Raw genomic sequence first — 288,358 nt, forward strand, 5'->3', positions numbered from 1 at the left:
CTGCAATCTCGTGTCATATGCATAATGTGAATCAACATCATCGTCAGCCTCCTCACTGTCAGTTTGTAGCAAAAGGAGTAACTCCTCTGCAATTTGTGATGTGCTGACGAGACCCATCAGCATATTCCTCACAAGTTCAGTATCCATTCCCACAGGCCGAAAGGGAAGACAGAGCGTGCAGTACAAAAAACATTGAAAGATGGCACCGAATGTGGACGAAAGCACAGGGATTGTTGGGATGCGAAGCAATGCATCCCGGGGCATTGGGACAAGACCCAGAATGCCCTGCACTCCCCCCTCCCCCAGGCCCTTTCCAAGCTACAGTGTCAGAATGGGAAGAGGTGTTTTGTGGGATAACTTCCCATAATGCACCACTCCCAATGCCACTGCAAGTACCGCAAATATGGCCATGCCACTGCACTTGCAGCTGACAGTGTGAACACATGGCAGTGCTTTCCCTACTGAGATCTCCGAGGGCTGGTTTAACTTACAGTGCTCTACAACTGCAAGTGTAGCCATGCCCTAAGAAAAGCATTTCTGTCTTTGATATGTTTAGCAGAAGGGATATGAGGACAAATTTTAGTCAAAGGCGTCAGAGAAGATTGAGAGGCAGTGATCATTGAACATGTTGGAAGATATGTACAGTGTAAAATAATCCGTGTGAAGCAGTGGATAAATAAGGAATTCCACAGCAGTCTCTACCTTTAACTTCAAGTGCCAACATTGTGTGAGAAGACAGCAGAGGGTTGAAAACTGAACTGTCTCCTGAGATGGAAGTACAGTAGTACCTCAGAGTTACAAATACCTTGGGAATGGAGGTTGTTTGTAACTCTGAATTAAGTGTTATGGTTGTTCTTTCAAAAGTTTACAACTGAACACTGAACTTCATACAGTTTTGAATCTTTACTATGCAAAAGAAAAATGCTGCTTTCACCCTTTTTTGGTAGTTTGTTTAATACAGTACTGCACTGTTTGCCCTCCCCCCCCCCCTTTTTTTTTTGGTCTGCTGCTGGTGCTGCCTGATTGCATACTTCCGGTTCCAAATGAAGTGTGTGATTGACTGGTCAGTTCATAACTCTGGTGTTCATAACTCTGAGGTTCTACTGTACTGTCAGACAATGAGAGCCATTTAATAGGAAGGAGTTGAAACATGACAAGAGGGCATTGGAAATATGTGCAGGTGAGCCAAGAGAATGGAATGGTCCAAAGCGTCCACAGTTATGGACTGGTTGAAGGTACAAGATGTAATGGAACATCTGACAATGGCAGCTGTGAATGCAGCAAGATTTGAGAGACTGGATGAAAAAGGACCAAGGAAGGTGGATCTCGTAAAAGATTGGATGATGTGAGGAAAATCCTGGGGGACTAAAAACAAGAGGGAAATCAAGCGGAATTAGAATAGGAAGGGGGAAATTAATGGGAAGAGACATTTGAGGTGGCAATATTAATGAGTAAATGTAATTTAGATTGAGAAAAGTGAATTCCTTTTATTTGGCAGCAGAAAGGAGAAGACAGCTAAAAACAGTGGTGAGGAGGGTTTTAAAAGTTTAAAAATCTTTTAAATTGAGCAAGCATTACCAGCACTATGGAAAAGCAGAAGTGGAAACTGGACTTTGCAACTCCATCAAATAAAATGTCATTGGTATACTTGAGAATTGTTAGAATTTGACACCCACATCTTCCCATAATATGTAGATAATTTCAGCTCTTAACATTTCATCCACTTTGATCCTCTAACTTTTCTCCTTTAAATCTGAGGTTTAATAAGGCAGTTGGGCAATAGGATTTATATTAGCAGTGTCAGTGTGGCATTTGATTAAGCAAATCTTTCTAGGCTTATTATTTAAAATGCTGGATTCTCATTGCTAGGGCTTAATTCCCGTCTTTCTAATTTTATTACAATTGTAGATTCAACTTGCATTTTAATTGTCAGTAGTTTTTCAGAATCCTCATTCTGTTCTGGATTGTTAAAACCAGAGAAGATTATGTCTGTCTTAGACTTTTTATTTTCACAGATATGCACCTTATGGTTGGAGGCCTGTCTTTTTGTGTCTGTCTGTCTCTGTCTGTCTGTCTGTGTGTGTGTGTGCGTGTGTGTGAGTGTGAAAGAGAGACTGTGTTTTTCCACTCACGAGTTCACCCTGTGGAATGCAATATCTCATTTACAAGGCCTCAAGGAGAATGGTTATTGAATAACAGAGTTTGGTTTTCTGACCCTTACCTCATAACAAAACCCTTTAAAAAAACTAAGTTTTACTTTCAGACAGTCCTCTCATGGAACTGGGTGGCGCTATAATGAAACTACGTGACTGTATTGGTAGTTCTGTACTCTTGTTCTTGTGGACTGGCTTGGATTCCCCAATAAAACTATCTATTGATTTTTAGCTTTAAGATAAACCAAGAGATCCTTTTTTCCTTTAAAAAACTATCAGACATATTTACATGAGTAAATTACATATTAATGCCAGTTTGATGGCTAGGTTTGCCAACTTTCTAATCGCACAAAACCGAAAACGCCTTCCCCGCCCCTTCCATGAGGCCTCACTCCTTCTGAGGCCCCACCCTTGCTCTCTCCATTCCTCCCTTCCTCAGTGGCTCACTCTCCCCGCCCCCACTTTCACTGGGCTGGGACAAGAGGTTGGGATGCAGGAGAGGTCTTGGCTTCAAAATTATAGCTCACATGAACACGTGCTACTGGCTAAATTAATTCTGTACCTGATAAAGAGTAAGGCCATTGGCAGAGAGATTAAAATTTAAAAATACATTATATAAATCAAGATTCAAACATAAAAATATTTCCCCACTAAATATGACTATTTTAATGCTGTGTATATTTTACAATATTCAAACCCCTTGAAATACAGTTGTATGCTGAAATGAAAATATTCTGCCTTTTTATTTCAATAGGAGCCAATAAATGTTCTCTTTAAAAGTCTAGTCTTGATAAAAAGACAATGCTGAAAGAAATCTGCTATTATATTTGATTTCTTCTTGACCTCAAGAGAAATCACAATATTCTATACCATAGAATGTAATACATAAAACTATTAAATACAACAAAAACAAGAACAACATAAACCCAACATTATCAGCATATTAAAGTTGTGGTTTAAACAGACAAAACTCAGGAATCTCTTGGTGAAGGGGATTACTACAAGCAACTTAACTCTGACCCTGCATGCATTATGCTTGGTGCACTCAGATTTTAAGGCCAGGAGGAACAACAATAATGTTTCTTATTTAATGCTTATGTTGTACTATTGGTATCTGATTATTTTCATGACGTATTTTTTAAATATATAATGGTCACTATGCATTCTTGTAAAATAGCAATAATTGTCTGCTGTTATATGAGATCACTGCATTTCATTCGTTCATTTACAGTGTAAGTCTTGACACAGCGGCAACTGCTTTAAATACCAAGTCACCTTAACATGCTCCAAACTGGCTTATGCCACACAGTGGTACAAACACCAACAGCTGCTGGTGCCCCCGTCTACACTAATGCTTCCAGCATGGCAACTAGTGGACTACCTGCAGCAGTGTTAGCAATGGTGGAAGTTTTCTTTAGAATGAAAAAAGGCTAATGTAGATAGGGGAAGGAGAATAGAGTGGCCATCTTTTGAAAATCTGATTGGGTGTGGTAACAGGAGACAACTTGCTTGTGACAATATTTTGTTCCATTGACTGCTGTCATTGTTTCTTATACTTACAACATCTTGTCAGTGAAACTGCATGTCAACAAATAATGTTCTGTTACTACAGAATGCTCTGGTCTAGAAATGCACTTAAGCATGTGAGCAGTCTTGTTGAAGTTAGTAGAATTACTCACACGCTTAAATTAAGCATATAATTAAGTAGCTTGTAGAACCTACTTGCAGAAAGAAATGTGAGGCATCTGTGGAATATAAATTGAGATGAAGCTGAGATGCACATAAACTCTTAACTCAGATCAGGAGATGTTAATCTTGGGACATGGTCTACAATGGATTTATTTCTAATGAGTGGTGCATTTAATCTGATACATGATGTTGTATGATGCATTATTACTAATATATTATATTCTGTTTCATATAGAAAACAGCTACTGAGTTAAATTCTGCCCTAGTTAACTTCCGCTGACTTTAATCTGAGTTACACATATATAAGTGAGAAAAGAATTTGGCCTATAGTGTTTTACAAATACTGCATACTGAGCTTTCAAGAATAGATTTTCTTAATTTTATTTAGGGGCTAGAAGTTCAGCCATCTGTCTCTTAATCCATTCCACATAAGTAAGTGATAATAATGTTAATATGTGAGTTGATGCTCCACAATGGCCTACACTGCTAACACACAAATGCAAAGGCTAAACTGAGACCTTTATTTTTTAAGCTATTACAGACCATTATTGAAGCAGAAACTCATGTTCTGTTAATGTTATTGCTCTATCAAATTGAAAATGAACTGTGACTTTCTCAGGGCTTTTAAAGTAGCCTGTGTTTGAATTCTTTTTTGTTGTGGAGAAAACTCAAAATGGCACCTATATCTGGGCGCATATTGGAAACACTACAGAATGCACAGAATTAATAGGTTTTTAAGGTCAGTTGGGGCCATTAGGATCAATTAATCTGACCACTCAGGGCATATACTTTCATGTAGTGGAATTTTATCTGTGTGTTTAAGCTCTAGCTCAACATTAGGTTATTGGGCTAATCTTTCAGAAGGACATCCTGATGTCAGAACTCCAAGTGATGGAGATTTTATCATGTTCTTTGGTGACCTGTGCCAGTGGGCAATCACTGTTAACTATTTTCATTTTATTTCCAGTTTAATATTTGCTTTCTTCAGCTATAGCCATCAGATCTTGTTATGCACTTGTCTTGCTATTTTAGTTTTCTAATACCAGGTATAACATTATCTAAAATATTTGCTTTAGGCAATGATCAACATGTAACTATTAGTTTACAAAAAACGGAGTGAATAAGAATGAGCATAAATCAGTCTTGCAGTAACACAGCATGTTAAAATGCAATTGCAAGTTCCATGCCAACTGATATAAAAGATCAGGTAATAAGTAAGGTCAGCAATGACATTTTCAATTTTTTACCGTCATTGTTATAAAGGACACCAGATTGGCTGGTTTAATACCATCCTTATTAGACTCAGAGAAATTAATAAATGGTTATCAGACAGTAAAAGGTTGGTTATTTTTGTCATGTTTCAGAATTTTACACTTCTTTCTAACAAGATTATATATTTTGTTGGGGGGAAAACTGACTCTGGGTGCAAATGGATTTGCCAAGCCTGCAGTAGTAGAATGGTGAAGAGTGGTAGGTAGGAACCAAACAAAATAATCTATATTTTAATGGCAGATTCTAAACTTATTTTAGAGCGATGGATAGATACAATGGCCTATTACTTTTTGCATTTGCATTAACATCTCCCTAACTTTTTTTTGGCTGGGGAGGGGGATAGGCGAGTCAGTCATGCCAATATGTAATTACCCCTTATCAAAACAGAATACAAAATTACCCATTGCCAAAAGACTTTGTGAAAGAGACAATGTGAAGAATTAAGTAAGGAGTATGAAGATGATTGGTAGAAATGGATGCTTTGGAAGTAGTAACTTCCATGTAGTCTTCCATATTGCTCCCACCTCCCCCATGGCTATTTCTGTGCCCCTCCCCAGGCTCCAAATGCATGGCAAATGGAGAAAGAAGGGAAAGGAGAATGGGGGTTCAGGAGACATGCAGGGGAGTTCTATCTTGTACATGATTTCACTGTTTGCACTTGTTCATGCACTTTGGGGTTGGTTGGTTTATTTTTCTTTAAGATTCTGTTGTTACAGCTGTTCTGGTGTGGTAATGGTAGCTGTCCTGCATGGCAATGGGTTAATGCTGTACTTTTTAAATGCATGCTTATTAATAAATATTTTTATTTTATCAAGAAAGTTTATTGCTGTTCTCCAGTTCCATTACTCTTCAAAACCCTGACAAGGCAAAAATCAGACAAGGCAAAACCAGTGCCCTTTTAATAGCACCAGCCTGACCAAAACAAGTCTGGTTCCCATATCTAGCTTGCCTTTCATCCCACACATCATTTAATCTAACACTGATAGCCAACCTACTGACCCAAGACTCAGGGAAGGTTCTTCATCCCAAACTCACTGCACTGCCATTGGCTCTCAGGGATAAAAATGGACTGCTCAAACCAAGTGCAGGAAGTAGTACCGAACAGCAGAAAGTCGTCATCTAGAAAAAAAGCCAAGCCTATAGAAGTGGAAGAGATTGCACCACAGGTGCACTCAACAGGGCTTCTCCCCTCTCAACTCTCCTCTATCATATATCTTGGACTACCTTTTTGCCTTAAATAACTTGGATCTGTCTCTGAGTTCCATTAAAGTGAACTTAGCTGCTATTTCTACCCATCCCCACTCCCCCAGAAGGATTTTCGGTATTTGCTCACCCTACTACCTATTCATTTATTAAGGGCTTTCCCAGATGTCAGAGAACACACCGCTGCATGAGATCTGAACTTTGTCTTCAAGTCCCTTGTGAAACCTCTTTGAGCCATTAGCCAAATGTTTCCTGCTACATTTGTCTGTGAAACATTCCTTTTTAGTGGCAGTCATTTCAACTAGGAGGACAGCAAGGTTGGGGTCTTAATGACTGGTCTCTCCTACTTGCCCCTCATACTGTCTTCTACTGGGAAAAGGTATCACTTAGACCACTAAAGTTCCTACTTTTAATAAAGTAGGGGTAGTCAATTATTTTTTTGTCAAGGTCCAAATTTCTTGGTCAAGGTGTAATCAAGGTCCAGACTCAAGAGAAATATTTTCACACTGTAATAACAATAATTATAATAAGTAACAAGATTTCATGGTCCATTCAAAAGCATCTGGCAATCTGGATTTGGTCCTCAGTCTGCCTATTGAATACTCCTGAACTAAAGTAACTGCAGATTTGCATGTTAATCAGGGCATTTACGTTTTTTGGTTTTATTTTGTTTGTTATATTTTTTAACCCTAAACCTCACCACTTCAGGGAGGAATCCTCTATTCACACTTTAGACACTAGAGCTTTGGCTTCCTATCTAGAAAGAACCCAAATCCCCTTAGAGCAGTGGTGGACAACCTGTGGCCCGCACGTGGCCCATCAGGATAATCCGCTCGTGGGCCACGAGACAGTTTGTTTACATTGACCATCCTCAGGCACGGCCACCCACTGCTCCCAGTCAATGGGAGCTGTGGGAAGCGGCAGCCACCATGTCACTGAAGGTTACCCACCACTGCCTTAGAGCTTCCTCCAGGTGGTTTGCTTCTTTCTTTGCAGAGAGAGTTGAAGGGAAGCAGAAATCTATACAGCTGCCACATGGGCTTCAGTTTATACCTTTTAAAAGCACTATATTCTGGTTCATACCTCCAATGCAGATGTTGCTTTTGAACCTGTCGTTTTTCATCAGTCTTATACTGCGCTCATAAGCACCCACCTCCTGTAGGAAGTACTGCTTGTGAATTGCCTAAAGTGGAGTTCCCATAGGGACATTACTTGAAGAAGGAGTGATTACTTACCTTGTACAATAATTAGAGTTCTTCAAAATATACTGGTCTACAATTTTTGAGAAGTCGTCTGCTTCAGAGATAAAATGTGCCATTTATTATGTATTTTGATGTGCTGAATTCAAATATGACAATTAAAACAAGTGATTGGCTACTGTTTCTAAGATATTTAAGTTTTTACATTTTATGTCTATGTATATTGTGTGGATAGTAGAGTTTAAATCATAAATTGTAAACCTAGGTCTTTTCGTGTGTTTATGGTTGCTTTACATGATAATATTTCACCTGTCCTGTTTATGTAACACTTTAAAAATCAGCAAAAGGGTTATATAAATAAAATTTATTATGAACCAAAAGGCAAAAAACTATTCTGTACATAGCTTAGTCCTATTCAGTGTCTACTTGGCGCTTCTTGGCTTGTCTCTTGTATTCATTAAATGGAGCATCTCTTGTCACTGTCCAGCAATACTCTGCAAGCATTAATGGGCTCCATTTGCCCTGATAGCGTTTCTCCATTGTTGTAATGTCCTAGTGAAATTGCTCGCCGTGCTCGTTGCTCACTGCTCCGCAGTTCGGTGGAAAAAAATCTAGATGAGAGTGCAAAAAATGTATCTTTAGTGACATGTTGCAACCAAGGCTTTTGTATGCCTTGAGGAGGTTTTCCACCAACAACCTGTAGTTGTCTGCCTTGTTGTTTCTGAGAAAATGTATTGCCACTAACTGGAAGGCTTTCCATGCCGTCTTTTCCTTGCCACGCAGTGCATGGTCAAATGCATCATCTCAAAGAAGTTCACGAATCTGAGGACCAACAAAGACATTTTCCTTTATCTTAGCTTCACTTAACCTTGGAAATTTTCCACGGAAGTACTTGAAAGCTGCTTGTGTTTTGTCAATGGCCTTGACAAAGTTCTTCATCAGACCCAGCTTGATGTGTAAGGGTGGTAACAAAATCTTCCTTGATTCAACGAGTGGTGGATGCTGAACACTTTTCCTCCCAGGCTCCAATGACTGTCGGAGTGGCCAATCTTGATGTAGTGGGAATCTCTTGCATGACTATCCCATTCGCAGAGAAAACAGCAGTACTTTGTGTATCCAGTCTGCAGACCAAGCAAGAGAGCAACAACCTTCAAATCACCACAAAGCTGCCAGTGATGTTGGTCATAGTTTATGCACCTCAAAAGTTGTTTCATGTTGTCATAGGTTTCCTTCATATGAACTGCATGACCAACTGGAATTGATGGCAAAACATTGCCATTATGCAGTAAAACAGCTTCAAGACTTGTCTTCGATAAATCAATGAACAGTCTCCACTCATCTGGATCGTAAACGATGTTGAGGGCTGCCATCACACCATCGATGTTGTTGCAGGCTACAAGATCACCTTCCATGAAGAAGAATGGGACAAGATCCTTTTGACGGTCACGGAACATGGAAACCCTAACATCAGGAGATTCCACTGCTGTAGTCCTGAGCCCAACAGCTCTGCCTTACTCTTGGGTAGTTCCAAATCCCTGACAACGTCATTCAGTTCACCTTGTGTTATGAGGTGTGGTTCAGAGGAGGAGGATGGGAGAAAATGTGGGTCCTGTGACATTGATGATTCAGGACCAGAAGTTTCATCCTCATCCTCTTCCTCTTCCTCTTCCTCGTTTGACTCAAGTGAGAATGATCTGGTGCATCAGGAACTGGCAATCCTTCTCTGTGGGGTACTGAGCGTATAGCTGATGGAATGTTTGGATAATGCACAGACCACTTTTTCTTCTTTGAAACACCTTTCCCAACTGGAGGCACCATGCAGAAGTAACAATTGCTGGTATGATCTGTTGGCTCTCGCCAAATCATTGGCACTGCAAAAGGCATAGATTTCCTTTTCCTGTTCAACCACTGGTGGAAGATTTGTTGCACAAGTGTTGCAGCATATGTGTGGGGCCCACCTCTTGTCCTGATCTCCAATTTTGCAGCCAAAATAAAGGTGATAGGCTTTCTTAACCATAGTGGTTATACTGCGCTTTTGTGATGCAAAAGTCACTTCACCACAAACATAGCAGAAGTTATCTGCACTGTTCACACAAGTACGAGGCATCTCTGCTTACTTTGGGTAAACAGAAATGTGTCCCTTTGCAAAATCAAACACTGACAAATAAGAGAGAGCACAACACTGTATGATTTCTAGAGCTGATATAGGGCAATTTGTTCAGCAGAGTGATGTAAGCTTCATTATGATTGCATCATCCATGACTTCTAGGAATAACATGATGCAATTCATATCATGTATGATGCAATACCATCTTCAGATTGCATCATTCATTGTTTTATCTAAAAAGCAAGTACTGTCCAAACCCAGTCATAGATTTATTCATAGATCTAGTCAAAGATTATTTTAGTCATTTCTGGTTTAAATTGAGATCCCTTCCCTTTATAACTCACTTATCCTCCGCCATTCCTAAGTCAAGGGTCGTATATACTGACCCAATAGCATATCTTGAAAACTAGAGCCAATCAACAATTTTAAGCATCATTTTCGTTCTCAGTGACCCAGGATTAGTACAGTTTGACTACATTTATTTCAGAAGCATTTTGGCTGTAGAGCAGTGATATCTGTCACAATACTCACCCTTCTCCTCTGCTTCAGAATCTTGTCTTGCCAGGACTTTGTGGTAAAGAAGGAGCTGAGGATGGTTCATTCATAACTGTCTTGTATGCTTTCGGTGTGGGGCATGAGGATAGCGAAGTTGTATGTGCAGAGTGAATGGGCACTACTACCAAAAGTGTCCAGTCAAAGGTACATACAGAGTATGTGTGCTTGAAGTGAAGAACTCATAGGGAAAAATATCTCAAAGAACTCCAGTTACTGTACTAACCTTCCCTTCCATTAACTTAATCTTTTTCTGATACTCTAAGACAAGTCTAAAAAACTGATTTTCTGTGATTTGATAAAAGAGCATTTTACAAAAAAATATAAAAACTGTCTCACAGCATAGATCCTACTGGCTAACTTTGTTGTTGTTCATTAATTTCATTCCCTTTTCAACTCTACTTTTTATTGGTCAGTTTTTCTCTCTTGTATGTTCATACAATTTTTCTTTGTACTTCTTCTATGCCTATGATGTCCACTAAGATCATCATTACTATTATGTCAGCATTATATTTTAGGATATTTTTTAAAAGAGCTTTTTACATTTATCCTTGTAAATCTGCAGGTACAAATTGGCCACTTCCTAGAAAACTGAATATGTGACTGGCAGGCCTCACATGTGTTGAGCAACTTGCTGGATTAAACCTATACTTTTTTGCTGGCCATTTTTATTCTGCACATCTTCCAAATATTCACAAATTTAATCCAGGACAAAATTTCACCATTTCCACTTCGTTGAAATGCCAGTGTTGTGCCTTATTTTACATTGTACCAATTTACATTATTACCCAGAATTTTTCACAATAGGATGTTAACCATTTGGCAAATATTTCTCTGTTTTATTTTTCAGTATAACAGCCTCTTGTGGTTACATGACAGTTTTCTGACAGTGAAAACCTGCCTTCCGATTTCACCAGGGGTGAGAAAAATAACCATACTTCTAACTAAGGCAGCAAAAGCAGGACAATACCCCACCTCTTCTGTCTTTGCCTTGGTTTTGTAGGTACTGAAATTACAACTTTTCCATCACATCAAAGTCAAGTTATATTGGCAATTAGAGCTCTGCAAGTAAAGATATCCAAAAAGTATATTTTACAGTATTTAGAACTGAAAAATTTGTGGTAACCAGCTTCGGCAAAAAATGTCTGTTCTCTGTCAGAGTTGTCCAACATTCAGCATACATTGAGAATAAATCTGATTAGTGGCTTTTTTACAGACTGTAACAGACAAATCCAATGTCATTGAAAGGTTTATGTTTGGAAGTAAACACATTTTTCAGATTCGACTGTAGATATAATACATGAAATTCAACAAATCTCTAAGAAGTTCTCAGAGGGTTGCCCTTTTTCACAAACTCAGCAAAATTCTATCAAACTAGCTGGTAGATTTCGACAGATACATTATAGGAAAAAGTAATTTTCTGGTATAGAAAATTTTCTTTCCTCAACATTTGTAGATGACTCAACACTTCACTGAAAATAAAACTGGTGAAGTGACCCTGCATTTTTTAACATCTTACTGTGCAATGTTAAGCAATCTTTCAATACAACTATGTGTTGGGAGGGGAGGGGGGGACCCTCCAATTCCTTGAAAATGTGCATTTGCTCTGGGAGATGAAATTGCTTTGTTAGAATATTGAACAGCACTTTCAGCTGAGCTGGGCAGATCAGAGATATAAAAATGCAAGGTACATTATTCTTGAAAATTATTTAGTAGCCTTTGTGTAAGAAGGCACGAGCATTGTTGATCTTTTAAATTGTTCTTTTAGTAAATTTCTCCAAATATATGCACTTTCAATATGTTACAGTGGTTATCTAATATGATTAGATAATGAATAACTCTTTGCAGTTATAGGTGGCACCTGGGGAATCACAAATCATTTGGAAAACATTAATTATCACAACACCGCTGAGATATGTTCAGTATTCACATTTTACAGTCAGGTAAATTGAGTCTTGAGCAGGTTAACTGATTTGTCTGAAAGTACATAAGAGACAAGAATACTGCTCAGTAGTCCTGGCATGTTCAACTGTACTAATCACTTGAGAATACTACTTGATTGTATACTTGTTTAATATGAATATCCAGAATCCAGTGTTAGTTGGCCTATAGATAGGCTTGGCAGAATGTGACCTTTTAAAAAATAATGTTAACTGGAATATCAATGTTTATTTTTAAGTGTTTTTTTTTTCCAATTAAATTTTTCAATGTTTTGGGAAACTATGATGATCAAACAATTATTTAATGACAGAAGATACTGAGATTCAAAAAGGTAAAACTTTGTAGCTGTTAAAACATAAATTGTCAACATCATATATCAAAATATACAAAGTAAATATCTTTAAATCAAATGCTATTTAAGTTCTGAAGCAGCATTTTTCTTATTTGCCTATTTGTAAATTTCTATCATTATTGATGGAAATATATTTTTCATCAGTTTGTGTGTTGTGAAATCAATGTTTACCAACATTTATAGATAAAAACATAATCCTTACAAGCCTACCTTTAAATTAAGGCCTACAGTTTCGAGCATGCACTTGTGCATATACTCAGTCTGCATGCATTCATTAGTCAATGTGTGTGCAAGTCAGGATTGTGTACACCTTAATTTATGTGCATATGTCAAGTGCAGGATGCATGTACCTTTTAATGTAGTCACTTTTGAAAATCTGGGTTTAAAACACCATAATTCCAGATACTCAAAGACTAAAATTAATAAGTGACCATGTTTCTGAATCTTCCTTTTTTTCAGTATTTTGTCCCAGTTTTTGCAAACCACCAGTCACCTGACCTAGTTAAAGCAACAGCAGACTGAACACATTACACATGAAGGCCACCAATTTAGGCATGTTACCAGTTGTGTTTTATTGTTTGTTATATTATTTATTTTATTTGTATTACCATAGTGCGTAGGAGCGCTAGACATTTACCAGGATCCCATTGTGCTAGGTGCTGCACAAACAGGACAAAAGACTGTCCCTGTCCCAAAGAGTTTACAGGAAAGAACAAATGGATACAGGTGGATGAGAAAGTACACGCAAACAATGAGAAAATGTTAGGTAGCATGGTAGACAGAGGTCTCAGCACCAAGCTAAGGGGAGGGAAAAGGTCACTTTATATTTTGTCTTCTCAGTGAGATCCTGTGCAGAGAGAGAAGTGGAGTCAGGAGGAGGAAAGGTTTTGAGGAGTGAGTCAAAGGCAGTGAAAGGCAACTGGGATTGAGTATGTGGAATTCAGTTAAATTGGAAAAATAGAATTGTGCTGTGAGCAACCCAACAACTCTTGTACAAGAGTCCATTCCCCGTTGGACTCTATTCAAAGAGTTGCTTTGTCTCCAGCAAGTAACAAGACTTACAGGCCCTGAGCAATGCCATTGTCCTCTGAAGGGGGCTACCAATCTAACCTGGGTTGACCTATGTGCCATTTTATCTCTCCTGTGCCAAACTGGAGCAAGAAATAGAGAAGGGGTACAGGAGCCTGTTTCTGGGAAGAGAATGTGTGACAGAAAATTTGGCGGGGAGAGGGGTAGGAAGCAGGGACAGAGGAGAAATACAACTCTTTCTCCCTCCTGCCTCTGTTTTTTCACTTTGCAAATCTCATCATCCAAAATGTAGTTGGTATCAGACTCCCATTATGTTGTATGATTGGTTTAAAAAAGAATATAAAGTGAATAGTAGATACGTTATTGGAGACAGGGATACTGCCAATTGTGTGGAAAAAAATCAGTGGCAATATAGCTGCTTTTTTCTTTCATATTATAGGAAGAAAATAGTGCTCTGTTAATAAACATATGAACAAGTTTCACTGGTAGCGCTACAGTTTCAAAATATGTTGACATATTGTACACTTCTCCACAGTTTGGAACGACATGCTTCCCAAATGAATTTGAATTACCCAGAGTCTACTGATGGTGGAAAAAAAGCTGAACATTGTCAACAACCTTTCTAGACACCTTCAAAGGTAAGAACCAATGACCTGTCCAAATGATTACGAACAGATTTGCAGGCCATGTGAAGAAACAATCTGCAGATTTTTTTTAACAAACGTCTAAGGGTCATTCAAACTCCCTGCCACTAGTAAATATTCAAAATCAAGATTATCAAATTAACTGTGTCTGTTATTTTATTTATATATACATATTGGCATCTAGGTAGCAAAAAATATTAGTGTTTTGTTTTTGAAACAACCTCTTGCCTACTGAAGTGTCATAGATAGTGAGCAGGCAGCATTTTTGCGAGAAGAGGAAATTAGGGTGAAATTACGTGCTCTCTCTTCTAGAGGAAATGTTAAAAACCTTTACCAGCAGCAGCAAAAATCCTTGGGGCTAAGTCCTAATTCTGCTCAAATGAAAGGGAACTTGTTATTGATTTCAGTCCATCTGTTTTTTGTTTTAATAATCTTTTTCTAGAGCAAAATGTCTCTTGTTTGTGGTGTAATGAAACACTTTGTGTCAAGATGTCAAACTGTTTCATGACAAGAAAACAATACTGCTATTAGTGTCAAGGAATAATGTAAACATGATATAAAAATCTTCCAAAATTCTTTGAGGGGGTTAACAGGCATGTGGACCAAGGGGATCCAGTGGCTATAGTGAACTTAGATTTTCAGAAAGCCTTTGACAAGGTCCCTCACCAAAGGCTCTTAAGCAAAGTAGGCTGCCACGGGATAAGAGAGAAGGTGCTCTTGTGGATTGGGAAGTGATTAAAAGATAGGAAACAAAGGGTAGGTATAAATGGTCAGTTTTCAGAATGGAGAGCAGTGAATAGTGGTGTCCCCCAGGGGTCCGTTCTGGGACCAGTCCTATTCAACATATTCATAAATTATCTGGGAAAAGGGGTAAACAGTGAGGTGGCAAAATTTGCAGATGATACAAAATTACTAAAAATAGTTAAGACCCAGGTAGACTGTGAAGAGGAATAAAAGAATCTTTCAAAATTGGGTGACTGGGCAACAAAGTGGCAGCTGAAATTTAATGTTGATAAATGCAAATTAATGCACATTGGAAAGCATCATCCCAACTATACATTAAAAAATGATGGGGTCTAAATAATCTGTTACAACTCAAGAAAGAGATCTGGGAGTCATTGTGGATAGTTCTCTGAAAACATCCACTCAAATTGCAGTAGCAGTTAAAGCGAACAGAATGCTGGGAATAATTAAGAAAGGGATAGATAATAGGACAGAAAATATCATGTTGCCTCTATATAAATCCATGGTATCCCCACATCTTGAATACTGTGTGCAGATGTGGTCGCCCCATCTCAAAAAAGATATATTGGAATTGGAAAAGGTTCAGAAAAGGGCAACAAAAATGATTAGGGGTATGGAACGGCTTCCGCATGAGGAGAGATTAAAAAGACTGGGACTTTTCTGCTTGGAAAATAGACAGCTAAGGGGAGATTTGATTGAGGTCTATAAAATTATGACTGGTGTAGAGAGAGTAGATAAGGAAGTGTTGTTTACAACTTCTCATAACACAAGAACTAGGTGTCACCAAATGAAATTAATAGGCATCAGGTTTAAAACAAATAAAAGGAAGTATTTCTTCACGCAACACACAGTCAACCTGTGGAACTCCTTGTTAGAGGATATTGTGAAGGCCAAAATCATAACAAGGTTCAAAAAAGAACTAGATAAATTCATGGAGGATAGGTCCATCAGTGGCTATTAGCCAGGATGGGCAGGAATGGTGTCCCTAGCCTCTGTTTGCCAAAAGGTGGGAATGAGCGACAGGGAATGGATAACTTGATGATTACCTGTTCTGTTCATTCCCACTGGGGCACCTGGCACTGGCCACTGTCAGAAGACTGGATGCTGGGCTAGATGGATTTTTGGTCTGACCCAGTAGGGCCATTCTTATGTTCTTCTGTAAAAATGAAAAAAATCACACAATTAAAAACAAAAATGTGAACTTCTAAAACAAAATTCAAAATTGCAAAATTAAATTTGGAAATCTGAACCTAATTATTGAAATTTTGAAATGAAAATTTTCAAAAATCAATATTTTTGTAATTTACAGTTTGTGGGAAATTTAGGAAATATTTGTTTTGTTCCAAATCAGAAATTAAAAGAAATTTCAAAATGTCAAAATTTCCCTTGAACTTGAAATTATGAGTTTTGGCCAGCACTAGTAAGGGGTCCTATATTCTTAATTTTAATTAAATAAATTCTCCAAGAGAGTCAAAGGTGTTAATGTGACCCATTAACTGTACAGCATTAACTGTTTTAAACAAGATTCAGTGTTCTGGAACATAGAAACCTCAGCCTGCTTAGTCCCATGGCACAAACACAAATGAAAATCCTTTTAACATGTTATTACAGGTACAGAAAAAGAAAAGAAACAGTTAAAGCCTTTGAAATGTAAAGTATTAAGTAAGACTTTCATTTCAACACTGTTACTTATTTCCTTTTCCTTTAGTTGTAGAAAGTCTTTAGAAGGTCCCAAGGACCATCACCTCCCACCCACGCATGTACAGCCTCTTTTATTTATATATATATATATGTGTGTGTGTGGTGTATGCATGTATGTATATTAAAGATGGTGGTAACTGTCCTTTTGGGGGCAAAAAGAGAAAAAGTTAGTTGAGATGGGCTGGAGCTGTTGTTAAAGTCTGATCCCATTTCCTAGAAGACAAGACATATGCTCACAAAAGGGGAGGGAAAAGAATGAAAATAGAAAATGCAGCTTCTGTGTCTAGTGCTGACTTTTATTTGAACGCTTAATGTTGAAGAAACATAGGCATAGCCAGTGGTCTTAACCACCATTCCGAGACCTGAAAAACTTGTACTAGCATCGGACTATTTATGGCATTGCTTATTGTTATAGGCTTACAGCAATATTGCAAAATAAATAGTCTTAGCTAGCTAAGCCAGACTTTCTTTAAACAGAAGGCAAAAGGGGAAAGAGCAGGAAAAAAGAAGAAATAAGATGGGAAAGGAAAAGGACACATTGGGGGTGGGGCATGACAAGAAGAATAAAAGTCTCCCATCCAATTTGGTTTATCCAAAATCAGTGAAGGTGGTGCCATCTGGATCCCTTTCTCTGGTCTGGTCTGGTCAGGACATCTTTCAGGATCAAGGTGACAAAGATGTCATGGTGGATCCTGTGTTCCCAGGATCCAGTGAGGGTGGCAGCCATGACGGTGAAGTTGACTCCTTCTGGTCTACCCATCTCCCTGCCAACAGTTGTCAGCCAGCTTGAATCTTCCTGCCACAGTATTTTCCTTTGAGGACCCAAAAGGGAGTGATGAGTGGAACAACCTATCACCCCATTCTGTTGTTCTCCAAATAAGGCTTAATTTTAACCTATGAATATTGAGTTATTAATTTCCAGTCCCACACTTCTCTTCTCTAATAGTATGATATTACCACCAACCTTGAATTATATCAATAGGTCTTTTTATATGGATTAATTCAATCTTTCTGCATCCTTGTGCACTTTTTCCCACCAACATTTCTTGTTATACATTATTGCGAAATTCTGTGAGCTTTTTCTCACTTTTCACAGTTCAGCTCACAATTAGGGTAAATTTGTTGGCTCAATTATTACAACATTCCATATGGCACAACTCCATTCTCTTCACCCCTTTTGAGGAAGTTTAAAAGGCTGTTACCTCCACCCCTTCTTACCTCTAACATCTCCTGGGGTTGGGGGTCTTCTCCCAAACTCTGCTTTAGAGTATTCAGAAGCCATTCTGTGTTCCACTTGATGTTGCTTGCTTCTAGATATGCCATATTTGTTGTTAGAACATGCCAAGGGCTAATCTTTGTTGTTCTTCTAAAAGTGGGTTCCCTGCTGGATCATGGTGGGGGAATACAGGTGCAATTGCTCTGAACTGTCCACTTTAAGAGCATACTACATATATAATACTATGGGCTGAGGGAAGATAGTTAGCCATGTCTGGTGGCTGGAGGTGTAAAAGCAAGACTGTATATTCTATCTGAATCTATATGACTACTCAGTATGTCTAGTCTATCTCTGAGAGTTGCTGTTTAATTCTGCACCATATACAATCAGTTTATCTCTACATTTTGTATATTTTGTTCAAAAAATTGAACTTAAAATAGAAACCAGTGTACATGTATTGGCTATTTGTGCTTCAAGCTAAGAGGATATTTTAATAGAATCTACTGTGGAAGTTAGTATAGAAAATGTAATCTCTCAGTAGACTCTGAATCTCTTTTTGGAATGAGTGTTCCCTGGAAGTATTTAACTAAATTAAGAAGCAATTAGAGGTGCCACCTCCATACCTCATCTCAGTTGTACTAGTGCCACTAAAGGCTCTCTTTGCTAAGATAGAGTAGACTCAGAAATGTTCAAGATCACTTGACTTGCAAACGGTTCATTATCAGAGCTTTGCACCTGTCAAGAAACTGTTATAACATAGGAGAGTAGCCCATTTTCCCAAGATTGTCATTCTAATTGCTGCATTTTAACCCCAGTGCTCAGACAGAATTAGGTATCTAGGTAGGGAATAAAGAAAAAAAGGCAACTTCACTCTCGATGACCTGCTGATACTGAGAGCTCACCACATCCTAGAGGCTCTACAACTAATAAAGGACTTTTGGTCAGTGCAGAGTATGTGCCATCAATATAGACATATCACAAACACTGGCTCTTAATAACACTTGATTGTATAACTAATGAAAAAAATGAATTTCAGGTGACTGAAGTCCTGTCAAAAATATGTAATAATGATACTGATCTAGATTCAAGCTGGCATTCCTAGAGCAAGGGGGAGGTAGCCTTTCTGAAGCTACTGTTAATGATTTAACTATGGGATACTGCTATTTTCAATTTTGGAAGAAAATAGATGCAATACATATGCTGCATGGTATTTGCTTACAATGTGCTGATGCATATAATACAAAACCTTAACTGTGATTCCATATTTTTTTACCAAACAAACTAATAAGAGAGTTTTTGCTGAGGTTAGAGATAAGGTTTTGCTTTACACCATGAATTAGCTGCATGCTGGGTATGCAGTGGATTGGGGGGTTTGTTCTGGAGGAACAAATGAAGTTTCTGTTGTGTGTCCTTATTAGCATTCTGTGTGATATTTGCACTGAATATTGAAGACTTCCCCCTAATTTGGTATTTCCTTGATTTGGACTTAACAGGGTTCTAATGAATAGTGTTAAGTAATATTAACAGGGGGTTGCTGCCACCTTTTGCACTGATACGGTTTCTCTCTTCTAATATAATATATAATAAGATACATGCTCTAAACCAGTTTGTGCAGTAATTTGTTATATGTTCAATAAGCCTAATTGCTTCAGTAACTTATTTCACATAAGCTTATTATGGAAATGAAAATGATCAGCTGTTACTAATTCATCTCTGTGCTTCCACGCTTTCTGAAAATAAGATCTTTAAACAAGATGGTCTCTTTCATAACATGAGGGTTTGAGGGCTTGCAGGATGAGTCTTCTAAACAGCCAATGGATAAGTGCTGGAGGCCAAATTTCTGGCCTATATACCCTCTCTGGTTGGCACGGTGCTTGCGGGCCTTACCAATTGGCTCACACTGCCTAGATTGAGACTGATTGGCAGAGGGGAGCTTGGGCAGGCCTCAGAAGGGGTCATGGAGGCTGAGTCACCCCCGGAAGTAAAAACAAACATACGTGGTGCATGCTCCAAGGGGTGGAGTCTCCGAAGATATTGAGAGGTGTGATTTCTGGACCCATATCAGTGCTGATTGGTCAAGGGGAGAGGAGGCACTACTGCCAGAGGGCCCAGCTGCATGCCCCAGTGCATGCCTGAGGGCAGGACCTGTGTCACACCCTTAGCACTGGCCAAGGGTTGGCATTAAGAGGGATAAGAACAGAATTTGACAGGTGGTGTGAAAAATTTTGACAACTCATGTACTCCTAAACTACTGATCAGCTCAAGAATGATGACCCCTGTTTAAAGGTGAATCTCTGGTGGCATAGAGCTGTGCTAGGCGTCTCTTATGCTACACTCCCTACTGTCAAGGTAGTAGTGGGAAGGGGGCATAGCTGAGATATCTCTACAGTGTGTCAGTTATTAACTGTATTTGGTCCCATGTGGTCATTACAGCCTAGCAAAAGTTGGAACAGTCCTTAAGATGCTTTAACACCATGTGATGGGGGATGGACAGGCACAGAGAGAAACTTGGATAAGGGTACTGCAAAGGTGAGCATTAAATCCTCTTTGTATGGCAACGCCTGATTTGCACTTTATGGAGATTAAACCAGATATTCAGTTATGGCAAGAATATCTGTGGGCCTGTTCCTGTGCAATACTTGGCTCTCCTGCCTGCAACAGCACCATTCTTCAGATAGTTGATTTACTGATATGAGGATCCCCGATCATTCATTTCACTACATAGGCTCTAAGGTTAGACTAGCTCCATTTTTTTCTTGGTTAGCTAGATGGACGATTCCTTTCCCTAAGGAAATGTTCCTCTCAGATACTAACTTCTTGGACCATGCCCGGGAGATAGGACTTGGATCTATATGCAAAATTCTACATGAATTTCCTGTGTTTTTTTTTTTTTTTTTTAAGAAATCTTGACCACATGTAGCCACATTCATCTTTTATATAACTCCACTGAAAGCAAGCAGGGAAGTATTTGTCCCATTGCATATAGTATTTTCCATTCCTAATTTTGACATTTAATATATTAATGTGCATTTAGTATTATATTTTTAAATATAGGACCAAACACATAGGATTTATAACATGCCAAAGTAACGTTTTTGGAATCCCTGCATTACCAGACAATTTCTCTGTAAACTTCCAAAGTAGTATTTGGTATATCCGTTGCTTAATTATTCAATGAATGTTAAATATCAAAATAGAAAACGTCATTGTTTGCTTTTAATATACCGCATATATGATCTTTCCAGAAAGGCTCCTGAAATACACTTTTCTGCCTCATTGAAGTATCTCCTCTGAATGCTTTCAAATTATTAAAAATAGAAGATATCCTTAAAATGCTAAAGATAAATAGTAGTTACTTGTGTACCTTAACTCCCCATGCTATCCTGGATCCTTCCTTACAAGCCTAATGTGTGACTTGTTCACTAAGGACAAGACTGGCAGGCAGTCACACACAAATACTGTGAGTTGTCATGTCTCTAGGAGGAAAGTACAAACAGTACACTGTGTGTTCTTATCCTCAGCATTCCACCAATATCAGTCTACATTGGCTTTGTTTTAGAGCCAGAAACTAATTGTAGCATATAGTAAGTTACCCTGACCAAAAGTCTTTGACTTGTTTTTTCTTCTCATTCAATAAAATGGCAATGGTAGCCCAAAGAACAATAACTGCAATGGAAACAAAAATGATTTGCAACTCTATCTATTGAATGTTTGTGCACATACTTTCTTGCATACACATGCTCCTGACAGTGAGTGTACCTGCACACACATTCCTTTCTCAAATAGAATTATGTTCTTCACCATGAAAGCAGTCAGTGCTATGTAGAAATAGTGTTGAGGCTGATGTATGTATCAAATTCATTTTAATTGCTACATGTTGATCATAACATTAAATGGGAACATAGATGCAGTCTCAGGTTTTTGTAGCTTTTACTGGCATAGAAAATACTTACAGTAAGGTAATAAATGTCAGTTAATATGACTGAAAGAGAAGAGAATGCTTTGGGCCATACCTAACCATCTGTGACCTATTGTAGGTGTCTTCAGATATCCTGGCTGGCTGACCAGTAACTTGGGAGTTTGAGACTAGTAATTACAGGATTGTTTTTCTAGCAAATGTCATAGTTATGTTTGTTTACTTTAGATAATTTTCCAAGTGTGTCTGTCATATGGGATTTAGAGCCCTACTGCTTAAACTGTGATTCTCATGAAGTAGTGGCAATAATTAAGGTTAGAAACGGCAAGCCATTGGGTTGAAAAGTTGGGTCACTCACCCACAATAAATATGCTTAAGTATGTTTTGTGTTTAGTTATTGATTTACTTATCCATTGCCTGTGAGTGCTAGAGTGATTTGTGCAGAATTGCTCAGATTAGAAAAGTTCCATTTTAAATTCAGTGTATGATTTAGATGAAGACATTCACTAAATTTGGTTAACCTGTCACTGTCATACCCCTCATATTTTAAAAAAGCTGTCTACTGTAATGCAATCTCCATCTGATTATTCTCTTCCCCCCACCCCTCAGATGAATAACAATCCAGCAAAAGTTTTGAAGCAGAAGCTTGATGATGGGTCTATAGAGGTGAATTCAAACATTGAAGAGATTTGTTTATACTAAAGGTAAGTGGATAATGAAATAACCTCTTAGAATTAGTTTGCAGCTAATTTTGTGAAGTCCTCATCAAAGACAGGAATTTTCAAGGCCTCCTTCTGTCTTTAAAGCAAAGCTAAATGAAAACTTCAGAGAGATTTATGACTAAAGCTTAGATCAATACATTTTAAATCATTAAAACATACTAGGTAGTTTATTGATGTAATTAGGCACAGTTTAATTTTGTATCCTATCACGATTCACTCATCCTTCCCTTTCATCACCTTACATCATATTTCAAGATGAGAGGGCTATTTTGTTTAAAAAGATGTAGAAGAATATTACCATAGCAATGAGCACACAACAAACCAAGCAAGGAAATATACTATGCATTATATGGATATTTACTCATTTATATGAATTCTCAGCATATTGTGGTGCATATCCGTACAATGGATATGACATACGTGCCAGGGTTTAATATTCCTGTCACATGACAAAGGTAAATGTGCGATTACTCTGTTGGAACACCTGTTCTTTGTTAATAAAGCACAATGTTATGTCTTTGTCCTATTGACTCAGACATGATCTTTCTTAGAGTCTGAAATGGTCATTTTAAAATTCAGAACAGAAGATTTAGGATATTACTTTTCAAAAGACAGAGTAAAATGCAGCCACATTTTGAAAAATTAACAGCTAATCTAAAAATGAGGCAAATTCTCATTGTTTCGGAAACATTGTTTTTTTTTAATCAGCATGACCCAGAAAGGGTGACCTTTTGTGAAAAGCAGCATACCAATAGGGTAGATGATACAGGTCACCACAGTACTTCTTTCCAGATTTCATCTTCTGTAGCAGGCTGGTCTCATTCTTTCTCTGCAGGGACCACAACTCAGTCTCAATATATGCAGCCCTTGCAAAGGTTGCAACACTGTTTGGCCAATCCATGCAACACCCACAGTTCTTGAAACAATGCAAGGCTCATTTCTGCTCTCCACTGGCACTGTCTCCTCCCACTTTTTTATAGAGTCTGAATGCTGATAAAAGGATTGGTCCAGGACCATTCCTGAGTACAAGGAAAGCTAATGTGAACTTTTGAAATAACGTCTCAACCTTCAGAAATGCATGATTCTTCACATTCACCCCAGACGACAGCAAAGTAAACTCAAAGTGTTCGCAGAAGAATTCTGCACTTCCTCAATAGACCTTGTAGAAGTATGTAAATGTAGAAGAAAGTAAATTGTAAACCCAGTGCACTCTGTAAAAAGGCACTGTATAAACATTAACTAATCAATCTTTACAATACCCTTGCAAGGAAGTTAAATACTGTTATCAGTAGAGCTGGGTGAATACCTAAATAAAATACTGAAACAAACAAAAAACAGCTGAGTATTTCAGTAAGTACTGAATTTGCTTTAGGTATCTTCACACCCCATGTTGTATTTGCTTACCATGAAAATGTTAGCAAACAAGTTTCCTGGAAAAAGCATTTGCTGAAATAACATTGTAATTTGCTTTTCATAAATATTCTCTTAATATTGAAAAGCTCATGAATGTGCATATTTTGTAACAGAAATTTAATTGCAAAAGTTATGTCCTTCCAGTTAAGGGACAGAAACAGTATCATTTAGTCAATGTATCCAATTAGAATTAACTAGCATTGCTTAAATTTCAAATATCCAGTTCTTGCAACTAACTACTTCTGAAAAATCTTCTATAGATTAAAAATTATTCAGTGAATAATTTTGCATAAGAAATACAAAGAAACTGTAAGCTTTGCATGGACAATTTGCAAACAGAGAGAAATGTGTGTTTTTGTAATTATTTCCCCAACTTTACTGATGGGCAAGTCACTTTGTCTCTGTCTCATTTTCTCCAAGTTCACAGAGGGAGACTGGTAGAGATGCAACTAGAATGTGGGTGTGTCTATTTCTTGTACTGTGCTCTGACCACTAGACAAAAAAGTCATTATAACTTAGGACCTAGTACCAGATATTGTGTTTATATGGAATCTGTAATAGAGATTTTCTTTGCTATTCAGATAGGGTCACCATATTTAGTGCCTCCGAAAGGAGGACACTCCACGGGGCCCCGGCCCCGCCCCCAGCCCCGCCCATGCCCCCCCGCCCCAACTCCGCCCCCTCCCCAAAGTCTCCGCCCCCTCCCCTGCTTCCCGCAAACATTCGAGTCACGGGAAGCCTGAAGCAGGTAAGGGGGGTGTGTGCGGGGAGGAGGCGCGGCCCAGGCTGGCCCCCCCGGCGTTTCCAGCCTGGGTCGGCTCGGGCCCTGGGGTGCTGGTCCCGGGCCTGGCCGAGCACTCCCGGCCCGCCCAGCACTGCCAGTCCCCAGCCCGGGCCCCCGGCCGAGCACCCCCGGCCCCCGGCACCGCACCGCCGGTCCCCAGCCCGGCCCCTGGCACCGCCGGCCCGGCCCCCGAGCCCCCGGCCCGACCCGGCCTGGCACCGCCGGTCAGGCCCCCGAGCCCCCGGCCCGGCCCGGCCCCGCCGGCCCGGCCCCCGAGCCCCCGGCACTGCATCGCCGGCCCGGCCCCGGAGCCCCCGGCCCAGCCCCACTCCGCCGGCCCGGCCCCGGAGCCCCCGGCCCCGCTCCGATTTTCCCGGACATGTCCGGCTTTTTGGGATTTCCCCCCGGACGGGGATTTGGAGCCCAAAAAGCCGGACATGTCCGGGAAAATCCGGACGTATGGTAACCCTATATTCAGAGCCAAGGGAACCATGAGTGTGAAGAAACTGAAGAAAATGACTTTGATAATATGGCTGAGGTCACTACCGGTTTTTTATTTTTATTTTTCAGTCCCTATGATAGTATAAATCAAGACTAGGGAAGTGTAAAATTTATGCCAGAATGAGACAAATTTTAAAATCTGGCTTTTTCACATGATGAAAGATAGTGGAAACTATAAATTCTGCAAATTGTCTTGGAAGAGAGCCCTCCTCAAAGCATATATTTCTACTCAAGGCAACTGTTTCTAGATTTACATTTGAGAAACAATGAAAAAATATTTATTTTACATGGAAACTACTGTGCTTTTTTTAAGGGGAAGGGAAACTGAGCACTGAACTACATTTTCTATTCATCTATTACACAATGATACTCTGTCTTACAGGATACTGCTTGTTCACTTACATTTCTTTTAATTGCTACGTTGGCATGTGGGGTTTGTGACTAAAATAAATATTTAAAAAAGGATTTTGCTAGATTCTAAAAATTGTGCTAATAGTCTCCCGTAGGCCTTCATTATACCTCATAACTTCATGTTATGCTATACTGTAGCATAATTAGAAAATGTCAGTACTTGGAGCTCTTGAATACTTGGTTTCTTGGGGATGAGAAAGCAGCACAGTAAATGACCTAACTAGGGACTGAACCTAAGCCCCTTGGCTGCTGTCCAGTTTGCAGATGAGATATAAAAGGCTTTTGGCTGTTTTGGGTCTTGTTTAATTTTTTTTTCTAATGCTATCAACCTACGGCTAAAATCTTATGGTCTTTTCAAGCTCCGTATGCAAAATTCATTTCATGCTACTCTGTGACGTTTTTGAAAGACTAGAGGAAACAATAAATGACATAACTTAAGTGACTGAAGTGTGAATCTCTATTGCAAGGTTTCTAATACTGTTCTGGCAGTATTTCCATAAAGGCTATATTGTGATGACACCAGCAAGTGACAAACCTGGAAGGCAAAACATACTTAATGTGACTCCAAATCCCATCCAGACTCCAATATAAAAAACCTCATTGAAAGGTGAAAAATACTGGTTGAAATGTGCATTATATTCATTCACAGACTGTTTTCTATCCAACAGAGTGAGTGTTTCAAAAGGGTGGCTAATGGATGGAAATGGTGCAGCAGAAGAATTAAATTCTTTAAACCATAGCCACATAATTCTGGAGTTTGGTATCAGATTATATGGCATAATATCAAACCAGCAATTCCTTAGCTTCAAGTAGCAAGAAAAAGTCATGAATAGACAGAGCTGTTATCAAAATATTTAGGAGAAAGCCAAAATGACACTTACATTTTTGGGCACAAAGATGAAAGTGACAAATTCTGCACAGAAGAAATCAGAAATATTGTACGTATGCATTTCTTCACCTATGGAGATCTTAAAGCTATCCTGATACGTTTTCTCTTGCAAGATTATTGCCATACCTTGTCTGAGCAAGCTTCTCAAACCATACAGAGGGGGGAAAAAAACCTGCAGTCAGTACATTTTTTAGAATCTATTCTAGTTAAGGATAAACTAATTTAGCATATAATTTTCTAACATATTTAACTCTTGAAGTGTCAATAGTGATTTTCTGTGCCAAGATTTATTCATTCATTTTTATTTTGCCATCTGATATTATGCTAAACCTAACTAAAAACGGCCTTTCCATTTTTGTTCAGGCTGCCAACAAAGTTGCCACTCTAATTTAATACCTATTATGATTTTGTGTGTGTTTATGATGTGAGCACTTGTCCTTAAGGAACTGGTCCAAAGCAATACACTAATTTAATGTAAACCACTAAACAGCCATCAGATGAGAATAACTTTTGGTCTTAACTACACCCGCTAATATTTTTTTAATGTAAGCTGCATGTTGGATCCCCTCTCCCTTCATGTACCTTGTGGTTTTTTTGGACTATGCCTGGCTTCTACTCCTACAATTAGCCAGGACTACATCATATATGTATAAGGTACTGAAAATCTCCATTGCTTATCTGTGGTATTGGTATGAAAGTTGTCTTTTGATGGTTACACATTACTCACTTAATGACATCAAGGAGCTTTGTTACCCTTACTCTGCTGTGGGGGTTATTGTCATGTAAGCCTCTGAATATTGAGACGTTGATCTGTTGGCAGGACTCAAAGGACAGACATGCATGGAAATGAGACTTTTGGTTCCATTCCTGCTTCATGTTAAATTCAAGTCTGAAGTATAGAAAGTTCACACTCAAATGAGAAGTTTATCACAATTTAGGAGTGTCAATATGAAGTGTTTTGAGTTCTTATTCTAGAAATAGGGACCAGGGTCATGCAGATCTGGATCTGAACATTCCCTCTGGAGTTTTGAACTCAACCCAGCTCTGCATCATACATGGTTTCATACTGATTGAATGCCAATCTTTTTGATCACAGGAGTTTTGATTTACACTTTCTTCATCCAGGCACCTACAGAGATCTTAAGGGCCATGAATCTGTTTTGTGGGGTCATCTCATAGTAAAAGCTTTCTGCACATTTATTGGTTGCCTCAGCTACATGAATTTATGGTTGCAGAGCTCTAGAAAACCTGAAGATATGCAAGAAATTATTAGAAAGATCATATCACATTAGCTGTGATATTTAAAATCTCTATTGGAGAGCTACAAAAAACCAAACAAAAACTACTCCCCATACACTAACCCCAAAGCACTATTCCAAAGCAAGACTTTGACAGCTTTCCTTTTCCCCCACTCAGCACAGTTTTTAACATAGTGCCCCAACAGGTGGAGTAGATGTACCAGGCTGTAGTCATTGGGTGTACCAACCTCTAATTTTCCTTTTCACTGTAAGTTTTATTGCAGGAACAGTTCACAGAAACACAAACCATTGGTGGTAATGTGCACCACTTAACTGCTACACCCAATCTAGTGGATTCAAGCCACATTCACCTTTATACAGGGCTGCAACTCACATAGCACTAATATCTCTGGCTTGTTCTAGTAAAAGTTAGTTCAATTGTCAAAATGAGTGGGACTGTCCATGATTTTATTTCAGGTTTGACCCTTGATGCAGCAGCTTTCATCAAAATCTGCATAGCTCTTCTCACCCCTTCCAGACTACTTGCTGCATGAGTGTCTCAAACCACTTTACTTCATGCATCAAATGCAGGAAATGAAGCGAAGTCTGACATGGGGATCTTGTTAATTTCTAAGCCACGAGACACCAAGGCTTTCCTAGAGATTTTGATAAATCTACTGTCAGGGTATTGAAATTAGCAAGTTTCATTGTCCTTAATGACCTCAGTTCTGATTCAAATGATGCCTCTGACATTTACTTTATTTACCTAGGCTTCTCTGAGGTAATCTTTGGTCCTGCACACCCAGCTGGTAACTCTCTGGACCTGATCTTTTGACTGAACAGGGGAAAAGATGATATTTCACTGTTCTGGCCAAAGCACCATCTCACTTCTGATGGAAATTGGAACTCTCCACATCTCCAGCCGAGATGGCCAATCCACCAATGTTCTGCATCAAAATGCCTCATTGGCCCAACCCTTTCCAGTGACTAATATGCCAACCTGCCTCAGAAGAACAGAGAAGGAAGAAAATGTAAGAGTTGGTGGCAGAGAGCAAACATGATGGATAGAGATGAAATTTGGAATAAAAAAAATGTGCATCTGCTATGGAGGAAGACAATAGTTTGTACTTGTCTTTCACTAGAGGGTCTGTGAAGTAATGTCCCACAGAATTATTTCAGATGATAAATCCTTTTTTGGAGCCCCAAATCCCTCCACTCTATACTTCCTAGCCCTGCCTCCCCATACACACACTTTCAGGAATTGCCACTCTGCTTCACAGAGAAGATCAGCTTCCATCCTAGTGTTCTAGCACACTACTTCCAATAACTTGGCTCATTCACACAACAGGAAGGCCTGGAAGCTCCAGTAGAATCCAAACAACTACTTGTGCTCCTAATGGCTAGTAGAAAACTAGAAAAAACAGTGTCCCCTACTGACAGAGACTGAAAGACAGAAATCAAGCATGTAGTAGTCCAATCAGTACTTGAGAAAACTTTCTCTTGGTCTTACTGATCTTGCAAGCTGCCATCTGGTGTCTGACCAATCATATCTGAGCAGGCTAATAGAGAAACTAATAAAGAGCTGAGTCCATCTGTCTACTGCCAATATCCTGTATTCATTCACAACTGGCCATGAAATGGGACTGAGAAAATGGTCTTGCTGAAGGATGGGCTTGTTTTATCCAAGCAACAGGGGAAACACATCCATGCCTGTGCTGCTGGATGGCTCAGACAGGTTGAAGGGTAATACCTTGAGTTGTTTTCAGTAATTTTTCTCAGTAAACCAGACAATGAAGATGGGCAGCTACTCCTTGATGTCTAAGGCTCTTGTCTGTTGAGTTCCACAGGTTTATCTACCTAAACCTGAGCTCCCATTGTGATGCTGTGGTCAAAGGAGCTAATGGCATTTTGGGATGCCTAAACAATCTTGAGTAGGACTAGAGATATTTTACCTCCTATATTTTGGACTGAAGTGACTGCTGCTGGAACACGATGGCCAGTTCTGGTGCCCACAATTCAAAAAGAATGTTAATAAATGTGAGAGGTTTCAGAGAAGAGCCACAAGAATGATTACATGATTATAAAATAGGCCTTATAGTGAGAGGTAAATCTGTTTAGTTTAAGGGAAAAAAAAGGTTGGGGGTGATTTGATTAGGATATAAGTATCTACATGGGGAGAAAATATTTAATCAGAGAAATGTAGGGCTGGAAGGTACCTTGAAAAGTCATCAGGTCCAGCTCCCTACACTGTGGCTCTTCATACTGGGCTCTTCCATCTAACAGAGAAAGGGATAACATGATCCAATGGGTGGAAGTTGAAGCTAGACAAATTCAGACTGGAAATAAGGGGCAAAATTTTAACTGAGAGAGTAATTACCTATTGGAACAATTTACCAAATTCATGGTGGATTCTCCACCACTTACATTGTTAAATCAAGATTGGGATGTTTCCCCCACACCCTCACCATAAAATATGATCTAGCGATTATTTGGGGGAAATTCTATAACCTGTGTTATACAGTAGGTCAGACTAGATAATCACAATCGTCTACGTGGAGTCTATGAATCGGTCTTGCTCACCTGTTCTGTTGTGTCATTCAGACTTTAAGCTTTTGAGGCATATATGTTTGTTCAATTCCTAGTTAAGTGCGTCCCAATCTTACTTTAGCCTTGAAGTACTAATGCAACATAGATGTTAAATAACGTGGTGGTTGTGGAACCCTCATCCCTAGTTTGTTCTTCTCAGCATCTACATGGAGCCACTATTGGAGATAGCTTGAATTGAATCATAGAATCATAGAATCATAGAATATCAGGGGTGGAAGGGACCTCAGGAGGTCATCTAGTCCAACCCCTTGCTCACAGCAGGACCAATTCCCAACTAAATCATCCCAGCCAGGGCTTTGTCAAGCTGGGCCTTAAAAACCTCCAAGGAAGAGGATTCCACCACCTACCTAGGTAACGCATTCCAGTGCTTCACCACCCTCTTACTGAAATAGTGTTTCCTAATATCCAACCTAGACCTCCCCCACTGCAACTTGAGACCATTGATCCTTGTTCTGTCATCTGGTACCACTGAGAACAGCCGACCTCCATCCTCTTTGGAACCCCCCTTCAGGTAGTTGAAAGCAGATATCAAATCCCCCCTCATTCTTCTCTTCTGCAGACTAAACAATCCCAGTTCCCTCAGCCTCTCCTCATAAGTCATGTGCTCCAGACACCTAATCATTTTTGTTGCCCCCCGCTGGACTCTTTCCAATTTTTCCACATCCTTCTTGTAGTGTGGGGCCCAAAACTGGACACAGTACTCCAGATGAGGCCTCACCAATGTCGAATAAAGGGGAACGATCACGTTCCTCGATCTGCTGGCAATGCCCCTACATATACAGCCCAAAATGCCGTTAGCCTTCTTGGCAACAAGAGCACACTGTTGATTCATATCCAGCTTCTCATCCACTGTGACCCCTAGGTTCTTTTCTGCAGAACTTCTACCTAGCCATTCGGTCCTTAGTCTGTAGCAGTGCATAGGATTCTTCCGTCCTAAGTGCAGGACTCTGCACTTGTCCTTGTTAAACCTCATCAGGTTTTTTTTGGCCCAATCCTCTAAATTGTCTAGGTCCCTCTGTATCCGATCCCTACCCTCCAGTGTATCTACCACGCCTCCCAGTTTAGTGTCATCTGCAAACTTGCTGAGAGTGCAGTCCACACCATCCTCCAGATCATTAATAAAGATATTAAACAAAACCGGCCACAAGACCGACCCTTGGGGCACTCCACTTGAAACCGGCTGCCAACTAGACATGAAGCCGTTGATCACTACCTGTTGAGCCCAACGATCTAGCCAGCTTTCTATCCACCTTTCAGTCCATTCATCCAGCCCATACTTCTTTAACTCGGTGGCAAGAATACTGTGGGAGACTGTATCAAAAGCTTTGCTAAAGTCAAGGAATAACACATCCACTGCTTTCCCCTCATCCACAGACCCAGTTATCTCATCATAGAAGGCAATTAGGTTAGTCAGGCACAACTTTCCCTTGGTGAATCCATGCTGACTGTTCCTGATCACTTGCCTCTTCTCTAAGTCTTTCATAATTGATTCCTTGAGGACCTGCTCCATGATTTTTCCAGGGACTGAAGTGAGGTTGACTGGCCTATAGTTCCCCAGATCCTCCTTCTTCATTTTTTTAAAGATGGGCACTACATTAGCCTTTTTCCAGTCATCTGGGACCTCCCCCGATCGCCATGAGTTTTCAAAGATGCTGGCCAATGGCTCCGCAATCACATCTGCCAACTCCTTTAGAACCCTCGGATGCAGCACCTCCGGCCCCATGGACTTGTGCTCTTCCAGTTTTTCTAAATAGTCCCGAACCACTTCTTTCTCCACAGAGGGCTGGTCACCTCCTCCCCATACTGTGCTGCCCAGTGCAGAAGTCTGGGAGCTGACCTTGTTTGTGAAGACAGAGGCAAAAAAAGCATTGAGTACATTAGCTTTTTCCACATCCTCTGTCACTAGGTTGCCTCCCTCATTCAGTAAGGGGCCCACACTTTCCTTGACTTTCTTCTTGTTGCTAACATACCTGAAGAAACCCTTCTTGTTACTCTGAACATCTCTTGCTAGCTGCAATTCCAAGTGCGATTTGGCCTTCCTGATTTCACTCTTGCATGCCTGAGCAATATTTTTATACTCCTCCCTGGTCATTTGTCCAATCTTCCACTTCTTGTAAGCTTCTTTTTTTGCATTTAAGGTCAGCAAGGATTTCACTGTTAAGCCAAGCTGGTTGCCTGCCATATTTACTATTCTTTCTACACATTGGGATGATTTGTTCCTGCAACCGCACTAAGGATTCTTTAAAATACAGCCAGCTCTCCTGGACCCCTTTGCCCTTCATGTTATTCTCCCAGGGGATCCTGCCCATCTGTTCCTTGAGGGAGACAAAGTCTGCTTTTCTGAAGTCCAGGGTCCATATTCTGCTGCTCTCCTTTCTTCCTTGTGTCAGGATCCTGAACTTGACCATCTCATGGTCACTGCCTCCCAGGTTCCCATCCACTTTTGCTTCCCCTACTAATTCTTCCCTGTTTGTGAGCAGCAGGTCAAGAAAAGCTCTGCCCCAGTTGGTTCCTCCAGCACTTGCACCAGGAAATTGTCCCCTACACTTTCCAAGAACTTCCTGGATTGTCTGTGCACTGCTGTATTGCTCTCCCAGCAGATATCAGGGTGATTAAAGTCTCCCATGAGAACCAGGGCCTGCGATCTAGCAACTTCTGTTAGTTGCCGGAAGAAAGTCTCGTCCACCTCATCCCCCTGGTCTGGTAGTCTATAGCAGACTCCGACCACGACATCACCCTTGTTGCTCACACTTCTCAACTTTATCCAGAGACTCTCAGGTTTTTCTGCAGTTTCATAGCAGAGCTCTGAGCAGTCATACTGCTCTCTTTCATACAACGCAACTCCCCCACCTTTTCTGCCCTGCCTGTCCTTCCTGAACAGTTTATATACATCCATGACAGTACTCCAGTCATGTGAGTTATACCACCAAGTCTTTGTTATTCCAATCGCATCATAGTTCCCTGACTGTGCAAGGACTTCCAGTTCTCCCTGCTTGTTTCCCAGGCTTCTTGCATTTGTGTATAGGCACTTAAGATAACTCATCGATTGTCCTGCTGTCTCAGTATGAGACAGGAGTCCTCCCCTCTTGCGCTCTCCTGCTCGTGCTTCCTCCCAGGATCCCCTTTCCCCACTTACCTCAGGGCTTTGGTCTCCTTCCCCCGGTGAACTTAGTTTAAAGCCCTCCTCACTAGGTTAGCCAGCCTGCTTGCGAAGATGCTCTTCCCTCTCTTCGTTAGGTGGAGCCCGTCTTTGCCTAGCACTCCACCTTCTTGGAACACCATCCCATGGTCAAAGAATCCAAAGCCTTCTCTCTGACACCACTTGTGTAGCCATTCGTTGACTTCCACGATTTGACGGTCTCTACCCAGGCCTTTTCCCTGCTCAGGGAGGATGGACGAGAACACCACTTGTGCCTCAAACTCCTTTATCCTTCTTCCCAGAGCCACATAGTCTGCAGTGATCCGCTCAAGATCATTCTTGGCAGTATCATTGGTGCCCATGTGGAGAAGCAGGAAGGGGTAGCGATCCGAGGGCTTGATGAGTCTCAGCAGTCTCTCCGTCTCATCGTGTATCCTAGCTCCTGGCAAGCAGCAGATCTCTCGGTTTTCCCGGTCGGGGCGGCAGATAGATGACTCAGTTCCCCTGAGGAGGGAGTCCCCGACTACCACCACCCTCCTCCTCCTCTTGGGAGTGGTGGTTGTGGAACCCTCATCCCTAGGACAGTGCATCTTTTGCCTTCCAATCGGTGGAGTCTCCTTCTGCTCCCTTCCCTCAGATGTGTCATCTAGTCCACTCTCCCCATTAGTACCTGTAGAGAGAACATGGAAACGATTGCTCACCTGTATCTCCATTTCTGGTACATGGACACTCCTCTTTCTCCTTTGGAGGTCACATGCTGCCAAACTTCACCATCCTTCTGTTCCTGCTGCGCCTGCTCTGAATCTTCAGAACGTTGTGGCCGTAGAAGTATCTGCTGACGTCTGTCCAGGAAATCTTCATTTTCCCTTATGCAACGCAGAGTCGATACTTGTTTCTCCAGACCTCGAACCTTCTCTTCCAATATGGAGACCAGCTTGCACTTTGTACAGACAAAGTCGCTTCTGTCCTGTGGAAGAAAGACAAACATGGCACAACCTGTGCAGGTTACAACAGCTGATCGCTCACCATTCATATCACCTTCCTCTTAAGAGCTTCCTCAGCTGTTGCAGTAACTACTCAGAGAAACCCACAGATGAAAGCCTCAGTAAGTTCTCCCCAGGCTAACTCCCAGGCAAACACCCTCTGTTAGTCTCTGCTGTTCGCCGCTCAGCTGGTTCGCTGCTGACTGCCCTTATATACCAGTCAGGCCCACTCAAGGCCCACCTGGAACAAAGCACTCCCAATTCACACTTTTCAAACAAACAAGCAAGCAATCAAGCACACAGTCAAACTGACAAACTGTCCCAGCAACAGACACTCAGATACTCACCAACACAGCCCCCCTAATGCAGCACTTAGCGTACCTCCTCTCGGACAGATCCCAGGCAAACTCCCTCTGTTAGCCTCTGCTGTTTGCCGCTCAGCTGGTTCGCTGACTCAGGTTAGCTGTGTAAATTTCCCCATGTGTGACCCTGACTGCCCATAACAGCTTTGTTCCACTGGAACAATGGAACTGTTAACCACAATGGTGAGGCTTGTGATCCTGTGAGGGTGGAGATTTCTCGGCAGCTGGCCTGTAATTGTGGGACTCCTTCCAGGAAAAAAAAAAAACATCAATTGATCACACATCTTACTACCCTCAGAACACAATGTAAAATTCACATATTTGATGTAGTTTCCCTAACTAAATATTTTAAAATAAGCCATGTGGTGATGGGGAGTGAGAGGAAACCTATTTTTAGGGCAGGTGGTGATGATGACATTTATACGGTGCTTATACTATTGGGAAGAGTGGGGGGTGGGTGGGTGGGGGGGGTGGATTTGTGTGTTAACATATTTTGTTACTTATTCCTGGAAGGTGTGGTGGATGGACTTCTGTTTACTGAGCAGGTTGTGTGCATAGCTGTGTAACTGAAGTGGTGTTGTGTGCAGCAGCAACCATTGTATTGTTTCAGCTCTGACAGAGAATGTTACTGAGTCACTGAGCCCTTTGTAGATGTATTCTCCCTCTTTCATGGAGGCTTTATGTTTAATTTTTTCTTTGTTGTTTTCCTTACTTTACAATAAATCATCTAGACGGAGAGAAATATTTTACTCTGTGTAAGAGAACGGGGGGAGGAGAAGAGCATCATTTACTTTGGTGAACTTTAGTATAAACATGAAACTGCTCAATTTTCTACTCCAATTCCTTCTCTCTCATGCCCCAGAGGTACTAAGTTTTTATTTGAAAATGTGATCTAAATTTTGCTTCTTATACAAGTCTTTTAATACCCATCTGCACAATACATCAGGTGTTAAATGTGACCTGTAAATAGGATTTCAACCTTCTCCCTCCCTCCCTCCCTCCCCCACCCTTCGGGTGCTTTAAGATATATTAAAACAGGTAGAGGGTTTTAAATACTTTTCTGTTTTTAATCTAGAAATATCTGGAAATTTGTTTCTTTTTTTTCCTTGGGTTTTTTTTTTTCTGAAAAACTTGTTGGCAATCTGATATTCATGAATTTATTATGGTTTTATTTCTTACTATTTATATTGAGATAGTGTTGAGAAGCCCCAGTCATGTTCAGAGCCCTCTTGTGCTAGGGTTATATACATACACAGACATGGTTCCCTTGCTTAAAGAATTCATAATCTACATTTGAGACATGATTCAAAAATTAATATGTAATGAAGATACAGAGTTATAAGGTGGGCGCATAACTGGTTGGAAAACTGTTCCCAGAGTGTCATTATCAGTGGTTCACAGTCAAGCTGGAAGTGCATATCTAGTGGGGTCCTGCACGGATCAGTTCTGGGTCCAGTTCTGTTCAATATCTTCATCAATTATATAAATAATGGCACAGAGCAGGGGTCGGCAACCTTTCAGGAGTGGTGTGCCAAGTTCACTGTAATTTAAGGTTTTGCATGCCAATAATACATTTTAACGTTTGTAGACGGTCTTTCTCTGTCTATATGATATAAATAAACTATTGTTGTATTTAAAGTAAATAAGGTTTTTAAAATATTTTAAGAAGCTTCATTTAAAATAAAATTAAAATGCAGATCTTATCAATTTAGTGTGATCCTTGCCTGGGATCCTTGTCTGGGGTTCCAGCCACCAGCCCCGCTCAGCCCACTGCCGGTCTGGGGTCCAGCTGCTGGCCCTGCTCAGCGCGCTGCCGGTCTGAGGTTCCATTAACTCAGTTGGCAGCGGGCTGAGCGGGGCCGGCGGGGAGCTGAGTGGCTCAGTCCGCTGCTAGTCTGGGTGCTGCCAGTCTGGGTGCCGGCAGCACTCAGCCTGCTGCCAGTCGGGGTCCCAGCTGTCGGCCCCGCTCAGCCTCCTGCAGGCCTGGGTGAGCAGAACCCCAGGCAGGTAGCGGGCTGAGGGGGGCCGGCGGCTTCAATCCTGGCTGGCAGGAGCTGGCGGACGGAACCCCAGACCGGCAGCGGGCTGAGCGACTCAGGGCGCTGCCAGTCTCGGTCCCGGCCACCGGTCCCACTCAGCCCGCTGCCGGTCTGGGTGAATGGAAACCCAGGCTGGCAGTGCGCTGGGTGGTGCCAGCAGCTGGGACCTCAGATCGGCAGCAGGCTAAGCGGGGCTGGTGGCTGGAACCTCAGACAAGGATCCCAGGCCCTGCTCAGCCTGCTGCCGTTTGGGCTGAGCAGGGCCAGTTCCTGGGACCAAGACTGGCAGCAGGCTGAGTCACTCAGCCTGCTGCCGGTCTGGGGTTCTGTCCGCCAGCTCCTGCCAGCCGGGATCCCGACCGCCGGTGCCCCTCAGCCCACTATCAGCCTGGGGTTCTGCTCACCCAGGCTGGCAGGAGGCTGAGTGGGGCCGGCAGCCGGAACCCCAGATCGGCAGCAGGCTGAGTGCTGCCGGCACCCCATGAGTGCTGCCAGCTCTTCAGACTGGCAGTGGACTGAGACGCTCAGCCCGCCTCTGGCCCTGCTCAGCCTGCAGCCAGCTGAGTGAATGGAACCCCAGGCCGGCAGTGGGCTGAGCGTCTCAGCCCGCCGCCACTCTGGGGTTCCAGCCGCCGGCTCCTGTCAGCCGGGGTCTCAGCCGCCGGCCGCACTCAGCGGGTGCTGAGTGGGGCCGGCAGCTGGGACCTCGGCTGGCTGAGTGGCAAAAAGCCGCTCAGCCCACTGCCGCGTGCCATCAAAAATCAGCTCGCGTGCCACAGGTTGCCAACCCCTGGCATAGAGCGTGCACTGATTCAGTTTGAGGACAATACCAAGCTGGGAGGGGTTGCAAGTGCTTTGAAGGATAGGATTAAAATTCAAAATGGTCTGTACAAACTAGAGAAATAGTCTCATGTAAATAAGATGAAAATCAATAAGGACAAATGCTAAGTACTTCACTTAGGAAAGAACAAACAGTTGTATACATACAAAATGGGAAATGACTACCTAGGAAGAAGTACTGCGGAAAGGGATCTGGGGGTCATAGTGGACCACAAGCTAAATATGAGTCAACAGTTTTGCAAAAAAAGCAAACATCATTCTGGGATGTATCGGCAGGAGTGTTGTCAGCAAGACATGAGAAGTAATTCTGCCACTCTACTCCAGTTGAGGCCTAATCACTGTGCAGTATTGTGTCCAGTTCTGGGCTCCACATTTCAGAAAAGATGTGGACAAATTGGAGAAAGTTCAGAGAAGAGCAACAAAAATGATTAAAGGCCTAGAAAACATAACTTATGAGGGAAGGTTGTAAAATTTTGGTTTGTTTAGTCTGGAAAACAGAAGACTGGGGAAGGGGGGACATAACAGTTTTCAAGTATATAAAAGGTTGTTACAAGGAAGAGGGAGAAAAATTATTCTCTTTAACTTTTTGAAGATAGGACAAGAAGCAATGGACTTAAATTGCCACAATGATGGTTTAGGTTGAACATTAGGAAATCTTCCTAACTGTCAGGGTAGTTAAGCACTTGAATAAGTTGCTTATGGAGATTGTGGAATCTTCAAAGAATATCAGGGTTGGAAAGGACATCAAGAGGTGATGTAGTCTACCCCCCTGTTCAAAGCAGGACTGAGCCCCAGACAGATTTTTGGCCCAGATCCCTAAATGGCCCTCTCAAGGGTTGAACTCACAATGCTGGGTTTAGCGGACCAATGCTCAAACCACTGAGCTATCTCTCCCCCCTTGGAGACTTTTAACAGCAGGTTAGAGAAACACCTGTTAGGGATGGTCTAGATAATACTTAGTCCTGCCATGAGTGCAGGGGACTTGTCTAGAAGACCTCAGGAGGTCCCTTCCAATCCTACACTTCAGTGATTCTATGAGTGAAGTGTGGAGGGAGAACAAACATAATTAAGACAAGATGGTGCTGTTACATTGGTTTGCTTTTGCACATATTCTGATGGCTTCAAATCTTGATTAAAAAAACCCAAACATGTAAAATTGGCTATCCCCAACTGCAAGCATAATCTAGTTGTCATTACTTAGCTGATTACTTGTAGGTAACAGAAATTAAAACTAAGGAGGGATTTGAAAGAGAGAGTGGTCCTCTGGTTAAGATACTGGACTGTGACTCATGAGACAGTTTCTATTTGTGACTCTTCTTGTGGACTACTTGTATGACCTTGGGCAGATAATGTAATCTATTTGTGTCTCCATTTCTTGACTGTAAAAAGAGGATAACCTTGTCCCTGTGAGGATAAATGTAGCATTATTCATGAGGTGGTCAGATCCTCCCGCAATGGGCAATACAATTAGAAAGAGAAAGATGGCAATGGTCTTATCGACTGAAGTAAAATAAAGGGAATGTGAATAGAGCATTGGACGGGGACTCAGGAGACCTAGGTTCTACTCCCACTGACCTGCTGTGGGATGATGGGCAAGTCACTTCAATTCTTTGTCTGCCTTGTCTACTTTTTTGCCAAAATTGCCAGCTCTTCACAGCAGGGATTGTCTCTCTGTGTGTACAGTGACTAGTACAATGAGGTCTGGATGTCATTTGAGGGCCCTACCATAATAATAATAATAATAATGTGGAAATGTTTTAATGATGAAACAGAACAGTGTCTGTCATTAGTAGATTGGAGGGAAGTGTGATAAGACAAGAATGGATAGGAAATGTCTGATAGGGACAACATTTATATGGTGAAGGACAGGAAACAATTGCAAGAATTCCCATAAGGGCATAGCATGGTTACAAAATAAGGATAAAAAATTTGATTGGCTTAGATATGTGGATTTCTTGGTCCTTAAATGAATGGATAAGTTGGTGATACTTTAACCGTTTTCCTCTTAAGTATTTCTTAACTTAAATGCTTAAAAAAAGGTTTATTTTTTGAAGTGTAAATAAAAATAATTACACTTAAGTTAACCAGGTTTTGCATGTCTGGTGTATCTGATGTCATCATTCTATCAATTCTCTAAGTATCAATAGTTTTCCATGAAAAACAGAATCAACAAAACTTGCTTTTATAATGTTTAAAAAAATCTGCAGCAAAAAAACCCCCAAGCAAAATAACCTTTAAACTTCCCCCTATAAGCATCTTACAAGCCTTTTCCATACATTAGAATGAGACTTTCTCCCCCTCCCCCCCCCCAAAAAGCTCAACTTTGAGAGCTCACTTAAAAAGTATTTAACTTGTTTTAAAGTTTTTTATACATCAAAAACTACAGTACAATTTGACACTCATAGACTCTATTAGCTTTATTAAGATTGTTGTGAATTATAAAGGTGCTAAGAAGTGGGATGGGCAGAATGGTCAACCTTGCTATGTACTAACTTCCTCCTCCCGCCATTGTCTCTTTTGAAATCTTTAGGTGTAAATATTGGAAGTGTTTTACGTTGAGTTAATCTACATAAACAAAGAACTTGACATCAACACTGATACATTGATTAGAGAATACTAGTTTAAATTACAACTTTTTCTAGTTGGTAAATGAATCATTTGAATAATTCAGACATTTTAAAACTGGCAGGAATAATTTAGCTGATTGGTAAATGAAGCATTATATAAGCTTGAACCATTTCACATTAAGTCAATGAGAAGACTTCAGTGGCCACTGGATCAAGTATTTATCTATAACCTTTTGCATTGTACTTAACAGTATGCATAGGTTTCCCCCCCCCCCCACACACACACACACCGTTGTTGTTTTTTTTTCCTTTTTTTCTTTTTCCCCCTGTGTATCAAGATGAAAACTTGACTTTTACTCTGCAGTATATTTATGTAGACATATATTTAGTTTTGTCATACATTTAATTAAACACAAGAAATTGCTGCTGCTGCTGCTGCTTTCTTTCTCCCACATGAATGCTTTTAAAGAACAGAGAATAAAAATCTCTGAGAATAATTTTATATTTAATTTAAAACAACTTTTACTTAAGAGTCCCAATTGCTTCTGTATGGTAAATGCCACTGTCTCTCAGCTATGATCCCCTTTTGTGCTGCAGAAAAATTGTTTATCTCACATTTTCCTACTCTGTCTCCACTGTAACTGTTTGGACTACAGACAGAGGGTCAGATCTGGCTCCCATTTAAATCACTGGGAATTCTGACACTGATTTTGTTGTGCACAAGTCTGAGCCTCCCTACAATCAGATTATGTGCTCAAGTATTTGCATGCAGTTCCCATTTAACTTGGTGGGAATTGCACATATGTGTTTGAGTAGAATTGGAACCAAATAGCCAAACTTTCAAATGCATATCATACTTGCTAATGTGTGCACACACTTGTTGAAATCTGGAATACATATGTGAAAAACAAGTATTTGCATGATCAAATCCTGTGTTTGTGTGAAATTACCCATTTATATAGGTGTGACATACCAGGGTACAATCCTGACTAATAAGCAGCTGTGTCACCCCTGCCCTGCAACCTTGGGTGCCACACAATGCCTTGCTGAAGCAAATTTCTCTCTTAAATTTGGAAAGGGAGAGATCTGTGTTTGTAATGGTTCTTCTTCACATGGACACCTGGAACTAATCTAGGCCTCAATAAAGAACTCAAGATGTGCCCAATCCATACCCAGATTTTCTCCTTAAGGTGTAAATACAACTGTGTAAACATATTTAAAGTGAAGCAGTTCTCTATATTTAATTTTCACCAATTTTTAATTTTGTTGGTGGGAAAAATACTGTGGTTTCCCATCTGCTTTGTGCTTCCCTGAACTCTGCAAAAGTCATCCATGGTATTATTTAGATTGAAAAGTATGCTTAATTTTATTTCGTTTGCTGCAAAAATCCAGCTTCTTTCAAATGTGAGCAATAAAACTGAAACTAGTTTGCTGTTTCTTGTATCATGTAAGCCATCATAGTTGCCAAATGCAAACATAGAAAATGTATCTGGAAGAACACAGTTTACATTTATCAAAGTAGGCGGGCTCCCTCATTTATTTAGTTATTGCTGTGCAATTGCATATGCATGTACATGCTTATTTAAGTTCAATGAAATGGCAATACACAACTTGTCATCCATTCAGGAAAAGACACATTCACTGGGCTGTTTGTACATTACACTAGAATTTACAACTCTTCCAGCTAAAACACACTTCTGATTAAATCCAACCTGTGAAAAATGCCACACTGACACCTAAAATTGGCATAATTTATTTATGTTAGAAGGGGATCAGACAACAGTTTGTAGGAATTGGTTGTCCTATTTCAAATGCAGATTGAAGCTGGAAATCTACTATTCGTTCTGCTTCCTATAATCATTTACACCTGTAAGTAAACTGTAAAAATGTAAAAGCCGACATTAGCAAGAAGACAATAAACATGTTGTCTGGGGGGATAGGGGCGGGGAGATAGTGACAAACACCAAAAAGAGTCTGAGCAGCAGAGAGAGAAGAACAATTTCAGTGCAGCTTAAGTGCATAAGTGCCATTAAAATAAAGGTCCTCTTTTTTTACATCTAAACATCAAAAGGAAGGTATACCATCAACAGGCTCATGTCCTGTTGCAGCTATATTAATCAAGCATTTGTTTTTAATTTATTGCATTTCTCTTGTCCATTATATTGCCATTAAAACGGGTTTGAAAGGCTGTTGCTTATTCTCTGTAATGATTTGTCCATAATGTTTTGTGGATAACATTTTTTTTAATCATTGCAGAAATTCTTGATAAATCTAGGTTTACAATAGAATTGGTTTATTGCTATCCTGCCTGGTTCCATTTTATTTATGTGTGGTCTTTTGGAAAGACATAAATGTATTGCATCTCAATCCCACATTTCATTTATACCATAGCAGAGGGTGTCTGCAAGGCAACTATAGATAATTTCAACTCTTTATGATGCCCATATTTGTTTATAGCATCAGAACAGGTAAAGACCTAAGAAAAAAGGACATGAAGAGAAGAGATTTGTGCATGGCATATCTTGTACTATACATTCAGGAGTGAAATAGGGTGTACAGCATTTGTTGAAAACACGTTTCTGCTTTTTCATAAAAGAGGCTTATGAGTTTTTAACTCTAGGAGAAAATGACACACAGGGATGGATTAAGGTAGGGTGTTAAATTCATGGATCTGATCACAAATCTTAGATTTAGAATCATAATATCAGGGTTGGAAGGGACCTCAGGAGGTCATCTAGTCCAACCCCCTGCTCAAAGCAGGACTGATCCCCCAACAGATTTTTGCCCCCAATCCTTAAATGGTTCCTCAAGAGCTCACAACCCTGGGTTTAGCGGGTCAATGCTCAAACCACTGAGCTATCCCTCCCCCCCTAACTTTCTGTGTTGGATTAAAGGAGTTATGATGGTGGGTAGGAGGGCACGGGAAGACAATGTTAGGAGCTGCCCTGGGGGAACAGAGAGTAGTACTGACACAGAAGGATACCCAGAGTACCAGGAACACTATTGCAGGGGAAGCTGTTGGAGCATTGAGTTTGTAGTGGGTCTGTTGGAATTTGGTCTGGGCCCCATTTAATCTTAAACTCCCACTGCATGAATTCTGAATCATGGTGAACGCTATTCACACCCTGCTCTGAAGAGACAGTTATTGATTTCCTCATGGGCTCATCACTATATTATCCTAGTTCCTGACAAACATTAATGCATTTATTTTCACAACTCCCCTGTGAGGTGAGGGGCTGGTATCATCCCATTTTAGAGATGGGAAAGTGAGGCAGAGCGAGGTTAAGATCAGAAGTATCCATTTATTTTGAGAACCCAAGTTGAGAGAATGAGGACCTGATTTTCAGAATACTTAGAATTCTTTAGCACTGTATAAATTCAAAGCATAGCTCACATTGACTTGAGTTGCACCTGTGAGTTCTCAACACTTCATGTCAGACCCTAGAAAATGAGGAACAAACAATTAGTGACCATGTGTAAAGAGTATGGTTCGAATACAATTGTATTCTATCCTTGCCTCTACCACAGTGTAATATTAGGCAAGTCACTCAAACCATATCCAATTACCTTAACTGTGAGACTATCCTTTCTTTTTCTGTAATGAATGAGGCAGATGTTCTATAGACAGCCAGTTTCCTTCATTACACAACCCTGATTCATCCTTAGAGAAGGTCCACACTGCACTATCTGAGACAGGGTTCCTTTGGGAAAAAAATAGCATGTAACCAGGTAATTAATGACTATATCATAATTCATACACACAAGGGAGCTGAGTTAAAGTAGCTCAGGTCACCTTAATTTTGCCATTTCCTAATTTTTCAGAGCTTGCCTTTGCAACCTGAATGTTTATTTAAATCAATGTTTGGTGTGTCATTTTCTAGGTTTTTAAGAAGCAAACTGATAAAACAGAAATTTTCCATCTTGTGACATCTCATTAACACCCACATGTTTCATCAGCTGGGTTAGAATCATAGAATTTCAGGGTGGGAAGGGACCTCAGGAGGTCATCTAGTCCAACCCCCTGCTCAAAGCAGGACCAATCCCCAACTAAATCATCCCAGCCAGGGCTTTGTCAAGCCTGACCTTAAAAACCTCTAAGGAAGGAGATTCCACCACCTCCCTAGGTAACCCATTCCAGTGCTTCACCACCCTCCTGGTGAAAAAGTTTTTTCCTAATATCCAACCTAAACCTCCCCCACTGCAACTAAAGACCATTACTCCTTGTTCTGTCATCTGCTACCACTGAGAACAGTCTAGATCCATCCTCTTTGGAACCCCCTTTCAGGTAGTTGAAAGCAGCTATCAAATCCCCCCTCATTCTTCTCTTCTGCAGACTAAACAATCCCAGTTCCTTTAGCCTCTCCTCATAAGTCGTGCTCCAACCCCCTAATCATTTTTGTTGCCCTCCGCTGGACTCTTTCCAATTTTTCCACATCCTTCTTGTAGAGTGGGGCCCAAAACTGGACACAGTACTCCAGATGAGGCCTCACCAATGTCGAATAGAGTGGAATCCCTGCAAGCTGCATGGGCACTTTTTAAAGACACCATAATAGAGGCCCAACTTAAATGTATACCCCAAATTAAGAAACATGGTAAAAAAACTAAAAAATCGCCACCGTGGCTTAACAACCATGTAAAAGAATGTGTAAGAGATAAAAAGACTTCCTTTAAAAAGTGGAAGTCAAATCCTAGTGAGGTAAATAGAAAGGAGCATAAACACTGCCAAATTAAGTATAAAAATGTAATAAGAAAAGCCAAAGAGGAGTTTGAAGAACAGCTATCCATAAATTCAAAAGGTAATAACAAAATGTTTTTTAAGTACATCAGAAGCAGGAAGCCTGCTAAACATCCAGTGGGGCCCATCAATGATAGAGATAGAAAAGGAGCGCTTAAAGACGATAAAGTTATTGCGGAGAAATTAAACAAATTCTTTGCTTCAGTCTTCACAGCTGAGGATAGTTCTCTGAAGATGTCCATGCAGTGTGCAGAGGTGGTCAAAAAAGCAAACAGGACGTTAGGAATCATTAAAAAGGGGATAGAGAATAAGACGGAGAATATATTATTGTCCTTATATAAATTGCTGGTACACCCACATCTTGAATACTGCATACAGATGTGGTCTCCTCATCTCAAAAAAGATATACTGGCACTAGAAAAGGTTCAGAGAAGGGCAACAAAAATGATTCGGGGTTTGGAGAGGGTCCCATATGAGGAGAGATTAAAGAGGCTAGGACTTTTCAGCTTGGAAAAGAGGAGACTAAGGGGGGATATGATAGAGGTATATAAAATTATGAGTGATGTAGAGAAAGTAGATAAGGAAAAGTTATTTACTTATTCCCATAATACAAGAACTAGGGGGTCACCAAATGAAATTAATAGGCAGCAGGTTTAAAACAAATAAAAGCAAGTTCTTCTTCACACAGCGCACAGTCAACTTGTGGAACTCCTTACCTGAGGAGGTTATGAAGGCTAGGACTATAACAGCGTTTAAAAGAGAACTGGATAAAATTCATGGAGGTTAAGTCCATTAATGGCTATTAGCCAGGATGGGTAAGGAATGGTGTTCCTAGACTCTGTTTGGCAGAGGGTGGAGATGGATGGCAGGAGAGAGATCACTTGATCATTACCTGTTAGGTTCACTCCCTCTGGGGCACCTGGCATTGGCCACTGTCGGTAGACAGGATACCGGGCTAGATGGACCTTTGGTCTGACCCAGTACGGCCGTTCTTATGTTCTTATGGAATGATCACGTCCCTCTATCTGCTGGCAATGCACCTACTTATACAGCCCAAAATGTTGTTAGCCTTCTTGGCAACAAGGTCACACTGTCAACTCATATCCAGCTTCTTGTCCACTGTAACCCTTAGGTCCTTTTCTGCAGCACTGCTGCCTAGCCATTCGGTCCCTAGACTGTAGGCGTGCATGGGATTCTTCCGTCCTAAGTGCAGGACTCTGCACTTGTCCTTGCTGAACCTCATCAGGTTTCTTTTGGCCCAATCCTCTATATTGTCTAGGTCCCTCTGTATCCTATCTCTACCCTCCAGCGTATCTACCACTCCTCCCAGTTTAGAGTCATCGGCAAACTTGCTGAGAGTGCAGTCCATGCCATCCTTCAGATCATTAATGAAGATATTGAACAAAACCAGCCCCAGGACTGACCCTTGGGGCACCCCGCTTGATACCAGCTGCCAACTAGACATGGAGCCATTGATGACTACCAATTGAGCTCGACGATATAGCTAGCTTTCTATCCACCTTATAGTCCATTTATCCAGCCCATACTTCTTTAACTTGCCGGCAAGAATACTGCAGGAGACCATATCAAAAGCTTTGCTAAAGTCAAGGAATAACACATCCACTGCTTTCCCCTCATCCACAGACCTAGTTATCTCTGCATAGAAGGCAACTAGGTTAGTCAGGCATGACTTGCCCTTGTTTAATCCATGCTGACTGTTCCTGATCACTTGCATCTCCTCTAAGTGCTTCAGAATTGATTCCTTGAGGACCTGCTCCATGATTTTTCCAGGTACCGAGGTGAGGCTGACTGGCCTGTAGTTCCCTTTTTTAAAGATGGGCACTACATTAGCCTTTTTCCAGACTTCCCACAGTTGCCATGAGTTTTCAAATATAATGGCCAATGGCTCTGCAATCACATCCGCCAACTCCTTTAGCACCCTCAGATGCAGCGCATCCAGCCCCATGGATTTGTGTTCATCCAGCTTTTCTAAATAGTCCTGAACCACTTCTTTCTCCACTTCACCTCCTCCTCATACTGTGCTGCCCAGTGCAGCAGTCTGGGAGCTGACCTTGTTTGTGAAGACAGAGGCAAAAAAAGCATTGAGTACATTAGCTTTTTCCACATCCTCTGTCACTAGGTTGCCTCCCTCATTCAGTAAGGGGCTCACACTTTCCTTGACTTTCTTCTTGTTGCTAACATACCTGAAGAAACCATTCTTGTTACTCTGAACATCTCTTGCTAGCTGCAATTCCAAGTGTGATTTAGCCTTCCTGAACTTTTAGATCCACTGCAAAGACTTCTGCCATATGATGGACTAATGGACTAACTGATGGAGTTAGGAGGCTGTTGTCCTCTAACTGGACCAGCACTAGAGGAGGATCATGACTTTGTAAGTGATGATCATAAATATTTGCTGACAGGAGAGGAAGGGTGTGACTCAGGAATCTAATCTTTGTTCCATTCCACACTCTGAAAGGGGAGGATGATCTAGTGGGCACAGACTTTTCTGCTAATTCTCCACAAGCATGACCCTTTCTGCCCAGCCTGCTCCCACTTCACATAATTCCAGTCTTGTCTCTTCCATACCTCTGGTTCCTCATCCCAGTCTTGTTTTCCTCATCTATCCATTCTCCACACTTCTAGCCTCTCATCCCAGTCCCAGGCTTTTTGCCCAGCAAGTGCTAGACGCTTCCGTCCCCATGTCTCTCTCTCCCCCAACCTGGCTTCCGGTTTCACTACCCCACCCACGTTCCCTATACCCAATGATGCCCAGCTCCTCATCTGATCTGTTTCCCCCCAACTCCTTTTCCAGTCCTTTTTCCCAACCAGAGCCTGTTCTCCCTTCACATTCTGCTTCTTGTTATATCGCCTTCCCTCCTCACCTCCTTCCCTCTGCCCAAATGAATCCCAGCCCCAGTGTCACCCCAACTTTTCATTTGACCTCAGTCTCCCACCAATCTCCTGGCTCCCAATCGCCAATCAGTTGCAATCCCACTCCCCGCCTTTAGATTCCAGATCAAGCCCCAGACAGTCCGTTTCCCCTCACCCCAATTCCCAGTTCTAGTTTCCCTCTGACTCCATGATCCAATCTACTGACCTCCACATCTGCCCATTTCCCTGCCCAGCAATATACTTTCTCAAATTAATACCATTGGGTATGTCTATACGGCTGTTAGGCAACTCCCACATCACTCCTGTCCCCATATCAGTTTTGCCATCCTTTCCCCGCAGTCTGACCTCTGCTTCTCCTACAGCTCTTTGCAGTTCATCAACCCCCACTACCAGGCATGGAGGGAGGGCTTGCAGCAGAGTTCCCTCCCCCTCCTTCCAGGCAGGTTGTTGCATGGAGGGAGTAGGAGCAAAGAAGCTATTCTGTTGCTCACAGGAGGGGGAGAGGAGGGGAGAAGTGAGCTGTCCTGAGCTGTTGGGCTCTTTTTGCTCCCTTGCCTTCTGTGGGAATGGTGTTGGGTTGCTGAGGGGTAGTGGGAAGAGGTCCACCTGCCTGTAGCAGCCCTGGTTAGCTGCTCTACCCCAGGAGATAGGCAAGTGGGGGGGAAAAAGCCAATCAGAGGGAGTCTTTCCTTCAGGTGGGACTAAAAATGTGTGCCCCTCAGTGACCGAGCTTGCTCATTTAAAGCTTCCCCATCCTCTGCAGATCTGTTTTTGTCCCCTCTGCATTTGAGTCATGCTACTTTCTCTTTCAAGCTTCCTGGGCCCTGCGGGGGGATGATTCAGAGCACAGGGAGAGGTAGATTCCCCACACTCAGTTCAGGTGCCCAGAACTGGACCCAGCATGGCCTGTAGCATCCCAGAGCAGCAATTGCATAGTAAGTCTTGCTCAGCGTGGATGGAATCTTTGGGAAATGTAGCTGCTAAACACTAAGAAGTCTCTGTTGCATGTATACAAACTGCAGTTTTTTCAAAGTCTTATATAACTTGGCCAAATTTGGATGGATTTTCATGGGGCTAGCAAAAAGCACACTCCTGCCACAAAAGTTCCAAAGCATTGCGGTATTTAAAGCTTTTTCAAAGAAAAGGTCTCCTGAAGATTTTAACATAGGCAAAAAATTGTATTTTCTCTAGCCTCGTTCTCAGAAACAACTAACCGGTTTTGACTGAAACTTACTAACATAATTCAGCCTGAGGCAGACACCCAGCAAGGAAAACTTAAACCCAAATGCTTAAAGTTTGGCAAAATTATAAGCTACTGAAAATGGGCTTATAATGGGAAGTCAGGCAACCTTAAAATAGGTAGTGATACCAGTCCTGCCTATAATAGTTGTGTTGTGACTGTCGTTAAATGTTGACTTTTTAATGGTGACTACTCCTATTAGAGTTTATCTACGCTTGACTGTTAATTCAGATTAAGATAAAATGTGAATTTGGAGTGTGATAGCTATTTGTGAATAACTCCATGTGTGGACATTCTTATTCCAGAATAAGAGAGCTTTGTTCCAGTTTAGCTTAGTCCACTTTAATCCAAATTTAATCTTAATTAATGTAAACCGGACATTCTTATTATGTAAATTATATAAAATCATATATTATATTATATCATCTTATATAAAATCATATATATATTAAATCATCTTGTCCTCCCTCTGTGTGTGTGTGTGTGTGTGTGTATGTGTGTAAAAGAGACTGTGCATATATATATATATGTTTTTATGAATATATATAAAATAGCTCTGTTAATACACATTGTCATATTATTTCATTTCATAATGTCTGCAATCTTAATAATAAAGACAAAATGTAAAAAAAGTGGAAAAATTACTATCAACAATTCATAACATAAGAATCTGTTGGACCATGATCAGAACAGCTATTCAGGTTTGCAAAGCTATTTCACAACAATATCTATTTAAAAATTTGTTGTAACTCCCTGCAGCTATTTCGATGTAGCTGTCACTTTAAGAAACTATTCAGCTTGGTATCGCAGGTGCCACCCCTGGACATGTTGCTTTTAGGGAGAAGAAGCACGGTTGGTCCAGCTGGAAAAGGCAATTGTAAACATCACATTCAACTAGGGTGACCAGATGTCCCGATTTTATAGGGACAGTCCCGATTTTTGGGTCTTTTTCTTATATGGGCTCCTATTACCCCCCAACCCCTGTCCCGATTTTTCACACTTTCTGTCTGGTCACCCTACATTCAACTCAGTCTGGGGCAGAGTCCATCAAACACAAGGGAATTTTATATTTCCTGCCTCATATGAATAAAGGGAAAGACTGGAGGTCAGTAAAGATGTCACAGCATTGTTGCAAGACAGATTGGTGGGAAGTGTGGACAGCTCTCCCCATGTTGGAGAGAATAAGGAAATCAGATGTATTAATTCAATACTCTAGTCCCTCCTTGAGAAGGAGTGAACGACTGAGAATGAAATTCTATGTAAAGCAGGAACAGAAGCAAGATCATTATTTGTCATATTGAGCTAGCTATGGGAAAAGAAAGAAAGTAAATATAAAGAAAATGGTTTTAAAATGTTATGCATTGTGCTATATCCTGGAGAGAGAGAAAGAGAGAGATTTTCTGTGTCACATTTTTTTATTCCTTCATGTCAATAAATTTTACTATTTTATTTGTGATTGACCTTAGGACAGGAATTCTCAAACTCTATGCATTGCATGGGCCACATCAATGGACTGTTTTCCCTCCCATTGGTGACTTCACAGATCATCTCCTCTCCCTTAAGTGATCCCATTACATTCCTGTGGCAACTGTAGCAATTGTTTACATGGAAAAAAGAAAGTACTTACTTTAGTTCTTGATGCCTTTTTTAATGCAATTCAGCAGTTGGAAATGGGAAAAAGAGAGAACACAATGTGGCCTTTCAACACTCATGGACCACCATCAACTGCTCTGCAGACCTGCCCTGGTCAATGGATCACATTTTAAGTCCTGCTGACTTAGGCAATGAGGCTTCTATCCCTTCCTTTGAAGAGACTACTCTGTGGTGTAATACATTTCACTGCTACTAAATCTTTGTTGATATTATCTATCTCTCTCTCACTTGTGCTGCATCCTAAATCTGATACATCTTAACTTTTGGGGAAGGCTTTAGGCCTTTTTTACAACCAGAAAAATTCCCTCTTGGCATTGTTTGGATGGAGCAATACTGACATCCACTGACGTAATCTTAGGAGGATATTTGCTGTATCTCTCCTAACCAATGTTACACAATATTCTACTATAACACGGAGAAAGGATTGGGCTTAATATGCTCCAAAGAGGGATTGTGCTGAGTCCAATTTGTTGTATTAGGAAACATCAACTGTTACAGATTAAACCTGTGAAAAGGATTATATCAGCAAAATGGGAAGCTACACTGTAGTGATCCAAATAACCTTATTCTAAACACAAGTGATTCAAATATTGACTTGAAGAAAATATAAGGTTGGGGAGAATGAATAGTAGCTCTGTACCATCTTCTCAGATGAGGTTTAAAAATATTTTGGTATTTCATATAATGTGAACCTGCCCTGTTTTGTACACATTATAACACTGATGGAGCAGAAGAGACAAATTTGTTTTTGTTTTTTTTAAACTAATGGGGTATGCAGTTCAGTGAAAACAATAGCAATAATAATTAATAACTCTCTGGTTGCATCTCAGAGCTAGTTGTAATTTAACTTGGTATCTTGTTTATGTTTTTAGTTACTATTCAGTGGCTTGTCATGGTGAATACTGCAGGATTACTGACGATAAAGGAAAAGTAAATATATCTAATTAAGAAATAATGTTTACAAGAAGTGGTCATGTGTTTACTGTTTATCACTGCAAAAAGAGTAGATTAGGCTGATTACCTTGGACTTCAGACACAGAGAGCCTTCTATCAAGAGGGGGAGGGGAAAGCTTCAGCAAAAAAGCTTTCCTTTCTCTGTACCTCCCACTGCATTCACTTGCAAATCACTGTGTGCTTGGGAAAGCCTGTGCTTTCCCAGTCTCTAACCTTCCCATGGCAAGTGCTGTGGTTCAATCAGCAGAACCTCTCTCTCTCTCTCTGTGAGGGAGTGATTTTTTTTATTATTATTTTCTTAATCAGGAGCTTTGAATGAAAGCCAGTCAGTGAGAGAGCTCCCCCCTAAGCATTGGTTCCCTGCTGTCCAGAGTTAAGTGATGCTGTGAGAAGAAGCTGAGTTAGATTCAAGTAGGATCAGTCTTAGAAAATAACAGCAGAAAACAACCAAAAAAAGAAAGATAGTAGCAAATTCTCCAGCGTTGCTTGGGTTGGACAGTACCACACTTACTCAGAAGCAGAATAAAAGGTAGGAGCCTTTCATAATTATATTTCCTTCGGTGGTTTTATTTTCTTGAACTATCAGCAGCACTGTATTTAATGTAATCCATAGAATTATTCTATTATATATAACTTTTATACATTACAAAGGCACTTTGATAAATATCACACATAAATGAAAAGGAGATAATTGTGTGAATACTGTACTCAAAGTGAACTGCCTTTATACATATTCAGGATTGAACTGCATTTTGCAAAGCGTTTTTTCTTCTTCTCCCAATAACCAGGCTAGGTTCTAAGCAGCACAGTTTTAATTTGTATTCAATTACTGCAAAGTCAGTGGAGCGGAGGGGGTGGAGGGGAAGAAATACTATTTGGACTTCAAAAGCATAGTGTTTCACATTATAATTATCATGAGCATAGCATGCAACATACACATACATGTCCACACTGACTGCATCCTGATTGTAAGTCTGTTACAGCTTTCTCTGATATTACACTATTGTACTTGACTTTTCATTTAATTAAATCCTAACGCTTAAAGCAAATACCAAGTCTCTGTGTTGAGCCTGATTGCAAGGTAGATACAGGCAATACTTTGTGTATGTGTGTGTGTGTGTGTGTGTGTGTGTGTGTGTCTGTACACATACGCTCATACAAAGGGAAAAGTGCACACACTTTTCCTATACAAGCATTTCACATTGTGGTAAGAAGGTAAAAATCAAAGAAAAAAGAGAAAGAGAAGAAAGAAAAAATGTGTAGTCAGCAGGTGTTGTGACCCTTTATTGTCACTGCTGCAATGAAATCCATATTTTATGTGTTAAATTCATGCAGCACATTGCAAGTCCAAATCCATATTCCCAAGAAGTAACTGTTGATGGCATTGTAAGCTGCACGAGATATTTGCAGTAGACTAATACTGTACATACTAGTTGCAATCAGAAAAACCTAGCAGCCCTTTAGCATAAGAGAATGAATCTGCACGTGCAATCAGTGACAAACAGCAACCAGCATTTTAAAACAGATCTATTATCTTTGTTGTTTCCACACAAATGGAGCTATTTCCTATAATCTTCATCTTTCATTCTAGTAAAAGCCTTTCTGTTATCCAAAACTGCACATCCATTACTTGTAAGGTGTTTTGAGATATGCTATTTTGTCGTGTCTCTGTGTGTGTGTGTGTGTGAGAGAGAGAGAGAGAGAGACAGACAGACAGACAGAGGAGAAGCAGCTCTATAAAGAATGTTCTGCCTGTTTTTTATGGTGACCATAGGCTTTATATTTATGTGTTACTATTGCCAGATTTTTTACTTGGAAAATATTTCTGAGTCTCAAAGTCCCTTGTTAAATATACCATTTGCCAGGAATATTTTCACTTTCATGCAATGTTCTTGAGAATTTCAGGTGACAGCAACTTTTATGCTAATCACATATTATTGAATATAATGTTAGTTGCTTTAAAGAAAGTGATGAGAGAATTAAGTGTAGGATATGGGTGGGAAGAGGGAAGTTGGAAAGATAAGTTATTTTTTCCAGAGCAGAAAAAGTAGCTCTATATAGAGTCAATGTAGCTTGCACAGGGAGATAAATACTTCTTGGATCATAAGATGGTAATCGTGTATGTGCCTTGGGAAATCCTCAAATTCAGACCTATTCTGGTAAAATCCAATGTAGCTGACAAGCTCATTTGTGCAGCAGGTTTATATAATAGTTTATTCCCTCCTTAAATCAATGTTTTCTGTGGTTTTGAGTGTCAGGGCAAGTTTGTATGTTTGAACTTAATTTTGTGTGATAGAATGTTAATGGTAAAATAGATCATAGCACACACTTTATCCCAGTTTTATTTTTGTAATGCTATATTTGATTTTGTAGTTTTGGATGGAATAGGTAAACAGATCTTACTGCTTCCTTCGCCCCTCTTTTATATTTGCAATACTATGTCTGATTTTGTAACTTTAAGTGGCAAAGGAAAACATCAAGGGCATATATCTGTAGGTATAGATATTTATATGTCAGTATATAGATACAGTTGTTTACAGCATTGGTGAGCAGTATTGTGGATTTTGCTTTGGAGTTGATGTGTACATCTATAGTAAAATTTTATATATATATGAATGTTCTCCATGGACTAAGGCTCCCTTATGAAAATGCAAAGTTATGAAAATAATACCATACAGTTTTAGTAGAATCTAATATTGTGGTTATAGTTGTGATCCAAATATGAGCTTAGTTTAAAAAAAATGTAACTGGTTACATACTGTCAGTCAAAGCTATATATTCCTATTAAAACACTTAGAAAATGACAGTACAAAACAGCTTATGTTGAAACAGTTACATATTTTCCCATCATTCTTATTAAATAACCTTTCTGTCTTTTACATTGAGTTAATTTGAAAATGATGCCCAACTTGGGTTCTCAAAGTCATTTCCTCATCTCAACATGATTTCCCAAGGAAACAAATGATTGAAACAGTGTGTGAGCTGGGTGATCTCCATGCAAATGACTTATTTTCTGTGTCTGTTAATCAGATTTACAACCGGGTGATATGTTATCCTCTAAGAATTTTCCTATTTCATACCTTATCATGCCACTAGGTTGCAGCATTAGTGCATAGGGTAAGGGTAAGAGTGAAGTATTGCTGGATTGGCAGCAAAAAAGAGGTGGGGTTTCTAACTTAATATTAAATATTAATTTTTAATTGATTCATTATTAGCTGAAGTGTTGCAAGGTCTCAGGCTTCCTAATTAAACTTCATAATACGTCGGTGTTCAGACATATAATGATGTGTTGGCATTGTCAGTTAGCTCCATAATTTAGGATGATAGACAGAAATGGAAGGAAAGATAGAAAGTCAGGCAAGTAGGTATAGTAGTAAAGAAGGACTTGAGGACATTTTGGGAACATCTTATCACTGTGGCTGCACTGAGCAATATATGCATTGCTCTCTTTTATGAATTACTGTATGTAACAGAATAGATGCAGAGATGTAATTAACATATCATTCTTAATACAGGCTGAATATCTAAAATAAGAGAGAGTGAAGGAGCCTTGGTTTATTTTTATTTACTCTCAGATTGTTTGGGTACCCCAAAGTCAAAAAACATGAAAGATGACTTCATTGTTAATATCATGGATATTTAAGCAATGGTAAAATTGATTAAGCATTTTTAATCTTCACTGATTGTGTATGATTGTCTATAGTTATTAAAATAGAAAAGAGAGACTCCAAATGTAGTACAGCAAACTTTTTAAATTGTGTATAAAAGGTCCCTTAAGAAAAATGTGAGTCACCCTGCACACTCCAGTATGGACTATTCATCAATATGGATTATATTAGTGGTTCACCCTCTGACTTACTGTTCTGCCTTTAATAAGATTAATTAACTCCCCTTTAATACTTCCACCTATAAAGATAATTTGATATATGAGATTTCAAACCCCCCCCCCCAACATTTTCCAGATTTTTGATAAAACGTTTTGCTTTCTGTTTAATTTCCCCTCTTGGAATAGATATGCTCTTGATCTCTCTGTGTTGCCCCAGAAAAATCCCTCTGGGGAGTGTGTGTGTGTATTTTTGTTTCTGTCCATGTAGATTTACACCCTCCTCACTTTCAAGTCCTTTGAATGATGACTTCCTTGCAGTTAGTGGGTGGGCTGGAGATTGAAACCCATTCTGCTACTATGTTGGTTACAGCAGTCAGGGTAGAGCAACAAAAAGTAATCCTTGTCTCTTGGGAGTTGAGCATGCTTCATCCACTGGGCCACACTAACACAGCAGAAAGTAAAGGAGACACAAGCACTGCCTTTGCTTTTGTGTGGAGTTGGGGGGAACTAGAATAGGATCCAAACCAGAGGGCCACTGATCTCATGAATCCTCTTTATTAGTTTACCAGTCTATCTTTTACTATGTGGCTGGTCTGCCAGAAATATGCTAGCCAATATTTTTGTGTATTTCTTTAGCCTTCTTGACTATTTAACATCAAAGCTGGTTACTCCATGTGGAAGGAGGGAAGAAACTTTATATGTTCTAAAGGGATTACATTACAATAAATAGGATACTATATTTTCTTTATCTCTTAATTCACATTAGATATCCACTTCTTCCCTGTGTTTTGCCTCCAGAAACTAGCATGAAATAGATGACTGTGTCATTCTGTTGATAAGAAGGAAGTATGTGCTGCAGGAGGCATAAACAGCACTAGAAGTATCTCTGAAACATTCTCTAGGTTGCGCTATCAATAGGCCATATAATTTGGGATCTGCTTCTGAACTCAAACCTGTGTCTTCTCGCTGCCAGTATGTAATGCTATCTTGGTACCAACGGCCTGCACTCAGGGAATACAGAATTTTAGGAAGTTTAACTAGATATACTCTAAGGTAACATGGCAGGTGTCTGTTTTAATTATGTGAGAGTGTAGAGACAATATTATTTAATTCATTTAATCACACAATACTTTTCTCTTTGTTACTCTTTTATTATGGCAACTCTTACACATAAGTCAAAACCAACTTTAAATCATATTTAATTTACAAATAAAGGATACAAACTCATATTTTGTTTTTGCTTTTTTAAAAGGTAAGTGTTCAGAAAGAAAATCTAGTAGGAAATGAAATGCCCAGATATTTGCAGAGTTCTGCTGGTGTTCAAAAGCCAAAGAAGTTTGCTTCTGCGTTTTTTGACAACAGCAGAAATCTTTGTCTGAAATATTTTTCCATATGCAATTTTATATTACCCTATATGTAATTATGTTTTTTGTAAATCTTATGATTTTATCACTGGTATTCCATCATCTGCCACATTACAGATAGGCTAATGCAATAAATCCAGTCTCAGTGCTTTGCATTACTGCATAAAAACATGACATACCTTCATTTAGCATGATAAAATCATGCAATTAAAATGAATGCAATCCTTGTGAGCTCTGCAGATGTTATAGCACCCCGGGTTTTAAGGAGTAAGAAGGGGTAGATATCAATGCAATTCACTGCACTTATGAACAAAGAGCTTGAAATACAACGTAATATCATGGAATTTTTTTTTCAAATTAGCAATGTAAAATATGTAGAAATTAATTATCATACCCTCATGTGTCAGGGTGAGCATTAGTAATGTATATGTAATAGGTTTATTTAACAGAATGAACTGAACATTTGAAGAATGTTGACATAATCCTAATGCTGAACATAAATAAAACAAATAATGTGCTTGTGTCTAAGAAAATGCATCATATGAGTAATGTGCATTCCTTCATTGGTTGCTGCAAGAAACACATGTCCACCTTTAAAGCTATGATACATCTAGGACTAGCCTTCACTTCCAGCAAAAGCAAAGGAGCCATGTGTATAAAGTGATGGCATAGCTTTGGAGATACAAACAAATAAAAGGGGTAACAATCCCTTTATTGAAAATGTGTATGGCAAAGTGGACAGGGAAAAATGAATTGTTAGTCAACAGACAGTGTTGTGAAAAAAGAGAGGCTGAAAATATTCAAGGTGGGGAGAGGGTTATAAGGTTTCTAATGAGGCAATTATTGGTCATAACCATTGAGCAGTATAGGAAATCATTTCCAGATATATTTATTTTGCTAATTAATAATCAATATTAAAAGACTCAAGGGCCCATCAGCTTCATCAAAAAACAGCATCTTTATCAATTTGCTGTCCATGTCTCTCAAAGTATTAAATTAATGGAAAAGGCAGACTCAGGCAAGTAAATTATATACTTTCTGAAATTAGTACCATTGGGTATGTGTATACTGCTGTTAGACATCCAGGGCTGACCTGCTCTTGGGCTCATGCTAAAGGGCTGTTTAATTGCAGTGTAGACATTCAGGCTCAGGCTGTAGCCTGGGCTCTAGGACCCTGCAAGGTGGGTCCATAGGGTACATCTCTACTGCAGCTTGGAGCGAGCCTCCCAACCCAGGTAGACAGATGTGCGCTAACAGAGCTTGAGTTGGTTCACGAGCAATAGCAGTGTGAACATTGCAGCTTGGGCTGCAGTTCAGGTTCTCAAACCCACCTGACCCCCTCATCTCACAGCCCAAGTCACAAAATCCATATTCCTAATTTTAGTGCATTGGCTTGAGCCCATTAGCACAGATCTATCTAGCCTCGCAACCAGCTGCAGTATACCACCAAGGGTGCAAATTTTCTGTTAACTTTAATGGCATCACAACCTTCAGACAAAATATTAGAATAGCTTTTGTTGGCAACTTAAAATAATATCTATTATTGAAAATATTCCTACTGCAACCAAAGCACCACTTTGTAAGCTTTACCTTTGACAAGAACATCTGAAGTTTTTATACAAGATGCAGTGAAATAGAGGACATAGCAATAGTAATGTCTTGCAAGTTAAATATAGCAAATGGTTTTTAAATTGTTTTAAAGCATCACAATTAAGACTGTTCACACTGATATGAGTGGTCTTGTGTCATTGCACTGAGAACTTACAGATAATGATTTTGAGAAATGCTGAGCACCTACAGGCCCTATTGACTTTGGGTATGTCTACACTATCAAATTAGATCGATTTAATATGAGTCAATTTTTTAGAAATCGATTTGATACAGTCGACTGTGTGTGTCCCCACTTAAGACCATTAAGTCGGCGGAGTCCACAGTACCGAGGCTAGCGTCAACTTTCAGAGTGTTGCACTGTGGGTAGCTATCCCACTGTTACCGCAGTCTCCACTGCCCATTGGAATTCTGGGTTGAGCTCGCAATGCCTGATGGGGCAAAAACATTGTCGCGGGTGGTTCTGGGTACATGTCGTCAGGCACCCCGCCTCCCCTCCCCCCCGTGAAAGCAATGGCAAAAAATCGTTTCTTGCCTTTTTTCCTGGGTTACCCGTGCAGATGACATACCATGGCAAGCACGGAGCCTGCTCAGCTCACTGTCACCGTACGTCTCCTGGGTGCTGCTAGCAGACGCGGTACTGCAGTGCTACACAGCAGCAGCTCCTTGCCTTTGCAAGTTAGCAAAGACGGTTATTGTACCATCTGCTGCTGTCTCCTGGTTCCTCCTGGCTGGCCTCAGTGAGGTCAGCCGTGGGCGCCTGGGCAGACATGGGTGCTCCTGGCTGGCCTTGGTGAGGTCGGTCGCGGGGGCCTGGACATAAATGGGAGTGACTCCAGGTCATTCCCTTCTTTAAGTTTCATCTAATGGAGATTCAGTCCTGCCTGGAATATCAGGCAACCCTACCAAAGAACCAGAGAGGCAAATGGCCGCTCCGGATCAGAGCCCCACACATCCCGCTTCTCTGATGAGCTGCATGCCATTCTAGGGGGTGCCCCTACAACTACCCCACCCTTGTGCTACCCTCCTTCCCCACCCCTCCCGGGCTACCTTGGCAGTTATCCCCCCATTTGTGTGATGAATTATTAAAGAATGCATGAATTTGAAACAATGACTTTATTGCCTCTGCAAGCGGAGATCAAAGTGGGGAGGGGAGGGCGGTTGGCTTACAGGGAAGTAGAGTGAACCAAGGGGCCAGGTTTTCATCAAGGAGATACAAACAGAACTCTCACACCATAGCCTGGCCAGTCATGAAACTGTTTTTTAAAGCGTCTCTGATGCGTAGCACGCCCTGCTGTGCTCTTCTAACTGCCCTGGTGTCTGGTTGCGCTTAATCATTTAGTCTTTTAGAACAGAGTTCTGATAGCATGGATTCATCTCCCCATACAGTGATCAGATCTAGTACTTCCCGTTTGGTCCATGCTGGAGCTCTTTTGCGATTCTGGGACTCCTTAGTCACCTGTGCTGATGAGCTCTTTAATAATGGAGATATCCTATCTCCTAGAACGGGAAGGGACCTTGAAAGGTTATCAAGTCCAGCCCCCTGCCTTCACTAGCAGGACCAAGTACTGATTTTGGCCCAGTTCCCTAAGTGGCCCCCTCAAGGATTGATCTCACAACCCTGGGTTTAGCAGGCCAAAGCTCAAACCACTGAGCTATCCCTCCCCCCAGAGCTATCCCTCTGCCTGGTCACCTGTGCTGATCAGCTCGCCACGGTGGCCAAACAGGAAATGAAATCCAAAAGTTCGCGGGGCTTTTCCTGTCTACCTGGCCAGTGCATCTGAGCTGAGAGTGCTGTCCAGAGTGGTCACAACGGAGCACTCTGGGATAGCTCCGAGAGGCCAATACCATCAAATTGCGTCCATACGACCCCAAATTCGACCCAGCAGAGTTGATTTCAGTGCTAATCCCCTCGTCGGGGAGGAGTACAGAAATCGATTTTAAGAGCCCTTTAAGTTGACAAAAATGGCTTCGTCGTGTGGACGGGTGCAGGGTTAAATCGATCTAATGCTGCTAAATTTGACCTAAACTCATAGTGTAGACCAGGGATTTGATTGAAAATCAGCTCCACAGTGTGTTATGTCTGAACACAGACCTACGCTGGGTAGGTAAACAGCCCCAATTAGTAGCAAATGATTTAGGATTATTTTCATGGCCCATAGAAATTTCAAGTGGAAAAGGTTTGTTAGATCATCCAATACTTTTCAATCTCACTGTCAGGGCAAGATTGTTCTGAAGTATGGTGGGCTAAGAGTCTAATTCAATTCCCATTGAAGTCTCCCACTGACTTCAGTGGGCTTTGGATCAGGCTTCTAGAGAGGGAACTCTAACTTCCCTGCTTTGTGACAGGATGCATTTGCATGAGGAGCAAAATGCCATTGGCCATTTTTACTGCCACATTACAGCTTCCCAAGTTTCTCCCTCCCATTAAATATCAATATTTCTGATTATTTCCCTGAAATGTGTTTGTTTTCATTGTTTTCGAAGTTGAATTTCATTTCTCTTTCAAAGTTTGGTCTCCCGTAAGAATCTCCCAGTGTAAATTTATTTGTAAGCTGATTTCTTTGTTCGTCATACTGAGATTTGTACTGTTCAAAGATAGAGGCCTACAAACAATTCATGCACTTTCTAGAATTCTGCACAGTTTGTGAGAAGTTGGCTTAGACCTATGAGACTTTCCCCAGAATTGCTGACACATACTCCAGAATTCTCTTTGTGATCAGACTCTGGTCACAGGTCAGATTCAGTAATGATTTGGCACCATTTTAACATAGGTATCCTGAAAATTCTCAGGTCTACAAAAATGCAATAAATCATGGTGGTGGGAATTAGTGGTTCTGCAAAAAAAGAATTTTAGATGTGCACTAACTGCTGTATGCATGTACAACTTGCAATTTTTGCATGAATTGGATCATTGGGAAAGTTTGTGGAATGGTGTCCAAACCAGAGTTAGGAAGATTGGAGTAAGTCTAATAGTAATGTTTGTTCCACTAAGAGAATAAACATAAAATAAAGGTGAAATTTGTCATATCAGAAGTATACATATTTTTGAAAAACTGCACATCGTCACCCAAAAAATAATAACAAGACAACTCATGTTAATCATGCAAACTACAGATGAAATGTGCAACTTTTACTAGGCGCATCCACTGGTGAAATGTGAGCCATGGTCCAGTTCAGGGCCAATACCCCACCATCTCAAAAGCCATTTTAGGCCCGAAGGGGCAGGAGAGGGATTTTTGGGGCCTGACCAGAACAACTTCCCAAATCTTCTAAGGTTTTACATTGAGCTCATAAAAGCTATGTGCAACAAATAATTTTCTAATAAAAAAAGGGCTTTTCCAGCCAATTTGTTGTCTCACTCCTACATGTCCCAGGGGGAGGTGCTGCTTCGTAATACAGTCACTGCAACTTCCCAGAGCACCTGCCCCTTTTAGAGACTATTCCTGGTTTCCTCACACAGTCAAAACTCCTACTATCTTCAAAAGGTATTTTGAATGAGTAACATACAGCAGCTGGCCCCTATTATGCTGAGAAATTACTTTATGACAGCTGGCCCAGTCCTGCAACAGTGCATTTAGGGCATGCTCTTGCTGTACATGCTCTTGCTCTCTATCCTCTCCCTCCCCTTTCCATTTTTAATCCGCACATTTAGATTAAGATTGAGGTTGCTATTGATTCATTTAAACATTAAATCAAGGATGGCTGTCTGCAGTCATCAAGGTTTTTTTTGAAGGTTTTTAAGTATCAAAGGTATGAGATTCTGCAACAGCCTTTCAATGAGGGTAATAAGGGCAAAAAACCTAACTAGTCTTCAAATGGAATTTGGTAAATTCAGGAATAGGATTATATGATTGGATCGCCAGCAATGGCTGGAAACTGTACTTGATAACCTAAAAGTCCCTTCCAATCCTATGTTCCTAAAATCTATTATATATATATTTACAAGTAACCACAATTTCGGCAATGAACCTAAAGCAAGGTCCTGTATCTGGAAGAGTTTGGATCTGAATTTTACAACTTGGATCCATCTTTATACTTTTGTGAATCCTATTCACTTTACTCATGTAAGAAGGCCCCATTGTACCTCAAAAGAATTACAGCCCTGATTTGGCAGTCTATTTTTATTTATTTATTTATTAAGTAAATTACTTAAACCCCATTACTTTCAGTGCCACTTAAGCACATGCTTAAGTACTTTTGCTGAACTGAAACCTACAGGAGTGAGTTAAATGAGAAGGATTTAACCCTTAAAACGAATCCTTTTAAAATAGCATTTAATAAATAAATATCCCCAAATTACTGGAAATAATTATTAATCACTTTAGTATATGAAAATGTCCTAAATCTGCACTAGAACAGTCCATCAACTTTAAAGGTAGTAACTGAAAAGCACAAACCAGGACATGCACAAGACATAGAAAACAAGGAGAGATTACAAAAGTCAAAAGAATGTCAATAACAATCACATTAATTATTAAAACTGTCAGAAAATGCAAATATTTAATCTATCCTTTCACATGTAATATTGTAATGAAATATGTAAATACCCTTTATTTTGGTACTGTACTATTTATTTCCAATTGTTTAATTATACAATCTTTTGCACAAGTTAGCACTACTTTAAGGTTTGTTTGTTTTTGTTTTTTTGGGGGTGGGAGCGGATTTTGATTTTTGCATCATTAAAGCCTCATTCCTGCAAAGAGAATCACATGCACCCACTAGCCTATCCTCAGAATTTTCATTACAGGACGGGGCCTAATTACCATTTGTGACTACAGTGGTGAATTATAATCACGTCTAGTAAACAATGTTTATCATTCTCAGCATTGTAGAATCTAGAGTCAGTACCACAGAATGTGAGAGACCATGGCATCATATTCCTATATCACCAGCAGGCATTCATTTTATTGAAAATCCTGTTGTACTTCGGTCTAAAATAAATGTGGCGGCATGGGGAGTATGTGAAGGCAGAATTTGGCCCTGTGACTCATAAGACATATCAACACTCAGTAAATTGTATGTAACACTTCTCATTACATCAATTTAATTCTTAATTCATGAAACAGAAGACACTTTCCTTTCAGACATCAATTTAGTTTATTTAAAATATTCTATTCTATTTTAAATAAATGTTCTGAAAAGTATCTCAAATACATAAATATCAGTAATAATATTCAAGATACGTAATGATTTCATGAACCATTTAATTTTTGGTATTTGCCTATGTCGTCCTTGTAACTACAATATATGCAACAGTATCATAGTAGATTTCACGTGGATTAACTACTTGAATTTTGCAGCCATATCCATAAGCAGTCGGCCCTGTGCATCAGGGAGGGAAGTAATGAATTGCACTGATTGTATGTGAAAAATTAAAGAGCTATGTAAAGAGTGAACCTTCCTAATTCCCACTCCCCACCAAAAGAAAAAAAAATCGACTTTATATTCCTGACCCATATCTCTTTTTCCTTCTAGGGGAGTTACTACAGCCTTTGGGCTGAAACAATCCTCATATATGTCTCCAGCAAAAGCAGGATACTGACATGGGTTACATCACTATGTTTACATTATTAGAAAATGATTATTTTGTGTGGGGGATGGGTGTTCCTGCCATTGAAATCCTGAGGTGGGTTCCTGTCACTGACCAAGAGATTGGCACCCATCTTCACCTTGCTGTTGAGGCTGAAGTCTTGATTACAATTGGGAAAACCTTTCTCCTTTCTTGTCCTGTCTCTGACCTGTTAAGCAATCTGATGGTTTTTTGACTTCATGCTCTAAAGCATTTTATTGAATTGAACTATTCTCATGATTAAGAACAAAAGAACAGCCACCCTTTGTCAGACCAATGGTCTATCTAGCCCAGTATCCTGTCTTCTGACAGTGGCCAGGGTTGATGCTTCAGAGGGAACAATTTATAGCGATCCATCCCCTGTCATCCAGTCCCAGCTTCTGTCAGTTGAAGGTTTATGGGCACTCAGAGCATGGAGTTCCATCCCTGATCATCTTGACTAATAGCCATTGATGGACTTATCTTCCATAAAATTATCTACTTCTTTTCTGAACCCAGTAATACTTTTGGCCTTCACCACATCCCATGGCAATGAGTTTCACAAGTTGATTGTGCGTTGTGTGAAAAAGTACTTTTCTTTTGGTTGTGTTAAACCTGCTGCCTATTAATTTCATTGTTTGACCCCTAGTTTTTGTGTTATGTGAAGGGGTAAATAACACTTCACTATGCACTTTCTCCATACTGTTCATGACTTTATAGACCTCTATCATAGTCTCCCTCATTTGTCTCTTTTCTGAGATGAATGGTCCCTGTCTTTTTAATCTCTGTTCACATTTAAGCTGTTTCATAGCTCTAATCATTTTTGTTCCCCTTCTCTGCACCTTTTCCAATTCTAATATATCTTTTCTGAGATGCAGTGACCAGAACTGCATGCAGCATTCAATGTGTGGGCGTACCATGGATTTATATAGTGGCATTGTGATTATTTTTATTATTATTATCATCTATCCATTTCATCATAGCTGCTAACACTCTTTTTGTTTTTTGACTGCCACTGCACATTTAGCAGATGTTTTCAGGGGAGTATTCATGATGCCAATATCTCTTTCTTGAGGGGTATCAACTAATTGAGACCTCATCATTTTGTATATATAATTGGGATTCTTTTTCCCAATGCAAATTACTTTGCACTTACCAACATTGGATTTCATCTGCCATTTTGTCACTGAAATGGGCTGAAACGTATCATGGACCAGACCTACTTTTCAGGGGGTTAGCTCCATCTCTGGATGTAGGTGTGTTTCCATTGGAATGTTAATACATTTATGGACACAGTACTATATTATATACACACATTTGCTCCCCCACTTCAACTGGTTTGAGATGAGGAAGTGTCTTGTTTTAATTGACTTATTAATTTGATGAAATCACATAATATATGGGGAATTATTTCATTCTTTTATTTGGAGTTTTGAGGTATTGCCCACGAATGATATTGTAATTGTTTTTGATTATTGAAATACTTTATTTTTAGTCATGAAATAACTATGTGGTGAATTTATATAAATTGAATGAGATAGCAAACTAGAGAGAAACAATGTGTCAGCCAGCTGAACCCACTCTGTGAAGTACGTGAGATGTATATATGAATATGTCCCAGTAGTGGCTCATTTCATCCAGCTTCTTGTTGAGGTCAGAATAATGAGAATTAGAAAAAGAGTGATGAACTGAGGCATAGTCCATTATAGAAATAATCCCATTTAAGTTTTGGTACATATAAATCTTCAGAATATTTCAGCAGTCTATACTATGACTCAGAGAGGTCACTAGGCTAGCGCTGTCTTAAATTGGATACCTGTGAGTGAATGGCTAAGAAAGACAGAGATCTTATTTTACTTCTGAAATGCAAAACTTAAAAAAAAAAACCAAAAAACAAAACAAAACAAAACAATTTGTTACATTTGGGGACTTAAATTACATAAATTAGATTCATGATTTAGAACAATATTAGAAACAGCAGTTTTCAAATCTCTTCTTTCTTATAGGTTTTCTTTTCATCTTTACAGTTACCATGCCATTTAAAGTTCCTCACAAATGGAACAGCTCATCTCAATCACTAGTGAGCAACCAAAACTACCTTTATTCTAAGGCCTTGGCTACACTTGCGAGTTACAGCACTGTAAAGCCTCCCCCAGTGCTGGAACTCACTCCCTGTCCACACTGGCAGGGCACTTGCAGCACTATATCTCCCTGGGTACACCGCTGCAGGTACTCCACCTCCCCGAGAAGCATAAGAGATACAGCGGAATGGCTATGACTCACGGGTGTGAGTGTAAACGCTTGCAGCACTGTACTAATCACCTTGTCAAGTGGCCAATCTTCTCTGTTGTTGTGACCGGCTGCAGGAATGCGGAAGTGCCGGTTTCAAAGCTCCTACCACAAAGAAAAAGCAAACAGTTTGCTGTTTGCTTTGAGTGAGTGAATGAATGAGCAGGGGGCCAGGAGTTTGGAACTTGCAAAATAGAGTGCTGACACGCTCCAAAAAGCACTCTCTCTTTCCCCACACTCCATGTCACACTCCAGCCCCCTCCCCCCATTTTGAAAAGCATGTTGTAGCCACATGAATGCTGGGATAGCTGCCCATAATGCACCGCTCACAACACAGCTGCAAATGTTGCAAGTGTGGCCACGCCATTGCGCTGGCAGCGGTCAATGTGGACAGACTGCAGCGCTTTTCCCTACTCAGCTGTACGAAGACAGGTTTCCCTCACAACGCTGTACAGCTGCAAGTGTAGCCAAGGCCTTAGTGCATATATGACCATTGATTGGGTCATGTTTCAGTGTTGCAGACTTGCCGTAATACTTACTGCACAATACATGGACTCAAAAAAAAAAATCTAAAATTCCTTGGTATTGTACTTTGCTTATTACTTTTACCAATATCAATTAAATATGTATTTGTAAAGCGTAGGTTAGCAGGATTTTAATAAGAAAAGCAAGAAAAAAAAGCACAGTACTGTAGATTTGAATATATGACTAGTCTATGAACATTTTACCTCTGGAGAAGAGTTCCTGTGTTGTCACTAGATAATAACAGACTACAACTGGACCAGTTAGTGTTAGGGTAAGATAGATGATATGAAAAAAAAGAAATGACCTAATGGCAGTGACATTTGCAAGTTTAAGGAAAACAGATGAATAAAGGCCTGAACCAAAGCTCATTTGAAGTCAGTAGGAGTCATATAATTGATTTCAGTGGACTTACTTTGAGGCATTAAGCCCTCTGAGGTAAAGTGTGAGTGCCTTCAAATATAGTAGGTAAAATAAATTGATCCATGGATGAAATTTCATCTTTCAATGCAGTTAAATACTGTACTATCATAAACAGTGCCAATAAAACATAAAACATTTCTGACATAAAATCTCTTGTTTCATAATGCAAACATCCTTCAGGTTATTGTTTTTTACAAGAAAAAAAATGCAGTTAGTTAAAGAATATTAAGGAGAATGCTTATCTTTGCTTTTTTATGTGTAGACACTATACTTTATCACTATTTTGAAGAGAGATATGTGTCAATAAGTGCAGAGTAGTAGGATTATAAGTACCAGTATTGCAATTATGGCATATACTTTTTACTTTGTTTTCAGCTCTTGAAATAGGTAGACACAATTCAATCTGACTTTATCATGGAATTGTGTTCTTGCATTTAACAAAATTCTCGGTGAATTGTGATGTTTTGTGGAAACTAGGAAATAGAAAAAAAATTAACATAACAATGAAATTAAAAATATGCTAGGAATATTTTTCATCATTGAGTCTTTTTTGTAGCATGCACCTTCCATAAAGCTTTCAATGAATTGGAAATGGCAATTGAATTTCTGTTTAAAATGTTAATGTGGAAAAATATTTTATAACTATTCAGTTACCAATGAAAAAGAAACAGTTCAGCAGTTTTTAGATTAAACTTTTCCTGTTGTTGCTTTTTTTTTTAACTTGGATGAAATTCATTTACTTCAGGGCCATCAACTTTTGGTTGGTGACCAGCATACCCTTCTGTATGTTTTTGCTTGTGCCTTGAAAATCAAGTATTTAATTCTAAATGCTATCCCCTTCCTTTCTGCATTTTTTAGGAAACCTAAACTTAAGGAAAATAAACTTCCTGAATATTAAATGAACCAAAATTAGGTCTCAGCATTCAGCAGCTTGTCAAAGCAAGGGAGGGTTATGTGAACAACCTATTGACTCACTGGAAGGTGAGCTGTTGATGATTTCGCTGGTAAAATCACCATCAAAGTTTGTTCCATTTCTCTAGCAAGGAAACCTTAAGAATATTAAGATTTTTAGTCCTTTGGTGCCATCTTGTGGCAAGATGTCAGTTGTGAGGCAAGAGAAAAGTCATTCAGTCCTTGGCTTGAGTTTCTATACTTACGCATAGCCTGGATTTAGTAACAGGAATATATCCGACTTTACTGCTAGCTATAAAATGACAACCTAAGTCATGATTAGAATAGCTACAGAAATCTCACAAAACAGACTGTACTAATTACCAAATAGAAATACATTTTTACTGTACAGCTGCATGAAATTGGTATAGACTCCTTAAATATTGAGTTAGGTCAAGGCAAAACTCATTTTAGCATCCTGCAGTGTGCTGCAAAAACAACAACAACAAAGGATCTGTGCTAGTGTTCTTTTTGCACTTTGGAAAATGTAAACATAAATGTAGAATCTATGTGTTTAAATAAAGGATGGTGACACAGCTGTTCTTATCTAATTTATTACTCTGTTGTCTCAGTGGACATTCAGCTAGACAAATGTTTGCTTTCATATTAAATTAACGCTTGGTTAACTCCCAATAAGCTGAAGGTAATGAACTGTGTGGGTGTGTTGAGGTTGTTGAAGTTAAGGCCTGGTCATCAGTGGTGCACCACCAATTGAGTTCAGTGGGAGTTGCAGGTGCTAAGAATCAATCAGGATCAGGTGTCTATTCAGTGCTTTGAAACGCACCATATACTGTAAGCAATGAGAAGAACAGGAGTACTTGTGGCACCTTAGAGACTAACAAATTTATTAGAGCATAAGCTTTCGTGGACTACAGCCCACTTCATCAGATGCATATAGAATGGAACATATATTGAGGGGATATATATACACACATACAGAGAGCATAAACAATAAGCAATGGATTTTTTCCTTCCTCCAGTTATAGACAGTTCCTGGATGCAAAGATAATACTCTATGAAAAGGTGGGAAAGAAATAAAATGTTGATCCTCCTACCAAAGCCATTGGCCCCGATCATTTTAGGAGAAATTAAAAGTTTGTTTTACTAAGATTAGTAGGGGTAAGGGAGGGAGAGGGATCATTTCTATTCCCTTTTTATTTAGGTATTTATATGCCCCATCAACATAGCATCTGAGCACCTCTCATTTATTAATTATTTATATCCATAATGCCCTTGTGAATTAGGTGAGTGCTATTATCTCCATTTACAGACAGGAAACTGGAAACACAGAGATATTAAGTGCCTCAGGTCACACAAAGAAACTCTTGCAGAGCCAGAAAGTGAATGCAGGTATCCTTGGTCACAATCAAATGCCTTAACCACAGGACTATATTGCTCTCTTTTTCTAACAGGATATAATCACTTCATATTTTCCCCTTTGTGGGAGTAAGAATACACATGTAAGTACTTCCAAGGTCAGAAACTCAATTAAAATATTTTTTTTTTCTAATTCTAACCTTTGAAAAAGGAAATTGTGTGCCTTTCAGGAGTTATATCCATATGAGCCAAAATCCTGACATCAGTTTTGCAAGTGTATGGGCATTGCACATGTGATCAATATTGTTTTCATTATGCATGCTCTATGTCACTTATACACTTATCTGGAAAGTAGAGTTAATCTTAACATTATGCCACTGTAATATGCCAATATGGACAGATAACTATCATTCCCTACTATGATATGTCTGTAAATGCCAGACAAGAGGAAATTGTATTTTAATAAACAGTCAATAGCTGGTGCCAGAACAGGACACTGCACAGCCCAGTGAGTGTGAAGAACAAATACCCCCTCAATCCAACAGATTAGGGATGCCCCATGTGGTAGAGATATATTAATTCTATGAGTGTTGCTGTGATTTTTCTGGTTACAATTGGATCTTATTGCCAAAGAGTATATTTAGAGATATATTTCAGCAAGGTAGGGATAAACAAATATTAATATGCAGATACTTGCTAGTGAATGAAGTAGATACAACATCTGGCATTTCACTTTAAGTACATGATGATTTCTCAGTTTACAATTTTCACTGTCTCAGCCCAGTAAAGTTCTCTTGACAAATACCATATTTAGCTATTTATCTCTGTTTATGTATCTTCTGAGCTTTCATATATGATGCTTTATGTATCATAGGATTGTAAATGATATGTGAAGACTAAAGTTTATAGGCCAGATTTGCTGAAGCTGACATAAATTGAAAATTACTCCTCCCTGTCTCTGTGTTGCCTAATACCAGACCATAAAAATTATGGTATAAAAAGTGCCTAATGTAGGACCACACTGTGCCCAACCTTTGGAGTAAAAAGTCCAAAATATTAGAAATTCTCTATGCACTATGTTGAGTACCAAACTTCAGACAAGTAGTATGTGCTCTCTTGTCACTATGTATTATAGAGACCAGGTGGGTCAGGTAATCTCTTTTTATTGGACAAACTTCTGTTGATGAGAGTGACAAGTTTAAAAGCCACACAGAGCTCTTCTTCAGGTCTGGGAAAGGAACTCCCAATGTGACAGCAAAATGGAAGGTGGAACAGATTGTTTAACGTAAGTAGTTAGCACATATTGCAAGGGACCATTCAAGGCAGAGTGACCCGTTAACACCTCTGCAGTCATAGGACAAAAAGAGGGGGTTAGTGGGTTTCAGAGACTGGATTTATGGCTTATTACAACAATCTGAGCAAGACCTTTGTGTGGCTTGAAAGCTTGTCTTCTCACCAACAAAGTTGGTCCAATAAAAGATATTACCTCACCCACCTTGTTTCTCTAATATCGAACCAACATGGTTAAAATTACACTGCCTACAACCATGCATTATGTTCTCCGGATCTTCTTGTGGGAGGGACTTTACATTTCATACTTTAAAAACATATGGTCAGCATTCAGCCAGTAATCAACCCGTATATCTGGATCTAGATTTTCTGTCATTTCAAGGCATCGTATTCTGATCTTAGAGAATGACACCTAACAGGCTCCCTAGTAACTAACTTTCCTCCTAAAGTACACTAATCATCTTCCTAACTGGAAATATCATTACCCAAAGCACATTTGTGTTTTGTGCTAAAAGATCAGTGTCTTAACATTTAATCTGAAAGACTGCTGCACAATGGATTACTCTGACAGCATTTTAAAAAGTCACATCATGAACAGTATATAATGAGATGGCTGCCTAAGGCAACATAATTAGGAGGATTACAGTGTTGTTTACCTAATGCTACAAAAGGCTTGTAAGACATTGCCACAGTTATGATCTCGTATCCTATCGATATTTCCAATATTAGGCATGTAGCGTGCTTCCCAACATTAAACATACCCCCTTGCAGTGTGCAGCAAAGTTTGCAGAAATTATTGGCATATGGCATTAAATTTGGCTATGGTTAATTTTACAGGTTCTGTTATGACACTGCTAGCTTGATAAAACAGGGATGTTGCACTGTAGCAATAAATGGAAGTGCATGGAATTCCATTGGCATGCATGACAAATTATGGAAAATTCTGCAACCTATATCACAGGTTGGATAAGTAATTTTTATGCTTATTTGATCACATGGTGTAGCACAACAACAAAAAAACAGTAAACCAAAATACATTTGTGATAATCTTCTTTAAAACAAAGTGTACCCAAAAAGCTTTAGAGAGTTGTAGGGGAGAGGAGCCATAACTATTATCTGTGCAAGATTTTCTCTTCTCTTCTTTCTCCTTTCTTTTTTTCTCCTTTATTTTAGACAAAGTAGAAAAGAGATCTTCAGCTTAAATTTGAAATGAGATGGAGAGTAAATCAGGAAGGGATACAGCAGTACCTCAAGTCAAGATCTGCCAAGGAGAAAGCCCTCACACACCAAAAGTGATAGGATTATCTGGAGGGTACAAGAAGAGGCCAGCACTAGATGAGCAAAGGGAAGTAGTATGGGAGAAGAGAGAGACACAGTGTTTGAGATAGGCTGGAGCAAGTTTTAGAACATGGAGAACAATTTTGAACTGGATCCTGAAAAAAAATGGAGAGCTGATGGAATTTGTTGAGGAGGAGGAAGGTTGACTGCCTGTTTTTATGCACATGAAAGGGCAGACAGTACCAATCTGACCATGATGAGGTTTGAAGAGGAGGGTCTTGAGGGAGACCAGAGCCAAGAGCCGCAAGAGTCAAGGCAAAAAAGGCATGGCTAAGGATTTGAGCAGAAATGAAGATGAGGCATTAGCATACATGGGAAAAGTTGCAGACAGTGAAAAGTGGATTTACAGGCCTTGGGGATGTATGAAAAGAAGCGTTAAAAGATAAGATTATGTCAGTGTTCCAGTATGTGGAAGCAAAGGCATCTGAGTTCAAAAGATAAAAAAGTGTGTTGAAGATGCTCCACTTGTTCAAGAGAAACACATTTTGAGGAAAATTCTCTAAATGAAAATGAGATGGCAGCACATCTTTACTTGCTTAAGACAAGAAGAGAAGGTGGGCAAGGAGAAGTTAGAGGTAGCCAAATGTACATATTTTATATCTTTAGTACAGAATTGTTAATATTAAAGATAGCTATGTAATCAAGGGGACAAAGGTTAAACAGAAAGAGCAGAGGGCTTAGAAATAAACCCATTGTGACACTATAGAGGTGGAGCTTTGTTACAGAGGTGGAACTCCTTTGTTACCAGAGAGAAAAGAGTCTGATACAAGTGTATCCATAACAGGAAGGGTGAGAAACACCTAGATAGCCAGATGGGTATTCTAGAAGGATGGAATGGTCCCCAGTATCAAAGCCTCCACTAGGGCTGAGAGGGTAATAGGAGGCATTGCCAATTAAACTAAGTTGGCTGCAAACTACACAAAACTGAAATCAGGTGAAACCCAGACTGAGTTAAGGGTGGTGTTGTGATATGACACCACATTTGTTAATATTCCAGAATACCTGTTGTATCTGTGGTCAGCACTGATACATGGTTTGAATGTATCCTCCTGGTCTTCTTTTTTGTAATGGTGAATTTTATGTCTTGCACCAGTAATGGGCACACCCTAAGAAATATCACTATGTAACGCAAGTTCATTCACACATCAGGGCTGCATTAACAATCACTCCTCCCCTCACCACCACCACCCTATTTTTGTGGAGGAAAGTTATGTGGTGTGCATAATTTCCTAAAAACAAAAACATGAAAAGAATACTGCTGTTCTTGAAATACATTATTCTTAATCTGTTTTGAAATGTCTCTAGTACCATTTTAGAAGACCATGTTTCCCAAAGAACTGAAATTTTTCAGCAAGTAAGGGTTTCCCCCCTTCTTGATGTATCAAATCTAAGCCTCAGATAAATCACCTGCCTATCCTGTATCAGGATTACACCATTTGTCTATAGATTTCCACTTTCAGTCCCAGTGTATGCCATTTAGCTAGAATATTGGGAGGCTAAAGAAATATCTTATTTATTATTCTGGCTCTGTTACAGCTTCAATATAAAGAGGAAACCAAAAAGTGTCTGTCAAAAACCTTCAGAAGATGATCAAAAGAAAAAAAATGTTTAAAAAAATGTTTCTGGGGTTAGTCAGTCAGATAAGATTGATTGCTGCTGTATGGGACTTGTATATTTAGTGCGTGCTTCTCCTGACTGTCAAAATTATTTATGTCTAGTGTGAATACTGACTAGTCTAGGCACTACACCTAGGCAGTGGCAATGAAGAAAGAAGGGGAACATTCTTCCTGCTGCACAACTGCAGTAATATATAACTGACATGTTTCAGGGGCTGAGTGCCTAGAGAAATTCTAAACAAGATGTAAAGGTCACTAAAGCATAGGTTCCCCAATAACTGTGTACTGCTTTAACATATGAGACCTAGATGTAACATCCTTTCAGACACCTGTAATAATAGTCTGAATGAGTTGCTGCCAAGACTTTGCCTTTTGGCGATTTACAATATTTAGGGCAAACCAGGCAGTGGCTATTTAAATGGAAAAGAGAAGTGTTAGAACAGGAAGACAAGAGTGACACTGTTCTTTCTGAATACACTTTTGGCATCAAGCTTAAAAGATCTTCCCCCCGCAGTATAACTCCAGTCTTCCTCATACAGAGCTGAGCACAGTGTTAGATGTGCGTAGTACACTCCAAAGCAGGGCATGTTTCTTTCATTGTTTTTATTTCTCTTTCCAGTGGAGGAGTGATTCAGGCCATCTCAGAGGTATAAATACTCATCACTGACACAGAGATAGAAATTGTATTTCAACAGACTGATGCTTGAACTATATGCTTGTTAGAAAAGAAAGCACCATTTCTCTGCAATGCATTTTTACCTGTGCCCCTTCAAATAGAATAAATTGTGAAATGCCTACATGGGAATATCTGCAGCTTTCTAGTTTGTAAACAGAAAATTCTGGAATATATTTTAAACCAAGGACAAAAAGAAATCCTCATGCCTTAAAAATTAGAACAAAGAAAAGCTGTATATACAAGTATTTGCTCTGATGTCATATTTAAAACATTATTTTGCTTGGCCCTGATTTAATTTTACTATGGCACTGACACAAATTATCTGAGGGACAAAAGAAAGTCTTTTAAAGAGAGTAAAACTTTCCAAACTTAGGACTTCACTAGTTGTCCCTCCAAAGGTTGAAAACAAGTGCTTTTGCCTGTAACATTTCATTAATTTCATTTCAACCAAGAAAGTATCAGATGACAAGTGATCCAGTAGTCTATGTGACTACCAGTATCTAGCCTGTTTAAACCTCCCAAGCTCTCCTCTAGTTCCTTGAATGGAAGTGTGTCTACAACAGCAGGTCTAAGTTAGGAAGGCATGGAAATCAGCAATTATCAACTCTGCCATGTTGTCCTCCCTTACCTCATAACTCTTCTGTGAGGGTCCTGCAGGGCTCCTACTCTGAGAGACTTTATCTGATCAGGGAAACTCAGTAAAATAAGATGAATCAAATGAAGTAGTTAAGTTAATGTGCATAAATTAAAGTGTATTAAACCCCCATGGGGATGCCTTCATTCAGCAGTAAGGTGGCTTTAGTGGAGAAGCACTGAGTGAGGAAGGTTTGAGGCTGGCTACGGTGCTCTCCAAGATGTGATAAATTCTCCCTTCCTCCTCAGAAGAAATCCCAAAAGAGAATCTGGTTTGTTAACAGCCATATATGCTTCTTCCCTCTTTATTACATGTTTTGGCACCCTCAAATAAATCTATTTCCATGGGCAACTGCAGTCATGTTAGCCCCTGGTAATTAAGACATATATAAAACATGTACTTGGTCACCTGTAGGAGCCAGGCTGTTCAAGAAGCAGTGGGAACTGCTGGGCTGGGAAGCATTGCAAAATCTCCTTGCCTTCAATGGATTTCCTGAGATCTAAAAATTAAGGGGATGTAACAACCGTCCTCTGGAGAGCTTCTATTCATCAAACCACTGATGTCTCTGGAGGGTGAGTGAAGACCCAGATGGAGGGAAGGGCCAAAATGGAATTCCATGTGTGCAGACCCCAATTCAGTAAATGACTTAAAGCATGTGCTTAAGCATGTTTGCAGTCAGTGGGTCTTGAGCATGTGCTTAAAGTTAAGCACATAGTGCTTTGCTGAATAGTGTTGGACTTATGTATGTACCTAAGTGCTTTGCTTAAGTGGGGCCTTAAACGGAGTAGCACCAGTGTATCTGCAAGCACATCTTGCTCCAGTATCTTTTAATTTTCTAACAGGCTCCAGAAAAATACAACTGAAACAGGGCTATTCTGTTTACAACCGGCCCTGTACTGATGAACTTATGCTGGATAATCAATATGTCTGGGTTTTTTTGCATAAGGTTTGTCTTATTTTGTGCTCAGATATATTGTATTACTGGTAGCATTGGTCAACCAGTGTACACCAAACATTTCTAATACATTCAGACATTGTATTGTTTACTGCCTAGATTTTAATAAGAGGGAAAAAATCTCCCATCTCATCATTCTCAGAAGATAGTGGTTTGTTTCATAAACTTTTAATGATCCCTGAGAAGTATTTGACAGCTAGTTATGATAATTGATTTATACTATTTAAAGACCCCAAGGTGAACATTCTGCCTTCCTAAATGATATGTACAGAACAGTTGGAATGGATGAATTACCTGTAGAATTGCTTAATATGACCATATGTTGTCCTGGAAAAAGCTTAAATTGAGACTCCGTTTTGAGATTTGTTCAAAATCACATCTATTTCTTCGTAAAGGCTTAGTTCTGCTTCTGGTGTACAATATATAACATGGCAATTTCTTCATTCAAATGAATGTATGAAATCACTGCATATTCAACAAAGTATTGATCTGCTAGCTGAGCAAAAAGGTTACAGCACTGTAGGTCATATAACCCCAGTCAATTATTTTAGTATAAAAAGGTTTATATATAATATAAAATTTAAATTAAAACAAATGTGAAGAGAAACTTAAGCCTTTGCTTCTGAATATCTTAGAATGTAGGATTGGAAGGGAGCTTGATAAATAGGGCCCTCCCCAATTCACAGTCCATTTTGGTCAATTTCACAATTTAAGTCTGAAATGTCATATTATTGTAACTGTAAGAGTCCTGACCCAAAAGGAAGTTGTGAGGTGTGTATGCCAGGTTGTGTGTGTGTGGGGGGGCAGCTTCTCGGTATTGCTACCCTTACTTCTGTGGGCGGTCCTGCCTTCAGAGCTGGGCAGCTGGAGAGTGGTGGCTGCTGGGTGGAAGCCCAGCTCTGAGCACCAGCACGGAAGTAAGTATGGCATGGTAACCAGCAGCTGCCCACCCAGCTCTGAAGGCAGCAGCACAGAAGTAAGGGTGGCATGGTATGGTATTGCCACCCTTACTTCTGAGCTGCTGCTGGTGGGGCGCAGCCCTTCAGATCTGGGTGCCTGGCCAGCAGTCGCTGCTCTCCAGCCACCCAGCTCTGAAGGCAGTGCATAAGTAAGGGTGGCAATACCATGACCATCCCGACAATAACTTTGCAACCCCCATGACCTCCTTTTGGGTCAGGACCTCCAGTTTGAGAAATGCTGGTCTTCCCCATGAAATCTATATAGTATAAGGTAAAAGCACACAAAAGACCAGATTTCATGGGGAAGACCCGATTTCATGGTCCATGATGCATCTCTCACAGCCGTGAATTTGGTAGCAGGGCCGGCTCCAGGCACCAGCCTGGCAAGCAGGTGCTTGGGGCGGCCGCTCCGGAGAGGGGCGGCACGACCAGGTATTCGGCGGCAATTCGGCGGACGATCCCTCACTCCCGCTGGGAGCAAAGGACCTCCCGCCGAATTGCCGCCACAGATCGTGATTGCGGCTTTTTTTCTTTTTTTTTTTGGCTGCTTGGGGCGGTCAAAACCCTGGAGCCGGCCCTGTTTGGTAGGGCCCTATTGATAGGTTATCTACACTGAGACAGGACTAAGTATTATCTAGACCACCTCTGTTAGGTGTTTATGGAACCTGTTCTTAAAAATCTCCAGTGATGGAAAATCCACAACCTCCCTAAATAATTTGTTCTAGTGCTTAAATACCCTTATAGTTGGTAAATTTTTCCTAATGTCTAAGCTAAATCTCCCTTACTACAATTTAAACCCATTACTTCTTGTCCTGTCCTCAGTGATTAAGGAGAACAATTTACCACCCTCCTCTTTATAAAAACCTTTACACACACTTGAAGACTGTTATTGTGTCCCCTTTCAGTCTTCTCTTCTCCAGACTAAACAAAACCAATTTTTTTTCAATATTTCCTCATAGGTCATGTTGTCTAGAGTTTAATCATTTTTGTTGCTCTCCTCTGAACTTCCTCCAGTTTGTCCACATCTTTCCCAAAGTGTGATGCTCAGAACTGGGCATAGTACTCCAGGTGAGGCCTTATCAACTCCAAGCAGAGCAGAAGAATTACTTCTCCTGTCATGTTTACAAAACTTTCTAATACATCCCAGAATGATGTTTGCTTTTTTTTTTTTTTTTTTTTTTTTGCAACGGTATTACATTGTTGATTCATATTTAGTTTTTGATGCACTAAAACCCCCAGATTGCTTTCCGCAGTACTTCTTCCTAGGCAGTTGGTTCCCATTTTGTAGTTGTGCAATTTGATTATTCTCTCCTTAGTGTAGTACTTTTGCATTTGTCCTTATTGATTTTTTTTCTATTTATTTCAGATCATTTGTCCAATTTGTCAAGATCATTTTGAATTCTAATCATATTCTTCAAAGTCGTTGCAACCCCTTATTTTTAAACACACACACATTTTTAGTTCTACTGGTATAACCTTAGTAATGTGATGCCTATTTTTAAATGCTTGTGTGGTGGTGGTGGTGGTGGTGGTGGTGGTGGTGGTGGGGTGTGTATGTGTGTTTAAGCCAAAAATTTACTGTTAGCTTTTTTTAGGTGTAATGCTGCCCTGTCGCTATTCAGAGGCTGAAGAATTTGCTTTCTTTCATCTTCCTGTGCTTTGCACTTATCGATAGCTCATATGTTCCTTTCATATGTAATATATTTTTATGTTCATTGAAATCTTCCTTAGGATGGCTTACTGTACCTTATAATGATAGGCCTCTCACTTCATGTCTCCTGCTGTTTGTAGATATTTGAGTTAGAGTTGTACTATGTAAAATAGTCAAATCAAGATTTAATGGTATGTAATCTCACTTCTTATAAGCAAGGCTAGGTTTTCATTGTCATGCGTTAAAGGGCAGGTTGAAATATCCAGTAAAACACCTTATTCTGTAGCTCTGGTGTATATGCAAAATTCCTATTGACTTTAGTTATATGCATGTAGCAATGGCGGAATCAGTGATAACTTTATCTATAACTCCTCTATGTATCTGATCTACCTGGCAGCTGGCATGTTGGGGTTTTCGGGGCTTTTTTACATCTCTTCCTTGCTGATGTACCATGCTGTCTCCTTAATAAAAGTCCACTATATCAGTCATTACAAAATAATACAGATTCCGTGGGCACTGTTCTAAGCTGTAAGTACTGGATTCTAGCCACCTCCAGGATATTCTTTGTTATTTTGGAGGTGGCTGCAAGTAGTTTCATCTTCAGTCTCTCATTTGCTATTTGATAGTGGATTTACAGTAGGTTATGGAGCTTTTATATAATTTAAAGATACTAAATGCCACTCACAGACCAATACAGTATATTGTTTCACACTGTAAAGGTATGTTTTGCAGGTAAATTTTACTACATATACTGGGTGCCATGTGTGAACTCTTAGCTAATGATAAAGAAAAGCAAATCAATATAATCTATCACTACATAAAAATACTTATTTATGTCTGTCTTTTTTTTGTCTTTCTATTGCATCTGATAGTCAGCAGTCTTCTTAATCAGTGAGGTGGTCAGGGCTGGGACTCTCTCTCACCATGTACAGTGTCTAGCACAATAGTGGCCTTGATGTCAGATATGGCCTTTAGGCATTACTGTAATTCAAATAATAAATTATAATAATTAACAAGTACAAAAAAATGTATCGACTCTAGTTATGGACTCACCCCATCTTGCTCTGAATCCCATTACATCTCATTAAACTAATCAGGATTGAGTTGGGTCTACAGTTGGATGGGAAATAAACAAGAAAAAATTAAGGGCTGCAAAAATTATTATTATTATTATTATTATTATTATAAAAAATGGTGTTGATTCAGTAAGTGGCCCTTTTCCTTCTGAATCAGAACTGAACCAGTCGTCCGACATTCTATCAGGAGGAGTTGTGCTGTTGTAGGTGTTATATTTCAAATGAAATGTAAAAGCAAGGTACAATGACCTTTTGGGATTGTTAAAGACAATATCACAAAAACAGAGATTTTACTTGGTTTTCTTGCCAAATACTACCTTGGTTATTTATATTTTGTTAGTCAGGACCTGTATAAATAAAGTTGGGGTCCCTAGCAAATGCATACAAATGGGGCATACATTTCAAACCCAAAATTCAGTCTGTCACCTTCTCCCTCCATCTAACCTAAACTGCTATGTTATGAAAATTGTGAGTGGCAGAGGGAAACAGAATGTGTGTGTGTGGGCTGGGGAAGGATGGAGGGGCAGGGAGGGAGTCTGGAGGCAAGTCCTGTAAGTGCTAAAAGGGGTAGAAAATAGGTAATCAAACATGCACGTAATTGGTGCAATCCCAATAGAGCTGTCAGCCAGGATGAAGTTGTATGTAGTCAATATCATGCAGCACTGGAACATGAGCAAAATCATCTACGTATAATTTCTTGGGGCCACTGGAGCTGAGTACATCCTATTGCTGCTGGTTTGGCAGAACTGTTTGAGTTGTTCCTGCTCTCTGCCTAAAATTCTCCTGCTGTTTCCTCTGAATAGGGTTTTTATTCCTGTCTGTCCTAAACTGTTGTATGGTGTTGCAGCACGTAATATTAAACAATTGGTATTTCTCTCCACAAAAGCAGCTGCACTTTTGGACCTTTGCAATAAACCTAGACATAAAAAATGGATTATTACTGTTTGTATGAGGTACTAACAGCCCCATTGTCCTAGACATTGTACAAACACAGAGCGAGAGACCCTCTCTGATCTGAAGAGCTTACCAACTAAATAGACAACATGAATAAAGGCAGAAGGTGGATCCAGATGCACAGAGAGGTGAAGTGATTTGCCTAAAGTCAACACAGCAGGTCAATGGCTGAGCCAGGAATAGAAACCAACTCTCCTGAGTCTGGTTCACTGCCTCTATCCATTATGCCCTTCTGCAGCTCAATATATTTTAAATAAGAATGACAATAATAATTTTGATACATTTTTTAAAATAAATAATGGTGGAGAGAGAAGAATTTGATGGTGGACAGAGAACGGACGAGTAGATTAGTTTAGCAAAAATCAGTAGCTAATGGTCACTGTGTTTTAAAAAAAGTAAAATTCAACTACTATTATCACCCCTTTTTTCCCCCCTTTGGAAACATAAAATTGAACATTTGATGATAAGTTACATAGCAAGTTTGAGCTGAATGGGATTTGAAATGGCTGAGGTGCAATATCAAACTCAGAATATCAGACATTACATGGGAGACGAGCCATCCTTAATAGTGATGCTACTACTGCTTTTATGTTATCATTTTTTACCGTTTCAGACAGCAACTGTTCTACGTACTTAGAATCATTCCATTTGCCTTCCCTTTCAATACACAGTGTATGTAAACATTAACCATTGTATGTTCAGCCCTTGGGGCTATATTTCCTTTTGCCAGTAATATTTAAAGGTATTTCTCAAAACCCAGAAGTCTAAAGTGACAACTTAAAATAAAACCTAGCAAACTGAACTCTGACTAAACATTATACAAATAGGTATTTAGTTTTTCAAATTCTGCTTAACCCCTGGGGCAGATTTGGAAACAAGTATATGATATTATATTCATTTTATGTTGAAACTGGGTTAAAAGACTTCTATTAGCAGTTCCCAGTCTGTGGTCTATTGAAAGATTGCTGGTCCCAGCATGTTGGCTCTTTTACTATGTTCTGTCTTCTAAATTGAATTAAGATAGCTAGAAGTATTTGTTACCCCCTTTTGACCTAGGGTTAGCCAAAGTTTGGTGCCCTGCAGGTTGTTTTCATTAGGAGGCAACATTGTTGATGGAGTCAGGTATCTTTGATGCAGAGCTGTTTATTTACAAAGGATGTAAAAAGCCCGGTTTCCCTGAACACAGAAAAACTCAAACTGTTCTCAGCTCCATGCCACTTTCAGTCATCGCTCAACCCAAAAGCTCTCTGTATAGGTTTTTCTTAGGGCCATGCTCTCAGTGCTTGTTCTGGCTGTGTCTGGCTTTCTGCTTCTTCTGGGCCTGTTTCTATGGTGTTTCTTCTGCTTCTCTCACCCCCCTCCCATCTCTGCTAACAACAATACCCAGACAAGCGCCTGTCCCACATAGTTCAAATTCCTAAGCAGACTTCCATGTGCCTTTGATGTGGGTGGTGATGCATCTGTGGGTATAGCACAGGAGGTGTAATTTCCAGCTTGAGTAGAAATGCCCATGCTAGGTCTGAAGTAGCACATTAACAACAGAAGTGCAGCCACATTGGTGGGATGGGCTAGCTGCCCCAGATACAATCCTGTCTGAAACCTCAGGTATGTACCTGGGTGGCTAGCACCTCCTGCTGCTTGTGACAGTGTGGCTATACTTCTAGTTTTAGTGTGTTAGCTCGAGTAAAGTTTATGCAGGTATGTCTATCCAAACTGGAAATTAAACCACCAGTTCCAGTGTACAAAGACCCTGGGTTTGGGGTAGGAGACACTCATGCTTCAAAAGGGAGCTTAATTGTTTCTTACAGCCATCTTATATGATGGGCGGTAATTACACCCATGAGCTTCAATGATGTTTTGCCCAACCCACAACATTATATATTTTCTAATTATTTTTTTTATTTTCTACTTAATTTCCAATATAAATAATTGATGTAGTTGGCACAGGGTTGTTATTTTGTTATGATTGGGCACGGTGATCACAAGCTCACAAATGGGCATCGGGGTTGGTTCACAAGACACTCTATTGAGAGTTGACTCACATTGTGGAAAAAGTGTAAGGACCCTTGCCCTAGTCATCTCTAGAGCTGCACGCAACTTATTTGCTGGGTTGGGCCCTTTTTTTCATATTTTAAATAATTTGCAAACAGATGAAGGGCCAGATTCTCTGCTGGTGGAAATGAGTAAATTTTTGAAGTCCAGGGACCTGAATGTGTTCACATCAGCAGAAAATTTGCCCCAGTAACTTAATTACTGGTAATTATTTAGCAGATAGGTTTTGTGAATATAGTAGGGCCAATGGGATTGTTCAGAAACCTGTAGTGAGTTCTCCTTTGGATATTTGACATTTTTAATTCTCTGTTCATGCTGTGTGATCATATCAGGCTGTTGCTGTCTGCTTATGCAATGCCCCATTCCCATTTATATGGAAATTGCCCTTTTCTGTTCTCAAACTGTATAAGAGAGTTCTTTGAGAGAGAGAGAGAGCCCTACTAAAAAGACACACAAAGGGGATGGGCAGAAGCTGTTCAGGGCCACTCCTACTATAAGCAACACCAGTGTAACTTGTGTCACAGTTGAATGTTTAGGTTAGTGTCAGAGCACAGCAATGTGCTGCAAAGAAACAGCAGTCTTTTGGGTAAAACAGTAATTGGAAAAGCAGAAGTTCAGGGAATATGGTGGGGAGAGTATCCGAGTACAGAGCAGGGCTGGACTTAGAGAAAATGGTGCCCTGGACAAGCTTTCTTTGGCACCCTTTAAGTACTGCTCCCCGAGCAGCCACTCAGCAGGCAAAGCAGCAGCCGGTGGAGCGGCGGCAGTGTTGCAGATGTCATGCTGCCGGGAGGGCGTAGAGGGGATATCTGTGAGCACCTAGCTCCTGTCCCGCAGCCTCCTTTATCCTCTCCCCGCTCCTCCTGGGTGGGCTTGGCTTTTCTGCAGTCTCTTGATCATGACAACCCTCCTCCCTCGGCCATGACGCCCAGGGTGGTCGCACACGTTGCCCATCCATAAGTTCAGCCCTGGTAGAGAGACTATTTTCCAATCACAGGAGTAGAAGGATACAAGTATAGTTGATATATTTGGACAAGAGGGTTCTTTTATGAATGACTTATTGCGATTAGTGGTTTTCTAATGCCGTTTCTTCTCATCAGTGCTGGCCTCTGTTTCTTTCTAATGACAACAGCCAAGTTGGTGACCTTCTTACCTGTCAGCAGTGTCTTGTGAATTCCCTTGTAGATGCAGTAACTTGTGTCATGTATAGAGAGATTCCTAAAGAACAGTAGTCTCCTGGCATTAATTCCATTCTTCTCAATCTGCTCACATTTCAGGCAACCCTCCTCTGTGTTCTGAACATGCTGTTTGGTTCATTATTGTTTAGTCATACTGTCATTCTTCTCAAATAGTTATTTCTAGGGATGTACCAAGAGTTTGCAAGTGGAAAAGTTCAGAGGCAAGGAAACAACTTGCAGTTGCTGGGTGCTTTGATATATAATTTCTATGGCTATCAATTAATCGTCGTTCACTCACGCAATTAACTCAAAAATTAATTGTGATTAAAAAAATTAATAGCGATTAATCACAATTTTAATCGCACGGTTAAACAATAGAATACCAATTGAAATTTGTTAAATATTTTTGGATGTTTTTTCTACATTTTCAAATATATTGATTTCAATTACAATGCAGACTACAAAGTATACAGTGCTCACTTTATAGTATTATTTTTATTACAAATATTTGCACTGTAAATATGATAAAAGAAATAGTATTTTTCAATTCACCTCATACAGGTACTATAGTGCAATCTCTTTATCGTGAAACTGCAACTTACAAATGTAGATTTTTTTATGTTATGTATCTGCACTCAAAAACAAAACAATGTAAAACTTTAGAGCCTACAAGTCCACTCAGTCCTACTTCTTGTTCAATCAGTCACAAGACAAACAAGTTTGTTTACATTTACAGGAGATAATGCTGCTGGCTTCTTATTTACAATGTCACCTGAAAGTGAGAACAGGCTTTTGCATGGCACTTTTGTAGCCAGCATTGCAAGGTATTTACGTGCCAGATATGCTAAACATTCATATGCTCCTTCATGCTTCGGTCAACATTCCAGAGGACATGCTTCCATGCTAATGACGCTCGTTAAAAAAAATGTTGTAATTACATTTATGACTGAATTCCTTGGGGGAGATTAGTATGTATCCTGCTCTGTTTTACCCGCATTCTGCCATATATTTCATGTTATAGCAGTTTTGGATGATGACCCATCACATGTTGTTTGTTTTAAGAACACGTTCACTGCACATTTGACAAAACACAAAGAAGGTACCAATGTGAGATTTCGAAAGATAGCTACAGCACTCGACCCAAGGTTTAACAATCTGAAGTGCCTTCCAAAAACTGAGAGAGATGAGGTGTGGAGCATCCTTGCAGAAGTCTTAAAAGAGCAGCAATACGATGTGGAAACTACAGAACCCGAACCACCAAAAAACAAAATCAACCTTCTGCTGGTGGCAACTTACTCAGATTATGAAAGTGAACATGCATCCATCCATCTGCACTACTTTGATAGTTATCGAGCTGAACCCCTCATTAGCATGGACACATGTCCTTTGGAATGGCAGTTGAAGCATGAAGGGTCATATGAATTTTTAATACATCTGGCACACAAATAGCTTGTGAAGCTGGCTATAACATTGCCATGTGAACACCTGTTCTCACTTTCAGGTGACATTGTAACCAAGAAATGGGCAGCATTATCTCCTGCAAATGTAAACAAACTTGTTTATCCGAGTGACTGAGTGAACAAGAAGTAGGACTGAGTGGACTTGTAGGCTCTAAAGTTTTACATTGTTTTATTTTTGAATGCAGTTATTTTTTGTACATAATTCTACATTTGTAAGTTCAAATTTCATCAAAGAGATTGTATTACAGTACTTGCATGAGGTGAATTGAAAAATATTATTTTATAGCACAAATATTTATAATAAAAATAAATATAAAGTGAGCACTGTACACTTTGTGTTCTGTGTTGTAATTGTAATCAATATATTTGAAAATGCAGAAAACATCCAAAAATATTTAAATAAATGGTGTTCTATTGTTTAACAGTGCGATTAATCACACGGTTAATCACAATTAAATTTTTAATCGCACCATTAATCGTGATCAATTGTTTTAATTGCTTGACAGCCCTAATAATTTCATAAATATGATAGTACTCATCTGCCTTAGGGCTGTTGTGTGGATTGTCTAATGTTTTGTACAGCGCTTTGATAATGACACATGCTATGTGTGTGTGTGTGTGTGTGTGTATACACACACACACACTCCCTTTTTCTCTAGGTTGATGCTATATATCAGCTTGTGCTCTGAACTACACCGCTGAAAATCTGCAATAGCTCCATTTCAGCCAGTGGAGTCACTCCAGACTTCCATTGTTGTAATGGAGATCAGATTCTAGACCCATACGCTGTAACAAAACTTTAATGATTTCAGAGTCATTCAATTCCTAAACCCCTTTTCAAAAGTATACTACCAAGAGGGCAAAGAAATAACAGAGAGAAGGAAAAGAACAATAGGCAATGGAGGGATGGCTATTATCATTATATCCTCTAGAAGCCAATATATTTTAAAAATATGGAACCATGCATATCCATGTATGGTTAATTCATCAATCCACTGTTAATTTACTAACAAGTCAGTGTGAGGGGCTATGGGTATAAATTGGCATACAAGGAGGCAGAGGGATGTAGCAGGAAAAGCACCTAACAGGAGACTGCCTAGTTTAACTTATGGTTTCTTAAGTTCTCCTGTTAGTAGTGTTTACTCCTACATCACCCTTCTGCCCTTGGGGCTGGATTCTGATTGTCTTTTTGGGACTGCATATGTAAAGGGAGGTGCCTCCAGTAACCTTCCTCCTGTGCATTTACACAAAGTCCTCCCACAACAGCCATCCTCATGCTTATGGGGATGCTTAGTAGTGTTCCTCCTGTAAAGCAAGTTACAAAGAAAGGACTTGAATGCTAAGCTCTGTTCTCCCCTGCAACCCCCACTTAGGTCCACCACATGCACTGACCTAATGGATGCAACAAATTATTCATGGAACAGCGTGGAAGAGATTGTGCTTGCTTTAAGTTGCTCAGGAATGAGAGGTTAGATACTGCCCTGTAGTCGATATATAAACATGAAGTGGGTTGTGTCAAACAATAATTCCTTAGTTACTGGCCCGGTTATGGCATGTTTCGGGGAGACAGTGGATTTCCTTATTTGAGAGAGGTGTTGACCACAGCTTGTCAAAATTTTCTGAATGTTGATGTTTCCAAGAAACACAGGATTAAAATGTCACAAAAAATGTATCCAGTTTTTCAGCCAGTTCTAAATCTTGATGACTCTGTTGGGGTTTCAAATGATATTGACTCTTTCAGAGAGACAACGTGGGTGACATGGGCAGCAGGTAAAGCTTCCCCTTGGGAGACTAGCTCCCTGCACTGCCTCTTTTGGCCATGGCCCCGCCCACCCTGCACACCCACCCTGCTCAGCCTCTTCCCCACTCACCGGTCCCTCTTTCCCCCACCACCACTCATTGTTCCTTCCTCCCCGCTCGCCCCCCCCGCCGCTGCTTGCTGGTCCCTCCTCTCCCACCCTTTCCCTCTTGACCCCCTCTCTGCTTGTCATGTGCATTCCTCCTCTCCTTCCCCACTCCCCACTCAGCCACCCCTCGCCATGTAGGGTCCCTCCTCTCTTCTCCTCGCTCAGCCCCGTGCCGCCACTTGATGCATTCCTCCTCCTACCAGAGCAGGGACCGGTGAGTGGCAGCAGGGGGCCAAGTGGGGTGGGAAGGAGGGAGGAGGGACCAGCAAGCAGCGGCAGGGGGGCCGAGTGGGAAGGAGGCTGAGTGGGGAGGAGGGGAGGAACCGGTGAGCGCTGGTGGGGACCTCCAGAGACGGGGATGGAGAGTGCTGGAGAGGAGCAGCCAGGCAGAGAATCCTGAGCTTTTATATGCACCATGCAGGTTCCCGGGTGGCTGAGGAGGCGGTATCTGCTACTCAGCTTCCTGGGTTCATCAGTAATCACCCTGGGGAGTCCAAGGGACCTGGGAAGCTGAGTAGCACATACCGCCTCCTCCGCTGCCCAGGTATCTGCATGGTGCAAAATAAATAAGCAAAAACTTCCTGCAAAAGCCCACTCCCAATAGGGAGGGGAAGAGGCAGGACCACCACAGCCCAGAAGTCTGGTGGCAGGGTCGTTTGTTGACCTGAATTTGATGGGTTAGTTTTGATGGCTCACCACTGATCACATTCGACCAGAAGATTTACAGGTTTTTATTCAATTTAGACTACAAAGTTTAAGAACTCAGAGAGTTCTATATTGCGAGAGGATTTTAGGGGTGCTTGGCAAGAACACGTACACTGAGGACAATACCAAATTGATAATTTTTTTATTGACATTAACATAAAAATAAGGAATGCTATGAAACTTATAACTGCAAAACAGTAAAAGAATTTCAAAATTTCTGGTGGTAACATTTTTATTATAAGGACCTTAACCTAACATACTTACACAGCACTCCCTGAAGGTGGAATTTTATCTGGAATAAAATTCCCACCAACCGAAGTGTGGCAGGGGCCCAGAGACAGACCCTCTATTAACGGGTTCATCAAGTCTGTTCCGATGTTGGACTCTTGGCTCAAGAAGCCTTTACATCGGTACCTGAATGGACTAAATGGCGAATGATCACCATAGCCGACCGTTCGGCTAAGCAATGAAGAAGAAGATACATTGTGAAATTAAATTAGTCTGATCCCTTTTTATGAGTTATTTGTGGGACTGCCAAAGTAAAACATTTAGCCTAAAAGTATGTGATCATCTTAGAGTTGGTGAAAGGTACTTGGAATCAGGAAAGCAGTGCCACTGCTCTTAAGACAGTAATAAACAGTTATTGAATAAGCCCTCCTTGATAGAAGGCTAAAAGACTGATAAAATTAAAAGCTGACTGGATACATTTCTTTCACAGCTTTGCAGCCACAAGGATGGTTATTCAGCAAAATGGATAATGTGTAATGTAGTATCCTCTAGGGCAGTGCTTCTCAAAGCTGGTCCACCACTTGTTCAGGGAAGCCCCTGGCAGTCCGGGCCAGTTTGTTTATCTGCCGCGTCCGCAGGTTCGGCCGATTGCAGTTCCCACTGGCTGCGATTCGCCGCTCCAGGCCAATCGGGGCTGTGGGAAGGGCGGCCAGCACATCCCTCGGCCTGCACCATTTCCCGCAGCCCCCATTGGCCTGGAGCGGTGAACCCAACCAGTGGGAGCCGCGATCAGCCGAACCTGCAGATGTGGCCGGTAAACAAACCGGCCCGGACCGCCAGGGGCTTTCCCTGAACAAGCGGTGGCCCGATTTTGAGAAGCACTGCTCTAGGGTCATGATAGTGTGAATAATGTATATTACAAAGGTAGGAAAATATCAGCATTGAATGAAAAATAATGGAGAACAAATAAAATACAAGAGAAAGTGCCTCCTCTTTTTGTTGTTGTCAGAAAGAGAAAAAGGCTGAACAAACCTCGGCAGAAGCTAGCTTTAAGTAACATTCAGTTCAGCACCAGCTATGGAATATTGCCAGCAAATTCACTGTGTTCCTTAATTGAAAACACGGTTGCCAGTTACAGCTGTGGTCAAAGAAAAGCAGCAACAAGAAAATAAATGGTAACTTCTGTCTCCAAGGAAATCCTAACCTATAACTCACAGTGCTGTCATCCATTTTCTAATGCACCAGATGTTTCCAGTAAGAGTAGGAAAAATACTTTTATTGTCTGACATATCTCCAATACAGAAATTGTATGTGAAACTTCTTGGATTATCCGCAAATGACAGTGAGGCCTCAAAATCTGTTGCCTACAGAATGGCAAGAAAGAAAAGGCGCTGCATTTCATTCCAGAGAAATGTGTTTGCATACTGTGCAGACAATACCCCACATAGTTCTGGCAAAGCAAGCGAAGGACACTTAAATAGTGGCATCAAAAGAAAAGAAATATTCTGCCAGTGGGGTGTGTTCATAATACACTATGTTGGGAAAACAGTTTGCTTTGGTGCTACACTTCAAGTCACTGAAATGAAATAAAAGAGAGAATTCTGCATATGGCCAAAATGTGCATGTCAAAAAATTTAAGATGCCTCAATTTTTGGGTGCCAAAACTCAGACACACAGATATACACAAGCTCTGAATTTCAGAGATATTGAGCACCCAAGATTCCCGTTGAAGTAAATAGAAATCACTTATGCTCAACACTTAAGAAAATCAGGTCCTAGATGTTTCAAGACGGCCATACTCTTCCCTAGGCTTCACAGCCTGACCTGCAGCCTGAGTCACAACTTCAAAGCACTGCCTACACTACTATTTGTAGCATGGTAGCATGTGCCCGAATCTATTGACCCTGGCTGGGTGGTTTGCTGCCATGGGCTGTGTAGACCTACCCCAAAGCTCCTGTGTGTTTGTTACCTCCCCCCCCACACACAGTATAGTGCTAGATGGCAAACAGCTTAGAGCCACAAATAAAGGTGAAGCTCTGTCCACCACTCACTGTTGTGCTGCCCATTAAACAGTGACTCCAGTTAGGCAGACACAACAGACTTATCTTAAAGATAATTTTCTACCCTCTGAAGGGCTCTGTCTTGCGCAGAATCATTCTGCTCCAGCACACCACACAAGAATCCAAAAGTCTGCAAACTGCCCCAGGGGTCATTCTACCAGATAGGTTATGAAACTCACAATGGTTAAGTAATTTAATTAGTGAATTATTTCTACTAGGTTTCTCACTGTTCTTTTGCTCTGTGTTCCTTATGTAAAGTACAGACTGGAGAATTATTATGATTTTTAGTTTTATTAACCAAAACATGGCAATATGGAGCTGTAAATATAGATCTTTATTTACTTCCAGTCAGATTTCTATGTCAGTGGAATTACGGGACTGCTTGTGTCAGTTCAACTAAAGGAGAATTTATACATTTAGACAAGTTATTTAATTATTGAAAAATGTCAATTCAGCAAAATGACCTTGCTGATGTTATATTCATAGCCAAGCTTTGCTACTTATACATGTAAGATTATCACACATCAAATGAAAAACAAAATATGCAGGTAATAATTTTGACACTATTCTAATTTCTCCAGAGTTTTTCCACTTCTGTAAGCTCTTTATCCAAAGGTTCCTTGGTAAAATCTTTAGCTTACAAGCCAATTCAAAGCTTTTTCCTCTTTTTCTCTCAGATTCCAGAAATTCTCTTGATCACAAAATCCATGTGATTTTTAAGATGAAATCTTTGAAGTGCTCAGGGTTTAGGGTTTCTTGCAGTGAACTTTTGCTGTAGGGGAGCATAGTTTTCTATTACAAAGAGTAGTAGGCCTAATTAGTGTAGTGAGTTTCTCTAGCCTCAAAGATGTCTACTTATAACTTCTAGGTAACTATGATTAAACGTGTTAGTGGAATACACATGATCATACATTTTAATCACTCAGAGGTTTTTTATTCAGGTATGTACTTTCTAAGAAGCATTCCTAGTTCATAACCAAGTCAAAACTAGGGTAAACAATGAAAGTATTTTTTATCAGTTGGAACTGACATGAAGGTGGGTTTTCCAAGTGAGTTTCACAGTTGCAATCGCTGATTTCTTCAGATAAAGAATTGATTCACTCAAGGTAGTGGTTTTTGTCTGTATTTCATAGAAGTTTCCCTAGATGGAATTTAAAAAAAAAATAGTTAATAGATTGCATGTCATAGCAAGACTTCGGTTGTTGACAAACAGAGGATGCTCTCGCTAGCCAGCTGATGACAGTCCCACTCTCAGTCTCTCGTCCAGTTGTTTAGGCTTCAGGAACCAATGTGTTGAAAATTACAGGTCACTATATGTTTTCAGTTGGGTGGCACAGCCCAGTTCCTCTTCTTGCCAGAGTTTATGTGGTTGAATCAAAAAGGGACTCATGCGCTTCTGGTGAAAATTTGAAATGTCCAACCAGGATAAAAGTTGCGTATCCCTTATCATTTGGTGAAAAAACAAATAACTTTATATGTCTTCTACTATCTTTGTGCAAAAAATCTTGCGGCATCTCAGTTTGTATATGATACATTGTGCCAGACATTGAATATCTGCTAGCTTAGCTCCAGTGTGTAACCTACTTCCCAAGTTACTTTCCACATGACCTTTTGCAATATGGTCCTGTGGCCAATTTTGCGTGACTCCAAGCTCTTTTCCCCACTACTCTTAGCTGTCTACAGAAATGTCCATTTTGAAGTTAGAACAGAGACTTTACATGAAGTTTCTTCACATTTCATAATGTTTCTGTCCTCATTTTGTAGTTCATCATACAGCAGTATGCAGTCACTTGATTCTTTATTTGTTCCATCTATATTCCAATAGAGTATAATTACTGAAATAAGACAAAGTAGTTCTATATACCTCCTTACTAGATTATCACCTATACCTCAATGATAAGGTTAATAGTATCATTTCATATGCAAAATAATCCATGCAACTGCCAATCGCAGTTAATCAGGCTTTATGATCTTTTAGGCCTTAAAATATTTGGCTGGTTCACTTTAAAGAACAGGAGTACTTGTGGCACCTTAGAGACTAACAAATTTGTTAGTCTCTAAGGTGCCACAAGTACTCCTGTTCTTTTTGAGGATACAGACTAACACGGCTGCTACCCTGAAACCTGTCACTTTAAAGAGTTACACTTCACATTGCAACGCACTATTTGACTGTTTCAGCTTCTTTAATACAAAGTAAATAACTTCTATATATCTTTGTTATCATCATCATCATCATCACTCCCATAACCACATTGGTCGTTGGGGCACCATAACTGATGAGCAGTCAACCAATTGTCTTCACCCCATGGTGATTGTGTGTCAGTGCTTGAATCTCTGTGAAGACCATTCCTGTCCACTCTTTTATGTTGTCAACCCATCTCTTCTGTCTACCTCTTCTTCTCTTCCCCTGTACTGTCCCTTGGAGGATGATCTTGGATAGGCCAGATGATCTTGCTACATGGACGAACCACTTTAGCTTGCGCTTCTTCACGGTCATCAGGAGGTCTTCATATGACCCAGCACATTGTGTGATGATATTGCGGACCTCTTCATTAGTGATGTGGACGAAGTAGAAGATGCCCAGGATGTGTCAGCAGTTACCTTTGTTTTTTATTTTTATATATATATATACACAGACACTTCCCGGGTTACGCAAACCTGACTTTGGCAAATCTGCACTTATGGAAAAAGTTCCGTAAGCTAGAAATAGGAGGGTTTTTTTGTTTTTGTTTTTTTGCGTAATTGTTGGGTATACGTTTCTGACTTATGCAAAATTCGAGTTACGTAAGGCATTCTGGAACGGAACGCCTGCGTAAGTCAGGGAGCGTCTGTACATAAACTCTTATTGATCACATTTCTATTTAAAATAAACAGCATGGTATGAACTATTAGCAATACTTTGTTCAGGTTGTTTGTGGTCAGCTTGCCTAGGCAACCAAACTAACTCAGACATTGAAGAAATCCGTTATAGAATGCCCTTAAATAGCTTAAATTTCCTTATATATTTTATATATCTCAATGGACATCTTTTGCATTTCTTTATTCAGTAACACTATACCTTATGATACAGTATCAAACAGTATAGTTTGATCAATTATATCTCTACTATAAATTTATAAGCATAAAACATGAAACAAGTGAAAGGAAAATTACTTCACAAGTTAGTAAGAATTTGTGGATAAGCATAGCTAGTTAGCTGTTGTAGTTACTCAAACTGTATGAAATGCAAACAGTATCTTCTATTTTACATGTTGTAAAGGCTTAGGCCTAAGTCATGCCAAGAATACTGGCCTATGTGTGAATGTAAATAGTAATTATTAATAACTACCCAGGTGCACCACTGTTTTGACATGGTTTACCTCCCCATGGTGCTTTTTTAAACTGGCAGCCTTAATTGCAACTACTGTGTGACTTAGAATCTGACTTTGATGTATCCAGCCACTGTATCAGATCACAGACTGAGGAAGGTAGACAGAATGTAGTGAAATTCTTTCTATGTCACTGATTTGTTGGTTACTCTGCAGTGTTTGTTGCATGCTGCATGTGATGTGCTACCTTACTACTTGCATGTTTATAGAGAAAGATAATAGAATTCTTGGCACCTGAACCACAAAGTCAGGCTTTTCCTAGGCAGTTGAGTGGTATCACTTGGCTCTCACAAATTTAATCACAGCTCACCAACTTTGTGGCATTTTCAAACTGTGGCTAGATTCTAGCAGAGACTAGATGAAAGAAGATACTGTGGGTAGGCCAGTAACCAGGCACTTGGGAAATTAGAGTTGAATTCACTGCTCTACCACAGACTTCCTGTGTGACTTTGGGGAAATTACAGCCTCTTTTGTCTCAGTTCCCCCATCAGTTTTAAGGATGACAGTACTTCCATACTCACAGGGATGAGGTGTGGAAGAGAAGATAAATACATTAAAGATTAATAGGTTCTCAGACACTATATTATTACTGTGGTATTGGGGGCCATATAGCTAAGATATATAGAGATGGTAGAAGCCGCTTAGCAGAGACTAGGTGAAGTTTAGCTTCTGGGATCAGGATGAAACAAAACTTTTAGAGCAGTTATAGTGGGGAATTCTACAATGTCTGAAGAGAATTCTCACTGAGTACAGCAGTCACAGTTTTTAGTAAATGATAAACATCATGCACACACAGTCATCATTCTTGAGGAACTCCCTCTCAGTTAAACTGGGGTATTGTACAAATCAGGGTATATGCAGAAAACATGCACTGCCACCTTGACATTTTGACTGCTGTATGACTGCAGACTTGGGATAGAGAGAGGAGCTGGTCAAATGCTCTAACTAGTATTTCTAATGTCTCAGAAACATTACAGTTAGTGTGTAATTTTTCACAACCACAACTGCCCCACATGACATTCTGATGGAAGCTGGTGCTGAAACTGACTACAAATAGATGCAGATTGCACCTGTTGTACACTGACTGAGGCAGGCGTCCTGGGGGGAAATAACACGAGATCATGTAATTATAATATGTACACATGAGAGTGATGAATTAAGGTTTCATGAACAAGCTTAATTTTTATGTTTTATAACTTGAGTGATTGACATTGCTATTTTAATGGTCTTTTAATAGGTTTTTCTGAATGTAATATACCATAGCGAATATGATATTTAAGGCACAAATGACTGAGTATATGATCCATGCTGAACTGTGATTTCTTTTTGGGTTAACTCTTAAAAATGTTACAGAACAGATTCCACAAGGCTGACTCATTTAGCAGAATTTTACTAGTGTGTAGCAGTAGCTTCTGCAGTAAAAGGCATGAGGCAAAGAAAGCCAAGAATATAATGTGATTGTCAGCACTTCACTGCAGAATTGTAAGAATTCCAAATACATTTCAACAGCACCATAAAGATGAGCTCTTAATTTGCCAGGTAAAAGGGTACGTTGACAAGTATACAACAAATACAAGAACAAATTGTACAGCCATAGGAAAGTGATATTATTTAAAGAATAAACCAAAAGGAACTGGAATACAAGCTAAAGCTTCAGATTAGTTAAAAAAGCTTCTTGGCAAACCACTTATTTTGAGAATCACTGATTAGATTGTAAATATACCAAGGGTCTAATGTTGGTTTAGCTGAATAATCAAATGAAGGACCTGTGGTAACATGAATAACAATGCATACTATACGAAGTGTGCGTGTACTCTGATATTCAGTAACTGTTATGCTAATAAATAATTGTAAGGACACAAATATATCCTTTTAAGAAATGTTCTAGAAGTGATGTCATCCCCATTTTACCCTCTTAAAGTAAGGTTTCAAACTGTGAGCTTTTCATTTGCCTGTCTGTCTTCACAGGAGAATTTATTCCCTCTACCCTCATCTGATTAGCAGGAATGGGAGTCTCCATGCTGCAGGCACTAACACAAGTTTGAGGAGCCAGTATGTAGACACCAATGAACACTTTATTAAATTACACAGTCTTCTAAGCAGGCACAGTCTCTCAGTGCTCCAATTCTTCATGCTTTAGTGAACTGACTCTGCTCTCTGAAACTGTAAGGTTTCAGCCTGAGCTGCAGATATAAACTCCTGATTGGATTATGGTTCGTTTTTAGATGTTTGGCATGCTTCTGTGCTTATTCTATTTCTCTGATGTGGTTGATAGATGACTAGCAGGGAGAAAGCACTAGAAAGTACAGACCTGGAGCCTGAAAATTCCATCTGCCCTGAAGGAAAAGAATGTCTTGTTCATAAATGCTCAGTGTCATTCACTAGAATTCATGCTTCTGGCCAGGAAATCACCTGCAGGACAGGGTGAATGTTAAGCCTCCAGCACTGCAAGTCTTGCTGTACCTCTCAATCTAAGTTCCTGACAACATCCCCAATAGAATTTTATTATCTTTCCGTTCCCAGAAAAGTCAAAGAATATCAAAGATGGACTGGAACAGAATAAGGAAAAAGTAAATGTATTGTTACCAAGATAATGTGCACTTATTTCTCTGGTACATGTTTCTAAATTATAGCATTACGGTGATCCCAATAGATCCACTTGCCCGGATATTTCACTGTAATTATTTGCATACTTCCTTTATTGAAATCTCATGTACTATACATGTATCCCATAGAGGTTGAAAATTTGGCAAACCAATTGTGCTGTCTTGGGGATGCACAAATTATACCTACTTCGCTAATATTTTTTCTTCTAATCTAAATCCAAAGTTCTCTCAAGTGAAATTCAACTGGTAAAACACAAATGAATTCATAATCATTCAACAGCTGTTGCACATAGACTCATAGAATCGTAGGAATGGGAGGGACCTGGAGTCCCCTTCTAGTCCAGACACACTATATTGGTGACCTACATGTAGTGTGTGTGTCTGTGCATTTTTATGTGTGTTTGAAGTATCACTGAGTGCTCTGTAGTCAACTTAAAGGTATAACCTCCTAATATAAACTCAAAGTTTTTATCTTCCCCCTAGTTTATCCACAGAAAAACTCAATATTCCTGACTTTTTGCATGCCACCTCTTTTCAGAGTAGAGTTTTTGTTTGTTTGTTTTCTGAGATGTTTGCTAAAAATCAGAAATGCCATTTTAATGTTATGGTATTTTTGAATATTTGCCTATTCTTTTTAAAACATGTATTATTTTTGGAGTCTTCCTTTTTCCATGGTGAATTGGCCTACAGACTCCACGTTTTTTTTTTTTTTTGGTTGACATTGAAGAGAAAGTACTTTATTTGTGGATGGGGTGAAGCAAAATATAAACAAAGCAATTTCCTGCCTTCAGGTTTCAGGCTGAAGCAGCTGCTAGACTGAATCCGAGGAGAAAAGGAATAGATTAAAGTAGGTTAGGTGGGTGGATGTGGGAGATAAATACGGTAGAAAAATAGTTTAGGAGGAGGTACATGGGGACATACCATGGAGAAGCAGGATGGCGCTAAAATCCCCTGTGTCAAAATGAGAGGAGACAGGAGGACACTGGTGGGAAATCATGTTTTCAAGATCGTATAGTCGGGCGAACTTTAAATGAGTCGGGAGATAGAGAACAGAAGGTGGGTGTGGAAGGAGGAATAACTTGTTAGCAAAGAACTTCAGAAGGTACAGTTAGTGCGCATAGAAGGGGTGGAATGTATTGAGATGCTATAGAGGAATCATGTAAGGTTGAGAGGGAATGGCACAAAAGGTACAGAGTACAGAGGTGCACATAAAGGGACAGGCTTTATGGAAATGGTGGTAGGAGATGGGGAACAAGGTATGGTCTGGAGTGTTTTAGGGATTCAGGGTGGGTCATACAGAGGGGGTGAAAGGGACTGGATGATTATAAAATCTCAATTCCTTTAATCACCTACCAATTTGTGTGTGTGGTTTGGTTATGAGTGTAACATATTTTTTGCAAATTTGAGAAGAAAGAGTTACAGCTGTGTGTGTATGTGGGGGGTGATAGTGAGTATTGATGGGTTATGCTAGTCAAGGACACACTAGATACCTTATTGTCATTTTTAAGACATAATGTGTTTGGGTTTTTCTAAAGGTGTGAAATTTTAGAATGTTTTGTTGTATAAAACACAAACATACTTATTCTTAACTATGAATCACTGCTAAAAAAATAGTAGGATTTCAGTACAGTTCCACCTAACACTCAACAACAATATTACACTTTCTTGACAAAGGTAATAATACTGCTCGGCATTTTTTTCTCCTTAGAATTTTTTTTCTCTGTTCTATTTTTCAGCTTCTTTCCCCTAACTGGGACATGGATAAAATAATGTTTGGCCTTGAAAGGAACATTCATATTGTATCATGAAGCTTTGAAATAGGGGGAAATGAGTTCACCATCCCTAATTGGAAGCAGTTTTTCTGAACCGTTCAGTTTGACTGTGTCCAGTTTAGCAGCTAAACATGCAGACTTTAGTCACCTTTATCCACTTAGGAACGTGAACTGAAGATGATTCAGAGATATAGATGTCTCTTTTACAAATACATATTATAAACTAACAATTATGAATGTGTCCAGTGCCGTGTACAATGTAGAGCCGGTAAGCTTCAGGTAGCAAAATGACCATCTTATTGTCACTTTATCAATTAATCCATTGATTCAAATCTAGGCAGTCAATTTGTGAACATGTTTGGGGGCATCTTCACAATTACATGCATCAAAGTAAAATGACCTTTAATGCATAATAAGGTGAATGATAAAATTAAAATCCTCTAAGAATTGGTCATTTGAGACAACTTTATTTTTATTTTTCAATTATGGAAACTGAAGCTGTGTTGAAAGGACATCTTTCTTTCTTTTTTTTTTTAATGAGGACAAAGTTATACTCTGAGTATTTATTTAGTTGTGTTTTGGAAAAGCCACTTGTATGTGCTCAGAATCTGTTACACAAGCTGCCACTCACCATGCTGTGGTCTAGCATATCAGAAGATTTTTTCTTTTTCCAGTCTTCATTGTTTTGTTCTTTATATTAAAGATGTAGCAAAAGAGGTTGAAATCCCCCAAGTTCCTATGAATGTAGGATTTTCTGAGGCTGATGGAGAGATGAAGCAATTATATATCCAGTTACACTGCCCTGCCCACTCTGCTAAAGGCTAGCTGAGTAGACTCAAGAGTTTAGAATTCACTTACACCAATTAAATTAGTGGTGACTCCACTGAAGTCAGTGGAATTACACCAGAGGAAAACCGGTATGAGAGCAGAATCTGTTCCATCATAAGCCCTAACAGAATGGAAACTTTCTCATCATAGAAACTCCCACACAGTTTATCTTAATTCGTTATAAACATTCTCTGACCAGAAAAATACCTTCCTTTGGAATATTCACAATGTTGTGGTACAGGACTGTGGGACATTATTGAAGCTGTATGTGGATTATTGTTGCTCAATATCTTGTCAGTGTCATATGTCACTTCACTTTCAGGAAGCTAGAACACACCTCCAACTTAATTTTACTCTGATCTATTTGAATGCAAAAAGCCAACTTTCAAAAAATTCTGCATTAATCTCTGTACCTTCTTGTTTGGGTTGAAATGTTAAGCATGAGCAGTGACTTACTGTGCAAGAGGCTTCTCTTGTGGCATTTCAGACATATTGAAACCAGGGAGCAATGTTACTTCGTGATGGGCATCTCTTGAAAGATTCAAAGGTTCTTTATGATTTGGAAAAGCATTCAGAATCTGGACACTAACATAATCCAAACCTACTTGTGAATGCCTTGAAATCTGCAAATTGGACTGGAAATTTTGTGAGAAAAGTCCTGATCATGGGATTTCATGCTTCTGATCAGGCCTGAAATGATGCAAATAGCCTTTCACATTGTATTTTGGCACATCTGCTTCTAGTTCTGATTCAAACAGGAATGCAGAGGCACACTAGAGTGGTAAAATAATTTTAAAGTAGATTTCTGAAATGTTTCAAACTTAAAATTCAGTTCAAGTTTGCTCAAGATCAAATTTGGGGCAGAGAATCCAAATCAGTTCCCATTTTATATGAACTTTTTTGCCTCTCTTGCCGACATAGCGCCGTGCACACGAGCGCTTATGTTGGTATAATTTATGTCACTCAGGAAGGTGGTTTATTCACACTGCTGAACGACATAAGTTATATCAACATAGACTGTAATGTAGACATATTAGCGAGAATATATCAAGCTTGATTCTGCATTCTCACCAGAAAACAGAGGGGAGTAATTCTTTTGAAGTACTGTAAGTGAAGCTAAATTGGTGTCAATCAGAGCAGAATCAGGCACAGTCCATTTTCTCAGTGTATTTGGTTTAATTTGAAATAATGTTTTACAGGAATAAGGTTTCAGGTTTTAAAATTGTAAATAGCAGAATGTATGTTTTAATATTCAATAGTGTTTTAAGGGCATGGTCCTGGCCATAGAATGCTGGAAGAAGGGAGAGACCTTAGGGGAAAAGTTGGGTGAAATCATCAGTATTTCCATATGCATTCTGAATTAATGTTTTTGTGTGTGTGTGTGTGTGTGTGTGTGTGTGTGTGTTTTAACTTTTGAAATTCTGCTGAATTGCACATAACTTTTTGGAGACACTATTCCATCAGCATTTGGGTATGTTTCCCAGAAATTTCCAGTGGCACTAATAAAGTGAAAACAGTTAGAAGCTGGTAACGGTTTCAGGATTAGATCAGCTCTAATAAGGTAATGAAGAATCTCAGCTGACTTGCAGTATTTAGTACCGAGCTGGGGATGCCTCATTGTCATTTGTATCTTCTCATCTAACTCTAAACCAAAAATACCATTTCCCCCCAGTGCCCTTTATCTAGTGACATTGCCACTACTAGTTGCAATATATTAGGCAGAAGGGTTTTGTCGTTGTTTTTTAAGGTACATTTTATTTCATTCAAGTAGGTGACCATCAAACTTAATATTACACTTAAAACAGCAGGATGAACTCAAAGAGAAGTCTAAGGGGGAGAACCCTACTGTATACATCCATTAAGCAGCCTAGCCTGCCAAGTTCATGTACATTAGCTAGTTTTGTAACTTTAACAAATTCCATCAGAGCTTTCATTCCACTGACCTAATTTAACAAGAAGGAAATTCAATAACAATCCCTAACACTGAAGCATTATTTCCCAGGAGGAATTTAACAACACTTCTACATGAAATAGTGATGTGTGAACAGTGGAATATACATACCTATGGGGGGAAAAAGCAAGAGAAAGAAGATACTGTATCTGCTTTACACAAGTAATCCAATAACTTTCCATGTTTGGGGAAAATAGTAATAGGTTTAAGGGCCAAGTTCATTGCTTAGATGTACATATGCAACTCCCTCTGACTTCAAGAAACATCAGCTAAGAACAAGATTTAGTCTCTCTCTCTCTCTCAATAAAAAAATATAGGTATGGGTATATGGACAACACAGAATTGTGGTAGTGCTATTCAGCAACAAGTAAACACAAGGTACCTACCCCATGTAATACACTTATGATTGAGCCTGATCCTTCCCACCTTTGCTCACATAAATACTCCTTTCTCATACAAAGTAAGGATGTGTTGGTCTGGCAATATATCATTACAATGGAATAATCCTGCGTCCTGATCTTGCTTTCATTAAAGTCAAAAGCAAACTTTAATTTGTGCATCCTGGTAGAAGCAGACACATAACAGTAAAGCAATGTCTCACAGTAATACATTGTGCTGGGAGATGCTTATATTTTATGAATGACTTTAAAAATAAATATTATGTAAAACAATAAAATATTTGAAACTCACTAAGGTAAGAGACTCATCATCAGACTTTTGCAAAATGAAGAAAACGATTAGTACAGTGACTTTTTTTTAGAACCCAGAGCAGAGCACGAGGACAAGCAATGAGGTGCATTGTTTGACATTTATGATGACAAACACTTTTACATTCCTGCAAATTACCGTGAACATGTTTGTGGATGACACCCTTCAAGTCCTTCCTCACAGCACAAATACTTTGTGATGTTTGCCAGTCCCTCAGCTCCGAGTAAACCCAAACTCTCAAAGCAAAAGTTAGCTTCTGAATTCCATCTGGTCTTATGTTTCGAAACCATGTAAAATTACCAAATTTCACATGCTTTCCACCCCAAACCATGAACCAGCCTAGCCTCACTAGAAACTTCTTGGATTGGTGAATTTGAAGTAACCTGGTCAGTAACAAAACCCCAAGCCAAGGAAAAGATTATGAAAATTTTACACAGCTTTACTTGGAAGAATTTGAAATGCTTAGGGCTGTATTCATCCATGGTGTAAAGCCACTGAAGTCAATAGATTTCTGTCAGTGATCAATGTAGCCGAATGAATTGTTCTAAGGTATGCTAAACAATGTTATGTCCAAATCAGGGAAGTAAAGGAAAACCCATCAAGTTTCTGTATCATTTCAGGGATTTTTGTTGCATATGGAAGAATACTGTATATGTATATACTGAGGAGCTGCAAGCATTGGCTCTATATACTCCCTTTGCAGATTTAAGAGAAAAAAATCAATAAGAAAATGTAGAGAAAATATATCCAATTGAGAAGAAAAAGCCATAGGAACATTCATAAACTCTTGCTGCCTAGCAACAGACACCATTTCCCCCTTAACAGGGGTCAGTGGGGTCTGCAAAAAAAAAAAAAAAAAAAGATGCTGAAATATGATGCCAACATTTCTCTCTCACAAATTAACCAGAAAGGAATTAACAAGTTCTACACTTCTGGGTGCAGACTGCATTATGTAGCCTATGCAAAGCTGTTCTTATTTCATTTAAGAGAAAATACTGTGAAAAGATTATTATTATTATTCCCCAGAAGTGCACTATTAGTGTTCAGAAATGTGCTAGCCCCTTTACCGAATAAGTAAAAGAAAAGATTGTTGAGGAATGTCAATCAAACAGCCCAATCTTGTTCCCACTGAATTAATGGTAAAGTCACGTCCTTTGTGTTCATACACAATCTAAGTGACTTCTGTTCAGACTTCTGCCAAATTTGGGTGCTAAAAATTAGACATGACACAATAAGTGAGGGTGGGAAACATAAATGTGGAGAATGAGAAGGGAAGGCAAGTGTTACAGTAATAATTGTATGTAGTTACTCATTTTAGTCATGTGTATATCTGAGTTCTGTTGGGCATGGTACTTAAGGTACTTATGGGAGTTACAGCTAAAATGAATATTTTTAGATTGGAGTTGAAGAAGGTGGTAATGGAGGCTTGGCAAAGAGGAACTGAAAGAATAGGGTGCACAAAGTGGGTTTACAAGTAATCCAATGTTTTAATCTTGTTAGCCAGTGGTCTGAAAGACTAATGCAAAGCAGTTTTAGAAACCACAGAAATGATGAAACATTAGTTCCCCACTGTTTTATATATTTATTTGCATATAGAGAGAGTTATCTTATTTATAGCTACTAATTTTTGTCTGCTATATTTATGCATATTAGAATAATCTGTAATAATAATTGTATATACTTAAAGTCCATAATGTACCATTATGATACATAATTATATATCTTTCATTTATACCTAATATATTTCAAAATAGCTTTGGTCAAGTTACAGTGGTGCTTTGGAATGAAATTAAAGATGAAATGTGATTCTAACAAAAACATTAAAGTGTTAATATTCTCTTTTTTTTTAATTGTATTTTACATGATTTGCCTGCTGAAACAAATCTAAATGAGCCATGCAGACATTTGCTCTTAAGCGTTTGGTATTTTCCAAATTGGAATCTTTTAAAGTGGAAATCAGCTAATGGTGTCAACAGTTGTGAAAAGTGATATGCTAAGAAGGAGCATAGGCACAAGATTGGAAACAAGTTTATTTCTGTTTGATGTCAACCTAAGATATTGATGGAATCTGCCTATTGTTTCACCGTGGTGCTAAATGCTTCCTTATTGTGTCAGGAAAAAAACATAAAATGCTACACAAACCTAAAAAAGCAAGTTTGGAAATGCATTTACTTTTTTTTCTCTCTGTAGTAATAGTTGAGTGTCAAATTTAAGTATATTGTAAGCCAAAAAATCCTGAGTTCACTATAACTTAACATCAAATCAGATCAGGTCTTAGTTATTTCAACATTTCCCCCCCTGCATTAAAGTTGTTTGCATGCTACCTCAGTTCATACTGTAAATACTACATACTAAGAACTTTTTATATTAAAAAGTTTGCTTCTTGTCATGTTGCATTTCTTCTGATGCATATGATGTTCCCTTTTGCCATTTAAAGTGCCTTGGGGAACTAGTGTTTCACCATTTCTGTGGTTTCTAAAATTGCTTTGCATTAGTCTTTTCAGGCCTCTGGATAACAAGATTAATAAAACACTGGATTACTTGTAAATCAAATCAGGTGGAAAACATTTGAAGTAAAGGCTGCAGCATTTAATATGTAAGTGCTATTAGTATTAAATCCCCTAGTCTACATGAAAAAAAAAAATCCTCAAAGTTCTTAAACTGAAAAGTTAAGAAAAAAAGTTAATCAGCTCAATGCACTTTTGTTGTGTTTCTCATGTAATGTTTTGAAAGCAGCTACCTACTACATTTGCAACCCTCCCACTTGGTGAAAGTTGACAGAAAACGTTTATAGTCACCGCATCAGCCATCAGTTAGGTGCACGTGGGAAATAACCAGTTGCTTTAGGCTTTACAGCTGTACTGTGAAGTACGATATGAAGTCAGTCACAGGCAAATGGAATGTTTTCAATTTACATTGTGTCTTTTATGTTTACTTTGAGGATTTGGTGGAATATGTGTGGAAGGGAGATGAACTACTGGAAATCACCTGGCCGCACTGCCAACTAAAAAGACATCAAAAGGTAATCCAGGAAAACAACACTATTGACTCCAAAGCCATCTGGCTTGGAGGACAGACAGCAGTGGAGAACTATGATAATACAAAAAGTCTTACTGCTACTGCTGCTCTGGATGTGTCTGCCACATTCCTGCTATGCAGAAATGCTATTCAGAAGGACAACTGACCACCAACCGAAAGGCTTTGTGGCACGTGTATCAGGGAGTGATGGAAAAGCACTTCACCGCCAGAAACGGGGCTGGATGTGGAACCAATTCTTCTTGCTGGAGGAGTATACAGGCTCTGATTATCAATATGTAGGCAAGGTAGGTCTGTATTAAGGTTTGATATTTCTCCATTACATCCTTATATATTTGTCCTACTACTGGTCTCAAGTTATTACAGTGACTTATTCTCCTAGCTGAATGGTTGGTTTTCCAAGCAACACTATACAAGTTGTTTATCTGCTCTATTGGAGATCTCTAAAAGTAATAATGCAAATAATTGCTTAAAACTATTTAGAAACATACAAATGTTTGAAACAAGCTAAAGTGTATTTCACAAGTAATTGTGTGATCTTCACAGCATTCCTACCACCACCAGCTACCTACTCTTCTCTCCTATTTCTGAATCTAGTATTTTAAAATTATTTCTAAAATTCTGTTTCATATTTTTTTCTCTGACTCTTTTCAGTTTCATGCAAATGCATGTGGACTCCTATCCTCTGTCTTTAGTCTTGGCACACAATCCTTTCAAACACAAAATGGCCTCCCTTCTCCAGTGTTCCTTATGTGTTAATAAACTGCAGAGGATGAATATCATTAACAAATGTGATGGAAAATAAATATGAGGAATGAAATTGTGAATTTAATGCTATTGACACCAAGAAAAGAATTCTGTACTCCCAGATTGAAGGATAAATTAATAGGCCACTTTCAGTATTGATTTCACTTTATGTAGTCCAATTTTTATTTATTTTTTAATTCAGGATAGTCGTACTGAGTCTGTCAGTGCAGAACTTGGCCCAGTATTGCAGAGCCCCATGGTGAGGGAATAGATGGAATAACTATAAGTGAAGAATGGTAGCAGTTCTAGAAATGAAAAATGTTCAAATAAGTAATTTTATTATAGGCAGCTACTAAAAGTAAAACAGAACTTGCTCAACCAAAATCTTACTGCCTTTACGCCTTTCATCCAAAGCAGATGCTAATGAATCCTTATATAAAAGCAAATTACTTGCCCAAAGTCAGAGTAATCAGAATAGTGCAGAGGCCATGCATGGGGCAGGTGCAAAAATGCATTGACTAAATTCTTTATTTCTTAACCCTCGTCTGAATGAACTCCCATGGTTAATCAAAGACACAACCAAGATAGTCCTATATTCTGTTGACTCTTTGGATTTTTGGGAGTCAGGCACTATAGCTCCCTTCTGAGCTACTGGTTTCTCACATTTCTCTTCCTAGCTATTGCTTTCTTAGCTTACATGAAGTCGGAATTTGGTCCATTAAAACGGAGGGTCTCTCCTTCCTTTGACTGTACCACTAATCAGTAACTATTGTTTGAGAAAGCACCAGCTGAGGCCTTACATTTTTGCTTTTGTTAAACAACAGATTCATTGAAAAGCAACCAAAATTTAGATTTGTGTGACAGTGGATGCCTGTTCTGAAAAGATTTAATTATACCACATTACCCTGGGTAATATCCACATCATGTTTTGTTGCCTTGATCAGATTAAGGTTCATGACTCAAATAACCTCATGTAATACAATATAACATGCTGGATTATATAGGTTTTTTAAATTCAAATAAGCCAATTCTCTCTCTCTTTCTGTCTCTCAATATAAAATGGGCTTTTGTGCTGCAGAATCATGACAAATTGAGCATTGTACAGCCATACACAAGCTTTGACAACACAGACTCAGTTAGAACCATAGAATCAGAGAATATTAGGGTTGGAAGAGACCTCAGGAGGTCATCTAGTCCAATCCCTGCTCAAAGCAAGACTAACACCAACTAAATCATCTCAGCCAGGGCTGTCAAGCCGGGCCTTAAAAACCTCTAAGGATGGAGATTCCACCACCGTCCTAAGTAACCCATTCCAGTGCTTCATCACTCTTCCTAGTGAAGTAATGTTTCCTAATATCCAACCTAGACCTCCCCCACTGTAATTTGAGACTATTGCTTCTTGTTCTGTCATCTGCCACTACTGAGAACAGCCTAGCTCCATCCTCTTTGGAAACCCCCTTCAGGTAGTTGAAGGCTGCTATCTAATCCCCCCTCACTCTTCTTTTCTGCAGACTAAATAACCACAGTTCCCTCAGCCTCTCCTCGTAAGTCATGTGCCCCAGCCCCCTAATCATTTTTGTTGCCTTCTGCTGGACTCTCTCCAATTTGTCCACATTCCTTCTGTAATGGGGGGACCAAAACTGGGTGCAATACTTCAGGTGTGGCATCACCTGTGCCAAATAGAGAGGAATAATCATTTCCCTTGATCTGCTGGCAATGCTCCTACCAATACAGCCCAATATGCCGTTAACCTTCTTGGCAACAAGAGCCTACTGCTGACTCATATCCAGCTTCTCGTCCACTGTAATACTCAGGTCCTTTTCTGCAGAACTGCCGCCTAGCCAGCTGGTCCCCAGTCTGTAGCGGTGCATGGGATTCTTCCTTCGTAAGTGCAGGACTCTGCACTTGTCCTTGTTGAACCTCATCGGATTTCTTTTGGCCCAATCTTCCAATTTGTCTACGTCACTCTGGGCCCTATCCCTACCTTCCAGCATATCTACCTCTCCCCCAGCTTACTGTCATCTGCAAACTTGCTGAGGGTGTAATTCATCCCATCATTCAGATAATTAATAAAGATGTTGATCAAAACCAGCCCCAGGACCGACCCCTGGGGCATTCCGCTTGATACCGGCTGCCAACTAGACATCGAGCCATTGATCACTACCTGTGGAGCCCGACAATCTAGCCAGCTTTTTATCTACCTTATAGTCCATTCATCCAATCCATACTTTTTTAACTTGCTGGCAAGAATACTGTGGGAGACCGTATCAAAAGCTTTGCTAAAGTCAAGATATATACATCCACCGCTTTCCCCATATCCACAGAGCCAGTTATCTCATCACAGAAGGGAATCAGGTTGGTCAGTTATTTTCGTTGACATGATAATACATGTGCAAAACTCAAGAGATTTAAAGCACAGTCCTGCACTGGGGTCAGCTGTGCCTGTATGGAGTCCTATTGATGTCACTGGCGATCTGCCCAGGTGCAGGTACCAATGAAAAACTGGGGCCTTACTTTGGGCTCAGAGCCCCCAGAGTTTCATTTTGAGCCTCAGTCTCATGGAACCCAACACACACAACAAATTTCAGCTGATTTTAGTCAAAAACCAGCATCTTATGGAACAATCCTATGAAATTCATAGATTCATAGATTCTAGGACTGGAAGGGACCTCGAGAGGTCATCGAGTCCAGTCCCCTGCCTGCATGGCAGGACCAAATACTGTCTAGACCATCCCTGATAGACATTTATCTAACCTACTCTTAAATATCTCCAGAGATAGAGATTCCACAACCTCCCTAGGCAATTTATTCCAGTGTTTAACCACACTGACAGTTAGGAACTTTTTCCTAATGTCCAACCTAGACCTCCCTTGCTGCAGTTTAAGCCCATTGCTTCTTGTTCTATCCTTAGAGGCTAAGGTGAACAAGTTTTCTCCCTCCTCCTTATGACACCCTTTTAGATACCTGAAAACTGCTATCATGTCCCCTCTCAGTCTTCTCTTTTCCAAACTAAACAAACCCAATTCCTTCAGCCTTCCTTCATAGGTCATGTTCTCAAGACCTTTAATCATTCTTCTTGCTCTTCTCTGGACCCTTTCCAATTTCTCCACATCTATCTTGAAATGCGGTGCCCAGAACTGGACACAATACTCCAGTTGAGGCCTAACCAGAGCAGAGTAGAGCGGAAGAATGACTTCTCGTGTCTTGCTCACCACACACCTGTTAATACATCCCAGAATCATGTTTGCTTTTTTTGCAACAGCATCACACTGTTGACTCATATTTAGCTTGTGGTCCACCCCTAGATCCCTTTCTGCCGTACTCCTTCCTAGACAGTCTCTTCCCATTCTGTATGTGTGAAATTGATTTTTTCTTCCTAAGTGGAGCACTTTGCATTTGTCTTTGTTAAACTTCATCCTGTTTAACTCAGAACATTTCTCCAATTTGTCCAGAACATTTTGAATTATGACCCTGTCCTCCAAAGCAGTTGCAATCCCTCCCAGTTTGGTATCATCCGCAAACTTAATAAGCGTACTTTCTATGCCAATATCTAAGTCATTAATGAAGATATTGAACAGAGCCGGTCCCAAAACAGACCCCTGCGGAACCCCACTCGTTATGCCTTTCCAGCAGGATTGGGAACCATTAATAACAACTCTTTGAGTACGGTTATCCAGCCAGTTATGCACCCAACTTATAGTAGCCCCATCTAAATTGTATTTGCCTAGTTTATCGATAAGAATATCATGCGAGTCCGTATCAAATGCCTTACTAAAGTCTAGGTATACCACATCCACAGCTTCTCCCTTATCCACAAGACTGGTTATCCTATCGAAGAAAGCTATCAGATTGGTTTGACATGATTTGTTCTTTACAAATCCATGCTGGCTGTTCCCTATCACCTTACCACCTTCCAAGTGTTTGCAGATGATTTCCTTAATTACTTGCTCCATTATCTTCCCTGGCACAGAAGTTAAACTAACTGGTCTGTAGTTTCCTGGGTTGTTTTTATTTCCCTTTTTATAGATGAGCACTATATTTGCCCTTTTCCAGTCTTAGAATCTCTCCCGTCTCCCATGATTTTCCAAAGATAATAGCTAGAGGCTCAGATACCTCCTCTATTAGCTCCTTGAGTATTCTAGGATGCATTTCATCAGGCCCTTGTGACTTGCAGGCATCTAACTTTTCTAAGTGCTTTTTAACTTGTTCTTTTTTTATTTTACCTTCCCATTAGCATTCACTATGTTAGGCATTCCTTCAGACTTCTCGGTGAAGACCGAAACAAAGAAGTCATTAAGCATCTCTGCCATTTCCAAGTTTCCTGTTACTGTTTCTCCCTCTTCACTAAGCAGTGGGCCTGCCCTGTCTTTGGTCTTCCTCTTGCTTCTAATGTATTGATAAAAAGTCTTCTTGTTTCCCCTTATTCCTGTAGCTAGGTGGAGCTCATTTTGTGCCTTTGCCTTTCCAATCTTGCCCCTGCATTCCTGTGTTGTTTGCCTATATTCATCCTTTGTAATCTGTCCTAGTTTCCATTTTTTATATGACTCCTTTTTATTTTTTAGATCATGCAAGATCTCGTGGTTAAGCCAAGGTGGTCTTTTGCCACATTTTCTATCTTTCCTAACCAGCGAAATAGCTTGCTTTTGGGCCCTTACTAGTGTCCCTTTGAAAAATTGAAGAACAGGAGTACTTGTGGCACCTTAGAGACTAACAAATTTATTAGAGCATAAGCTTTCGTGGACTACAGCCCACTTCTTCGGATGCATATAGAATGGAACATATAATGAGGAGATATATATACACACACACAGAGAGCATAAACAGGTGGGAGTTGTCTTACCAACTCTGAGAGGCCAATTAATTAAGAGAAAAAAAACTTTTGAAGTGATAATCAAGCTAGCCGACACTTCTTATCACACTGTCTGTACTCGGCTAGCTTGATTATCACTTCAAAAGTTTTTTTTCTCTTAATTAATTGGCCTCTCAGAGTTGGTAAGACAACTCCCACCTGTTTATGCTCTCTGTGTGTGTGTATATATATCTCTTCATTATATGTTCCATTCTATATGCATCCGAAGAAGTGGGCTGTAGTCCACGAAAGCTTATGCTCTAATAAATTTGTTAGTCTCTAAGGTGCCACAAGTACTCCTGTTCTTCTTTTTGCGGATACAGACTAACACGGCTGTTACTCTGAAATTTGAAAAATTGCCAACTCTCCTCAGTTGTTTTACCCTTCAGTCTTGATTCCCATGGGACCTTACCTATCAGCTCTCTGAGCTTACCAAAATCCACCTTCTTGAAATCCATTGTCTCTATTTTGCTGTTCTCCCTTCTGCCCTTCCTTAGAATTTCAAACTCTATGATTTCATGATCACTTTCACCCAAGCTGCCTTCTACTTTCAAATTCTCAACGAGTTCCTCCCTATTTGTTAAAATCAAGTCTAGAACAGCTTCCCCCCAGTAGCTTTTTCAACCTTCTGAAATAAAAAATTGTCTGCAATGCAGTCCAAGAATTTGTTTGATAGTCTGTGCCCCGCTGTGTTATTTTCCCAACATATATCCAGATAGTTGAAGTCCCCCATCACCACCAAATCTTGGGCTTTGGATGATTTTGTTAGTTGTTTAAAAAAAGCCTCATCCACCTCTTCCACCTGGTTAGGTGGCCTGTAGTAGACTCCTAGCATGACATCTCCCTTGTTTTTTACCCCTTTTAGCCTAACCCAGAGACTCTCAACACTTCCGTCTCCTATGTCCATCTCTACCGCCTATGTTCGTCTCTACCTCAGTCCAAGTGTGTACATTTTTAATATATAAGGCAACACCTCCTCCCTTTTTCCCCTGTCTATCTTTCCTGAGAAAGCTGTACCCATCCACACCAACATTCCAATCATGTGTATTATCCCATGTAAAGGGGAGAAACCAATAGGGTTCTATGAGAGTTATTCTTGCAGACTAATATAATTTAATAGAGAGTGAGAATCCTTTCCATAGATTCTCCCAGCCATTGTATGAAATTATATAGCAGGTATATATTTTCCTATTAAATTCTGTAGGACTGTTTTATAAGAGCTTGTACATTGCGTGCTTACATTAGAAACCGTAAATAGGCTCAGGTTCCTTAAATTCATTATTTTTTTTATTTTTATCTTTTGCAATCCTGGCCTTAGTTTTGTGTTGCTATTAGGGCTGTTGATTAATCGCAGTTAACACACACAATTAACAAAAAAAAATAATTGTGATTAATCGCACTATTAAACAATAGAATACCAGTTGAAATTTATTAAACATTTTGGATGTTTTTCTACATTTTCAAATATATTGATTTCTATTACAACACAGAATACAAAGTGTACAGTGCTCACTTTATATTATTATTTTTATTACAAATATTTGCACCATAAACATGATAAAAAAATAGTATTTTTCAATTCACCTCATACAAGTACTGTAGTGCAATCTCTTTATCGTGAAAATGTAACTTACAAATGTAGTTTTTTTTGTGATTTAAGTGCACTCAGAAACAAAACAATGTAAAAATGTAGAGCCTACAAGTCCACTCAGTCCTACTTCTTTTTCAGCCAATCACTGAGACGATCAAGTTTGTTTACATTTACGGGAGATACTGCTGCCTGCTTCTTATTTACAATATCGCCTGAAAGTGAGAACACACACTCGTATGGCACTTTTGTAGCCAGTGTTGCAAGTCTTTACAGGCCAGATATGCTAAATATTCATATGCCCATTCATGCTTTGGCCATCATTCCAGAGAACGTGCTTCCAGGCTGATGATGCTCATTAAAAAAATAATGCATTAATTAAATTTGTGACTGAACTCCTTGGGGGAAAATTGTATGTCTCCTGTTCTTTTTTACCCACATTCTGCCATATATTTCATGTTATAGCAGTCTTGGATCATGACCCAGCACATGTTTGTTTTAAGAACACTTTTACAACAGGTTTGACAAAACGCAAAGAAAGGTACCAATGTGAGATTTCTAAAAAAAGATATAGCACTCAACCTAAGGTTTAAGAATCTGAAGTGCCTTCCAAAATCTGAGAGGGACAAGGTGTAGAGCATGTTTTCAGAATTCTTGAAAGAACAACACTCAGATGCAGAAACAACAGAACCCAAACCACCAAAAAAGAAAATCAACCTTTTGCTGGTGGCATCTGACTCAGATGATGAAAATGAACATGCATCCGTCTGCTCTGCTTTGGATCATTATTGAGCAGAACATGTCATCAGCATGGACGCATGTCCTATGGAATGGTGGTTGAAGCATGAAGGGACATTTAAATCTTTAAAGCATCTGGCACATAAATATCTTGTGACACTGGCTACAACAGTGCCATGCGAACACCTGTTCTCACTTTCAGGTGGCATTATAAACAAGAAGCAGGCAGCATTATCTCCTGCAAATTGTAATCAAACTTATTTGTCATAGCGATTGGCTGAAATAGGACTGAGTGGACTTGTAGGCGCTAAAGTTTTACATTGTTTTATTTTTGAATGCAGTTATTTTTTTGTACATAATTCTACATGTGTAAGTTCAACTTTCATGATAAAGAGATTGCACTACAGTACTTGTATTAAATGAATTGAAAAATACAATTTATTTTATTTTTACTGTGCAAATATTTGTAATAAAAGTAAATATAAAGTGAGCACTGTACACTTTGTATTTTGTGTTGTAATTGAAATAAATATGTTTGAAAATGTAGAAAACATCCAAAAATAGTTAAATAAATGGCATTCTGTTATTATCAGTGTGATTAATCATCATTAATTTTTAATTGCTTAACAGCCCTAGTGTCAAGGTTCCTTCTCCACTCTGAACTTTAGGTTACAGATGTGGGGAACCTGCATGAGAAACTCTAAGCTCAATTAACAGCTTAGATCTGGTCTGGCTGCCACCACTCCCAAGCACTCATTCCCTTCCCTACGTAGCCTTGAGAGACTTCACCAATTTCCTGGTGAACACAGATCCAAACCCCTTGGATCTTAAAACAAGGAGAAATTAACCATCCCCCCTCCTTTCTCCCACCAACTCCTGGTGGATCCAGATCCAACCCCTTGGATCTAAAAACAAGGAAAAATCAATCAGGTTATTAAAAAGGCTTTTAATTAAACAAAAAAAAAGGTAAAAGAAAACCCTCTGGGAGAGATTAGCATACAGCTACTCTCACAGACAACAGATTCCAAACACAGAGGATGTTCCCCTGGGCAAAAACTTACACAAAAAAATACCCAATTTGACTATTCCTCTAATTGCACAAGACAGTTTACAAAGAAATAAACATAAACCTATTTATTTCCTTCACTAATACTCACTACTTAATAAGAGGCTGAATTCTGGAGCTTTCCCACTCCGGTCCAAAGTGAAAACTGACCCAGACAAAGGGAACTTCCCTCCTTCCTTTTGAACCATCTTGTCCTCCCATTGGTTCCTCTGGTCAGGTGTCGGCTAGGCTAGGTGAACTTCTTAACCCTTTACAGGTAAAAGAGGCATTAACCCTTAACTATCTGTTTATGACACCTTGTTGCTATATACAAGTTTTACACAACTCTAGTCCTTTGTATGCAGTTGCAGACTAGTCCAGCTATATTTGCATTTAAAATGCCTAATTTAGGAGTCAACTGTGCAGGGAACATGGGGTGGAAAAATGGGCCTTCCAGACAGAATTTGTGCTTTTAAATTATACAGTGTGTACGTTAAAACCCTTACGTACTATAGTGATGGACACTGATCAGATTGATATGGGGTGTAACATTTTCAAAAGTGATGTAGCAGCCTAAATAACGATATTTTGGAAAAATTTACACAGGTTCTAGTCTTGCAGCCCATACTTATGTGGTTCATTCAACTGAAGACAGTAGAACTATTCGTATAATTATAAATATTGCAAAACGGGGCTCATAATATCGAGAAATGTCAGTTCAAAATATTTACAACCGACATCTAATTTTTGCCAGGAAATAGACAGAAAAAATGAGTTGTAAATGGACCAAAGGATAATGAGGTAGTGCCACTCAAGGAAGGAAGCAGTGTGTTTCTTCCTCATTAACACCCAAAGAGTATGGTGCTGAGAGATGGTAAAATTCTCAGGACAGACAGTAGCTTATTCATAAGTGGAACTTGGTGTTAATAATTAAGATTTTCTGATTAACACCTTGTAGCTGGTAGCTAAGTAGGTTTATTCTAATTTTTTTTAGTTCTACTTTCTATTAAAATTCACTTACAAAGTACTTTATTTTGGAAAATAATGTGGGGAAGGAAATTCCTAGTAGTTTCTTTAAATATTTCTCTTTTAGTTCTCCCATGAAGCATCATAGTTGCATCTATGACTGAAGGATTGAAGTTCATCAAAAAAGAAGAGAAAATAATTATAATAGTCCTTTTTTCTTTAAAGGGTGGAGAATATACTGAATGCAAACTTACATTTTTTTTTTGAGGGAGGCAACACTTATTAAAATTTCCAGGAAATGTTAGTGGCAAGTAGGAGTTCAAGAATGACAGAAGCTTAAATGTGATCAAATTGCCTTTGTCAGCCACTATTTCCATTTATTATTTATTTCTCTGTCTTGATGTAGTTTCAATGCTGACCTTTAAAGACCATTATTTATTGCTTGTACTTACAGGAGCACCCAAAATGTGCTGGGTGCTATGCAGACATTTTTTTATATTTATTTCTGTTTATAATACATCTGTCAAAAGTGCCTACGCAACCTGAAGGCACTCTTGCCATGAATTAAAAACACAATTGCATAGCCAAGCCAGCAGCACGTCCTCATTCCAAACAGAACATAAATGATTGGTGATGAAAACAGTTCTGCACAATACCCCAGCTCACTCACAAATAGCACCCATCATCATATTCTTACCTCCCAAAAGGCTTGGGGAAATAAACAGGCCTGCAACATGCTCAAAGACCAAATGTTATGGACTATTGTAAATGAAACTGTGGAGTAAATTTAGAAGTTAAGAGCACCTCAAAGAGCATGCCTTGCTAGCAACTCTCTCTTTTCTACATGGAGGCATTTTCAGTTCTGGCACCCCCATTGACTACAACTGTGGCAGTATAGCATTGAGGGGGAGAAAGGGACAGGATCCTTGCTCTGAGGTGTTCACAATTGAAGACAACAAGTCACATATTGAGTTGTCAGAGAGGGATAAAATACAAACATTTTTTTAAACATCTACTCTCCCCCACCGCCCCCTACTTGGGCATTGTTAGTTGTCAGTTTTCTTCTGGGCAGAATGGTAGAAATGGATCTTGTGGAGGGATTTAAAGTGGAAGACAATAATGACCTTATGGGCTGGTTCAGGAAGAGTTTTCCATATATATGGAAAGTGACAAAGGTGGTTGTGAGGGGAGATTCAAACAGCTTATTGAGGCTGGCATTGCTGAAGGATCAGAACAGGGAGAGGTAAAATGATAAGAGACATGAGAAAATAAGTAGAGAGGGGCAGAATTGAGAAGAGGTTTGAAGGGCAGTTAAAGATAAGGTTGCAGTTTCATGTTTGGTATATTTACTTTGTGAGAAGGATAAATCCAATCTGCACATTCAGAACATCCCACCTGAAAAGCAGTGGAAATATATCAAAGTATATTTCTGAAAAGCCACCTTCTACAGCAGATGCATTCTATGGTGCTTTACTGAGCCGATCAGCCGATAAGAACAGAACAACAAGAAAAGCATCATTATTTAACCCCTGTTTCTAAAACAAAGACATAGAATAAACAGTTCAGATTTCTTTTTGAAGTCTTCACCTTTTTTAAAGTTAATATATTCATATCCGCCTTTCAAGGTTCACGGCTGAGGCTGGGAAGAAGAGGAATGAAGCCTTATTTCTTAAATAAATTTTACTCCTATTTATTATGGTAGTGCCTAAGGATCAGCTTAAAATGGGTCCCTATGGTGCTAGCCACTATACAGAGTAGCCGCCAGTTCCTGCCCTGAAAAATTTGCAATCTAAATAGACCAGACAGACACAGGATGGGAGAAGGGGTAGAACAAACAAGCAGACTGAACAATGTGATGTTCCACAATATTGTGTGTGTGTTGGGGTAGTTAGGAGGTGCTAAACAAAATGGAAAGAAAAGGGAAGAGAGATGGGAAGTTGAAGAAAAGAAAGATGATGGAGACAGACAGGCAAGATGAGGGTATGAGGGGCAGGTGTGGAGTGAAGCTGAGATGATGAGATTGTGAGGGAGTAGGTTGACGCAAACAGTCAGTCATCACAGGGCAGAGAAAATCCAATCAATGCTGTAGAAAGTTCTCTGAGTGTCTGAAGCTGCTTCTGCTGCTGGAGTCTCTGGCTGGTCCCTCTTTGCAGTTTTCCCTAAAGGCCACATAGGGAGGGGAAACACCCCTTGTGTCCTAGTTTCCCCAGAGTTTGTGTGGAGTGGGGGCAGGAGGTCTGTATGTGAAGAGGAATGGAAGATTGAAACAAATCATTCAATTAAAATGGGCCAAGAATATAGGGAAAATGTTTGCCAAGGGGAGAATATCGAAGTCAAAGTGCTTACCATAAGCTAATTTTATAAATGCAAAATACTGTTAATATAAGGACTGCAGTAGTGAGATGATCAGAAGAGATGCAGACTCTGAAGTACCAGATTCTTCATGATTGTGATATCAAAGCTGTTAGCTTCCTAAACTCATGGGTGAAATTCTCTGTGGTAAATCACATCTCTTAGTATGCATCCATATCTCTAGCATATCTATCTGAAGACCCAGGCCGGCTCCAGGCACCAGCTGAGCAAGCTCATGCTTGGGGCGGCAGATTCTAAGGGGTGGCTTCTCTCCAATCCTTTGTCAATAGAGCTTCTTCAAAGACATGGGTATTTTGTTTCATGAAAATCTTCAAAGAAAACCAAACTTTCGTTTTTTTGTTGAAATTATATACAGAATTTTGGTTTGTCATTCAAAACTGAAATATTTTGGCTAACAATGGGAGTCATAATTGTAAATGCTCCTCATATCCCTATGGGCTTGGATCCCCAGCTGGGCTACATTCCCCATAATGCATCATGATCTCTCCTCATGATGAACAGCTTGCCCTCACCAAGAAAGAATACTGTGGTGCATTATAGGAGATGGAGCCCAGCTGGTGCATAAATATTTTGTTGAAAAATTGAAATTTTCTGCAAAAGCAAAGCTTTTTGTGGATTTTTTTTCTCATAAGAACCCATTTTTTTCCCATTGAAAAACAATTTAAACAAACAAAAATATATATAGATAGATAGATAGATTTTTTTGCTTTGCCATTCCGTCTGCCCTGCAGGTTTTTCCTCTTATTGGTTCGCTGTTCCGGCCTCAGGGTAGGGGGCAGCGGCGGAGAGGAGGGGAATGCCCTGCTGGGAGCAGGCTGCGCACTCTGTCTGCCCCAGCCGGTGCCAGGTCTGCAGCAAGCCCGATAGGGCAGCCCGTGTCCTTCCCTGCCCGCTGACCAGAGCGGTGCGGAGCCCTCCCGGCAGGCGGAGCGATGGGAGAGGCCGCGTGGCGAGCGCTCCGGCTGAAGGAAGCCCAGGCCATCCCTCTTCTTTCTCTCCCCCCGCTCCCTCCCCCTTCTCCCCTGCTAGCCGGGGCGCGCACTGTGCTGACCAGGGCATGTCTGCAGTGCAGGGAGTTCCCCTGCACCCTGGCTTCGGCCGCCCCGCATGTTTCTGTTTTGTTTTTTTGCTTCGCCGCTCCGGCCGCCCCGCAGGTTTTTTTTTTTTTTTTTTTGCTTGGGGCGGCAAAAAAGCCAGAGCCGGCCCTGCTGAAGACTGCTGCATATCATAATATCCAATGAAAGCATTCCAACCTGTGGATGAAGTTCAGAATGCAGCTTGCACATTGCTTGTTTTGTGGCCTTTATTATTATTTAAGCTAGTTCCAGAAAATACAACTGGAAGAATATTATAGGAATGTAGCCTAGATTTTCATGAGCAAGTTACAGGATATGCCTAACTCAGTAGGAACTAAAATGTCACCAATTAATGTTAAGAAAGCAGCTATTCAAGCACATTTGTGACCTGCTGAGATAGACACAACAGCTCTGAATATATTGCAGTAAATCTGGGTTTTTACTAAATAATATATGAAGTGACTTATTTTTTAATGAAGGATAAATTAAAAAAAAAACACTCAATAATTGTGTTTTCCCCCCCAATAACATTGTACTACATATTGTAAACTCTCTGGGGAAGGGGCCAGGCCTTCCTTTGTTTGTATGGGGGTGTCTAGCACTTTGTGGTTGCTAGTTGAAATGGATGGTGATGATAATACTAAAGCATGGCTTATTTATGTCAAAGCTATATTTTTGTTTCCATTATCAAACACTATCCTTTCTGGCAAACTAGAGAAAATTAGACCCAGAAAAGGAAGGAATTATAGGAGGATACGATTTACATATGGATTATAGAATCTACTGGAAAATCTTCGTAATGCTATCATAGAAGATAATAGCCTACAACAAAGCAATTTTTCATAATTCCAGAGAGGTGACTCAGAGATTGAGCCAATTGAAGTTTAAAATTCTAACAGACACACAGACATTTTATCTAGATTTGTTATTTTATAATAATGATTAAGAATTCTATTCTGTTTTAGCTGTGGTGAAAGGGTAACATGACTTTAATATAGCCTCTTGATGTACCAAGGACTGATTCCTACTTTATTTCCTCCTTTGTTTTAGTGCCAGGTGAAATTTATTTATTTATTATTAAGAAAGAAGTGCTGTTACAAGACATGTCATTTTCAAGCTTGTGCTGCAAAATTGGATTAATCCTAAATATACCTGAAGAAAAAAATTAATGACTTTTTCCTACAGAACCAAAAGTACTGTTCTAACAATTATCATCTTAAGGAAATACCATTGTTGTCAAGAATATTTTAATTCACACTTGTATTCCAAGATAGGTCTCTCTCTCTCTGCTCCCCCCCATCTTGGTGTGTGTGTGTGTGTGTGTGTACAGAACAGATCTATGCCAGCTGTAATAACTTTTTCCCAACACACTACAACCTGTTCATAGTAATTAAGTGTCCGGGAACACCTATAGTGAATGTTCTGAAATGATTTGAAAAACTCTTCATTTTTTCTGCTATTATATGTACATGTATGACAAAAGATAAATTAACATTACACAGGAGAATGCACATGAGAAAACACTACAGCTACAGGTTCAGGACAGGAGCTTTTCCTTTTTCAACTTAATTATGCAATTAGTTTGATTTCATAAAGTTGTTGTGGCTAAATGTTTTGCAGTGGATAAGTGGACTATAATTTCATCTCTACAGGTGTGGGTTCATATCTTGTTCAAGTCTTAAGCGAAGATGAGTTTGATAGTCTAATCCTAGTTCTCCTTTGCCTGTAGAACAAAAAGCTACCAGATAGATTGACACTTGGCAGTTTCTTCCTGAGAGCAATGAAAGAGTGAAATGGTGAAGCTGTTGTATTGGTTACTGTAAGGCATTTGTGGGAGCTTTTCTGGCAAACTTACAGTATGATGATTGGTTTAATCATTGCTATCAATCTGTCCTTTTCTTACATCAGCACTAATGCCACTCACAAATGAAGAATGAAAACAAATCACTTACAATTTTAATTAGTTTACATTAAAGGAGTGCACAGTATAGGATGTAGTTTGTTGAAATGAAGCTTACGGTACTTTTTATCCTAATTCTGCTGAATAGAATTAACCATTAGTTAAAGACTAAGCTTTAAAGTTTTCAGTTTTACCTGATTTAACCTGAGTAGGTATTGAAAATATTTTTGTTTCATATGTTAATAAATTGATGTCCTCAGATTTTGAAGCAAAGTGTTGAAAGGCAGCAATATTCCACATCCTGTCATCTCTCACTGACTCTTACTTCCCCTGAATTTATGAGATAGACTTTGCAGCACAAAATGGAATACTTAGCTCTTCTATAGCTAAAAGACTCTTTAACCTATTCTCTTCATGTGTAGATCATAGTTGGTGTTATAGGATCTCGTAGGACTCTCATAATACAGGAAACTCTACCCTGTTGTGTATGTCTCACAATAGGACTATCCAAAACTATCTGGTTTTGCTTCATGAATTCCCACATGCAAAATTTGAAAATCTGGTGAATTTAGTTAAGGGTGAAATTTCACCTTTTTAGACATGGTGTTTCTTAACAAAAATAAATACATATATACATAAAAGAAAAAGACAGAAATAAACCTTGGATCAAATTGACTTTTTTCAAAAAAATATGTTAGGCAAAACTTGCATATTTTTCCATGGCAAAAATAACTGTGGTTTTCTCCCTCCCTTCATTTTGGAGGAAAAACATGAACATTTTGATGCAATACCTCAATTTTTGGATTTTCTCCCCCATCACAATACTGCACATTTTTTCCACCCAGTTCTACACATTACTCTCAGCCAGTGGCAACTGTGTTCACACAACCAATCACCACTCAGGTCACTGGAGATTACCCACATGAGTAAAAGGAGCAGGATTTGGACCAACACCTCCAGTGGATTAGTTATGTCACAAATTGGAATGTTTATTCAATACATTCCATAAGAAAAATCTGACTGGGCCATTAGGTAGGGTTGCCAACATTGTATTTCAAAAATAAGAGACTGTTCTTCTTCGAGTGATTGTTCACGTCCATTACACATTAGGTGTACGCGCGCCGCGTGCACGGACGTCGGAAACTTTTTCCCTTAGCAGCTCCCGTCGGGCCGGCAGGGCCCCCTCCCTCCCGCCAGAGCGGCGCCCCGCTCTAGGGTATATATATCCCTGCCGACCCGACCCCTCCAGTTCCTTCTTAGCATCCGTGGCGGCATTGGAACAACTCTGTCTCTCGTCTGAGAGTGTCCCTTAGCATAGTCATTAGTGGTATCTACAACAGTTATCAGTTATTTAGTAGTTAGTGTTAAGCTTAGTAGTTAACAGCTCATTAGGTACTTAAAGTTCCTGCCATGGTTGCTTGGTCAACCCCGGCACCGGCCCTGGGCGGCGGGGCATGCCGCACGCCCAAGGCTTCAAGGCTTGTGCCGCGTGCCGTAAGCCTATGCCATTGAGCGACCCCCACGACTCGTGTCTCCGATGCCTGGGGGAAGCTCACCAGAAAGAGCGCTGCAAGATCTGCAAGGCCTTTAAGCCCAGAACTAAGAAAGAAAGAGACTTTCGCCTCATGCAGCTGCTCATGGAGACGGCGTTACAGCCCTCCACTTCGGCGGCACCGTCTGCCTCCGTGCGGAGCGCCCCGGCATCGGTGCGGGAACCGGCGCCGGCGGGTCACTCGAAGCCCACGGCACCGACCCAACGGGGGCATGTACGGCACCGGTCGTCTTCGCCGGCGAAATCGAAGGGCCAACCCAAGGCCCGAGGGCGCTCCCCACGTAAGAGGGTAGCGCCGGCGAAGACCTCGAGCGTGCCCAAGGCCGGCACGACCCCGGCACAGGCCCCGGTAGTGGCTCCGGCGCCGAAAGGCCCGTCGAGCCCCGGGATTGGCGCGTCGAGTGAGGAAGAAGGGCTGGAGGAGCTCTTGGAACAGCCCTCCACTCCGGACACATTTGAGGCAGCAAAGGACCTCATTGCATTGTCCGTTGAGGGCCCTCCACAAACTGAGGATGCTCCGCCGAGACTGCCACACAGAGGCAAGCCAGCGATGGTGCGCCCATCACGGTTGCCATCTCGGCACCATTCAAGGCACCGGTCCCCGTCGAGCTCCGCCTTGGTGGACTCCCGGTTGCCCTCCGCGCAGAAAGCGCCACAACAGTCGGGCCTCAGTAAGCGGTCAGCACCGACTCAGCAGCCATACTCGAGTCGGCACCGGGATGCGTCGACGGTACGTTCCCCGAGACCGACCACCCGTAGTCGTTCCCGGTCCCGTGGTCACCGGTACCGATCCAGGTCCAGGTCGGCGAGACGCTGCTCCAGGTCCTGGTCGCGGAGGTGCTACTCCCCATACCCGGACCGGCACCATTGTATGGCTCCGCCGTGGCCTTCCAGATCACCGTCCGTGGTGTCGGAGACTGACTCGGGCTGGTACGGCGGGTATGGCCATAGGGCACAGGCCAGTAAGGACTACGAAGCCTCTGGCCATCCCCAATGGGGCCAACCAAGCCAATGGCCGTTCTGGACACCCTGGGCCTACCACCAGCAAGGGCCCCCATCCAGGACCTCGAGATCCGGGCCATCAGGGTACCAATCCCGCTCTCCATGGTACCGCCCACCCTCCCACAAGGAGGCAACGGTCTCTAGACTGCAGGAGCGGGAGGGAGTGGACTCGGCACCGAGCACGGTACCGTCCCAGTCCCACACCGTGGGACAGGCCCCAGAGGAACAACCAGGCGATGAAGGGTTGCAGGAAGGTGAGGATGGACAAAAGGCCCCGACCTCTTCCTCCTCGCCGGACGAGGCAGTAGTGGGCACGACAGTGTCCGGCCCTCCCCCGATTGATCATTGGGCGCACCAAGACCTGCTTCGCCGGGTAGCCCTCAATCTGGGCTTGCAAGCAGAGGAGACTGTAGAACAGGAGGACCCCATGGTCGACATCCTGAGCCTGGAAGGGCCCTCCAGAGTCACTCTCCCGATTATATGGACAGTCCAGTCCAACTATAAGACGGTGTGGCAAACGCCGGCCTCCAGTGCACCAACTGCAAAAGGCATGGAGAGAAAATACTTCGCCCCGTCAAGAGGGTTTGACTTCCTCTTTTTACACCCGTCTCCGTGTTCGCTGGTGGTCTTGGCGGTCAACGAGCGAGAGCGTCATGGCCAGCAAGCCCCTGCGCCAAAGGGCAAGGAGGCAAAACGATTGGACTTATTCGGAAGGAAAGTCTATTCGTCTGGGTGCCTCCAGCTGAGGATCGCTAATCAGCAGGCGATTCTAAATAGGCACAATTTTAATTCTTGGGCATCAGTCTCCAAGTTCAAAGACTCCCTACCTCAGGACGCACATCCTGAGTTCACGGCCCTGGTGGACGAGGGGATGGCGGTGGCCAAGACCTCATTGCAGGCCTCCCTCGATTCAGCCGACGCAGCGGCTAGAACAATCGCGTCAGGGGTAGTGATGAGGCGTTCGGCATGGTTACAGGCTTCAGGCCTTCCACCAGAGGTGCAGACCACCCTGCAGGACCTCCCGTTTGAAGGTACGGGCTTGTTCTCCGACCAAACGGACGCCAGGCTACATAGCCTTAAGGACTCGCGAGCAACCCTAAAGTCATTAGGAATGCATACCCCGGTGACACAGCGCAAGCCCTTTAAGCCTCAACCACCACAGAGGCAGTACCACCCTCGCCCTCGGCACGAACTGTACCGCCGTCGTGGCAGGGATAACAGGCGGAGACGTAACAATACGCCTAACCAGAGCCAAGGTCACGGCCAGGGCAAGCCGCAGCCAGGGAACAAACCAGGCTTTTGAAGTTACGCTCGAGGACAGCGTACCACATTCCATACCGGATCAAGGACCGCCTATCCCATTTCTAACGGGCATGGTCGCGCATAACATCGGACCGCTGGGTCCTGCGCACAGTGAAGGCGGGCTATACCCTCCAGTTTTCCTCGCCCCCTCCCTGCCATCCCCCTTCCCCTCCCTCTTCAGGGACCCCTCTCACGAGCAACTTCTCATGCAGGAGGTACAGACCCTTCTCACAGTAGGAGCAGTGGAAGAGGTCCCACCAGACCTAAGGGGAAAAGGATTCCACTCCAGGTACTTCCTGATTCCCAAGGCAAAAGGGGGCCTCCGTCCTATCTTGGACCTGCGCGACCTAACCAAGTTTCTGGTCAGAACGCGCTTCCGTATGGTCTCCCTTGGAACTATTATCCCATCCATGGATCCGGGGGATTGGTACGCTGCCCTCGATATGAAAGATGCCTATTTTCACATCGCCATCAATCCGGCCCACAGGCGGTTCCTGCGCTTCACCGTCAACCAGCGCCATTTCCAATTTACAGTCCTGCCTTTTGGCCTGGCATCAGCACCACGAGTATTCACAAAATGCATGTCCGTGGTAGCAGCCTTCCTTCGGAAAAGAAGGATGCGCGTGTTCCCGTACTTGGACGACTGGCTCCTCACGGGCAGGTTGGAGGCCGAGGTCCGCTCTCACGTGACGCTGGCTCTACAGATGTTCGGCAGGCTCAGCCTCCTGGTCAACGTACCCAAGTCCACGTTAGCTCCCACACAGAGACTGGACTTCATAGGTGCAGTCCTGGACTCGGTGACCGCGCGGGCAAGCCTCCCAGAGTCGCGGTTCCTGACAATTCAGAGGGCCGTAAGCACAGTCCAGAAGTTCCCCACAACAACGGCAAGGTGTTGCATGCAGCTCCTGGGACACATGGCAGCCTGCACACATGTAGTCAGACATGCCCTCCTAAGGCTCCGGCCCTTGCAGTTGTGGTTTACCCAAATGTACCGCCCCAACAGAGACCCCTTGGATCTGGTGGTGACGATCCCGGATCGGGTGTTGGGCTCGCTCCGCTGGTGGCTCGATCAACAGCAGGTCTGCGAAGGGATTCCCTTCGCTGCCCCACAGCCCACTCTGACGTTAGTAACGGATGCATTGGACCTGGGTTGGGGGGCACACCTGGGGGAACTGCGGACCCAAGGCTTGTGGTCCAGGGAGGACAGGTTGCTTCACATCAATCTAAAGGAGCTGAGAGCGGTTCGCCTCGCCTGTCAGACCTTCCACGCCACCATAGAAGGTCACAGCGTGGCAGTCCTGACAGACAACACTACCGCCATGTTCTATATAAACAAGCAGGGCAGGTCCCAGTCCTTTCCCCTCTGTCGCGAGGCAATTATGGGACTCCAATTATGGGACTTCTGTATAGCCCATGCGATCCATCTTATTGCAACGTATCTCCCGGGGATCCAAAACGGGTTAGCGGACCGCCTCAGCCGATCTTACCAAATACACAAATGGGCGTTGAGGCGGGACGTCCTGCATTCAATCTTCCGGAGGTGGGGCTTTCCCCGGGTGGATCTTTTTGCCACCAAGGACAACAGTCAATGCCCTCAGTTTTGCTCGTTTCAGAACCTCAGCCCGGGATCATTGGCAGATGCCTTCACGATTCCGTGGGGAGGGAGCCTTCCCTCCATTCCCGCTCATCCACAAGGTCCTCCTCAAGACCCGCAGGGACAGGACGACAATTATACTCATCGCCCCGGCCTGGCCACGCCAGCATTGGTCCATGACCCTGCTGGAATTGTCCATAGCCGACCCGATCACCCTCCCCCTCCATCACGACCTAGTCACACAGGACAGGGGTCGCCTGCTCCACCCAAACCTATCATCGCTACATTTCACAGCGTGGTATCTCTCTGGCTGAACGATGCGGAACACAGGTGCTCTCACCAGGTTCAACAAATTCTCCTTAGTAGTAGGAAGCCCTCCACAAGAGCGACCTACCTGGCCAAATGGAAAAGGTTCTCCCACTGGTGCGAGCCTCAGCACATACAGCCTCTACAGGCCTCAGTTCCGTTGATCCTGGACTACTTACTGCACCTCAAGCATCAGGGGCTTGCGCCCGCCTCGATTAAACTGCATTTAGCTGCCATTTCGGCATTCCATCAGGGAGAGTTGGGAGTGTCAGTGTTCTCCAACCCCACAGTAGCCCGATTCCTCAAGGGGCTGGAGAGGGTGTTTCCCTACTCGCGCCCACCGGTCCCTGCGTGGAGTCTGAACCTAGTCCTAACTAAGCTCATGGGGCCCCTCTTTGAACCCCTAGCCACTTGCTCCCTCATGCACCTCTCGTGAAAGGTGGCGTTTCTCGTGGCCATCACATTGGCCAGGAGGGTATCAAAATTGAGGGCCCTCACTTCAGAACCCCCTTATACAGTTTTTCATAAGGATAAGGTGCAACTGAGGCCGCACCCCAAATTCCTCCCGAAAGTGGTATCGCAGTTTCACATGGGGCAGGACATTTGTCTACCGGTGTTCTTCCCTAAACCCCATACGGACCCTCATCACCGCAGCCTACATACCCTCGATGTTTGAATGGCATTGGTGTTTTACCTGGAGCGGACCAGGTCGTTCCGTAGATCACCTCAGCTGTTTATTGCCATTGCGGAACGTATGAGAGGCCTGCCTATCTCGACACAGCACTTATCGGCGTGGATTGTGCATTGTATATGCACATGTTATGAGCTCGCCAATGTACCGGCCCCAGAGATCCGGGCCCACTCGACTAGGGCCCAGGCGTCCTCGACGGCCTTCTTGGCGCAGGTCCCTATCCAGGAAATCTGTAAAGCGGCCACCTGGTCGTCCGTACATACGTTCACAGCCCACTACGCGATCCACCATCAGACCAGAGAGGACACGGTGGTCGTGTGCTACAGTCAGTTGTACCTTGACTCCTACCCACCTCCAATGGTAAGCTTGGGAATCACCTAATGTGTAATGGACGTGAACAATCACTCGAAGAAGAAAGAACGGTTACTTACCTTCTGTAACTGTTGTTCTTCAAGATGTGTTGTTCACGTCCATTACACTTCCCACCCTCCTTCCCCTCTGTCGGAGTGTCCGGCAAGAAGGAACCGGAGGGGTCGGGTCGGCAGGGATATATATACCCTAGAGCGGGGCGCCGCTCTGGCGGAAGGGAGGGGGCCCTGCCGGCCCGACGGGAGCCGCTAAGGGAAAAAGTTTCCGACGTCCGTGCACGCGGCGCGCGTACACCTAATGTGTAATGGACGTGAACAACACACCTCGAAGAACAACAGTTATAGAAGGTAAGTAACCGTTCTTTTTCTTAGCACCCCTGCCCTTCCTCTCCTCCTATTACTATTATTGTTATTATTTATTATATATTATTTGTTATTAATTAATTAATTAATAATCAGTACTCATCTTCATTTGCTAGGGTATTTCTTGATGCTTTTTGCAGCACTCAGCAACTCTGTTGTACAGAGTTGAAAAAATAAGGGATGTCCCTTGTAATATAGGACTGTTGGCAACCCTACCAGTAGTTACGCAAGAATAGAAAGTGTTATGTTTCATGGCATACCACAGAGAAGTTAGATAAAACATAGAATACTCTTGCTGGAAGGTTGCAACATAACACTACTTTATTTGTTAGAAATAAAAATGATAATATGCAAGAACCCATAACCAGAGAGAGATAAGGCAGGCTCTCCCTAAAACATAAAGACACAACCCACCCCACCTTATCCTAGGCTGTCTGCCAGTTAACTGACTCCTAGGCCCAGATTGCACACTTCCCTGCAGAGCTCCTTAGCCTGCAAGCAGGAGCAGGAAACCCCCCTGAAATTTAAAGTGATAGCTTGTAATTTTCACAGTTTTCAATATACCACAAAAGAAGCAAGCATCAGTAAACAGAATATCACAGAGTAGAAGTGACAGCGTGTGCAATAAGAGGGAATGTAACAGTAGTATGAAAGTGCATAATTGTACTTTCTTTAGACTAGACATACAATAAGTCCATGAATACAATTTTTAGTGACTGAAAACGAAAATACAAAATGTGGGTCATAATATAATAATAGCCCAATGGATTTAATGAAAAAGAAAGATGGGCCCAAAACAAAACTAGCATCCACAAATCCCTCAAAATTCGAATGAGTTTGTCTACAATTCTGAATTTTGCAGCTCATACCCAAGTCTACCCAAAGTGAGGGGGAAATTATCTAAGACCAAAAAGATCGAAGTAGCAGCAGCAATCAAAACTTGATGAAGTTTAGAGAAAGAAAACACAAAATACATATGGACAGAGTCTGTTAGTATTCAGAAATTTGTCCAATAATGTTACAGATGGTAAAATGTATAGTATATTTAGCCATAAAGAAAGGAATTTAAGCAGAAATAGGGAGACGCAGCTACAAAACTTACAGGACAGTTAGTATCCACTGTGCATGCTGTATCATATCATAGTGTCAAAACTCTCTATATATGTAAAAGATTTGTTTAGGTAATCTAACTCTATTCCCCTGAAAATGTAGGATTGTTCCCAATGGTATATTTTTCAGAGCTTTGTCCGGTCTTATTTTAAATGGCATGTGTGTCACTTTTGTAAGCTGTGCCACAGCCTACGAGAGTTGTTAATTTGTTGACCTGTTTGTCTTCAGTCCGTTAATCAGTGATATAGTGAAAACAGTGCTCCAATATCATTTGGCCAATGTTGTTCTAATAAAACAGCCAAATATTTGATATCTTGCAGTAATGATTGAAAAGAAAGATAAAACACTAACTAGAGCTCTGTAAACATGCTAAATAAAATCAGAAACCATGTACATGATCTCAGGCCTCCTGCAAAACTCTTTTCAGATACACCAAAAACTTTGGCAGAAATCTGCAAAACTTCTAGTTTGGTCCAAAACCAGGCAACTGAACATGACAGTAGATTTCATTTCAGCCGATTGTCTGCCAGCAGTCCCAGACTCTTCCTTTGCTTTCACCTGTATTCTGGGAGGAGAAACCTAGGGTTCTCCTTTAGCTGTCCCCAACGAGCACACATTTGGTGTCATTAGCAGGGCTGGCTCCAGGCACCAGCGTAGCAAGCAGGTGCCTGGGGCGGCCAATGAAGAGCGGGGCGGCACCAATTCGGCAGCAATTCGGCGGCGGGGCCATCACTCCCTCTCGGAGCGAAGAACCTGCCGCCGAATTGTCACCATAGAATGAAGCGTTGGTAGAGCTGCCGCCGCTTGCAATCGCGGCTTTTTTTTCTTTTATTTTCTGCTTGGGGCGGCAAAATCGCTAGAGGCGGCCCTGGTCATTAGGGATGATTGGCTATCCTGCAGTCCTTTTTTAATATGTTGACTATAAGCCAACTTCTCCACAATTCTATGGGACCTATATTAAGAAGAGTGGAGAATATACTACTTCACCGTGCACCTGGAAAAGCAGGATGGGGGAATAGGCCAACGAGCTGCTGCTGAAGCTCTAGAAGGGAAGGAAGGACACTCAAACAAATGCTGTAGGGAAGGAGGCTAGAAGGCTAATAAGCTTTCTCCCAGAAGGCAACTTAGTATAATGGGGAAAGTCTGAGCTGTTAAGTGGGGGGCACAAAGTTTCCTTGCATTTAACTTAGGTTGGCTGGAAGTTTGGATGGATTAGTTCTCTATGCAAGACCAATCTTAGAGATCCTCTAAATGCCATAGACCCCTTAAGGGCTGTTATTCCAGCACCTGACTACTTTCTGGCCCTGCATTCTCTATATCTGAAGACCATTTAGGCACTTTAACTAGTGCAAAACATTCACAAGCACTAGTACAGTGTTCACAAACTCGGTTTCCTCCTCTCTTACACCAGTCTGCCAGAATAAGAACATAGGAATGGCCATAGTGGAACACAACATGGTACATCTCACCCAGTATCCTGTCTTCTGACACTGGAGGGTGCCAGATGCTTCAGAGACAATGAATAGAATAGGGCAATTATTGAGTGATCCATCCCTGTTGTCTATTCCCAGTTTCTGGCAGAGAGGCTCAGGGACACCTGGAGCATAGGGTTGCATCCCTGACCATCTTGGCTAATAGTCATTGGTGGACCTATTCTCCATGAACTTTATATAATTATTTTTTTTAAACCCCTGGCACTGAGTTCCACAGGTTGACAATGTGTTGTACGAAGAAGTATTTCCTTTTTTTTTTTGTTTTAAACCTTCTGTCTATTAATTTCATTGCATGGCTCTGGTTCCGCTGTTATGTGAAGGGTAAATAGCATTTCCTTAATCACTTTTTCTACTCCACTCGCAGTTTTATAGAAATCTGTCATATCCCATGCCCCTTAGTTGGCTCTCTTCTAAAATGAACAATCACAATCTTTATAATCTCTAGGGCAGGGGCAGGCAAACTTTTTGGCCTGAGGGCTGCATCGGGTTTCATAAATTGTATGGAGGGCCGGTTAGGGGAGGGGGTCGTGGCCCAGCCCCCACCTCCTATCTGCGCCCCCAGGACTCCTGCCCTATCCAACCCCCCCTTTCTCTGATGGCCCCTCTGGGACCCCTACCCCATCCACACACCCCCACTCCCTGTTCTCTGACTGCCCCCGGACCTCCGCCGCCCCATACAACCCCTCCTCTCATTCCTGACTGCCCCCCCAGGACCTCTGCCCCATCCAACCACCTCTTCTCCCTGTCCCCTGACTGCCCCTGGAATCCCTGCCACCCCATCCAACACCCCCTCCTTCCTGACTTCCCCTCCAGGACCCCTGCCCCCATTCAACCTCCTGTTTCCCCCCAACCACCATCCATACCCCTGCCCCCTGACCACAACCCCGAACTCCCCTGCCCTCTATCCAAGCTCTCCCTCCATGCTCCCTGCCCTCTTACCGCGCTGCCTGGAGCACCAGTGGCTGGTGGCGCTACAGCCACGCTGCCCGGCTGGAGCTGGGCCATGCTGCCTCCACTGCCGCCACCACCACCACGCAGCACAGAGATTGGGTCAGGCCGGGCTCTGCAGCTGCGCTGCCCCAGGAGCTCAAAGCCCTGCCGCCCAGAGCATTGCGGCAGCGGCGGAGCGAGCAAGCTGAGGCTGCGGGGAAGGAGGAACAGCAGGGGAGGGGCCGGGGGCTAGCCTCCCGGGCCAGGAGCTCAGGGGCCAGGAAGGACGGTCCCGTGGGCTGTAGTTTGCCCACCCCTCCTCTAGGGGTATGGAACAGCTTCCATATGAATAATCATTTTTGTTGTGGTTCTTTGCACCTTTTCCAGTTCTAATATATCTTTTTGAGATAGGGTGACCATGGATTTATATAGTGGCATTATGATATTTTCTATCTTCTTATCTATCCATTTGCCAATGATTCTTAACATTCTGTTAGCTTTTTTAATTGCCATTGCACAGTGAGCAGATGTTTTCAGAGAACTATCCAAATTGACTCCAACATCTTTTTCTTGACTGGTGGGAGCTCATTTAGGCCCCATCGCTTTTTATGTATAGTTGGGATTATGTTTTCCAATGTACATTACTTTGCATTTATCAACATTTAATTTCATTTGCTATTTTCTTACCCAGTCACCCAGTTTTGTGAGATCCCTTTGTAATTCTTCACAGTCAGCTTTGGACTTAACTGTCTTGAGTAATTTTGTATCATCTACAAACTTTGCCAACTCGACATTTACCCCCTTTTTCAGATTATTTATCAATACTTGAATAGCACTGAACCAAGTACAGATTCTTGGGGAACCCCACTATTTATCTTTCTCCCCTGTGAAAACTGACTGTTTATACTACCTTTTGTTTGTTGTATTTTAACCATGAGAGGGCCTTTCGTCTTATCCCATGATTACTTACTTTGCTTAAGAGCCTTTGGTGAGTGACTTTGTCCAAAGGCTTTCTGAAAGTCCAAGCACACTGTATTGACTGGGTCACCCTGTCTGTTGATCCCCCAAACAATTCTAATAAATTGACTCTTCCCCAACATATCATATTCATCTGTGTCTAATAATTCTGTTATTTACTGTAGTTTCAACCAATGTGTGTGATACTGAAGTTAGGCTTACCAGCCTGTAGTTGCCAAGATCACCTCTGGAGCCTTTTTTAAAAAAGCTGCATTACTTTAGCTATCCTCCAGTTATCTGGTACAGAGCTGATTTAAGCAATAGGTTACACACCACAGTGAGTAGTTCTGCAATTTTATATTTGAGTTCCTTCAGAACCCTTGGGCGAATACCATCTGGTCCTGGTGACTTATTACTGTTTAGTTTATCAATTTGTTCCAAAAGCTGTTCTACTGTCACTTCAATCTAGGACAGTTCCTCAGATTTGTCACCTAAAAAGAATGGCTCAGGTGTGGGAATATCCCTCAGATCTTCAGCAATGAAGCCCGATGCAAATAATTAATTTAACTTCTCCGCAATGGCCTTGTCTTCTTTGAGTTCTCCTTTAGTACTTCGATCACACAATGGCCCCACTAATTGTTTGGCAGGCTTCCTGAATCTGAATCTATCAATCATGTAGGGTGCCGTAAGCTTTTAATATTGATCCAGGCCATGAAGGAAGTGTAAGTGGATTAAATAGGGAATTGTTAGGTTTGATGGGTAGGTGCCGGAGAGTTTATTTTAACTGATTTTGCCTTTAAATTTTGCATGTTTTTCATACAATATATGTGCTTGGAGTGCAAGCCATTGTTTGTTTGTTTTAAAGAATGCAAGCAACAGATTCTGAGCACCTTGCAGGATCAGATCCTGAAATTCCAAACTATAGGCAGGATGAGTCTGAGAAAGCAAGATCTTGGGGACACTCATACTATGGTGATGAGCACAGTATAAATGATAGATGGTTTTAGTTGAACTGAGAAGGCATGTTTGCAGTGGTAGAGATGTTAATTACATAGACAATTCTATATTCAGTAGGTTGTTTACTATGTTAATAAATTAACTGAAATTAAATAGAGAAGTTGACATAGTCACACTAACTGTTACTCTAGGGTTTCTGCCATTTGCCTTTTTCATCCCTATAAGAAAACTACTTTAAAACATTCTAAAATTTTCCTTCATAACCGACCAGTAGCATTGATCTGGCATTGCGGCATCTCATTTCTAAATGAGACAATCAGTTCAGTCTAGTGCCAGCACAAAAATGTAATTCCATTGATCAGCTGGCAGGGAGATTTAGAGTGAAGACTGTGTGGATATTGGGCACCCTTCCACCAGACATACAAGAGAATTAATCATCAGTGAAATGTACTTAGCTACCATCATGCTGGGGGCTTGCAATCCTGTTGGGTGGTTTCCAACCAAGGATTTTTAAACGATAATGTGCTTCTATAGGCTGGCTTTTCTTTCCTTTAGGAAAGAAAGAAGTCTATGTAAAACAATATTCATACTTTAAAGTAGTGTCTTAGAAAATATTTTTCTTTCTTTCTTTTAAAGTGATGTCTGCCTATCACAAAAGGATTTTCTAAAAAGTAAAAAACTGATTAAACTGAGATGATATGTATTCATAGCTGTAGCTATGGAAAAGCAGAGTCCACTTCATCACAATAGTCTTTCACTCCAGGAATTAAAAGCATAATAAAAATGGAAGCTTCAGAAATGTTTGACATATACCTTGTTTGAAGTTATAAATGTATAAATAGCTGAAAAACCTGCAGTTTCAACAGCAATTTAAAGTCTGGCACTTTAGGGGTATTTCTTTTATCAAATGCAGATGACCTTTTCAAAATCCTATATACACAGATAACAATGAGGAGTGGAGGGTGTTGGTAAGTGAAAATCAGTCACTTACAATAAAATACACAGGAGGGGAATGTGTCTAAAAAGTTAAAAAATGATTGTTTATCTTTTAAAAATGTGTCTCTGCTGGAAGTCTTGTCTTATTTTTAATATCTGGATTTTTGTCTGTGCAGCTGATAAACAATGTTTAAACATAAAATTCTGCATTAAACAGCGCCCTTGTGTTTTTTGAGGCAATATATAATTTAAATTTAAATTATCTGTTGTCCTGATTGGACAGAGGAACATTGCTCTTCTGAATAAACACACACAACAGCCCACAGATCCCTGTTCCCCACTAATGTTGCTGTTGGTTCATGTGTCTCAACCTAGAGTATGTTCCCATTCTTGATTGTTTTCATGGCTCAGTTTTTAGGAGGTTAAAGGAGGAATTGCTCCTCAGTGCAGAGCATTGTGTGTATCATCTACTACCTGTTTTGCCCTTTGGCAGTTTTAAATATGCAGCCTCAAACCAGCTTCTGTGTACTTCATGTTTGAGAATGACATCCATCTGAGAGAATGGGAGTGAGACCTGTGATGGCCAAGAGACTAATCGCTTGAACTTGCATGCTGATGAGCAAATCTTGCAGGTACTGTGCTACCTCCAGCTACCATTGACTTCAGGGAGCTCAGCTGTTTCCAGGATTAGGCCTGGAATTTTTGGAAAATTCAGAAAATGCTAGAAGAGAAAAGAGATGAGAATGGAAAAAAAACAGGCTGCAGCCCCCCCCACAAATCCTGCTGATCCCCTCTCCTCACCTCTTGCCCCTATACTCCAAAGGCAGAAGATCAACAGAAGGTCAGAGGCATCTATATGCTGCATGAGCTTATACTTCGGCAGCCGACTCCCCCACTCTGCCAGTGCAGCCGCATGACCAAGAGTCACCCTCAAAAGGTTTTGCTTCATAGAAAAGACTCTCTTGGAAAGGCAGTATGGAACCAAACTCCTATTACCTTTGCTTGGGTCATCTCCATAGGGCCAGAAGAGTCAATTATGTGTCTGTTAGCCTTGCCCTACCCAATGCAAGGGTTTCCACTCCTTGTCCCCAACGCAACTCTTTCCCTGAACTTTTTTATCACATGGATTCCCCCTTCGATGGAAAGGCATAGTGGTATTGTGGCAGTGGCTAATGCATGCACAGGGTCACCACCTCATGTGGATCTTGGGGGCATGATATTGTCCTTTCTTTACAATTATTTTCTGTGACTTCTGAGCCAGCCTTTTCCCCAATGACTGTTTTCTCTACTTCAGGGGTTCTCAAACTTCATTGCACCATGGCCTCTTTCTGACAAAAAATATTACTACAGACCCCAGGAGGGGGGACTGAAGCCTGTGTCTGCCTGAGACCCCTGGGTGGCAGGGCCAAAGTCAAAGCCTGAGCCCTACCACCCAGGGCTGAAGTCCTTGGGCTTCAGCTTTGGCCCTGGGCAGTGGGACTCGGATTTCAGCCCCGGGCATTGGGGCTCGGGTTTTGGCTTTGGCCCTGGGCCCAAGCAAGTCTAAGACAGCCCTGGTGACTCCATTAAAATGGGGTCACAACCCACAGTTGGACAATCGTTGCCCTACTTTAAACAATTTTCTGTCAAAAGCTCCAAACTACTGAGACTTCACGGCTAGCAGTAGTGGCTGGATATAGAGCCCATCATTGTTGCTCCTCACGTCGGTCAAAGAAAGCAGCTAGAGAATTATACCAGTCACTCCCATCTTTGTACACCAGGGGCTAGTGGGGAGGATACAAAACAATGATTTTTATTTTATTTTAATGTTTAAATACAGGTTCATTTAAAAAAAAACATTTAAAATGGAATTTGAAATTGACAATTTACATTTAGGCCTAAATTTATTATAATCTATTAAAATCCTTTAAATAATAAAAAAAAATATTAAGCAATACATGTTTGCTGTCAAGTTTTAAAGAAAGTCAAACCACTGAACTGGTGGAAGTCATGGGGTAAGCACCAAAGCTGGAACCAAAGTACTGAACCAGCTTTTGACAGCAGTAATCTCTTCTGCAGGTACAAAGAGAATATTTTCTTCATTTCAATTTATTCAGCTAGCTCAGTTCGATGATTAGTTCATTTCAAGTTAAGAAACCAACTGAGAGATGAAAATGCTGAAAAGCTTATTTTCCTCTTCCAAACTGAATAAAAAGTTAGATGTAAGAGGATGAGGTCTACTAGTTCTGAAATTTTGAAGGACATGGTGACCAGAAACAATCAGTTCAATTCACTAACTACAGATATTACTTCCTTTGTTTAATAAATCAGTTTTAAATGTAATATGTTTTGATAAACTTTTTCGATGGATCCAGCACATTTAAGATAATTTTAATTAATAATCATACTACTAATAAAAATGCTATTTTTGTGTCTTTTCAATTGATTTCCATCCAAATAGAGGTTGACACTACATAATCAGAATGCATCATTCACCATTTTCTAACATAAAAAAATTAAATCTTAATACATTTAAACTAAACTATATAATTGCTTAAATAAAAGTATATACGTACGCAGTATCTTCCTGGTTAGCAAAAAGAAGCTTCAAATTTAGTATAAGGGCTATATTTGCAAATCAACATGTTTAAAAAACAACAACAACATTGTTGTTTTTGTGGATACAGACCTACACGGCTACCCCTCTGATACTTGGTAACATGTTTTAATGGTTACCAACTAGTGAGAATCATCCTTTCTTTAGGAAAATAAAAAGTTCAAATGCAAAACACATTTAAAATCGATTATTTAAATCAAGGTTTCCTGCTTGCTGATTTAAATCATAATTAAAATAAGTAATGTAAATCACTTTGATTTAAATTAATACACGCTGAGAGGTAGGCATAGTGCTTCCACAGTGCACCCAGCCCTGCGGTCTGCCCATACAAATAGGGGACAAGCTGGAACTAAAAACCAATAGATCTGGAAACCAATGGGTTGTCCTGTCTGAGTAAGAACTAGGTAATGGATGCAAGATTTGTTTTATAGTAAAAGTACTGGTATGCAAGTGTGGTATTTTAGAAAAAATGAGCAGGGTTCCCATTTGGAATAATTGTTAATGTGGATTCTTGATAAGAAATACGTGGTCATGCAACAAGGCTTTATTCTTCTCTGCCAAAAACAATTGTGGAGGAAAATAGACCCTCCCCTTTTGTATTTCGGAACTATTCTATATTATGAAAATGCTTTTATTGTTTTTTTTTCTAAAAGGCTTTTATTGCTCAGAATAGGTTAATGATATGTAATACCGTACAGGAGACATTGAATAGAAGGAATAAACTAAGTAAGAAATATGCAGACATGAAACAGTGCAGGGCCTTCTTTCTTGCACATTATTCACCAAATATTCCAATGTATGCATGCATTTTTGCATGTTTTCTTCTGAGGCAAATGGAATCCTGATGTAATTGTTTGTGCCATGTGTATTTTGAGGTTTATGTGTTTCCATACATACATGAGTGTGTGCTTCAGGAAATTTGGGTGCTTATGCTGAGTGCATACAAAACATTTCAGGAAGGTGAAGAATACATATTGACTTGCTGTGAGAGGTTGATCAAATCAAATCACTTCTTTGTGCCTTACTTACTCCACATGTAAATTGACAATCACAATACTCATCAAACTCACAAAGGTGTTGAGAGTAATAAAATGTATACAGAGCTTTGAAAATATTGTATCAGGAAGAATATAAAGGCTAAACACTGTTGTTATTGCCTAAGCAATCATGGTTGTAATCTAGTTAGGTTAGTAATAAAGGTTAAAATGATAACAGAAAGGAGATAAACAATGATTTTGAATTTCACAAAAGCAAATTCTGACAGAATGAGATGAGCATTGAAGGAAATTGAGCAGAAGACATCAAAGTAAACCAGTAGTAAAAAAAAAAAAAAAGAGAGAGAGAGAACATCTAGGGAGTTATAATTTATGTAAATATAATGTACTCAAATATAGTATGAATCTAAGAAAATACAATCATGACATATTTTTATCACTTTTGAGGAAGCTAATAAAAAAAGCTGATGAAGTAAAGGTGGATGCCATTTACTTCAAATTTAGTAAAGCATTTAATAAAGTGCCAGAAAAAAATGAATCTCTAATTTAGTGTAAGTAAATATGTTATCAGTATTGACCTGCATGAGTGGCTAAATGGACATGGCTGGATATTAATACACAGGGAAAGCATTTAGGGAAGATATAGTTTGAATGGTGGAATGTCATAGAATCATAGAGCATCAAGGTTGGAAGGGACCTCAGGATGAATCTAGTCCAACCCCCTGCTCAAAGCAGGACCAATCCCCAACTAAATCATCCCAGCCAGGGCTTTTTCAAGACTGATCTTAAAAATCTCTAAGGAAGGAGATTCCACCTCCCTAGGTAAACCATTCCAGTGCTTCACCACTCTCCTAATGAAAACGTTTTTTTCTAATATCCAACCTAAACCTCCCCCACTGTAACTTGAGACCATTACTCCTTGTTCTGTCATCTGGTACCACTGAGAACAGTCTCGATCCATCCTCTTTGGAACCCCCTTTCAGGTAGTTGAAAGCAGCTATCAAATCCCCCTTCATTCTTCTCTTCTGCAGACTAAATAATCCCAGTTCCCTCAGTTCTCTTCATAAGTCCTGTGCCCCAGCCCTCTAATTGTTTTGTCACACAGATCAGTACTAGAAGATGTTTTGTTCTCTGTAAATATCTATTATTTAGAAGAAATATTGAACAGTAAGATAATTAAGTTGTATGATGATGTAATGAGATTGCCATCTCCTCTTTAGGTGCCCCCTATATGTTGGAGTAATCCTTAAAGCCCAGGAGAGTATTTTGGGTCATCCAGGAAGGATAAGGAGCCAGACAAGTGAATAGCTTAATTGAGGAGCAATTAGACGGGTGCTCTTAATATCCTTTTAATCAGTCCCTGATGGGTGCATCCTAATAGAGACCATTCTGTGGATCAGAAGTATTATTAATGCTAGCAGACTATAGGCAAATTAAGGAATAATGGTGAGAGGGCCACTAAGGAATGCAGAGTTGGAGGGATGCAGAGGGTTAAATGTGGAGTTGCGATTTGAGAAAAATTGGAGGGGGTCTCAGGAATGATTATGCCTGGGGGAACTCTGAGCTAAAAACTTCAAAATTCTGTGCACAATATTTTAAAGTTCTGCATATCTTATTTGTCAAAATAACACAATATAATTACACCAGTTTCAATTATTTTGGTAATTTATTTCAAAATACTTGTCAGCAAGTATGTCTGTAACAATACAGACAACAAAAAAGATTCAGGAAATGTTTTTTGATGAATAAATTCCTTACTAGGCATATTAATACCAAACTCTGAGTAATAATTCATTTAAACTGCAATACAGAAACACATTTCCTGCACCCCTCAGAAGCAGTGAAAAAGGCTTGGGGCAGTCAGAGATAATGGAGGAGCTGCAGGAGAGGGAAGAAATTGCTGGGCAGGAGCCTGGGAGTGAACTTTGAGTGTTGTTGAATGTTGGTGGGAGAAGTATAGAATGCGGGGGCGGGGGTCTTAGAGGAGGAGAGATTTTTAGGGAGTTGAGGATTCTCCCCCATGCAGATCTTGGTTGACCCCTAGTCTGCCCCATCCCTATGTGTCCCTACAACTCCATTCAGCCACTCCTTCTCCCTCCATCCCCATGTGGCCCTGCACCCATGCTCCCATTCAGCCCCTCACTCAGTGCTGCCATCCCACTAGTTCTTGTGTCCACTCCCCAATTTGTCATTCCCGCTAACCCTTCTGAACCCCAATCAATGTTACTCCCCAGCAACCCCATGTGATCCACGCTGTCCGTCTCCCCCAATACATTAGAAGCAAGAGGAAGACCAAGGACAGAGTAGGCCCGTTACTCAATGAGGGCGGAAAGACAATAAAAGAAAATGTGGAAATGGCAGAGGTGCTTAATGACTTCTTTGTTTTGGTTTTCACCAAGGAGGTTGGTGGTGATTGGACATCTAACATAGTGAATACCAGTGAAAATGAGGTAGGAAAGAACAAGTCAAAAATTACTTAGACAATTTAGATGTCTTCAAATCACCAGGGCCTGATTAAATGCATCCTAGAATACTCAAGGAGCTGATTGAGCCATTAGCAATTATCTTTGAAAAGTCATGGAAGAAGGGAGACATTCTAGAAAACTGGAAGAGGGCAAATATAGTACCCATCTATAAAAAGGGAAAAAAGGACAACCCTGGGAATTACAGATTAGTCAGTTTAACTGCTGTACTCGGAAAGATAATGGAGCAAATAATTAAGAAATCAATTTGCAAACACCTAGAAGATAATGAGGTGATAAGTAAGAGTCAGCATGGATTTGTCAAGAACAAATCATGTCAAACCAACCTGATAGCTTTTTTTGACAGGGTAACAAGCCTTGTGGATTGGGGGGAAGCGGTAGATGTGGTATATCCTGACTTTTGTAAGGCTTTTAATACTTTCTCACATGACCTTCTTATAAACAAACTAGAGAAATACAACCTAGATGGAACTACTATGAGGTGGGTGCATAACTGGTTGGAAAACCATTCCCATTAGTTATAAGTCATTCACAGTCAAGCTGGAAGGGCATAACAAGTGGGATCCCGCAGGGATCGGTTCTGGGTCCGGTTCTGTTCAATATCTTCATCAATAGGGTGACCAGACATCCCGATAAAATTGGGACCATCCCGATTTTTAGGCATTTGTCGCAATTTGTCCCAATATTTCGCTCCCCCGGCAGTTTTTTGCTGTTGTTTTCTTTGGTCCGCCCCCTCCCCCCCGGTTTCCCGATATTTTCTTCCTCTCATCTGGTCACCCTATTCATCAATGATGTAGATAATGGCATAAAGAGTACACTTATAAAGTTTGCGGATGATACCAATCTGGGACAGGTTGCAAGTGCTTTGGAGGATAGGATTAAAATTCAAAATGATCTGGACAAACTGGAGAAATGGTCTGAAGTAAATAGGATGAAATTCAATAAGGACAAATGCAAAGTACTCCACTTAGGAAGGAACAATCAGTTGCACACATACAAAATGGGAAATGATTGCCTAAGAAGGAGTACTGTGAAAGGGATTCGGAAGTCATAGTGGATCACGAGCTAAATATGAGTCAACAGTGTAACACTGTTGCAAAAAAGCAAACATCATTCTGGAATGTATTAGCAGGAGCATTGTAAACAAGACACGAGAAGTAATTCTTCCATTCTACTCCGTGCTGATTAGCCCTCAACTGGAGTATTGTGTCCAGTTCTGGGTGCCACATTTCAGGAAGTATGTAGACAAGTATGTGGACAAATTGGCGAAAAATCCAAAGAAGAGAAACAAAAATGATTAAAGGTCTAGAAAACATTACCTATGAGGGAAGATTGAAAAAAAATGGGTTTGTTTAGTCTGAGAGGGGACATAACAGTTTTAAAGTACATAAAAGGTTGTAAGGAGGAGGGAGAAAAATTGTTCTTCTTAACCTCTGAGGATAGGACAAGAAGCAATGGGCTTAAATTACAGCAAGGGCGGTTTAGGTTGAACATTAGGAAAATCTTCCTAACTGTCAGAGAGGCTAAGCACTGGAATAAGTTGCCTAGGAAGGTTGTGGAATCTCCATCATTGGGGATTTTTAAGAGCAGGTTTGACAAACACCTGTTAGTGATGGTCTAGATCAGGGGTCAGCAACCTCTGGCATGCGGCTCGCCAGGGTAAGCACCCTGGCGGGCTGGGCCATTTTGTTTACCTGCCATGTCGGCAGGTTTGGCTGATTGCGGCTCCCACTGGCCAATGGAGGCGGTGGGAAGTGGCACGGGCTGAGGGATGTGCTGGCTGCGGCTTCCCGTTGCTCCCATTGGCCTGGAGTGGCGAACCGCGGCCAGTGGGAGCCGCGATCGGCCAAACCTGCCGATGCGGCAGGTAAAAAAACTGGCCCGGCCTGCCAGGGTGCTTACCCTGGCGAGCCGCATGCCAGAGGTTGCCAACCCTTAGTCTAGATAATACTTAGCCCTGCCTTGAGTGCAGGGGACTGGACTAAATGACCTCTCGAGGTCCCTTCCAGTTCTATGATTCTATATCCCAGGCCTCCTCACCTGGCTCCACAAGCAGGGCACCGTGAGAAGGTAGCCTCTCCCCCTCTGTCTCCATGGCTGGCTGCTCCGGCCCTGTTCCAGCAGCCTTCTCTTCTGGTGCCACAGCTGCTTTCCCCTGGTGGGAAAAAGGTATAATTTGAGCACCTTTCCAACAGAATATATTATTCTGTGAGGGCGGCGGGAGGGGGGGGGTGAAATCTGCAAATGACATGAATTCTGTGCTTGAGCAGTGGTACAGAATTCCCACCAGGAATATGCATTTGCAGTCTTTCCTTTCTGCCAACCCAAATGGTGAATTTTTTTCATAGATGAATATTTCCTGGAATGCACTGGGTACTAAAACTGATAGGGCCAGAAGTGCCATTTACACTCTCCTCAAGGCTTGTGGTACACCTACCAAGCTACCAACTACATGACATCAACCATGATCTGTAAGCAAGGATACTACAGGTAATGAAAGCCATAGAAATGTCAGTAATTATAACTGAAGAGGGGAAATTACACTACAGTTGGAAAACAAAGTAAGTGAGAACGGAGGTGGGAAACAAAGACTAAGAGAGAAAGAGTTGCAGTGCCATTTAGTTGAAAATAAGAAGGATGATTATTGATTAATGGTCATTAAACTTTAGGAATAAGGCTTGGCAGCGGCCTTAAGGAAAAAGCTCAAGTGGCTTTATACAAGTTGGATAAAATGAGAGAGAGTAGTTTAGAGAGGCTATGTTTAGAATAGTGTGCTCAATTTTGGTCACATTATAAAAAGAATACAGAAGTGAAAAGGGCAAACAGAATGATACAGGGACTCAAGGATTTCAGTTATTCAAAAGGGTTTGAGAAACTGGACCTATGTTTGAAAAAGAGGAGATTAAGAGGGGGCATGAAGGTAGATATATATAGTTCTGAAGGCAAAAGCAAACCAAATGGAGGCTTTTTGAGTGAATGTCAAAAACAGCAAGCCAAGGTCACCAACCTAAGCTGAGCAAGGAGTGCAAGAATTCAGGCAGGATTTGTGTGTGTGTGTGTGTGTGTGGGGGGGGGGGGGTTGTTTTTGTTTTTGACACAATGGAGTGAATATCATATATTCCATTATAGAAAGAGCAAGAGAACAGTGTGATGAAGTGTGCTTCAAGAAAATTCATCCCGCCCCCAAAATGGCATAGATGCTTTGTGGAAGGCTTTGGTGAGAGTGTGGAGCCAGTTACTGTGATTTGCACAATTTGGATATACTTTTCAGTTAATGATGCAGGTATGGCATAAATTACCAAGGGCAGCAACTAGCATTTTGAAGAAAATACTGTGGGGTACAACTTCTAAATCATAAGAAGACTAAGATGGGCATTTCTAATTTTAGTCATCCTGTGATGTTTCATTTGAAAAGTAGTCTGGGAATAAAATATCCTCTTTGGTATCCTGAATATGAATCAAGTCCGTATTTATATCATTAAGGTGAAAGAACAGCTATTTTTTATCTTACCCTCCTAAGAACTGTTATAAAAGATGCTATATTAATAAGTAAGGATTTAATGTAAACCATTTTAGTTACTGTGATGGGTTCCCTGGGGTGCAGCTTGGAACTGGGGTACCGCTGAGCCCTCTGTCTTACCAACCTGAGCTCCCTCTCACAGTGTGATATTGTGATAAGCTATAAACCTCTCCAGGTACTGCACTTACACAGATATCCACAGACAGGGACACAACCAACTGAGTTATATGAATGCTTTTGCCAGCCACTCATGAAGTAACAATACAGAGGCTCTGGCCAATTCCTCCATAGCTCCCCAGCCGAGGACTTCAGAGCTGTACCATCTTGCCCTTGTCAGAAGCCTGACCCGTGTAAGTTTATTACCCAGTCCACCACTTCTACAAAGGAAAGTGGACGTGCACCAGGACTTGCAAACTGAGTAAATTTCCCAAACACTTCAACCAAAATGCACTGTTTTAGGTAAAATATAAAACAGATTTTTTAATTACAGAAAGATAGATTTTAAGTGATTATAAGTAATAAACGTACAGGTCAAAGTTGGTTACCTAAGAAATAAAAGTAAAATCACAATCTGAGTTCTATAAACTAGACAGGATTTGAATCAGGCAGTGTCTCTCCCTGAGAGATAATACAAGCAGGTTACAGACCTTATTAATAGCTTATTAATAGTTTTCATATTATTGCTGTAGAGAATATTCAGATGCTCAGCCAAATCAGAGACAACTATCACAGCTTCTGGATACAAATCCAGATATAATCTGATAGATTTTATAAGATGTATACCAGGAATGAAACTATGATCACTTCCACCCAAGTGAATCACCTCAGTGTCCGGAAGATCACAACTTCTTAGTTCACCAGTTAGATACTGAAGAGTAGGCAAATTATGATGCTAAGGCAGGCAACCTCCATCCAAATCAGCCGGTACTCAGCAATGTTCATGTCATGATGTAATCCTTGCTCTCTCACGAGCTTCTGCAACTTCATGATCCAAGAATCCCCAGCATCCATATGTTGGCAACCACACATATTTCTTTTCCCTCAGCAGTCAAGGTACCTGCATTGTCAGTTCCAAACGTCTGGGCTGTGTGTCTTTGGAAACACCACATTAATCTGTGCTGAAATCAGGAAGTTGCCACTTCTTTCTCCTCCCACTCCCTTCCAAACCCCTGAGGGACCAGTAAAATACAGATTTTCTCAAACAACCCACCCAAGGCTTACTGACCACAAATCTTAATTTTCTGCCCCTTCTGCAGCTGGAAGACCTCTCGCCATCCCTCTCCTCCTAGCCCACCACCTAGCTTGAGTAGACATATTCACATTAGCTCAATGAAAGCTAATGCACTACAAATAGGAGGGTAGCTTTGGTATCATGGGCAGTGGTGAGCAATGGAATAGGACAGCTGCCCCAAGAATGTACCCATGCCAGTATAATAACAAAGAGTCCTTCCCTAATGCAGTCGTAGTCTAAATCAATTGGTGGATCAGTACAGGGTTTGCACTTGGGTTGGGGTGCAATGACAGGGTTGTGGGGTATAGGAAGTCTGTTATGTGTTGGCAGAGCTGGTGGTGCTGTGCCACTATAATTGGTTTCCAGAACGTTCATGAACACAACATTGACTTAAGATAGAGAGGTAAATGTTTTGCCCAGCCCTTAACAATTTACAATTTACAGTGATTCTATTTGGAAACAAAGAAAACCGTGTTTTTCTGTGAGCCTCCAGCAATAGCCAAAAGAGCTAAGAAGCATTGATGTTAATGAAGTTTTGCATTCATTTAAAAAGAAAAGGACTTAATGATGTTTATACATAATGCAAATTGTGTAATAAGATGTACGAAGGCTAATGCTGTTTTAATGGTTATTTGGTTAATACCTAAGCTCCTTTATAAAGTCATATTTAAGCTATCTAATAAAAAACATGTTGCTTATTGTTGGCATGAAGGTTTCCTCAAACTGTTGCTTAATTACCTCTTTGATTGTTGTCCTTACTGAAAAGCCTGTGTAGATTAATATTTTTTTCTTTCCTGTGTTTTTGGAGTTTCCAGTGCAGTGAAAGAAAGGGCTGCTTTGGGTTTCAGCACATTAAGCTTCCTAATTCACCTGAGACTAATTTATGTAGATTGTTGCTGAATGCTTGGCTGAGTGGGGATATGCTCTTGAAACCTGGTCAACTCTTTTCAAAATGGACAACTTTCAATTATACTCTATAAGGGTTTGCAGCTCCAGAAACTAACATGCCAGCAAAAAACAAACAAACAAACAAACATTCCAATGTTGAAACATATAAACTATGCAATAATGAGTATAAGGAAATGTAAAATCCTAGTTATAAGTAGCATCTTCCCCCCCCCCCTCCACAACCCTTCCATGAGATCCCACACAGTGTGCTGAGATCCTTAAGGAGGGAAGAGAAAGGCAGTGGACAGTCCCAAGTTGGGTAGGGGTCGGGCCAAAGGATGTACATCACCTTGCCCAATAGCTATGTGAAGAACACCTAAGAGAGTTGATCTAGCTTGAGATTGCTTTACGTTTACCATCGAAACCCCTCTGCCACAGGAAGCCTGTTTAAGAGTTGTGCAGTAGCCCTGATCATGGCTGGGGTTGGTCCTAGCTTCTAGGGAGTGGGAAAGGGAAACTGGGCTTCAGAGTCAATGAGGAGACCAAGTCATTATGTGGATGGTTCTTGCCTCTTATAGATCAGCAGGGTTTGTGGGTCAGCCCTACACCTCAGTCCATGGCAAACACAGCTACCCTGCCAGAATAATGTGGGAGAAACTCCACGAGGAAAACCTCACAGTGTGTCCTTTCCTATTGGCTTGAACCATTATCAGGTACAGGTTACGTACATATTCTGCACTGATCTACTTCTGATCTTGTGCTGTTTTAAAAGGAGAACTTACCGTAATATTTTACTTTTTGCACTAAACAATGGAAGGAAAATTAAACAGTGGCCTGATAACGTTCAACTATTATTGGTGCATGGTATCAAATTAATCCCTAGGTCCCACTGGCTCTGCCAGAATGAGAATGCCTCTGCCAGAGTAGTTGTGGCAGCACAAGGCAGCTGCAACTTCCCCCTCTGCTAGATGGGCTTGACCTGGGGAGGGGCATAGCCAGGGTGGCACTGATTTAACACACTCATGATGAAGCTTCTGTTGCTCCTATGAAGTTCAAAGCCTACAACAGCAAGGAGTCATCAGCCAGCAACAGACGTCATGCTGGAGAGCAGTAGTTAACAATGGGTTAAAGAGTCTTATGGGGTTTGTTCAATTTTTCTCCCCTCTCTCTGGAATAACTTGAGTGGGTTTACACCAGAGGTAAATTTGGCACATGAATCCAAACTGAAATCAACTAATCTAACCTTGGCTGTGCAGTGCAGCGCAGAGTGGAGTATTTGTGTTTGTCTGTTCTGAACAAGTAAGAGTATTTCAAAGCTTTTCTTAGCTCCCAGCCAAGATGCAGTTGCTGTACTTTCTTTTAACTTTGTTCTCTCTTCATCTTCCCCAGTCCCACAAAATTGCTCTTTCAGATATGCATTTTTCCTCTCCGTTTCTCACCTCTTTTAAATAATATGCAATAGCACAGGACTTGCAAGCTGTAACAACATAAATGAACGAGATTCAGTAGATTAAGAGTGAGACTGTAAGTATCTCATTGAAACACAGTGCAAAATCCTTCATCAGACAAGAGAGTTACTTTAAAAACTACCTTCAGAATAAGTCGAAATAAGTGAGTCTCATTACAAATGAATGAGATCTGGCACCAAGCTGCTTCACTTAAAACTCAGCACTTAGGGAAAAGATTGTGGAGGATAGATACTCTAAAAAGAGAAAAGGGAAAGGAGAAATGGTTTTGCCACATCTGTTGTAGATCTTGTCTTCTAGGCTGGTACAAAGGGAAATTAACTGACAAGTTTTAATACCTTATGTTTTGAGAGTTAGGGGAAATAACTGTTCTTTAATACCATAGTTATTAGAATTAGGGTCTGCTTTTGTATTTTATAAGTAAGCCTTCCTGTAGGAGGTAATTGCAAGTAGAGTATTACTATACTACAGAGTGTTCAGAAAAGAGATGAATGAAAAAATAAAAGGTTTGATGCTCCTTTTTTACTTCGGAATATCAATGTTTAGGGCAAAGAATTACAGCATAGGTGAGAACACTTCCTCCAATATATGATTTAATTCATATAGCCAATATAATTAAATAGAAAGAAGCTAACAAATAAAGATGGAGTTAAACATTCCATGTGAAATTACTGTTCAAAACTGTAGAAAATTCAGGACATTTTCTAGATGTGAATTTCATATGTAGGTTTTATTGTTGGTGTACATGCTACTGAAGATATACACTGTACAGAGATATTATTGCAAGTTATAGGAAGTAAAAATGCATTTGGGAAGGTAGAACTGAATAGTCTGTATTATTTGGTGAAAACTGCTGAGGAAGAAAGTGAAGATTAGTTTTATACAGGGGAGTTTCTTACATATTACTGGGCAGTAAAACAAGATGAAAATGGGCTTGAAATGAATTGAAGTTTAATGTAAGAATTCAGTTGATAGATTTTATTTGTAGTACTGTTCTAATCTGAAAAGTGACTACATACATTCTTATTATTTGTATCTTGATACTCTGAATTTTACATTAAATAAAATTCAGATAACGACCTTTGAATCTGTAATTTGAATAGAAACAAATTGTATTAATCCTTACAACAGAATACTTGCCATTATTATTAGCTATTCCAGTATTCCACATTAGTGGTAGTATCTTCTGGCTTTTCTGATGGAAGTAGGTTTCAATTTTTTTACTTCTGTTAGTGCTACAGAAAGAACCCAACTTTCAGATTCCATGGGGAGCTTGGAGGGCTGGCAATTAAGGAAGAAAAATCTTTTTACTTATAGAGTGAGCAGATTTGATTCTAGAATCATTGAAAGGCAATAAAGATGAAAACTCCAGTGTAATTTTCAAGTCACTTTTCAAACTAGAACTACACTGGTGTAAATCTAAAGTAACTCTATGGACTTCAATGAAGATACTGCAGAACTCTAGAGGTATAACTGAATGGAAATTGCTCTAGAGACTTATTAGTCTATTATCTTTACATATTTGTCTTTTCCATGAAAGGGGGGTGGGGGTGGTGATGATGATTGAGTCTGAATTAGGTCTATTTTATGTAACTCAATTACATTTTCTAGCTGTTGTGTATCTTTCTCTATTGCACTGCTAATAAAGTTTCTATAAAAGCCATACACCTAATAGACTTATTGCTACATCTTTCCAAACATTGTCCAGTATTTATTACACTGCATTCATTTTAATAATACTGCCTTATAGTAGTAAGTGATAGTGCTCTAATGAATGTGTTTTCAGGTAAACAAAGTATTTTAATCTCATTGATAACTAAATGCACAGAGCTGTGACACATGTTAATTGCAGTTGCTGTACAGTGAGTCAGACCTGTTGAAAAAAAAATACAGCAGATATTCTGATATTTGTCTAGTAAGATAAATTATACAGTGGTGACCACTGAAAAGTAAAGTGCTCCTGTGAGAGGTAAACAAGAAATTCATTGGTTTGCAAAATATCAAGTATGGATATAGAAACAAAACCACATCTTCACAGCTGATTGTTTTGTGAGACAAAATTGCTAAGTGAAACAGATGTCTCTTCCTTTCTCAGCTTGGCTGTCATGAAACACAGATGCCCATTAGCCAAAAGAGCTATATGAAATGTTTTGCACTTAAAGTAGTATACAGGAAAACTTCACCATCTTATTTTTTCCAACTTCCCTGCTAGTCTGGAAAAGACAAATCACATTTCACTTGGGACAATATCTTTAAATTGTCATAGAACTAATTAAAATAATTCAGTATTTCGAGGTTTTTTCCCCAAAACATCATTTATAATGGACATTTCTGATATTAGCATTATAGGTGGCCATCTTACTAAAAAGAAGGGGTTTTTTTCTTTTTTTTTTCTTTGCAACTATGCTATGTGTGTGAAGTCAGTGTCAGAGGACCTGCTTTTGATCTCACAACAGAGTAAGGCTGTAGCACCTTGCAGAAGTGATTTCATTTTTGACATGTGGCAGTGCTTACAGAATGAGCTAGAATACAGTCTACGTCCTCACCTCACTTCTGTGTGTTTTACTGCTTTTCTCCTCTAATTGCCACTTGTAGATTGACCTACAGACCATGAAGCTTAAGGGGAGAGTGAGCACCCTACAGTAATGTGTGCTTGGTGTTGGAGTAGGATTGGGTGCCAGCATACTGCCCCTGCAGTGTCTGTAACACCATGGTGATAGATCCTCCCAGGAGTTCTTCTGAAGTCTTTATGTTAAGTGTGGGAACTTCAACCTCTTTCTAAATATTCTGCTCTGCAGTAGGGCAGCCAGCCACCACCAACATTCATAGGTGTATCCTCAAAGTCCTTTATTTAACTACTTCTGGTGCATTTGGGTGCTGTACAGGAAGACACTCTTTGTTGACTTAATACTGTGGCTTTTCCCAAATGTAGTACATTTTCATCAGCAGTTTATTAAGTACTTTTTGCATAGCAGCTGAGAGACCATTTGAAATATGACAAATCTCAGAAACTGAGCATAGGTTTGTGATCCTTTTGGAGAAATAGAGTCCCATTTTAAATTCATAACAAAATAGTTTAAAGTACTATTGTGACTATTATGATCAGCCCTACTATAAAGAAATGGGAAACTCTATGTCTATCTCCATTCTGTATTGGCTTTATCCAGCGTGTCGAGCAATATGAAAAATAGGTACAGTCCAAGTTCCAAACCTTTTTTTTTTTTTTTGGCTTGGAAACTTTTCAGGATTCAACCTAGTAAATATGTAGTGTAAATACTGTAATTATCTGCCAACACTGGGTCCCTGAGCACCTAGGGGAGAGGAAAGGTATATATAACTTTCCTCTCCAGTCAGAACTCCAGTCAGAACCCTTTTTTCTAATTGGATCAGCATAGAACCAGGTTTTTTGGTTTGCTGGGGGACTTGTACAATTAACCTTTTTGGGACTGAGGAAGAATTTTTCGCTCATAGCCAGATTGGCTGGGGCAGGCGCGAGTTTTTTTCACCTACTCCATAGCAGCTCCAGGATCTCATGGGGGTAGGGTCAGGAAGTATCATTCAAGTTGTCACAACTTAGCAGGTGGCAATTGTCAAGTGGAAGTATTTGTTCCAGAGGGGGGGTCCAGTTTTCTGATAAACCAGAATTGGAAGTGCATTTAGGGAAGTGTAACATGGTACCTGGCCCTTTAAATGAAATTGGGCCAGCTTCTTCTGTTGCGGTCCTGCTGCACCCTAGTTTGGTGTAATGGGGAGAGCGGGGATGCCCCAGGGAGTTATAAATGACAGGCAGTCCAAAGGCAACAGAGTTCGGAATCCAGAGTTCAGAGAACAAGAGAGCTCAGAAGAAAGGCAGAGTTGGGCTGAGAGCTTCAGGAAGGGGCTGCCCTTGAAGGTGGGAGCAGGGAAAGTTTCCTAGTGAGCAGCAAACCAGACCAGGCTGATGAAAACATGAGGCACTTGAGAGGGCTCCACCTACAAACTTCCCCAGGACACCGAGCCACAGCCAGAAAGGAATGAAGGCTCAGAGCAACAGAGGGAGATGCCTGCTGGCTCTCTGAGCTGGAGGGCTGAAGTCTGGGGGATGATGGAGGGGTGAGTTCACTGATGTCTCTGGGCAGGAGCTGGAACTATAGGGAAACAGGGCAGAGAAATGCCCCAGCTAACGGGGCGGTTATGAGGTGCAATGAGAGAAGTCAAAGCTGCATTGGGGAGCTGGGACACAGTGAGAAGAGCCAGAGCTGTATTTGGTGTATTGATGGACTGTAGGGACTTGAAAGAGTGAATGTACTATTTGGACTGTGCTGGGGAATTTTGAATTATGATTGTGGGACTTTTGTAATAAACTAACTCCACAAAAGGGCCATTTACGTGTAGAAGCATGTCTGGAGTTATTGGGGACTCTAGAAGAAAAGGGGATACTGAGGTAGGCACGCTTTTTGTGCCATGGCCTGCCATAGGAGGGCACCCGAGGCAGGGCCACCATAACATAGGGGAAGGCATGCCCTACTGAAGCTAAGGAAGGGGTTGGCTCCTATATCTGGTACAGCAGGGAGACAACTCCTTTTCCCCACCCCCAGAACTCTCATATTGCAGGAGGGTGGTGGGGCCTCAGCAGGGAGAGCTGACAGCATCTCTCAAATCGATGGGCACTTTTTGGGAAGGAATGATGACATGTATTGTACAAGTTATTGCTGGATAGTTCCCAGGTGCATTAATAAAGCTGTGGCCTAATGTAACCACATCCCTTGCATCTTGTGTTTCTTCCTGCATGGTTGGGACCATGTACCCCAGATGTTTGCAGACACATTTGTTTGCATGCCAAAAAACTACTTAAAAACAAGAGTTACTCTTTCGTAATTCAATTTATCTCAGTCTCTTCTTCCTTCCATGATACAGCACCAGGGATAGTGTGTATCATGACTCTGCCCTCCTCCCCCCCCCCCCGCCACTCCTCCCTCCCCTCCTGGAAGCACATAGCTGAAGGAACTGTCAGAGAGATTTTCTTTTTGTCCTTGGGTAGGTCTAGGAGAAAACCAGGGAAGAAAATTAGAAAGCAAGGAAGAGGTGGAAGAGAAGGAGCCTGAGGAGAGGTTGAGACTTCCAAGTTGTAAGGGCAAAGAAACTGGAGGGAGAAAGAAGAGGACTTGGAGCTTACGTAGAAGAGACTTCCCCTAAAATTACCTTCCTTGCTTTCTTCCTGTTAGATGGTGCCAGCTGTCCCTGACTGTCTTCCTTTTTTGTAGAAAAAGGGAGATGTATGACAAACATTTGTTTTGTGTACACTGTTTATTTTTAGCTCAAGCAAAATTTAATCTGTAATTCTTTGCTCCGTGCTTACGCTTACTGTTAGTTATTGTGAATCAAGAGAGAATGGGAAAATGACTCTAATCAAAGTTCAATAACATTTAATCAATTTTTTAAGTTTCTCAGTTTCTAAGCTGATAATGGCTTTGATCCTAGATCCTGCATGAGTTCCTTCCCTTCTCCAGGATCTGCTCATTATGAGTGTGTGGGAAAGATTCAGCTTCTGCAAATTTACCACAGCAAGAGTAATTAATCCTCTGACCTTTACTTCATCCCTCTGCTCCATTGAACTCATTTGGCTTCTGCACGGACACCTGAGGATTGCTACATCAGAGCAGACCAGTGGTCCATCAAGTCTAGAATTTTGCCTCTGATATTGGCCTGAAATAGATTCTTTAGAGGAAAATATGAAAGCAACATAGTGCACAAGGAAAACACATGCAATAACTGGATACCATAGAGAAATATTTATACCTGATCTAAGTGTGTGATCAGTTTATTCCCTAAGCATGAACATCTTTTCGTTATCCTCGCTTATATGATTGAAGATGGTATTCTTATAAGTAGTCAATGCTACTTTAATATTGCTATGCTGTTTTCCCTAACTATAGTTAGAATACGAGGAAAAAGCCCAAAGTGCTGCACTAGTTTTATTTCATGTGTAAAACTTTTTGGATCATTCGAACACTCTTGTGGCCTGATCATTTTTTTTAAGTAAACTTTGATTTTGTTGCTACAATTTTGTGCCTATAAATAAATGTTTCAACAAATGTGATGATGCAAATAAGTGTGGACACATTTTATAGTGTTTAGATGTCCAACTGTTTGCACCTATAAATTAATGTTATTGTTGTTAACTATTATGTACAGTGTCATTAAATGCACACATAAGTTAGTGAGGCATGTAACTGCATGCTTACAATGATCATAAATTTTGCCAATGCTTGCTTGAACTCACTAAATGGGCTTAAAGAGTTGGTGGTCGTTGTTTTTTTTCTCAAAATTCCATGCTCAACATCGTGGCCACAAAATCAGAAGCAGATTAGAGATGCTTTAAAAAAATAATATTGGGGCCTTTATCAGATATGACAAAATCTGCAAAATTTAAAATATACATTTCAGGGTGAAAATAAATTGAATTATTCAGTTCTGCAAATCAGACATAACTGACTCAATGAGATAGCAGGGAATTGTGTAACAGGAAGCGGGGAGGTGGTGTTCAGTGTAACATTCTGGCTTAGCCAATTGCATTTCAGTACAGTAAAAAATAGCAAAACGTTTTGCATTAGGGCTCTTCCAGTGTTAGAAGTCATTAGTAAAGAAAGATTTCTAGGTAATCTGATTTAAATCAATACTGATTGCTTAATGAATCTGTTGCTTTTTGGTTTAACCCATTTAAACTATTTGAAGGGCATAAAAGTGATAATGAGTTACACTGAAATGTACTCCAGTTTAGGAGAAGGAAACATAAATAATAAGAAATAAAAAAATTAAAAATTGTGTGACACACCACCAGTTGTTCTGTTTTCCTTAATTGTCATGTATCCTGCCATGTCCTTTATCTGCTTAGTCAATTTACAACTAACACAGCAGGTTGTGAATTTTTAATAGTCTCTCTTCAAGGAAAGAAAAGGTCAACATTAACATAAAATTCTTCTTTAAGATTTGTGGCACAAATGTTTCACAGCAGAGAACAGGTGTTGCTGGAAAACTAAAATCTGCCACATCAGTGAAATGACTCTTTGTGTTAAGTAAGGGAGATGTGAATGCTTTAATACAGCATAATGACTGCAATGTGCCAAGTCAATGTAAATAGAAAATGAGTGTTTTTTCAGTCCTCATCTTGTTTTTTTGCATGCAGAATGACTTCATGTCTTAAAAAAACTGACCCCCTTTTTAAAAATATTTTCTCTCTCTCTCTCTCTCCTCTAGCTTCACTCTGACCAGGACAAGGGAGATGGGTCTCTCAAGTACATTTTATCAGGAGATGGGGCTGGTACTCTTTTTATTATTGATGAGAAAACAGGTGACATTCATGCCACTCGGAGGATTGATAGGGAGGAGAAAGCCTTTTACACTCTTCGTGCCCAGGCTATTAACAGAAGAACTCTGAGGCCAGTGGAGCCTGAATCAGAGTTTGTCATAAAAATCCATGACATTAATGACAATGAACCAACATTTCCAGAAGAAATATATACTGCTAGTGTTCCTGAAATGTCAGTAGTTGGTAAGTAGTGATTTCTGGTGTAAGGACATACTTTTAACTATGATCTTTAAAGTAATGATTTCCCCAACTATTATAAAGTCAGTTAAGTCCTGATTTTCACGCAGAAGGTAAGTAATATTAGTACTTTTCTCTGTTTAGATTTAGAAATAGGCCTGAGAGAAAACCCTACATCTGGTGCAGAGTTCAGGGTTCAGACTCTGCAACCAGAACTAGATACACATTTTATGGATGGAGCTTTTGTCTATTTATAATCTTAAAAACATTAATTCAAACTTTGTTGGAATTTGAATGAAAAAATGTGATTCATAATTCATGGTTTGGTCCAGGTAAATGGTATCCGTCCCTGAAATCTGCAGGGAAAAGGTGAGTGGGGAAGCCTTTGACAAAAACTTCAATGGAGTGTTTCCTTTCTTTTTTATAAATCGAAGCCCCACTAGTCTGCCTTCTCTCTCATGGGTTCTGTGGCTGAGGAGCTATACTCCCAATGCTGGTGCACTGACAACAGACACAGTCCTGAAGAAGCGTCTGTTCATTCTCTGCCTTTGTTCCCCTCTTTGCATTTTTGGGGGGGTTTGGACTTTGTTGTTATCCTTCTGGTTCTCCCACATCTTGCCTGTGGCTGGTGGTAGTCGGAATCTGAAGTGGCTTCCTTGTTGTCTATATGCTTCATTTCACCCTCTGTCCTGGTTCTCAGGCAAGAGCTTTGCCAGTTCTCCTTCTTATTTTTACTCATGATTGGTACATGGGCAGGAGATGAGCAGTTGATAGGCAGACTCCAATGGAAGGAAATAAAAGTACTGTTACACACTGTGCTACGTGCTGAGAATGACTCTGAGGTAAATGTAAACCAGTACAAATAACATTCAGAATCACAATTAGTTGACAAGATGCTGAATTCAATTTGTCCTGATGTATGCAGACTGCAGTGTTGTGATCAGCATCATGTCAGCTAACCTGCTCAAACTTATAGAACAGTCCTCCATATGATGATAACAATTTTACAGAAGAATGTTTTATGATATCAAGTGGTCAATATTAAAAATTCACTATTTGCCAGATTAGCATACAATTGTATATGTGATACCAGTTTCCTACTACATTTAGAATACAATATAACTTGAGTAATTGTGGAATCTGTTGGTAAATGTTGACTTTTCAGTGGCTACTAAAGTATGACTTACAAGTACATCATATGTTTTGAGAGACCTCACTGACCCTCATTAGTATTTACAATGAACAGAAGAAGACATGGACACTAGAAGATAAGAACCGGCAGAGAACTTTACAGAACTGTGTGGGAGCATCATCCTGTTAACTGCATCTAACTAGATGCATCTACCATGTAGTCTAAACCTCCCATCATCTCAGAGTTTCAACATTGACCAAGCAAAGTTTATTTAAAAAAACAGTAATGCATTATCCGCGAAGACACTTGGGACTAGGACTGTCAAGCGATTAAAAAAAAGTAATCGTGATTAATCGCACTGTTAAACAATAATAGAATACCATTTATTTAAATATTTGTGGATGTTATCTACATTTTCAAATATATTGATTTCAATTACAGCACAGAATACAAAGTGCACAGAGCTCACTTTATATTTATTTTTGATTACAATTACTTGCACTGTAAAAGAAAAACAAAAGAAATAGTATTTTTCAATTCACTTAATACAAGTACGGTAGTTCAATCTCTTTATCATGAAAGTTGAACTTAAAAATGTAGAATTATGTACAAAAAATAACTGCATTCAAAAATAAAACAATGTAAAACTTTAGCACCTGAAAGTCCACTCAGTCCTACTTCTTGTTCAGCCAATCACTCTGACAAACAAGTTTGTTTACATTTGCAGGAGATAATGCTGGCTGCTTCTTGTTTACAAAGTCACCTGAAAATGAGAACGGGCACTGCAATGGCACTGTTGTAGCCGGCATCACAGGGTATTTACGTGCCAGATGTTCTAAAGATTCACGTGTCCCTTCATGCTTCAACCACCATTCCAGGGGACATGTGTCCATGCTCATGATGGGTTCTGCTCTATAACAATCCAAAGCAGTGTGGGCCGACGCATGTTCATGTTCATTATCTGAGTCAGATGCCACCAGCAGAAGGTTGACTTTCTTTTTTGGTGGTTCGGGTCCTGTAGTTTCCTCATTGGAATGTTGCTCTTTTAAGACTTTTGAAAGCATGCTCCACACCTCGTCCCTCTCAGATTTTCGAAGGCACTTCATATTCTTAAACCTTGGGTGGAGTGCTGTAGCTATCTTTCAAAATCGCACATTGGTACCTTCTTTGTGTTTTATCATATCTGCAGTGAAAGTGTTCTTAAAATGAACAGCATGTCCTGGGTCATCATCTGAGACTGCTATAACATGAAATATATGGCAGAATGTGGGTAAAACAGAGCAGGGGACATACAATTCTCCTCCAAGTAGTTCAGTCACAAATTTAATTAACGCATTATTTTTTTAATGAGCATCATTAGCATGGAAGCATGTTCTCTGGATGGTGGCCGAAGCATGAAGGGGCATATGAAAGTTTAGTATATGTGGCATGTAAATACCTTGCAATGCCAGCTACAAAAGTGCCATGCAAATGCCTGTTCTCACTTTCTGGTGACATGGTGAATAAGAAGAGGGCAGCATTATCTCCTGTAAATGTAAACAAACTTGTTTGTCTTAGCAATTGGCTGAACAAGAAGTAGGACTGAGTGGACTTGTAGGCTCCGCAGTTTTACATTGTTTTGTTTTTGAGTGCAGTTATGTAACAAAAAAAAGCTTACATTTGTAAGTTGCACTTGCACCACACAGAGATTGCACTACATTACTTGTATGAGATGAATTGAAAAATATTAATGATTTTGTTTATCATTTTTACAGTGCAAATATTTGTAATCAAGAATAAAATACACTTTGATTTAAGTTACAACACAGAATAAAATATTTATGAAAATGTAGAAAAACATTCACAATATTTAATCAATTTCAATTGGTATTCTATTGTTTAACAGTGCGATTAAAACTGATTAATCACAATTATTTTTTTTAATTAATCATGTGAGTTAGCTGTAATTAATCAACAGCCCTAATTGGGACCCTACAAAACTAGTTTGAATGATGAAGGGATCACAACAAGGTTATTTAGCTTCAGTGATTTTAAAATGGAACACACAATTAATGTGTATATATAAATTAGAGCTTTTCTAGTATCATAAGTCTCAGCAAATGTCATGCAGCTTCAATTAAGGAGAAGATTTTGACAGAAAAGTTCTGTATCATATGGAAAGGAAGTCATATGGAAGGAGCTGGGATTGGAAAAGATATCTCACATCATCAGTCCCATTCTCACAATCTTTCTCTAAAAGACATCCCATTAGGCTATATATAAACTATTTTTGGATACATTTAATGAAAGTGATTCAAGCCTTCATTTAAAGTATTTTCCTAATATACAATACCTAATGTGAATGATTCCAAGTTCAGTTTCAATCGGTTGGCTCTCAATTACAAAAAAGCCCCTTTCCTGTAAATGCATCTGAGATATTCGTGACTTATAGTTTGATGTGCAATCATTAGACCTCACATTCAGTTCAAAGTTTTGCACTCTCTGGGTCTGTAGGTGCCAGTATGTACTTCATGTCACCAGGTAAACAACCTTTGAAACCGCTGCACTGCAAAAAAAGAGTACTGCATCTGCTAGGCTCAATCCAGTGCAAATGTTGAAGGTGGATGGATAATATTTATATACCTGGAATATGCACTAGTTATCACAGAAAGCAAAATTTGTGTATTCTGAGTATAGTGGATCAAATCATGCCCCTTTTACTTACACAAGTAGTCCTACAGAAGTTAATAGGACTAAATTCTGTGAGTAAAGAGCAGATTTGGACCACTGTTTTAGCTCAGTTATAACAGCTACTCAAACAATTAACTGTGAACAATTTTATTTCACAAATGTAGTCTTTTTTCTGTTTGTGAGTTGCCAGCAGGATTTTTTTCTAGGCTCCAGGCAGTATAAATACAAATTCAAGGGCAATTTTCTAACAGGCTGAAATAATCCATATGATTTTTCAGCTGAAAGCATAGGGCCTGACTTTTTACTGCTGTGCAAAGTGGATGTAAAATGCTGCCAAATCAGAATTTTGCACTCACATTCATGGTAATAGTGCTACCCGCTTTTAACCCAAGTACTTAGCTAAAATTAGTGGTTTGTTTCATTTATTGATACATGTAAGAAACAATTAAGCTAATATTGATGCAGTTATGCTTATTTACTAAGAAAGTACAGCATATCTTGTTTCCCTGAACACAGCAGGATTTAAACAACAGAAGAGGTTTTTTTTCTCACAGTTCCAAGCCCCTAGCCCGCTCAACACCTAGCCCAAAAGCTCTCTCCAGGCATTTCTGCAGTGTTCCCAGTGCTTGTTCTAGGAGTGACCTTGGATTTCTACTGCTTCCCTCTCAGCTTCTGTGCTGTTTCTCCTGCTTCTCTCTCAGAGACAGGCACAGACATCACCACCAAACAATACAGGCAAACCCCTTTGCTTATATGTCTTGCAGTTGCCTGTGTTTCGGGCGGTGATGTGCCTTTGATTTGGGTGAAGGCTGTTATTGTTTCTTCTATCTGGTTCCATAAAGAAGCTTAATTGTTTCTTACATGTATCAATAATAAAAGGCAGATATGACAACCATCAGTTTAAAGGAGGTTTAACTCAACCCATAACAGTAGCATTTTATGCCCATTTAGCTCAAGCATAAAAATTACACAAGGCGCAAGGTGAAAGTGCTTAAAATAGGGAGTGGGTCACAGACCCTATTCAATAAATAAATAAAATAGAATTAAAAAAAAAAATTGAGCCACATGACGGAGGGGCGCACTTTAATAACTGCCTTACCAGAGCTGCCATTTCCAGATTTTTGTTGACCCCCATTTTTTTTCAGACCCCTTTAAGCACTGGGAAGAATAAAATCCATTTTTTTTACCAAATAAAGTTACAAATCATTGAACCTAGGCTGAAAGTGCCATCTCAGCCATAACCATAATATCACATATTATCTTTTTACTCTGTTTCTGGAATAATTATCCTTTATGAGAAAGTCCTATACAATTTAATAGAAAATCATATCCTTTCTATAGGCTCTCTTAAGCATCTGATAGAATTTAATGAAGAAGTTTTTAGTGTTCTATGGATTCCTATTGCATTCAGCCCTATTAATATCTACAGAATTTCTCTATAAGGTCTCATCTCTTTTCCAAGAATTCTTAAAAATAACCAATAACTGTTCTGCAGTTTACTCTAACAGTTTTGCCCGGACTCTTGGGTACATCTTTCTATGGCCCTTTTTAGTTCTAACATTTTACTAAGATTTCATGTACCATTCCCTATCCTTAAAACAAACCTGTCAAGTTTTTAGCCCCCGGGATTTTTCACAATTTGCACAAGTGAAGAGTGTCATTACCAAACCGTCTGCATTCTTCACAGAAGTCCAGATATGTGCCCTGCAGCTCCATGAGTGCACAAGTAGGAAAAGGGTGGAAGAGGCAGCAGTAAGACGTAATTAAAATTCTGGTTCTCCCTGGATAGGGCGAACAGATATCCCAGTATTATTGGGACTGTCCCAATATTAGGGGCATTGCCTTATGTAGGCAACTATTTCCCTTTCCTGCCACCCACCTCCCCTGGAAAAAAAAAAAGGTGTCCCAATATTTCACGCTTGTTATTTGGTCACCCTATCCCTGGAGCACAGGGACTGTTCCCTCCTAGTATCCCTTTGATCATGAAATACTCCAAAGAGAATAGGAAAGGACTCAGGATTAGTCCCCGAGTATATCAAACTGTGGAGCTGCCTGGACATGCGTGCTGCAATATGCTGCTCTTCCTTAGGTTGGGGTAGTAGCTAGTGCATTCCTTGTGCATTTAGGAATTCTGCCTCTGGTTGTGGTATGAAAGAAATGTCTGAGAATGTCACCTTGCAGTATTACCTATTTTAGTCTTTTGTTCATGACCCGTATTACCTTGTTCATTTTTCCTCTGTGCAGGTCATGGGCAAAGATGAGGACCTTGCATTTAGGTCAGTATCCCAGTAAGGCTGCCCGCTGCCCTGATATCTTTGTGTAGATTACTGTACATATCCTCTTCCTTCATTCTTTTCCTCACTGAGTCCCAAAGGATTACCACTTATAACTTTCTTCTTTGTTCTTTTCTGTCTTCTTGGTGTTTCTCATGTTTCACTGAGGGTTTCTTCTCATGGCTGCAGATAAATCCATTTTCTTCCCTGTGCTTTTTCCTTTGGACTCTCTGCTTATATCCTTCAGACAAGAATAGACATTTCTGATTTTAAACCTGATGATTCCTTTTATGATCTCATCCTTTCTTTCCTTTCAATTATTCTTCTCTATTCATCATTTCCAGCCAAGGAATTCTGTTCTTTAATACTCCCTTAGCCTTATCTCACCTCATATCTTCAGGGTTTAGCAGCACCGCCTATGAATTCCCCAAGCTATGATTTTCTTCACATCTCTGATGGCTATCATCCTTCCTAGTTGTTCTTCTAGCCCTCTAATCAATTCTGCCTTCCTACATTATGGATATTAACGTGCACTTCATAAAGGTGTAACCTCCCTCTGGGTTTACATGTGGACCGCAACTTGGGCATCCCACAGTTAGCCTGTCATCTTTAGACATAGTTTTCCTTTTGTCTTTTTCTTCAGAAGACCAATAGAGACTATTTATAGCTGCCACTGCTCTACTTGCTCCCCAGGTTTTTTGTTCATACTCTCATTAGTATGATACGTCCCCTTTTCCCACTGCTAAAATATCATAGCAATTATTGTTTTCTATAGCATTCCCTTCTTATTTAAATCACTCACCATGCTAACACTTTGGATATTTTTATTTTTTCTTTACTTCTTTCTGCTAATTCCCCAGCAAAACCCTCCTGCATCTGCTCAGCTAGAATCTCAGAATGACAGGTTTTAATGGCTCATATGATTACATTCCATCTTCACATTTCTTACCAAACACTTTTTCAATCCACTGCACACTAAAATAAAATCTACAGTCAGCAGCAGAAAAATCCAAGGAATAATGATTATTATGTTATTTTTTTTGAAAGGCCACCCAAAAAGGTTTACACAATCTCCAGCACCTTTTTGACCACTTACTCGAATGCCAGGTACCTAGATGCTCTTTCTGACATTACTTTCACTGAGTCTATCTCCTCTCCACTTAATTTGCTGCATGTAATATAGCGCTCACATTTCAAAAATTAACAAACTGGAAAGCATATGCAATTATTTCCCCTCTTTTTCTCTAGAAACAGCAGATAGATTTCTGCTATTTCAGCATGCTGTTTGTATAGATACTCCAGCAGAAGGGAGCTTAGTGTGTAGTTAATGCACAGAACTGGGAGGAGACGGTCTGACTTCTTGTCCAAGCTCTGCCATGCATTTCCTATACGACTTTCTTCTTGTGAATTATCCTGTCTGATCCTTACCTAATTTAAAGGTTAAATTCATGAATATTTGTAAAGTGTTTTAAGATGCTTACATGGAAAGCACTATAAAGTGTGAAGTGTATTAATATTATTATACCCAGTTTAGGTCAGACTTTAAAGATGTTCAAAAGGTATCATTACAATTATTTTCAGACATGCCTTCTGAGAGCTATATTATTCTAGCAGCTAGCTATTTAGTTATATTATGTAAATGGTATTGGCCTGATTCAGCAGTGGATTACTCCACCGTGTGGCATAAAATGTGGAGTTATCGCAGGGTAAAATTGGATGAATGCAATTGTTCTATAAATTATATATAATGTACCAGATTCACCAGTACATTCCAGCTACTTTGGTCTATTTACAGAGTAGTTGGAGTGTGCTTGGTGAATCCTGGCCCTTTTATGTCCTACCATACAATGGTAGTCTCAGCTTTATAACGTAAGAGTCAGAGTTTGCTCTCAACATGTAGCTCTGCCTCTTACTAATTTCATCAGGAGTTATATATGTACATCCAAGGGACAGGATTTAACTTGAAGGCTGCATAGAGCAGAGTATTTACAGTTCTTCTTTCACTAGGAAATGTCTCTTAAGTTCACTGGACATGATTCTTCTCTCTTACAAATTTTCCATTAATTTGGTAGTTATTCCTGATTTATACCAGGTGTAAGTAAGAGGAGGAGAATCAGATCTGCTATTTATTTCAGTAATGCCATGAGACACTTACCCATCTAAAATGGTGTACCATATCATGGAGCATCAAAAATGCAACCTATTTTCATGGGTTACCTAAGCTGACTTCGTTTTAAAATGGAAACATTGATGAAAGACTATGCAACACTAAGGGTACGTCTATACTTACTTCCTGGTCCGGATGTAAGCGATCGATCTTCTGGGATCTATTTATTGCGTCTTGTCTAGACGCGATAAATCGATCCCGGAAGTGCTTGCCGTCGACGCCGGTACTCCAGCTAAATGAGAGGAGTACGCGGCATCGATGGGGGAGCCTGCCTGCCGCGTCCGGACCCACGGTAAGTTCGGACAAAGGTACTTCAAATTCAGCTACGTTATTAACGTAGCTGAATTTGCGTACCTTAGTCCGAAGTGGGGGGTTAGTGTGGACCAGGCAAAAGAGGTCTGATAAATTTGTTTCAGTATTTTTCAGTACATGACTGAATTGGCAAACAAAGGGGAAGCGAAGGATGTGCAATCATTTTTCTTGGATTTCAGAAAAGCTTTTGATACTATTCCCACAAAAGACTGATCCACAAAAATTTGATCTATAAAGACTAGTACATGGGAGAGCTATTGAAATGGATTAAAAATTGGCTACCAGATGAGAAACAAATGGTTTCTCAAGAGGTAACTATAATTTGAGAGAGGTAATGACTAGGTAGTATTGGAAGGGGCAGTCAAGGTCCACTTTTACATACCCTGAATAGCCTGAAAGAGGGTTTTGTTTCAAAAGTGGCTAAATGTGCAGATGAAACATAAAGGAAAGCAGCTAACACATTCAAATTGATCTGAATAAATTATTTTTGGGGGCTGATTAGACACTCATGCAATTCAGCATAGCAAAATAGAAGACAATAAGGCTGCAGTTTAGAACAAATCATAACTTGAGCTGGTAGAATTATTCATTGGGAATAAGTATCAAAGGGGTAGCCATGTTAGTCTGGATCTGTAAAAGCAGCAAAGAGTCCTGTGGCACCTTATAGACTAACAGACGTATAGGAGCATGAGCTTTCGTGGGTGAATACCCACTTCTTCGGATGCATTGGGAATATATTATGTAACTAAATTAGTCTTTTTTTCTGTTTGGTTAATCTCAAGATCCTTATTGTAGTTGAGATTGTGTCTGATCCCTGTGTGGTGCATGGAGAGGGTGCAAGGAGCTTTACTTTACTTTTATCCCCCCTGCTACCACCCCTGTGCAAGGGCCAGACCCCAGCAATATCTCCTACATCCAAAGGAGGCACAAGTTTAACAGAGTTCATGCTTTGCCCCCCCAACCACCACGTAGCAACTGGACGGGTGAACAAAGGGAAACAGGCAGCACCATCCAAAGAGGTGGTCCGGCATTGAAAAATTCAATCCCTCACCAAACCTGCCCTCCACCCCACAGCGGGTGATGTGGCTCCACATTGCCCTCAGCATGACACTACCTGCTAATGAGTGAATTGATGCAAAGTCCAAGCCTGCTCCTATTGATTTCAGTGGGAACAGGGTCAAATATATGGCCTTCAGAAGGATTGTGTGTGTGTGTTTACACTGCAACTGGGAACATGCTTTCCGGCCTGAGTAGACAGACTTGTGCTAGCTTGGTTCAAGCCAATGTGCTAAAAATAGCAATGTGGACATCCTGGGTCCAAGCTCAAGTGACTAACCTGATTCTCAGCTGGTGCCACAATAGCCACACGATGAAGTTGCATTGCATCCAACGAAGTGGGCATTCACCCACGAAAGCTTATGCTCCAATATATCTGTTAGTCTTAAAGGTGCCACAGGACTCTCTGTTGCTTTTTACAACATCCACACTGCTGTTTTTACTGCACAAGCTGGGCTAGCATGAATCTGTCTACTTGGATTGGGACGCTTGCTCAGAGTTCCAGCATAGTGTGAAACTGCACTGGGGACTTTGCACTTTGCAACACTGGTCACTACAGGTATGGAGGTGACAGAGGTAGAGAGAAGGTATCCAAAATTATTTATTCCATGCTTAATGTGGTGTGGTTTCAAATGAAAATGGAGTCAGATCTTCTCTGTGCACCTTGAGAAACACAACTGGTGGAGCAAAGCTCTCAGAAAGGCATGCTATAAGATCCAGAAGAAAATAAATAAATGCATAGATTTTAAACAACAACAACAACAACAACAAAAAACCCAGAAGGGACCTATAGATTATCTAGTCCAGTGGTTCTCAAACTTTTTTCTTTGCGGACCACCTGAAAATTGGTGAGGGTCTTGGCAGCCCACTTAATGATCTTTCGAAATGTTGTTTGTACCGTTAGCTAACTATTGTAAAGCACTTTGGATAAAAGCGCTATATAAAAAAAATCTTAATAATAATTAACATTTTTTTGTTCTACAAATAAAAGCACACAACTCATATTTTAATATCAGTAGTTTTATCTTTCTAATGCGATGGATGTGCCCTGTCTCCCCTGAGCTGAGGCTGGGAAGGAGGGCCGTCTCTCTCTCCGGCAGCCACAGCCCTGAAGCTGTGGAAAGTCGCCTCTTTCTCTGGCCGCCACAGTCCTGCACATCCCAAATTCCCCCTGCCCTCTCTTCTCACCCCACTGCCCCCTCCCACCTATCCCCTATTTCCCCCCAAGGCCACCACCTCACCTTACATGTGCGTCTTCTCCAGGTTTCCAGGCACCTAATTAGTGGAGCCACGCCTGCATGGCTCCACTAGTTAGGTGGATAGCCCTTCATTCTCTTGTGTGTGACCGCCCAGGCGCACACTTTAGAGGGAACTATCCATTGACCACCTGAATGAACCTAACAGACCACTGGTGGTCCATGGACCATAGTTTGAGAATCTCTGATCTAGTCTGACCTCCTGTATAATACAGGCCATAGCATTTCACCCATTTAGTCCTGTCCTGAGCCAAACAACTGATGTTTAACTAAAACATGTCTTTCAAAAAGGCATGCATTCTTGACTTTTTAAAAGTTTACAACAAGCTGTTCAGAGTTAAGAACTAATTTAACAACAAATAATCAAAAATGGAATTTAAAGCAATAAATGTCCTATTACTTAGAAAGCTCTGTGTCTTTAGAAGCATAGGAAAAATGTAGCGCAAGCTGGCAGTTTCAAATATTTGTATTTCTACATTTTTAAGGTTGCTCTGTAACTTTTTAAAATATTGATTCTAAGGAAGGGCATAATTCTTCACATTGTTTCGCTAAATTGCTTTTATACGTAGGAAAACACTGAGCATCAACTTTCCCCTCATTCATTCAGGTTGCAAAGCCATGAAGAGAGATGTAGAGTATTCACATGCTATTGAAAAGAAAAATGGAGAAAGAAATATGGACAATTTTTACTGTAACTTCACTTCAATGTCCATTAATTTAATCCTCTCATCAGCATTCATACCATAAATCAAAATAAAAATACATCATCATATAGGAGGAAGAAATAATATCCAGTATCCAGAGTCTTATTACCCTTCAAAATTCAATCAAATAACACTCAAAGGTCGAGTTTTGCTAAGGATTCAGAAATTATATGTATATTCTCTAATTTTTCCTCCAGATTACCCTCCAGCGAGAACTCTGACAGATCTATTTTAGTTTTGGTAGAAACAGGAAGAGAATCCAATTGCAACATATTTGACTTCCTTTTAATAAATGCTGCTAATTGGTCTGTATAAAACATATGTATATATGAGCATCTCCAATTTCACTCAGCTCTTATAAGGAAATAAAGAGAGATAATTCAGCTAGTAAGTCTATAAACTGCTGCTTAAAGAGGAGGAACAGATATTGCCTTGCATGAATTGGGAATTTAACGATCGTTCTCTCCACTGCATAATGTGTTACACCATTGTGATATAGGCCCTGATCTTGCAAGCTGTTCTGATATATATAGAAGAGTGTGCAAAGTTGTGCTCCAGCACAGATTTAAGCTCTAAACAGTGGCTTCCATGCTTGGTAGCAGTATATGTCAAGCCCCTTTGTGACCACTCCCTTCTTTGTGAATGCACGGGGTAAGAAAGGGGGCAAGGCCAGGGTAGAGAATGAGCATATCTCAGGAGACATGGTCTAAAAAGAAACCTTCATCATGCTAATCAGGAACTTATGTATGCATTGTCTCTGAGGCTTGACTCCTTCTCCTCATTAATGTGTCACTTGCATTAATGCAATAGTGCTCGTCATTGTTTATCTTTGCCTTGGATGTGCAATACTTCACACCTATGCTGTTTGGGATCAGGAACCTAAGCCTGACCTGAAATTTGTTGCATGCAGATTCAGCAGTCCATCCACACACAATAAATTGAAGGATCAGAGTCTTAAAACTTAACTTTTGCTACTGTGTCTGAAATTATGAGCACTGTACCCCTCAAAATCTACTCTGTGCCAAAAGATGTAATAGTGTCACAAACAGCTGAGTCAGTCTCTGGTCTGGTGCCTTCCATCATCTAGATGCACATGTGGCTCTCTTCTTAATTTACAGGGTTAAAAATGTACCTTGTCTAAAAGAACAGCCTTACCTTTTATCAGTTCCCAAGATGGTTTTTCAGTGTCACTAAGGAAATCTGTAGATTAGTATATGTCAAAGGATTTTCTAGATTTTCAGTTTTCTGCTTCATGTGGACATGGTCTTTAGGAATCATTAGTATAACAGAAGGTATTCCAGATGTTTGTCTGTGTTTGTCCAGTCTCCAAGTGGAGCCATTTTTTCTATGATTTCTATTCCCAATACCATTTTCTTAAATGAATTCTGCATTCTATTTTTAAGTGTTCATATGAACATCAACATAAAAAAGCATGTTCCGCCCAACATGCTCTTGCCTTATTTTAGAGCTTTCCAGTTCTGGTCCAGCAAAGCACTTATGGATGTGCTTAACATTCAGCATATGTATAGTTCCATTGACATCAGCAGGACTACTCACATGCTTAAAGTTAATCATGTGCTTAAGTAATTTGCTAGGTCAGGATCAGAGTGCTTAGCACCTTTAGAGAATCGTGCTCCACGCAAAGTAACAGCGTAACCTTTATCCCATACACCCTGCCATGACAATTGCTTTTAGGGTCAGTGGTTAGTGTAGATCAGTAAAAGGACAGAAAACTGATTCTGGTTGCTGTTGTCACAGGTGTCAATATTATGCAATGATGTGGTGAAGGTATGCAAGAGAGGGAAGATAACTGGAACAGGAGAAGAAATGTATCTGAAGGACTTCCTGTCCCCAAGAAGTCCAATGGCTAGCCAAGTGGGCAGATCCCGTGGTGATAGATGATTTTTTAATTCAGAACAAGAGAAGCAAAAGTATATATGTGTGTGCAGTATATGGAGCTACAATAGATAGGAAACAATCATGATACTCCCCATCACTAGACGTGCCATCATTTGGAGTTCAACAGGATGGGGAATAATAAGAAGAAATAAAAAGAAATAATACTGACGATGCTTGAAGGGTTTGGGGAGGGATTATTTCGCAGAAAAGTTTGAAATGGCAATGCTATTCCATGAAGTGTAGAAGATTAAGACATTTCAAAGTGTATCTTTTAGATAAATATGCATGGTTTATGTAATATGTATTTGTTTTTCTCTTTAGAGTGGAGAGGCAAATATCTCCTTCTTGCCACCAGAGTGAGAAGTGCAGATCTGGGTGAACCATTCAATCTGCTGTCCCTTTAATATTCCTGGATCTTTGTATAATGCATTGATATCAGTGCACAGAAAGATTTATGAGACAATCTGGTGTCACTGAAACACAGACACTTGTTTATATTCAAAAACCTAAAAGAAAACAATGGTTATTAGCCAATAATAATCATGTAAGGATATGCATTAAACTCTCCTGCTGTTCTGGTTTGACTTTACTAACTTCGTTCTGATCATCTATTCAGATTTAAGGAAACAAGTTCCAAACTGCTTCGTACTAGATCCTAAAACTTGAATAAGTAAATACTATTTTTTTTTTAAATTGGACACAAATTTATATGTAGATGAACAAACTGAGGTCCCTGTGATGCAGGAGTCAATGAAAATTTCAATGGGATTTGAATAAAAATTAGTGCTTTTGCTCCTCCTTCTGGTGACATGCAGAACTAAGCTGAATTTGGATACTACAGGTACTTCTGTGGTGCAAGTCACAGCTACTGATGCCGATGACCCTTCATATGGAAACAGTGCCCGTGTCATCTACAGCATACTTCAGGGACAGCCATATTTCTCTGTGGAGCCAGAAACAGGTCAGGAAGCTGATATTGTTTTCGTCTACCACAAGCTTAGTAGTTTTCTTTCTTCTAGAAAACTCACCAAAAATAGAGCAGATTTGTACAAAGCCAAGCAGAGAAGGGTTACAATGTTTCTTACTTCATGTGTTTCAGTAACTTACAATCCTTGTAATAAATGTGAAAACCATCTATATTACAGCTACCTAAATAAAACATAAGTTACTTGTATTGTTTTGGGTAGGAACTAGAAAGTTGTAACGTAGTACTAATGTTTTTGTTTCTATCATTGTACATAGAGAGAGAGAAGCTGTATTGAAGACTCTTCACAGAGATACACAGATAATTGGATTGCATTAATAGTGGATGCACGCTTGAAAAATATGTTTTTAAAGACACATTGAAAAGACTCAGTATCGTGGTACTGTGCGTGTCAAAAATGCAGGGATGGATAACGATTGCTTACATGTTTTCCTAAAGGCATCATCAGGACTGCTTTGCCAAACATGAACAGAGAAAACAGGGAGCAGTACCAAGTAGTTATCCAGGCAAAAGACATGGGAGGCCAGATGGGTGGATTATCAGGGACCACTACGGTGAACATCACACTGACTGATGTCAACGACAATCCACCGCGATTCCCCCAGAGTAAGCAACATTTAATAGTCTTCCTGCACAACAAAAGCTTCGGAATTAAAGAGTTAAGCAATCGCCATCTGGTTTAATTTAAAGTAAATCGAGATTATGGGGCACACATGAACAAAAGGCTTATGTACAGATTTATTCACTGTTATTAAAGTAGAAAATTAAATGTTACAGTACTCCTTTGTTCAGGGAAATGGTTACATGATCAAATATAACAAAAGGAAACCTGGGATACCTTTCAGGATTATTTGGGGGGGGGGGGGTGCAGAACCATAAGAGCATTAAAGCAATTCTTTCTTTCCTGTTGCCTATAGATTAACCATTTTTAATTCTTACTGGAAAACAAAACATGTATTAATTTTAGCAAGGAGGAAATAGGTGTACTGTAGTCCCTGCTTAAACATTTAATCATGAAGACCCCAACTCTGGGGAGGAATTACCTGAAGGAAATCCAGACAGATCTGTATTTGTATAGACAGTGCTATAAAAAGCTGATATGCAGAGAACCTCACAAAGTGAATATGAATGGCATTTAACATCGCTGTTTTTGACAGCTTAAACTTATCCAAGCACTTTATACTGCTTTTTTAACCTTTTTGTGATAGTACAGCTTTCAAGCCTTCATAGTCTCAAACTAGAATAGGAAACCATTATTAGCCTCTATTTATGTAACCTGTAATTGTTAGAGTCTTTATATTGCAAACTTGTTAGAATATTCCTTGAAAATTATTTGTGGTAGGATGGTTTACGTAGGTGAACATTTTACTACCTATTTAAAACATTTTGCATATATTGCAGCTAGAACATATATAGAGTGCCCAAGATTCTGTAACAGCAAATAATTCCCATTCTTCTCTCCCACTACTTTTATCCTGGTGCAACTCCATTAACTTCAGCGATGTTATGCCTGACTTGCATTGGTATACAACAGAGGAGAGTCAGGCCCAATATCTCGGACTTCAGCAAGTTCATTACAAAATAGCAGGCAGTGCATAATTGTCTTGGACACACAGGAAGAAAGATGAGATGCAAGTGATGTGGTTTAATTAGGCCACAATTTTATTAGCTCAATTCCTCTGGGAACTGTCCAGCAATAACTTATACAGTGCAGGTCATGATTCCCGCCTTAATCATTTTGCACCTCATGCAGGGCTGTCTTTAGTCCCCACACCCTTCCACAGCTTGTTCCCAGCCTGTTGTTGGCACTCAATGGCAGGGCTGGTGAAAGATGGGCTTTGCCTCGCTGTGCCAAATGTTAAGAGCCCCAGTTCAGTTGTCCAGCTTCTTCATGGAATATCTTTCTTTAAATTCCCTTCCAACTCCTGCTGATTACAGAACTGTATCCCCTCTGCAATCAGTGCCTGCACGAAATACCACAAGGAGGAGCCAGGAATTATCTTGGCTTCCCCACCCCCTCGTGCACAAGGACCAATTACTTACTTGAGCCCCACTTTGCCCACCCACCAGCTCAGGTGATTCCTTCCCACCCCTTGCTGATCACTCCACTCCCAGCCCTCAAAGGAGAGGGAACCCGTAAAGGAGCCACTGCCCCTTTTTCCTGCCAGTCCAGACAAAGCTTCCCTGCTTTTGAGATTGCAGGTGTTGCATCTAAATTCTTTACTGACACAGGAGAATCAGGGCCATTACCTCAGACTTCAGCACGTTCATTATGAAATTACATGCAGTGTATTTTTCTAAATTCTCTGCTACCACTGCAGTTAATATGTAGCTATTTGTCTACTGTTTGTATTTAATAGCATGTGACTACATTGAGATATAACTTCATCTGAAAATTCAAAACAGATAAATCAAAGACAATTCTGGATACTTACAATTATTTCCCCTGGGTAGAATTTGCCACTCACCTGTCACTTGCTATCTACTTTCACTTTTCCACAGCGATTCTTTTGATACGTTAACTTCTCTGTAGATGCATATTGTACATACAGGATCGTGGCACCTCTGATGCTTTGTGCATGAAAGTATTACATCCTGCTGGTCTCAGCAGTTTTGCAGACTACTGCAGAAGATATTCTAGGTGCTGTCTGCACTACAAACTGCAGGGCAAAAGCCTCATAGATTGGCTTCAGCAGTTATATTTTGTGTAGTATTTAGGCACTAAATATAGATGCAGCTGCTTATTTCTGTTTATTCCCTTCCCCCCCCCCCTTACCACAGGCCAGAATGTTGTCTTGAGAGTCTGAGTGGACTTTATAGAACTGCTATAACTGAATTTTTCATTGAATACCTATGACTTTTTAGCTTTTTATATTAATTGTATTCACTTGCGGCCTGATCCAACTCCCAGAGAAGTCAGTAGGCATCTTTCCATTGACTTCAATTGGAAGTGATTATAAGGCCCTTCATCTATAGCAAATGTTTACTGTATTACTTTGCAGTTGGAGATATTTTTATGGCTACCCCTCTCTTTCTGCTGATACCTGCTTTGTTAGACATGGAGTACATTACACCAGACACACACAAATCTTAAAGCGTTCATGAAATTGATTGAAAACTTGCCAGATTCATGACACTACTTAAGTAGTATTGATTTTAAAAAAAATCTTTAAATTGCATCTAAAACTTGCAAATAAACATTAAAATGATTCTTGACTTCTTCATATGTTTATGAGCTTAAAGAAATTGACAGTCTCTTACTATATTAATGAATTGATAATCATAAATCTGTCATATTAATCAGACATTTTTTTCAGATTCATGATTTGGACAGTCTCACTAGATTCATAAATTTATTAGATAAACATCTGTTTTCTGAAACCAGTGAAGACAACACTGATGTCCGTTATGGAGTGTTTACTGTGGATACTTCAGGGTACTGATCACTGTTAATACCCAGTGAGCTCAATCATCAGCTGCAGGCATAGGTCATTTGGTGCAGCTCAGTTGGGAGCCCAAAGGGTACCCAGTCCTAGACCAACCAGGTGCTGGTCCCAGGGTATAAATTAGAGTAACCTGATAACAGCCACAAGGAAGTGGTCTGGAAGATAGGGAACACCAATGTGCTGGAATGCTCTGGTAACACCCCTTTTCCCATCTGTAAGGAAGGAAGGTTGAGTAGGAACATGAGGATCACCGTATGATGGAGGAATGGCCAGCTAAGGTGGCTTTAGCATCACTTTGTGGCAACAAAGTGGCATAAGTAACTTGAGTGCAACCAAGGATTGGAGTCCGCATATACTACTTCAGCATGTCAATCCACTTGTGATTTTGACATGGAAAAAATGCATTTTGTGATGGAAAAGAAAGATGTCTTATCCTAGAACAGCTACATGTAGAGAATATAAAGAACTAATTAGAGTACTGTGAAAAATGAAATGCATAACTTCAGTTTTTGTGTTGTGTTTGGATTGTTATGACTAACCAGTATTTGATGATGGTACATTGTCATTACATATCCCAGCAAATTATTTAGGTTTTATTTAGGTATTAATAGGTTTCACTAATAAACTGCTCAGTTAAGCTTTTAGTAAACGTGTCCCTTAGGGAACTGATTTCAGAGCTGTGGACAAATCCAGCATGTTGGTTTGGTTGTGATTTTGACATGACTAACCATGATGCCATGAACAGCTGCATTTCAGATAACTTATTATGCCAGAGCATCCTTTTGTGGAACATTTAGAGAAACATGAACATCTTTCAAATCCCAGGCCATTTCTCAGAGAGCTCATGCACAATTTCTCAAGTGCTCATCTCATGATTGGGAACAACAGTTGCTACTAAGACTTTAGCTAAAGCTCATTCTGTTTAGTTACAAGATGATGCAAGTGTAATTAGACAATTCTACCTCGGGTCCCATCTGATATTTACCAATAAGAATATCCAATACAAATTCAGTTACGTTAGCCAGCTCCTATGCCCACAATTGAATTTAAAAATTGATGGGATTTGTGACTTTCAATGGGCCTTTTGCTCCTAAATCACTTAAGCGCTTATGTAAATCTCTCCCTTATGCTACAAAAAATTGCCTAGTTTCCCACATGGAGCATCCACAAGCAGATAACTGTCACTTTGGGAGCAGGATCCCCACTGTTGGACAGACATGTAACACTAGGTTTTGAGCTGCTGCTGCTATTTTTCAGGAAATGGGCTTAAGCCACAAGCATAGAATCATAAGATTAGAAGGGACCGCAAAGGTCACGTTTGGAGCGATCCACACACTTTCACTAACTTCAGTTATATTCAGAAGTGGAGCTTTGTTTTGGGATCATCCTAGCTGATAAAAACAACAAAGTTAATTTGTTTGAGTTCTCTGGACCCACAAAGCTAGTGCAATTCACAGATCTTTCCCCTCTGTAATTTAAATACAAGTTGTTCTGGTTGAGCATAGGTGTAGCAAGCGATAGAACTTTAGAAAGGTTAATAGGCAAGAAATTATTGACTGTGCTATAGCTTTTGGTGTGAGAAAATAAGCCCAGATAGCAGCAGAGCTTAAACTCTCCCACGCTAACATGTCTCTGTGGCATGCTACACACAAGTATTTTAGTATAATACTCGTTTTGAGTATAAGTATTACAATATTGTATAGTACGTGCTCTCATTTTTCTTTATTTGGATTGCAGGTCAGGGTCTCGTTGTGCTAGGTGCAGTTCAAACACATAGGGCTATATAGTGTGTTGGGGTCAAAATTTCAAAAGCACTGGATTGATTTATGAGCCTAAGTCCCATTTTCAAAAGTGACTTTAGAAAACGTTATCATTAGACTACATGCCAAACACAGACATACACACACACTCTCTCTCCTCTCTCCCCCTCCCTTATGCAGGCTAATTGGGCTTGGATGCACAGGAGTAAGTGGATGTGGCCTGCTCACTATTTCCCCTCCCCACATATATACTCCAGAGTAGATGGACAAGGAGTCGGTGGAGCTCCTCCCATTCCCTTCCCCTCTCACCTTTAAATACATTGGCCATCACAGCTGAGTGGATGCAGGAGCGTCATAGTTGGCTGCTGGTACTGGTACTTAGTAAATTGAGGAGGAAGGAGGAGTCTCAGACTAGTCTCTGAGGCACAGAGCCTGACAGGGCTATATAAGCCTGCGTGTTGCCAATTATGTTCCGCCTTTTGCTCTGATTTGTGCCTAAAGGCACAATTTAACCCATAGTGAGTTCATGCCCCAAAGAATTTAAACTGTAAGACAAACAAAAAGACAGAAGGGGGTGGGGGAGTGGTCTGATACTGTGGTGATAAGTACCATAGACCAGGTCAGGATGATGATATACAGATATCTTGGTAGTTCCATTTATCTCCCCCACCGCTAGCCCCCATTCCAAATAACCCTTCAAGTGATCCATTATCTGTTGGCCAATGTATTATAGGCATTAAGAAGTGGACTTGCAAAGGGATTCAAAGGAGTGGAGTTAGTTTGTCTTTGGGGATAGTGTTCTATGTATTAAAGGCAGTGCAGAACAAAGTTCAATGAGTGTTTCTTATGCACCACAAAGCATTTTAAAATTTTAAAATGAAAAACAGTTAGAACATAGCTATATTCATTGAAAAAAATAAATTAAAAATTGAAGTAACTTCTATAGTCTGTTTTAAACACCTAAGAATATGGAAAATGAGACTAAATGTTGCCATGGCACCCTTAAGTCTTCCCCTTCATGTGTACTTTCTCGTGAAATGTTATGGGACATATGGTCTTTCCTCACGGTCTCTCACAGCACTGAATAAATATTTATTTTATAAATATGAGCAGTGGGATTTCATTGTCATTTTTGAACCATTAACAGATTATAGAGAGATTATGTACTAATGTAGCAAAGTACACAGATTTAAATATTACAGAAGGGTAATGAAAATGACAAAGTAAATATGAGCTAAATCATGGAGCTGAAAACACTGAGGTGCAAGAGTGTCAAGAAACATATTAGTAAACAGAGCTAAGTGCACTTTGGTGATACAATACTCAATCACCATTGTGCATCCTGTAACGGCATACCCCAAACCCCATGAATCTATGAAAAATGTAGTTTGACTTAGTGTTCTGTCTTCTGTGGTATGGTGGTTGATGGCTTTTCACTAAGTGGGTACAGTCTAAAGCCAATATGTCAAAGTTTAAATTACATTGGGCAAACACTATATAATAACTGGGATAGATAAACTAATTCCTAAAAATAAGAATAAGCTTGAACCTCACAATGAACCAGATGGTTTCCTTGATATGGATCTCCTCAAAAGGAGTCCACTTCTCCCCTGGCAACCCCTATTTAATCTTTCTACCATTCTGTTAAGTATCAGGAGCAACCACCAAGTGACTTGCCTAGGTCTTCCCGCAGCTTTATTGACAAAAGAAGTTTGCCAGTGACCTTCCAAATTCTTCTTATGCCTTTCTTTGGGGGAACATGTCCACCACTGGCATCCCTTAACGATCCTGCTTGCTTGGGGGCGCATCACCATCCCATAATCACGTAAAACCTAGATTTCTAGTCTGCGGGGCCCAACTCAGTTTTTTCCCATTTCAGAATTCTGGCACATTCTGCAACAGTATTAGCAAAAGGAGAATGGATATAGATGGGACAAGATTAAGGGATAGGAGAGAGCCATGGACTTATTTTTAGTGAGGGAATGAGATTTCAACAGTTTGGATAAGCAGCTGAACGTTTGGATGCTTTCCTCAACTGAAGCTCCAAACCTTGGAGATTCCCCCATTACTAATTAATATAAGCTACATATAGACAAAACAAGCAATGCTAAAGTACTTGCTACTGTGATCCTGTCAGATCTCTCAAACTCAGAAATGTTTGTATTTGTATGAGAGACCCACATGGAAAAGCCAAAGTTTTTCACGACTTGGGGTTGCTAATTTATCAGGATACATCTCATCAACAAACTCCTCTGCATCAATACTGAATCCATACCGCACTATGATGTAAGGCATCACTGTGTTACTGGATGCGCCATCTTGTGAGTGTCATGTTCATCTCTTTGTACAGTAGTTTTGCCTTAGATAATGTAAACTTAATATTCCCCCTAGTTCACCATGTTTAGCATAGAGAGTGCATAGGAAATATTGTGGTAACATTACTTAGTTAACTAAAGCCACTGGAAAACAAGGTTTTTATGGGTAGTCGGTATACAGTGTAACTATCTTAGATTTCCTTTTTGAAGCAATATCAGAGGGGTAGCCATGTTAGTCTGGATCTGTAAAAAGCGACAAAGAGTCCCGTGGAACCTTATAGACTAACAGACGTATTGGAGCATAAGCTTTCGTGGGTGAATACCCACTTCGTCAGATGAATGTGGAGATTTCCAGAGGCAGGTATAAATATGCAGGCAAGAATCAGTCTAGAGATAACGAGGTTTGTTCAATCAGGGAGGATGAGGCCCTCTTCTAGTATCTCTAGGCTGATTCTTGCCTGCATATTTATACCTGCCTCTGGAAATCTCCACTATATTCATCTGATGAAGTGGGTATTTGCCCACGAAAGCTTATACTCCAATACGTCTGTTTGTCTATAAGGTGCCACAGGACTCTTTGTCTCTTTGAAACAGGGTATTGTCATAGCAGCATCTGTATCAATTAAAAAAAAATCCTTTAAAAAAAAATGCTGCTTAATGCACAATGTGGCTAACGGGTTTTTCCTCCTCAAGGTCCTGGCAGATGAGGATAATGACCTCTTCCTACACTTACACATTAATGGCATAGATAGGACCCAGAATGCTGGACTGTATAGTAAAACTCTGTTTTATTTCTTTGTTGATATTTATTGTTTTACCGGCATGGTTGTTTGTCAGTACTATGCTAAAGCAGTAGGGATGCTGTTGAAACAGTTTAGGTAGTACAATACTAATAAAAAAGTTTTTTTTTTTTTGTGCATTCAATTTTAACAGTAGTGCTGAATGTTTAATTTGCTATAAAAATTGATTTAACAAAACTAGCTACCCTTTTTTTCTCATGGGAGTTTCATGAGCTGTTTGCAGTTTCCTGGAACTTGTTTGTTATTCAGATCTATTTGCCATATCTTCTTGAATTTTTTACCATATGGATTGATGATGAATTTCAAATGGTCACTTATGTGTGATTGGTCAGAGAAGTCAGGTGATTCTTTTTGTTCCTTTGACAGAATGAAAGTGAAAGCACTTCTCGTGCAAATATATGTATGTGAGAATTTAAAATCTGGTTTCTGTGAATAGTTATGCAGTTGGCTTTAAAATATGCTTTTTGCAAATATTTATGCCAGTGAAATTTTATAACTAGAATATGAAAATGAAAGCACCAAGCATAGTGCCAATTTGATTCATTTTAAAAGTACAAATCAATACATATTTTTTACTTTATTCACCAAATAAATAGGAATAACTCTATTTAATTTTTTCTGTGGTGTCAAAGTAGATTTAAAAATTAACTAAAAAATGGTTCTTTCTTCAAGGAGCTCAGTCAGGATATCACCCTTAGTATTTAGAATCTGAAAAGTGTTTGCCATTCAATTATAAGGATTTTAAAATAGGTCTACTTTGTGTCTTAGAATTAAATGTCATTTTAGCAATTGGGTATTTTATGATTACAGCCCTTTTAGTATTAGGCATAAAGTAAAGTGTAACAAAGAAATTATACTATAATTTTTAATGTTTTAAATATTAATAGGAATGTTTAGTTAATGAGCAATAGATAGATGCTTTTAAGGAGAAAAAGTCCTCTGATTAATCAAAGGAAAGAATTACATTTGTGAGTTTCCAAGGCTGTAGCTATGGACACAGGAGTAAGTGAAACAAAATGATTGTGGGACACATGAAAAATGAATATTCTGTATCTATAATAAATACCTATCCTACAGAGTATGATTGAATATTTTGCATATTTAGTCAGACAGAAGTAGAGTGATTATTAGTATCTGAAACCTACTAACACTATGTAATATTATATTAAAAGAACACTAAGGTTGCAAAGTCAAGCATGTAGGTCAGAAAATATCAGAATTAAGTTTGTCTGCACCACTTTAATTTGTCCCACTTATCTATATGCATTTATATAGATTTGCATAACATAACCTAGGAAGTCTATGGCAGAGTCAAGAATAGAATCCTGTTCTCCCCTCTCTACTGAATGAAGCAGAATTCTTGCAGAACAAATAGTATATGATAATATAATTAAAGACTGTATCATAATGCACTTTCTAAAACTTGCTGTGCATATCTTAACTTGTTCTGCTTCTTTTTCTTTGCAGACACCATCCACCTCCGCATTCCAGAATCTTCCCCAGTTGGCACTGCCATTGGCAGTGTAAAAGCCACTGATGCTGACACTGGGAAAAATGCAGAAATGGAATACAGAATAGTTGATGGCGATGGAACAGATATGTTTGACATTGTGACACAGAAGGACACACAGGAAGGCATCATAACTGTGCGCAAGGTGTCTATAATCAGTAACAACCACTGAATGATTTTGGTATAGAGGACTGATGTAAATCCCAGTGTTGTACATTAAACACATATAGAAACAAAAGTAGATCATATTATGATCACCCTTAAAAGCTGGACATTTGCAAGAGCTGCCACAGAGCTGTATCTTAGAGCTTGTACTGTTTCCCTGTACTTAGAATAGGAAATAATTGGTATTTGAGCTATTACTGAGAAGTAGGAGTATAAAGGGCCATCTCCAATATACTGCCACGATCATCACTGATTTTAGTACAAGTTTGTTTGATGTTTGACAGTTTTTCAGCAGGTACTAGAAACAGGTTTTAGTGTATTTCAGAGAAATACTGTACTGCTATAGTATAGGGAATTACTGTATCCAAAATACAAGTGCACAGTAACTCTTTTTTGATAACTGTAGTATCACAGGGCAACAGCATCACAATCAGTAACTGCCAGCCAGGGCTTAGTAGCATGCAATCTTTACAGAGTAATAACAGCAGTTAAGAGTGTGGGATTTTCTAAAATACCTAAGACAGTTGAATGCCTAACCATAGCTAGAGCACTGTGGATTTCTTAGCACTGGTCTACATTACAAAGTTAGATCAGCTTAACTACATTGCTCGGGCAGGGCTGTGAAAAATTTCATGCCCTGTGCGATGTAGTTAAGTCAGCTTAAGCTCCCGTGTAGACACAGGTAGCTTGACAGAAGAATTCAACAGAAGTTGACCTACCTACCACATCTTGGAGAGGTGGATTTACTACAGCAATGGAAGAATGCCTTCCGTCACTGTAGTAACTATCTACACTACAGCAGCACAGTTGTTGCTTTTCAAGTGTAGACATACCCTTAGTTTCAGCTGTGTGTCATTTTCACAGTGAAAATGTAGGAAAGACATTGTCATGTATGTGCACACATGCTTTGTTTAGTCCAATTTTATGATCAGGTCATCATTCCTTCAAATTTCCAAACAAAGTCATCACTTCACACCATTTTCCCCAAGACCCAGAAGCATTATGAATTTCATACTTCTTGGAAGCATCAAGTGTTCCTCTTCCTCTGGTGCTTCAGAGCACATACATTTATAAATGAGCCAAAAATATTTTGCTTTTAATGTTTTTGCTGGAACTTGTGACTCATTGAACAAGGCATAAGGTGAGAGCTCAGAGTATTCTTATTCTTGTATAAGGATTATGGATCAGTCCTAAAGTTGTTTGATTTGTATTGGTGGTAGAGTTAGCTTGTTGCAAATAATTTAACTGACATAGTAGCTCATTTTTTTCCACCTGTTTCAGAAGTGTTCATGAGCTCCTCCTAGTTTTTGTGAATATATTTGTTTTACATAGAAGTATTCATTGAGAGTTTATGGGAACAAATTTGAGCCTTTGGGTTGTTCATAAACTATTGAATTTGACTATTTGCTATTGATTATTCATGATGTATTTTAGTCATCTAAGTCACACAGTTGTATAGTTCTGTTCATGCTCTCTGATTAGGCCACTCAAACTTTATAAATGGGAGAATAATGAATTATGGTTACAGGGCTAGCTGGACATTTGTCCTCTTTCTGTCTTAGTATGTCCCCTAAGATCTCAGGCATCTTTCCTCTACATATCGCAGGGTGGAATTTCACAATTTCTCTGATTCCTAGACCAGGCCCTGGGCTACAGCATGCTGTGTATAAACTGTTATTACGCTGCATGCCTGACTGAGCTCAGGCACCTGCAGTTTTTCCCTTTAGGAGTCTTTGATCAGATAGTGACCAGACGGCCTTCTTAACACCAAAGTACTATTTATTGTGTCAGGAGGGACAAAACGTTACACAGAAAAGGAGAATTTTAAAACAACGAACAATCCACACATATGACTGTCTTACCTAGACTGGTATCATCCCCTGATAGTAACGTAAGCAGAACTAACTTCTTCAGACCCTACAATGGGGTTGTATGCCTGAGCAACTACCACCTCTCTTTTGAGAGAAGACCCTTTTAATCCTGTCAGAGTTCTTTCATCCTTTTGTGTTCATAGGCCTTTACCTGTTCTGATCAAAACCATTTTTGTGGGTTGGTCGGAAAGCAGGCACAATCATTCAAGTTAATGATCCCAATATTGTTTAACTCTTACATGTTTGCTAAGAGGTGGCTTATTGTGAGCCATTCTTTTTCTTCCTGCCTTTTTTTTTCCAGGCAGATTCCTGTTGAGTTAAACCAATATAGTCTTAAATAAAACACCCCAATAACCAGGCCTACGCATAGAATTCATAAATTATTACAGAGCAGTTCCAAATCCATCACAAATAGCTCATAACAAAGAACACATTTCTGGACTAATAATTATGTGTGTTACAGCTTTTGGACTTTTAAGGATTCGTGCTCTTCTTCATGAATGAAAAGGAATAATATTGCCCCACAAATAACAGGGAACCAAACTCACTGTGTGTGTATTTGTGAAAATATTCACAAGTCAATTTTTATATTATTCAACCAGTTCTAATTGAGGATTTCCAGTGCACCTTCCAGTAGTGAACAACTAACACACAATTGATCTTCTGCTACTCCACCCAAAATGTAGATTAAGGGCCCCATTCAGCATTAATTATAATGAAATTTAAGTACATGCTTGAGTGCCTTCCTGAATAGGGATGGGATATCTTAGGACTTGTCTTTGTGTACAGTGCTACAGTGGTGCACCACTGCAGCTGTGCTGCTGTAGTGCTTTCGTGAAGATGCTACTACGCCGACGGGAGAGCTTCTCTTGTCAGTGTAGTTAATCCATCTCCTGGAGAGGTGGCAGCTATGTTGATGGGAGAAGCTCTTCCATCGATGTAGCGCTGTCTACAAGGAGGGTAGGGGGTTAGGTGAGTAAAACTACATCGCTCAAGGGTGTGGATTTTTCACATTTGAGTGATGTCATTACACCAATATAGATCTGTAGTGTAGACCTGGCCTTAGGTGCTGAAAGGTAAGCACTTGTTTAGGTATTTTGTTGACTTGGGGTTTAAAATCATACATGTGGTGGACTGCATTGCTCAGGGGATTTGGTAATGAGCTGCAAGGCCTTTCACTTCCAACTGATGGGTTCATACCCAGCTTGCATCATTACATGCTGCAAATTATTATTATCAGATAGCCATTTCTGAGTTTCAATTCCTTGTGGACAAATTGCTGCATTTCAACTGGTATCTTCAGTGGCAGTCTCAGTAAAAAGGCATCGAGAATTGTCTTGGAGACATAATTACTCTTCCTTCTACTCTGATGTCTCTTCATAACAAGGTGGAGCAGAGAATAAGGAGGAAAGTTTCCATTGCCTGTACTATACCTCTTCTGCTCATACAGAGAATATTTAAATCCCCAAAGCTGTCAGCTTGGCATCTTTCACGAGCACTAATTTTATAAGTTTTAGTGGGGAGGGGAATTTTTAAATGAGCCTCTAGAATCCATTTTGATAAGTGAAAACCACGGGTTTGATATATCCCCGTTGTTTTGTGTGAGCTAATGAAGTCTGCTCTGCAGTCAGACAGGTAAATTCTCAGCCTGCTCATTCTCTATATATCATTAATTAGCTACCACTTTTCATCTGTGACAGTTGCAGTGAAATTGGGGAATGTCTACACAAAATGGATTCTAATTATAACCCTGAACCCTTCTCTTTTCATTTTAAAAGTAGTTGCTGACAAAATGTCAAATCTATTTTGCAAAAAATTCTCTGATCTTGGATTCATGAAATTCAATGAAAATGAGCAGGATTAAGTACTGATTTTTTCCCAGTAAGGTTTTAAATCTTTGGTTCAAAATTATTTTTTTTGCAAAATTACAGTTGGTGGCTTAGGTCTGTTTAAATTTATTTCTCCTTAAACAATAAAACTCAGACAAGTGTATGTACATGCCTTTTCCACATAAGAATGGCCAAACTTGGTCAGACCAATGGTCCATCTAGTCCAGTATTCTGATAGTGGATGATGCCAGATGCTTCAGAGGGCATGAACACAACAGGGCAATTATGAAGTGATCTATCCCCTCTTGTCCAAGTCCCAGCTTCTAGCCGTCAGAGGTTCAGGGACACTCAGACCATAGGATTGTATCCCTGACCATCTTTACTAATAGCCAGTGATGGACCTATCCTCTGTGAACTTACCTACTTCTTTTTTTAACCAAATTATCCTTTTGGCCTTCACTGCTTCCCCTGGCAATGAGTTCCACAGGTTGACTGTGTGATGTGTGAAGAATTACTTCCCTATGTTTGTTTTAAAATGCCTGCTGTTAATTTCATTGGGTGATGTCTGGTTCTTGTGTTATGTGAAGGGATAAATATCACTCCTTTATTCATTTGCTCCATGCCATTCATGACTTAGACCGTTCTGTTAGCTTTTTTGTCTGCTGCTGCACATGAACAGATGAACTATCCACAATGACTCCAAGATCTCTTTCTTAAGTGGTAACAGCTAATTTAGACCCCATCATTTTGTATGTATAGTTGGGATTATGCGTCCAGTGTGCATTACTTTGCATTTATCAATATTGAATTTCATCTGCCATTTTCTTGCGCAGTCACTCAGTTTTGTGATAATCCTGTGCAACTCTTCACAGTCAGCTTCAGACTTAACTATCGTTAGTAATTTTGTATTGTCTGCAAACTTTGCCACCTCACTGCATACAGCTTTTTCCAGACCATTTATCAATATGTGGAACTGCTCTGGTCCCAATGCAGATCCTGGTCTGTGCTATTTACCTCTCTCCACTGAGAAGACTAACTATTTATTCTACCCTTTGTTTCCTTTCTTTTAACCAGTTACTAATCCAGGAGATAACTCTCCCTCTTATGCCAAGACTGCTTACTTTGCTTAAAAGCCTTTGGTGAGGGACCCCGTTTGTTTGTAGAACCTTCTCAAAGAATTCTAATAGATTGGTGTGACACGATTCCCCTTTACAAAAGCCACGTACTCTTTTCCAACATATCGTGTTCATCTATGTTCACCTTCCTGCAAATGTTTCCTGAAGAAATTTGGCATTATGGCCCTGATGCTGCAATTGTTCTACTACCACAAGTCCCATTCGCTTCAATAGAAGGTCTAGGTGTGGAATGCTTGTCAGATTTGATCCTGTATTTGTGAAACATCAGCAAAATTCATCAAACAGTTGCTAAGTTTGTAGGTGAAAGTTTGTACAGAAAAATCTGTTTTGAGAATAGCAATTAATACGTTTCACTTTTGTAATTTTTTCAGATTTACACTAAGCAGTTCTACCTAGCTGCAGGTGCTACTGTAATACAAGTACCGGTAATAATAAGTGATGATTCCCACTGAAGTCAATGGACGTTTTGGTTACTTAAGGAACTGGGTCCCTATTCTGTAGAGCTGTGGAAAACGACTCTCTGGATTTTCCTGTGAGGTTCTGAGTGCCATTAGCACCTATTAATCACAGTGGAGTTATACCATTTTACATCAGCTGATGATTTGGCCCATTATGTCTTTACTTCCCCTATGTATCCAACGCATACAGTGTAATTTAATAAAGTTTATCTCCCTTTTTCTTTCCCCGTAGCCACTGGACTATGAGACCAGAAGGCTTTATACACTGAAAGTAGAGGCTGAGAATACCCATGTGGATCCACGATTTTATTATCTTGGGCCTTTTAAAGATACTACAATTGTAAAAATCTCTGTGGAAGATGTGGATGAACCTCCTGTCTTCAGCAGATCCTCTTACCTTTTTGAGGTGCATGAAGATATCGAGGTGGGGACAATCATAGGAACTGTGATGGCACGGGATCCTGATTCTGCTTCAAGCCCTATCAGGTAATGTCATGGTCTCTCTATATACCTCGTGATTTAAAAAAAACAAACAAGAAAATGTGCGGAGAAAATGGTTTCCCTTTCAAATTGCAGTTGATGAAAGTTGAGGTAGCCTTTCCACCCTGGGACTGGGGAGAGGAGAGCAGGGAGGAATTTCTGAGGTCTGAAGGAGAAGAACCCTTCTTCTGTACAACTACTAATGTCCACAAGGGAGAGCCCCTCACCTGCAGACTGTAGGAGATACATAGGAGGTGATCTTTACCTGGGTGCATGCATAAGCTCCCTGGTAACCCCTTAGGCAGTTCATCAGCCCTTCTGAGCCTCAAAACTGTAGAACTTCCCTTGCTGTGGGCCTATGCAAGTTGATCTACCCTTGCCTCCTACTGTGAGCCTTAGGGTCCTCATTATTGCCCACCAATACATATCCAGGAGGCTTGTTGGCACCACCCCAATTCTCCACCACCAGTTTCAAGCCCTAGATGAGCCTAGGTAAGCTTTCCAGGCCTTCCTGTGCCTAAGCCTGTGGGTTTGGAGACCCCTGATAAGCCTATGGTCCATGGGAGGGTGGGGGCTGTTGAACCTCCTAATATTTTCACATGTCAAGCTCAGGGGACCCAATGGTAGGATGAAATCCCACTTTAGGCTACTCCCCTTTCTTCTATAATCCTCCTAAGGTCCATAGGAGCAGGTCTTCCTTCCTTCATTGAGCTGAGTCCACTAAGTTTTACCACTCTCCTTTTGACTTGGTTCTGCTTCCCCTTCCAACGAGTATAAACTTTAGAAAAGAGACAAATTAGATGAAGTAATATCTTTTAAATATCTTTTATTGGAGCAACTTTTGTTGGTGGAAGAGACAAGCTTTCAAGCGTCACAGAGCTGTTCCTCAGGTCTTGAGAAGGTAACAAGGCTGTCTGAACTAATTACAAGTCAGGACAGATTGATACACTTATGGGGTTCACACAGGTTGTAGGAGACCACTTAAAATAAAGTGGACAGGTAAGGGTTAGCAGCTTGTGGGGTGTGTTACAAACTGTTGTAATGAACCATAAAAACAGTGTCTCTGTTAAGTCTGTATTTTTTAATGTCTAAAAAAGTTAGGAATTTACATTCCCTGGATAGTCTTTTGAAAGTATTATGCAGATTTCCTTTGAGGATGAGAACTGAGAGGTCATACATGGAGTGATCTTGTGTGAAAAGTTTTCACCGCAGGTGGTGATTGAAGACTATATGAGGAGGTTTGGGGAAAATTTACTTTAGGATGTGGTCCCCATCGAGTATGGGATGTGATTGTTTAATGATACCCCATATGGGTTCCAACATGGGGCAGCACGTGACAACTAGGGGTGTGCCGTCAGTGGAATTTTTGTTTGTATTGACACAGGTTCTCCTGGGTATTTGGGTGTCCCTTTCCATTATATCATTTACCTCTTAGGTAAATGTGTATCCCAGACTTTCTCTGCAGAGCTAATTCTGTAGTATCCGAGTACCTGGCTGTAAATAAGATTTCTTGGTGTGTACATAAATGTAGTGACCTGTGGGTTTCTTGTATATAGTTGTTTGTAGGGTGTCAATATTGAAGCTGATCATGATGTCCAGGAAGTTGATGTTGATGTGGGTGTATTCTAGAGAGAGTTTGATGGATTGGGTGATTGTTGAAATTCATGAGGAAGTATAGGTTGTCTGTCCAGAAGATGAAAATATCGTTGATGTGTCATGTACAACCAAACCAACAATATATTGGAGTTGCACTTGTATATTGCTGGTTTTGTGATGCATTTTTCAACAAATTCTTCCTCAAAGTGGCCCATGAAGAGGTTGCTGTATTGGAGAGCCATCCTAGTACCTATGATTGTTTCCATGGTTTGAACAAAGTGTTTGTTGTTAAACAGGAAGTTGGTGTGAGTGATGTCCAAGTGTTGTACATTGTCTTGTAGGAATTTCAGGCAGGCAGCAATGCCCTGATGGTGAGGAATGTTGGTCTATAGTGAGGTGACATCCATGGGGGCAAGGATGGCATTCGGGGAGGGAGGGGTTGTTAATATTGCAGAGTTTCTGGAGAAAGTCAGTCATGTCTTGGCACAAGTTGGCCCTTTGTGCTGTGAGTGCTTTGAGGAGGACTTCTGAGAGTCCTGATATTCCTTCAGTGAGAGTACTGTGGCCAGATTATGATGGGTCTGTCTGGGTTCCCTTGTTTGTGTATCTTGGGATGCATGTAAAAGGCCCCTGGGCGATGAGGCTGTAGAGCTTTTTCTTGGACTGTTTGGGGAAGGATTTGATGGTATCTTTAAATTCCTTTGTGCACTGGTGTTGGGTGGTCTTGGAGTTCCTTTTAGTAGGTGGTGTCAAGAGCTTTCTGTTGGCCTCATTGATGAAGCCATCAGAATCAAAGACTAGGATTGTGCCTCCTTTGTCTGCACTATGGTGGTTGGATTTCAGGGACTGCATACCAATCCTCTCTGTGGTAGAGAGATTGTGGGGGATGTAGTGTTTCTCTGACCACTACATATTACTCCAAATATGCTGAACAGCTAAGCAGACCTCAAAAAAATGAGGAAGTATCTCCTGCGCCTTACATATTCCAGAATGGAACACTCCAACAAGAAAATATAACATGCTTCCACATACTGGATGGAAAAAAAAATCAGGAAGCCTACCTCGAGTCCATGCAGGAAACCCAAACCAATCTCTGAGCACTAAGCTTTAGAAGACTATTAGGACTTTGGTCGCATTTGACAAATGTGTCAAAATATGTGTATGTCTTGTCTGATTTACTTCAAATATGGTAGATACAAAGCATCATTTACCATCTATGAGGCCAATATTTCTTTGTTTGTAGATTTTGAAGGATGGTAAAACTGGGCTTGTAAAGAAAACTGAATTGCAGCCTCACTTATGATGACTACTCTGGGTGGAAGAGTAAGATAGCAGATGAAAATTTTGAACCTCTAAAGCACCCAGTATTGACAAATGGATTTAAATATTTCTCCTTTATCCATTCTAACTTCATATGACAACTGAAAATCTAAGTAGTCAGGTTTTAGAATCTGTGATCTTAAAAGGAACAACGATGGTGGTTTCACTTGTGTTGTCTCTGACGCAGCTTGATGAGTGGAACCACTTCAACAGAATAAGCTATTTGCCCCCATGATGCTCTATTATTGATATAGCATAATAGACTGAAGATGCTGTCACATCATCACTCTCTGTCATGTTAGTGTTTCTTCCACTGAATGACAAAAGGTAATTCAGTACAGGCAAGACACGTGAACTAATGGGCGTAATGGCAGAGCTTTAAAGAAAAAAAGTGAAAAGAATCAACGAGTCTTGATTTAAGTTGTTCAAGGAACAGATCAAGGCAGGACTTTCCACATATATGGTAGTAGAACATATAAATGTGTATGATTCTTTACCTTTTTTGTTATTTCCGTTTTCTGCTGGAGAAAACTAACAAATTCCATAGTAGGGGTCAAATTCAGCCCTCCAGCGTGCATATGTTGACTCTATTAATTTCAATAATAGCCACACACTTCTATTCAAAGAATACAGCTCTTCAAAATGAAGATTATAACATTTTAGTTACTACCAAACCATCACCAGACAGCTATAGAATAGCAGATATTACAGGAGACAATGGATAGCTAATATTTTGCCTTCTTTATTTAGACGGGTTGTGTCCTTTTGTAATAAGGTAAGCCTGGATAAAGCTTTAATGAGATTTGCTATTTAAAAAAGAAAAATTTGGGCAGCTTAAGAAGTTGCCTATGTTTCTTTTTTCTTGTTGTTTTAACTAATGGAGATGAGCCGCCCTCTTCCAAAGCTTGGTGTAATCTGAATCCAGGTCCAGATCTGCATTCTACATGCAATCTTTACCTCTAAAAGGGTATGCCTACACATCCTGGGGCAGCGAACCTCCTTGCCCAGTTTGAGGGGCTTGTGGGCTTGTGCTACTAAGCTAAAACTAGCTGTCTAGATAGCACTTAGAAATTGCAGCTTGGGCTGGAGCTCAGGCTCTAAAGCCCAACTCTCTCCCTAGGTTTCTGAGCCTGAGCTCCAACATGAGCCCCAATATCTACACAGCAATTTTTAGCATAGCAGCGCATGCCCTGTGAGCCTGCGTTTGTCGATCTGAGCTGGGAGGCTAGCTGCTGCAGGCTGTATAGGCATACCCAAATAGTCCAAACCAAAGCCAAGATCCAAAGACCCCTAATTTTAGGTAGGATTCAAAACTCAGTGTTGTCTCTGAATTCTGTAGCTCAGCTCTTCCCTTTCATAGAAATACGATTTTTAAAGTGAAAATAGGCTACAACTACAGATAAACTGTGTGGCCTGCTGCTTCCTGTGGCACTATTCTTTTTTTAACAGACTTGAGTAGCAATAGGGCTATTGTCTGGGATTTAGAAGATCAACAGTAGCATCTGCAGGCTTTTAAGAACACTGGGATGATGTAGAAGGTGTATGGTTACATAACACATACATAACCAAATATTTTGGGCTTATAAAGATAATAGGATTGAATCTTATTTATCTGGGTTATGGAACTGTGATGTGAGAAGTAACTCAAACAGCTGCATCACCTGTACTATCGAACTTGACTTTTCTCCACATTAAAAAAATACGTTGATGGCTACAGAATCACTGCTAGGAAATATAGACATATTGATGAAATATAATTTCACCAAAACTTGCCAGGCACTAGGGAATTTTCCTTAATTATAACTTGTAATTTGGCCACCTGGTTCAGAACTAACACAAACCTTTTACCCCAACTTTGAAGCAAATATTTTGTGTGGTTTCAAAATGTTCATATCGGTTGATTTTATTTCTGTCATTTTTGCATACCTCTGCACTTCCTGGTTTAATTGGGACTTGAAGCATCAAAATATCATGAGAAAGGCTATTCCCATGGTACACTATTTCCAGCCTGGTGAAATCAGTAAACACTGGGAATACAAAGACAGGGTTTTGTGAAGGTTCTAGATCATTCATGTACCTTCACAAAAGCACCCAAACTCTTGGATGATTCTCCAAACAAGATCATACCTGCATACTATTAGAGGTACTGGACAGGGTTTTCAAAAGAACTCAGTGTTGGCCTAACTATACTATAAGTGCAGAGTTAGACAAACCTTCAGTGCTTTTGGAAATCCCATGATACACCCATCGAAAGGCCCTGATCCTTCTTTTACCTCTAACCCATCACTGACTTTAGGGGCAATTTTGGGTGCATGAGAAATGCATGTTTGGGTCCTAAATGCAAAGAATCAGAGAGCAATCTGATTATTGATTTCAGTTTGCCACCATGTGACAAAATGACTTTCTCTACAAGTCAATGGAAGGTTTGCCCATATGAGTATTTGCAAGACAAAGGCTTTGCAGTACTGTACAAGGTTCCTTAATTTCAGTAGCTTCATTAAAACTGAAAATCCTGCCAGTTAACATACTTTTAACATTTTTGATTTTGATTTTTTAGAACTTGATTTCTTTTAAATGAATCTACATTAAACTAGGAGGTGAAAGCTTGAAACAGTTATTTCAAAGAGCTCAGAAATGAGTCATCAGTCTGACATGTTTTTTCAAACTGAAAGAGAATTTTCCTCTCAGGAAAAAAGTGTTTAATTACTGATTTAAACAATGTTTTCCCCCCACTCCCTATAATTATTCATATTTTAATACAATATCATTTAGTTAAAAAGAAAACATTCACAGAAGCCTATGAAAGTTACAGAATAAATTGCAAGAGTAAATATAATGGATAAATCTATATTGAGATCATTCTTAGGATTTGTATTTTTCTGTGTATTAGGTTAATATTTTAAGAATTATTTTAAGTATTTTTGTTTTTAGTTTCAGGGACAGTCATCAACGTAACTAACAGATGACCTGCACAGCATTTTAAAAAGCTTAAACTTGCAGTAACTAAGCATTTATTTCATCTAAATTATCTCATCTATCATTTCTGATAGAATGTGTAAAGAATTTGAATGTTATACAGATATATTGTAAGGTAAAGTTGCTTCTTTTCATTTTCAATCACTTACATAACAATTTTTTTCTTCCTTTATCATGTTTAGATTTTCTTTGGATCGTCATACTGATCTTGACAGAATATTTAATATACACTCTGGAAATGGATCCATCTACACTTCCAAACCACTTGACCGCGAGATATCACAGTGGCACAATCTTAGTGTTATAGCAGCCGAGATCAGTAAGCCAAATCTTTTTAGTTTTCCTTCGTTTAAAAAATGATTTAAATACTTCTGGCACTCAGAATAAATTTCTTAAAAATAAATAGCATTAAGTCCAACTGCTGGTGCTCTATACATCTTTTCATTCATCTCAGACATTTACAAGAATCCATTTTGATTACAAGTAAACAGAATAAACCCGAGGTAGCATTAAGATTACTACATCATCGCACCTAATTCCAGTCCCACTGACCCAAAAGATTTTAGGTAACAAAAAAAATCTGAGGTTCTTCAAGTCAACTCATGGGGAGCATTCATTATTAAATTCTCTGTTTTAGGGTAAGCAGTGTATCACTGGTAAAAGCAATACTTTCTGATGATAAACATGGCTGGTGCCACCATTCTTCAGACAGCTGGCCACTGTGATAAATGTGTTATTCCATAGTATTTTCATATTGTGGAGATTGAAGGTCCTTCTGTGCTTAAACTGAACTATTAAACTCATTTCTTTGTGAGGATATTTTGAGAGAATTTAACTTCTCAACTTAGTTGTTGTAATTAGGTCTCTCTAAAAAGGTATACTAATATTTTTGGAAAAGGTCAGGTCTTTTAAGGGCAATCAATCTGCATAATAATTGCTTGAAATTCATACCTGCCAGATTCTACAGTCACCATCCTTTTATAATGTATTTCTGAGCTTCTTTGAAGAGAAAAGGCAATAATGGAATATTTAGGACATTGTTTTTCATGATGTTCAGATTTTTGTTCTGTTTGCCATTTTAAAGAAATTTACTATGTCAAGTAGACATAGCTACAAACACTGATACTGAAATACAGTGGAACCATAACCTGAATTCTTCACAGATTGCTCCCAAGATACCACAGCATGTCATATACCCAGTCAATACAATGATTCAGGATCCATCTTCATTGTTTCCTATCCTATTCCAGAAACAAAGCAAAAACATATAAATGATTAATATAGTTCGGTAGAGGAGTTCTCAGAAATGGGTGATGTATGCATGATTGCCTTGCACTAAAGAGTAAGTACCTCAACAATTAAAAACAAATAAAACCCTATTCAGTTTAGTGCTGCAAATTTGCACCCAATCCTACTCCTACAGAAGTCAGTGGGAATATAAGCTCTTTATTTGGTTGATTTAAAAAACAGCTATTATAAATTTATATTTTTTTCTTACAGTAATTTAAACATGTAGCCCGTGATTCTATTCTGACTCACACCAGTTTTACACTGGTGTAATATTTTTTTCTTTAATTAAGTGTCTACAGTGCCAAGTTCACTGTAATTTAAGGTTTCCTGTGCCAGTAATACATTTTAACGTTTGTAGAAGATCTCTCTCTATATCTATATTATATAAATATTGTTGTATTTAAAATAAATAAGGTTTTTAAAATATTTAAGAAGCTTCATTTAAAATAAAATTAAAATGCAGATCTTATCAATTTAGTGTGATCCTTGCCTGGGATCCGGGATCCTTGTCTGGGGTTCCAGCCACCAGCCCCACTCAGCTCGCTGCCGGTCTGGGGTTCCATTCACTCAGCCAGCAGTGGGCTAAGTGGGACGGTGGTGGGCTGAGTGGGGTTGGGGAGCGGGGGGAGGAGGGTGAGTGTCTCAACCCGCTGCCTGTCTGGGGTCCCGGCCATCGGCTCCGCTCAGCCCGCCACCGGCCCCGCTCAGCCCGCTGCCAGCTGAGTGAATGGAACCCCAGACCGGCAGCAAGTTGAGTGGGGCTGGTGGCTGGAACCCCAGACAAGACTCCCAGGCCCTGCTCACACTGCCGGTCTAGTCTGGGCTGAGCGGGGGCCGGTGGCCGGGACCTTAGACCGGCAGTGAGCTGAGCAGCTCAGTCCGCTGCCGGTCCCAGGTCCCGGCTGCGGGCACCACTCAGCCTGCTGCCTGCCTGGGGTTCCATTAACCCAGACCGGCGGCGAGCTGAGCAGTGCCGGTGGCCGGGACCCCAGACCATCAGCGGGCTGGTCTGGGTTTCTGTCCACCAGCTCCTGCCAGCCGGGATCCCAGCCGCCGGCCCGCCTCAGCCCGCTACCAGCCTGGGGGATCTGCTCAACCAAACTGGCAGGAGGCTGAGTGGGGCCAGCGGCTGGGACCCCGACTGGCAAGGGGGAGCAGCCAGAACCCCAGACCAGCAGCAGGCTGAGTGCTGCCGGAACCCCAGACCGGCAGTGGACTGATCCGCTCAGCCCCCCACCCAGCCCGCGGCCAGCTGAGTGAATGGAATCCCAGGCCGGCAGCGAGCGCTGGCTCCCGCCAGCCGGGGTCTCAGCTGCTGGCCTGCTCAGCTCGCTGCCAGCCTGGGGTTCCTTGGGGGTCCCCAAGCCAGCAGCGGGCACTGAGTGGGGCCAGCAGCCGGGACCCCGGCTGGCAACGGGGCAGCAGCCGGAACCCCAGAGTGGTGGTGGGTTGAGCCGCTCAGCCCGCCGCCGCGTGCCATCAAATATCGGCTCGCGTGCCATCTTTGTTCTACTGATTTATAAAAGGGGAAGTGAAAGGAAAATCGGATCCTGAGAATATCCTTTTCGAATATGTTTGTCGCCAACCAGTGACAGCTCCTCAGTGTAAAACAAATTCGATAACATCCATTGCATTTTGTTTTAAAAATCAAACTTCCAGCAGAACAATACTCTTGAGCCCAACAAAAACAACAATTGTCATTTGATTATACTAATAGAGATACTTTTTATATATTACATTTGCTTATTTCATTAATAGAAGTAGTGTTTATCTTCATGTAAACAGCTTAATTGTGCACTAGATACCAGTAAATGAATTTGATTTTGGCACTAAGCAAAATCTGTTCTGAACACTGACGTAGCCTGATCCTTACCTAGTATGAGTCCAGGGAGCTATGCCAAATTACACCAGCTGAGGATCTGACCTTGAATGCTGAGCCCTGGAAGAATTTTAAAGAAAACAAACTTTTTTTTTTTTTAAATGAGAGCAAGAAATCACTTCTTTCTGTTTTCATTTCTTTTCTTTTGGCAGACAATCCCAAAGATACCACTCGTGTTTCTGTTTATGTTCGAATTTTGGATGTTAATGACAATGCCCCGCAGTTTGCCGTATTCTATGATACTTTTGTATGTGAAAATGCAAGAGCTGGACAGGTATGCTTTCTGTAAATACTTTAAGCTATTTGGTTTTACTATGGCACTCAGTTTTAGGCCATACTTTAAAAATGCTTGAGAGAGCATGCTGCTTGAGAAAGAGTGCTTCTAGTACAGTTTATGAAACAAAATGAAGGAAAAGAATGGCTGTCAGTAAATCAGTCTTGAGACCTCCCCAATAATACTTTACAATTGCGCCAGCATGTAAATTAACAAATTACTTTTCTTTACTTTTACAGAAATGGCTTTCTACAGGAGCTCTGTTAATTTTACTCTTAAGCTTTTGCATCCGTGGATCAGTTTTTGTTTTGTTGCTTTAGATGCCTAAGTATATAGGTCTGAAAGATGTGTTCTTAATTGGTTTCAGTGTTATCTTCCCAGAAGAAAGCAACATGCTATAAATAATTGGTAATCAAATTAGATTTTTTTTTTTTTTCAAAAAGAGGTCTATACTATGGAGCTCAATTGTACTTTGAATTAATATTTATCAGGTTTAGAAACAGCAATGTCATACTTACATTTTTATGTAAATGACAGTTTATCTCCCAAACATTTTCTGTGGGTGAATCAAACAAAAACATAAAAGATGTTAATATCTGAACTGTTTTTATAGAAACCAAACAAAATAATACAGAAAAATATATTTGATTAAAGTGAAACGACTCTGCTGCCGAATGTCTAGTTCCTACTACGCAGCTATCCATTAGGGCTGTTGGAAACCCATCAGTTTCCCTATTACTGTATTGTGTGTTCCACAGCACATTAATCCAAGAATAAATAATGCCCTCAAAAGTGGCATCAGTGGTACCAGTGGCATGTACACATCACAGTACTGTTGAAGAGAGTACGGAGGAGGAATGCAGACTTATCTGAAAATAGTTAATTTCTTGGATGCCTTTATTTCCAGATGGTATCCCATTTTATTTATTTTTCTGATTGGTTTTATAACTGTACATTCACTGCTACTGACTATGGTTATGATACACACAACTTAATCTCTCTGGGTCATTGCTAATTTAATTCTGTCCTCTTGTATATTAGTTCCTCCTTTTTTTGTGACCATAATTAAAAATGACATATAGTCAAATTTAGACCTCACTGATAATAGTCTTCCCCACTGACCACTGTTTATCAAAAAATGTTCAACCCCATGCTAGAATATGGTATTTTATGTAGTTAGGTATTTAATTTCTTTATATGTTTAATCTGTGACATTATGTTGACTGGCTTCTTGAAATCTAATATAATGAATAAGAGAATTCAATATATTAATATGTGAGCTATTGTGATAGCATCTAACATATGCTCAACATTTTCCAAACCTACTGAAAAACCCCAAAGAGCTTACACTATAAATTCAAAAGACAGACAAAGGCATAGACAAACACCATAGAAACATAATGTATAAGTACGAGATGATGCTGAGTAGGAGTCTTGATTGTTTTCCTCCTCTTCCGAATCATCCTTGCTCCACTCCTCCAACTTCCCCTTTATCCTCCAGTCTCCAACTACCCTGTACGCCCCACCATATAATCAGAGAGACAAACAAACCTATAGCCAGTTAGATGGTGTGAATGCCAAGGGAAGCATGGAATTACAGTTGTCCTGTGACATTCTGGAGGTGGGGCAGCCTAAACAGCCTTTCACCTGCCCACAGGCTGGAAAGGATCCCTGCCACTTCTTTCCTCTGTGAAGGAGGGCTGCGTTCAGCAGAGAAATCATTGGGTTAGGGCAAATACAGCCAAATCTGTTCCAGATATTGATTGCTGTCTTGCCATTTTTTCTTTCCATTGAGAAAGGACAGGCTGCTTCTTCCAGCATGGGCCTCAGAGCAGGGTTTAGGAGCCCTCGTGGCCTTACTTGCACAGAGTCTTGAGTAGCTGTTGAATCACTAACTATGATGGAGACTTTTACATTTGGTTTTCAGGATCAGGGCTCAATAAACCAAAACTGCTTGTCAGTTATTAGACTCTCCTTTACCAGATCTATACAGACTCCCTTATCCTATGTGCAAATATAATACCTGAAAAACATATCCATCTAATTGGCTAATTCATGGATTTTTCGTCACTAAACTTCATAAGGTATGTTTTGGGGTTTTTTTTAGTTGTTGGTTCTCTCTTCTGACTGTCTTAATTTATTGCAGATTATAAAGAATTAGTAGAAAAGACCCAGTGTTTGTTAAACTCTGTAGTGCATTTCATCCAGATCCAGACATGTATATCTTTTTTGTTTTATCAAATATAGTTTTACCATCTATTTGTTTATCCTTTGCTCTTGGCATCTGCAACTATCATATCCAACAGTTTCCCTGATTAGAATTCTCCGATGTCCTTGTTATCATTAGCCTTTTTAGTATAAGCTAAGTTCAAATAGATTTATTTAAAAATTCACAGTCCTCGTCTTTTTAAGTTGTAGCAATTTTATTTTCTGCCATTATTCTTTTCTGGATGTATTTATAGGACACTCTTATTGCCTTTGATTCCTTAGTAGCATGATATCTTTGCTTTTTTTCTGTCATTATTTCTCAGTGATTCATTCACTCAAACATCTTTCTTATTAATCTCTCATCTCTTCCAATTATTTCTTACTTTAGTTCCTTCTGTGACCTTCCTTTCTATTTATATCTCCCATGTGTTTTAAGTTGTAATGAGATTAGACTTTCTTCTTTCAGTATTGTGTTTTTTACAGCTCTCCAAGCCTTACTCTGTTTTGTTTCCAGATAGTCATGCAACTCATGCCACACAGATACACAGGAATCTGCACACCAGATTTTAGATCAGTGGTCCATTTACTCCAGTACAGTGGTCAGTACCAGGAATATTTAAGGAACACTGCAGTGAACTATTTTGGAATAAATTGCCCACAAGGGAAGTTTCTTCCTAATACTGATCAGCTAGTGGCTGGCTTATGTACTGAAATGGTCTATACCAGTGCTTCTCAAAGTCGGGCCGCCGCTTGTTCAGGGAAAGCACCTGGCGGTCCGGGCCGGTTTGTTTACCTGCCGCATCTGCAGGTTTGGTCGATCGCAGCTCACACTGGCCGTGGTTCACCGCTCCAGGACAATGAGAGCTGCGGGAAGCAGCACAGGCCGAGGCATGTACTCTGCGGTTTGGAAGGACTGGAGGAGAGAAGTGGGGAGTTATATGAATGTTTGGAAGGCCACAGAGAGGAGGTTGCCATTGCTGAGGCAAAGGATGATATTACTTTACAAGTGTTTTAATGGTAGGCATGAAGAAAACAGATGCATTTTGGAAATTCTAGAGAGACAAAGAAAGCAGGATTTAGCATGTCACAGGAGAGATGTCAAAAATGACAGGTAGATTGCAGACTTGTGGAGCAGGTCAGATTGTATACCTGACAACAGTAATGGGGCCGGGAGGATATGTGGGAGGGTTCTAGAAGAAACTTCAGTTTTTGCCAAGTTGAGCTTGAGTAGACAATGGAACATTGAAGGCGAGATGTCAGTCAGTGGAGAGGTAGTTCTGGTAACCATCAGCATAGAGTAGTAACTGAGGCTATGTGACTGGAAGTCACCCTGGGATGAAGCAGCAAAGATCTCAGGGTTACATCTAAGCGATGTCATTTGCCATAGCTAACGACCAGTAAGTTTCAATGACAAACTACACTGGTTCACTGCATACTTAAATAGAAGAATGGCCGCGAATCACCATACTTCCTGCAATGTCTACAATAGGCTTTCTTTGGAAGTCTGCAACCCAAGTATTCTGATGCAGCCTAAGTTATGAGATCTACCCAGGATCTCAGATCCCAGCTAGGGGCGATAAAGGTGTATGTGTTTTAGCATTTTGAATAGAATGTTTGAGAGTCATGGTAAACATTTTTTTCCCTCATAAACTCTTAATTTACATGATTTTCTGTGCTGAGAAATGGACAAATGAATTCCATTACAAATTTAGAAGTTTCAAAGTGGTTTCTGTTTTGCAGTGTTTGACATTAAACAGTTTTTGTTTCCCCCATCTTCTACCTTTTTGCCATTGAGTGCAACCAAATTAAAGTCCAAGGGTTTTTCATTTAACCCCTCTTCCTCTTGCAACTTCCTCAGATTTGGAAGAGTTACAATGGCAGAGTTAGTGTTTCATTTTTGCTTTTGTCAACCTAACTTTTCCAAAGTTGAAGAAGTGTTGAAAAGTTAAAGTAGGGGGAAAAAAAGGAGATAATGAAAAAAAAAATTACATTCAATGTGGTAGGGGGAGGAAATTAAAATGTTCATATTATTTTCAATTTTCAAACATTTAAATAAAATACAAATTTCAGTTTGAACTGTAATGAATATTTTTGTTTTGAAACTGATATTTTCCTGTGAAAGATTTTGGCCAGTTCTTTGTATATGTTTTAAGTGTATTAATTTAATCAGAATTGCTATTGTATATACTTTGCTAAAATATACAGTGAAACGTGTAAGGGGCAAAGGTAGGTAGCGGTTCAAAATATTATGGGGAGGTGGTAGTTTTGATTTTATAAATACTGGGTTTAAACTTTGCTTTGCAGTGTTTGGAATCCAAACTTTTGGAATCCAAAGTTACTTACTATACTACTTTATTTTTTGCACTTCATCAGGAAAAGAAGCAGCATATATGATGAAAGGTACATTTGATCAGTTATCATATTAGATGGTATTATTTATACCATAGTTTGTTTTATAAATATGGATTTTTTTTAAAGCTGGCACTGTTCCTTGAAGTAACCAGATAACTGTATCACAATGCCTGCTTATTTTTGATTTTCCTTGTCTGCAGCTAATACAGACCATAAGTGCAGTAGACAAAGACGACCCCCTTGGAGGACAAAAATTTTTCTTCAGTTTAGCTGCTGTTAACCCAAACTTTACTGTTCAAGATAATGAAGGTAAAATACAGAGCTTGCCCATGGTATAAGATTTAGTTTTCATTCCTAACATATTACAGGTATTTTTCTGAAACATTTGAACTTGTGTTTGCAAAAGTTAAGACCTGTTAACTGGAAGAAAGGACTGGGCCTTCACAGGCCACTGAACCTCATACAGATAGCAGACAAAATTAATGTTACTACTGTGGAGTTGCCTATAACCTTACTGTGCTTATGACCCTTTCTTCTTGTCCATGGCAACACTTATAGGATATATGATGGAAAATTGGGTATCAACAATCTGATGGAAATAATTTCGTTTATTTTAAAAGAAGAGTAAAGATATCAATATTTTACAAACCCAAAATGTAAGCTTATGTTGAAGTAAATCTGGATCAAGATTTCAGTTGCATTTGGTGGCTTTACATGTTTTTAAAGCATGGTGATTTTGTCATCTTTTGGTTTGAGGATTGTTACAAACTGAACCTCAAGGAACAATCAGGAGAGTCATGTTAACCTGCACTATATCTAAAACTAGAAAGAAGTTCAGACTGTGAATCAAGACTGCTGAGTCTTCATCAGCTCTTACATATTTATATTATTAAATCAGTTTCCCAAATGGGGACACAACATTTAGTTTTACCTCTAGAAGATGGTGGTGCTTAGCAGCGCCAATCACAGAGCAGGGACCCACAATGATAGGCTCTGTACAGACAGACCCTGCCTCCAGAACTCACAATCTAATCAGAAGAGATATGGGAGCACAAGGAGCAATGAGACAGGTCTGAAGAGATCAGACTTGGAAGTCTGAATGCTACAACTTCAGGCTTTTAAAATGGCTTAGAAGACTAGCTGCACAATTGCCATTGAAATTCATGGGAATTGGGTGTCTAAATCCACTAGGTGATTTTGAAAATAGCACTGAAACCTGATATCTGGGGGTCTTTCTAAGGCAAGAAACAGCATTTTCCCTTTTTGGGTGGTTAGGAATCTTCTCCATTTTGATAGTATCAAATTGTGTGTCCCTTGGGTCACAGGACATTGGACCTTAAACTGTATGAAGCTGCTCAGGCGTCTGGAATGTTTAAGTAGTCCCAGTAGCAATGGATTAGTGGGGAGTAGATGCAGCAGTTGAAGGGTCATGATAAATGCTCTCTGTGACATGGATATAACCACTACATGTAGTCTACAGATACATTTGGTACACCATAACCAAAATATAAATTCACTGAAGTTATATAAAGGACATAGACCTGTAATCATTGGAGGTTTACTTCATCCATGCACATTCAAAACCAAATGGCATTGATCTGTTCTCATCATTAAGCCACTTATCTGGAAATAAATGAATTAACGTATGCTATGTAGAGGTAAGTCATAAATGGGAAATTGTAGAGTCTCAACTCAGAAGAGAGTTTGGAGGTAGGTAAATGCCTACTATCCCCAGAAGATTGTCAGCTGTCCTCGACCTGCAGAAGATTTCACTTTATATAAACTTAATTCACCTAGTCATCTTTAGTTTAAGCTCACAGAATCCTAGACTCAAAGGAAAAGAAAAATCGTTCTAGCCTTAGTTAGCCTCCACAGCCTCCTGCACTCCCAGGCACCACCACTGAGAAAAGTTCCTCTGCCTATGTACAAACAATGGAGAGTCTGTAACAACTGGTGAAGGGGGAGCAACAGAGAATAACATGACAAGAACAGGAGCTAAATAAAACATCAAATTAGTTTGGGTTGTGGGTCAGAGGCAGTGTATAGCAGATGCTAAGCTAATGCCTGATTTTTTGAGGAGGGACTGCAATGAGGAGAGAATGGGAGCAGAGGAAGCTTGACCAAAGGGACTCGCTTCTTAGTCTTCTGTCTTTGCTCCTTTGTAAAGCTGAATGAGGCCGATGACTCCAAGTGGATAGCCACTTTGGGTTTCTTTTTGTTCATTTGTCTTTTTTTTTTTCTGACTGTTGCCAGGAAAAGCTTTTAGGAGTGTGTCTTTTGTTGGGGAAATGGGACATGAGCACTCATCCATAGTCTGTTTGGCTTGTGTTAGAATTATGAAATCAACCAGCATAAAAAGATCTGAAACCAGGGTGACATCAGATGGGAGGAGCTGTAAAGGAACATTCTAGAATGCATACAATAGAATGTTCTTCACTTCTCTCAGCCTTCTAGCTCAAACCAAGTGCAATATTTTAATAGAGGATATATCCTGGGGAATAGATCTGGCCTATGCAGAGGATGGGCTCTAAGAAAATATATCTTATCCATTTCTAGATATTCTACACTTTTTGTAGATGGGTTTCACTCATTAACTTCAACGGGAAGTCAGCTGGCAGTACAGATAATGCTTATCTAGCAGAGACTGACAATTCTGATCAAAGAGAAACATTTGCCCTTATTTCTTGTTTTTGTATTTTTGTCCTGTATTAGTAGAAAGAGCAGCAGCCCTCCTGGCATCTCTCACTTGCAGGGAGGCTATTTGCACAGGATTTAATTCTACTGTTTACACTACAGATTAATAACAGCATGATAAGACTGTACTACTTGGCACATATACAGTATCTGGAGTACATTCTCATGTCTAAACTGTTTAGGAATACAGTATTGCATTTTGATCTTCTGAATGCCTGTGTTAATCACTCTTCCAATCACATTTCAGCTTGAGATACTGAGGAATACAATGCATTGGGCAACTGCATGTTGAGGGGAAGAGAGAGGCGAAGCAGCCTTTTGGTCAAGTTGAAATGCCAGTAGAAAAAAGCCTGATCTCAGATGTTAAGGAAGCACACTTTCCAAAATAACATAGTGAACCAAAAACTCTGATAAAAAATGTTTGTTATATATACTATGAATTTTATAGTTGTATATTACACATTAGTAATATATAAAAATATTTTTAACTGATATAGATAACACTGCCAGAATTTTGACAAGAAGAAATGGCTTCAGTAGACATGAAATAAGCACCTATTTCCTGCCAGTGGTGATATCGGACAATGACTACCCAATCCAGAGTAGCACTGGCACTCTGACAATTCGAGTGTGCACCTGCGACAACCGTGGTAACATGCAGTCCTGTAATGCTGAGGCCTTGCTCCTTCCTGCTGGCCTCAGCACTGGTGCTCTAATTGCTATTCTTCTCTGCATCATTATACTTCTAGGTAAGTTATAGAAAAATGCATCTTTTCCCAAATGAACGAATACTTCAGAGATATAGAGGCCTGACCAATTGCAACCTACGTAGTTTTGAAATATTAGTGATTGTGTTTTGTGATGCAAGATTCAAAACTACTGTAATACAGTGGAAACAGTTTATGCTATGATGAACTCAGATGTAGTAAAACATCTAGGTGACTAAGAATGAAAAATCTCAGGTTGTTAAATTGTTTCAACAAATTTCAGTACGCAAATGGCAGTACCTATATACTACAGTGAAGTTGTTCCCTTAAAAATGGCTAAGAGGGTTAAACTACATAGCAAAGGCAAATAATTGAACTGGGACTTCAGTTTTTGGCATTTACTGGCAGAGAATTGTAAAATGTACTTTTAAGCAGATAAATAATTTGAGATACTTTTACCCCTTTACGCATTGAAACCATTATCTATACCACTTTCTAATAGAAAATGTACTAGAAATGGTTGTGAGAGCCATTTCACAACCATTTCTAGTACATTTTCTATTAGAAGCAAACTGATCAATATTTTTCCTATTAAGTTCACATAGTGATTCATCCTTCTTAGGGAAGCAGTGTTCCTTTCTCTATGAACTGGTGGAGTTTACCCCCTGAAACCAGTAGATCTTGTGAGAACTAAATGGAGGCCAGGACACTCCTCAAGTACTTTATTTCCAAAGGGATGAAGTAAAGGTGACAATTTCAGTGTGTGTTCCATGAGAAGACACACAAAAAGCCTGGCCCATGACCAATGTTATTTTATGTAAACTTTATTTACTTTGCCATGGAATGCCTCAAAATACTTAATATGCTTATAATGCTAACATTTCAAATATTAAAATATGTGTTTGGTTTGTTGTATTGATAATAGATGTACCTCTTTTTAGTTCTCTCATGCACATGAAAAAACGCTCAGGGAATATTCTGTAAAGGGCCAAATTTTGCCCTTAACACTGGTAAATCCAGAATAACTTTCACTGATTCAGTTCAGTGCAATAGGTTAGAGCGTGGTCCCCTGCTATCATGCCGTACATGGAATTTGTTTGTACAGACTTTTAGTCTTCAAATAAGAACATTACATTTAATGTTATCTTCTATCATGCATTTCATAAGTCTTTCCCTTTCTTATATAGTGAGCTTTAGTGCAAGTGATTCTTTACTGGGCCATAGGAGAAACCTGATTTAATGTGTCTTTAACATTGAGTCACACCATAATTTTGTGTCTTATGAACTGAAGAGTAAATTATTCTTTGTAGTGATATTGCAGTGTTTTCGGAAACCTAAATGTCCTAAATTTTAAATTTGAACTTTTATGTCTCCTGTGGTGTATAGGGGAGTGAACAAATTTTGGAAAACTAGAAACCTTAGTCTGAAAGTAGAAATACCTTATGATAGTTTGATTTATCAGGGTAATTATGTTACAAATGGCAAAAAGAAGCTCAGCTGATGCCTTAGTAATAATAAAGCACAGGTATTTTTAGGAACATACAAGATCACCACAGGGATTTGTCTTATGCAAAATTGCCCAATATAATGTTGAAATGTTTTTTCAGAAGCCAATTTGGTGAATTGATGTAACTAGCTGTGGAGGAGGAGGGAGTTGTCTATTATTTTATATTAATATCAGATGCACCTCAGTTTATCTACTTGATATTATCCTGCCTGACTATATGGAATTAAATCAAACAAGGCTGTTAAGAGGAAAACAAAACAATGACAAAGATAAGTTACCACCAGAAAGAATGCCAAGGTCCTTAAGGAAAGAGTAGGGGAAGCTATTCATTGGGAAATCTGCCTGGCTCCAATTAGGCTAAAAGGTTAAGAGAAAACTGCAGGGCAGTCTCTCTCTCCCATCTCAGAGATGGAGGCAGCTGGGCTAAGTGGAAACTGCCAAGGAAAGAGTAAAGTTTAGGTGACAAGATGTATACACACACTTGTTTAAACCCTTCTCCTTGCTAGTTATGTATCTTTTATTGAATAGGCAATAATTTTTTTTAGGGCTGTCAAGCAATTAAAAAAAATTAATCGTGATTAATCGCACTGTGAAAGAATAATAGAATACAATTTATGTAAATAATTTGGATGTTTTCTACATTTTCAAATATATTGATTTCAATTACCACACAGAATACAAAGTGTACAGTGCTCACTTTATGTTATTATTTTTTTATTACAAATATTTGCATAGTAAAAAACAAAAGTAGTAGTATTTTTCAATTCACCTATTAAAGAGATTGCACAACATCATTTGTATTATTGAACTTACAAATGTAGAATTATGTTAAAAAAAACTTCACCCAAGTATAAAACAATGTAAAACTTTAGAACCTACAAGTCCACTCAGTCCAACTTGTTCAACCAATCGCTCAGACAAACAAGTTTGTTTACATTTGCAGGAGATAATGCTGCCTCTTGTTTACAATGTCACCTGAAAAAGAGACAACGGGTGTTTGCATGGCACTGTTGTAGCTGGTGTCGCAAGATATTTACGTGCCAGATGCACTAAAGATTCATGTGTCCCTTCATGCTTCAACCACCATTACAGAGGACATGCGTCCGTCCCGATGACGGGTTCTGCTCGATAACAATCCAAAGCAGTGCGGACCAACGCAAATTCATTTTCATCATCTGAGTCAGATGCCTCTAGCAGAAGGTTGATTTTCTTTTTTGGTGGTTCGGTTCTGCAGTTTCCGCATCAGAGTGTGGCTCTTTTAAGGCTTCTGAAAGCATGTTCCACACCTTGCCCCTCTTAGATTTTGGAAGGCACTTCAGATTCTTAAACCTTGGGTCGAGTGCTGTAGCTATCTTTCAAAATCTCACATTTGTACCTTCTTTGCGTTTTGTGGAATCTGCAGTGAAAGTGTTCTTAAAATGAACAACATGTGCTGGGTCATCATCTGACACTGCTATAACATGAAATATATGGCAAAATGTATATGCCACTAGCAGCTTATTAAAGGCAAATTTCTTACAGATGCCAACAAACACAGTTGGGCCTGTAGTGTTAAAACATTTGGAAAGAGGGGCACTGCCATTTGAGGAGTGCATTTGACAGGGACTGCAAAGATGGGAATAGGGGTGCCCCAGTCGAAAGAGGGGCAAGCCGTGAAGTTAGCCAGTCTGGGGAAAAGTGCCCATGGACAGCCTGGAGGATGTGACTCTCTCCTGAATATGACAGTAGCCATTTCTTCTCTAAAAAAAGAAAGGGTTCATTAGATTGTTCTTATGGGTGTTAATGTTTATATTTCTTTTTTGCAGGGTGATAAACAACATTTCCAGGTTCAGCCTATTTCTAATTATAAGTAGGCATATGATTGGCCACTCAATTGATCTGCATTAGGCAGAACACTGAATTTCAGTGGTTATCATCATAGAAGGTTAGGGTTGGAAAGGACTTCAGGTGGTCATCTGTCCAACCCCCTGCTGAAATCAGGACCAAACCCAACTAAAACATCCCAGCCAGGGCTCTGTCAAGCCGGGCCTTAAAAACAGTCTACCTCCCTAGGTAATCCATTCCAGTGCTTCACCACCCACCTAGTGAAATGGATATTAGGAAAAAAACTAACTTAGACCTCCCCCACTGCAACTTGAGACCATCGCTCCTTGTTCTGTCATCTGTCACCACTTTGAACAGCCTAGCTCCATCCTCTTTGGAAACCCCCCTCACTCTTCTCTTCTGCAGACTAAATAAGCCCAGTTCTCCCAGCCTTTACTCATAAGTCATGTGCCCCAGCCCCCTAATAATTTCCATTGCCCTCTGCTGGACTCTCTCCAATTTGTCCACCTCCTTTCTGTAGTGGGGGGCCCAAAACTGGACACAATACTCCAGATGTGGCCTCACCAGTGCCGAATAGAGGGGAATAATCACTTCCCTCAATCTGCTGGTAATGATCCTACTAATGCAGCCCAATATGCCGTTAGCCTTCTTGGCAACAAGGGCACACTGTTGACATATATCCAGCTTCTCATCCACCATAATCCCCAGGTCCTTTTCTGCAGAACTGCCAGTCGGCCTCGATCCTCTAGCAGTGCATGGGATTCTTCCATCCTAAGTGCAGGACTCTGCACTTGTCCTTGTTGACCCTCATCAGATTTCTTTTGGCCCACTCCTCTAATTGTCTAGGTTACTTTGGACCCTATCCCTACCCTCCAGTGTATCTACCTCTGCCCCCCAGCTTAGTGTCATCCGCAAACTTGCTGAGGGTGCAATCCATCCCATCTTCCAGATCATTAATGAAAATATTGAACAAAACCATCCCCAGTACACTAGGACACTCTGCTTGATACCAGCTGCCAACTAGACATCGAGCCATTGATCACTACCTGTTGAGCCTGACGATCTAGCCAGCTTTTTCTCCACCTTATAGTCCATTCATCCATCCACACTTTAACTTGCTGGCAAGTATACTGTGGGAGACTGTATCAAAAGCTTTCCTAAAGTCAAGATATATCACGTCCACCACTTTCCCCATATCCACAGAGCCAGTTATCTCATTGTAAAAGGCCATCAGGTTGGTCAGGCATGACTTGCCCTTGGTGAATCCATGTTGACTGTTCCTGATCACCTTCTTCTTCTCCAAGTGCTTCAAAATGTATTCCTTGAGGACCCGGTCCATGATTTTTCCAGTGACTGAGGTGAGGCTGAATGGTCTGTAGTTCCCCAGATTCTCCTTCTTCCCTTTTTAAAGATGGGCACTATATTTGCCTTTTTCCAATTGTCTGGGACATCACCATGAGTTTTCAAAGATAATGGCTAATGGCTCTGCAATCACATCAGCCAACTCCCTCATCACCCTCGGATGCATTAGATCTGGACCGCAATTGTGCATGTCCAGCTTTTCTAAATAGTCCTTAACCTGTTCTTTCACCACTGAGGGCTGCTCCCCTCCTCCCCATACTATGCTGCCCAGTGCAGCAGTCTAGGAGTTGACCTTGTCTGTGAAGACAAAGACAAGTTTCTCTGCTCTGCATTTGTTTTCATTATGATTTCTAACTCCTCCCCAGATGGGTATCTAGTCAGGAGTCAGAAACTGATGTATGTTGTAACTCAGAAAAGTAATTTTTACTCAACAAATCAGCTCCCTGACTTCATAGTGAGAGCTGCTTATTTGGACTAAAGTAAGTGTTTAGTCTTATTACTACTTAAGCACCTTCAGGTGTTTGAGAGCAGGACTTGGATTATACTCCTCCTTGTTCATCACCAGCAACAATGCACTGTCATGTTCCAATCAGTTACACTTGTGCAGACTCCCTGAAGTCACATGGATTGCATAGGTGTAACTGAGGACACCATGGGCTGCAGTAATGGGTGTTCATTTGTGAGAATAAAACAACACAGCTTAGGTCTCACAGACACAGATAAGTTTCCAGGGCTAGCAGGTTTTTGTTATTGCTGGTGGTGTTTATTTTTAAAGCTCTTTATAAATAAAAAGATGCTTTATTTGAAACTGTTGTCATGGGAGATGGCAAGCTTGCAATCACATCATGTCATTTTAGAGTCACTTTTCAGAGAAGAACCTCTCATTTGTAAGGAACACAAGCCACCTACACTCGGGTCTTAGGGTGGGTAGCCTGACTTTCCAGGATCATTACCAATCTGCTGGTGAGGAGAGAAAAGTAGATTAGTTAAGATGTAGTGCATGGGTTGCAGTCCAGGACCTATGAAAGAGCAGCTGTCACAGGCTGTTCACTAAATTTAGATTCACGCTGATGGGTGCATTAGCATAGCTTTACATTTATGGACTGGTTTTAAGATTCAAATTGGTGTCTAGGGCCAGCATCCCTGCTAAGTATTGCTGAAGAGGGGCAGGAGGGAAGGAACTAGTCCGGTCCCCCCATGGCAGCAATGGTCAGGAAGGCAATTAATGATTTTAGTCTGTATGATAATCAAGGAAATAATTTTAAATACTTGATTCTTTACTTAACATTTCAATAAGGCTTTATATTATGTTGCTAGAGTTGTTCTGTATTTATTGGTATCATATTTTTGTTTGACATATGTGTAAGTTTCTGTGGCACATCACAAAAGCTGTTAGAGTTTAGAGTCAGAAATACTGTTACTTGCAGCACCAAACCTGTTCCTGAGAGAAATTAATATGATCTTATTTCAAAGTTATTCATAGGACTACATCAGTAAACAAACATGCTTACTGTTATGACCTTATTTCAAAGTTGACACAAAGAAACCATTAATGAATTGTAGTTTGGGATTCTCTGCAGTATGGCCATGCAAATTGCATATGTGCATGGTGTTGTGTAGTCTGGAGTGGCTCACAACTGTGAGTGCCTATCTCAGGGCAGACACCCCAAGATGGTGGTGTGTTCTATAATAGATTTCACCAAACCATTATCAAAGGTGAACTCCTGGATCACTATGCCCGTCTTAGCATGGAGTCACAGACAGACTCTCCAGTCTATCTTGCCACCCATACAAACTGGACTTTATGATAAAACGTCACAAACAAACAAAATCACATCAGGTTGCTCCCAGTCCCGAGAGACCAGTCACTTACCCCAGATTAATTGGTACTCTAGATTTTTCATCAAAGATAACACTGGTAGTCAATTCTATAGTAAACTAACCAAAAGAAGAGAGAGTTAAGAGATTAAAGCAGGTAAAATATATGTATAAGTGAGTCACAGTTTGTAATTCCAAATGGTGGCAGTGATGTAATAAACTGCTAATGTCCCAAAAGTCTTTTCAGGGTACCCAGATTATCTCTGGGGATCTCCACTTTGCATCTGGCATACTTCCCTGTAAGAATTCAAACAGTCCAGAGATCTTTCCTTAAATCCATACTTGTAACTTCTCACAGAAAACAAGATAACACTGTCACTACCTACGTAGGCTTTTCCTTTGATGACAGAGTGAGGAATGCATTTTGAGTCTTTGATCTCTGATCATAGAATCATAGAATATCAGGGTTGGAAGGGACCTCAGGAGGTCATCTAGTCCAACCCCCTGCTCAAAGCAGGACCTAATCCCCAACTAAATCATCCCAGCCAGGGCTTTGTCAAGCCTGACCTTATAAACCTCTAAGGAAGGAGATTCCACCACCTCCCTAGGTAACCCATTACAGTGCTTCACCACCCTCCTAATGAAACAGTTTTTCCTAATATCCAACCTAAACCACCCCCACTGCAACTTGAGACCATTATTCCTTGTTCCGTCATCTGGTACCACTGAGAACAGCCGAGCTCCATCTTCTTTGGAACCCCCTTTCAGGTAGTTCAAAGCAGCTATCAAATTCCCCCTCATTCTTCTCTTCTGCAGACTAAACAATCCCAGTTCCCTCAGCCTCTCCTCATAAGTCATGTGCTCCAGCCCCCTAATCATTTTTGTTGCCCTCTGCTGGACTCTTCCCAATTTTTCCACATCCTTCTTGTAGTGTGGGGCCCAAAACTGGACACAGTACTTTAGATGAGGCCTCACCAATGCCGAACAGAGGGGAATGATCACATCCCTCGATCTGCTGGCAATGACCCTACTTATACAGCCCAAAATGCCATTAGCCTTCTTGGCAACAAGAGCACACTGACTCATATCCAGCTTCTCGTCCACTGTAACCCCTAGGTCCTTTTCTGCGGAACTGCTTCCTAGGCATTCAGTCCCTAATCTGTAACAGTGCATGCGATTCTTTCATCCAAAGTGCAGGACTCTGCACTTGTCCTTGTTGAACTTCATCAGATTTCTTTTGGCCCAATCCTCTAATTTGTCTAGGACCTTCTGTATCCTATCCCTACCCTCCAATGTATCTGCCATTCCTCCCAGTTTAGTGTCATCTGAAAACTTGCTGAGGGTGCAATCCACGCCATCCTCCAGATCATTAATGAAGCTATTGAAGAAAACCAGCCCCAGGACCGACCCTTGGGGCACTCCGCTTGATACCAGCTGCCAATTAGACATGGAGCCATTGATCACTACCCATTGAGCCCGATGATCTAGCCAGCTTTCTGTCCACCTTATAGTCCATTCAGCCAGCCCATGCTTCTTTAACTTGCTGGCAAGAATACTGTGGGAGACCCTATCAAAAGCTTTGCTAAAGTCAAGGAATAACACGTCCACAGATTTCCCCTCATCCACAGAGCCAGTTATCTCCTCATAGAAGGTAATTAGGTTAGTCAGGCATGACTTGCCCTTGGTGAAGCCATGCTGACTGTTCCTAATCATTTGCCTCTCCTCTAAGTGCTTCAAAATTGATTCCTTGAGGACCTGCTCCATGATTTTTCCTGAGACAGAGGTGAGACTGACAGGCCTGTAGTTCCCCGGATCCTCCTCTTTCCCTTTTTTAAAGATGGGCACTACATTAGTCTTTTTCCTGTCATCCGGGATCTCCCCCGATCACCATGAATTTTCAAAGATAATGACCAATGGCTCCGCAATCACATCCGCCAACTCCGTTAGCACCCTCAGATGCAGCGCATCTGGCCCCATGGACCTGTGCTCATCCAGTTTTTCTAAATAGTCCCGAATCACTTCTTTTTCCACAGAGGGCTGGTCACCTCCTCCCCATGCTGTGCTGCCCAGTGCAGCAGTCTGGGAGCTGACCTTGTTTGTGAAGACAAGCAAAAAAAGCATTGAGTACATTAGCTTTTTCCACATCCTCTGTCACTAGGTTGCCTCCCTCATTCAGTAAGGGGCCCACACTTTCCTTGACTTTCTTCTTGTTGCTTACATATCCGAAGAAACCTTTCTTGTTACTCTTAACATCTCTTGCTAGCTGCAGCTCCAAGTGTTATTTGGCCTTCCTGATTTCACTCCTGCATGCCTGAGCAATATTTTTATACTCCTCCCTGGTCATTTGTCCAATCTTCCACTTCTTGTAAGCTTCTTTTTTGCGTTTAAGATCAGCAAGGATTTCACTGTTAAGCCAAGCTGGTCGCCTGCCATATTTATTCTTTCTACACATTGGGATGTTTTTTTCCTGCAACTTCAGTAAGGATTCTTTAAAATACAGCCAGCTCTCCTGGACTCCTTTCCCCCCCATGTTATTCTCCAAGGGGTTATAACACACAGTGACCACTTGCTTTGAAATTCACACTTTTCTGTTAAAATTCTTCATTTGCATTGACAAGACTTCTTTCTTGGTTGATGGGTTATTTAGTTACAGGGGTATACACCATGTAAAATGTTTGCTAGTACATTATAATGGTATACAGATAAGTGAAAACAATGCAGGTAACATCCCACTTGTTTTAATGCAGTTTAAACACCAAATACACTCTTATACAATCAATTTGATCTATACTAATACAAAACTGAATTGACCTGGTGCTTTGGCATGAGCTAGCACCTGGTCTGGAAGTGTCACACATGGGGTCAAAACCTGCTAGTTTTACTCAAGTGGCAGTCATACAACTGTAATTTCTCAGCACACATCACAGAAGGTGCTTATCTTTTAGAATTAGGATTCTAATCTTTAGAAGGGAAATGGCATTGTTATCCCAGGGGGTAAACTTCCCCATTTAAGTGTCTGTTTTCTACAAGACATTTTGAAATAATTTCAAGAGGTTCAGTTTTTGAAAACAAAAATAATTGAGTATTGTTAGATTTCTTTCTCTGTTATTTTCCCTCACTTGAAAAGAAGGTGGGAAGCCAGTACACTTTATGCTGGTATTAAAGTTAATATCAGAACAGGTACGTGTGTAGCTCTTCTATGCACTTCCAGTTCATGAAAGCATTAAAGTTAAAAATGAAAGAAAGTGTTTTTCCAACTGCAAATATTTAGAGAGTGGTTTCCACCAGCCTGTTTTTCCAGTGGAAAAGAGGGAGGGAAAAACCCTGAAAATACCCAAATCAAAATGGAATAAATATATTTTGTTTTCTAAAAACAAAAAGAAAAAAAAATCATTTTATTTTGAAATGCTGATTCAAAATAACTTATTTTTTCCAATCAGAAAATTTAATTTTTCTGTCAAAAATAGCATTTTTCCTGCAGAAAAAAAAAAAAGCGTTAGAGGAAGACACACTTTCTGATTGAAAAAAAAAGTAATTGAACCAGTTTTACTTATTAGGTGGCTCAGTGTTTCATACACGCAAGCCTGTATTAAACTAAAGTATGAATAGTGCAGTTTGGGTCAAGAGGTTTCATCAAATTTCCCAGTCCCTAGGAAATCCCATTTATGAGTTGACTGCAATCATATTGCTTGTGTCCATTAAAACTGGTTGATTCACAAATACCTTGGTGACTAAGAGTCTGAGCAGAAGCTCACTGAGGTTAATCGTTTTCATATCTGTCTATCAGGGATGATCTAGACAGTATTTGGTCCTGCCATGAGGGCAGGGGACTGGACTCGATGACCTCTCAAAGTCCCTTCCAGTCCTAAAATCTATGAATCTATATTAGATGATAGAATTAATTGGTTTCAATGTATTTTGGATTAGGCCCCAAATGTTCATCTCACTATGAGTTTTTCTTCTATGTAAAAATGTTGACATTTCCTGAAAGTTTAATTATAAATTTAACATGAATAGATTTGTTTTAAAAAAAAACAAAAACTATTTGTCTTTGTTAGTAGTTAAGTTCAAATACTGAGGTAATGTTGTATAACTTAAATGACCAAACAACACAATTTATAATGAACAGTTGGCAAACCTGGTGGAAACCACTGTAGACTGAACATTAGTCATCTAAGCTATTTTGTGAGTACCTGCCAAATACACTCATAAAAAAATCAAGCTCCGTTCACAAATTATTGGCAAACCAAAAATGGGCTGAATGCCTATTATTCATAAAAATTATTAAGCCATGCTAAAAAGTAATCAGTATCTTTGGAAACAAAGTGAAATGTCTTCTAAATTAAAACATTATTGCTTAATTGAAACAATTATACTTCATATTTATATAGTATAATATGAGTTCAAGTGAGTGTGTTTTCGTAAGGGAGATAGAAACAAGGTAATTTAAATTCCAGGTTCATTAGAAGGAGTTCCTCTTTCTTATAATAAAAGAGTATGTGCTCACTACAAACAATAAAAAGTGATACCTATGTTCTCTCTAACTGCATCCAGCCATAAAACATAAACACACTATTCTCATACAAAATCACCATTAAAATAGAGACATCAGACAGCAATATTTTGATGATATATTATTGTCAAGTAGATTCCTGTGCACTAGTTCACAAATGTTTAACTTTACATAAAGTGATCAGAAAGAAGCTGTTTGGAGTGGAAGGATACCAAGATTGAATTTTATGATTTTTCAAAGTAATATTTAATTAACTGCAACTCAAGCACAGTTTGAGCAGTCTGCTTGAAACTTGCAAAAATAGTCTCCCTCACCATCAAAGCAGACCTGGCCATTTTCAGACCAAACCAATGTCCCTATTCAAAGATACAGAAAAGATCTTATTCTGAGTGCATCCTGTCTTAAGCACAAGAGAGGTTTTACATGATACATGGTAAGGTGATCAAAAAACAGGATGGAATCATTGCTGTTTCAGGGACTCTTAAGCTTAGTTGGTAAAACTTAGGTAAAGTAAAGCTATTGTGTTTGCTGAGCTTGCCACTGAGAAATTGTTAAATTGAGATCTTTAGTTTATCTATCTGCTCTTCTGTTGTTTTTTTTTAAGTTATAGTGGTGCTATTTGCTGCTCTGAAGAGGCAGCGAAAGAAAGAGCCTCTGATCCTGTCTAAAGAGGACATCAGAGACAACATTGTGAGTTATAATGATGAAGGAGGTGGAGAGGAAGACACTCAAGCCTTTGATATTGGCACACTGAGAAATCCTGCAGCTATTGAAGATAAGAAGCTTCGACGAGATATTATTCCTGAAACATTATTTATACCACGGAGGACTCCTTCAGCACCAAATAATACAGATGTCCGAGATTTCATTAACCAAAGGCTAAAGGAGCATGATATTGATCCCTCTGCACCACCATATGATTCACTTGCAACCTACGCCTACGAAGGAAATGATTCTATAGCTGAATCCTTGAGTTCCTTAGAGTCAGGTACTACTGAAGGAGACCAAAACTACGATTACCTCAGAGAATGGGGCCCTCGGTTTAATAAGCTAGCTGAAATGTATGGTGGAGGAGAAAGTGACAAAGACACTTCTTAACCTCCAATAGGGTCCATTTGAGAGGAAGTAATTTTACAGACACCTTCTCCACTCAACAATATTTAACATTCAGGAAAATTTTCCTGCCACTCAGCACAATGGTTTTCTTTCTAATTTGTTCATTGTCATTCATTCTTTCTAGTAGGATGTCACAGAATATATACAGCATTTTATTTAATCACCTTCCAAGAGCCAAGCTATGGAAATTCAGTGTTGTCCATTTTAGTAAGTAAAAGTACTTTCAGAAGCTTGAACAGGGTGATATTCCCTTAAGCAACCTCATGTACAAGCCGCTTTTGTTAGGTACATGTCCTACCCTTGCAAGTGCAGCTTTTAAGAAGGCAAAGAAAAAAAAAGTATGTCCAGTTCTGTACATTAAAATTTAAAAAAAATGTACATGTGGTGTTAATACGTGTGATATGCAGCTGGTTTAAAAAAAGTTTGTGCAACTTCATTTCATCAAATTCTATCTGCCAATGTTTTATATTTATATTTTTGTATTTATTTTTAAGAAATAAACCAGTTTTTACAACTATGTTGCCTGTTCTGGGAGATGAATTGTGAATCCTTCCCCTCCAAGAAGCTATCTACATACTCAGGCTGAAGGAGAGAATGCAATTACTTCTGTAACAACAGTGCTTACTCCAGCCATTTTTATGCTGTCTATATTTAACCAAGCATTTCCCACCAAAATTTTGAATGTGTTCAGATGGAGAAGATTGGGTGTCCATTCATTTGATAAGGAAAAAATAAAACAAAAAATTTTCAATGGTGACCAAGAAGGTGGGAAGCAGCACCGCTGGGAAAACAAGTCCTATTTCAAGAATACAATGAGTTTAAGTCATGTGACTAAACATTTGCAATATTAGACTTTAAATAGGACTACTCAAATGCAAGGACTACTTGGGGCTTCAATACCTCTAGTGTAGCTTCCCTTTTGCTCGTCCAGAGTCCCATTAAAGCAACTGAGGTTAATCCAACTATAACAGTTGACCTGGAAAAAAAATAGTTAAACAAAAAAAAGTTATTTTCTTTTTGTTAAGACACCTTAACTGATTACAAAGCTATAGTTTATTAGATTGTCTAATTTAAAGGTGAATTTCCTCTTCAAAAGGATTACAGACTGACAGCACTGAAAATATCTGTCCACAATACAGGCACCCCCCACCACCACCACCCTAGTTTTTACTAAAATGCTTCAGTTGAGTTCTAGTGTCTTCTAGAGGTAAACTGAAAAAAAAAATAGGAAACTCAAAAGTTATAATCTAATAACAGGGTCTAATGATTACAGAACAGAGCAGGTACTCAAGAGATCTTGGTTTTCTGACTCTCCCTCAAACTTTAGATGATACAAATTTGTTTGTGGAAAAATCAAAGATTATTTGACAATGAAATATTTTCCAGAGCTTTTAAAGTGGAAAAAATTGTACATATATTTGGTGGAATGAACATTTGTGTAGTGTAACTTTTTCCAATTTTCTTACTGGCATAAATTCAACAAATATTGTAACAATATTCACTTTTGGAGAGATGTAATATGACATTCTTATTACAGCACAAATCTTTTTTACTTAATGGAGTGCTTACCAGTGCAGTTGAGAAAATAAAAAGTAGTTATAGTCATTATAGTTCCTTCAGTGTAGAAAGGTCAAACTTTTAATAAGTTAAATCTTTGAATTGTAAAAAACCATGCAGATTGATTCCACCCTTGATTCCCTTTATTTAAATTGATTTTAGCTCAAGAAGAATGCAGAGTGATAGATAGCATTTTCTATTTTATCTGATACAAAGTATGTCAAAAATCATCAGTTCAAAGCTATTTCACAACTACTTAGATCATTTGAACAGCTACCCTTTTCTATGGTTATTTCGGCACAAAACACAAAAGCTGATTTGCCTTCTAGTTTTAGAACAAAAGTCTACTCAGTTACAGGGATGTAAAAAACTATTGACTTCAATGATGTTACTGTAGGTTAAATGGTGTAGCTGAAAGAAAAAAATTGCTCTTAGTCTCCCATCCCATTTGTGGTTTATAAATGCTAAGTGAATGTGACTTACCCGTAGGTCATCTGCAGAACTGAGTAAATTCCAAATGCAGAAGATTAAAGTTTCTTTGAGGCAACTTTTATTTTCACATACAGATTTCCCAAGTTTCCCTGTAATAGCAAGAATAACAACATTAATTTAATTACAAGTGGATACAATACCCAAAGATCAAGTTCAAATACTGATATCAATTCTTCTCTAAATGGAGGATAGTAAGTCTTCATTTAATATAAAGGGGAGTTGCATGTGCAACACAGAAGAAGTGAGGATGTATGTTTACAGTGTATATACAAGACTGCATAGAAAAAATATATAACTGCATATTTGGATCAAAATCAAACCTATGCGAGTATAAATCCAGCCAACTCTTCTGTATACTGCTTATTCAAAAAGAGTTCCAGCGTTTAGTTAGCAAACAGGAAAAAAATTATTCTTTAAACACATGCAATATTTTGATTTGCATTACAATATTTATGAAAATTAACAGAGAGGAAATGCTTCTTCATCACTGCAAAGATATTGAAAACACTTTCCCTGATGAAAAACGTGGCACAATTGTTGAGTACTAAAATTTGAGAGAGGAGTGGAACTAAAAATACAGCTTTTACCTGTTAGGGACCATGTTAGCCACAATCTTTCTGTTAGTAGTCTTAGAAAATAGTTATTTTAATAAGTATACATAACCAAAATACACATAGATGCATGCAGGGGAACCAGTAATTATGGATCCAGATTATATATCAAATAGACTCAGTCAAATTTGTCAAAATTCATATAGCAGAATGTAAGACAGAGCTGAGATTTAATAACAATACATTTTGTTGTTGTTGAAGGCAATTGTCTGTGTGCTCATATGACATAAATTATCATAGAGGAAACCAGTCCCAACACAGCAAAAATACCTACAAATTGTAGTGAAGGTGGAACTTCAAAAGGTTTACAGTTTAGATCAGCTAAGTATCCAAGAATTCAGATACTCATCTAAACTCAATCACCCTATGGCTCCCAACCACTGAGTTTCTGTCCCCAACCTAACCTCCCATCAAACCCTTGATCACAGGAAATAGGGTGGAAAATGGGGAGTTTGTAAAATAAAATCTTCTCATGGACCTACCTCCTTTCCTCAGTGATTTACAGAATGACAACATTGATTAATCAGACACATTGTGGTGTCTTCAGGAGGAAGGTATGATAACAAGCTAGGGGCAGGAAATAAAATGCACATAAAATACCCAAATGAGTTCATTCTGCTGCACAGTTCCACCTACATCCATCAATTCTTTCCCAATCTATCCATTACCTGTTCCATGCAGATATCAATCCATCCACCCACCTACTACAAAATGAATCAGCATCTTGCCAGTCCAGTCATTTTTATATCCCCCTGTCATGGCTAATTCCCCACTATGGCACTTCGAGTGCAGAAAGGGGGCCCGCAAGGATTCTAAAAATTAATATCGGACACTCGAGGCTTGTATTAAACTCCCAAGGTTACAGCTTTTCTCTGACCTTGGATTGGCAGATGCTGTCATCATCCAATTGCAGTATCCCGTTGAGAGCCCAGGAAGGCGCACTTGGGAATTCCTTCCTGTGGGGTATCTGCAAGCCCTTTCATTCCCCCCTCCGGGGAAGAGCTGAGGAAAAAAAAAAAAGGAAATCAGTTTGCCACCAGCTAATTAAACTGTATGTGCACAAACCTCTTAAGAAACAAAAATCCAATTCTGTTCTTAAAAAAGATAAATTTTATTAATGAAAAAAAAGAAAGAAAATACTCAGGCTATTGCTGGATTTTAAAAGAGCAACTACATGGATTAAACATCAAGAATAGCTTTTATGAGGTCCACCTTAAAGGTTACAAGCAAAACAAAAGCACCTGGGGTTAGCTCTGAGGAATCCACAGCCATAATGAAATAAAAGGTATAAACCTAATCGCGTCTTCCTAGACATTTCCTGATCTACTTACATATCTGGGGTCTTAAATGAGTAGTTTCTAGGTATGACACTGATTATTTTTTCATACCTGACTCAAGCTTCTTACAGCATAGCTGCTACCCTGTCCGCCTCTGCCCAGGAGAACAACAACAGATAGACAAGAGGGGAGTCTTTTCTTAATTTTAAAAAGTTCTAGCCTTCCTATTGGCTTTTTTGGCCAGGTGCCCACTCCCTTCTTTTTACCTATGCATAGCAGTGAGACTTTTTTACCCTTTGCAGGTAGAGCAATTAGAGAACAACTACTAAGAGGGATTTCATAGCTACTGGCCGGCTGGGTGTTCATAAAAGGGAGCTCCCCCTCCCCTTCATTTATCACAGCCCCAGACCACCCATCTCCCTTGCAGTACAGAGAATCTTCCCTTTGCATAAAATGATTGTTGTCTCAGATTACAGACTCCTCAGCAGTAGAGTTCAAACACACACTACTTGTCATCGCTGCTCCCCTCCCCACACCCATCATTTCCAATATGTTATTGAGTTACTGACCCTCACCAATAAAGTCAGTCTCAACTGCCACAAACACCTTTGTACTTTCTCTCATGCTGCTCCTCATGGAAAGGCCTGACAAAATCCTCCAAAGCTGCTACACTACTCTTCTTAAAACTCACTTCTACAATGATGCCTGCAAAAAATTCTGCATTGACTATACAGTTCCTGTGCTGAGTCCTGTGCTTATTGCACTCATTACAAACCGTGCTACATAGAAAGATGGGGCACCGTAAAAGTAAGAAGCATGGCTGCACTTTTTGCCCCAGTTTGTAGTTTCCAAATTGGCTTGTCCTTCTAGTAAAACTCACATTCTTTAATAACATTTCTGAGTATCGCAAAGTTATGGACACACTGTTAATGGAATACTTCATTTTATATACACTGGTGACTGCCTGACATCAAATCAATCAGTTTTAAAAGGTAAAATAATGAAGGGTTCATGACAGCAACACATCAGCTAAAGATTATGCTCCTTGTCCTCCTTCCATGAGTGTCATTGTGACCAAACTATGGTGCTGAATTCAATAGCTAAAGGCCAACCCTTAATCATGCTCACCTGATCAGCATAATAGGCCCAAAGCTCACACTGGGCAAAACAAATAGGCCATATGCAGGTCCAGTATCCCATATGCCCATGTAACATTCTCCATTCTATTCTTAGTTGTTATAGAGCACACAGCAAGCAGCTGTGACCATAGGGATGTACTTTGGTCAGTGTCATTTTGCTCCATGTAGCCATCTCCATCACCTCTCAGGCATACCTGGGTGGTGGAGGGAGAGCCAAAGTACTTTTATCAACATCCTCATTACCTGGGTAGCAAAGGGCAGACCAAGAATCAAAGCACAAAAACAGCAAGGATATCTAAAACCTACCAAATCAAACAAACAGAAATTTCAAAGGTATTTTCATGTCACTTTTTTAAAATGGTTCTAGTTTCATTCAAACAATTTTCTACTGAATTTAAAAATTATTTGGGTTTTCAAAATTTGCATTTTTTAAAAAAAGGAATTTATTTTACTGTCAAAACTAAAAATAAATAAAATAAAAAAAATCTCACCATGTTACCAAGGTGGCCCCTCAGAACTAGCAATTAAAAAAAAATACCTGAAAAATACAAAATGAAATGAAAAACCAAAACAAACAAAACATTTTGAAGGACAGTCAGTCAAATTTTTTCATTGAACATTTCCATTGACATTAAAAATACCCCATAATTATTCTGACTACAAATTAAATGGTTTAATGAAAACTTATGTTTGAAAAAAGCAGAAAATTTTGATTAGTTGTGTTTTATTTATTATTTTATTTTAAATTTCAACAAGCTGGACTAATAGCCCTGCTGTGCTGGGGTAGGGTGGGAACAGTCTCTCTTCCCATATAAACTTTAACATTCTTGTATCGTGAACCTGGTCTGACAAACCAGTGTTTACACCGATGAAACATCCTCTGCGATCCACAAGGCTGCATACCCATAAAGTAGTGTTATTTACTGCTGTAGAACACTGGTCTGTTTATTAAAGTCAAGAGCTGGGAAGAGAGTTCCATCAATAGCCCTAGCACAGTTTTGGAAGTGCTGATTATATTCAGAGCTTTCAGTTACCTCAGGAACACTGACATATTTGATCATGTTTGTCAGTAGAACATGCTTTAAGGCAATGCACACCTCCACGACGATATCTCCCACTGTGGACTTCACCAGGCCAAAGAGCTCTTGAAGAAGAAGTAATCTGTATTCTTGGCCAGTTTCAATACTGCTATGACAACCTGTTTGTTGGCAGAGATAAGTTCTCAACAATGGTGGCTTTGCACTGTAAGGCTGCAGCCAGTTCCACACATAGAATGTAATAAGTGTGCTTGGTCATAGATTATGGCCCTACTTCAGGAGTGGGTGGGTGGGGTTCTGTGGCATGTGACATGCAGGAGGTCAGACTAGATCAGGGGTCGGCAACGTTTGGCATGCGGCTCGCTAGGGTAAGCACCCTGGCAGGCCGGGCCAGTTTTATTTACCTGCTGACGCAGCAGGTACGGCCGATCGCGGCTCCCACTGGCCGCGGTTCGCCGTCCCAGGCCAATGGGGGTGCGAGAAGCCGCGGCCAGCACATCACTCGCCTACGCCGCTTCTCACCGCCCCCATTGGCCCGGGACAGCGAACCGCGGCCAGTGGGGGCCGCGATCGGCCGAACCTACCGCATCAGCAGGTAAATAAAACTGGCCCGACCCTCCAGGGTGCTTAACCTGGCGAGCCGCATGCCGAACGTTGCCAACCCCTGGACTAGATGATCATGATGGTCCCTTCTGGCCTCAGTCTATACAGTGTTTCAATTACTTACTTTGAATTAAGACACCCACAACATAATACCACCAGCTGGTAGAGCTTGGCACGGTCCACTCTGTCCTCCTCAATTTGGCATAAACATCTTCATTTGCCTCTGCCTCATTTTCACATACCACAGTTCTATTAGCATTTCTGCTCTAGTTAATTTCCAAGATGCCAAGCACAAGATTCCATAAAATAGAGGATGCAGCAGCCTAATGTGACAGGAAGGTCTCCAGGATATGAAACTGTGATCCAGAGAATTATGGGATTTTTATAAGAAATCCATTAATGCAGATAGAAATGTGGGGAGCAAGGTTCTTTAAAATATCCAGTTGTTGTCACAGGCATCTTCTGCTGAAGTACAATGGGATAGGTTCCCAGAACATATTTAAAGAGCTCTGTGTAGCTTGTGTCTCTTTCATCAGCAGAAGTGGGTCCAGTAAAAGATATTACCTCACCCATCTTGTCTCTCTCTAATCTTGGGACCATCACTGCAAACAAGCAAACAAAACAGCGTCAGGCAGAGAACTAGATGTGGACATAAAACATGGTTGTAATGGCAGAAAAGCTTCTGGACATATGCTGAACCATGTTACTTGTAATCGGTTACACTGACCACGCCGCCAAATGGTTACAAACCACAGTTGTAGTAATAATGTGGATGTATCCAAACTGTGAGCCAATTGTAAACCAAGTCAGCGATATTTCAAATGTAGTGTTGACCCTGGAGCCTAATGATAATTTTATGTCAACCTTTTTCACTATTTCACTAATGATGAAAGCACATAAGATAACAAAATCTCATATCATGAAGTTGTGCACAATCTGCTATGAGCAGCACCTCATTTAGTAGCAGAAGTCGATGCAAATTTGGTGCAAAGACGCTAGTAAATGCTATGTTGGGAGGGGACATATTTATACACAAATGTTTACCAACTCCTCCCCTCCACACTATGCAGGTAGGAACATGTTTCTTTTTCTTCTACATAGTATATTTGATGCATTGACAATAGCAATAAAGCAAAAAGCCAAAGTTACTTCTAAGTTTTCCTCAGCAGTTTGGAAGGTCAGCTTGAAAAATAAATTGCTGTGATTAAAAAGTATATGTCTAGATTGAAAGCATCGTTTGGTTTTTGTTTGCTTTATTTTTAGTTCAACCTTCAGACTAACTTGATAAAATTAATCTTAGCAATATAATAAAAATAATAAATAGAAATTTTAGCTGTGTAAAATATCAAGTTCCATACCAAAAATATGGAGAAAACACGTTTCATTCATATTTGCAACAGAAATTTTTGGAAATGTCACAGTAACCTTTTAAGATGACAGTTCCAGCAGAAGAACTCTTGACAAGAACTATGCACAATTATATTAAAGATATATGGAAACCATCTGAACATCATCTTCTCAGAGCAGCCTCTGTATAAATGAGCCTGCAAGACAGGGAAAAAAAAAACAGAAAGGTTTTTATTTTGTTTATTTTTTACCCTTAATTACAACATCTGAGGAATAGTTCTTATAAAAGCAGCCTTCTGATTCTGAGGACTCAATTGTGCCTCACTCCACGTGTGTGCACAGCAGATCCGAGGAGAGAAAGCAGAAGTCTTCCCACTATTTGCACATCTGAGTACAATGGCAGTCCTTACACAGCCAAGGACTGCTCCAGGCTAATGTCACTGCTGGCACTCACCTCTCCAAAGAACGAAAGGAAGGGGGAAAGTCTTGGGCTCCACTCTCTCTGCACCAGCCACCTGAACTTAGTTTGTACCGCACCCTTAGCAAGGAGATGCAGCAGCCATTCTCCCACAGTGCTCATGTAGGCCTTGTGCCTGTCTCAGGTAATCATTTTAAAGTTGAGGTGGTTCCCTGAAGGGAAGCAAAATTTTCACCCTGCACTAACTGAAAAAACTATAAAGACTAAGAGGTTGCAGCTTCCATTGACTTCAGATGGAGCTTTGGCAGCACTTCTCTACTGAAAGTCAGACCACCCACGGTGAGTTCTGATGAGCATATGCTTTTCTATCTCAACATTCCCTACCCATGGGAATCCATCCTCTACAACAACTACATTATATGTAAAAAAAAAAAAAAAAAATCTATACTAAAAGAACATTAGGGTTGCAAAGTCAACCACCCAAAAATTAGGAAAATTACATAATTACAGTTGTCCATGCAACACTTGATTCAGTCCTCTTGTGTGTACGCACTATGATATAGTTTTTCATTATATAATCAGATATTCTGTTTTCCAAAGGACTCTTTTTTCTATCAGCATAGGGGATGCATCTGCTTTGTGGATGAATCAGGGTGGTGTAATATAGGAGGTTGTCATCTCTGGGACTCTGCAGTGGTTGGAAGGTGTATACTATTTGTGGGTATTAGGACAGGTGGGTCTAGCCCCACCCAAAGCTACAGGCCCACCCCCTCAAATGAGGGGGAGCAGCCATTGGACCCAGGTCACAACTGAATACCGAGGACCACAAATGAAAGAAAAAAGGGACAGGAGTGAGGTCAAAGGTTGAAAATCAGGGATCCTTAGATAAGGAAAACTGGGAGAGAACCCCCAACAGTGCTCACTGCTCCTCAAAGGCATCTAAGGAGTCAGTGGACATTGCCCAGAGGAATTCTGCCAAGAAGCATGATTGGATAAGGGATCAGAAACAGGCCCCACAGTAACAGAGCACCCTCCTCTCCATCCACCTTCCCCCTCCAGGTATGATGGATGGCCATCTTGACCAGCAAAAAGGAGGAGGTTGACAAAGAGATCCTCTCACTTTGTGGGGCCACAGATGGGGTGTCCTTCAATGAGGAAGGGCAGAGAGAAGTGCAGCCAGTACCTCAGTAAGGTCACCCAATGAAATGAATAGGTAGCAGGTTTTAAACAAACAATAGGAAGTACTTCTTCACACAAGTACTCATTGAAACGCATTGCTAGGGATAGCATGAAGGCCAAAGCTATAACTGTGTTCAATAAATAAATAAAAATAATTAGATAAGTTCACGGAGCATAGGCCCACCAAAGGCTATAGCCATGATGGTCAGGAATGCAACCCCATGCTCTCGGTGTCTCAGACTCTGACTGCCAGATGCTGGGATTAGATGACAGGGGATGGATATACAATAATTGCCCTGTTCTGCTCATTCTCGCTGGAGCATCTGGCATTGGCAACTGCCAGAAGACAGGATACGGGGCTAGATGGGCCTTTGGTCTGACCCAATATAGCCATTATTATGTTCAGGAGGAGCTGAAATAAAGGCTGCAAACTGATATATGCCAGGTCTCCCACTCACAGCAGAAGGGTCAAGTGTTGGAAGAGTTGGTGAATTGCGCCAGGTACATGCCCATGCCCACAGCTCCGTGGAGGGGCCACCAAATAATATCACTGGGGGACCATTGAACCAGAATGGAGTACAGACTGGCCCACCGGGTTCCCTGCCCTCCTCAGTTGACAGCAGATCCCACACCACTTGGTGTCGAGGTGGGAAGAGTGTGAGGAAGAGGATGGTATAAAGCATGAGTGTGTACAGATGTTCCCTGGGTACAATTCAGAGGCAAATCAGCTGGATGTTCAGTCAACTCAGGTGGCATTTAGGGGTGGCTGTGGAGGCATGCAGGGCAGTGGCCTGATGTTGAGTTCTGGAGGGCCAGCGGTGAGAGATGGATGGGAAGCACCCTCCTGCAAGACTCTCTCAAGAAAATCAAGATGTCAAGGCTGCCCTCACCTCCTGGAGCACATGAAAGATGATAGGTGGGGTGAACAGCCCCATGCACTGGCTGGGCACTATGGGGTCCACCCTGTCTCTCCAATCATAGTCCAGGAGGATCTGATGATACCAGCCAAGACCATCTTCCAGGACACAAAGGGTGATTCCACCATCTGCATACATAGATGGTGGTTCTGTAATAGGGGTTCTGTGAGGAGGTTCGGCCCCTTGGCAGCCACTACAGACCTAGTCACTGAGACTGGCCTCCAGGTCTTGAGGAGGTCCTGGTGTAAGGATGGCAGCACAGAGATGTCTCAGGGGAGACCTTTCAGGCACAGATAAAAGAGCTGCCCGGTCATACCAGAGCCCTCTGAGATGGTGCAGGAAGGCATGAGACAGCAGGCTCCAGGACGGACTACCTACTCTGTAAAGGAGTCTCTGCAAGGCCTGGAGGCTTAAAGTATGGACCTGGCTGCAGATTCAGAAGAGTCCCTGTCCACCCTCCCTCAGGAGGTGGTTCAGGGCATCCACAGAGACCCAGTGCACCCCATGCAGAAAAATTCCAGGATCTTCAGGAGGCAGTCTAGGGTTCCTGGGGGAAGGCTCAACGTGTTGAACCAGTGCCACAGCATGGACAGGATCAGCTGGTTGATCACCAGCACTCTCACAAGAAGCAAAAGGCACAGGAACAGCCCCATCCACCTCTGCAACTTGTCAGACACACTAACATCTAGGTCAATTCAATTTTCCAGGGGGGAGAGATTGATGGCAGAAAGGTACACTCCCAGATAGAGCAGTGGACATGTGCCCCACTGGATGGCACAGAGTGTGGGTGGGAGGGAGCCAACATAGTTCCTGTTCCCCACTGTCAGGCCAGAATTCTTGACCCGGTTGAGGCAGGCAGAGTAGTTCACCAAGCAGATGGTTTAGCAAGCCTCCATCCATTCCAGGTATCCCAGCTCCTGGGCCACAAAGAGCATGTCATCAGCATACACCAACAGGACAACCCATAACCACAGCTACCAAAGCACCAACCTCATCACCCTCTTGTGTAAGAGACAGAGGGAGGACTTTGATATCAATGGTACAGAGCTGGCCAGCCAGTGGGCAGCTCTAATATACCCCTCGACCAAAGGTGACAAGTTCAGTTAAGGCCCAGATGAACTTGACTAGACATTCCTCAGGAGGTGTGCCGCACCCAGAGAAACCCTTTTCTAGCCTTGTTTTCAGAAATGGCTGAACTGCTCTGGCTGATTTTTTTTTAAATAAAATAAAATAAAATAAATAATAGTATAAGGCAGACATCAAGCATGAAAAATTTCATCTCAACTGTTTAAAGTTTGAAAAAAAGTCATAAAAAAATGATAAGGGGCATCTGAATGGGAAGTATGGGGCTACCAGCTCTGAATAATGAAGAGCTATGTCAGCTGTGGAACAGACTAAAATGTCAGGAATTTTCACGTGATAACCAAATCTACATCACCTTCAGAAGAGAGGGAAAAAGAACCATCTCCTAGCTTTCCAAAATCCTGGTTAGGATAAGCAACTCAGTGAAAACAGCGGGCTAAAACTGAATCCTAAGAAACTAAGGTGATAATGGTGAGGTAAGGGGAGCAGTTAAAACTCACTACTCTCTATAACATCAGCCCTCTACTGAAAATATCCACCCTCAGGTTGTTAGGACTCCCTGCAATCTCAGTGTTCTCTTAGGCTCCTGTTTTCTCCTGTGCCTGGGTACCAAAACAGCTACAGCCATGAAATACACGTTTTCATCTACGATTGTCAAGGAGACTGCACAACTTCATGTTAGATTTGGACTTAGGCAAGGCGATTTATATATTCATAACCTCTAGATGTGATTATTGTAATATACTCTACTTAGGAAAGACGCTGATGACCTTAAAAATGCTACAGTTGGTTCAGAACAAAGCAAATTATCCAGTATACAACAGAGGGTGCCAAAAACACATTACCCAATGTCCTGCTTTCTTCCCTGGGTCCCCATGGAATTCATGGTTTCGGTCCTTCAAAGCTCTTCATAGGATTGACTCACTATGCATTATGACCTCTCAAGAAATATATTACCCTCAAGAGTGAAACTTGTGAGTGGAAGGAGATTATATATAGACACACACATATTTGGAAGAAAAAAATACACTAAAATAGATCTTACTGTAAAACAGAAGTGAAAGTTATCATCATAAGGCTGTTCAATGACTATGTAAAATGAGTTTAGTAGTTTCAGTCCAGTTTCCAGTAGACAAGTGTTGATATGACAAACCATAATCACAACAATTGACACCCTTGTCAGCACACATGAAAAAGACTGAATGGATATGATGATTGACTGCATTTATCTCCAAGCATGATTCCTTTAATTTAGTATTGAGGTAACTTGGTTGAGCAGGGCCCGTAACCTCTCCTGCTGCAGATAAACAGAAGACATAAGACTCCACTGCTGACAATCTTACTCCTGAGGGTATTCTGCACCAAAAAAATTAAAATTCTGCAATTTTTGTCAATAAATAAATGTGGTGGTTCCAGCATGGCAGTGGGAAGCAAAGGCCACTGAGTATACAGAGGTAGGAGATCACCCTGAGTCCTGTCCCCATCCTCTGGATACGGACTCGGCAGTAAAGTTGCACCCGACTCTGACACAGCACAAGGACCAGGACTGTCCCAGAAACACCCTGGGGCCCTGCCCCTCCATTCCAAGCACACTAGGTTTAGGCAGACAGACTCAGCCCAGTAGGGAGATCCAGTGTTGATCATGGATTGATAGAGTTCTGTGTTGGGCAATCTGAGTGTGGGGGGCTTTGTGGGGGTTGGAGGTCAGAGTTAGATCTGGATGAACAGGGGCTTGTTGGTGGGGGGTGGTTCTAGGTGCAGACACAATGAGACTATGCAAGGGAGTCCAGGTGAAGGTGGTTGGGGCTCAGCAGGAGGCGTCTAGGTGTGGAGTGATCATTGGGTGGGGGAAGGTGCTGGCTTGGTGGGGTTCAGTGGGGTGGGAGTCTGGGTGCAGTGGGCTAGTCAAAATGCTCCAGGTGCAGGTGGGCTGGGGTTTGTTGGGAGGGGGTTTCAGTGCAGGGAGCAGTCTGGGTGCAGAGATGGGGTCCAGATGCAGGGAGATGGGGCTTGGTGGGGGGCGGGTCTGGGTGAGGCTTGTCAGGGTGTGGGTTCAGGTTCAGGGAGGCCAGTGGCAGGAGTTCTGGGTGCAGGGGGTGAGGCTTGGTGGTGCAATCTGGATGCATGGGGGTTGGGTGGATGGGGAAGCAGCTCCCCATACAGTGACCCCACTCCCCACCCCCACAGCTGAGGAGAGATGGGGGCAGGAAGTGCGTGTGTGTGTGTGGTGCTTCCTGCAGCCAGAGAGCTTTCTGGGGGTGGGTCTGATTCAGCCATGGCAGCTCCTTGCAGGGAAAGAGGAAGTCCTGTCCTCCCCAGCCCAGCCTGGACTAGTAGCTGAGCCTGGCACAGGGTAGGAGCCACTGGCTGGGGCGTCCCCAGCCCCACCCCCACAGTGATTTACTACTCCACTGGCTGCTCTGGGAGCCCAAAACAATGCACCCACACAGCTGGGGAGCAGCACATGACAACTCTTGCGGTTTCCCTTCACTTTCCTGTCAGAAAATCATTTTTCTGCGGGGAAGCAAAGAAATCTGTGGGGGGCATGAATTCAGCACATGCACAGTGGTACAGAATTCCCCCAGAAGTACAATCTGCCACCTTATATAAACACAAAATCATGAAACAATTTAAAAGAATAAAAAGGAATATTGTGTGGGCAAGGGACTTGGCATTATATTTTGAATTTGCAAAATGCTTTTAGATTTGTTACTGCAGACATATTAAATACAGTGACACAATGCAACATTTTTAGTTACTCTTATATAAAAGGCAATTTGGTCTAAGTGGGAGAAGCCCTTAAACCTCGCAGGATAATTTTTTTCAGTAATTAGGATGACAGGACTGGAACAGGGATGTCAAAACAAAGAACACTAATATCAGACAAAATAAAGATCGTCTCTACTTCCCCAGCTAATGCATATTATTCCATTCATCTAGTCTCAGATTTATGCAAATGAGTAACCCACTTACATAACTTTTACACTATCCAGTTCATTTAAAAACTACTTGGCTAGCAACCCTCTTGGGTACTCTGCTGCACATGCACATTGTAATCCACTTGGTGTCTGGGCATTAGGCTCAAGCCAATTTGTACAGCTTTATTGCTTATTAAATAACATTTTCAATATTGCATTCCCAAAGAGGTAGTGAATGCCAAACACTAGCTTTGGGCCCAATAAGAGCCATAGTTTAAGCCCCAGGTGGATAGGTGCTGGAACTACAGGTGCTGGCAGTGCTGCCGTACCCCCTGGCTTGAAGTGGTTTCTATCATATGCAGGGTTTATAGTTTGGTTCAATGGCTGCCCGCACCCCCACTATACAAATTGTTCCAGCACCACTGCCCAGGTGTGTGCAAAACACATTGGTAGAAACTCAAACTTAACAAAAGGTGGATTATGCATTATTATTATTATTTTTCTTTGCTGTGGGGCTGTATCTCAGAAACCCCAATGACCTCAAATTTGGATCACTAGCCTTACCCTACACCTTCTTGAGCACATCAAGTTTCATGGCACTCTGAGTAGCCCTGCTAATTTTAGAACACTTAAAAGAATCATCCTTTAAAAAGAAAGGGTTTCTCAACCTTAACTTGAGGGGAACTGATGCTGCCCTATAATCAATTGCAATTACTGGTCTTCTTAAATCACTATCAGCTATTCTTACATTTTAAGCCATTTACCGCACAAAATACTGACCTATGCCATTTATTAAATGAAAAACGATTCTTTATTTAGAAAGAATATGGCATACAGTACTTGTCAGACAGGAGCATGCAGCACTGTAGTTTTCTCCTAGTGCTTAAACCCTGTGACATGAATGAACAGGAATTCAAGCTGCAAGTGGAGTTTAAATTTAAAATTATTCTTTTTACAAAATTATACAAGCTGACTAATGAATTCCACTGACTCTTTGTGCAGTGCTGTTGCCATATGAAATATTAAAATATCTACATGGAGAATAATATAACAATGGAAGGTCATGTAGCATTACTGACTGAGATGGCAGATGGCTTCTTTCATTGCCAGGCTGATGTCATTTCTTCCACGTTAGTGAAGGGTGAATCTCAAACAGTTCAAATGTTCAGTTCAGTTTTGATAAGCACAGAAAAGTGTGAATGATTACATTTGCAGCTTATCTGAACCTCTTTTGGGCCTAATCCTGCAGTTTTTCTGTGCTTTGAAATTCCACTGAATAAATCGAAGAAAATAGGGCCCTAAGTCTGGAAAGCAGATTGGAAATATCAAGAGATCTGACTTTCAGGTGATTTCCCATAGTATCTGTTTTTAGTTGGGTCAGAAATGCCAACAGAACTAGCTCTCTTGTGATATCTCAGTTTAGCATTTCACTCACAAGCCTAAGCTTTTGATCTCATCCAAATCCAGGAAGTACAGAGGCAAACATAAAAATAAACAAACAACAATTAGAACCTGTCATAGGTTTCACCACCACTCTGAACTTTAGGGTACCGATGTGGGGACCTGCATGTGAACCCCTAAGCTCAATTAACAGCTTAGATCTGGTCTGGCTGCCACCACCCAAATGATTTATGAGTTATTTGGGAAACTCTGTCTTCCCCCCCCAAAACCTTTCCCTCCCTGGGTAGCCTTAAGAGACTCCTCCACCAATTCCCTGGTGAACACCAGTCCAAACCCCTTGGATCTTAACACAAGGAGAATTTAACCATCCTCCTTCTTTCCCCCCACCAATCCCTGGTGAGTCCAGACCCAATCCCATTGGATCTTAAAAAACAGGGAAAAATCAATCAGGTTCTTAAAAAGAAGGCTTTTAATTAAAGAAAAGAAAGGTGAAAGACAAACCTCTGGGAGAGATTAGCATACCAGCTACTCTCACAGACAACAGATTCAAAACACAGAGGATGTTCCCCTGGGCAAAACTTAGTTACACAAAAGAATACCCAATTTGATTATTCCCCTAATGCACAAGACAAGTTACAAACGAACATAAACCTATTTATTCCCTTCACTACTTGATAAGAGGCTGAATTCTGGAGCTTTCCCACTCCGTCAAAAGTGAAACTGACCCAGACAAAGGGAACTTCCCTCCTTCCTTTTGAAACATTTTGTCCCCCCATTGGTTCCTCTGGTCAGGTGTCAGCGAGGCTAGGTGAACTTCTTAACCCTTTACAGGTAAAAGAGGTATTAACCCTTAACTATTTGTTTATGACAGAACCTAATAAAATGTTTCAGACCTCAATAATGTCCAGGTTTGGGGTGAAGATTAAGTCAGATAGTTCTTACTTTTAGCCTTAATGAGTTCACCCATACTGAGAGCCAGATGTTCCCCATTTTGCTCAACAACCCAGAGGTGAGTAGAGGAGAATAGCAAGTGGTGGAAATGTCTTAGCAGCAAAACAAAAGAGCAGATGATCTGTTGATTGGTCAATCTCTTCCTGAGCTTACATCACATATTTGCAGATCTGCAGCTTTGGGGGGAGAGAGAGAGTATGCCAGGGCAGGAGGAGGATAGAACTGGAAGCAGTTGCTCTATGGAGTATGCTATCATCAAACCTCAGTGAAATTCCAAAAGGAATTCTGTGGGTTAGTAAATAACACTGGAAACAGCATTCATTTACCTTAATGGCATTTCCCCGCCCCCATGCAGAACAGGAATGGCACAGGAATGAGAAAGAGATCATAACATAAACTTCCCAAGGAATCATATTGCCATACTGCAGGCGGCAGCAGCACAGAGTGGCCGTCCCTTTGTGAAGATTCCCTAATATCCATGGCCTTAGAGCTTGCTTTCCTTACAGCTACTCTGTCCCAGAGGGTATTTGGAAGCTCATGACACTTGCTCTCTCCTTTAGGCCAGAAACCAAAGGAGGATGGGAGGGGCATGTAGAATTTCCTTCCTGCCTCCTTCAGGTTGTAGCATGGAAAGTTTGCAATTATAACAATTTGGTTAGGAATTGGTTTTTTTGTCTTTATAAGAACATAAGAATGGCCATACTGGGTAAGACCAATGGTCCATTTAGCCCAGTTTCCTATCTTCCAACAGTGGCTAGTGCCAGATGCTTCAGAGGGAGTGAACAGAACAGAGCAATATATCTAGTGATCCATCTACTGCCATTCAGTCCTAGCTTTTAGCAGTCAGAGGTTTAGGGACACCCAGAGCATGGGCTTGCGTCCCTGACCATCTTGGCTAATAGCCATTGATGGACATATCCTCCATTAAGTTATACAACTCTTTAAAAAAAACCTTTTGGCCTACACAACATCCCCTGGCAATTAGGTCCATAGGTTGTGTGAAGAAGTACTTCTTTTTGTTTATTTTAAACCTACTGCCTATTAATTTAATTGGGGGACCCCTGATTCATGTGTTATGTGAAGAGATGAATAACACACCATTCATGATTTTATAGACCTCTATCATATCCCCCTTTAGTTTTCTCTTTTCCAAGCTGAACAGTCCAAATGTTTTTAACCTCTCCTCATACAGAAGCTGTTCCATAGTCCTAATCACTTCTATTGCCCTTCTCTGTATTTTTAGAACATAAGAGCAGCTATAATGGGTCAGACCAAAGGTCCATTTAGCCCAGTATCCTGTCTTCTGACAGTGGCCAATTCCAGGTGCCCCAGAGGGAATGAACAGAACAGGTAAACATCAAGTGATCTATTCCCTGTCGCCCATTCCCAGCTTCTGGCAAATAGAGGCTAGGGGCACCATCCCTGTCCATCTTGGCTAATAACCATTGATGGACCTATACTCCATGAATTTATCTAGTTCTTTTTTGAACCCTGCTATAGTCTTGGCCTTCACAACATCCTATGGCAAGGAGTTCCACAGGTTGACTGTGCGTTGTGTGAAAAAAAATACTTCCTTTTGTTTGTTTTAAACCTGCTGTCTATTAATTTCATTTGGTGATCCCTAGTTCTTGTGTTATGAGCAGGAGTAAATAACATTAATTCTAATGTATCTTTTCTGAGATGGGACAACCAGAACTGCACACAGTATTCAAGGTGTGGGAGTACCATGGATTTATATAGTGGCATTATGATATTTTCTGTCTCATTATCTATCCCTTTCCTAAGGATTTCTAACATTTTGTTCACTTTTTTGTCTGCTGCTGCACATTGAGCAATGTTTTAAAAGAACTACCCAAACTAACTTCAAGATCTCTTTCTTTTGCATGTATAGTTGGGATATGTTTCCCAATGTGCATTACTTTGTATTTCTCAATATTGAAATTCATCTGTCATTTTCTTGCCCAATCACCCAGTTTTGTGAGATCCCTTCATGGTCTGCTTTGGACTTAACTATCTTGAGTAATATTGTATCATCTGCATGTTTTGCCAGCTAACTGTTTACCCTTTTATCCAGATCATTTATGAATACGTTAAACAGCAATGGTCCCAGCACAAATCTTTAGGGAATCCCCATTTACCTCTCTCCACTGTGACCATTTATTCCTACCCTTTATTGCCCATCTTCTCACCACTTACTGATCCATGAGAGGACCTTCCCTCTTACCACATATCTCCTTACTTTGCTTAAGTACCTTTGGTGAGGCTTTCTGGAAGTTCAAGTACACAATGTTGACTGGATCACCCTTGTCTACACATTTATTGACCCCCTACCCGGCACCCTCAAAGAATTCTAAAAAGATTGTTGAAGCATGATTTCCCTTTACAAAAGCTGTGTTGACTCCTCACCAACGTATCATGTTCATCTATGTCTCTGATAATTTTGTTCTATATTATAGTTTCAACCAATTTGCCTGGTACTGAAGTTAGGCTTTCCAGCCTGTAATTGCCAAAACCGCCTCTGGAACAGTTTTTAAAAAGCAGCATTACATTAGCTATCTGCCATCATTGGGTAGAGGCTAATTTCAGCAGTAGGTTACATACCGTAGTTAGTAGTTCTGCGGTTTCATATTTAAGTTCCTTCAGAACTCTTGGGTGAGTACCACATGGTCCTGGTGACTTATTACTATTTAATTTATTGAGTTGTTCAAAAACCTCCTCTATTAACACCTCAATCTGGGACAGTTCCTCAGATTTCTTACCTAAAAAGATTGACCCAGGTGTGGGACTCTGTCTCTCATCCCCTGCATTGAAGAGCAATGAAAAGAATTGATCTGGCTTCTCTGCAACAGCCTTGTCTTACTTGGGTGCTCCTTTAGCACCTCGATCGTCCAGTGTCCCCACTGATTGTTTGGGTAGGCTTCCTGCTTCTGATATACTTAAAAGATGCTGTTAGAATTTCAAGAGCAACTAGCAAAATACACAAACAACTGTTTTAGCCTTCCTAATTATACTTTTACACTTGACTTACCAGAGTTTATGATCCGTTCTATTTTCCTCAGTAGGATTTGACTTTCAGTTTTTAAAGGATGTCTTTTTTGTCTCTATCTGCCTCTTTTACTTTGTTGTTTAGCTATTGGGAAATGGATTTTGGTCCTCTTAATTGTTTTAGTTTGTTTTGTATTTGGGATATACATATAATTTAAGCCTCTGTTATGGTTTTCTTAAATAATTTCCAATGAGCTTGCAGGCATTTCTTTCTTGTGACTGTTCGTTTTAATTTCCATTTAGCTAGCCTCCTCATCTTTGCATAGTTCCCCCTTTCGAACTTAAATGCTACTGTGGCAGGCTTCTTTGATATTTCCCCCATCCCTACAAGGATGTTAAATTTAATTACATTCTGGTTGTTATTACCAAGCAGTTCAGCTATATTTATCTCCACCATTCAATATGCCACTTTTTAAACAGTGGACAAAAAGTGCTTTTCCTTTTTGATCCCCTAAGGATCAATCTCCTTACATAGTCCAGGGCAACTGCAGGTTTTTTTTTTTTTTTTTTTTGGTTGGTTTTTGCGTTTTTGGTGGGGTTTTTTTTTGTTTTTGTTTTTGTTTTTTTTAATTCTTGGTAGTCCAGTTCACTGAAGAAAAAATGTGCTGGCTACTGGCAAATGATAATGCCATGCCATTTCTGTAATATGTGACCATTTTTTTATTTTTGCCAATAATCTGTGATAAATTTACCACTTTGATTCCCACACTTCTAGTAACATCATATTTCAATACACCACATTTGTAAAATGGGGACAGAGTATAATAGATTGATTTTAGATTCTCAAGCAGATCTTGTAACATTTTCCAATATTTTGGAATAGCCATGATCTCTCATTAAAGCACAGTAAATTCACACTCCCACCTCTGTTTTAAGAAAATGAGATTCACAAGCAGAAGTAGCCCAAGAAACATTGCATACAATTTTGTGGCTACCTGAGAGAAAGATACAAATTGGTATTGAAAGAGCCCTAGAAGATGGCTCCTGTGCTTTTGACAAGCAAGACAACTTGAACTCATTCTAAAATGAAAGCTGATAAATCCTCCAGATATAAATGCGTGAGTAATCCCAACCAATTCCCAATTAATTAACTTATCCTGCAATTTTATTTTAGCATTGTTTTAGGTGGAACAATAGGTTAGTTCTGGGCAAAATGTATATCAACATATATGCACTCACCCAAGCATCTTATCTGTACGTTAACATTAAGCTTAGTATTTTCTTCTTTGGGGCAACTAACCAGGACTTGATTAAAATGTAAAATGTCTAGACCTTTTAAATGTATCTAGGTAAGAAGTGACTCAGTAGGTACAAGACAGGGAGGCAATTTGCAATACAATACACTGCTATATTTAGAAGCCTAGAGCCGCCTTTTGTTTTATGAGCTTCTGATCTTTCTATTTTAACTTTTCCTTTCCCATAAAAAGGTTTGATCATGTGCTGAATTATTTTAAAGTCAGTCAGTGAAATTTTAAGTGAAGCATACTAAGTAAGTAATTCAGCTGCAGAACTGCTATCACTTCGACAGTTTGGGTTCAACCCCACAATTGAGCATTAATTTACTCCATATGTGTGGTTGGACTACTGGAATGATATTGTCTTTAACTATATTTTTAGTCCTTTGTTTAACAATATACCCAAGCACTCCATGCCCTGTAGTAGATATAAGAAATTTTATTTATGTAGTAAGGTATTAGGGAAGAATTGAGAAAAGGGGGGTGCTTCATTTTTTTTTTTTTTTTGTAAATTTATGTTTCAATAAAAGTTCATTAAAAGGTTACATAAAATAATCTGTTGATTTTACTGAGCTAGTTAGCACTAAAATGATATAATCTAAAATGCCTTATGTTTTACTCCCTACATTGCAACTCCCGCAATTCTACAAGAGGCTCCAAGACTATTAGATATAATAATAGTGACAATATTCAGCAAGGTCCACACTTGGCCCTGGGAAAGATCTGAAACTGAGACCCTGCCATTCTTCCAAAAAAATTCCCGCTGAGGGGAAGTCTTGGAAGGGGTGAAGTTGGAGAGTGGGCCTGTCATGCACTAACCCTGCAGTCGTGGGTTTTGTCCTTCAGGAATGGTCCTTGCTCTGGACATTGAAACTTGGTGCATGGGGTCATAGCTCCACTTAGGTTTGTCCTGATTGCCTCTTCATCACAATGGAGGGACAGACGGGCCAAATCTGAGTGAGTGGCATTGAGACCTGGCGCACAGGGTTGCAATGCCACTCAAGTTCGCATCAAGTTGCAACACCACTCACTCAAATTTGGTCCGACCACCCCTCCATCCATCAGCTGGGCCAAACCTCAGTGGCACTGCGATCCCAGGCACTAGGTCACAAGTCCACTCAGTTTCGGGGGTAGGGGGGCTCTCAAATGGGGGGGGGATCAGGGCAAACTGCCCCTTTCCCCTTCCACCTCCAGATCACACTGTATGCAGCCCTCTCTAATAACTCTGCTAGGTTTAAAAGATTAAGACATGCTTCAATTACAAGTGTCCCAGAACTGCTTTCATTCATTTTCAGATGACTGTGAAACCCTGCCTGTTCCTTTTACAGGCAAATCTTATCACTGCTGTTCTCCACCTTTGTTACCTTGAGACTACGAATACTGTACCATGGGCTACATAGAAAACCACTCAGAAGAATCAGTTAGCTAAAATATGGTTAGCCACATTTTGCACTAAGAAAAACTAAGGTAAGGATGTTTGACCCTGCTGAAACCTGGTCACTTTTATAGCCGCACAAAAGAAATTTTTTGTTCCGGCTTTCCATTGACTGCAGGCTTTGGAATGTTCCAAGAGTCTACTGGATGCTCTCAAACCTCATGGTTGCTGTTCAGGGAAACTAGATCAACTGCTGCAGAAGGCTGTGAAGTATAGGTTTCTTATGAGAGAAACTTGCTGTCTGGTATCATTCTAACCTTTATAAAGTGCCTTTGAAAAATATGGGGATGAAAACCTGATAAAGTCAATTAAGTTTCACCTTTCATAATGTCTATTTTATAAATGGATATAATGACTGATTGACATGTCTGCTCTCACTGGGCAGAATAAAGATTAAGACAATTAAAAAAAGGATGATTTGTTATATAAAACTCAGATTAAGAAGCTTCTAGTTGGAAAAAGTTCTTAAAGCTCCTTAAGGTAGTTAAAAGATTATTAGGTATTTTTCCCAAAGTAGGATGGAGGAGTTGAAGATTATTACTGTAATTATGAGCTTCCGAGGGCAATGTGTCACATTCAGTGTCATTGTACACCATCCAAATAGGTAAAATTATAATTGTAAGTGGGGTGATGACCAGTTTTTGTTTTTTTAAATCTCAATATATTTATATTAAATCAAAAACATACAAATAAGGAATGCTAATCATTGGAGATTTGAGGTGTTAGTATAACAACCAGGGGACAAGGCAACCTCACCGGTGAAAATATATGCCATATACTTGTTGGGCAAGCATCTAGGAGCTTCCACTGACATTAAAGGGAGTTGCATCTATGGAAAGAAAGAAGAATATATATGTCATGACAGAAGGTCAATAAATTCATCCAATTGTGCAGGGCTTATGCAAAGCCCTTGGAACCACTTATGCACTATGGTCGGATTATTGGGGGAAGAGGAAGTTTTAGGGGAAAATTACCTTATATTTGCTAAATATTTCAAGATCAGATTTATCTTCAGTTATATGCATGTAACTCCCATTGGGCCAGAATCTGATCTCATTTTCACCTGGGTAAATTGAAAGTAACTTCATTGGTTTCTGTGCAATTGCTCTAGATTTGCACAGGTGTAACAGAAATCTAGATGTGGTCCTCTGATTTCAGTGGGTCTGGCAGGTAACTAGAAGAGAGTAGAACTTGCCCTTGGTGATATACTTTTTACACTGAAACTGGGTGAGAGAGAGATTAAAATGATCTACATATTGTTATGTTCATGGCATACAAACGGAGACATTAGATTAAAAACATAAAATGCTTGTTTGGGAAGATTGCAACGTAACACTATTGTATTTCTTAAAATCCAGAACTCTAACATACAGTTATCAAAAACAGAGAGAAAAAGCAGGCTGCTCCCTAATGCAGAACAGATACAACTCACTACAACTTGACCTAGGCTGGATCTTTGCAGAGAGAGTGCTGCCAGTTAGAGCCAGATGGCAGGCTTCCTTACAGAGCAAGCAGCACCAGGAAAAACCCTGAGCATCTAAAGTGATAGCTTACAATGTTAATACAGTTTTCAATGCACCACACATATAATAAGAGTTCTCTCTAAATACAATCTCTTTGTCTCGCATGAGAGGTCATTTAACACCAAGTTGTTGATCAGCAGATGTAATGTCCCTTTAATTGCTTCCTCAATTTTCATGAAAAACAAGAAAGCTTGTGGGCGCTGACTTTTTTGTGGTTTACTTTGCCTCCTGTTTATCTGTGGTTATACAGCATGGTGTTGCTCCCTCTTACAGAGTGGATGTAGTCAGCTCTTTTCTATTGCATTCAAGTTGACACCGCAAGTCCGCTGCATAGAACTCTCAAATACCACCTGCTATGCAAACTGTCTTGAGGAAGGGTTGAGTGCCTGTAAACTATTGCTTTGTTCTACTGTTCATTTATTATGTTTTGGCTCATAACTGAACAGATGTGATCAAATGTAAGGAGGATTACCTGCAGAACTGGCACTTGTATAATGCAAACTTCCAGTTTCAAAAATATTTTGCAGGACCCTAGTGCAAGCCTGACTAACTTGTGAGTGAGCATAAGGACATCCACACAGATGGGCAAGAATTGAAGTGACTAAGAGGCCACATGTGCACCTCTGTTATGGTTTGCTTCAGAGCCGGATTCCCAGTCAGAAGTGTCTAGCTGTCTACTATTTCAAGCATCATTGATAATGCATGTGGCACTGGTAATCCAATTCCAGACTGGATTCAAATTCTAACATACAAAAACAACAAATATTGTAGCCAAGTACTGAAAGTGAGTGATGTGTTGGTGATAGACCAGTGGGAGTCTCTATACTCCACCCCCACTTTTGTATAGTAGTATGAGTTCCCTGAAAAAAAACATGCCTTTCTTGCCATTTTTTTTAGTTGAATAAGAAGGGGTAGTACTGTATCAGTCACCTTTCATGTGCACATATGAAAAATATCTAACATCAGAATCAGGTTAACTGCAAGGTCAGAAATACAACCTAAGCCTCCTACCTTAGTTGTACTTGGTCCTGGCCACCCATAATACTAGTGTCTCCCATAAAGAAAAAATGACAGGGATGACAATGGGACACTACATTTAATTAATGTTTCCCATCTAAGCAAGGGATGGACACAGTCAAATGTGGTAAGAAAGAAAACCTTATGGTGACACAATTGAATAAATGGAACGAATAAAAGAGAGAGCAAGATGGTTACCAGTAACAAGAAACCTCTAGTAATAGTGTGGTTAGACACCAGAACAGAGGGACATATGATACACAATTTATTTAGTAATAACCTCAGTTGGTTACTAACAGAGCCTGCTTCTGAGATTTTGTCTACACTACAGGGGAAATTCAATCTAAGCTATGCAATTTGAGTTATGTGAATAGCGTAACTTAAATCAACATAACTTAGATCTACTTACCGCGGGGTCTGCACTATGCAATGTCGACGGGAGATGCTCTCCCATCAACTCTCCCTACTCTTCTCGATCCAGTGGAGTACAGGAGTTGCCAGGAGAGCGATCTGTGGTCAATTTAGCAGGTCTTCACTAGATCCGCTAAATCAACTGCCGATGCATCGATCGCACTTGTCGATCCCCTGGTAAGTGAAGACAAGCCCTGAGAAACAAAGGAAACTAACTTCAGGAGATAGCATTTTTGGTGCCTGTGACAAAACTGTCTTGAATAGCAGCCCAGTGGATGGAAATGCTGCTATGTTTTATATCTACAGCCTGTTACCTGCCCTCCTAACTCCTCTCTAATTATAAGCAAGAGAGATATACATAGACAGAATCTGAGAACCAGCTACGATAACTACTAACAATTAGAAGCTGTGAGGCAGTAGGAAAGCATGAAAATCAGCGAGGACACTGTCTCTCTTTCCTCCCCCTTCCAAAGCTTCATCCATTATTTGCACAGCAAACAGTTGCCCTGTTGATGGTGGGTACAATATTTGTGGAGGAAACAGACACAGCATATAGCCCATCTAAACAAATATGGCAGTAGCTTTCCTTAAGTGATTAACCCTCCTGCATCCAGAGAAAATTTAACATTCTGGAGATGAGACAAGGTAGCTGCTCTCCAACAGAGGAGCTCCTCAGTCATAAAAACTGGACTTGCTGTATCAAAGATCAGCAGCACAATAATTTTCAACTGGGTTCCCCAGTGGAGTCAAAGAATATGTATAACCTAATAGCCTTACAATGGCTTCTAGTAGCTACAAATCTGAAGATGGACTGACTACATACGCTCAAACTTAGAGAGTGTAAACCAACACAGAATTTTCACAGTTCTTTCACAACAAAGTTTGGAAGTATAGTGTAGTTTGCATACACACTTAAATGAGGGCCAGATGTTCAAAGGAATTTAGGTGCCTTAAAATGCAGTTAGGTACCTAGCAGAATTTTCATAAGTTCCTAATCAGGCACTTCATTCTCATTTAAATCAATAGGAGTTAGGCACCTAACCTGCTTGGGTGCATTTGTAAATCCCACTTGGCATCCAACTGCATCTTTAGGCAACTAAATACCTTTGAAAATCTGGCTGGGAGTTTGTATTTAATCCTTATACCAAACCAGCATACAATGAAATATAAAAACAGTGAATCCCAGACTACTGACAGGACGCAAACTTTCAGTAAGAAATATATAAGACTAAAAAAGTGTATGAACTAGACTGGATGAACTGTGATTGTGAAACAGAGGAAGACCATTCTGAGTGGCATGTCTTCACTTAACTACTAGGTCAACCATCACCACAGCTACATTTTGTCATGGAAATTGTGAATTTGAATGCGGTCTATGAAACCAAGTGGTGCTGTGATCTGGAGTAGGGGGTTACAGTGCCATTCAAGTTTGGCTTGTCCACCCCTCTAACTTCATCTATGGAGGGGTGGACTGGCCAAACCTGAGTGGCATCGCCGTGACTCGTCATTTTTTCCTGAACCTCTGCCTTGAAATTTACTAACAATTTCTATGCCAAAATTATAGCCTCAACCATGTGAAACAGGACACATTTTTTCATGTTTTGGATGATTAATCTGTACATGGAAGAAATAAGCCCCAAAAGACAGTCCCCTCTAGTTTGTCAGTGAAAAATGTCATTTCCACATACAAGAAAAAGTAGTAGAAGTTAAATCTAATCACAGATCTTTAAGATATCCTTTAAGCCCTGTCTACACATAATTTACCATGCTTTTAAAAACAATTTTTAAAGGCAATTTCAGAGAATAGAGTCATGCCGTCTGTGTGAATAACGCAATTCCTTCTGAGGCTCCAATTCCAGCACAGTACCACCACCCATCTCTCAGGTGCAGGCCCTGCCTCAAAGCGACAATCTGGCCCTTTATAACCAATGAAGATTTAAGAATAGCCAAAAGATTATTTTATGGATAAGGACCTTCAGTTCCTCAGTTAGAACCCAAACCCTGAAGATTAGCATCTTCTGAGGATTTTCTAAAATGTTCACCTCACTATGAAAAAGGATTCCTTGCTTCTGACTGATACACATTAGATTAGTGAGAATTCATTTAAATTTCCCTTTTAAATGCATCCAAGCTTTTTTTGCCATTTGAGATTCTAGTTTATTTTCCAAATCCCTAACTGCTTGAAGCTAAGTGTGCTGGCGTGTAACTAGATCAAGCTATTCTCTGAAACCATATCTAAAGACACAGGGTATGATTCTGCTCCTTCATACACTAGTGTAAAATAGGATTAACTCTACTGAGATTAAGAAATGCTAGTGTAAAACTGGTGTGACAGAAAAGTCACACACTTTGAGTTTTTCGTTAATAGACTATTTATCACATGTACTGTTCCCCTGATTTTTTTTCTTTCTAGAACTTTCTATTCACAGTTATTTAAAATGATCTTGAATAGCTCAATGCTTCTTGGCCATAAAATATCACATCTAAACAATGAAAATAGTAGATACTCAGCAAAAAGAGTTTTGCTTTTTTACACTTATTTACAGGTATGCTACGCAGGAAAATACATATGTAACTTGGGCAGATATCTACTTACAGTAGCATGGATCACATATTATATAAAGGTTATGTTTTCAAAGCATTAATACATGATTAATAACTGCCTTAAGGATCTTTAAGACATGAGTAGTATACATATGTTACATATATTTATAAGCAATAGAAGGTGTTACAGATGGTTTTAGGCCATGGTTAAAAGCAACATAATGATCTGTTAGACTCTATAACAATGAATTACCCATTCATTAAACCATATATTAATAATTTATTAACCCTTTTATGAGGTATTTTTAAATATAAACTTAATATAAAGTGTGACTGCAGCATGCATATATCTAGAAACCTAAGATCATATTTACTCAGCTGTAGGCTGCTTTGGAAATTTTGGCCATCAGATTTTTGGTTTGAGATTATTATAGACAACATGCACACAGTACAGGCACGAATCAAAAAAACCCTACATGATACAGGATTTTTCCACATACAAATTTAAACAGGTGTTTGATGCAGCATTGTTATAAACAAGTAACAATATATTGGTATTTATTGGAAGCTTTACTGTAGATAAAGTTAAACCTAGGACTAGTGAATCAATTCTGGCTCATTGCTTAAAAATATCAAATGAAAATTGGTAAACAAAAGAACATTGATATAGTGGATGTATTTTCTGAGAAAATATTTTCAGTGGCCTGAAAATGCAGTACCCAAAAATGCTGTATACATGTAAGATGCGGTTGACAAAAGACCTTACTTTGTAAACGTAACAACGTGAATTAGGGATAGCTAAAAAGAAAGCAACACACATGATTAGAGTACAATGTTTTCAGAGAGGAGTGTACTGAATGTGATGGATTATCATTTAAGAGAAAGAATGCAGTGTCATCTACTACACCTCTACCCCGATATAATGCAACCCAATATAACACAAATTCAGATATAACGCGGTAAAGCAGTGCTCCGGGGGCGCGGAGCTGTGTACTCCGGTGGATCAAAGCAAGTTTGATATAATGCAGTTTCACCTATAACGCGGTAAGATTTTTTGGCTCCCAAGGACAGCGTTATATCAGGGTAGAGGTGTATAAGAAAAGAAATGCTGCAAATTCTATTAAAAAGTGCCCAGTGGAGAATAGAGGGAGAAACCCCCAAAACACTATCACAGTGAGAAAGAAAGAGACATTAGTATTTGATCAAAAATGCGCGTTCAAATGGTGTTTCAAAGTATCTATAGGTTCACTGAAACAGAAACAGCTACCACAAGGAACTTTCAATTAGTCATAAGCCAACTGACAGCACTTGGAGGACTGCAACAATGGAGTTGTTTCACTTTAAGGTTAGACTATAGCAGATTACTATTCAATTTACTGTGCAAAGTGCCAACAGTAAAGTACTAAAAGCATAACGGTTGTGAACCACATGCATTCTATTTACAGCAGAGAGGGCTGGCCACTAGAGTGAATCCTGAGAATCGATTGTCATAAGGACTATACAGGAGGGCAGCAAACCTGGAACCTATCTTGAAAAAAAGGTGCTGAAATGATCCTGATCCTGAGATATGATGTTAACTCACTTTATCCATTTATCCATACTTTATTTCACTTAAACAGTGCAACATGCTATCTAAACAACTAAGTGATGGTAATCATTCAGCTGCCATGAAATACAGGTAAATATTAGATGCTAGAATATAGTATTTATGCCACAATCCTGACTATGGGGTGATGCAGAACTGCTCCAACACAGTATAAGCAATAGAAAGATAGTGCCTTGGGCAGCATGACATCTCCTAGATCCACTCCATGCACATGTTGCAGATTGGTCCCCCAACAAGTTGGCCCTGCTCCCCTAGCCAGTGCAGGAGTTAGGTGAGAGTCATGGCCCTACCTCCTCCTTCTTCCTCTGCTGTTTGGCATTCTGCTCCCACTCAAGGAAGGGCAGCAGTAAGCAGTGCCTGAACACACAGGGACTGCTACCGTGAGTGGCTCTTGTGCAGCGGGGAGGAGATGCTTCTCACCTGCGCCCCCACAAGAGCCATCACAATCCGGCCCTAGCTCTTGTGTGAGAAGCTAATGGGTTACATTTCTTTTTAAATCCATAAACTCAAGATCAATGGTCTGGCCACAGCTACAGTTGCTATTTCCCCATTTTCTCAATTGATGTATTTCCATTGTGAACATGCTCTTGAAAGAGGCCGTAATTGCTATGTGACAAACTGGTGTTCTTAAGTAATATACAGCAATACCCCTTCACTAGTATGATACTCCATTTGGCACTTTGCACATTTAAAGTTGCTTTCATCTCTCAAACTCCTTTTTCCTCCTTATATTGAAGGTACCAGTGTGGACTGAAACCTTGTCAAAACAGACGAAACTGTTATATGTAGAGTGCATAAATCATTATTCTGATGGGATTTTGGCAGTTTCATCTTCGTCAAGCTGGTTTAATTAAACATCAGTCACACCTGTGACAAGTACAACTGAGTGATATGTTGCTAGGCTTTGCCAAAATATTAATTGAGGTCTCGTTCAACTTGATGTTAGGGCAGTTATCTGTTGTTTGGCATATTATTAAAGTATCATGTGCTTTTCTTCTTAAACATTGACAAGTATACTTCTGACTCCATATTAGAGCAGTTCACATTAACATACATTATTCTACTATAAATAAATATGTATCTGCATAAGTCCACTTTTCTTCTTTTTTCATTTCCATATACCATAGTGAAACTGAACCAGCACATATCATTACACCATTTTTAACCTTTTTGTCACTGTGAACTGGATTCCAAAATTCCACGACACAGAGAATCACAGCTGCTTTTTCAGATTGCAGTAGAAAATGCTCAGCATCAGTTTCTCTCTTTCCGCTGAAACTATTTCATTTATCAAAAATGTATTAATTTATTGAAATATTTATCCCATTCAATAGCATATATGTACTTGTTTATTCATTGTATTGCACAGAAAGTTACACACAATTCCTATGGCCATTCTTTCCCTTCATTAACTGTAAACATTTTCAGCTCTAGAGGCAGTGATTAATTTTAAATTAAAATGTGATCCTCTCCTGTTTTTTTTCTGAAGTCAGGCATGAACACCGTGGAAGTCTGGACCTCTGTCCCCCACCCCATTTAAACTTAGTCTGAGGAATGTGGTAAAGACACAATAAGGGTTTTATACTGTATATTTTTCCTTGAGTAAAAATAATTTCTATTCAAAACTAAACTCAGTTACAGTGCACGTAAAGTAAATTGAAGTCACCTCATGCATCTGAAGAAGTGGGATTTTTTACCCATAAAAGCTTATGCCCAAATAAATCTGTTAGTCTTTAAGGTGCCACCGGACGCCTCGTTGTTTTTGTGGATACAGACTAACATGGCTACCCCTCTGATTTAAAGTAAATTGTCTGTCCATGATTCAAAATGATTTCATTAACCTGATACTGCAAGTAACACACCAAAAATAATAAATATTAATCAATTAAACAGACAAGGGTCAAAGGGTCAGATGCTGCCAAATGATTTAATAGATAACTTCTTAGAGACAAAAACTAAATAATATATGGGAAAATACTGTTAACATTAATAGCAAAATAAAGAAGAAAAAGAAAAGGTTAATTAGCAAATCATATCAACATTCAAACACATACACTCCCTTCAGGCTCAAATCTGCATTTCTAGTACACCCAGAACTCTATTGTAATCAATGAGAGACTGGAAATGTGCAAATATTATTATTATTACATTTATGTTTGTTATGGTAGTACCTAAGGACCAACCAAGAACGGGGCCCCATTGCGCTTGGCACTGCACAAACCCAGAGTAGCTGACAGTCCCTGTTCCAAAGAGCACTATTTCAAAGAGCACTAAGGAACTTTTAGTGCATGGTAGCAGGATCCACATGGCGACCTAGTGTGCGGCAGGCTAGAGCAGTGTAGATTGACATCCCAACTTAGCATGCACTAACTCTTCGCATACACAAGCTCCAAGTAAGAGGCTGTGCGGGATGGAGAGGGTTGGAGTAAACAGCCAATGAGCACAAAGCAAAGATAAGTTCAGTCAAAACTGTAGAAAGTTCTCTGAATGTCCAAAGCCGCTTCTGCAGCTGCTCCTACAGGCTGCATTCTCTGGCTGGTTCCTTACTGCACTTTTCCCCAAGGTCACACTTGCATCCGACGAAGTGGGCATTCACCCACGAAAGCTTATGCTCCAATACATCTGTTAGTCTTAAAGGTGCCACAGAACTCTCTGTTACTTTGGGGGAGATTCTCCACAGGTACAGATAATCATGCTGAAAAGTAAGATCCTTTTTGGAAAAGGCAATGTAATATTTTACACATGTACCTATATTTAAGACATCTTATGAACTCTGAAGATATTTTAATATTAATTTCCCTATAAAATTTTATTTTCAAATTCTTAATTTTCTTCAACAATACTATTTTTTTGGTATATATATATATATATATATATATATATATATATATATATATATATATATATATATATATATATATATAACACATATGTCTATTAATCAGTAAAGCTATGAGTGAGTGCTGCAAATCATCCAGCAAAAAAAGGCTATACAATTTCTGGGCAGACAATCATCTCTGACCATACTGATATGTGCACATGTGCTGAAGTTTACTACAATGAGAAGTTTACAGAAGTAAAATTAAGCATGCATATAAGAGTTTGTATAAGGGCCTACATAATCATAGGTTGTGCATTAACTAACAAAAATATTTCAGGATTAACTTTAGATATTTTTTAATAGGTACTTTATTTTCTGTATCTATCCACTTGAAATAATAACGCTCCTTTCATAACACTAGTCCAACTGTATAGATCTATGTGAACAAGGAGGGAAACATAACTAATACAATTTATAAACTTCTAAACACATTTTAAATAGCTTTTCCATCTCTAACAATGCTACCATTTCAGAGTCTGATATTTTGAATTTTCCAAGGCTAGAAGAACCAAGTGCTTGTCTTGCTGGAAAGCTGGGACTTGTGAGACATCAGAATTTAAGCCCTTCAGTGGTGCAGAACTGCACATTGGAACTCCAAGGCTATCATAATTGTGGGGGGTGAAGTTCCATACATGGGAGTGAAAAAAGGAAACTTTTCTGGCTGTTCTCCTCCTCCTTCAAGTCCCAATATTTAAATCGTGCATATTTGAAGCTGATCAGAGATTTTTCAGTGTTATTATCAATTCCAGTGGAGATGGATTAGTGGAGAGAGTGCAGGTGAAAGTGTCAGTTTTGCATGATAAATGCAATTCAACACATGAGTTTTCAATTTATCACACTGATGTCACTAGCATAACTGTGGTATGTAGATATTTATAATAACTACAGTATTCTTCTGTACACACACTTGTTTTTTTCTGGCTGGATTTTTGTGGGCTTTTTTAACTACTTTCACACTGTATAAAAATGTCCTTTTTTCTATATTTATTGAACAATATTTCCTTTTTTATGATAACATTAAAGTAGATGTACTGTATACACAAAAGCCATTACTGCTGTATATAAGGCTGACGTTTATTTTACACACTTTTATTAATATTAAAATAGTTTAATGGTTATAGTTATATTAATAAGATATATAGATCATCTTTCTAATGGTTACTGCAATATTAAAAAGATAAACACAGCACTTTTTAATGGTTATTGCTATTTTAATAAGATGGATAGAATACTTTTATAAGATGTAAGAGTATTAAATACTTGATCACAGAACAAGCTGTTACAACGCACACTGTAAGACACAATAGTGAGAGTTATAAAGCAGAGTACTATAGTGATTTCACAAATGCTGAAGTTATATATGTATTATCAACTCCCATAGGGTACTATTTTTAAAATATTCCATTTAGGAAACCACTATTTTTAGGTATAATTTAGCTAAGCAATAAAATTCCCTCAAATCAAGCCTCACTCCACAAACCATAAACAGCTTTAACTTTTGTAGCCATTACATTTTACAAGGACATTCCCACTACTTACTGCAATGCTGGATGAGAGAAAAAGGTTTTATTCCCTAATACCCATCCCTGCTAGGGTGCGATATGCCTTGAGCAAAAAGCAACCAAAAATCGCAGAAAGATACCATTGGGAAATTATGAGTGGGGAAATAATAGAAAACAAATCAACAACATAAAAACCAGCTGAAGACTAGTATACAGTCAAGGTACTGAAGTAAAGGGATCTATTTTGAGATTCATGCTCTCAGTTATCTAAAGTGTATGACTTGAATATGACTTGACAGAACTTTCAGCTCCCAGCCCTGCATAACTGAAATGTGTGACAAAGATTTTAAGTGCAGTACACAACAAAACTGCAGAGAAAGCTATTATTATAATTATTATGTATTACTTGTACTGAGGCAGTGCTAAGAGACTCCAGGCACACAGTCCCTGCACTAATGCTTATAATGTAAGATGAGACACAAAACATGAATACAAACAGATAATGCAGAAATTATGTAAGATTCGTACCTTAAAACAAATTATGGTTTCTATAAATGCTTGTTCTTAATTTTGCTTGTTTATTTCAGAAGTACTTGTCTTTCTAAAATAGCCAGTGTCCCAAAGGCTTACAATCTAAATAGACAAGCAGAAAAAAGGGTAGGATATTATATTATCCCTATTTAACAAATGAAAAATGGAGGTATAGAAAGATCAAGGCCTAGATTTTTAAAGGTATTTAGGCGCTGTCCCAGTCAGCGCACATGGCTGAACTTCTTCAGTGACCCATAGCTTAGCAGAACTTTGAAGCTGGGGCAAGTGCCAGTTAAATACCAATTTCTCCATTCACTCCTGGGGACCATGCAAGTTCCTATATATGGGATTTTTAAAAGCCAGGATGAGTGCCACTGTGCCTAAATGGACATTTTACCCAGGCACACCAACCTGCACACAGCAACTTGGCCAGCCCCTACAAACAGCTGTGTCTCTAAAACAACAGCTCCACAAACCATAAACAGCTTTAACTTTTGCAGCCATTACATTTTACAAGGACATTTCCACTACTGACTGCAATGCTGGATGAGAGAAAAAGGTTTTATTCCCCAATACCCATCCCTGCTCAGCTATCCTACAACCTATCTCTGTCTAACTGAAAATTTTCTACCAACTCACGTTTCTGTCTGGCTGGCTCATGCTCAATCACTATGTCATGCTCACCTGACATTTATTTGCACTGCCACCTTTTGAACCCTGCTTTTTGCTGTTACTTATCAGGTGTGGTCTATGCCAGACGCTAGAGTCCTGTGCTGGACTTTTTTAATCCCACTTCCGTCCTGCTCCACAATACCCACTCCTACCCACTCCCACATAGTTTCTTGCATTTTTATTCCACTCCCATCCATAAAAACTTTAGATCCTGCAAGATAAACAGATTTCCCTGATGCTACTTAAAAAAAAAAGTTGGTTAATATATTATATAAACAGAATTTGGACATAATTTTTACTACTAAAAGAATAAAACAAATCTCGCTTAAACCTTGCAAAAAATACTTTAACTCCTGTTAACATAGACATCAAATCTCTTTCTATCCCTCACTTAAAAGTAAGTATTAAAACCTTTATTATTTTTTTTTTAAAGTGTTTTCCCACAAATTACCGCAGTTTGTTTTTTTTGATCACCCAATCTCACCCACAACAAAGTACATTTTACCCATTCCCACTGTTGTGGTAGCGGGTCCTGTGGGATCCTTTTAAACGGAAGAATTTCCCAATGGTAATTATTACAACCTGGAAATTTTCTAAGAAGGAGTACAAGAAACATTCATATCTTGGAAATTACCTAAGACTCAATGAAATTCAATGGAGATGATCATCCATGTCAAAATTACCTAAATTATGAAATGTGGTATGACTCATGATGGTTGGCAACACTCTTGTCCTTGAGCATAAAAGGCTTGGGGCTCATGTTTATTGTTTGCGCTACAGTGCAGTAGGAGGGGAGAGCAGAAGTAGTGAGGAATATAATCTTTTCAGTAAGTTGTAATGCTGTGTCCATCTTGAATAGTTAACTTTCTAGGTGAAAGTTAAGGATCTCATGGTACTTTGAACAAGTCCCATAGGTGATAAACTCATATGGCCAATATGACCCATCTCAGTAAAAATAAATCTCATGCATAACCTGTTACAAAGCTCTTAAAGGCTAATGTGATTATCTGCATAACAGTGGGGCCAGAGTTTATTTATTTATTATGGGTAACTCTGCACTGGGAGATTTTTACTGCCGAGGGTAGCATTAGAGTTATTCTAAATGCATGCCAAAACAGCTGCATACATTCTCTTTTGAGCATTCCTGTGCAAGCGAGAGATATTAACACCCACATGGGAGATTTTAGAAGTTGTGCATATCCATTTGTCCAAATGTGTTTTGTGCCTGTAAATTCAGAACCTGTGCTCGTATGTGTTACTGCTTGAAAAAAGTGCACAACGGTTCATGCACACAAAGTGAGTTAATAGTTTGGAAATTTGCCCACAAATTAATTTTACCTATTTGTTCTTTTGCTTTTTGAGCAATCCTCCCAGTGAATGTGTTTGCTAGAATATGCACAAAAAGCAAATGCAAAAGTAGAAAGAACACAGATGGAACAATTCAACTTCATTTTGAGCTAGTGTGTCCATGAGGAGTTGTTTGAGGTATTTGCCCTGCCTGATTATAAATATGTAACAACTTTGAGGTAGCATCATATTTTAATTCAGCTGCTAGATACTTTAGACTGTATGTGGATTCAAAAAGAAGTTTCTTTGGAGAAATTTTAACATATTGGGCCCCTGACATGTTTCTTTGACTAGGCAGCTGAAGGATTCACCTACTCTGAGGGAAACCCCAGGTGGTCTAGAGCTGGCATAGGTATAGTGGGAACGGGCTTGGCCAGACGGCTTTCTATGCTCTGGTGATCCACAGCAGGTGTGATGGCCTCCCGGGGAGACATTACAAGCTGATACTAGTCCTAAGTGTACATTAACTAGCCTTGTGGACTAAACTAGCCTTAGGGTTTGGGAAAAGGAGGTGTGAAGACTGCTTAAAACCTCCATCCAATACCCCCCAAGTCCCAGAGCCCTAAACACAGCCCAGCCAGGAAATGTATTGGGGCCAATTCAAATACAAATAATTCTCTTCTCTTCTAAAAACAGTTTTCACTCATTCACTCACCCACACTGATTTTTTTTTTTTTTTTTTTTGTATATAGATGCACAATTCTCGGGGTATTTCAGGGTACTGGTTTTCAGTCAAATGAGGGAACTGACAGCAGATCCCCTTCCAGAAACAGGACGATTTACAGAAGAGCTTTTGGACATGTCTTTTCTAGGGAGTTCATTATACCTGAACAAAAGTTTGTATATTCTGTGTTAAAATGATTTCAAATAGTTTCCTCTGGAAATTTAACTGAAACTGAATGCTCTTATTTTGAACTATTTAAAAAATTACCAGTATTCAAGTTTAAATAATCTCATTCCTTACAAGGACAAATCATTCTTAAATAATAGAGGATGTGTGTGTGCTTTATAAAGGTAAATCATATATTTAGTATGGAATAGTACTAAAGTCAGAAATTTAAGAATGTCAGCTGGGAAGTGCTCAATACACCTCTGTATACAGCATTAACCTAATATGAAACAGAAATAGGAACAGTCTGAAAACAAACATGTGCAAGGATCTTCTCATTACTGTTGCTGGGGTATTCAACAAATTGCGTTATAACAATTTGTCAAAAGAAATTTTTGTTTTTCTTGCATGAATGATTTGTTTCAGTTACTGCAGGTTTTACATTTCCCTGCTTTGTCAAAATCAAGCATTTAAATTCAACTTTATTGCTACAATGATCAAAATTTTTCATGCACTATGTGAAAAATTAGAATACTACAAAGAATATGTGCAGTACTCTCTTCATGCAAAGACACCTTGGAACAGTTTATGTGAAACCACAGTACTTCTAATTAAACTTAAAGTTTTGATTTTTTTTAAGTGCCTGTAAATCAGCAGATTCATAGCTACATTGCAAATAAGTAGTAATTGTGACGAGTTGTCACCCCTGGGGTGCAGTCTGGGAGCAGTGGTGATTGCTGTGACCCCCTAGCCCCCCAGCTGGGCAGGCCTCTCTCACATTGCTTTGCTGGTGATTCAGCCAACCTCTCCAGGCCCTGTTATCACCCAACATGACACCACACATCCAACTGAACTACCTGAAAGCTTTACTTAAGCCAGTGCTTCTCAAAGCCGGTTCGCCGCTTGTTCAGGGAAGGGCGGCCAGCACATCCCTCGGCCCGCACCACTTCCCGCAGCCCCCATTGGCCTGGAGTGGTGAACTGCAGCCAGTGGGAGCCGTGATCGGCCGAACCTGTGGATGTGGCAGGTAAACAAATCAGCCCGGACCGCCAGGGGCTTTCCCTAAACAAGCGGCGGACCGGCTTTGAGAAACACTGACTTAAGCCACTCAAAGATAGACAGGATACAACAGCCAATTCCCCAGCTCCCCAGCCTGCCACCTTGCAGGAGTATAAACTCAGAATTATACCGTCTCGCATTGCACAGGGATGTGTACAATGTAAGCTCATTAATATATTCGCTTCCACCTTGATGTGGGAAAGATATCCAACAGCCTTTGTTCACAGAGCTGAGATTTTCCCTGACACTTTACTCAGAACACATTGGTTAAAATAAAGCATAAAACAAGTTTATTAACTGCAGGAAGATAAATTTAAGTGATTGTAAGTGAGAGTATACATATCAAAGCAGATTACGTAGTAAATAAACAAAACTGCAAACTAAACCTAAAATATCAGATAGGATTTCAATCAGTAATCTCTCACCCTGACTGATGATACAGGCAGGCTTGCAGATTCTTAAGGCACAAACTGCATTTGCTTTGCAGCTTGGGTTCCCCTCCCCTGTTCCAAGTCCTTTGTCTTTCAGAGTTTCTTTCAGGTGTTGAGTTGTGGGGCAGTAAAGACAAATTATGATGTCACTCCCCACTTTATATAGTCCTTCCCTATATTTTAAAACCCTTTGTTTTAAGATAAGTTCCCCACCCAGTTTGTGGGAAAATACAGGTACCAAAATGGAGTTCAGTGTCATGTGGTTTGATCACATGCCCTTGCATGCCTTGCTAGGTCAGGGCAGCTATTACTCAGAAGCTGGGTGAAAGCTCTTCCATGGTCCATTGTCTTTGTTGATGAGCCATTAGCACTGTCTAGCTCAGTGTTTCTCAAACTGGTGCCGCCGCTTGTGTAGGGAAAGCCCCTGGTGGGTCGGGCCCATTTGTTTACCTGCCCTGTCTGCAGGTCTAGCCGATCGCGGTTTCCTCTGGCCGTGGTTTGCCACTCCAGACCAATGGGGGCATCTGGAAGTGATGCAGGCCGGCACCCCCATTGGTCTGGAGTGGTGAACCATGGCCAGTGGGAGCCGTGATCGGCCGGACCTGCGGACGAGGCAGATAAACAAACCGCTCGGCCCGCCAGGGCTTTCCCTACACAAGCGGTGGCCCCAGTTTGAGTAACACTGGTCTAGCTTCTTCATAGTTGTATCTGAAAGGCTAGTTGTGGTTATTACCCAGAGTAAGCACATTTGAAATACAGATACATAGTCAATATCCATAACTCCAGATAAAAAAATGATACATGAATACAAATAAGATAATCACATTCAGCAAATCATAACTTTTTCATAGATACCTCACACGACATATCTTGTACAAGATACAGCATAATTATATCATAATCATATCATAATCATATCACTATGATGAATATGGGGGAGGGCAGTGTCAAAGTAATCTCTCTCAAACGTCCCTCATGGAGTAGGAATTCCCACATTTAGGCCATTTTTCTGGCCTCATCCTGCCCGACTATCCGATAGCATGATGGAAGTCCAAGCGGACTAGAGACAGCAGACCAAAATCAAATCTTGCCTTAAAAAGTGAGCTGAGTGAGATAAATGATCTCTTACATCAGGGCTGAACTTGACCCAGCACTTACAGCACTCTGAACCAGACATGCTTTATCTACACACTTCACATGTGCTGCTTCAATACATGAATAAAATGTATTTAGGGATCCACTTTTTGCAAAACGAACTAAGGGCCAGATTTTTAAAGTTATTTGCACCTAGGCATTTTAAAAATCCCTGTAGGCACTTACTTACATCTTTGTGAAATGTTGAGTGCAGATGGAAAGAATGCTGCACAATGCTCTGCTAATCTACTAGGAATACAAGGTCTTTCAAAAGGGCAAGATAAAGGAGTATCTAAAGAGTAGTAAAAAGTCTTTTAGAAAACTTTTTTCTTCCAAGAAGACTTTGAGGTGTCAACATTTCACCAGTTCCATCTTGAAAATCTAATCAGGTGTTAATATTTAACATATTTTTCCTTTGGCCAGTCAAATTAGTGAAATTTCAGAAAACATTGTGACAATTTCACTGTTCATATGGGATCAAGAAATGAAACAAAAATTGAGAGGAAGATCTTTAAGTGTAAAGAACCAGAAACTGCTACGATTTCAACTGGTAAACAATTTAAGACTACAAATGCCCCACTAAAAATAACCATAGCTATTATGAAGGATTCTCAACTAGGAATAATCCAACAATAGAAAGATCCAAGTTAGGAGACAAACCAATCATAGAACAAACCTAACAGCAGAAGGCAGCTTATTTGGCAATACTGATTCTGTAAGGATCCCTGTGGTAAAGATATGAAAAGGGCACAAAGCTCCCAATAGAAATCAGTCTGAAACAATTTGAAAAGAAACTTAGATAAAGAAATTTAAACCTTTATCCAGTTATCTACCTGTGGATACAAAACATATCCACAGGTTGCAGAGTTAGCTACTCAGCTAGGATAGCTGTTTGGAGCCCAGCTGAAATGAACCACAAATTCCAAATGAAAGAAGTGAATGAGAGGCTTCTGTTATTTTCAGTGGAGCTGTGCATATGAGAGAAGAAAGCCAAGAGTAAGGGGACTGCTAAAAATCTAAGGCTGGGTCTACACTACCCGCCTGAATCGGCGGGTAGAAATCGACCTCTCGGAGATCGATTTATCGCGTCCCATCGATCCCCGAATCGACGCTCTTATTCCACCAGCGGAGGTGGGAGTAAGCGCCGTCGACGGGAAGCCGCAGAGGTCGATTTTGCCATCGTCCCTACAGTGGGGTAAGTCGGCTGTGATACGTTGAATTCAGCTACGCTATTCGCGTAGCTGAATTTGCGTATCTTAAATCGACCCCCCCTGTAGTGTAGATGTAGCCTAAGACTCGTGCCATCCCATAACTGACCTCTTAGAACGCTTTTCCACATCACCTGAAGTGAATCCATGTTGACATGCTTATCCTGCTACCGCTCACAGCTTTAGTGTAGAGGAGCAGATTTTTTCCTTCTAAATAAAATCTCATGAGAGGGCCAAATTTGTGCTGTTAACTCCATGGCACTGAGGTCTTGCACTTTTCACCGCATCATCTCCTATGGTAGCAAGAAAGCCAAAGAAGGTACGATGTAAAATCCTTTGCATCTAGTGGCAGGTGCAAAGTTCTGGGACATCTGCAGCACTCTTTGCACTCCAACCCCCTGGCAACATGAGCTCATTAGAAACCATGTTGTCAGTGCATTCCTACCTAACTTCACCCACAAATTACAACCTGCCTCCCTACCCCCACCACTCCTCAAGATTGCTGGAACAAAAAATCCATAAGATTTCATGCTGGCCATTCCACTATTTCCGATGTGTATTTCCCAGTACATAGGAACTGCCAGACTAGGTCAGACCTGTGGCTCATCTAATCCAATATCCTGTCTCCAACTATGGTCAGCATCAGATGCTTCAGAGGAAGGTGCAAAAACCTCCCTAGGAAGCAGATGTGGAATATTCTACACCCATGAAGGTTTTAGCCTAACCCCTATTAAATACTGGTGTAAGCCCTGAAACAAGAGATTTTATCTTCCTTCTTTGTTAGCATTAACTATTACAACTCTGGATATTTTTATCAATATAAAAGTCCAATCCCTCTTTAAATCTTGCTAAATTCTTTGCCTTAACAAGTTCCGTAACTGTGTTGGGGGATGATAATTTTCATTGAACAACTCTCCCCCAGTTATGTCTCTACCTGGCCAGAAATACCTTAGTCCCACAACACCCTTCTGCAAGATCTAGGAGAGAAAGTGATGCTACTTAGACTCAATTAACTTCCTTATGACAGTTATTTGGCTACTTATGATGGCTTTCCAATTCCTTTCAATACTTTTGTGGAAAAAAGTAAAGGGGGTGATCTGACAAGTTTACCTAGAGAAATATTCATTGCAAAGATGAACAAACAGTATTACCTTAAAAGATGTCCAGATAATTGTTACAAGAAATGAGAGTCATTACCGAGAATCATGAATACTTTGTAGAATAAGATAAATTAAATAAGGTCAATAAGGCGCAAGACCGATTTTTTTTTATGAGTGTTGTTAAAGTGGGAAACAAATTTAAATGAAAGTAAGTACAGAATACAGGATTCAACAAATATATAAAGCCTGAAAGTGAAACTGAGCAATGTGAAGACAGCAAAAATTGACCTGAAGTAGAAAAACCAAGTGTGGAATTTAGTTTCAAGCAATAGTGGAAACCATGAGTAAATCATGATGTTAGAGACCAAAAAAAAAAAAAAAAAAAAAAAAACCCAAACAAACAAAAAGACTCCAGCTAGGTGGTCATTTCACTGCTAAAACAGGTTGCTTCTTATGGTACATATTTTAGCTAGCTTAGTTTTACATGCATCAGGCTCCACTTGGGTTGATGGGTCCATAATGGTTGTGCTGCTACCGCTGGTGGCTGAGTTTCCCGACAGGTACATTTCTCTAGTTCATGGTCTTTCGACTTGGATGGTACCAGTGGCATCATTACCAGTGCAGAGTCTGTACCAATGCAGTCATGCTCTTATAAGCCTTTTTATCATTGCCCTGGGACTTATGATATTTTAAAGTCTTTGGTGGTAGAGCCCGAAGACTTGGCCAGGGTTGGATCTATCCTCTTCGGAGTGGAATTAGGGGAGGATCTCCTCTTTCACTCATGAGAGCATTCCTTAGTCTCTGGACGAAACCCTGATAGAGGGTCTCCAAGTGTGATCTCCCTTGCTCCTGAGTCAGGCTTTGTTCTAGGAGGCACATTCCTCACTGACTTTGGCTGATATATAGGGCGAGATTCCACAGCAGACATCTGACTGGGCCTCACAGCTTTTTCTGTGAGGTATTTTTTAAGCCAGATTTCCATGCCTCACAGCTAGGGAAGGGGAGAACAGATAATTCATCTGGCAGATATATTCGCTTCCCTGAGGAAGTATAGGCAGCACTGGTAGTCATCACTGACAGAGAAGGAGTGAGGACAGGAGAGACAGTTTTTAAAGCCTGGTGTTCTGGCCATTATCCAATTCCCACATAGGGAACCAGCACTAATTATATTATTTAAAAACATATTTACACTAAAATGAAAGATAAAACTGACAAACTTCGAAATATTTACAGGTTTGAACACAAAGCTGGAGAAAAAAAGAAGAAACTCTGCACACTGGAGGTTCCAATTTAGGCCATGTGGCAGTAAGAAGGAACTGAAGAGATGATTGGTCCACTCCACCCTTTATACTCTTGGTACAGAGTCTGAAGAGAGCAGAGGTGCAGGCATGGACCAATGGACACTGCTTGCAACCATTCTCCAATCTCAGGCACCTGGAGCACATGCATACCCATAGTGGAATATGCGCAGCAACCACTATTCAAAGAAGAACTTTTCATAAATTCTAGATAGATAAATGAACATTTTAGACCCTCTTCAAATATAAAATCTTGAACAACGGTGGGAAAAACAGCAAACTTTTAAAAAATTATGGAATGGGCAGAATGAGACTAAGCCTATTGAATACAAGCAAGATGAGATGGCAGAGAGACTGAATGAATTCAATTACTGGATTATAAAAAATATTATCTGTTTTGTGAAAAGATTATTTTTGTACCATAGCCTACACAATGAATAACTGAGTGAGTTTTATTTAGCTTATTCTTCATTTAAACATGGGTGTTGTATTTTAGTGAGGAGACTGAAGGAATATTTTAAACTTCACTAGACATTTCTAGCCTTAGTTACACCTGTGTGACCTCTCAGCTCCATGGGGTTGCACAAATATGTATGTGGACAAAATGCAGTTGATGTGGTTAATTTCTTATTGATGCATGTGTATAGCTCCTATTATGCTGAATATAATCTATTCACACAATGATGGCAGAAGAAATCTCTTTGTCAAAAACTGAAATATGTTGACATATCATCTGTAAACATTTACACACCAGTAGCGCCACTGAATTTCAAAGAGACTACTTACATGTGTATAGTTACTTATGTGCATGTTTGCAGGATCAAGGCCCTACCTTGTGGTCCATATGACCACTATTTTATTTCTAATCATGTGTTCTAAGAACTGACTCCTGGGTTTAAAATATCATAATTCTATGGTAACAGTGCATTATCTTTGGTAGGCATTGAGATTCTCATATAACAGAATAAAATGTTATTTTATTTAAATATAAAACAGCTCCATTAAGCAGCCATAATATTTCAACTGTAAGGCAAAATTAGTTATATGGTATAATAATTTAAATACAAAAATGAAGAAAGATCTTGGACTTTCATTGTGGGCCTTGATAAGCCCTAACATGGGCTATTTTTAAAGCCATGCCAGCAGTATCTACTGTGCTAACAAAGGCTGAGGTACCATTTGCCTTGTACTTTCTGATTCTTAATCCTTGTTGAGACAGAATGAATTAAAATATGTTCCACCTTTTCATAAAATGTAATGTATGCCCCCAAATGATTGGTTTGAACTACTCTCTCCTGCTGAACTTCTAAAGTTAATCTTGTATTTATGGAAGCCTACTGACACTTCAGCTTGTGCCAGGTTTAGTATTCAGTTAAGCTTCCTCCATTCAACCTTTCCACCCCAGGAGAAAACAGATTTAATTTTCATTGAGTGGGTATCATCTTGGTAAGTACTCCCTCAGCAAACTAACCTCCTTTAAAAAATATTAGAAACACACACTTGGACATGAGGGAGGAGAGTGGAAAGAGAGAGAAACTGGCAGTACATTATACTATTTATCAGCAAGATAATCCTATTTAAGTTTGCATGACCCAGTATTATTTATGCATCCAAAACTTCTTTCAAAAGTCTCTACATGGGAGTTTTGCATGTTCAGGGATTACCGAATCTTACCTGGATTTTAACATATTATATTTTAAGAAGAAAATTAGAATATTTAAGCTCATTCCTACATTTCTTTTCAATAAAACACAAGGAAATTACTTTGAAAATGGCAATCAGTCACATGAAAAGCTTTATGGAGGCATGCATTGTTGCTTTAGATTAGATAGAAATCGGGAAAGACTGAAGGCACCAGTTTCAGCTCCATAAAAGTTGAGTTCAGTTTTGCACTTAATGCAGGGCTTCAGCCTTTGAGTAAAAAATAGATTTTCCTAGAATCTACAAGAAAATCTGCTAATTAGTTTAGGCGTTACAATTAATTTTAAAATTGGTCCCTTAAGAAATTTAGCACCCAGCATCAGACACTTTTTTGTCCTGAATTAAAGACTAACATAGAAGTTTCAGACTTCCCATGTAGTTTAAACTCACTGAAGTATTATATGTAGGCAACATTTCCAGATTTTTTAGTGTTAATGGCAATTTTATTCTGTTATTCCTCATAACTGGAGTTTAATGTTCTTCTATAGAGAATGCCATAAAGAACTGCTCTCTTTAAAAATGGCTGCCTTCTCCCATTGCTTTCAATGGGATCACGTGTTCATCTGTGCCTCCTGTCAGCATAGGGAGCCACAGATCTTCCCAAAGCTTTCCAAGTATGACCAAGCTTTCCAAGTTCTGTGTATAGAACTGTTTTAGAAGGTGGACCAAATACTGCTGACCTTAATCACAAAAGTAGTTCCAATGAAGTCAGCATGACCATTCACAGGGGCAACAAGAGTAAGATCTTGCCTACTGGATTTACCATCTATTTGCACATTGTATTTCTTGGCTTTGTTTGGATTTGTATGTGCTTCTTTTTTTTTTTTAGTTTGAAGAAATAAAATATTGATTATTTTAAAAAGTTAAATGTAACAAAAGATTTGGAGTTTTCTGTGCACAACATATACAACAGAAAAACCCAAACTTATGAAATAATAGGCCCCTCATGCAAGATAATCAGAGTTTCTCTCTCTCTCATTTAAGTTCATTAAAGTTGAGTATTCTCAGCACTTACCGGGAAAGGCTCAGCATCTTGCAGGATTTTACTTTAATACAGTAAAGTCCTTCCCAGATCTGAATCTTGCAGCTATATTGTGCTACATTTACTCGGGTTAGTGGCACTTGCTCACACGAGTTGTATTAGTAAGGGTAGCACTTATCTAACTCTTAATACTTATATACTATGATGTCATTGTGTGTAAATACAATTCTTTTTGGTCTTTACAACACCATGCTGTCCAATTAAGGTTGTTTAGCAATGCTATAATAATCTATTAAATGCCAATAATTTCAGTTTAGTACTTGGGTTGCTAGGTTAATTAAAGTCCCAGCCCCCTTCCTCCCCCCCCGCCCCCCAACAGTATCAAGAAGTTGCTGCATCTAGGGTATAAAATTAGACTTAGATAGATCCTAGTCTGAAATGGGTTGTAAATCAACCTCCTGTAATGTGAATATTTTATAGAAGGCATTTGCAAACTAAAAAGCCTGACATTTATATAGTAATACATGCATAATTTCCCTCTCATATGTCACATTCTTGAGATGAAAGTAATTTAAAAATGCAAGGTCACAGAAATATCTGCCAATGTCACTAAAAATAAATAAATAAATGAATAAATAAATAATACAAGGGGAAGGCTAAGAACAATCACAGGAAGCAATTTAGCATTTTTCTATTCTGGAAAACATTTAATATCAATGTTCATCTTCACACAGCACCAGGGAGAGAAGGGGTAATAATCCCTGTTGTAAAACAGAGATAAATTCAAGGTAGATAAATTGTTTCATTGATTTAATGACTGCTATTGTTCATTGGCCAAAAAAACATTTGGAACCATTCTTGCGGGACTATAGTATCTCCTTTATCTGATAAATGATATGACCAGGACAACCTCAGTCTCAGCAGGAAAGACATTGAACAAATTGTCAGCATGATTTACATACAAGTTGTCAACAGCATCTGGCTTGCTGTGCAGAAGAATGATGAGCAACAGATGTTTCGAGAAATGTTGCCATCTGCCCTATCTGAATATACATCCCCTGTGAAACAATATGTTTAAATGGCTACAACAGAGATAGTTCTTCCACAAAGACCATAACCTTCTCAATTTCAACATTACTTCTAGTCACTACAACATGAAATATCTCCAAATGCATCTAGCACAGAATTACTTGTCTTCTTGTTAGTGAATAATTATGCCCATCCTCATGGAAAATGAAGGGAGAACAACTTACTCTGGAAAAGAGTATCCAAGAATGAGTTCTTATGTCATGGTGAACAGTGGCTGTGTCACTTTAGTATTGGCTAAACCTCTTTTTCACATTTTAAATATATCCTTGTGACTTTTTAAGGGCATACTACGTCCAGAATATGTAATATTTAATGACTAAATGGTATGTCCAAAGACTTTCTAATTTTGGAACGGACTCTTAAAAGTCAAATGGCATTGTGGTTAATACAAAATATCTAATTACTTTGTCAGTGGTCCCTTTGTTAAATTTGTTCCCTTGTATCTTCAGAAGAACTTTCTTATTCTTTCCCCCAAAATCAATCATTACAAACACTCATCATTGTTCTATCTCTGTGAAAAAGGGAGGACTGCATACATTTTATCTCTGTGTGTTTACATTGTTATTAATTGAGAAAAACAACAAACTTCAAGAATGACTTGCATACAAATATTTGGGCACACGGATCCCATTTTTCAGTTATGTTGAGAAAGACATCATGGTCAAGAAATCATCTACCAACATTGGCTCCTAACATTATTGAATATTATCTCTTTAGTTGCAACCCTTATTTGAAATTCCTCTGAAGAGATAATTTATATTGCCTTTTACTGTGTAACAGTCATGCAGCCCTGTGCATTAACAGCCTTCTGTGATTACCGCAGACTGAGTGTCTTGCAATAAAAATGATTTAACATTAAACAACAAAGATCACAAAGCCAGGATACACTCATGAAAGTACGGACTTAAAAACAGTGCCACTGTTAAGACTGGTCAGTTTTAAGACCTAACAATTTTGACATTATTTTTTCAAGGCTCAAGGGACATTTAACAGGTTCAGTGATCTGACTAGACCTGCTCAAGGTGAAAAATGGTCAAGTGTTCCGAAACATGAACCATTCACAGATAAAAACTTGTGTGGGGTGTAAAAGTGTTGTGGTTTGCTTTTCACTCCTCCAGTATGAATGCCTACAACACAAAAAGATCAAAAGAGTTTTCAAGACACAGAGAATGGTTGTTGTAGATGATTGTTATTGACTGATAGATCATTTTATAAAATAACATTCAAAGATGCTACAGACTCCTCCTCAAGTCACAAGGAGGTTTGATCTAACATGCCAAGTTCTGCTTCAAAGATGATTTTTTTTTTAACTGGCAACAGAAGTAGTAGCTTAGGGTTGGATCTATCTGCCTCAGCAGAAAGTATGAGTAAGGCTAATTGCCCTTCTCCCCTCTCCCAGAGGGACAACTTTGATTTTACAGGTTCCAAAAGTCAGAAGGAAACTAAAAGAATCACTGCTAAGGGGGAAAAAAAAAAGATGCTGCTTCAGAATGGTTTTGGTGGGGAACAACAAAATTATCATAAAATAAAGATAAAAAGACTTTGACTTGAGGATGGTAATCCTAAATGAAAGCTGTTAAGTCAAGTTTATGAAAAGGTTGCTTATTTGCAATATACAAGTATTACCATCTTCATGTTACATTAGCTAGCCTATATAGCAGCCAGCCCAGTGAAGAGTGGCTCATCAGAAAAACTGAATACAAAATGATCATCCCCATATGTCTGAAGTGGTATTTAAGTAATAACTAATCACTGGAAATGGGAAAGCACCTGACATCTACTTAGATTTCAATCTGTGGATAGGTTCCTTTACAGTCTCTGTATTGGCTGGCTGGCAACCAAATAGGAATGTGGCAAGGAAGGTCAGCCAGGAACAAGTCAGCCTTGTAGAATACAATCTGAAGACCACTAGAAAATGTTTTTGTGATCATCGGGAAGACTAGGCCTGTTTTGTAAAACAGTTCTGCATAATACATTTTAAGTAGTTTTTTTAATTAATTACAGAGTGGTGTATGGGGAAGACAGAAAAATGTGTGTGCTATTATCAGACATAATGTCACAGGAAAATTATTGAGTTAAAATGTATAAAATGGAGAAGTTCAGAGTGAATGTTGTTTAATGAAGGAAACAAATCAGTAGGGATTTTTATCAGGGACATTTTTGTTTATTTTTATAGTGGAATCAAGCAAACTTTGGGGATAAATAAAGTTTAATCTTTACCACCAGATTCTCAAATAACAGATCAATTTCTGATTTCACTAATACTAGTGAGTTCAATGGGGTTATGGCTGTGTATATAAAAGCAAGTCAGGAGAACTAGTTACAAATTAAATTGTGGTTCCTTTTTGTTCTAATTTAATATTATATGAACTGCAGGTTTTTTTCTTAAACTATGTTCATAATATCTCTCAAAAATGGGGACGATTCTATTTTCATTTAATTTATTGTTTTCTCTCAAGACTAAAGCATATATTGATGAAGGAATGAGCTCAGAAGGCCAACTACAACAGCTATTTAAATAGTGCTACGAGTTACATGTCTGATATAAATGAATCAGAAAAAGGGATTAAGTGGTAAAACAGTGTCAATAGTACAGGTTTTGCATTCGGTGAGTAGGGAACTGAGAAAAATCACAATTTCACGGTGGGTGTGCGTGTACATCACAAAATTAGCTCAATACCATGGTTTTTCCAATAGCAGAGAGCTGGAAGTGGAAATCTGTGCTTGCCAAACTCGTGCTCAATGCGACTTGTAGCTCATAGCCAGGAGATCATGTAACTGGCCACCAAGTTCCTTCCTGAACTGCTGTGATTTATTCTAGCACCTGCAGCCTTTTCTCTCCCTCTTGGTGCCCACCTGTCCTCCAAGCTGGCTCACCTGCTGTGCACTTGGTGGCCGGTTTTATGTAAGACAGTGCCACTGGCGCTTGAACACGAGCAGCTGCAATCTCAGAAAGGAAATGGAATCACTCATTGGCCACCTTGTCTTTCCCAAACTGCTATCCCAACATGACACTGCTGTACTTCTTCGAGCCGCACAAAGTACAAAACTGGGGCATGCCACTTCCACCTCTATGCTGTTGTTTTAAAAAATTGCAGCAGTTCGTGGGAGACTCAGTGGCAGGTACACACTTCCACCTCTGCGCAGAGACTGCGTGGGTTGCTCATGTCTCAAGTGACAATGGTGCTGTCTTGCATAAAACTGGACACCAGGTCTGCAGCAGGTGAGTCAGTATGGTGGGCAGAGAAGCACTAAGTGGGAGGAAGAAAGAGAGGAAGGAGAAAATCTGCAGCTGCCAGAGTAAATCCCAGCACGGTTTTTTGTTTATTTTTGATTGGGCAGTGAGAGAGACTCAGAACATGGTTTTATGCAAAGGAATGTATCAATGAACTTTTGCTAACTGAATTCCATGCGTAGGCCATTAAAATCACAACTTTACACATGACACTGCCGTGGATTTTCAAATAAAAAAATAAAATCCCTATTCATCAGGGAGCTAAATGAATGCAATTCAACAACTTTTGTATTCTCTAAGGAATAAACAAAGCATTCAAAATAAGTAGGCATAACTCCTGTTAAAATCAATGGGAGTGGCATCCATTCACCTCAGGAATGAATTGGTTCCCGTAAACGTGGGGGATGGAGCAATACAAGTTAAAGTTGCTAGAGCCTGTTTTATCTTACATCCTCCTGTTGGCTGCAGCTGCTTTTCCTGATACAACCTCTTCCTCATCTTTATTATGGATGTTACACTTATTTTGCACACTTCCTGAATAACTTATCAGTGCAAGATATACTCTTTTCAAAATAATACCACTCTTTATGAATGAGTTCTGAATATTACCCAGAGACTTTGGGAGAGATGCACTCACTTCATGGTTAAGTTGGCCCAGTGAACCAACTCTAGGTGGGAATTAGATGAAGAGCTGATTGCACTCTGAGAAATGGAAGTACATTAAGGATGAAAGGAAAGGAACCGTGGGATAGCAAAAAGAAGGAAAGAGGACCTGCACGGATTAAAATGAAGGGGGGGGGGGAAGGGAGAGAGATGGGATGCCATGAAGGGAGGAGAGATGTCCTTAAATGTTCAGCTAAATTGTGATCCATTTTCAGTAATTATCCAAACCTTTAGTGACTTATCCAAACTGACCCTCCAGAATACTTGACATCCACCTGCCATTAACTAGAACAAATGTCCCAAAGGGAAAAGACTTTAGTCAACTGATTTCAATGTGAATTGTTCCCTAGCGAGATATGAAGACATAGAGTTTACAGATTTTCTGAGTCAGACCCCAAATTAGGTTTCATCCATTATGTTGCTCATATAATAGTTAAAGAAAGACATTTCACTGCAACCCAAGATTGTATTGCTTTAAGAACACTACATGCTGTTTTTCAGCACATGTCAAAATCAGGCCACAGTAGCATACTCCCCCCCTCCAGGAGATCTCTTTAAATAAATAGAACAAAAGTATCTTCTAATGTCACAAATTTTCAAATAAAATAAAAAAAAACCTCTCCAAGTCCTATAGAATAAATATTAAACACTTTACTGCATTGTTAAAGCCCTCATTTTACTTTAATTATATTAGACAAGGTTGGCTTCGTGTTTTGTGGTCAAGACAAAGTTACAAAACTTAGGATCAGGTTCACCCACGACTCCAATCTCTTTGAATAATGAAACTGTCAAAGCAGTCTCCAGCTTTTGCTATTTGGGTTCTATACTCACCAGGCCCTCCAACTCTTATATGGAGGTTCTTCACCAGATTGGCATTGCAGGGTCTGCCATGGGTTGTTTACAAAAAATCTGGAATCAACATAATCCTGACATGACATCTGAGTTCAGGATCTATTCAAGCTGTATCCTCTCTGTACTGTGTTACAGTTGCAAAACATTGACACTATGCTGCTCAGACTGGGCAAAGTGGAAGGCTTTTTACACAACATGCTGACATTGTATATAGGACATAAAGTGGAACGACTTCATTCGTAACACAGACGTTTACAATCTACTGGGGCCATTGTCCACAGCTGTCATTTTATGCTTTTCAAACATTTTGCCAGAATACTGCAAGATGTTCCAACGAGCGCCGTTCTCCGGGGATAAAATTCTACCAACCGAGGAACAGAGGCAGCCCAAAGGCAGACCCCCTATTGCATGGATGGATCAAGTCTGTTCCAATGTTTGACTTTTGGCCTATCAAACCGTTGTGGCCACACAGAAATGGACCGAATGGCGAACAATCACTACAGCCAACCATTCAGCTGAGCACTGAAGAAGACAATGATGACAACGTTAAATCATTAAAACTGGTCTCAGTTGTATTCACCTGGGATAAAATAAAAGGAAATGAATATTTATATAATATTATTGAACCAAACCCCATCTTCTAACCTCTTTGATTCTCTTTTAAATTCAATCCCCAAGTCTCTCATGCTTCAACTATCGTGACCTAGCCAACAGACCAAATCCTGAGATGAAATCCAAGGTGGGCACTGGGGGCTACCAATTTGCAAATAAGTCTGATAAGTCTTTAGCGCATAAAATATGCACAGAGTGAAAGTGTGAATAGAAGACAAGTAGAAGGTTCATTTACATTTCAATCTGGAGTAGAAAACAAGATAAAACCACATCTTTCCGGAATGATAACACTACCAGTGACAGCATGTACAGATTGGATAAACATGGCACACAGATCAAAAAAATGCATCAATGGTGGCAAACATTGAATCAAGATGAAAAGACCAAAGAGACACTGTCCCAAAAACAGATAATTAAAATGTCTTAACATTCATCCATCAAAATAGTTTTCAGGCTTAAAGGCCACCAAATTTGCAGTTTTATTAAATAGAAAAAAAAAATCATTACTTAGTTTACCATTTTTAGGATTGTTATGCAAGTTCTAGCTATTTCCTACAAAAATAGATTTTATTAAAAGTGTTTTATTTCTTTCGATTTTTTTTTACAAAGTTGACTTTCAAATATATTGTTACCTTGTTAAACCAGCCTGGCATGAAACTCTTTCCAGAGAGAAAACAATGGCAGCTATAAAGCAGGAGCTGACATGAAATGTAAAACTTTTATTACTATTTAACTGCCAACAAAAAAATCATGATGGATGGAGGTCATATGTTCCTTTAAAGGCTACCCACTGGCAATATTTAGCTAGTATGTTTTTGTATGCACCATCTATTCTTCTTCTTCTTTATAAAGGACCTTCTTCTAAACTCCCATGAAGTACATCAGTTTGTTATTTTTTAGTTCACATTCTCTTATGTTTGAGCCTCTTATCTTCTCAAACAGTTTTGTGACATCCATCATTTACATCTCTCAGCTCTTAATACAGAAAAATAATGTCTCTTCTTAGTTACCTTTTTAGTTAATACAAACTCAGAATTCAATAGAGCTAAGTTTTTTGTTTGGAGGCAGAGAACTGGCTACAGACTAGTATGAATCTGAACAGTGGTAGAAGTGATCATGATAGTTGATGAATCCAGGTCTCCAAAACTTGGTAGGTATGAGAGAAATATTTCAGGATCAACTGGAACCATATCCAGCTCTTGGAAGCAAAGCTGAAATGATAGGTGTGATTTGATGGCAGGCATTTCTCCACTGATCCATGTCCATTTTCTCCCCTCACCCCATAACTGCTGAAATACAAAAACCAGTAAAATACCAGAATTTTTATCTGTATCAAATTGAAGAACCATCACATCCCTAACAGCCCAAGATTTAATAATCTCTTTTTGTTGTCATACTCTATTGCTTTTATTCATGCAAGTTTTGCCATCTTCACACATATTCCAATACCCTTTTATCTTTCCATTGACATTCAAAGTGTTCACAATAGCTTCGGGTTTTGTCTCACAGCCTTTTTGAACAAACCTTGTGTTTAATCTGTCTGTAATGGTGTGTTCCACTAAGAGTAGCATACTGTTGTAACCTGGGAACTCCAGCCCTGACGTGAGTGAAGCTCAATGCAAGAGCTCTTAGCATGCATGGACTGTTGCCCGTTGCTGCTCTTCTTATAAAACTGTATTTATGGTGACTTCTAATTGTGTGTGTGCCTAAATTTCCGTTCTAGTAGGCAGCATATTTGTTTTAAGTGATGCCAGACATTGGGCTAAAAGCTTTACGTTTACCCTATCCCCTTTTATTTTTCTGATCAGTGTTTTGTAGACTTTTGCCATTTAAGGCACACCTACTTTACTTTTTTTCATGTTAATCTGCAGGAACTCCTACTTAGTTTGTGTCCTATTTTTCCTAGTCTCTTGGAAATCAATCTCTATCCCCTTCAGTATTGGTTACTCCAACCAATTTAGTGTTTTCTGCAAATTCCTTGTTAGTTTTTCTTCCTCCGGGTCATAGTATAAAATCATTGGATTTACCACTGATAAAGGTAGCACCCCACTTACCATTCTTTCCTACATAATCTACAATGTTTGATATAATACTACTCTCTGACCCCAGTTTCTAAGATAATATTTTACCAATTTAGAATTATTAACATTATACCTAATAGTCTAGGCTTTAATACTGTACTGTACTGTTTATAAAGGTTTCTAGAAATCTAATCTAAGTAGATTATGTGTCTGTCTAGACCCAGTCACCTCTCATTATTACCTCTTCAAATAAGTTAATCAGATTCATTAAATTAAACTATGTTAGCTGTTTTTGACAACTGTATATTTGTCCAAGTATTCTTCTATTCTGACCATAATTGATAAATAAAAGCTTCCCAAGTATAGACAAGTTCAGCTGTCATTCCCTGATGTTAAAATGTCAGCGTCAAATTCATTTGCCTCCAGTCTCTAGGCAACTGTTGTATAAACTGATGAGGTAAGCTGAACTTCTACAGTGCTGGTACCTTTATTTTGTCTGCCACATATTGGTAATATCTGATGGGAGGTTTTTATATTTATGATATATTTGGAGCAGATGGGCTATGAATTATTGTTTGATCTTTTCTTCTCTATCCTCTCTAATATGTTACATAATATTGTAACAACCCTGAAATGTTGCTGTTCAAATTAATTGTTTTATCTGTTCTTATATGATGCATATTTTCAACATATTTTGTTTTAGTTTTCTGCCCCTGTAAAATGTATGTGCTGCAAGGCTTGAAAGTGTAATTTTGAGTTCAGATTTTAACTTGAGCCTTTGTTGAATGATCTCTTGTCTTTGATTTATTTCATAAATGTTTAACTATAATTATAATTCTGCCATTTTTTGTGGAGCCATAAAATTTCATCCACACCCCTATTTGCAAGTAAACTTTGCAATGAGCTCACTGTTGTGCATTTACTGTATGATCAGATTCTCAAAAATAGATAGGGCCAATTGGTTGCATTTATTGCATTTACATATTTGTATGTATGCTTAATTTATGCAAACAAATTAACCCCAAATGCCTGCACAAGTCAGGTGTTTATGTATGCAAGTGGCCAGATAGGTGCCTAATTTGATTGTGTGCAGGCAAATATTCTGCATGGGACAGGGTGGATAATAATAAAGGAATTAATAAATCTTATCCCATGTCTTCTTACTTTGCTTATGAGCTTCTGGTGAGAGACCTCATCAAAGGCTTTCTGAAAGTCCAAGTACACTATATCCACTGATCAGTGGATCACCCTTGTCCAAGTTTGTTGCCCCCTAAAGAATTCTAATAAATTGGTGAGACGTAATTTTCCTTTTACAAAAGCCATGTTGTCTCTTTCCCAACAAATCATGTTAATCTATGTGTCTGAAAATTCTGTTCTTTACTAAAGTTAGGCTTACCAGCATGTAATTGCCAGGATTGCTCCTTTAGCACCTCAGTTATCCAGGGGCCACATTGAGTGTTTGATAGGTTTCTGCTTCCAATGTACAGTGGAACCCCGCTATAACTCACCCCGTGATAACGCAAATTTGGTTATAACATGGGGCGAGTCTGGCCCTGGCGGCTGCAGCAGGCGTGGGGTGAGTCCGGTGGGCACTGGGTGTTTGTGATCCAGGCCCCAGCGGCCAGCAGGAGCAACTCTCCCTGTAGCCCCTGAGCGCCCACAGGGTACTCACCCCAGAGCTGGCTCCAACCCGTAGCCTGTGTCCTTCCCTCCCTGCCGACCGATGACTTTCAATGCGCCACTGTAGGGGGTGGCAGCACGAAGGAGGGGAGCGCCCTGCTGGGAGCGGGATGTGTGCTCCGCCTGCCCCAGCCAGTGCCAGGTCTGCAGCAAGTCTGGCAGTCTGCATCCTTCTCTCCCCGCTGACTGACAACTTTCACTTCATCTGCAGGCGAGAGTGGTGCAGAGCCCTCCCAGCAGGCGGCGTGGCGGGAGGGTCCGAGTGGTGAGAGCCCCGGCTGAAGGAAGCCCTGGCCGTCCCCCTTCTCTCTTCCCCCCCGCTCCCTTCCTCCTGCTATCCGGGGCGCGTACTCTGCTGCCCAGGGCATGTCTGCAGGGCAGGGAGTCCCGCTAGCCAGAGTGCAGCCACCGCCCGCCCAGAGGCTCGCCAGCGCGGCCAGAGGAGGCAGCCTCGAGCCGCCAAGTAAGTGGCAACAAAAGTTTGTGCCCTGTTTTGTTGTTGTTGTTGTTGTTGTTGTTTTGCTTCGCCGCTCTGGTTGCCCTTTTCTTTTTTCTTGACGTCCTGCTCGTCCTGCCTTGGACAAAACTTCTCTAACCATTTCTTCTAATCTGGTTAGCCAAGGTGGCAATTTTTTTTGTTTTGTTTCCTTTTCAGTTTTTTTTTTTAATTTTGGGTATATATTTAATTTAAGCCTCTATTATGGTGTTTTTTAAAAGTTTCTATAAAGCTTGCAGGCATGTCACTCTTGCTACTGTGGTTTTTGATAACCATTTAAATAGCTTCCTCATTTTTTGTATTTCTCCTTGATGAAGTTAAATGCTACTGTGGTGAGCTTCTTTGGTATCCCCTCCCCCCCCACACACACTCCCAAGGACAGGGGTCGGCAACCTCTTGCACACTGCTCACCAGGGTAAGTACCCTGGCGGGTTGGGCCCATTTGTTTACCTGCCGCGTCGGCAGGTTTGGCCGATCGCGGCTCCCACTGGCCGTGGTTCACTGCTCCAGGCCAATGAGGGTGGCGGGAAGCGGCGGCCAGAACATCCCTTGGCGCGCGCCGCCTCCCGCTGCCCCCATTGGCCTGGGATGGCAAACCGCGGCCTGTGGGAGCCGCAATCGGCCAGAGGTTGCCGACCCCTGCCCTAGGATGTTAAATTTAATTACATTATGGTAACTATTGCTGAGTGGTTCAACTATATTCCCCTCTTGGAGCAGATCCTGTGCACCACTTAGAACAATCAAGAATTGTCTCTTCCCTTGTGGGTACTAGGACTAGCTGCTCCAAGAAGCAGTCATTAATGGTGCTGAGAAATGGTGCTAAGAAACTATCCCTGCATCCTAACCTGAGGTGACATGTACCCAGTCAATATGGGGCTAGTTGAAATCCCCCATTATTACTGAGTTTTCTATTTTTGTATCCTGTCTAATCTCCCTGAGCATTTTACAATCACCTTCACCACCCTAGTCAGGTGGTCAGTAGTATATTCCTAATGTTACATTCTTATTATTCAAGCATGGCATTTCTATGCATAGATTCTATGGTACAGTTTTATTCATTTAAGATTTTTACTATATTTGACTATGCTTTCTTTCACATACAGTGCCACTCTCCAACCAGCATGACCTACTCCACCATTCCTATATATTTTAAACCCGGGTATTACCATGTCACATTGATTATCTTTGTGCCACCAAGTTTCTGTGATACCTATTATATCAATACCCTCATTTAATACCAGGCACTTACTGGTCACCACTCTTTCTATTTACTGCAACATAGTCTTTTCTAACCTCTTTTCTTGCCCTGCTCATATCCATTCAAAATGCACCTGCAAAGATCATTTTCCTAGCTCATTGTTTTGACAATGTCAGCCCTCTCTTTGCATCCCTGCACTGGCTCCCCTTTCTCCGTTGCATCAAGAAAAGGTATTATCTTTCAATGCCTTTCATGTCCCATCCCCATCCTACTTACCATCTCTCATTCACTTTTGACATGTCAACTCCCACATCCAATAAGCCAATGACACCAGCTTTTATCTCCCATTGGTAAAATTTCCAAATACTCATCCGTATGCTTTCTCCCATGTTGCCTCTCAGGCTTAGGAGTAGCTCCCTTAAATAACTGCAAAACAAACTCATTATCCTCTCTCAAACTATTCTTACTTGTGATGTCTACAAAACTTGACAACAGTTAGACACCTGGTTTGCTGAAACCGCTGCCTATCGCGCCGACTAATATTGTCTGTTTTCTTGTGGTCCCCATTCATCTGTCTGTGCACACTTGTTGTCTTGTTTTATACTCAGGGCCGCCTCTAGGCACCAGCAAAACAAGCTGGTGCTTGGGGCGACACATTTTTAGGGGCGGCATGGCCGGCGCCAGAATGCCGCCCCTAAAAATGTGCCCCGGCCGCCCTAGCTCACCTCCGCTGCTGCTGCCATGGCGCGCGAAACAGCTGATTCGCGCGCCGCGGCGGCTCGGGGTCTCCCCCTCCCTCCCAGGTTCTCAAACCTGGGAGGGAGGGGGAGATCCCGAGCGGCCATTTCGCGCGCCGCTGCTCCCCCTCCCTCCCAGGCTTGGGCGCCTGGGAGGGAGGGGGAGAAGCGGCGCCCGCGCCGCAGCCAGTCAGAGTCTCCCCCTCCATCTCTCCCTCCCTCCCAGGCTCTCAAACCTGGGAGGGAGGGGGAGACTCCGAGTGGCCGCGGCGTGGGTGCCGGTTCTCCCCCTCCCTCCCTCCTAGGCTTGAGAGCCTTGGGGGAGGAGGCAGGGCTGGGGATTTGGGGAAGGGGCGGAGTTGAGGCGTGGCCGGGGGAGGGGTAATTAAAGAAGGGGGGGGTGGCCAAAATTGTGTTTGCTTTGGGCGGCAAAAATCCTAGAGCCGGCCCTGTTTATACTTAGATTGTTAGCTCTCTGGCACAGGGAACATTTTTTTCCTCTATGTTTGTACAGCACCTAGCAAATGGAGTCCTAGGTGTTACTGCAATACAAATAACAATAACACATGACAAACTGGCAGAGTTAAACCTGAGATTCTGATCTAGGCTTTAAATGGGCTAGTTTAGCTTGTTTTAACAGTGTTATCCCTTCTCTAGACTACACTTTTCAAAAGTGTTAGCTAATCCATTCTTATCAACAAGCCTTTTATCTTAGGCCAGGGTTATAGTAGAAAATTTTCTAGCAAGCAATGCAAGTCAGGGGTCTGGCTTTTTGTAACATTTCTCTACCAGCAAAAGCTTTAGTGTAGACAGTTTAACAGGGCAAAAATGTGCTTTTGCCAGCATAGTTTATGCTGATTCAGCAAACAAAATAAGCTACATTTGCAAAACCAGAATAGCTATTCCAACACACCTTTTCAGACCTGGCCTTAATCTACACACTGTTCCATTGCCATGTATTATATGGCATGCCTGGCTTGCTTAAGAGTGATTATGTTGCTTTCTAGTGGCTAGCCAAATAAAGACTATCAGCCCTAACAGTACTCACAGTTCTCTTTCCTGGTGCCATCCTCAAGGTTAAAAAAGGATATAATTAAGAATTCTAGCTTAAGTCCATAGAAAGGTGGTGTCAACTTTATACAGACCCTTTGAGTTTACAAAAGGCAGTTTAAGAAGAAGTATAGTTGCTAGGAAACTGTAATCACCAAGTGCCATGGTAATGCATGTTTTAATTTTAAATAAGGAATGTTGGTTAATGAAAATACTTAAGAGATAATGAGAAAAGATATGCAAGGAATGTATATTGTATGAAAGACTAGATGAAATGTGAAATTTAAATACTGTACAGCTCAAAGTGAAGAAGGAATAAAAAGAATCTGATGCGAAGATTAAAGATTTACATAGTTGTTCATCTTGCTAGCATTCAAGCATGCTTGTTGCAGAAACAGTTGGCTCAAGTAATTTTCATATTTATGTATAATACACTAAATACATAAATATATTAAAAAAAATAGAATGTGGAAGTACTTTCCATGAAGACCAGACAAATTCAAAATGGTCTTTGCAAAGACAGAACACTGCAGTATCAGGAGAAACAACAGAGGGTTCAAAGTTAGCAAAGGAGGATACTTATAATAAGCAACTGGCCTCCTGGAAGTTTTGCTAAAGCCATACAGTTGTATATGGCAAAACAGGAGACCTTAGGGGAAAAAAAGATGTTCCAAGAATATGTTGATTTATTTCTTAAACTTCTGCAATTCTGAAAGTGCAACTGGACATTCCAAAACTTTTGCATGTAAAGATCCACAGACCTTGTGGTCTTGAAATGAAATCCACGGCAATGGTAGGCAATTGCAAATAAAAAATTCTAAAGAAACATGCTCTGTTTTCTCATTAGTCTGTGAAAAGGCATATAAAGTACAATTCATATTCTGATTGACCACCTCAGTATTTCATATGAACAAAGAATTGAATGTACATTGATCTATATTAGCTTTTAGAAGAGTGAACCAAGTCAATCAGCAGTCCTTCAAAACTAAATAAAAGAACAGTTCATTCATTTAAGTTTGCAAGCACTATCTTACAGCCATCTTTATTTTACATTCTGTATTTTTTTATTTAAATATAGATTCTACTTTGAGTAAAAATACATCAAATTGTTAGAAGTCTTGAGTTTTTGCCTAAGCAATTTGAAATTCAACAGATTTCTAAGAAACCTTGCAAGGCTACTGACATCTGCCTGTGCTTCAAGATAAAGACTAAGGGGCATAATATGACCAAAAATGGCAGTTTCTAACCGGTAATTATCTATATACTACAGCTCAGAATCTAGCATAAGATCAATAAAGTTCAGGAACAAAAAAGATTTTATAGATTTGCTAGAATAAAAAACCCCATATAAGCCTCCTAATATATGTAGTTAATAGGGAGTTATCTGCCTACATGTGACTAAATATACTGTAGCTGTCATCTAAATTGGAGACCCAATGCAAATTTCATCACTCAGGGAAGCTATGTGGGTTTGTGACACTTTCTGGAGACCTTTTTATCCTAAAACCAATGAATAGACTAAAATGAATGAAGAGACTCATCTTTTTTCATTTATTTTGAATTTTTCATTGGCACCTGTCATACCTATAAAGGGAAGGGTAATAGCTGTCCTGTGTACAGTACTATAAATCCCTCCTGGCCAGAGACTCCAAAATCCTTTTCCCTGTAAAGGGTTAAGAAGCTCAGGTAACCTGGCTGGCATCTGACCTAAAGGACCAATAAGGGGACAAGATACTTTCAAATCTTGGGGGGGGAAGGCTTTTGTTTGTGTTCTTTGTTTGGGAGTGTGTTCGTTCTCGGGGACTGAGAGGGACCAGACATCAATCCAGGTTCTCCACATCTTTCTAAACAAGCCTCTCCTATTTCAAACTTGTAAGTAAATAGCCAGGCAAGGCGTGTTAGTTTTCCTTTGTTTTTCTCAACTTGTAAATGTACCTTTTACTAGAGTGTTTATCTTTGTTTGCTGTACTTTGAACCTGAGACTAGAGGGGAGTCCTCTGAGCTCTTTAAGTTTGATTACCCTGTAAGGTTAATTTCCATACTGATTTTACAGAGATGATTTTTACCTTTTTCTTTAATTAAAAACCTTCTTTTTAAGAACCTGATTGATTTTTCCTTGTTTTAGATCCAAAGGGGTTTTGGATCTTGATTCACCAGGAGTTGGTGGGAGGAAGGAGGGGGGATGGTTAATTTCTCCCTGTTGTAGATCCCAGGGGGGGGGTTGGAACTGATTCACCAGGAGTTGGTGGGAGGAAGGAGGGGAATGGTTAATTTCCCCTTGTTTTAAGATCCAAGGGGTTTTGGATTTGTTTTCACCAGGGATTTGGTGAAGGTTTTTCAAGGCTTCCCAGGGAGGGAATCCATTGAAATGGTGGCAGCCGAACCAGAGCTAAGCTGGTAGTTAAGCTTAGAAGTTTTTCATGCAGGCCCCTACATTTGTACCCTAAAGTTCAAAGTGGGGATCTCAGTCCTGACAGCACCCACCTGGCATCTTCCACTTATAAAAACAAAAGGTCATAAAATAATAAAAACAACTTTTGAATTCAGAGGCCACTAGTGAACACTCTCTTCACATTGCTCTACTATAAAACCAATCCTAAATCCTCACTATTTAACAAAACAAAATATCCTTCAGAGGCTAAATTAAATAGTTAAATCTTACATTACATGCAACTTGAACCCTGGAGGGAGAGAGAGAGTGTACTCCAGAGATCCAGAAATTTCACTGCTGAGAAAACTCTGTTACTGACTCTGAAGAATTTAGCTCCAGGGACAGGTAGCAAGAGAAACCCAATACAGATCAGCTTCCAATACAGACAAAGTAAGAGGCGCTATCTGAGATAACTGAGACTTGGACCATGTAAAGTTTATACAGATTCTAACTACAGATGTAAAAAGACATCGCTCCCATTTAATCTGGATTACAAACATCTGTGCCAGCTAATTCCTATCCACTTCTTCACCTACATGAGACACTGGGAAACTGCATCATCCAGGTTTGATATAAAGAAAATGCAGCTCTAATTATCATCCTAATACTGGAGGGATTACACACCATATCTTCTTCCTATCGCCCATAGTGGCTGCACACATAAATTGAAAAAGATCAGTGACAAGACTAAACCCTGTGGAAACTCACAAACAAATGCCCTTGGGAAAGAACAGCAAATTCTCATTACTGCCAGCTGGAATATTTCTAAGGAAAAGACCCATGGAAGTTTGTCTGTCAGAGAACTATATCAGTAATTTACCAGCTGTATCAAGGTTGCTGACATCTAACAAACCAGGCAAAATGGTTTAACCTTAGTCCATCATCAGAAAGATGGCTGAATTCCCTTAATGTCATTAGCTGCACTGATAATATGCAAGGTAGTTGATGGAAGGAGCCAAGGCTGAAGGTGGAAAATCTGTGGCACACATAGTATGAATAATCATCATTATTTAATAGTTATGCCAAATAAAAGATAACATAAATTAGCACAATATCTTGTAAATGTATTTTATTTCTTGTAATTATTTCAGACAACATACATTAATGCAAATTGTTTAAATAAAATGAGAAAAGAAATCCAGCAGTTTATGACATATGGCACACATCTCAGTGAAATTGAAGGTGTCACCATCTCTGACTTGTTGACCAAGGCATAGCAAAATCTAAGCACTATGTCACAGCAAACCCCGCCTTCCTCCCCCCAACAACAGCTTCTCATATGCCCATCATTTAACTGAGATGTATGTTAAATGTCATTACATGCTCTAAACTAACTGCAAAATATTGCACTGTATATTGGTCAAGTACAAAATATTGCATGTGATATATGACTGCATTGCATTTCCAACAGTGTAATACTGGATATAAAATTAGAACACATTTATTAATAATAATATATTTTTAAGTAACACAAGAAAAGAAATGGGTAGGAAACTTGAACTGGAGTCAACGACCAGACCAAATCACAGGATAAACAAAATATAATAATTAGAAACCTACAGCTGATCATTCATATGAGCTAAGTATTGACAATATTTGCCAGAAGAATGGCTATGAAAATCCTGCCTTAGCCAAATCCACACAAAAAGATCTGTGAAAAAAAACAGAAATGTGTATACATTGTATGAAGTGACACCTCTAAAACAGGCAAATTGACACAGAAACTCATTTATCACAAATATAGGTATGGATCAAGCCCAACTTCAGTATAAAAAACATTATAAAACATACATTCTATAAATCCATGTTAACACTTTCCAGTCTAAAATGTCAAAACAGTTTGGATTTTTTTAAAAATATTAAATGGTATAATTCCCAAAGTAAAGTGTATAGAAACTCCCTGTTTGAGATCTGCATACTCTGCAATGTCCAGTTTATGTAGTTCACACAAATGAGAATTTGCATGGCTTAGTACAGAGATAGTGGAGCAGAAAAATGCCTATCTGTTCTCTGGAAGTTCACTTTCCACATAAACCTGCACAACAAGAATCCACCCATTCACCCCCACACACACACCCACCACCACAATTGTCACCCTCTCCCCCGTGCTGTGCAACTCCAATTTGAATGTCTTCAAGGAGGATCAACGATCTGCCCTGACTGCCATTTGAAGTCTCACCTGGGTCTTCTAGCAGGGAGGAATGGGGTGGGTACTGATGGCCACTCTTTGCAGCAGGATCTTTAAGAGAAGCCTGGTATGGAACATACAGTGCATACAAGGAGTGAGGATTTTTCCCCTCTCTTGCTATCCTTTTTCAGGTTTGGAGTGAGGTTTGTGGAACAAGTCCACTCTAGTTTTCCAAAGATCACAAGTGGATGGGAAGAAAATTTTCAGTGGCACATTCAATGTGATTGGAGAAACACTTGCACTACTTGTTTATGTAATCTTAATCCCATGAGGTTATGCTTGTTTATAGGGTTTATCCTAACATGGCTATGCCAGACGGACTTGAAAATTAATCCTGCACTCTATGACAAATAGGAAATGTATCTGTGCTTATCTGAAAATTTCCTTTCTTTGAGTAACAAGTTCTGTTATAGTGGGTACTTCAGCCTGCTTGCAGGATAGGAGCAGAACCAAACCTCTCAGTCACTGTCTGCAGCAGAATGCCACACCTCCTGAAGTTCCCTCCATTTGAAATAACTTTGACAGCTAAAATAATTCAAATCTACTTTCTAAAACTACAAATTCTGCCTAATGACGAAACCCAAATCCGTGGATGTCGATTTCTATTTCAGTTCTGGATGATTCATTTGTCTCCAAGGTGGTCCAGATCTGGGGACCTTATTATTATTCAAAGACATGAAATTTTCAGAAAAGCACAGATACGTTTTCCTATTCTTCTATAGGGAAAGGTCCATAGATCTGTTATTACAGGATTTTCTGTTTGCCTTCAGCATGGTAAGAAGGACCAGTCTGTAAGTATTAACAGCCAAAACAAGGTAGATTATATATAAATATCGCTCCCGTCTTCCCAGGGGTACTAAAACATAGAGAAGATTTCTACCAGAAGAAAGAAAATAAAATTGATTTACCAAGGCCTGGTCTACACTATGAGTTTAGGTCGAATTTAGCAGCATTAAATCAAATTAACCCTGCACCCATCCACACAACGAAGCCATTTTTGTCGACATAAAGGGCTCTTCCCGACAAGGGGAGTAGCGCTGAAATCGACATTGCCAGTTCGAATTAGGGTTAGTGTGGACACAATTCAACGGTATTGGCCTCCGGGAGCTATCCCACAGTGCACCATTGTGACCGCTCTGGACAGCAATCTGAACTCGGATGCACTGGCCAGGTAGACAGGAAAAGCTCCGCGAACTTTTGAATTTCATTTCCTGTTTGCCCAGCATGGAGTGCTGATCAGCACAGGTGACCATGCAGAGCTCATCAGCAGTCCCAGAATCAAAAAAGAGCTCCAGCATGGACCGTATGGGAGATACTGAATCTGATCTCTGTATGGGGAGATGAATCTATTCTATCAGAACTCCATTCCAAAAGACGAAATGCCAAAACATTTGAAAAAATCTCCAAGGCCATGATCGAGATAGGCCACAACAGGGACTCAACACAGTGCTTAAGGAGCTGAGACAAGCGTACCAGAAAGCCAAAGAACTAAATGGACGCTCACGGAGGGAGGGGCAACTGATGACTGTGGCTATCCCACAGTTCCCGCACTCTCCGAAAACTATTTGAATTTTGGGTTGACTCCAGGTCATTCTCTTCTTTAAGTTTTGTGTAATGAGATTCAGTCCTGCCTGGAATATCATGCCAGCTGGAGGCTTCTGCCTCAGGCTGCTCTCCCAGTCAGGCAGCACGGTGCAGTCGCACCTACCCCAGCCTAGCCCTTGCTCCCAGGGCTCACAATCAGATACTTAGACCTCTACATTTGGCTGCAAATAAAAAAATAAAGCTGCCATTTAGAACTGTCCCCCTACATACATATCCTGGGACATTTTGTATTTTACCAGTGTGAACCAAAGGCCCACACACAAATGGAGATTCAGCCCTGCCTGTGCTTCTATCCTAGTGCTTATCACAGATTCCCATTTTCAGCTATAGGCTGAGCAAGTGCAGAATGGTGGTTCACTCTACTTCGCTGTAAGCCAACCGCCCTCCCCTCCCCCCTTTGATCTCTGCTTGCAAAGGCAATAAAGTCAGTGTTGTTTCAAATTCATGCATTCTTTATTACTTCATCACACAAATGGGGGGATAACTGCCAAGGTAGCCCGGGAGGGGTGGGGGAGGTGCGAAGCAACAGGTGGGGTTCTTGTAGGGGCACCTCCTAGAATGGCATGCAGCTCATCATTTCTGCGGGATGTCTGGGGCTCTGACCCGGAGCGGCCATTTGCCTCTCTGATTCTTTAGTAGGTTTGCCTGATATTCTAGGCAGGACTGACTCTCCATTAGACAAAACTTAAAGAAGAGAATGACCTGGGGAGTCATTCTCATTTTTGTTCAGCCGCCCCTGACCGACTTCACGAAGGCCAGCCAGGAGCACCCATGACAGCAGCAGACGCTACAGTATGACTGGTAACCATCTTTGGCAACTTGCAAAGCAGCAGACGGTACAGTATGGCTGGTAACCATCTTTGCTAACTTGCAAAGGCAAGGGGATACTGCTGTGTAGCGCTGCAGTACCGCGTCTGTCAGCAGCATCCAGTAGACATACAGTGACAGTGAAAAAAGGCTGAACGGGCTCCACGGTTGCCGTGCTATGGCATCTGCCCGGGCAATCCAGGGAAAAGGGGGCCAAATGATTGTCTGCCGTTGCTTTCACAGAGGGAGGATTGACTGATGACATTTACCCATAACCACCCGTGACAAATTTTTGGCCCCATCAGGCATTGGGATCTCAACCCAGTATTCCAATGGGTGGGGGAGACTGCAGGGACTATGGGATAGCTACCCACAGTGCAATGCTCTGAAAGTCGACTCTAGCCTCGTGTAACAGGGTGGATACCTGCTCTTGCCTGGAAGAGCCTGAGATAGCTCAGGGAGCAGGCAGCGTGAAGGCTAAGCTGATTGGGGGAAGTGGCTGCAGCTGGGGCCATGCCCCAAACAGACTCAGCTGGCCCTATAAAGGCAGGGAGCCAGGAGCTCAGGCCCAGTCTCTCTCTGTGTTCAGAGAGAGAAGTGCCTGGCTGCAGGGAACTAAGACAGAGTACCTGAGTGGAGCAGGGCTGGGGAAAGGCAGAGGAGCTGGGAAGCTCCAGCCTGGAAAGCCCCAGGCTGTGGCCTAGTATTAGTTCAAGGGGTACTGGGGGTTGCAGAGGGCAACCCAGGTGTAGGCCAAGGCAGCAGGTCCAAACCCAACCTTGCCTGTGATGAGTGGCTGATACTACAGTCTGCCCCAGGGATTGGGGCTAGATGGTGACTGGCAGTAGGCACTGACTTATTCTGAGGCGAGGTGGGGTTAGTGGGTGGGGGTTCCCCTGGGAGGGGAGACCCAGCGCGTGTACATACTCCCAGGGGGCAGCACCCAGAGCAAGGGGCACCGGGGTCCTGGGAGGGACACGGGGGCCAGTGTGAAGGACAAGGCGGATCACCGGCCTGCAGAGGGTGCTCTGGACTGGAGTGAGCTGATTCCCCAGATGACCAGCAGGAGGTGCTAAAGGGGTTAGTCCAACCCCTTACACTTTGGTACATGGACGAACACCGCTGAATTAATGTGCTTAGTGTGGCCGCATGTACTTGCCTTTATACAATCAGTTGCCAAAAATCGAATTCTGTAAATTCGGAGTAATCCCATAGTGTAGACATACCCCAATCTGCCGAATTTGGTGAACCAATGGCTGTCTAGTAGAACTCAGTATAGGAGACACGGCCACTTTGCCAGTTGTCAGTACTCCCTAGGGCTGGATGCTAGGAAAAGAAAGAGGTTGTGTTCATATTTATTTTGGTTTACTGATAAAATGAAGTAGTAAGGCTAATAATTTGCAATGAAGCATGTTTATACTATCAGGTTAGTGAAATACACCTGTGCTGAAGGAGACAGTAAATAAAAGGGTCTGAAAGCAATTAGTGTGTTATAACAACACTTGATCATAGAGTGGAATAGTCAGAAACATAGCTGATCAATAAGGCAGAGAGCTTATATGCACACACAACTCAGATATACATACAAAGATTCCACTATTATTGCTAAAACAAGGAGAATGGAAATGCAAGATTTATACAGCTGTTCTCGTCTGCTGGAGAAGAACAATTCTTGAAGTGACTTTGCATTGTATAATGGACTGTTAAAATAAATACAAAGACCATCAAAGAATATGAAGGGGCTTTGTATAAATTACTGTATAAGAAATTTGAACTGGACATTTCAGCAGCTAGCAGACTGTTGATGGAGAAACTGAAACTTGAACAAACTTAGTGTGCAAAGTTGGCCAAAGGATGCATTCCAGAGGAGTCCCTGGAAAGCAACTTGCAGAAGTAAGTTGCTAATTGGAGCAAACCAGTTGGTGTTCAATGCCTGTCCCAAGGTGGTTGTACCAAGAGCTATTGCCTAATTTGTCTTACACAAGCTGGTATGACAAGAAATTTTCCACAGAGACTAAAATTCCAGCTCAAGTTGCAAGGAATCAAAGGTGATGCCTTGTTCTTCAATTGGATGGTGAGAAAGAACAACTCTCATTTTGATTGGACATTTTGAATCACTGGAAGAAATACGGATCACCATCTGATTGGTCCACACCAGTATCTCCAAGAAGAGAAACCAATACCACTCAGGTGAAATAGGATAAACTGGTTAGTCTCCTTCAGCACACTGCTTCCCAAAAGCCAAAGCCAAATGGAAGGGAGAAGACTGAGATCCTGGACTGGCCATCTGGGAGTCCTCCTGGTGACAAAATACCTATCTAGGATGGGCACCTTTCACTTTGTCTATTTTCCAGCAGTTTGGGTTGCTGTTAGCACACCAAGAAATTACTATAATCATGTCCACCTACGTGTCACCTGTGTCTGCAGTGTCAATTCCTGCTGTGAACAGTAACTGGAGCTTAAAGCTGATGGATAAGCAAAGATCCCGTGATAAGTAGTGCAAAGACTTTCTCATGGGTGATGATCCAAATCAGTCAATCGACTTCTTCCTGAAACTGGATACCTAATTAGTAAGCAAATGTACATGCTTGTATATGATTATCACAGATTTACAGCGTGGAAACTGAACAAAATTACTGTTTCCAATGTTGTTGTAGCCGAGTTGGTCCCAGGATATGAGAGAGACGAGATAGGTAAGGTAATACCTTTTATTGGACCAACTTCTGGTACAAGATACAAGCTTTTGAACTATCAGAGTTCTTCTTCAGGTCTGGGGAAAGAAATCGGAGTGTCTGAAGGAAGGTAAGTGCATAGCTGCACCGATGCAGCTGTGCTGCTGTAGCACATCTGGTGAAGTTGCTCCATGCTGATTGGAGAGCTCTCTCCCATCAGCATGATTACTTCACCTCTGCGAGAGGAGGAAGCTATGTCAGCAGGAGAGCATCTCCCTCCAACATAGCACCAGTACAGACATCGCTTAGGCCACTCTAACTTGTGTTGCTCGGGGGGTGTCTTTTTTACACCCCTGAGCAACTCATGTTAGATTAACTTAGGCGGTAGGGTAGACCTGCCCTGAGATAAATACAAGTTGAAACAGAAAGTTAAGCATAAGGGTAACATGCTGTAGGAAGTCACTTGAGATGAAGTGGGGAATAAGGGCGAGATTGTTATGCAACAGGGGCTGAAGTGGGCCATTAAGGGTTAGCAGGCAGGTGTGTGTTACAGTTTGTATGAGCCATGAAACCATCTATTATAAAGGAATAAAAGACGACCCTACACCATAATTCACATGGGAATTTAAAGATGCTGTCAAATCTTTTCCCAGACAACTCCAATAAAAATTCTACAACTTTATCCCCCACAAACCTACCCCAGGGACTTTCTGCATGCTTCCCAAGATACAGAAACAAGGGAAATCTGGCAAATCCATCATATCTGTCCATGGCACTCTGACTGAAGGAATATCAGGAGCCCTAGAAACCATCCTCAAACCACTCACCATGTAAAGGGCCAGCTTCCTAAATGGCACTACCAACTTCCTCCAGAAATTCTGCAACATAACACCCTTCTGCAGAACACCATCCTTGTCACCATAGATGTCACCTTACTATTACATCCTACACCATGAGGACACTGCTGTCTGCCTCAAACACCTACAAGATAATGTACAATGCTCAGAAATCCATCCTAAACACAGCACCAAACTCATCCATTTCATCCTCATCAACAGCAACTTCACATTTAGCAAACACTTTGTCCATGGGACAGCCCCAGGTACTAGAATGGCTCCTCAATATGCTACTTCTTCATGGAGGAAAATTTTGAGGGAAAACACACCGTGAAACCAATAATACACCTGAGATACACCATAGCACCCTTGGGGGGAACATTTTTCACAGTGATCACGCCATATCTGATCTTTCAATACTCATCTGCAAAGAAAACCTGGACAACACCTTCAGAAGGTAAGCCTAGGAACACAAATTCATAATGGTACTAGACTCCAAAAACCATGGACTTAACCGGCATACTGGTTTCCTGGATCTTTACAACAATCTGTAAAAAGAAGAACAGGAGTACTTGTGGCACCTTAGAGACTAACAAATTTATTAGAGCATAAGCTTTCGTGGACTACAGCCCACTTCTTCGGATGTGTTACAACAATCTGTAACACACACCTGCTTCCTAACCTTTAACTGCCCACTTCAAACCCTATTTGCATAACAATCTAACTCTGATTGCTCACTCCATCTCAAGTGACTTCCTGCAATATATGTTTCTTCTCATGCTTATCTACCTGTCCCAACTTACATTTAGCTTGGTATGATGATCTGCTGGGGTTCCCAGAATTGAGAGTTACTGTGTTACCACTCTCAGCCTCAGCAAGTGAAAGTTTTGCTACCGCTAAGCTGCTCACTAACAGACTAGCTTATTTGCCTTACCAGTAAACCCTTTAGGACTCTGACAGTCCAAACTTTGCCCTGCAGGTAACAATCTGTGAACTCCAACTCCTGAGTTCCCCAGAGACACTTCCCTGCAGTGTCCAGCCCTCTCCTGGAACACTTATAGATGTTACTAAGTTTGTTGTTCCTTTAAAGATATACTGCAGCTCACTAATTTATTTGGGGTTTGACAAGCACTCTTATTTCAATCACAGCACTGATTTGGTTTATAGGTAAATTAAAATAAGTTTATTCAAGAAAAGGACATAGGATTAAGTGATACCAAGTGAAAGGAATAAAAACAAAGAGGGTCATAAGCAAACAAATGTAAAAGTACACTTCCAAGACTAAAACTTAATATTAGCAAGTTACAGTCTTTGACTAAACGGGTTTCTCTCCTAAACTCAATTCCACAGACTTAAATCCCTTTGGTTGAAGACTCCAATGTTCTGTGATTTCAGGAACTCAAGCAACTTTTATTGCCCAAATGATGGATACCAAAAAGGCTTTCTGTTTTCATTTATGTCTCCCAAACTTCATTGACCCTGTTACAAGAGGCAGGAACGCTTCCTGGTGTTTTTCCCTTCTTATTGATTTCCCATCCCTTGCTGACTCATATATAAACAGGTTGTCTATTGTTTTGATTCCAGAATACTTAATTTACATTGGAAACAGGTAACCATATTCAATATACTTTTATTTTACAATAATATTGTATACAGTCAATTCAATTATTTTTCATTTGAGGTTCAGACACCCTGTGTTTATAGCCTAGTAAACCTCTTAAGTGTATTCTTCTTAAGTGTATCCCCAGATAAAATTTCTCTCTCCTGCTGGGGTGTAAATGCCATGTTGTCTTCGCCTCTGCTTGTTAACTTGATAGCTTTGTTTACTGTACAGATAAATGTACCTTCATTGTTTCTGCCTGGCAATCAGGCTTGCCAGACAAGCAAAACACACTCCACTGTCTAAGACAGACTGGACTTATGTATTGCCTGCCAAACATATTGTAAGAACAACGTTAGCACATATTTATAACTATTTGTATGCATCATGTACACTATGCAGTAATTTTCGGGACCAGTATATTACCAGTTTGTATATGATACCTTACATTACACCTTTTAGATGCAGATTGACAATAGTGTTTTAGGTGTATTGAGTATGTCAGGCCTGACAAGAGCTGCTGACAAAGAGTGGGCCTCTGCATCACACTTAGACACTCTGATTTCTTTCCCAGGACCTGTAAGGAAGAAGAGCTCACTGAAGTTTGGAAACTTGTACCTTCCACCAACATAAGATTGTCCAATGAAAGATATTACCTACCTTATCTACCCTGTCTCATTAAAATTACTAACTAGGATTGTGAAACACTGTATATGCGTCTACTAAGCTTAATAGTTTCATACCTTTAAAGTTCTAGGTGTTCCAGGAGAGGGCTGGACTCCTGAACTGTACTCAGCCTATACATTTTGCCCTAAATGTAGGAGTCCATGTTAGATAGTTAGGAGTGTTAGCTCATGGCTAACATAATTCATGGGGAAGTAGATTAAAAGGGGTCACTACAATAGATCCATTGGGAAGAAGACCTTGTGAACTGGCATGTAAGTAATTGAGTAAATTGTCTCTGCTTTAGTTGTGGATTGTTTTTCTTCTGTTCTGTTAGCAGCACTGGAATTGATAACCACTTGGCACAAATGATGCCCTGTTCTGAGTTACTTTTAGGCAAAAATCAAAACAGTCATCTGTCAAAGGTAATGATTCAGTATACATGTTATTTTCTATTATGCCTGTGTTATGTGAGTCTGAAAACAGAAATAGTTATCGGATTGACTAATTTTCTAATTTATGTTAGCAAAATCATAGTCCAATATTATTTTTGCCTTGTCTTATCGCATACTATTAATTTCCATTGTTAAGGAAAGTTAATAAACTTTATAAACTTAAATTAGACTCAAGTCTTTTTCTTTAGTTAAGCAATAAAAATCCAAAGGACCCTAAGAAAGCTGGTATGTGTAATCAGTTAAGAACTTTGCTTAACTAAGTTTTGTCTTATAGCTTTTTTACAGTCTTCATCTCCAATTGGTGGGCATTACAGATAGAGACAGGAAACTTTGTTCTGCCCAAGACAGAGGAATGTTTTTCCCAGTTGCAATGAAAATCCTATCAGACATATTGACAGTCATGACCAGATCTGATCTATTATCTGTGGAAGGAGCTGTGCTTTGAGACCTCAGTTGAATCATTGTGTTCCAGGTGGTGGTTGCTATGCTCTCTCTTTCCGATACTATTCCCTGAACTGAGTCAGTAAGATCCCTTAAGAAACAATCTGATTGTAGGGTGAGATGCAGAGGAGGTACCCAAAAGTACTGAATAGGTATACAAAATCTGGATCACTGATGCATGCCTGTGTATGAGATCAGCATTTCCAATAGGCTCCTGTAAGAGTTGGATTTTTGTTTCTGTGATACCACTTGTTTTCCATAAGGGCCATCTTCATCTTTTGTTCAGATTTTTCTGAGATGAGACCTTGTACCTGATAGCTTTCCTCAGCCAGGCCTATGATTGACTTCCCTGGCACCATGTCTCTGTGTTTGTCCTGAATCAAATATACTTTAGATAGCATGCAACTCTAATGTTTGCCTTACCTTTCTCTCTGTCTAGAACCCCGGTCAGAGAAATTGTCCAGGAAGAGATACATAAATTTATTTTTTTCAAAAAAGCCAATATTATTGCTTCCATGATCCTAGAGAGACCCTGGGAAGCATATGTAAGATCAACTGGTAGTAATCAAAGCTGGAAAAGAAAAAGGCTTCCATCCATCTACAAAATATAAGAATTGTCTGAGGATGGTAAAAATGGGAATGCTTTGAGGACAAGCCTGCATTAGGAACTTATTTTGATATTTCAGACAGGCCCTTCTCTGCTTCTCCCCAGTTCTCTCGGGCTCCAATCTGAAGTAGAAGATGAATTATTCCAATCATATCCTGGCCTCCCATGGGTTACTGAGACTGGGAATGAAACAAATCTATTTCTGAAATTCTTGCACAGCTTCACAGCTTTCCCTCTGAAAAA

At 40.2% G+C, this 288,358-nt stretch overlaps 1 protein-coding gene across 1 annotated transcript; it reads left to right on the forward strand.

Annotated features, from left to right (window-relative positions):
- The first annotated feature begins 51,904 nt into the window (after positions 1-51,904).
- On the forward strand, positions 51,905-214,273 carry CDH10 (cadherin 10). The gene is given in 13 exon segments (XM_054019361.1): positions 51,905-52,219; positions 104,455-104,750; positions 104,753-104,836; positions 153,808-154,102; positions 168,407-168,526; positions 168,989-169,156; positions 178,339-178,526; positions 184,073-184,326; positions 190,395-190,531; positions 193,534-193,655; positions 198,416-198,524; positions 201,407-201,658; positions 213,245-214,273. Coding segments are annotated over 12 exon segments (2,307 nt in total). The 5' UTR covers positions 51,905-52,219; positions 104,455-104,666; the 3' UTR covers positions 213,739-214,273.
- The last annotated feature ends 74,085 nt before the right edge of the window (positions 214,274-288,358 follow it).

Source organism: Malaclemys terrapin, chromosome 2, assembly GCF_027887155.1.
Source record: "Malaclemys terrapin pileata isolate rMalTer1 chromosome 2, rMalTer1.hap1, whole genome shotgun sequence".
NCBI classification, from domain to species: Eukaryota; Metazoa; Chordata; order Testudines; family Emydidae; genus Malaclemys; species Malaclemys terrapin.